The 279119-nt window shown below is 44.8% G+C and overlaps 10 protein-coding genes and 3 long non-coding RNA genes across 51 annotated transcripts in view; 8 read left to right on the top strand and 5 right to left on the bottom strand.

The window, feature by feature from the left end:
- ABL2 (ABL proto-oncogene 2, non-receptor tyrosine kinase) overlaps positions 1 to 43081 on the bottom strand; it is a 45387-nt gene extending 2306 nt beyond the window's left edge. The window contains exons 1-11 of one of the 4 annotated variants that reach the window (XM_027462933.3): positions 42640 to 43081; positions 12086 to 12256; positions 11009 to 11304; positions 10101 to 10373; positions 9248 to 9332; positions 7338 to 7515; positions 6562 to 6746; positions 6131 to 6283; positions 5524 to 5613; positions 4160 to 4333; positions 1414 to 3122 (exon numbers count right to left, since the gene is read on the bottom strand). In XM_027462933.3, coding sequence (XP_027318734.1) covers positions 1429 to 3122; positions 4160 to 4333; positions 5524 to 5613; positions 6131 to 6283; positions 6562 to 6746; positions 7338 to 7515; positions 9248 to 9332; positions 10101 to 10373; positions 11009 to 11304; positions 12086 to 12256; positions 42640 to 42808 — 3468 coding nt within the window. In that variant the 5' untranslated portion in view covers positions 42809 to 43081 and the 3' untranslated portion in view covers positions 1414 to 1428. Of the gene's footprint in view, positions 1 to 807; positions 3123 to 4159; positions 4334 to 5523; positions 5614 to 6130; positions 6284 to 6561; positions 6747 to 7337; positions 7516 to 9247; positions 9333 to 10100; positions 10374 to 11008; positions 11305 to 12085; positions 12257 to 15852; positions 16066 to 21762; positions 22375 to 42639 lie in introns of those variants that run through there. The other 3 variants (XM_027462932.3, XM_013099294.5, XM_027462934.3) reach the window with 3 other exon arrangements.
- Positions 4330 to 11126, top strand: LOC140003040 (uncharacterized). Its single transcript, XR_011810975.1, has 7 exons — positions 4330 to 4502; positions 4678 to 4785; positions 5500 to 5656; positions 7895 to 8463; positions 10118 to 10443; positions 10619 to 10754; positions 10989 to 11126. It is a non-coding gene; the product is annotated as an uncharacterized lncRNA (long non-coding RNA).
- Positions 16800 to 87743, top strand: SOAT1 (sterol O-acyltransferase 1). Of its 10 annotated transcripts, none has more exons than XM_072041763.1 (16): positions 16800 to 16918; positions 61307 to 61440; positions 68595 to 68653; positions 73942 to 74090; positions 74178 to 74237; positions 74657 to 74764; positions 76653 to 76935; positions 78002 to 78080; positions 78737 to 78818; positions 79478 to 79523; positions 80635 to 80764; positions 81117 to 81214; positions 81708 to 81806; positions 82261 to 82396; positions 84736 to 84881; positions 85705 to 87743. In XM_072041763.1, the coding sequence occupies exons 2-16, from the start codon at positions 61317 to 61319 to the stop codon at positions 85759 to 85761; spliced, it is 1656 nt and encodes a 551-aa protein (XP_071897864.1). In that variant the 5' UTR covers positions 16800 to 16918; positions 61307 to 61316; the 3' UTR covers positions 85762 to 87743. The 10 variants fall into 10 exon arrangements, with proteins under 10 accessions (XP_071897864.1, XP_071897863.1, XP_027318742.1 ...); XM_072041762.1 differs by lacking the exon at positions 16800 to 16918 and adding an exon at positions 48427 to 48557; XM_027462941.3 differs by lacking the exon at positions 16800 to 16918 and adding an exon at positions 58856 to 59009 and having other exon boundaries at positions 61311 to 61440.
- Positions 87744 to 89381: 1638 nt separating this feature from the next.
- Positions 89382 to 111064, top strand: AXDND1 (axonemal dynein light chain domain containing 1). 6 transcript variants are annotated; one of them, XM_072041754.1, is made up of 26 exons: positions 89482 to 89535; positions 90923 to 91076; positions 91588 to 91769; positions 92146 to 92246; positions 92913 to 93039; positions 93431 to 93516; positions 94666 to 94722; positions 94864 to 94969; positions 95688 to 95809; positions 96344 to 96484; positions 96914 to 97018; positions 97666 to 97786; positions 98393 to 98494; positions 99077 to 99240; positions 100019 to 100082; positions 100535 to 100769; positions 103228 to 103441; positions 104089 to 104179; positions 104876 to 105084; positions 105667 to 105763; positions 106775 to 106885; positions 107633 to 107764; positions 107914 to 108045; positions 109236 to 109327; positions 110037 to 110149; positions 110947 to 111064. In XM_072041754.1, exons 2-26 carry the CDS (start codon positions 90980 to 90982, stop codon positions 111045 to 111047), a joined length of 3102 nt encoding a protein of 1033 aa, XP_071897855.1. In that variant the 5' UTR covers positions 89482 to 89535; positions 90923 to 90979; the 3' UTR covers positions 111048 to 111064. The 6 variants fall into 6 exon arrangements, with proteins under 6 accessions (XP_071897857.1, XP_071897858.1, XP_071897859.1 ...); XM_072041756.1 differs by having other exon boundaries at positions 89382 to 91076; positions 107917 to 108045; XM_072041755.1 differs by having other exon boundaries at positions 89383 to 91076; positions 93434 to 93516.
- Positions 100569 to 120307, bottom strand: NPHS2 (NPHS2 stomatin family member, podocin). 2 transcript variants are annotated; one of them, XR_011810974.1, is made up of 10 exons: positions 119617 to 120307; positions 118637 to 118740; positions 117897 to 117969; positions 117507 to 117589; positions 116188 to 116391; positions 115438 to 115493; positions 114809 to 114887; positions 114049 to 114416; positions 110591 to 110744; positions 100569 to 100699 (listed from the first exon to the last, which is right to left on the bottom strand). XR_011810974.1 is itself a non-coding variant. In XM_021272303.4 (8 exons), the coding sequence occupies exons 1-8, from the start codon at positions 119915 to 119917 to the stop codon at positions 114138 to 114140; spliced, it is 1179 nt and encodes a 392-aa protein (XP_021127978.1). In that variant the 5' UTR covers positions 119918 to 120307; the 3' UTR covers positions 113981 to 114137. The 2 variants fall into 2 exon arrangements, 1 of the variants encoding a protein (XP_021127978.1); XM_021272303.4 differs by lacking the exons at positions 100569 to 100699; positions 110591 to 110744 and having other exon boundaries at positions 113981 to 114416.
- Positions 120308 to 122060: 1753 nt separating this feature from the next.
- Positions 122061 to 137443, top strand: TDRD5 (tudor domain containing 5). Of its 3 annotated transcripts, none has more exons than XM_072041760.1 (11): positions 122061 to 122408; positions 123916 to 124314; positions 125117 to 125259; positions 128416 to 128639; positions 129539 to 129745; positions 130020 to 130086; positions 131008 to 131208; positions 132235 to 132396; positions 134125 to 134268; positions 136087 to 136303; positions 137121 to 137443. In XM_072041760.1, exons 1-11 carry the CDS (start codon positions 122198 to 122200, stop codon positions 137321 to 137323), a joined length of 2178 nt encoding a protein of 725 aa, XP_071897861.1. In that variant the 5' UTR covers positions 122061 to 122197; the 3' UTR covers positions 137324 to 137443. The 3 variants fall into 3 exon arrangements, with proteins under 3 accessions (XP_071897861.1, XP_005019378.4, XP_071897862.1); XM_005019321.6 differs by having other exon boundaries at positions 134122 to 134268; XM_072041761.1 differs by having other exon boundaries at positions 134122 to 134268; positions 136087 to 136333; positions 137121 to 137260.
- Positions 137444 to 139325: 1882 nt separating this feature from the next.
- LOC101797905 (protein FAM163A) lies at positions 139326 to 155368 on the top strand. 3 transcript variants are annotated; one of them, XM_027463153.3, is made up of 4 exons: positions 139326 to 139508; positions 151588 to 151684; positions 151774 to 151888; positions 152554 to 155368. In XM_027463153.3, the coding sequence occupies exons 3-4, from the start codon at positions 151796 to 151798 to the stop codon at positions 152953 to 152955; spliced, it is 495 nt and encodes a 164-aa protein (XP_027318954.1). In that variant the 5' UTR covers positions 139326 to 139508; positions 151588 to 151684; positions 151774 to 151795; the 3' UTR covers positions 152956 to 155368. The 3 variants fall into 3 exon arrangements, with proteins under 3 accessions (XP_027318954.1, XP_027318953.1, XP_038039096.1); XM_027463152.3 differs by lacking the exon at positions 139326 to 139508 and adding an exon at positions 144937 to 145098; XM_038183168.2 differs by lacking the exon at positions 139326 to 139508 and adding an exon at positions 151325 to 151443.
- A 33-nt stretch (positions 155369 to 155401) lies between these two features.
- On the bottom strand, positions 155402 to 175443 carry LOC101797716 (ADAMTS-like protein 2). 4 transcript variants are annotated; one of them, XM_027463149.3, is made up of 18 exons: positions 175163 to 175440; positions 168960 to 169097; positions 167198 to 167273; positions 166598 to 166700; positions 165504 to 165649; positions 164692 to 164815; positions 163342 to 163422; positions 163050 to 163225; positions 162358 to 162793; positions 161455 to 161875; positions 160851 to 160957; positions 160164 to 160290; positions 159599 to 159812; positions 159181 to 159336; positions 158619 to 158789; positions 156840 to 157016; positions 156072 to 156216; positions 155402 to 155947 (listed from the first exon to the last, which is right to left on the bottom strand). In XM_027463149.3, the coding sequence occupies exons 1-18, from the start codon at positions 175348 to 175350 to the stop codon at positions 155829 to 155831; spliced, it is 3105 nt and encodes a 1034-aa protein (XP_027318950.1). In that variant the 5' UTR covers positions 175351 to 175440; the 3' UTR covers positions 155402 to 155828. The 4 variants fall into 4 exon arrangements, with proteins under 4 accessions (XP_027318950.1, XP_027318949.1, XP_027318951.2 ...); XM_027463148.3 differs by having other exon boundaries at positions 160164 to 160293; positions 175163 to 175439; XM_027463150.3 differs by having other exon boundaries at positions 160164 to 160293; positions 168960 to 169102; positions 175163 to 175420.
- Positions 157330 to 167320, top strand: LOC110352681 (uncharacterized). Its single transcript, XR_011811034.1, has 3 exons — positions 157330 to 158203; positions 159557 to 159853; positions 165496 to 167320. It is a non-coding gene; the product is annotated as an uncharacterized lncRNA (long non-coding RNA).
- A 4276-nt stretch (positions 175444 to 179719) lies between the features above and the next one.
- LOC101797528 (uncharacterized) lies at positions 179720 to 189079 on the bottom strand. Of its 2 annotated transcripts, none has more exons than XM_072041801.1 (8): positions 188819 to 189079; positions 188196 to 188389; positions 186510 to 186812; positions 186045 to 186362; positions 184461 to 184763; positions 183996 to 184313; positions 183496 to 183660; positions 179720 to 182905 (listed from the first exon to the last, which is right to left on the bottom strand). In XM_072041801.1, the coding sequence occupies exons 2-8, from the start codon at positions 188227 to 188229 to the stop codon at positions 182139 to 182141; spliced, it is 2208 nt and encodes a 735-aa protein (XP_071897902.1). In that variant the 5' UTR covers positions 188230 to 188389; positions 188819 to 189079; the 3' UTR covers positions 179720 to 182138. The 2 variants fall into 2 exon arrangements, with proteins under 2 accessions (XP_071897902.1, XP_071897903.1); XM_072041802.1 differs by having other exon boundaries at positions 183562 to 183660; positions 188819 to 189076.
- Positions 189080 to 190405: 1326 nt separating this feature from the next.
- LOC101790525 (torsin-1A-interacting protein 1) lies at positions 190406 to 202050 on the top strand. 4 transcript variants are annotated; one of them, XM_072041806.1, is made up of 6 exons: positions 190406 to 190439; positions 191177 to 191245; positions 194523 to 194642; positions 195936 to 195992; positions 198500 to 198571; positions 199524 to 202050. In XM_072041806.1, exons 1-6 carry the CDS (start codon positions 190421 to 190423, stop codon positions 200318 to 200320), a joined length of 1134 nt encoding a protein of 377 aa, XP_071897907.1. In that variant the 5' UTR covers positions 190406 to 190420; the 3' UTR covers positions 200321 to 202050. The 4 variants fall into 4 exon arrangements, with proteins under 4 accessions (XP_071897907.1, XP_071897906.1, XP_071897904.1 ...); XM_072041805.1 differs by having other exon boundaries at positions 194520 to 194642; XM_072041803.1 differs by lacking the exon at positions 190406 to 190439 and adding an exon at positions 190795 to 191078 and having other exon boundaries at positions 194520 to 194642.
- On the bottom strand, positions 195899 to 204860 carry LOC140003074 (uncharacterized). The gene is made up of 2 exons (XR_011811033.1): positions 204724 to 204860; positions 195899 to 200338 (listed from the first exon to the last, which is right to left on the bottom strand). It is a non-coding gene; the product is annotated as an uncharacterized lncRNA (long non-coding RNA).
- On the top strand, positions 204731 to 277438 carry CEP350 (centrosomal protein 350). 10 transcript variants are annotated; one of them, XM_038183220.2, is made up of 39 exons: positions 204731 to 204870; positions 216239 to 216324; positions 217988 to 218031; positions 218982 to 219096; positions 219819 to 219951; positions 221551 to 222167; positions 222713 to 222823; positions 227523 to 227636; positions 229629 to 229772; positions 230966 to 231618; positions 232068 to 232189; positions 233718 to 234772; positions 236331 to 236484; positions 237475 to 237638; positions 238591 to 238777; positions 239795 to 240015; positions 240127 to 240290; positions 241069 to 241227; positions 241451 to 241585; positions 242473 to 242609; positions 242975 to 243094; positions 243386 to 243552; positions 244074 to 244270; positions 244798 to 244982; positions 245687 to 245774; positions 246155 to 246301; positions 247032 to 247189; positions 250026 to 250148; positions 252882 to 253081; positions 254439 to 254650; positions 255890 to 256031; positions 259566 to 259726; positions 260213 to 260352; positions 261111 to 261193; positions 262297 to 264374; positions 265394 to 265795; positions 265883 to 266029; positions 267195 to 267317; positions 273325 to 277438. In XM_038183220.2, the coding sequence occupies exons 2-39, from the start codon at positions 216249 to 216251 to the stop codon at positions 273487 to 273489; spliced, it is 9543 nt and encodes a 3180-aa protein (XP_038039148.2). In that variant the 5' UTR covers positions 204731 to 204870; positions 216239 to 216248; the 3' UTR covers positions 273490 to 277438. The 10 variants fall into 10 exon arrangements, with proteins under 10 accessions (XP_038039148.2, XP_071897901.1, XP_038039149.2 ...); XM_072041800.1 differs by lacking the exon at positions 204731 to 204870 and adding an exon at positions 206684 to 206702; XM_038183221.2 differs by lacking the exon at positions 204731 to 204870 and adding an exon at positions 206889 to 207084.
- The last annotated feature ends 1681 nt before the right edge of the window (positions 277439 to 279119 follow it).

Raw genomic sequence — 279119 nt, 5'->3', positions numbered from 1 at the left:
TACACTTCGATCTCAGGGAGCTGTGCGCACGCAGCCAGCTTTCTGAGGCCCCCAGCAGTCCACAGCCAGCACTAGGAGCAGGGAAGCCAACCAACCACACGATTGCTTTCATTCTGGGATTGTCAGTAGGCAACAAACAGCAGGGACCATAACCCAGTGGAGCGGTAACACCTTCTGTCACGTTTCAGGCAGAGTGCACAGTTTATGTGCGTGTTCCTGCTCCACAGCATGAGATCCTGGTCCAGTCTTTAAAACACATAAACCAATTTTAAAAGATGGCCGTGACTCACATGTTGGCATACATAGTCACCTCCATGCCAAGGGAAGGTGGAAGCCTGCAGGCCTAGTAAGCAACAGGAAGCACCAACCCCAGAAATCTGGGTGAGGTGGCTGTGCTACGGCGGGAGGTGCAGGGTGGGTGGCAGGCAGACCCGCTGCTCCTGCCTCTGGCTGCACAGCACTGGCTGCTGGAGGAGAGCAGAGACCAGCCAGGGGCTGCTGGGGCAGAGGCTTTGCCTCACCTACCACAGGGCCTCAAGGTGCTGAAACTAAACTGGGGCATCAACCTGGTAACGAGTTAAAAACAATTTAAAGCTTAAAAAAAAAACAACCAACCCGCCCCGTCCCAATAACAACACTGGCAAGTTGTGCAAGAGCCCCAAACTACTCACACACGACTATCAAGCGGCACCCATGCTAGACCACTAGAAATAGGAATCAACTGAGTGAAGGTGGGGTGGGGGTAACTCCAGTGGTAAGTCTGCCCAGCACTCCTGACGTTCAGCTACAACGAAGACACAAACGTGGTGGATGAGGTGGACAGGAGGGAAAAGGGATAGGTTCATATATTAACTAGTTTTGCAGTTCTCGTTACAGCAGCAAACAGCACTGTGGCAGTACGCCACTGGGGCTAGTGCATCCACCTGCAGCAGCTCTGAATACTGTCAGTGCATCAGACCTTGCCCCAGCTGCACGCACCCTCCTGCAGAGCTGCTCAGCCCCTGGCACCACCAGCACCCCTGCGCCTTTCTGCGCGGTGTCGGGGGCCGCAGCATGCAGTAGTGCAGATGGGGCAAATTCTGCAGCCACTGCAGTACTCCAGCCACCAGCCCCAAACCGTCCTTCCCAGGCAGAACCTGCCGTCGGTTCTCCTGCCTCTCAACAGGAGGAGCAAGGATCCTCCTTTCCTCGCCACACCAAGCAGACTAGACTGACTAGGTAGGGACAAACACCTGCTGTTCTGCCCCTTACAGCTTTAATCTACCCTCTCCATCCCCATTTTCTGAGATGAACCTGTAAACGTGAGGAGAACTCAGTGATCTGAGGTACTTCACATACTCAAGTATCAGTCTTTCCTTTTGAAAGCATCAGTACAGAAAAAAGTCCCCCCCTCCCCATGTGTACGTCTCTTACCCAGACTGACAGTAGCTACCTTTGCACCACATCGCTGATTTCTTGGACACACGACAATAAGTTATTAAGGACGGGGTTTGCCCCAGGGACACTAGCAGCTGTTGAGGACACCTGCAGTTCCTGCAGGCTGAGTTCCAGTTTGCTCACGGCTTCCCGGAAGGCAAATTTGTTGCGTGTATGTGGGATGCAGTCCACGTAGCCTGAGCAGTAATCCAACAGCTGATGCCCTGTGTCCACCAGCTGGCTGTTTGGTGTTGGCTCAGCGATGGCACTCGAGAGGAGGTCTGCGCACTCCAGCAGCGCTTCCTTGCTGATTTTGTCTGCTGGGATTTTCTCGGCCGCCTGTTTGGTCTTTCTTAGTGCTACTTTTGTGCCAGCCGTGCCGTTGGCCATTTTCACTGGGGAGGTGGAAGACGATGACAGAGGCACTTGAGGTGGAGGCATCACAGGCCTCCCGGATTTTCCACCAACAGGTGCTGCTGCTGCTGCCTTCTTACTCCCTTCGCTTGATTCCAGTCCGTGCTGCGCTCCCGCCCCGTTGCTCAGCTCTTCTGCTGCATCTGCGCAAGCAGCTGGCTGTTGGAGGAGCCTCATCACCGGTGGTGGAGGTGGAGCACACTTTGGTTTTACCCGTCTGGGCCGGTCCCTGTCGCCGGAAGAAGTGACCTGATGCTCAGATAAGAGCTTAAATTTATTACCCTGAGAGTCTGTGCCAATGAGCTGCACGTCTGCTGGAGTGTGTTTTAGAGTGGGTGAGATTAGGACTGGCACTTTGTGGTTATGAGTGGTTGGAAGTATTGCTGCAGCCTTGACTGGAGAGGACCACCCCGGTCTCTCGCCATCTTCAAGGGCCCCTTGCCTTGGGCCACTGTTTTTTTCTTTGCTCTTAGGAGCTGCTGCTAGCCCTGGGCTCTCCTTTTCTTCCAAACCTGAGGGGGTTCGGAAAGGGAGGGCTGTGGCACCCCGTGGCAAGAGTTTTGCTTTTGGTCTTTCTCTGGTCAAAGCAGGGCCTTCTTCCAGCTTTTTGGGAAGCAGGTCGGTGGCCCTCCCCATGCTCTCATCAGGCTGAGAGGAGGTGGACACTGTCCGTTCCAGCTGAATTTTTGACCTCTGGGAATTTCTGGGAAGGGTCATTGCCATCCTATCCTGCTCTGGAAGCCCTGAGGACATGGAAGATGTGGAGTTTGACCTTGGAAAAGGCTTTGAAGTTTCTTCACTGCCGGTAGGTTTTCCTGGTCGTAAACCCAGTGTCTTTTTAATCAACCGTGGTGTAAAGAAACCTGTGATGCCTGACCACCCACCACCAGTGCTTATGCCCCCACCACTGCTGGTACCAGTGCCATCGTCGTTGTAGAAGGTCCTCTGCGCAAAGGCCCCACCGTAGCACTTGGGTGGTGCCACGCTCGCGTCCTGCTGCGTGGGAGCAAAAGCGAACCCATCCACGTGCTGCAAGGAAGCAACAGATGAGAAGTTACCCGTTAGCTCGTATTTCTTGTGGGGCTGATTCTCCATCTCCCGGAAGGAACTGCTGCGCTTGGGAGGTGTGGGAGCATTCCTCTTCTTCATGAAGGAGCTGAAGAAGCCGCCTTTTCTGTCCCTGGTGAAAGTGGTCTCTTTGGCATCCTCCAACAGGCTGCTGGGTGACTTGTCCCTCTGCTTGCGAGGCAGTGCGGGAGACCCACTTGTCGGCTGTGTGCTTCTGATAAAACCTAGACAGAAGAAACAAGCGTGACTCTTCAAAATCTATTTCCATTTCCACCCCCCTGTCCTGCAGTGGGCTGTAAAGGCCTGGCAGACAGTTGCCTGGGATCTGCAGAGACAGACTGCGAGAGGAAGTTAGCACTTTTATTTTTGTGCAAGGCTGATCTGCTTTTGATTTTATTCATTCCGTTCTGCTTGCATGACTTGTCTGTTGTCTACACTGGGGAAACTACTTAGGAGAGACGTTAAGAGAAAGTGAATTGGCTCTTTCTCCCCAGTTTCTTACCCATTTCCTGTAGTTTTTTCTCCTTCCCAAATATAAAGCAAGTATAAAAGACAATCTCTTGTTGCATTGTCAAGTTTACTTTGGAAGCTGTCATCTTAAAAATACAGCAAATCCAAACTTAAAAGAAAAGAATACAATGGGTTTACCAGAGAACCACTGAAAAAGCTGCAGCATTTTCTATTTGCTTGCAAAGGAGTGGGCTGGCAAACAGCCCTAATGACACAGCTGCTCAAGGCACAAGCCTGCAATATGTTGGTTCAAGATTTTGGTTCTTTGCTCTACAACCTGAGAGCAGAACAGAGAAGTCTGAATTGTGCCTGTACAGATGTGGGCTCATCTTAGCTCTCAAGAGTAGTCTCTGCCTTCTCTAGAATGAGAAGTGACACCTGTACTGTGACAAGAGCTCCCACTCTGTGCTACCAAAGAACAAAGCCATGCTGATTTCCTCCCCAGGAGTCATCTTGTCTCTCAGCAAATCTTCCATTGTTCTGACCTCTCCACCTCTAATCCAGGAAGAGTGAATGCAGCCATGGGGTGTCCAGCCCTGCCTCTCCTACCACAGTACCACAGTAAATCCTGCTACAAACTGAAAAAAGCCAAAGCACTTGATCATCTTGACTGGAACATGAAATTTTACAAGCCGGGATACTGGGTTGCAGATCTCCAGCTGGTGGATGTTCTGTTCTCTCCTGTTCGGTACTTCACAACAGGAGCAAGTCTACCCACATGGCCTCAGTGCAACCGTCCTTGTGCTCATACCTGGTGCTGAGCTGGAAGTCGAATGCTCCAGAGTATCTTGTGTTCCTTCAATGTTCTCCTTGTTCTCTGCCTGTTTCTTCAGTGTTCTAGTCTTGGAGGGAAGCATGGGCAACCGGGGCAAGTAAGGAACTATGGAGGAGGAGGAGGCTGTTCTTCCAAGCTCCTCTGCTACCTCTGCAAGGGGAAAAAGCAAGCAGAATCGTTGGAACAAAGACCAGCAGAAGAGGAGGAAAAGCAAATACGGGTCTTTACTACAGACCCAGAGCAGCACGAAGAGATACGTGTTGGAGAGAGGAAGCAGTTTATAAACTTAGTTTTTTATTCCAGTCCAGAGATGTTTAGGGTAAGTGATGTTTTACATAATGACTTCAAACTCACATCTTTATAAATTCAGCCAGAAATGGTGGTAGGATCTGTACGAGCTCTATGCTGGGTTAAGGTGGCCCAAGAGCTAAAGGTCACGCTGGATACATTTACTTCTGTTTCTAATTAAGGTGCCTGGTGTTGATCCCCTCCAGGTTGAGTCCTCTCTGCATCTGTACCTAAGCTGCTTTGTCAGAAAGAAAGCACTGCACCTGCCTATTGGAAGTGAAGACTACATGTTTCCTTCCCAACATTAACACAAGGTATGTGATTTAAAAAAAAAAAAAAAAAAACAACCTCCTGGCTACCCCCAGGTTATCATTTGTGTAGGCTACTTGATGTGCCTATTATAGATCCTCCCTGGTAGAATTTCCCCTTGTGTGTTTTTTGGTAGCAAGGCAGTGGATGGATGGGCTTCATATTTAATTTCAAATTTGATATGTTCAGACAGTTCTGCTTGTCTGCTGCTTACTATCACACTTCTCAATTATATTTATCTCCTAGTTGACTAGATTTTAAAGTTTCATTGCAGATTCACTGCTAAAAGTAGCTAGGTAGAAAATGCAGAGGTTAAGGCAGATTTTATTTTTTTTAAATGAAAGCTGGTAGAATACTACTGCATGACCTAAATTCTGCAGTCAAAAATAGACTGTGATATGCATGCACCTTCTTCTCTCACTTACTATTCCTTTCTCTCTAGTCTGGGAAACAAGAGGCTTCCTCTAATAGAAGAGACAATATTCCTTAAATGAACTCTGTTATCTGGCTGCTCAAATTAATTAATATGCCATCTCTGTATTAAGTGTCTAAATGTTATTCAGTATTTGTGCAGAATGTAAGAGCATGTATTGACAGACTTATGGATAACAAAGGAAGTAAGGGATGAAGCCTCACTGCAGCCTCCAGAGCTAGGAGATGAGCATTAAGAGCCTGTGCATAAGAGCACTCCAGGGGATTAAGCACTTCTCCTGTTTCAGAAACCAAGTAACAGGGGCTCTCACCCTCCGAGATGCTCGAGTCGTGGAACATGGTTTCAAAGGCCTGGTGGGTCTCAGCAAAGGAAGGTCGGTCAGGCGGGTTCCACTTCCAACCTGCAGTGGGAGAGCACAGATTAAGGCTCAGTGCCTGCAGCAGGTAGGAGATGATTTTTTATTCTTTATTAATAGAGTTTACATTTGTTATGCAGCATCAGAGAGCTTTTTGTGGCAAATACTAAGCAACGCACTTGAAGGATGTATTTTGTGCAACCATGTCAACTCCTTGTCTCCTGCAGAGCCGTTATGTTTGTGGAAAACTCAATTTCTTTCTTTTTTGGGGATTCCATTGTAAGAGTCGTACTCTCAAAAGGACAGTACAATTTGCCACAAAATGCTATCCAGCTGTAATCAGAGATGAGTTTTTGAGAGTTCTCAAAACTCTCAAAAGAGATGAGAGTTCTCAAAAGAGACCAGACTCATTTTACATCAGTGACCAGGTACGTGTCAGGTGACAGGGACTTTTCCACGTTAGCTAACAAAACGGCACGTAAGAAGCAAGGATTTAGAGTTAACCACAGATTTCACCCATCCTTCCCAGGCTTTGTTCCCCAGACTGGAAGAAGATACTCACATGCCCTCATCAATTCGTAAACCTTTGGAGGGCACCCCTCCGGCTGTTCCATCCGATAGCCCTTTTCCAGCAGATCATACACCTGAGAGAGGTCAATGCCTGGGTACGGTGACATCCCATAGGTAGCAATTTCCCATAACAGCACCCCAAAGGCTGCAAAAGGAGAAAAACAAAATTCCTGGTCATAAGACTGCCCACCTCCTATGTTGCTTGTTATATTGTGGCCTTTACTGCAGTTTGAGGCAGACTCTCTTTGATGCAGATGCTTCAGGTCAGCCTAGGTAAAGACAGCACACGCTAAAAACCCTATTGATTTGTGAAGCTGTGGCCTGGCATGCGCCTCCCCATGTGTTTTTGCCCAGGCCAGAACACAATTTACTCTTTAGGCTAGCAAAGAAAAAAAAAGGAACACTGAAGGTGAGTTTTCTTACCCCACACATCTGATTTGATTGAGAAGGTGTTATAGGCCAAGCTCTCGGGAGCAGTCCACTTGATTGGGAACTTGGCTCCAGCATGAGCTGTATACGTATCTCCAGTCATAAGTCGACTTAAGCCAAAGTCGGCCACCTTCACCACATGATTTTCTCCAACTAAGCAGTTCCGTGCTGCCAAGTCCCTGTATAAAGAAAAGAAGCACACTCTTTTACTGGAACAAGAGCAGGGCTTTTGAATACAGTCCTGTACTAGCACAGCCTGCCCCCTGCTCCTGCAGGAGGAAGCACTCCCTTTACACAGCAGGTAAAGACAACATGAGCTCTGTTCTAAACAGTGTCAGACACTGAGCGCATGTATTCCTAGGAGCTGGAAGCTGGGATTAGGGCTCTTTCCAGTAAATTACCAGTAACGATAGCTGCTACAATGAGAGGTTTATGTTTCTGAAGACTAGGATGAGAGCAGCAGCTCATCACGCTGGTACCAGCTTCATGGCACTGCTTTATCCAACTGGATAGGTTGGCAGGGTCTGCCCAGAGCAGGGGCATTGGAACAGGACACCACCAACTTTCACAGCCATCAGGCACACGTGCACAAGATTGAAAGCCATGGGGCGGAGGTACTGCAAGACAGCATTAAAACCAAAACGCATGACCTACTGTAAAACAACTCTGCAAAAAATCTCCCCAAAAGCAAGAATTCCCAGGCCCTCACAGTGGTGGCCTGTCCACCATTACAATCTGAGTTTGTACCAGCTTAATGTGATTTCACCCACCTGTGAATGAAGTTCTTCTTCTCCAGGTACTCCATAGCAGAGGAGATCTGAGTGGCCATATAGAGTAACACAACAGCACTCACTTCCTCCCGGTTGCATTCCCGTAAATAGTCTAGTAGGTTCCCATATGGCATGTATTCTGTCACAATGTAAAAGGGTGGCTCCAGGGTACACACACCTGGCAGTGAGGAGAAAAGGGCTTGTGAATGAAGCTGCCATTGCTTCCCTAGCTTAGCGGTGGTCCCAATGTTATACCCATTCGTTGCATTTTGTACCAAGAATCGTTTCTCTGAAAATTGAAGACTTTCATCTACAAGACCTGGATCGATGCAGCCCAACTTAAAATTCAGTGCTTCTATCTATCTGGCCATCTACTTTCTGGATAGTGAGAAATGTGTCCATTAAAGCACCACTATTCCTATATAGTGTACATAAAGGATGTATACTATATATATAGAATATTACTACACACTGTTGTTTGGAGGGTTACAGAATGAAATAGGAGTTATTTTGAAGGCCTACGATTTGCTTTTCTTCCCCCCTCCTCTTTCTTAAAGCTAAACAGTGGCGAAGTGGAAGTGGGTACCTGTCAACTGGCCAGCTTTCCAGACTGAAATGTCACTACAGAGGAATGTGAAGCACTCCCATGTGTGCTAGCTGGGTAAGCCATCAGCACGGTGGGACCTGCTCCTGAAGCAGCATTCTCACACATTCCTCAGATGACTCCTTGCTACAGTCATTGCAATCATGTACAAAGTATGTATTAGTAGAGGAGGAGGGCAACAGGATACTCATGTCAAATCTGTGAACTCCCACTGCAGCACTGCTGGATTCCTGCTGATACTGTTATCTACATTCAGCAGTAAAACATGACTACACTGCGTATCAGAAAGAGCAAAAATGCATCTCTGATGAGCAATCTTTTTCGTGTCTACTGCTGGAACCAGACAGGGCTAGGCAGACACTTCATCTCTGTCCTTTTTTTTTTTTTTTAAATGGGCATAGAATAGGTGACATTATTAAAATCCTTCACATTCTTTACATTTCTCCTTTTATCCTAGGCTTGGCTTGACAGCTTTGCTCCTGAAAGCAGCAGAAGTCCAGACGGAACCAAACACTAGTGAAGGTTTAATGTGTCCCCTTAATAATCTTTGTACATGTAGAATTAACAGCTATGCAGACTATGTATTAGTGATCATCGTATCATGCACGTGCCAGTGAGATAAACAGGGCACAGCCAAACTGAAAAGCCTGCAGCTTTCTTCCACTCATGTGCTGTTTGATCTGACTTGCGTCTCCACTGCCTTGATCTCATGTACTTATTTGGTGGTAACACGATGGTCCCTTGCAGCAGTAGTGATCTGGCTGTCTTCTGCTCAGTTACAGATTGATTGCTTCTACTCACTGCAGCTTTTTCTATAAAAGTCTCTGAGTTGAGAATTACAAAGAACAGTATTTGTTTTATTTCCATTGGTTTTGTTTTTTTTTTTTAAACTTTGAGTTTTCTTGTTCTGTTCTATCAGAAAAATAACTGATGGAAAATAATTTTACAAATCTTAGTTAACTAAGTAGAAAAAAAGTCTAATTTCACTGATTTCTGAATCCTGGAGAATGGCTAAAGGCAAGGGTACAATCTGACAGGAGACTGATACTGCAAACTTTATATAATGCACAGTCATGCATCAGCAGCAAAGTTGCTTACTAATGTAAGTGACCATATTTGATGATTTATTTAAAATTGGTGTCTCAATACTACACAAAGGAGTAAGCTGTAAAAATATCACCTCATAACCTGACTTCGTTCAAAAAGTTATATAAATACATAAAATCTGCCACTCCTTTTAAAGGAGAGCGATTTCATTTTCGCAGAATTCTGAGTAAGAATATAAAGACCAAGGTATTTCACTAACCTAATAACTGCACTAGATTTGGGTGCTTGATTTCCTTCATCACAGCAGCTTCTTTCAAGAACTCTTCCACCTCCATGGTATCTTCCTAGACGAATAGAAAAGGGAAGATTAATCTTCATGACCAAGGTCTGCTTAACACTACATATTTTAGCTGAATATAAATAATTCTTATCTCTGTTCTGCCGTTTTGCCTTTTACAAAAGCAAAAAAGGGTCTTTAACACCCCTGAAAAGCTAGCCTGCAGCATGGCCAAATGAGAAATCTGCAGTACCCAGAAAGTGTTAGACTCTACCAAGCAGGTAGCTACTGGGGCTACCAAAGCAGCTGTGGCTAATGAGGGGATGACTCTAGGAGTCACTGACTTAGTTTGCCTGTCTAGCTATAAAAATTAAGCTTGCAATCTCCCTTACTTAGGGGGTACCTAGAAGGTAAACATTCAACAATGGTGATGTTCAAACAAACAGAAGACTGAAAATTAATATAAATGGAGATGCTGATTTTTTCCAGAAGTAAGGGAGAGGTAGAACATACTTCCAACACCTTTCATTACTTACAGCTCTTTTGAGGGAAGGGAAGTGGACATGTGGGTAATCATTTCTACAGATCTGACTTGGCCATGCAGTTCCTGCAGGCACTTGCTGGACCAAATTCCAAATTGTTTTTAAGCCACATGCATTGCTGCAAGTTTGACAAGCTAACTTAGCTTGAGCAACCCTCAAGTATGGAATTTATGTAGACCAGTACACTCCATTTTCATATATTTTTATCATTAGGTGGTATAATTGAGAATGCGACAATTTCCTTATCATAAGAGGTTACTAAATGAACAGTGCACAACAATCTGAAAACTCACCTTTAATGTCTTCACAGCAACCGTGAGATTGTATCTTTTCCAGACACCAACGTACACCTCGCCATACTGCCCTCCCCCAAGTTTGTGCTTCATGGTGATGTCAGTCCGCTCCATCTCCCACTTGTCGTGGATGGGGGACACTCCATAGACAGTGGGCTTATTGCACTTCGGTGCTGGGTAATGTAAAGTCGTCACCAGGCCATCAGCTACTGTTGAGTGATGGTGCACTAGCTCGGCTAGTGTGCTGAAACGGCTCTCTGCTGTCACATAAACCTGTTGAGAAAGGTCCAGGAATCTACTTAGTTGAAGGCACCTGAGAACTTTCATTAACACTGGAAAACAGGTACAGTAAAGACATTCTCACGGGTTAAAAACAAAGTAATAGAACCAGATTTTACAATACTTTTTCTCAGTTTGTTTGGGTAGATGAGTATTCCTCCACGGGACTTTTACTTGCAGAAGGAAACGAGATATAGGGGAGGCTAGAGCAGTGCTGACTCCTGCTTTGTGCTTTACAGGACTAGAAACCAGAATTCTTGTAGCCACACCTGAGTCCAGTTTCTACATCTCACAGCACAAAACACTGCCATTTGATCAGGGTTAAAACTGCTGACTCGCCAAAACTCTGCTTGTTCTAAGAAGACCAGTAGAAAGGTATCACCACATCAAAACAAAAACACAATTGCTTTGATCCCCAGTTACTATTTCAGCCATAAAAGTGCAGTTTGCAGTCCTTTGAAAGTGGTGTTGGGTATTACAACCAAAAATGTGTTTTTTTTATACTAATAAGCCAGTGGGCCTTCCTCACACACACTCCTTCTTTAACTAACAGCCTGCAACTTGCAATTCTACACCATCTCTTAATATTTTTATTTCCTTTCCTCACAGCATTGTCCAGAAATCCTTACCTTTCCATCTGAGGTGGTATTGATCCTGTAGTGGTAAACGCGTCCCTCGTACCTGAGCGAGATGGATAGCTGCCCGGGGCTGCTCTCGCTTTCACGAACCAGGAAGCTGCCGTTGATGAGACTGCTCAGCAGATACTCTGCTGCACTGCGTGACACCGGCCCATGGTACCATGAATGTTTTTCCAGGCTGTTCACTGGTGTGATGTAGTTGCTTGGTACCCAGCCCTGCCCATTCTTCGAACGTACCTCGCTCCATTCACCGTTCTGGTTGTAACCCAGGACTCGCAACTTCTCACCTATGAGCAGAAGGAAAAAAGCAGAGTAAGCACGATACAATCTACTGGGTCTCATCGAGTGGGCTGACAGGGAATGTCTCTCTAAGCCTGGGTTTGTAGCTAACAAATAAAAGTCTGCAGCAATGATTTTGTAACTAAATTGCTATATATAAACGGTTTATAATGTAAAGTTTCAGACAGAACTCCTTATGCACTGTTCCTAAATTAGTACTACAGTGTGAATGATCAACTCAAAAACCTTCCCGCCGTCCATGTTTCTGGACTAGAAAGCTGTTTGGTGTTTTTTTTTGGAGGGATGAGGTTTGTGTCCATCTTAATAGCATTTAATAAATAATTTATATAAATACAGATATAAAAATGGCATTTCATTTTTTACCAGTTGTGCAGCAGGGCATATTCTTATATACATACTGAACAGAAAATCTCTGTGCCATTCTTAATTCTTGATTTTGCTCCAGCTGAAAGTGCTGTGTTCTGTTTTTGCCAGTAATGTAAAGGTTTTCCCAAAATAGGTGTCTCATGTGACTAGTGATCTGGGGAGCCTGGATGTAGCTGCGATAGATTGTTTGGTATTATACGAAGCTGTATCTGTACTAGAACTGCCCAGCAGGTGTCGCTCCAACACAAGTGAGAGAGGGAGTGTGCTTGTAATCCATCAGTTTAGAGAGCAACCTTCTCTAGCTGCACTCGTTCTGTTAAACGGAACAGAAGAGGATTTCTGTTTTCTATTTTCTCTTGCTAAGTTTACAGCCTAGTAGCTGCCGTGTGATTCGAGCCTTACCTTTGGTGATACTGAGCGTGTTGTCACCGCTTGCTACAAAATCATAAAGTGCAACAAAGAGGTTGGGATCGCTCTCAGTGGCTCCAAGCAGGTTCTCCTTGGAGCTCCACCTGATGGCTTCGTTCAGTGCCTGGGGTTCAACATCGCAACCATAGGGGCGGTGCAGGGCCTCTGAAGAAAGGACAAAAGAGGAAATTACTTTGTGTGCAACTGTAAATAAATCAAAACCCAGTGTGCAGCAGAGCAAAGCTGCTACTGCACAATAAGCCCTTTATGGAAAGGGAGCACAACGCGTGCACGTCTTAGATCAGAGGTTAGTGCTAAAAGGAGACTAGAGAAGATGATTAACTTCATAGATAGTAAATAGCAAGCTGTGTACAAAATGTTTATACTAAATGTTTATTCTATTATTTTAATTACATACACATGTAATTAAAAGCTTTTAGGTATTCACAGACAGAACAATGGAGGAGAAATTAGAAGTGCTTTTTCGATGTGAAGTAGTGAAGGAATCCTTTTCAAGATGGAAATGTCGTGTTTGTCATCTTTGTTGTTTCTGTGGCTTGGATTTGAAAGCAAAATTAGAAATAGAGGTAAGACAGACTGAATTATGACACATAATATGCAATAGTAACTGATTCAGTATGAGTGGAAATGACAGTGATTTGTGATACATTTCAAGACTATGCAAATAAGAAGGTGGAAAGCAGACAGGGCAGAAAGTAGTGAGGACGATGCTAAGCATTTAGCAACAGTGTTCCAAGGCAATTCTGTTTTTCTGTTTCAAATTAAAATGGATGCATACTTGTTAGTAAAAGGGAGTGGGAAGAAGAATCAGTCTTGAATTTGTTTTACAGACAAAAGTAAAAAAAAAAGTTCCTGTGATGATGAAAAGTAATCCAAATATACAAGGTTTTGTAAAGAACTAAAGTAAAAAGCAAAAGTATCTGAACACTTACTGGTTGTACTGTGGTTAAAAAAAAAAAAAAAAAAAGAGTGTCAAGACCATCATTGGCTTTCTAATTCATAGTGGGGTTTTCCAGGAACATGTAGCCCATTAAATTTCAATGTTAGGACACAAGAAAGAGCCAAGATGTAGTTTCATACATGTGGGATGCTCAAGGGGGCAAAAACATGAAAGGGTAACAAAGTAATAAGTATTTCCTCTAAAGGCACAACTGACATACATTCCTGCCCCACAGCCTCTTGTTGAACTTGGGTTTGAAACCATATTATAAACAGGCTTTGCCCATTTCTGTGGGTCTGGGAAGTCAGGCACAGGATATTTTTAAGCAGACCACTACAGGAGAACATGTGCATGTAACTACACCCCCTACACACACACGTTCTCATGAGATCTACATTTGTGAGCGATAACTAGTCTGTAAGGCACTGTAAGAGAACAAAGAGCCCAAATGCAACGTAGGAGAGGAATACTGGGAAGTCAGTGAGACACAAAACAGGAAGAGGCCTATGCCAAGCAATAGGCAAACACAGGCCAAATCTGTGCACGTGACAGAGCTCAAGTCTGGAAAACTAGAACGTCAGGGGTGTTTCCTAGAGTCCACGTTCAATTTTTTTTAAGCTATATGTACGTGAGAAAGGAAATGGCTGAGGTTTGTTCTGGCTTGTTCTTAAACACAAGTGGATTTTGACTTCATTTCTGGTAATCACTCGGGGTTATACTGCTGGCGTAACCCGCTCATCATGCAATTACTGAACTCTTGCCTCCCAGCCTTGCCAAAGTAGCACCCATCAAGGTTCTCCTACCAAGAACAGAAGTAAACAGAGACTAAGCTACCAAAATATCCCTTCTTTAATTTCAGTTTCTGCAGATGCGGTACTTAGACACGCTTCTTGTTGCTAGCTATCAACTGCAGTTAGTTTTACAACATACTGACCTATCAGATAAAGAGTCTAGGAGGACTGGTGCTCTCATGGAGAAGAGAGGAAATACCAGTGCCTGCCCTGCTACCTACACACAGCGTGGCTGCCAACTTACTGCTGCATTTGTTTTAGGGCTGGCTGTGTGCATATGCAGTTATTAAGCATCAGGAACAGATGAAATGGCAAGAGAAAAGAACAGTGGTTCCTAAATCCAGCTCTCTTTACGCAGTACAAACACATCTTAATTAAATAAGATATTCTTTACATGCCTCCAATGACTTGTGTTAGAAAAAGAGAGGGGTTTGGTGCCTTAAGCTAAGTCACTCAGCAAGTCTGCTATCCAGAAGAGCTGAGTTACGTCTCTGCTAGCCATAAGCAGCAAACACAAAAGCTGGCAGTGTTTCCAAAAAAAATATCCTGACCTTTCAGCTCCAGAATACCTTAATGCTGTTTGAATAACTTCCTACTTTCAATTATACATCTGCTGAAACGGCAAAGGCCTTAAACAAAAATATATGCATTTGCTTTATTGCATAACCAACGTATAGTTTTTCTTTTTTGAGCCACAGCAGCTCAGGAACTGAGCATCCAACCCCCTTCTAAGCAGGACCACAGAGCTAAGCATTTAGTCGTGTACTCAGTGGCAAGCCCCGTGTCAGCCCCAATCCTGAGCTGCTGCAGCAAATCCCCCGGCCAGTCCAACACCAGGCACTTCAGCCAAGGCAAAGCGTGCAGAAGTGGCACCTGCTGCTCAGCGCTGAGCAGCTCTGCCCACGTGAAACCATTTGTGGTGCTGTGCTGGACTGCCAGCTGGGATTCAAAGCAGATGTGGGACTTCCACCACTTCCTTGGGAATGCCTGGGAGGTTGGTACGTGTTCTCAACACCCACGTCATGTACAGAAAAAGCCTGCAGAAGTTAATGTTTGATGAGGAGCTTCAATCACTTAGCTACAGCGCTTACCTAGAAATCCCATTACCTAAAAATCAACTGCTTTTAAGAGTTGATGTCTCACTAACTTCCCGAACTCTGATTTTTTAGAGTGACTCAGCTGCCCAAGTAGCAGTAAGGTAAACCAGTATCAACCAAAGGGGCATTTCCCTATTGCAGGTTGCCATTAAGAAATAACCTGTGCTGCTCATACAGCATGGGATCTATACCATCCAATATGCAAGGATAAGAAAGGAGAGTTAAATGTGATAATCGCATAGACCTCAATGAGGAAACCACGATAAGCGAAGCGTATCACAAATGATGCCCTTCAAACCAAAGAGTCTGTGAGCTCTATTCACACCCAGTGAGGAAATGAGCTGGGAAGTCCTGTTCTGTACCAGCTCCTTTGGAAGCCTAACCATAAATCATACGTGACCACTTTCATTTCCTAGACAATTGGAAACTTACATCATCATTTAGCGCAAAGTAAGAAATGCATGATCAAGCAAGGATGTTATGCTTCACCCACCTCCTTCCTTTTCTGTATTCCCACAATACAAATTGCTTCTCTCCAGACACGAATGCTTTTCCTATTCAGCCAACACGTAAGAGGCGTTTTGCCTCCCACCCTCTGCCACCGAGGCTACTGTTACCAATCTCTTCAGCTCAAGTGCAGGGCAAGTCTTTTAAATGCTAAATCTTCAACTTCAGAACCACATCAGGTGCTGGTAGTCTTTTTTTGTTCTGAAACACTGACTCTGTAACTGCTCATAAAAGCAGAGCATTTTAAATAATCCTCAAACCTGGATAAAAGCAGGCAACCTCAGTCCTGCCTGCACCCAGTCTTGTACTACAAGACAAAGACTTGAAAGGCCCCACGTCCTCCTTTAAGCTTGCCGAGTACTGCAGGAAAGGGATGGCACAGTGTAACATCCCTACGTGTCCTACCTGTGAAACTCGACACACCGGGCTCAGAGGCTTCATCGCCAAGGCAGCAGAGCAGCTTGCTCTCTTTGCCATAGCTGCTAGACTGGAACAGGACGGTCCCCACGATCATGCTGTGCCTCACAGCAGGCAGAAGGCTGACACGAGAAGTCCTGGACTGCCCGCACAAACGCCACCACGTGCAGGCGATCACTGCTCGCAGCGCTGGTGGCCAATGGAAAAGCAAGCACTGCCGAGCGGGTGAGGAAAAACTAGGGAAATCGAGCTGCGGGTTACTGGGTTACCAGCTGGAAGTAAGGGTGGAGCTTCCCACGAAACGCTGAACAAACAAAGGATGTGGGGACCGGGCTGCGAGTTGAAACGCTTTTGAGATGAGCTATAGACAGAATATTGTGCCGCTAAGAGTTAGGCAACAAAGTGTTTGGAATAAAATAAATCGTTTCCTTGGAGAAGTTCCTTTGCACAAATTACAAAACAGATCACCCATTACGGGGACCGCCCAGATTGATTCATTTTTCCACTCCACATAAATGCCATTATTTATGAATCAACAGGAAACAACATGAATGAAAATATAAGTCTAGGAGCTGTATGAGCAATGAAAGAGTAAACTGTTACATATTTTAGGATTTCAGAAAGAAACCGAAAGCAAGAGCTGTACAGTATGCCCAGGCTGAGCTGCACATTTAATGATTTAATAGTGTTCAGGTCAGCTCTGTGAAAGGACGCTATCAATTACCTTTCAAAAACCTAAGCTCTCTTTGATGAATTCTTTAAAAGACTTGGTTTTCTAGCTACATTTGTATGGTTTGCAGCAGGCCAGGTTCCTCCTAACATGTGGAGGGGGAAGGGTTAAAGAACAAGCACTCACCATGGTAGTCTCACACCTGGGAGGCTGGTGGGCTGCAGAGGGGTATAAAAGGGAGCAGGGAAGGGGAAGCAAGTGGTTTGGCCTCTGGGAGGGGGAGAGAGGCTGTTGCAGCCCACCAGCATCTCTAAATCTGCAGACTCCACTGCTACGTGAGAAAGGCAGCCGCAGCACGTGAGGAGGACAGAGCTTTGACTAAAGGTAAGAAATGAGCAACCGGGTTTGTTATAAGCGTTTGTGTTGTGCAAGGCTGTGAATGAGAAAAGGCATTCCAAAAAAAAAACAAAAACAAAAACCCACAGATGTGCTGTGGTGACAAGGAGTTACTTCTCCCTGTGTGGCCTGTACCAAGAATTTTGTGCCTCCACCATCACCTAATGCAAGTGGAAAAACATAGCCAAAGGAAGTACCTTCGGACAGGAACATGCCATTATCTTCCAGAAGTTCAGACAACTGGGTGACCTTTCCTCCTTCTCCAAAATGAGGCTTGGTGAACCTTGCAGCATGCTATCCAATACTCAGGTTTACTTAGGAGTCTCTAGGCTATCTTTTTCCCCATTTGTTTTTCTCTTGCAGTTTGTTTTCTACTCTCTTTTATGTGCTCTGGATGCCTTCAGTCACACTGGTATTTCAAGCAGTCTTAGTGTATCTGTTGATACACAAAGAATAGGCAGAATTTGTAGGGCAAGGCAGCATAGCCTGAGAAAAATGGAGATGAGCTTTGCTACAAACAGACTGTCCAGGTGGGTCTGCAATAGCATCAGCAAATGTCAATTAGTATTAGCTGTAATAATTAAGCAAGGGAACAAACAATTTGCTTGTTAGTTAAAGTATATCAGATGAGTAACCAATATCTCTGGAACAATGAAGGATTAGGGGAAAGCTGAGCTAAATGAAAAAGGTAGCTTGCAAACCAGTGCATTGAATGTGTTACTTTTAGCCCCCCTCGCTGAGTGTTGGTGCCCTGTGACTGTCAGGCCTGTTAAAGAGCTCCCGATGGCCATCAGCTGGTGCCACCAGTGGCGTGGGAAGGACAGGGGTGTCCCTGCACAGTGCCTGGATGTTTGTAAGGTCCTGTCATGTGCACCCAGGCAGAGTAAATTCAGGCTTCTTCCTAACCTCTGGACGAGCGCTATTTCTTCTACAATTGATTTCCTAGACAGTTATTCTACCCTGTAGGCCGTTACCTTGACATTTGCATCCACCACGACAAGCTTCCTGTTCCTATTCCCTTGGCTGTCAATGGACGAGCCAGGCTCTTCGTCCTGGTACACTCAGCTTCCTCGGTGGAAGAAGCAACCTTTCAGGCAGAACAGCTCTTCAGACTATTCCCTGTGGTGCCCTTCAAAGCTGTTTCCTGAGAGTGGTTACCCTTCCTGTACCACTTAAATCATCCCTTTTGAAGTATTTCTCTATTTTTTTTCCAGCAATGGGGAAAAGTTAAGTACAAGGAAATCTTGCTGACTACACTACTTTGAAGTGTATAGTTCAAGCAGCTTCAAAAAAAAAAACCAAAAAAAAAAAACAACACAAACCCTTGCTCCATTTTGAATTTATGAACCCACTGTCAATGTTTCTTCATCAAACAAAAGAACGTGCAAAGAGCAATACAGCCCTGGAAAGGATCTGGGACTGCTGGCAGCAGCCCAAAGTGACTGGTTTTTCAATAGAAGGAAGAGAGACAAAGAAAGGGTTATAGGGTAAATGCTGATTATTACATACAGTGTCAATTTGATATATTATTTTACACCAAAAACAATACTGTGTGGGTGTGTGTGTACATATATATTTAATACAAAGGGACACTTTAATATAAGGTCACCAAGACCCCTGTACATACCACATCTTTTACTCTATTTCCACTTGGGGTTTTCAAACTAAATATCCGTATAAATATCCACACTATTACTTTACACAAAGACTTATTTTATGTGCTAGCTTCAAAGACTACCAAAGAATAGGCATTGGTCAACTCGGAGTGTAGGAAATAGGCTGTCACGTAACAACCGGTGGCTCCTGGTGTAACTGGCATTTCCCACCGAATCCTCCAAATGTACATCACCTTACACACTAGACTGTAAGAATTTCAACCAGCTTGTTAGTGGGAGGCTTTCTGCCTTAACGAGGAAACAAAATTGATAACACAGCAGCGAGTGGGTTTCCTATTTTGCTGACATGATTGGAACAGGATCAAGTTTTTCAGAAACAAGGCTACCGTAGCCAAGTCTCAGTGCTTCCTACTACCAAAAATACCCCGTGCTAAGGAGCAAACCAGTGCTGAGCAGGCCAAGTCACTGCTGTCTAATAATGTGGTAGCACAGAAGCAGACCTCTGAACTCTCCTTGCCCTATTACCAGACTTGAGGCCTCACCTCAACAGACCACCTAGTCTTTCTGCTGACACACGTGTGGCCATGAAAAACAACAGCTTAGAGGGATTCAGACAGCTCCCAGATGGCTCTGGTGAAATAGAGGCAGCCTGACTGAATGCTGTTCCTAGGTGTTCCTCTCCTGTAAGCAACCAGACTCTTAATAACGTGGTTTGCTTGAGCTCAGCACAGATCCATAGTTAGTCTTTGGGCCTCCCACAGAGTGGTGCAAGGTTTAAGTACCGTAAACAACCCACTGAATAAAGCCAAGAAATACAGCTCCGAGCCAAGAGCTTGGGATGGGCAAGGAATAGGTTTCTATTTATGGTCCCAGGCTGAGAGAGACAGAATGGGAGGAGACTTCAGAGAGACAAAGTTGCATCATGTTCACACCAGGTTTCAAACCAAGCTGGTAGTGACTTCTTATCTTAATTATCAATACATAACTGAGGAGTGAAATATATGGAGAAGCCCAAAACTCCCCATATAGCTCACCTCTTAAGAACAGATTTACTTTGAACATGTGCTGCACGAGGTATTCCCCTGCAGTTATTTCTTGGTGAAAGTGGTGGGTCCTTACACAGTAGTGCTTTTGGGCTAGTTTGATATGAAAATCCCAATGAAGGCAAGGTTTGGGTATTTGATATCACTGAATGGAAGTAACTGGTGGAAAGAGAGAGACATCAACCTCAGCTAATTATACCACTATGAAAAATTCAAGATCTTGTCACATCTAGCTAACCATTAAAAGAGAAAACACAGATGCTGAATGAAAGAACTGCCTGTCCTCTGTTTCGCTAGTTCCAGTTATCCTCTCCACTTGTTATTAATGCTATCAAACACCCCGAGGTGCCCATCAGCCCGTTTCCCTGCTCAGATGTTAGTGACACACATGGTATGCCGTTCTTCTCCTCCATAATCACCTAATGTAGAACTTCCCCACTTTCTCTCCACTTCTTGGTAAAGTGTTACTTTGGTACAGAATCCAGAATGAAATAAATCAAGCTTAAGTTCCGAAGTATTAATTGAAAAATTTCATCCATTCCTTGCTAAATGCAAGATGCACGAATCTCTTCATAGATCATCAGCTGTATAGGCTGTAAGGGACTGAACCTTCTGCTGAAAACTGCAATGCTATAAAATGCTTAAGTGATTTCAAAGCAGATGAGTATCAGTCATCTTCAGTACAAATGCTAACTCAACAGATTGGCTCTTACTACCTTGATAATTTCTTGTCCTTGTGGAACTCTGGCAGGAAGGTGACTTTGGGACAAACACAGCTAGCAAAATGATGCAGGTTTTTAAATGCATTTAGAAATGCTTTAAGGTGAGGAACTCATGTGATCACAGGAGAGCTGGACCTAGCATCAATTTAACGAAAGAGGCACAAACGACCTGACCACAGGAACTGGGAACAGTCAGAGGCAACACAACTCAAAGCACAAATCTGACTTTTTTTGAGCATGCCTCTGGGTAAGGAAGCAAAACCAAACAGTATGTCAGATAAAAACACTCTCCTGCAGTGGGAAAGATTTTAATGCAATTGAAAGTGACAGACAAAGTGGGATTTTAGAATGAAAAACTATCCATGAAACCTTTCACAGATCCTGAATACTTTATCAAAATGTTTGTTACCTGAATTTCCAAGGATTTGTTTAGCTCCTGTAAAGCTAGTTAGCTTTGCAATTGCTGGGATCTAGAAACAAGCGAAGAGACCCCCACCTTTAGGTGCTCTGTATTACGTACCTCCTTCCATTCAGTACAATCAAGTCCCAATCTTTGTTCCTCTGAATCCTGCCTAGAGTGGACTACAACTACTGCCACAACGATAGTTTCAGGGAAAGGGGTGCTATGAAGAGGCACCAGCCAAGGTAACTGGGAAACTGCATACATGTAAATCAAAAATTTACTTGATATCCTTAGTAGCGGTAAGTTCCAGTAAACCTCTCCAGTATAAAGAGTAAGGATTAGGTCATGCAGTCCTTCTCCAGGAAAGGTGGGATGGCCAAACATTATGACAGCTCACAGCAAGTCATTTAGCTTTCTTTTTAAGCACTACTTTGGGAGAGAAGTTGCTTAATGTGGATTATACTTCACTCCAACGGAATTCCTGAGGAGTCAGTAATACTGGCCAGATCAAAGTCAAGGCATTATCTACTTCTAAGAAAAAGAAATGAATTGCTATTTATTCACACAGTGTTAGGACAAACATTTGAAGAGCTCTTCTGCAAAAAGACTACTTAAAGAATCGTGGTTCAACTGACCCCACAGCAAGCCAGAAATACCTACAGTAACAACGTGTAGCTGGCGAGAGGTTTATTTTGCAGATGTAAAGCAACTGATCAGACCTTTGAGTTAACATGACATAAATGTCCAAGCTGCTTTCCAAGTGACATAATTACTTCTAATAAGAAGTCCTACAGTATTGGGAACTCTCCTTAGACTCAGCACCTGGAACAATGACCGCATTAATCTATTTCTCAGCTGGCTTTTTGAAATTTATTTTTAGCCTTTCTAGCTAGAGGGAAAACTTGGGATGGAGAGGGTAGAGTCTAACTCACTGACTTGTAATCTCAAGAGTCAAAGAACGTGCCAATCCAACAGCCCAAACTTGAGCTGATGTCACAACTTGAGGCCCAGGTAGTTATTTTTGCCTTGGACAGGCAGCACTACTTACCTTCTGGAGGGTATTCGGAGGGTAGAGCTCCCCAGGTGAGCTGATACAGCTTCAGTTTCCAGTACATGAGTTTAATTTTTTAATGCAATCCCAAAATGCTTGTTAGCACAGATGCGACTTCTCAGTTCCATCCACCCACACTGAATATGCAGCAACTGCCAAAGCTACACAGCCTGAAGTACTTCTGTCTTAAACAAAATTCTCTAGCTAAAAATAAATCACAAAGCTGTCAACCTCAATTGTCAGCAACCAAGATGCTGTTCAAGCAATTGTCCAAGCCATTTTCTTCTCTTAAACAAAAAAGAGTTTTCCTTCTTAAAATATTTACTTCACTTGACTAAAACACTCTTGTGATCTTGTCTCCTTGAAATACATACGCCTTAGAAAATAAACCAGCGTTTCCTTTTATCCGAGAAAATCCCAGCTTGAGCATGAATACTTGCCCAACTTCAGCACCAGGGAAGACTCTTAATATGGATTCTCATTAGGAGAGCCCCAGTCTGAGTTTCAGCTAAGCCCTGGCTGAGGGAGCTTTAGTTGTTTTGCTCCTTCTCGGTCATATGGGCTGATTCACTTTCGTATGGGGCAGCGTAAATACACATGGATGAAGTCAGAAACACATCCATCACACTAAACTTAGTTACTGGCTGCTGCTCCACTTCCTGTTGGCTAAACCCAGACACTTGTAATTGGCTCTGCTGACCAGACAAGGGACTCCATTCACCAGTGCTATTTCCAACAGCTGCTAAATAACCAGGGTAACACAACCCCAGCCTCAGCCATAGAATTCCTAGCTCAGTTCAGATGGCTTTTCAGCTTCAGCCTGTGCCACTACATTTGCTTTTTCAGATCTCCTAACAGCATTGTTTAGACCTTGTGTGTAGCTTATTAAAACAAGAATATACTCAAATAATTTCTGAAGATCCTTTCTGGGTTATGGCAGAATTAATACAGTTTTGAAGGAAAAGAGTCAGTAGGAAGACTGAGCACATCCAATACTCATTATCTAAAAGTAATCAAAGCTACAAAAAGTCACTGATTGAATTGCTGGTGTATTAATAAAATAATCAGTTTCCTTACAAAAGATAAAGGCAAATTAATGAAGTACTATGATTAAGTATAACTGAAGTTTGTAAGGGATATTATTCAGGAGAGATCTGGTATTTTTAGACAATTATAAAAGCTTTAAAATAAAGGTAATACTAGCCAATCTATTCAACTTGAAGGAACTTGATGCAGCTAAGATACAAATGTGTATTTTATGTATGTGCACTTCTGTAGAGGTAGCATCTGCTGTAAAGTTAGGCACCAACTTGATGACTTTTTCTTAATAAGAAGCCCAGGTACTTCTTGATTATTAACATCAAGCTACACCACATTCATAGGAATTGAGACAGGAAAAGCAAGTTCTGCCTCTCGGATTTACCAGAACACTTCAGGATGTCCACACAAGTCAGCTAGCTGCCAAGTGGGATTCTTCAGCCATGTAACAGCCACGCTGGGTCACATCACCCAGCATCCTGCTTTGTGATTGCCAACAGGCCGCTGGAAAAAGGCTAATGATATTACTCCACAACACTTCCCAAACATTCAACATGTTGCATTTCAAGGTTAACAACGACAGGGGAAGGGACTAATGCTGCTTTTGCCCCTCAAAATGCAGAAGCTTTTGAGCTTAAAAAGAACAAGCCTTCTTTTGGCTTATTGATAAAGTTCAATAGTGCTACTCCTCCAGTTTGAACCAAATCTATTCTTTTTCATTTGTTGCTTTGATGTTCTTGAACTGAAGTGTGAAATGATAGGCAGTATCCACTTCTAAAACAGACCCAGCAACCAGAAGCAGCAAGAATGATTTAATTCTGTCACTTGCCTGCCACACAATTACATGACTAACTTCTGTTCAGAGGGTAAAACAACAACTCCATGTTGACACAGCCCGGGAATAAGACCCACTGCTAGTTATTTAAAGAGCCTTCCTCCCACTTAATGCTGGCAGTGCTGTCAGACCTCCCTCCTGCTGCCAGTATTTGTGGTGGCATGACTGGGATGCTCAGAGGATTGGGCACTATCTTGTCAGTAGTTTTTAACTGACTGCTATTCTGTCCTCCATAACTGCTTTTGTGCCACCTCTCCAAACGGTTAATTTACTCTATTTACTGTGTGCATACTGAGGGAGGAAGGAAGAGGGAAAGGGCTGGAAATTCCCAATGGGAGGTCAACGTTGCTGCCTGCTCAGCAGTTCATTTCCTCTCGCTCTGTAAAGCGCTGGTTAGCTCCTGAATTGCATCCATCTACAACATCAGGTCTGTAACGGGCTTTTCTGGAGAGACAGGGAATAGAGCACATCGTGAACTGGGAGGATGAACCAGTACTACCCTGCCTCCTGTGGCACTGAGAAGTTCATCCACCAGCAGCAATGGTAGCAGTGGCAAGTAGGAACACAAGCTGCCAATTTGATATGAATTATTACTGATACTGGGCATGCAGCAACAAAAGCAAAAACGTGACCTTGTGTGAGTCATGCAGCAGAGAAATCAAACCCAGTAGCTGAAAGGAGTACCCCCAGCCCACAGGAGGACTGCTGTCTGTACTCTATCACATCAAACAGTGGGGAAATTAATTAAAGTACAACATGATTTAACCTAAGGTAGAAAATAAGATCTGACAACAGAACTTCAGCTGCCTTCAGTTTCCTGGCCAGGTTTCTGCCAGTTGTGCCATACAGCTTTGAGGCTGATATGTAAAACTGCTTCTTCATTTAGGAGTTCTATGAAATGTAAATTTTGAGCTGGGATTAAGACCAACGTCTGTGCCATCCAGAAGGGAACTTGCATGGGGTGTCCCTGCATCTTCTGGGTTGAGTGGCCAAGAAAAGTTTCCTTTATCTTCTTAAATTAAGATTTTTTCAAATTTGACAGAGTTCCACCTCATTCCTTCCTCCTCCCACTCCACTGAAAAACATTCCCAGTTGTTGCTGGCCTGTATAGGTTGTCAGGACAGCTGACTGCTTGGATTACACAGGGCTGTATTGTATCCCTTCAAGAACCAGCCACCCTAAGTGCTTCCTTTGGGATCAGGGCTCACTACTGGGCTGATAGCAGCACGCCAGGTGCTGTCTTGAAATTGGACATTCCAAGGCAACAGGCAGTCCTGCAACTGCTTCCCAAAATCATTCTTCCTCTTGAGCCTCTTTAATACAAACCTACTCCAAATCAGATGTCTGAGTAACAAAAATCACTGAATGTAAACTCATCTGGCTTTGCCTTTTAAAATGGAGGGACAAAATTCTGCCTTAGACTTTTTGTCCAGGTACTGGAAACTAAAGCAGTTCTGGCTTTTGGTAGCTAGGGAGAAGATATTTTCAGTTACATTTCTACTACTTGCAACAGTTATCTATGGCAATCCTGCATTTCTTTTTTTTTTTTTTTTTTTTTTCCCAAAATTAACTGTGACCCTCCTCAGTGCAGTAGTTAAAGCAGAACATTTTCTATCCCATGCAGATAGCTTCCATAGATTGAGGCTTTTCTATCTCATCTTTATGGAGACCTCTTAGAGCTGCTGCAGGCTTGTTGAGATGTCATTGTGTTATAAAAATGTAACCCCTGCCTTTTAAGGCATTTATTTGAATTCCATGCTGTTTGGATGTTTTAACTAACTCCCAAATTTCTTGGAAAAAGTACCTCTGAGGTAACTACAAGGCATGCTGCGGGTGAAGAACTCTCCAAGCAATGCAGCATCCAGCAGCAGATACAATTAACTTGAGATTGAAAGCTGCTGCACCATGTAGGCTTCAAATGGGTCTCTCAGGTCAGGAAGACTTCAGAGAACCAGAAGCTAGCTAATATTTGAAAGCTAATTGAAGGGTCTTTAGAATTAATGGCACGTTTCCTGCTCATCAACATCATTGCCAGAAAGCCTCCCCATTGCCTTCAAGCTGCTTTAAGCACTTAAAGCCAAGATGACTGTGCTGCACGAGGTGCTTAGGAGTAACAACTTCCTGGATAGGTTACAGAACTGAGCCAAAACTGTCAAAAACAGTGAGGGAAGTGAGGCGAGGAAAGATATTTATATGACCATATTATTACTTTCAGATCTTAATCTCTCACTATCTAAAATAAATTATATAAGCATAACAATGTTAAATTTTTATACAGCCCGCATAGTCAGTCCCTGGAGAAACCAAACCAAGAGCTGAAATTCAGAAACCTAGGAGCACTCAGCACACTTAAGCACTTTCACCAAGGATGCTGAAGCTGCTGCATGAAGGAGCAGCAGAAATTCTGGGGCAATCACCCCTTAAGGTTACGCTTTCACCACGAAGAGCAGATTGCCTGTGACCAAAAAGTGAAATCCCCCTGAAGCACCCATAAAGGCAGAGTGAAGTACCCATGAAGAAAACAGCAGATAAATTCAGCACTGAAATACAAAGATTAGAGCATCACGAATACCCATATCATGAATAGCAGAGACCTGTGTGGAGTCTGAAATATTTTTCACTCAAAAGACCCTTAGTTTAAACATTCAGGGTCACACCTCAGGGTCTGAAGCTGGAAAAGCTGAGTAATGGCATACATCAACTTGTCACATCAAATACATCAAACAATCGGCCCTCAGCAGGACTGACTAACTAGGTCGCTATGTGCTTTTATTAGTAATATCAAGTGTGACTGTTCAGTCAAAAAGCTACACCAGGAATTTGGTCTGATTAAAATGCAGAATATTACTAGTGCAAGAACTTAATTTCTAATTACTACAGAAACTAGACTAACAGATTTGTTCACAGAACTGAGGGTTTTTTTTGGCAGAAAAATTGGTCAGATAATCCATTTGTTTATCCTACTTCAAGTTCACACCTAACTCATCTTGAAGGACAGCCAGTCTCTTCCTTCAGCTGTCAATCTCACCAGCTCAATTACAGCAATGAAGAGCTGCTGCCCATGGGCACTGCGTTGTAGCCAGCTTTTCATTACAGGCATACATGTGTAGCACTGCAGAAAGTCATTAGAGCTAAGAACTTAACAAGCACAAACATAAAAAAAAAATAAATTAAACCAGGTAAGAGGTATCCCTATTCCTAGAAACTTGGAGGAGTAGCCTTAGAAGAAATGCTGCCTTTCACTCTTGAAGTATGAGTTAATTCACTTCTGAATTTCAGAGTTAAAGGACATTATTTAAGGGGCTTGTTTCAGATAGCAACTTTGCTAAAGAGATGCAATGCTAATAAGGTCTATTAGATATTTTTTTTAAGTCATCCTAAACCCAACTCACAAAGCTCTCCCCCAGGCACAAGAGACAAAACCACTGTACTTGTTTTCTCTGGTTTTGAGGGTGCAGGCTGACCATTTGGCTAAGTTTACTTCCAAGATTGAGTATTTCTTGCATCAGTTTCAAATTCCATCCATTTTATAAAATAAGACAACTATTCTTACTTTGAAAATCCTCATTGCAACTTCTGAAAATTATGTAACTGAATGTTGTGAAGAGATTATTTATAACGGACTTCATATGGCTGGTATTGCCACAGTTGGCCCCGTTAGGGTGAAATTACAATTGACAATAGATGCCTACTAACAGCAGGAATGAAACAAAATGACTCATCCAACTAAAATAGAGGGAGTCTAATGACTTGACTTCTGAAGACAGGGCAGGGCTTCCTACGTAATGACAGGTATAACATAATTACGGAGAAACCGACAGGCTTGGCTTTGTTCTTAATACATGAAGGTGGCTGCTGTAATCTAAGACAAATACATAAAATGCAGGTCATTCCTTTAAACTGGGGAGGAAAAATATTTAGCTCTGGGCGTGGAGGTCTCAACCCAGTTTTAATGGGCACTTCTCCAATGTTATGAAAGCAGTGTATCATGTCAGGGTGGTAGCCTAGTTAAGGAAAACTCAGCATGTGTGAAGAAGGTGTGACTTGGGCAGAAGAAAAGAGCACGCTGGTAGAGCATAAACCACCACAATGGTGCGTACAAGCACTATTTATGTTTGTAGGCACGTGGCTCACACTGCCATGACTCCGTCTCTCTGAAGAGGTTAGCATTATCTTGACAACTTGAATGGGAATATGTAGTAGCCCTTACAGCCATCATTAGAGATTTATGAAAAGAAGCACTTCAAATAACTCCTTACCCTTATTAAGATTCATAATCTGAGCCTTCTGCAGCTGTTGAGATTCGTCTCCTGTTTTTGTCTGGAGATTTGGGGTGGGGATCACTGTGGAGGGTGCAGACCCTGGCAGACACTATCGCTAACTGCGCAGCTGTCGTCAGAGGCACGCTGCTGAAAGGACTGAGCATTCCTCCTCGGAGACCAGGCCTGAGATGCAATCGTTTTTATTTATTTTTTCAGACTTAAAATTGTAAGAGTGCTAACTTGTAATGTTGAGAGTGAACATGTGTCAGAAGGTAGTGTGCCTGTTCTCTTACACAGGAGGCAGTCAGGAAACAGCAGTATGAGTATCTCATCCCAAACAGCAAAGTTCTCTAAAGCAGATGATTGCTCTCCAGGGGTTAAAATCGTTCTCCAGACTTGTCACAAGATGCAGCAATCTCTTCCAGTGAGGGTAAAAGTTCTACCCAGACTTGTTTCCAAACCTTCTAGTAGGTAACCTTTTGGCTTGCTCGAGTGTCCACAATTAACAGCAAGATCCACAAATTTGTCTGAAACACTTGTTAATAACTGAAGGAATTCACTCTGTCTTCAGCTCCATCCCAGCAGGGAGGTAGGAAAGGAGAAAAGAGAGGGGTAAGGTACCAGACCACGGGCTGCTGCTGAGGCTGAACCTGCTCTGTGGGTGATGGCCCTCACTAGAGCTAAGCGTGCTGTGCTTTCTGCTAGCAGTAAATGCTTATTCACACATGCATTAAATTCACAGCCTACAGAACACTCTCAGTCAGGGCATGCTAATATTATGACTTGATACTACATGGGATATTTTTGTAGCACTTGATACAGAGCCTCACAGTTTGGATATTTTATTCCCTTGATGGTGCTATAGAGTAGGGAGACATCCCTACTACGCAGAGGAAAGGATAAAGCAAAACACAGTCACTTGCTAAATATCACACTGGAAGCTGTGGCAAAGCAGGACTAAAACTGGTGCAGGGCAGCCATCCTTCCTAAAATGCAGTATTTAGAGATTTAACAACAAAATCCTTTCAGTACCTAACTAATAATGCTTTCAAGACAGCGTAGGAGAGTTTGAAAACAGGTCATGTCTCAAACTGCTGATGCTGTCTGCACAAACTCCCCTACACTTCCTCATACTAATGAAGTAGGATTAAAACAAGATAAATTCAAGCATCAAAAAAAGGGAAGAAATTCTGTTATAGGACAAAGCACAATAGAAAGCCTCTAGGGTTGAACTTGGAAAAGAAAGCATGGTCCCATGGAAAGGACACTGTAGCATACAACTCAAAATGTCAGTACTTCTGCTAGAGATCTGTTGTACAAACCATCTTGTCTACTCACGCCTCTCATCTCTATGATAAAACTGTCTTCCTTTCATAATGCTTACTACCCTACCTGTAACAGGAGGAAAAAAGATTAAACAGCTAAGTACTACAGAAAGTAGTTTTCTTAACTGCAGGAATTATTTTTTTTTTTTTTTTTTTATCAATATCACTTCTTTGTATTTAAGCAAAGACGGTATCTTAATGGAGAATTTTTTTTTCCATCCCTGGGTGTCTGAATTCCTGGTTCTAAAGCAGACAGCCTTTGTTTGTCAGCAAAGGCAAGGGATTAGGGAACAAACTCTTATATTGAGAGCAGGGACAGTCACATAGGAAGACCCCACGTTAACAGGACAAGAAGGATGAGGGCCTGACCTGCTCCAGGCAAGAGAACATAACGAAAAAACAGGCAAAATAAGTTACTTAAGTGATAGGAAGGATAAAAAGCTCAGAATAAACAAGGAACATGTATGTTAAACAGCACAGAGAGGAACTGCAGGGCCAGAAAGCAGACTGAAAGCAAGGAAGGGTGGTACAGCAGCATGTAATAGAAGATCCCACAGTACAGACTTGAATGTTATATACTGAGGGAACAGAAAGACCAGACTTAACCTGTTTGTCATTATTTTCACCTCATTTTCAGATAGGATATGGCTCAAAACAAAGATACAGGCAGCGGCATAAGAATGCTAAATGCTCATGAGAAAGGAAAGAGTCATTCTTCCTAATTTGTCACCAGCACCTATTGCTGGACCTTGGATTCTGCTGCTTTTTACCTAAGCCTCAGACAACCTTCATTTCACAGGGTATTCAGAATAGACTGCTTGCTTCTCAACACACTGCATAACTACCTAATTTCTAGAAGCAGATTTCTAGAGCAAGCCCTGAAAGGCTAGCCTTCGGCTTGGTGATCTGAAGTGCTGCTGTGCCAGAGCAGTTCATACACTAAAGCCTGTTTCTCTATTACCAAAGCAAGATGCTGCTTCTATAACAGCTTTTATGGTTTTGAAAATTACAAGCTCATCTCCCTGGAGGCTAAGGGGGTGGAGCACTGGGGATAATTGTGATGAACAGTGTTTTAATCTTTCTGTAAGAGGAAATAATGGGTGGGTGGATGTAACAAAGCCAGATGCCAAGGCCTGAAATGCACTTACACCTCAACCTCATAGCAAATTAAGAAAGTGGGAGGAAAGAAGAAAAGGACAGCTGTTGCATACCAGAACTCATGCTCTTGCATTTACATGATAATACGCAAGCCAGAGAAAGTCTTAGTTATATTTTAAATGGATTTTCCTATGTCCTTTCTAGTAGTCTGTTTTATGACTTTTATGACCCAGTAGTCTGTTTTACGTTTTCCTTTTGATGTGGCCCGTCACTGACTACTACTAAAGGGAATGACAGGTGACTTTTAGAAAAACACAAATGTGTCCTAATGTAGTATAACAACTAACCCACAGCTGAGCAGTCAAGGATGAACACCAGAGTAGTGTTGGGTGATTTGATTTTTCAGTAATTATGTGCCTAAACCCCTAAACCCTAACACCAAGTTTAGGATCTCTTTGCAGAGATCCTGTCTCCCAGCCAGCAATGCCACTACATGAATGCCTACTGCAATTCACTCTTGTTTGGTGGTGGAGTAATACCCACAACCAAGTGTAGCACGCTGAAGCTCACTAACTGGTGCCAAGTCACTAGAACTGCAACGTCTTTATGCAAGTTTGATTTAACACCCAGTACAGAAGTGTTTTGAGTTTGCATTTCAAGACAAGTCGAACAACTAACACAAGCACTAACCTTTCAGACCTATTATCATGCCACAAGTGTTTTGGAATAGTCTAGAACCACAACAAACACATCTCAAACAGCCTACAGGATGAGACAAGAGTGGGTGACTGAACCTCTAGCCTGCAGACAGCTTTCCTGTGTGTGTTTATGCTAAAGTTAAGTCTAAACATCTCCACAAAACAGGCAAGCATTATTGCCATGATGAGAAAAGCACACAGAAGCAAAGAGAAGCAGCTCTAATTCGAGGGCTCAGGTCAGCCATCAGAAGTATCAGATTTTGTCTTTTCATGCACGAAAGGTTGCCTGCATTCTCATACAAAAACAGCCTGGAAAACCTCCCTTTCTGGCAGAGAAGTTACCTAGGATAAAGCCCAACAGAAACAAAACTAAAAAGGAAGCAGTTCAGCTCTTACAGGCAAAAGCAAAATAAACATGTATCCACTACAATTTAAAACAGCTACATCTTAGAAACAGCTACATCATCAGCCTTAGGAAAGACAAGATCAAAGTTTCATAAGGCAACAGTTACTTAAAACACACTAATGTTGAAACACTCTACTTTTAATTTACTAACAGAAAAACCTTTTAGTAACAGATATAAGTCAAAGCATTGTAGCACCCTCTCGTGGTAAACCGGAAAATAATTTTCTACAAAAGCAGTTGCAATTTCTTTTTACTTCAAGTTCAGTGTGCTGCCCCTACTCCTCAGCTACCATGATGGCTCTGCTTCAAACTCACCTGCTTCCTGCTGGCAACGTGACGGGCATTCCAAAGAAAAGCAACGAGGTGAACTCGGTGTGGCGAGGGAAAGGAAAAAGAAAGAGACTAAGAGCTTCCTTAGATGTTGTCCTTGTCCAGAAACAAATGCTAACTAGGAGTGCTTCATCTATGAGCTGCAATTTAATTGTGCATGTTAGCTGTTAATCAGCACCTGGGGATACCATCCCCCATGTGTAAAGCAAGAAAACTAGCAAAGCTCACCTGAGCCTAAACAGGCTATAATTACGTTGCTGTAAGGCATGCCAGTTTCCATAGCCCACCATCCAGGTGAGCGTAATAGGAGCACTAAGTCCGTCCACCTGGGGCTGTGCAGGTCCTGAGAGGCCAGGTGAGCACTACTCGAGAGCTAGGCTGAACCTAGAAGCAAAGTTATGTGCCTTGCCACTAAACCCTGAAATAAGAAAAATATTTGATTTAGCAGAAATACTCTGCAAGGCACACAAAGGGAAAAAAAAATCGTTGCAACTCTACTGTTACGGTGCAAGCTTGTGTTCATGGTATGACACAAGTGTCTCACTGAAGTTTACCTTTAACTATTTGACAAAAAAAATAGACTGAAGCTATCAAGACTTATCAAAGAAAGAATTAGAACTTCTGCACCAGACTCCAGACAAGCTCAGCTTTGACAGGTTTAAACATCTGGCTTATTTCAATGTGGTGCTAACGTGCGTGAGTTACTGCTCAGCTAAAAGGCTTGGATTTATACCTTAATGCCCTCCTGGTTTTGCCTTAAATAATTTAAGTATTTAATAACTATGATGATCTAAAGCCAGAAAATTAAAACATTTTCTGACAAAACAAATGTAGCAGTACTGTTATGACAAAGACAAGAGTTGAACCTGCTAGATACATTTCATTAGACAGCCACAGTGGGCTTATGCAAACTGTCATTTGAGCATCCACTGCTTTTGCACACCAATCCTACACCACCTAATGCATCTCTGGAAAACTATGAAAAGCAGGCTAGGTGTTCTTCTGTAGCTCAAATCAGATTTTTGATTTAAAAAAAAAGTCTCAGCTTCTAACATGAAAAAACAGCTCTTTTTTTTACAACTACGTTGTAAACCTCAACACCCACATAGCTTCTTGAGCAGACATTAGATACCATTTCCCCATTTATTCTAAGGATCTTCTCAGAGAAAGCCTTTTTCATCTGATACAGTACCTCTGCCTTCCCTGTTTACTCTTGGGATTTTAAAAGCACCCATAAATCAAAATTTAGTAAAACCAACAAATATAGGACTGAATAACAAGCACAGAACTTGTAACTAGTGAAAGGTATTCCGCTGTGCTTCACTGGGTAATTGGGGCAGAGCAAAGCTTTCAAGCTGGTATCAGTTACAAAAACACTGTTCATCCCTCCCCAGGCTGTACAACTCTCCCTGGCTGAAAAAAAAAAAAAAAAAAAAAAAAGAGAGAGAGAGAGAGAAAAAATCCCCTCATCTTTCTAGTCAGGACGCAGTGCAAGAATTCTCCTGAGCCTGCAGAAAGCAGGCTCTCGCTGTTTTTATATATTACTGCCACAAATGATTGACCTCATCACTGCTTACTTGAGGCCAATCCAGAGAGTAAAAAAGTCTGAAAACAAACTAGAATTCAGTGATACCACCACAAAGTGGTCAAAGAACATTTCAGAGCATCTGTACTACAGCCTCTTTTCTGTAATCAGCATGCCATCCGAATGGCAACCTGACCGAGATACAACTCCGTTAGTAACGGGGATATTCTAAAAAGCACACGTAGGACACTTGGGGATTTAAAGTTCAAATTTGAAGAAGTTGCTATTTTAACTTCAGATAACTGAGTCAGGGAACTGCCAACTATTAGACTGAGCAGTTTTATTTGCTGCTTTATAGCTACTCCAAAGATGGAAAAAAAGTTATAGGAGAGAGGAACTACAAATCAGCTCTGAGACAAAGGACACGTTTCTCTCGCTTGTACTGAAGTGAACTGTGGACACAAAGAAAGCTTTACAATTAAAACTGGTGCTCTAAGAAGAAACTGCATTAAACACAAGCAGTAAGTCTGTGCTGGCTCAGGCCAGCATAACCTCAAGTTCTGCTGGAGCCAGTGATTTAGTAGGGGAAGAAAGCTATGCTGCACGCTAGTTCAAAAGGTCTTGAAGGCTATTTGCGTGGCTACGAAGGGTTCATTTCACTCTTCCCAGATGATATAACTTGTATCAGGTTTTTTAAAAAGTTTGCATAAACAAAGACTTCATTTAGATCTTAACAATCATCTTCGTTTTGTTAATTGGCGAGTTCTGGCATGTTATATCGCTGGACCAGAAATAGCAATTCAAAATGATTTCTTTGGAAATCCCTTCAAGGACTTCTATCTCAATCATTCTTCCAGTCTCCTCCTGTTATTAAAAACACTTCCGAAATACTAGCAGAGCTGTATCTCGCCTCTACTTCTGCTCTTTGCTTTTCTGAGCAGCGACACAAAATTGATATTCTCATCAGTTGCACAGCCTCCCACAGGTTTCTGAATAGCAGCAGTAAAACTGAACAGTCTTGTTAACTCCGTGACATCGCTGGTTAGCAAAATGAACCCAGGGCAGCAAAGACTTCGAAATAATCTTGAGAAACTGAGTTGACACCGTAAGCAAAGGAAGGCCTTGTTGTATTAATTCACACTCTGGTTTGGATTTTAAGGGTTATCTTCACAATCCATGGGCTGCAAAATTAGAACATACAACGCTTTGTTTTTTCTCTAGATAACATTATCCGTGCTCTGTAAAGGTCTTTTGGACCTCTCATGTTTCAGGTAAACGTAGGAGTTTATTTACAAATCTACTTGGATATGACAATATTTTAGCAAGCTTCTAGGCAGGGCCATTTTGGAGTGGTCACAGATTTGTGATGGGGAAGTGTTTCTTCAATTGGCAGCTCCTATATGTTTTGGTGTATCTACTGTACAGGCACACTACCCTCTACGGTCAACTGTTCCAAAAATTATGGATTTAATTGTCTACAGAATCTGAAAAATGGAAGTATTTCATGACCTGTATTATATACTACCACCATAGCGGTCAATCTTGATATCATTTCTTTCACCCAGAGCCAAGCCTGCCACCTGATCTAAAATTAGCTGTGGTGCTGAGCGCACAACCTGCAACGAAAATGATTGTTGGTATCTTCTGACAAGCCGCTGCAAATCCCACGTGCAAACTCTTTATAAAAGGCTAGTGTATGTGCATTCACTGTTCAATTGTTCTTGATTCCACCTCTGGTAAGATGAAAGGAAGAGATCTTGCCTTTGAGTTTTTCCTTCCCAACATGACCAGTGCTGCAGACTCATGGTTTGTTGTGCTCCAGCACCTGAGGACTTCTATTTTAGTATCTGCTATCAGTCATTAGGTACGAGGAAATCCCTCTGTTGGCATGCCACCCATTACAGGGACCTCGGGCAGTAACCCACTTCTAACTTTGATCAGTGTGGAAGGCCCACCTGTCTCATTCAACAAGCATTAAATATACCACAGATGGTATTTTAAAGGATCATCTCCAAAACAGGGCAACTGAGATAAAGTCTTGCATGTACCACAATGTAGTATTAGGGAAAGGCTGCAAGATATTTTATGCTTTTCTCTTTTTCCAGTCTTTGCTCGTTACCATTCCTCCCTTCCCAGCATTATTTGTCTTTCTGGAGTTACTCTTCTCCGTAGTTGTTCACCCTACATAGCCCAGGTGATGACAAATAGCATCAAGTGTGTCTCCGCTGTGCCTTTGTTGCTGGAATTATTACATGAAAAAAGGAAGAAATAGGCTTGTATGTGCATAGGGTCACAAATGCAAAATGTTCTCATCCTCAACTCCTCTAATGTGATTCCTAATTTGACCCAAATAGCACCAGGAGATGGTTCCCATGCCTTTGCTACACACAGCTTATATCAAGAAGCAGCTGCTTCACTTTTACTTTAGTATTTGTCCTGTTTAAAGGGGAGGAGGAGGGAGACAGAAAAGAGGCCAAGCCCCAAACCAGTAATCATCCTTCAAATTGAAGGATGGGGGATTGCAAAACTGCCCTATGGAAAATGAGTTTTCATTCACTGAAGACCACTTCCTCTTACATAATTGTAGTTCCAGTTCTCACGTGATTGTTATCACAGAGTAATTGCAAATCAGCATAAATGAAGCTCCAAGTTTATTAACACATATAATTATTTTTTAATGGAAGTAGCACAGTAAGATTAAGATTCTAAGGACAGTGTTTATGGACAAAAATGCTTCTGCACGTTTGAGCAGGGAGACAGGAGAAAGGGAATGGAATTTACCAAAAAAAAAAAAAAAAAAAGCTTACTCTTGTGAGAAATAAACTTAATGGCCTTTTAAGAGCCACAAAAAAAATTGAAACGAAACCAATCCAATTGTTAGTGAAGTATTTCTGTGAATCTTCATCTCCTCTCTCCCAAAAGAAATGGCAAAGTCACTTTGGGGCTGTTTTTTGAAACTCCTGTGCTGATTTAGCTGCTAATGAAAGCTGCCTACTAAAAGATTAATTTACACGCTTGCAGATAAACAGTTGGTATTGGGAGATGTGTATGTCTTTATATAAAGACCACAAAGCACAGGAAACTTCCTGAGCAGATATTGGTAATATAACTGAGCTTTGTTGTTGTGGTTTTCAGTGTTACCAACAGGAAGCCTCAATGGTTTTCTAACAGTCACTTATTCTACTGAGAATAATCTCTATGGACAATACCAAGATCAGCCTTTAAAATAAAACAAAGTATTTCATAACCACAAAACCAGACAGATGCCAGGGATGATGCAGTAATGGTGACAAAAACATTTTTTCAGACCCAGAAACTCAATTGTGTTATCACACTTGGCGCGAGCTTGTGTTTCTTTCCTGCTCTGTTGAGAGAGAGAGTCTCCTGGTGGTCCGAGCAACTGTGAGAAAAATTACTGTATCAGTAAATACTCTTCTGAATGCTGTTAAGAAGGAACTTGCAGATTCACCTTGTAGATTCTCCTTTGCAAATTCACCTGCAAAGCCAACCAAGAGCTACCTCTTCACTACAGCTACCAAGCTCCATGTCACTCATTCATGCTACAGCTACTAAGCTCCATGTCACTCGTAATTACACACTGCTGAAAGAACAACTAACTGCTTGGCAAGCTGGGATTTGGGGCATCAGATTCTGAAACAGTTATAATATAGGCGGGGCTTTAGGCTGCAGTCATCCATCCATGGCTTTTTTTTTTTTGGAAATACAACTAGGTGAAAATAAATTTGGCAAGTCACTAAACACAACTTCCCTGCACTACTTCTAATAACTTTCACACCTATCCCTACTGGAATACGTATGAAATTCTTCCCCTTGGTTTTATATTAGTTGGATTCTTTCGAGTGCGAACTAGTCAGCTGTTAGTGGCACTCAGAAGGCAGCTCAATAAGTGTACTGGAAACATTCAGTTGTGACAATTAACAGAAATGGGCTAGAATAAATCATGCTAATGATCATCTAGCTTTATCCTAAAAAAAACAAAGATCTAGAAAGTATGATTTGACTTCAGCAAGGACTGGCCTGCTTTAGGAACCTGACATATGCTGAAGTAAGTGGGTCACAGAACAGGTCACTTCTTCTGAACACGAGTGAAAACATGATTTCAAGCCTACTGTCTCAGAATCTGTAATTAGCACTAGCAATAACATATTCCGGAAGCCAACCCTGCCACAGCACCTCTAGGAGATAGTCCAACCATCTCCTAACTCTTAATTATGTGAGCTGTCAGTCCAGCTAGATTAAAGGAGATGATTTAAACTGTTTGTGACAATTTGTGTCCAATAGCTTACACAGTCACTTTCCATTGATTTGTTCACTTGGCCGTGTCCTTATTTCCAAAAAAAATCCAACATTTTTTTTCTTCAAAACATTGCACTTGCAAGCAACAGCAAGTTTGTGAAATATTGCTAGAACAACTTGTACCACACCATCTGCTACAAGAGAACTGAGAAATCAGAGATCTGCCTAGGCTTTGAAATTTGATTTTTAAGATAGTTCCGATTACCACGGTTTGAAGTAACTTCATTCCAGTCATCTTCAGACTGTGTTCCCCTGTACATGTGAAAAGTACGTAAGAAATATATATATATACACATATATATGCCAGGAATTGAAACAGGTCCGTAGTCTACGTTATATTGTCCCTTCCATTGAGTCGGTAGAGTCATCTCACTTGTAAAATAAAGTATGCAAAAATTCCAACTTAAGAGCAGTTATGAAAATGAGCACTGAATGCAACCAAATTTGCAGGAATAATTCGGATATCATGGAGAACGATGCAGCAGAGAACAAGGAGCCTATGATTTCATGTTCTGCAGGAGACATTTCTCTAGATACTTAGCTGAACTATCCTTTATTCCCCAAATAATTAGTTAAGAGTTATTTATACATTATGGTCCCACAAGATTTCTGATTTACAGTACAAAGAGCCAGGCGCTGAATACAGTGATTATATTCCATCTGCGTAGGGCATTTACTGACAGGAAAGTCTGCGGGCAAGTAGCTCTGGCCCAAGCTTGCTGCCTTTCACTGGGATGAAAAATAAAGGACACTTTAGGAGGCCCACAAAGTACAGTTGTTAAACTGACCCTATTTTCTCTCCTTCTTTCCATTTTCCTGTATCCAACCCTTCAGTTTCACTGAATTTCAAAGGAATAGTTATTTGTGCTTCTTCCTATTTTAGAATGTCTTTATCATGTGGCACGGCACTCCAACTGCCTTAGGGGAGCTTTAATGATAATTTTATTTTTAAAAGTATAGGCTTATCTTGCTTGACCTTGATGCACTGAGTAAAAGGTTGCTTAACTCCTCCTCTAGAAAACAAAACAGGGAACAAATGTCCTGCGCCTGCTGGATCAAAAGCTCAAGTGTGGCAGCGCCTTCCGCTACCCCAAAATATATCACCAAGGCAACTGTAGCAGTATCACAAACAGGTATAGCAAAGGCTTCCCAGCCAGGATTTAAATAATCTGATTTTCCTGCAGTATGTTTTCTACAACACTCAGCAAGTCTTTTCAGAGATGAAACGCATGCTAACACCATTCCGAAGAATATCTTGGTACAGTAGACGGTTATCACTGCTCTTCAGAAAGAAAATTAGAGCATGTCACTGTTTAAAGGTCACGCAAGGAGCCGACACAAGTTGGAAGTTGTCAGTTGTTGTTGGTTGTACCCCTTCTCTCAGACAAACCACTGAAAGGATAAGGAGATAAACTACGTTCCTGTTCTTTACCCTGTTCCTTCTCTGAAAGGGAAAGCAAGCTCGACCTGTGACAGCACCGAGTACTTTTTTTTTCCTCTTTCCTGGCTGCACTGAACTGTAGGAATTAGATCATAACCAGCATTTACTGCAGCCTCTCCCAGCTCAGTTTTCTCTGTAGTACCAGTTAACTGTGAAGCACTATGAATGGGAACAGCAGTGTTTGAAAAATCCTTCAGTTTACACTCTCCCTTTCTACTACTTTACTAGCAACCAACATGCTTGATGATCCATTGCTTGCTTTTATATGTCACAGATTATGTGCTAGGAATGCTAGAGCGAGGCACTTCGAAGGCCTAACTGCAAAAGGCTGCAAAATCCATCATCATCTTCTACATCTTGGAGAACTCTGCTCCACCAATAAGAAATAATGTGTGCATATCACCTTGCTTAGGTCTTATTTGTTCAACTTCAATCCTACGGTGAGTTGAACTCCCCAGGAATCTAGGTGTCTGTTTCCATGACAGAATACAGATGTCCATATTCCTTCCATAAAGCAGAAAACATCTTCAAATTCCTTGTTTCTTCCATAAATACATACAGGCATTACTTCTGGATATATGTACTGCTTCTGGTACACAGCTGTAGCCAGAACCTCTGTAACACAGCAAATGAGTTTGGGACAAACTGGTTCAACTCAATCTCCATTTTTTGTACACAAATGTACGTCAAGTTAATTGGTTAACTTGAAGTTTTTGGTAGCCTAGCATAAGAGACTTTACGCTTAATTCATTTAACACTACCTATTCTGCAAATCCTGTGGCAAAATTGGTCTAAGGCTGAAAACCTTGTTTACTTCGATCCTTTTCATAAACAATCAAGAAGCAGCAACCCATCAAAATGAGTTTTGGCAAGAGTCATTGGCAAGGTTCATGTCAGTCCTGAGATAACAGTTTGAAACCTGCCAACATGAGCTAAAACAGGGAAGTATAGGCATAAGGGTTTAGCCCAGTTAGGAGGTTGTCTTCCTCACATCAACAAACATCTCAAGGAAGGTAGATAACCTCATCCTTAAAGGCTCATCCTTAGACGGGCTGGTTTAGTCACTGGTCCAAGAGTGCCAGCATACAATCCTGTGTGTTTTCCATCACTTTCCACATCCTGTGAATACATCTCCTACAGGAGACAGGACAGGTCAGGTTCAGAAAGAAATGACTAGAAGAAAGAAATGCTGATCAAGAAATACCACCAGCAACAAGAGTGTCTCACTAAGAGAAGGGTGGCGCTTAAGGAAAGTCAGCAGGAAGCCAGGTTAAGTAAAACAGAAGAAGGTCAGTAAGTGAAAAATAAGAATAGGAGTTGAGAGAAAAAAAAAAAATCTGACACAAGGGCAATCAGGATCGCAAGAGAACAATTTCTCTGAGAAAGGAAGTTAACTCCAAATCCAGGAACTTGACAAGAATCTTTGGTTATTGCCCAAGACAAGTGTTTAAACACATACCCAATTTTAACTAGCATTTGCTACAGATTATTAAAAGTGAGCTTTTCACTCATGTCTAGTGAAACATATGGGAACTCAGGGTCGAAGCATTCAGCAAGGACGAGAGTTTGAAGTCTGCCCCACCTTCAAAAAAACTAGATTGGAAACAAAGAATAAAAGGAAAAAAATGTTTCTGTAATCTAAAAGAACGGAAAGCTGTATCTTATTTTCAATAGACACTTTCAATATTCCTTTACAGTCTGCAAAGAAAATAACAGAAGCAACAAAAAACTAAGTAAAATTATACTTATTACCTTACCACTGAAACAATAGTCTAGGCAATATAAGTAGTAGAGAAATTGCTTTAAAAGTTATCATCACTCTTACAATAGAGAAACGCTCTTTTTATATGTCACTGAACAGTTTTATTCAGAGCCTATTTGCTTTCCAAGCTTATTCTTGTTTCTAGTTCTATGGAAGACAGAGCAGAAGGGTTGGCAGAACACATTAATTTGTCTGGTTCGTGCGCCTGCCTGCTTAAGAAAGCTTTTTCTTTCAATTTCCCTGCCACTACAAGTAACTAATTCTCCCTACCTTCTGCCTTTAAAATTTAGTAACACAGAGGGAGGAGCTAGAAGGACATGTTGAGGATGCTGCTCTAAATTACTACTAAAACATGCAGCAATAAATGAAAAGATGCACTTGAGTAAAGAAAACCCTAGCTGTGTTACTCTGATGCAACTGTAAGGCCCTACATGCTGACCCATACTTCCCACAAATGTCCTTGCTGTTTCTCATAATACACTTGCCTTGTAAGAACAAGAACAAAGTAGTCAGCTGGGTACCAAAACACTAAAGACAGACTCTCATCAGCAGTACTTTTGCCTGCTAAGTCATGCTTAGCAGTCTACACAGCAATTTTGTTCTGCTGCTGAAGACATAGATTACAGCAAACTGAAACAACCAGGATAAGTGCGTAGCTTCTGAGATCTGCTCTCTAACATCATGAATTTACAATATTCTCTTTTAGACAAATGTTTCGCCCCAAGTGCCTTTAATATACAATACGATGACGATCTAAAACATGTAAAAAGTTGATGATACTATGGTTGAAAGACGCAATGAAAAAGTAATCCCTAGCTTTAATAGTGGCAAGAGTGGGTTGGGCATTTCGGCAAGCACAGAGTTCTGTTTTGGTTTCCGAGCTGATACTGCTCCCTGAACTCAAAAGCTGTGATAACACTGAGAATTTAAGAACCAGATTTAGTGCTGCACTCCTGTTTTGATAGATACTTACATGTCAGCAGTCACAGCAGATGATATTTACATTTAGGCTGCTGGTTGGATGTTCCTTAATCTTTTTGCCTATGCTTATTCTAGTGGGCAAAAGAAAATGTCTTGTCAGAAGCAGTCGTCTACAAACACTGACACCTCCCTCCACCTACAACCAGCCAAACCAGGGATGCTCTCCATAGCAGATTCAGTTCTTCAGTATTGCAGATGCATCCACAATCCTAGCCTCAATCTTCTTGCTGAGGCAGACAGGTTTCGGTTCATCATACCTTCCCAAGATCTTTGTGTTTTATTAAGGAGCTGCCACAGAGACGATGATAGTAAAATAGATACAAAACGTTGGGGATTAGAAGTCGCAGGCACCTTCTGTGAGCGGTTACAAATGGTTCATGTTGCATTGCCCATTTCTGGTATCAGTTTACAGCGATAAGATAGAAGCGGATAGGCATAAACTTCAGCTGCAAAGCGGAGGGCAGCTGTAATACCTCAATCAAAACCAAATCCTTTCCCGTTTCAGGCTCTATAGCACCAACAGCGAGTTACAGACCTGGCAGGGCACGTTTTAAGTTCCTCGGTAAACTCTTGCAAGCACATGTAACGTTTACCCTTGTAAATATGCTTCACATTTCTCCTTGTAAACACACCCCGAGCTCGGCACCCCGGCGGTGACAGCTACAGGGCGCTGCAAGCTCCCGTTCCCGGGGGCGAGCCCGGGCCTCCCCCAAGCCCCGGGGAAGCTCCCCCGGCCCCGAGCCCGCTGCCAGGCCGAGCCGAGCATCCCCCGGGACGTGGCAGCAGCGCGGCGGGGCTGCCGTGCCCTGCCCAGCGCCACCCCCGGAGCCCCCGGAGCCCCCTTCCCCGCACTCACCGTGCTGGGCGAAGACGTTGAAGCCGCCCTCCGCCGTGCGCCCGGCCGCCTCCCGCCGGCGGCCCGCCGGCCTGCCCGCGCTGCTCCCTCGCGGTGCCCGCGGCTGCTGCTGCTGCTGCTGCTGGAGGCCGGCGGGCGGCTCCCCGAGGCGGCCCACCTGCTGCCCCATGGCCGCGCTGCCGCCCCGCTCACATGCCGCCCCCCGAACCCGGCCCGGCGCGGCCCGGCCCGGCCCGGCCCGGCGCTCACGGCCTCGCCCCCCCGGCCCCCGCCGCCATCTTAAACCACAGAGCGGCGGCGGAGCGGGCAGAGCGGCTCCCGCGGCCGCCTCCGGTCCTCCCGGGGAGCCCGCCCCCGCCCGTCGCGACAGCGGTCGCGATGGGTGGCGCGGGGGAGGAAAAGGGGAGCGGCGATGGGGAGCTCGCGGCTCAGGCGGGGCGTGTTGTGCTCCGCCAGGCGTTGGGTCCTGTCCCTTCGGAGTGTTTGTTCAGTTTTCGGGGCCGTGCCATATCGCGATATGTCGCACCGCAGCGGGCTCCTTCACGCCTTGCAGCGCTCAGGGACGAGGCCCCGCTGTGTTTGCCCTGCCAGGAGGGGGCTCAGCCGCGTCCTGGTGCTGCCCAGCCCCATTGTGGTGATGCCGGGCTGTGTCTGTCGCAGCCTGAGCTTTGGTGTTTGTGTCGGTGTCGCCGTGTCCCCAGGCGATATCCCGCTGGTGGCTGTGACCCCACAGTCTCAGAACAAGGCTAAAGCTGGGCCCCTACCTGGGCCATAGCCCACATGCTCAAGCAGGTGGATTAAACATGGGATTGCTTTGCCATGCGGTCTGGTCCCAAAAGGCAAACTCACGCCCTCCTCGTGGCCCCAGCACGCGGGTCGGGATGGCTGACCCAACCACCAGGCCCTCCTCGTGCATGCACCATGTTCCCGCTCCTGTGCACTGCCCGCACCACGTGTGCCTCCTCTTCCGCTGCTCATCAGGCCCCAGGTGAACTCCCTGGGCTGCGGCATGTCACCTGCCCTACTCCTCCTCCTCCTCCTCCTCCTCCTCGTCCTCCCCGTGCTGAGGGCAGGGAGGACCAGGAAGGCCCAGCGGTGTGAGTAACATCAGGCGTGTCGCTGGACAGGCGTGGCTGGCAGCAGCATCTTGCCATCAGGTGGCTGAGCACACACCGTCGCTAATTGGCGTGCAATTAAGCTCTCTTCTTCCAGCTTCTCTACTCCTAGCATAAGGCTTCCCAATTCAAAGCAGAAGGAAGGAGGTTTCATCCTGAGAGATCGTGGTGCTTGTTGCAGTTTAGAAGACCTATGTTCTTGGTGGTATTTTGGTCTCCAAGCTAGCTACTAGTTCAGCGATATATTGGCCATGTTTGCCTCTTTGGGGATGAGCTGCAGTGCTGTTAGTCTCAGATTCCCTCTCCACATCACCAAGAGCAGTGTCACATTGGCTTGTTGGAGCCCCAGCAACCCACACCTAGACCAACCTTCGTGTGGCTGTCCTAGACTAGGATGGCGAGGAGAAGCTCCTCCATGGAAGTCAGCTTTCACATATGAAATTTCCATTGACACTTCTGAAGTCACGTTCTACCTTCCCAGGCACTACCAAAATTCTATCCATCCTCTCACATGCACTCGAAATGCACCCAGCTGCAATGACAATTCTGCCTTGAAATAGGGGTGGCTCACCCAGCTGGGCTTGTGTGCTCTCTGACATGGGCTAGGGTGAACAGGAGCAAGGAGCCTGTGAGCCAGAAGTGCCTTCACTTATTGCACTCATGGACTAAGAGCACGGGGGAGATCAGGAATTAGAGAGAAGCTTGCTAATAACACACAACAAAACAGTTCCTAAAATAGCCCTGGGAGTATTTGGGGTGTAGCACGGGGTACGCACTGCCAAGTCCTGGGACCTACAAGGGACACGGTTATGTGGCTATGAGCAGAGAGTGTCTCTGCGGAACAGACAGTCACAGGCAGAACCAGTCCACATAGGTACACTCAGCAGTGGAGATTTTTCCTGGTCTCATTCCAGCTAGAATTTGCAGGGTTTTGCATTTGTAAATGGTTTGCCTTGTAATCAAAATCTGTGTTCTCTAGAGACTGCAGAGAGACAACAAACATAAAACTCCCTCATGCCATTTGCAGCTGCCTTGCAGGATAGAACCACTCATTCCAATCAACAGGAATAGTATTTTTATTTCCTAATGTCTTTTTACTCACTGATCCTAAAGAACTACACAGAAGAAGGCCATTAGCATTTTAAAAGAAGATGCCAATATCAAGAGACTATTATACGTAGGTACACTAAAGAGAATTGGGTTTAATCACTGCTCTTATTCCTCAGACCTTATGAAATCCCTCATTCTCCATATCAGCAGCTTGTGCACATCTAACAGCTTACTGTGGGATATCTTAATGGCTGACTGCATAGAAATTGTCTGACACAGATATGTCTTAGCTGGGGATGGAGTCAAGCAGGGGCTTTCTGAAAAGGTCTTGCAAAGGGAAGGGTCTGCAACATGGTTACCGTTTGCTACTGTATAATAGTATTTTTAGATTGTGCCATACCCTATTTAAAAAGCTTCAAAACCAGTGCCCAAGACGTTACTGTTTGTGGACAGTCTGCTAAACAAGCTATGTCCTCAGACTGTACCCCACTGTGGCTGCTCTCAGCCACATCTTTTAAATGGTATCGTGTCCTCTGGCCCCACACAGCAGGGGATGCCAAGCCCTTGTTGGTGATGACTCTTCTGGATTGCCTGCTAGAAGAGCAATGGGATATAAACAAGAAACTTTCCAAACCAAAAATGACTCTCTGCTACTGAGTCACTGATGACACTGAGCCACGCCATTCCTTATTGTTAGAGCAAGGGCTAATGAGTATTTACTTCATGGAGTGTCACAGTTATTAACTATGCAAAGATTACAACGCGCTTTGAAGAGGTAAAATGTGTATCAATGCTACCTGTTGTTATCAGCTGTGATGTTATCAGGCTCATGCATTATCAGACATAGGTTGTTTGTCTGAAGGTAATTTCTTTTGAAGAGGGCTGGCAGCTTTGCATTAATGTGGTATCCTAATAGTTACTGCCCTCCTGGCAGTTTTGGGTTTCCAGTCAATCTGCCATCTCACGAGCTGTTTGAGTAAGGCATAATAGGACCAAGAAACAAAGGCAGCATTGAGGTTACAGTAATATGCCTGACCAGAAATGTGGCATTTCTAGAATCGCTTCTGAACTGACTTTAAATATTTACCATGTACCCATTTCTTGGCGTTTCTTCTAAGCGCTGACAATACATTGCCCCACATCCGCAGCGTGCTCCAAAAATCACAAGATCAAGTAATTGCTGGATGAGCAGTCCTATGTGCTCCACATTATGTGATGAACTCACAGCTGTCATTTGCCTAAAGTGTGAGTTCTGTGCCAGAAGAAGCCTGTGGATAAATTGGACACTCCTGGGCCTGAGTGTTGAGTCAACTGGGCAGTTTTTGTTTGTAACTTGGGAAAAATTAACTAGAATTACTGTATTGGCAGCTTGAAAATTAATTCTAGGAGTAATCTTTGCTCTTCTTCGAGCTCATACACCTTCAGTGTATCAAAGCAGCACAGAGTAACAGATGTATTTTAAATATTTGGCCTGTGTTTAGGATATGACCAGAATTAGTTGAGGTATTTGTGAATTGCCTAGGACAGAAGGGGCCTGATCCTAGGCATTTGGGGAGTCCTCAAGCATAAAGGATACCTGTGCTTCCCATGTCAAGATTATTGTGCTTTTACTACAATATCGGAACAAATCATGGAAATCAGGACAACTGTAACTCACCTGGGATATCTGCACAGGCAGAGTGTGATGTCCACTAGATGGCCCCGGCATGGCCGCTCAGCTACCTGTAACACCCAGCCTTCAGCTGTGCGAACAGCAGGCAGCCACCTCTGAGCCAGAACAAAGGGTTCTAGGGAAAGACATTAAAAAGAGAAAGAAAGATTTTAAGATCTGATAAAGGCTTTGTGACACGAAGTTAGTTACCCTGCAATAAACACTGAAAGCTTGTAAGTGCTGAGCCATTTCAAAGGATAATGTAATTTCTGACATTCGCTCATCCTGTCATCTGGCACTGACAGCTCTTAACATACGCCATCCACAGAGATCTTTCGTGGCACAATAGGTAGCATTTCAGTGTTGTTTAAAAAGTTATTTTTAATCATTGCTATGATTTAAATTAGGACGTATGCACAGTGCATGCAAGATTTCTTGAAGTACTTGCAGGCCTGTTCAATGAGCAGCTACAAACATAAAAGCTTTCTCAGGAAGTGCAGCTTTCTAACAGATTTTGCCCAACAGCACAAAAGGTTCACGTGCAGCCCTTAACAGATGGAATTTCTTCTGCTAATAACTGTTCTTTTCTTCCATGGTAGTTAAAAGAAAACGCTACAAACACATCCATTCTGTTTTTGCATTAGGCATACTGTCCAACTAACCACCCTCACAGGATCCTAACAGCGTGGCTGGTCATTGTGTGTCTATCTATTAACTGTGCACTGGAACATATTAACTACTCTGAGGCTGTGCGTGAACTATTCCCATCATCGTGGAGCCTTAACCTTGTCATGGCCTCCATCCGAGCAGAGCTAGAGGTGGGGGGACATGGAAAAAACAACTTATGGGACTTCTTCAGTAACTGTTCTCCTGACTGATAGATATTTGTGTGAGTGCTACAGCTGCACCACCCTTCCCAAGCATCTGTTTAAGGCATGAAAGGTTGTAGAGGGGTTTGCTAATAAGAACATTACGAATGGTGTTTGTTTGCCTTTTTCTCTGGAAAATGATGTCTCTACCAAACAGAAAATGATGACGAATCTCTGCACCTGCTGGCAATTGCAAATTAGTACTCAACTTGCACAGCATGTCTACAGATAAAGTACATTTGCTGAGGCAATACAAGGTCCCTCGACAGTGTTGGTGATGATTCAGGCCTTTTAGGCATTTGTCTGCAGGAGGGTCAATAGCAGTGTTTTGCCACCAGACTTTCAGCATTGCCTTAATTCGTGTTTAGGAGCCTAATTCTTTTGGTTCTTAATTTGAAGTCTTACTAGCTCATTGGGTAGTGAAAGATCTCTAGTCTGCAGATGGAAGCTTTTTGTTTTGCGTTTTTGCTTTTTTCTCACTGAGACGTTTGTAGCCAAAGAGCTGACATTTAGCTAAAGGATAGCAAATGCTTCAGAGTGCAATGCTGTGGTGTAAATGCCTGAAGTAACTAGGAAAATAAAACTAACATTCACACTTTTAAGGAAAAGGTACAGCATTGAAGAGGCTTTCAGGGTAGGGCATAACTGCATTATCTGAGCATTCCCTAGGCTCCCAACCTTAGATGCTATCGCGCTGGGGAAACTTGGTGTGCTAGCTCTAAGGAACACCACGGAGCGTAGAGTGGAGTGGAGACACCACGGCTAGGCTCTGTAATCAGGTGGGGCCTCGATTGTTCTTGTGCACAAAGCTGCACTTTTTGCCACCCTAAGCCAAAGACCTGTCATGTTTTGACAAATGCTGTACCCTAGTGTACTTTTTGCTCATTATAATATCATTATAATACCAAAACACACCTCCATCCCAAAAGCTACCCGCCTCCAAGGTGCGACCACCCCTCACTGAGCATGCGCCCTGAATTTCTCGGATTTTAAACGGAGACGGGAAAACTTTACACCAATCATAACTAAGATATGCTTGACTAGAGCCACTCAAGCTCCACCTAGAAGACAGAAAATAATATAAATTGGCCCAAGAGAGAGGGGATGTTAGGGAAGATACCATCGTCAGGGGAGATACCATCCCAAGGACATACAACATCCTTAGGACCTCCTGACTCCTGGGATCAGTCGACGGGCTGAGCCTCTCTTCCCCCCCCATTGGGACGCCTTTGGGTGAGATCTGAATATTTGCTTATAAATCTCTATAGAGTCTTTGATCCTTTTAACGCGTTTATTTCTAGGCTGCGCACCTGTAACACCTAGAACACCTACAACACCTAGAACACCTAGAACCCACACCTAGAACACACACCTAGAACACACACCTAGAACACACCTAGAACACACACCTAGAACACACACCTAGAACACACATCTAGAACACACATCTAGAACACACCTAGAACACACACCTAGAACCCACACCTAGAACCCACACCTAGAACCCACACCTAGAACACCTGTAACACCTGTGTATTTCATGCATACTAGCTTGCTTTTGCAGATAGTCACTATCACCGGCAATCCAAAAGAACCTGATTATCTGTTGCTGTAATAAACCATACTTGATTGCATTGTGATAGCTCTCATTAATGCAACTAGGGTGAGGGTGGTTATCCGTGATAGTTCAGTGTTCTGAATCTAACCAGACCCCCAGACGGTTAATGCATTGTTGGTGAATGTCTGAACGGACCCCCAGGTGGTTATTACGTTTTTGGTGAATGTCCGAACGGACCCCCAGTTTTGGTGAATGTCCGACTGGTTCAGTACTCTGAATCCAACCGGGCCCGTAACGGTTAATCAGCTACACCCCTTTAACGCGACAAATGCTTACTGTGGTAGCTCCATCAATGCCCCTAAGACCAAACTCATCCCACCATAGATTCCTCTGATGACTACTGTACTATATTTAAATTAGAGTCAGCAAAGCACAATAGTGGTCCGAAACAAAATAAAGGCTACATTAGCTAGGGGAAAAAAAAAATCCTTATCTTGGTTTTCTAAGATGTGAAGTTAAAATAAGACGGAACTAAGACTTATCAGTGATTCCTCTCCGTGCTCTTTGCTTCACATGCTGATTTCCCCTCACGCTTCCTTCACCACTGTCTTCTTTCTTGCCCTCTCTGTTTGTCACTCATGCTCAGGACACTTTGCCAGCCAGAGTTCCCAGCACCCTCACTGCGCTTTTCTAAATCATACTGAAACCCAAACACTGCAATGTTGCCCTTGTTAAAATAATTGACCTCTCTGTGATTGCACTCCCAGTATTGAATCGTATACATTTCTGAATTTAGTCTCTGGTCTTGTCAAGAAACCTAATCCAACTTCTTGCAGGATTGGTGTTCTCTGTTACAAATTCAGGGTGGCATGGATCCAACCTTGCTGTGGACTGCTTTGGTAAATGCTCATGTGCCCTGGCCATGACTGATGCCATGCTCTATACAATGGTCCGAAACAATTAAATCACTTCTTAAAGTGAAAGTTCAGTCTCAAGTATTGTTGCTGTTTAATTTGACAAAGACCTAGTAGACTCTTCCTTGGCAGCCTTTTTTATTTAATTATGCAAGAATTGCAAGCAATTACTGTGTCTTTCAAATGACACAGTGTTCCTGCCTCATACTGTAATACAGAATTAAATTTCTCAGTTTTTTAGTTTTCAAATTGAATGTTGTTTCTTTAAAAAGTGCTCAGTTATGTGAAACTAACCAAAGAAAAATGTAATTGTAGAAATGAAGCAGGAGAAAGCACCAGGGTTTTTAAAGATGTTTCTGCAAATGTGTTTCTTTGTGTGAGTGCACAGAACAGAGTAGTACCCAAGAGATCAGCATATACACTTGTAATCAAATCTCACTTAAGTTTAAAACTTGTTCCTTCTGTTAAACATGCAAATATTTCCATTCTCTTTGCAAATTCTGCCTCTCTGCTCATTACCAAGCCTCTCAGAAAATACATAAGCCCTAATCTCTCTCTGATCAGGCTCTTAATGTGTTTTGTGTGGTCTCTATTTAGACTGTAAACTTGCTGAAGTAGGAAATGTCTTATAAAAAAACAACTACACTGTCTCATTTCACATCCAAATTCTTCTCCCATACCAGCTGTGTGTGTTTGCCTAGCAGCAAGTCTTCTGTTAATGAATGACTTGTTCTCATTAGCCTGTCAGGCTGGATATGTAGCCTGTAGTTCCTACTCACACAGAGCCGCACTCCTTCCCTTGTAGCTTCTGGTAAAGCAAATAATGAGATATACAAAGCCTTGTGTCTCTGAGTTTGACCTTTGTACTTTTAATCATTAACTAACACAGAATGCCAAAATTAAGTAACTAGCTGCTGGTTAAATATATTTAACATAAGCTGAGTCCTGTGGGCTGCCTGGTGTGGGGGATCACTGCAGACTTTGCCTTCGGCTGCCACTTCCAAGCCCTCTTTAAGAGGGGAAAAGTAGTTTGCTGAGGCCTGCTCAGCAGAGCCAAGGGAGTTGCACTCTGTGTGTTTGTGTTGAGGTCCGGGGTGGATTCTCTGACACCTTGGAGGTCTCCAAAATGAGGCCCTGAACAACCTGATCTAATTTGGAAGCTGGCTGCACTTTGAGCTGAAGACTGGCCTAGATGTGCTCCAGTGACCCCTACCAACCTAAATTCTTCTTCATCTACAGATTTTCTTCGTTCAGAGTGTTAATTAAGACTGTCCTCTAACTAGCCTCAACTCGTAGGAACTGAATATTTCTGGAACCTCAATTTCTCCATCTGATTTGTGTAAGATTAGCCAACAGGTTTGAAAGTTTCTGAAGGTAAAAAGACGGATGGGGCTGACAGACAGACACTCCCTTCACCACACACACAGGATGACTGTACAAGCCTTGTCTTCTTAAGAAAACCTTTCTTCCATTGGCATTTGTGCAGAAAACTTGTCAAGTGTGCACCTAATGAGGCCTGAATCCATACCCTTTACTCCCAGCTGCAGCCAACCTGAAATAATACCTCCCCAGAGCCAACAGCACATTTCATACAGCTGAGATATTTACTGTGCAATGGGAACTATGCAGAGAAGTTGAGACATTTAAGACTGAAACCCGGGCATCTTCTTTCTGATAGTCAGAGATTATGTCGCTGTGCTCACACGAGTGTACGCTTAAGTCTGCCTGCTGCCTTGTCCGTCTCTGCCAGCAGAGATGGGAGCGTGTCTGTTACCTCTCTGTGTCATCCTCAACTTTCTCATACCCAAGAGTGACAGAAAGGGGAATTTGACCTCAGCATGCTAGAGACCGCCTGGCTGTCTGCTGTCTGCCTTTCCCTTTTTGTCTCTTCTTTCTCAGGATGTAGTCACACTACAAAATTACCTTGAGTGATCTGTCTCAAAGTTTTTCCCAGGGGCTGCTTGTGATAAAGGGCAGACTTATGACGTGCATTAACGGTCCGTGCTGCCGGGGGAGACGCTGATATAGAATGAATCCCCTGTGGATTGTACATGACCCTGAGATTTCTGTTTACATAAGCCAACTTTACATCCCTCAGTATTTCTTCTGCAAGGGACCAGTTCTATAGTTTCAGCCCACGAAGCTTGCCTGATCAGCTGAGTGGCTCCTTTCGCAGTGACGGCAGCAGGCTATTCTGTTTTCTTTTCTCCCAGTTTGCAGAGAACACACCTATATGCTCCAGCTTTTGATGGCTCTGGAAAACATTACTTTTGTGTTCCCGAGAAAGAGTTTCAGAGCACTTCTATTTTCTGCCTCACAGGGAAGCAGTAGCTGTGAAATTATCAGCATCCTCTGTGTCTGTACGTTCCCTGGAGTTGTTATACAGTGCAGTCTGAAATAGAGAGCTGGCCTTGGGGATTTGCTAATGATGCATTAAGTCCCAGCATGGCACATGCTCATTCCTGGGGAGTTACTGAGTTAGCATTTATAGTTCTACACTTTTTCTCTGAGTACATGAAACCCTCTGATTTTCCCTCAGCACTGAGGTCTTGTGTATTGGATTCTCTTCTCGTGACAGCTCATTTGGAACACCTCCAGAAAGCTCTCAGCCTGGATCCTTCCCCCTGAAATCACAGACTACAGTAGCATCACACCAGTGATTCTCCCATAACTTGGTGCTGGATCAGCAGGCAACAGTGAAATGAGGTCTTCTGAGGCACATTTTCAGAATAATAAAGCACAGACTTCCGCGTCAAAGATGGGTGGTTGCTATTACGGGTGCTGGAAGCCTTTTGCAACTAGGTGAATAAGCTCATAAATGGGAAGCAAGGAGCTGGCAGACAGTGAGGAAAACACAAGTGGAAAAACTGCGTGGAGTAAGTGCTGCTGATTGTCTCAGTGGTTCTAATGTGGGTCCATACTGTAGAGAAATAGCAGTGGCAAAAGATGAACCAAACTCACTCAAGGTTTACCCTGTTCTCTGCTTGGTTTGTTGATTTCATTTTCTCCAGCCACTTTATGCAACGAGGGGACTTTTTTGTGTGTGGGGGCAAGGGTTGAACTAACAGGAACACTTCTACTATATTTCATATTAACTTGCTAGCGAGGACAAGACCTCTCTTGCATGACCTACATGCTTGAGCTCAGAATCCCTCTCCTGGGCCTGCCATCTTCAGATTTAAATCCTTTAAACAAACTCAAGTTTTCATCTCCTCATCCATATTTCCAAAGCATGCAAGCCTCAAGGCACTAGGCCAACAACGGAATATTGCTGAGCACAAAGATGTTCTTGTAACCACATCATCTCAGCCCAATGCTGATCAACTGCAGCAGCAAACCCTGCAGATTGTTTCACCTCCCAGTATAGATTCATTACAATCTCCCATTTCTGCTGGTCGTCAGCTGATAGCTAAAGCTCCTCTTTCAGCTTTGTAACTCTGACTTTTTTTTCTTTATTTCTTTTTTTTCACTTTCAGTGAAATTCTGTTCAGAGCTGCCAGAGACTCAGCTGTGACATAGATCTATCTGAATTCAGGGTTTTGGAAGTGTTCCTTCACGCTTGTCATCTCCTTCAAAAAGCACTGCATTGTACCAAGTCTGTACATTCTTTACTGCTCTACTTGTTGCTATGGCCAGAGGTGCCAAGTTTCAGTCCAATTCTTCTGGGAGACTAGACAGAAATCTGGATTTTCTTTCTTTCTGCTTTGTTTCTGCTCCTGGCCCCTACACTGTTCTCCCTTACCATCACCCCAAACTTCTTTCCAAGGCAACTTGGAAACTTGGAAAGTACTGCCCTCTCCAGTCTCTCAAGTTGTATAACCTGCAGCACTCCCTCCTTTTCCTGATCAGGCAGGCAGAGAACATGTGGATAGGTTCCCTCTCTGGCCAGGTATTTCCAAAGTCAAGGAGAAGCAAAAAGGAAGAAATGGGAATGGCCTTGAGCAGAGAAGAGTGAAGGTTTTGGCAGGGGAGCCACAAAGGCATGCTGTTCTCTGTCCGTATCAGGTTTGGGAAAGGTTCTTGCAGAAGGGAGAGCAGCAGGCCTGGCTGCATCATCGCTATGGAAACAGCCAAAGAGCTGGTTGGGCAGATTTAGAAATGTCTCCTGCTTGGGACTACTTTCAGTAGATGTCATCTATCTCTGCAGAGATTAAAACAAAATGGAAAAGAGGAAATGCCTCATGCTGAAAGCTGAAAGCCCATTTCCTTTCTCAGTTTACAATGGAAAGTCAATCTTCTCCTCCAAGAAATATGTCAGAGTTTTGCTACTTTAGGAGGGCTTTTGCTATAAAGACCAAACACTCTTGGCATTTTGATCTTAGCTGACATTTTGACTCTCCTGGACTTCTCCATGGTGTTCCCCATGGAGTTTCTTTAAGTAGCCAGCACAGTGGCTAAATGACATTTCTCTGTAAGATCTCTCCTTGATGACCCCAGGGATCTCATATTCAAAGAGAAGCCCCAGCTGATCTATCACACCACAGCAGCTCAGTGTTTTTTCCCCATAGCCTCATAACATTACTTTTGAAGACAGTCTAAAAGAGTACCAAGAGATTATATTATGGTTTTCATATCAAAGTCCTGACCTGAAAACATTCTGGTGTTTCTGAAACTGGGGGGTGGAGAAAGCCATGGAAGTCTCCCACATCAGAAAATTAAAATGTTGCTTACTGCACACAGAAAGTTATTAGTCCCTGTAAACTAAATTTGAAACATACAGAATAGGTCGGACTTTGTGATTTTTACCTTCAAATGCCAGTCCTTGGAATTCTCCTGCCTCAGTCATTACAAAAGCTCCAATTCTCTTCCATGTTCACCAACAGGCAGTGCTTTTATACTGTTACAAATAAATGTGAGGCAAGGAAATGGTAGAAAATATTGACTTACACTATTTTGTCCAGCTAAGCATCTTAGCAGCTATCGGGAGAGCGGAGTGCTTCGTTTTTACCTAGGAAACAGAGAAAGGAAACAAATTATTATGAAGTATTGAGAGGAAGAGATTTCTGGTCCAAACTGGCTAAGCAATGGATTTTACTGACAGGTCATGCTAATTCCTCCTCAGCTCTGGGCCTTGCTATGGCAGAGAAATGCTTAGCTGCTTCTGGGAGATGGTGTTGGGCTCCCTTTGGTTCAGAAGAAACACCACAAAGAGGACACAGAAAGGCCAGAATCGTCTTTCAGGATTATACCATGTGAGATTTGCATCCCTGTTTTTTCTTCCTTGTATCTATTTGTGTAGTTCTGCAGTTGTTTGATTCCTCTTTCTTATTTTCTCCTTACCTTTAATCTGTCACTAAATCCCCCTTTGTAAATTAACACCAGAACTGAAGACCAAACTTGTAGAGTTGCTGGTGGAAGAACAGGAAGGAGACAGTGGCCAAGTTCAGCACTGTGTTTCCACAAAAATATTTAGAAAGCCCTTAGAAGCAGAAGAGTCAATACCAGTAGCTAGGCCTGTTTGTTCTGGAACTAAACTCTGAAGTCACTCTTCCAGGGCTGACTGCACATTTAATGTGGTGTGTTCCTGCTGAAATGACTTCAGAGCCCCTCACTGAGGCAGCTCAATACTTTCATGCAATTTTAATAAGCAGCAGCATATGCTGCAAAATAAATCTGAGATTGGTTTGAGCTCATGTCACGAGGAGAGTGATTATCATATATAATGTGGTTGGGACCCAGATGAAATTGTTTCTGAGCCTAACAGAAAGAGAAAGCTGGGATGCTACAGAAGGTAAAGAGCAGCAGCAGAAAAAAACAGTTCAGCTTGGCAGGGTTAAACAGCGGTTATACCTATATGGATTCAATATCTTTCATGATTTGATGCCAGATTAGAAGGATCTTCTCCTTTTTAACTATACTGAAGAAAGAAGCCCGTCAATTTAAACAAGCAAACAAACTAAACTATAAGAGCTGGCAAGATTAATCCTATTACTTCAAAATGTTAGGGAAAGAAAAAATGATTTGCCTCTCAGAAAACAATGCAAGTTTCACAGAAGCATATGGTCGCAGCAAGAAGCTCAGCACCTGAATTTCAGAGCTTGCAGAGAAATCCAGCACCCTGCTGCTGCCAGGCAGTAGGGCTTTGCTTTTTTTTTTTAAAGGATGATTTCAGCTCAGTAGAGTGGTGTGATACCACAAGCAAGGATACCACTGCCCTCTGCCGAGAGAGATGTGATTGTTTCTGTGACTGTTTCAACTGCCAGCAAAAACAGCAACTTCATTGCTTGGAAAGTAGCTGCACGAGGAATTGTTTGCTGGAGCCTAATTCCTGCTGCTTGTCTTTTCACAGAAGTGTGCTAATCTGCATCTCTTTTGCCAAATATTTTGAAAACTCCCAAGGCCGCATACAAAGTAAAGAGGAACAAGGGTAATTACGCACAAAATCTTGACATGATGATAGCAGGAACTGTGAAAACTTGCATTGGAGGTTTAAAAAGCAGTCCTTATGATTTACAAACACTTCAGGCATCCTCAGCGATGTGATGTCTGCTGGAGCCAGTGTTAGGTTTTCTTGCCAAAATTCAGTCATGCGTTATCAGATCAGGCTGAAGTCCTCTACAGTTTCTTAAATGCCTTTTTTTTTTTTTTTAACTGCAGCACTTGCCTGATTGAGTTTTGGCCTCAGTCTTACATCAGCACCATTTTTTTTTCTGGTTGTGCAAAAACAAAAGCTCATTCACTGCGGTACTTAAAATAGGCGTTACCTCATTGCTCTAACTTTACTCTCATTTTGCTGTGTTTTTATTTAAAGGAAAAAAAAAATCAACATTTGAAAAATGTAACGTGTAGCAATATTTTCTACCACTTGAGGGAGCGCTTTCATTTATACAGCAGGATGCTGTTATGGTGCATGCATATTGGGAAATTATAAACCATACTTGTAAACAGCACATTCTAGGAAATACTACACTTCACCGAAATATGTGAGAGTATTGAGGCTTCCAGGTGACTGTATTTAAAGCCTAGATAAAAAAGTTTTAAAGGAATTAATGATTCCAGTCAAAATTAGAGGCAATCAATGCCAGCATCAGAAATAGCCACAGCTACTTAGTACCTGGGCTGACTAAAAATAGCAAATAAAGCAGAGTTATACAGAATTAGGAATAGGCAGCGTTAATCACATCTGTGCTGCAACAGTGCTGAGAAAGATGGAAAGGAACAGGACTGGGCACAGGTTTTCTACAGGGGCTACAATGACCTCAGCCCTCTGCCTCTGCTCCCTGACTGTCCCTGTCCTGCTATAACTCACAGTCAGCACCAGCCATGTTCACAGACCCCAGAAGTCACCACACAGATATATTTGTCCACCCTGGGCAGCACGTGTGAATTAACATCAGAAGCAAGTAAGCATAAGTAAAGGGTTGGAACGTCAGGGACGCCAGCTGCCATGCCAACAAATGGGGGCAACCACGCCATGATTCATCCAGGGGTGCTGAGATACGGTTGTGGTTAGGTAACCATTGAGCAATGCAAACAGCAGGATTAATGGAAAACACTCAAGGAAATCAAGAAGCAGCTTGCTGACAAGCATAGCAAATGATGAAACAATACAGCAGGTTGGACCTGTGAAGACAGCAATAGGAGATAGGCATGAGTGGCAAAAAACAGGTGGCAATGGCTTTTTCTATTTTTTTAAAGGATGGGAAGAGATGTAACAAGGGGAGCTGCTTTGCTCTGCACCTTGGGTGAGCTGCCTGGAAACACACTCAGAATGAAAGGAAGGATAAGTTGTCAAACAGCACTTTTAGGGAAAGGCTGAGTGACCAGAAAGCTAAGTGCCTGTCACACCATGCTGCTTTGGCCTGAGAGATTTTTCAAGAGGTGTTAAAATACGGTGGCACCTATCCTTTTGAGGCAGAATAAGAAAAGCAAGTTGACTAGCTCTGAAAGTTAGGTGCACTTGTCTTTTTGCTAAAGGCATCTCATTTTCCTGCTGTCTGGAGTTGGGGCTTTACTGATTTGATGCAACAGTTTCATCAACAATTTTTTCATCTTTAGCAAACTTTCAGAGTCCTTTTTTTTTTTGTTTCTTCTTTTCCACTCATCCACCCAGGTCATGCTGGCACCACAAGACACTTCTGTGTAAAAAGCTAGCACAGCGTTTTCAGCATGAGGGCACCAGTGGTCATGGATAGCCTGACTTAGATCATCTCTAAGAAGCATTGTGCTAAAAACAGCTTGATAGAAATGGGCTCAGTTTTGTTAAAGTTCCCGGTGCTATCATCCATGCTGCTATTTGCATTGCTGCAATTATAGGATTTTTTGCTTTTTCATTTTTTACAAGTTTTCCTATTAAATGGCATGAAAGATGGGTGGTGCGAACAATGCAAATTAAATCTTTCACTCAGTGGCTCTGCTCAGAGTCCCCAGGTATTCTTTAAAATAACAATTCCAGCAGCTACAGGTTTAAAAAAGCATTTCATGAGTATGCATTGGCCAAAATGATATTTTTGTACTAACAGTAAGGTGAAATGTGACAGAAACTTTGAAACGTTTTAGTACCTCAGCGTATTTTGCACCTTGGTCTGGGACAACCTCTCGAGGTGTACCTGCACAGGCAGCATGCACGGCACTGCTCTGAAGCCGCGAAGAGAAGGAAGAGACACGCAAGTTAGTGGCTCGGTCCTTATTTTAGCAATACTTTCCCATCTCTGCCGCAAATTGCGGCTCCTGAGAGGTTACTCGGGTTTGTTTGCTGCTGACGCGTCCCGGTGACTCACGGCCGTCATGTGCCTGCGCCTTCCTGGAGAGAGGCAGCGGGCAGGGGGGGCTCGAGCCTCTCACCCAATTCCTCTCACTGCAGGGGACGGGTACTCAACAGATCTGCCCCTGCTCGGGTCAAACCCTTTGAAGTCGGGTCCCTGCAGAGCCCCGGGAGCCGGCCGAGGCCGCCGGGCCCCCCCCCCAGCCCCTCACGGGGGTCCCGGGGCTGCTGAGGGGCCCCGGGGGCGGCCCTGACAGGAGGCGAGAGGCGGGAAACCGGGAGGGGAGGGGGGAGGGGGGAGGAGGGGCGCGCGCCCCCCACGTGCGCCTCACGTGCCGCCTCCCTCCCGCCTTCTCCCCGCCCATTCTCCCCCCTCAGCCAATGGGCGTTGGCGGCGCCTCAGCTCCCTCCCCCTCCCCTCCCGGAGCCCGGTGCGCGGTGACGTGCGCGGCGCGCGGCGGAGGCGGGAAGCGGCGGCGCGGGGCCGTTGGCGGCGGGAGCGGACTGAGGTGACGGGGGAAGGGAGGGGCGGGGCTGCGTGAGGCGGCTGCTGTCGCCGCCCTCCTCGTTCTCCCCGCGCTGTGGGACCCGAGCCGCGTCCCGGTGCCCGCCCGGTTCGCTCCGAGTGGTGCTGGCAGCTGGAGGGCGGCGCAGCCCGGGGTTATTGGGGCTGGTCCTTCTGGGGGACGCCGGCGTCGCCGCTCAGGTGCTCGGAGCGGGGCCGGGGGAGCGGCTGCTGGCTTGAGGGTGCTGCCTTCTGAGGGGGAGGAGGAGGTGCCGTGGTGGTGTACTTCTTGTGCGGAAACCCCACGAGGAAGGTATCTGCTGTGGTAGGGTTCCCCAGCACGGCTCTTGTTTCTGTGCCAGAAATCCCTTGCTCTGACGGCTTGACCTCCGCTGGGTTGTTGTGGTACCGCGTTTGCAGAGCTCACTCAGGGTACCAGCTCCCTGAGTTAATTCCCTTAATTCTTCTTCTGTGTACGTGGTTCTGCCTTCATCTGTCCTGGAACGGGTTATCCTTGCTTCCTTTCTGTCAGTCTCTCAGATACTCTCACAACTCCCATGTGTGTGCTGGACAGGAGGCTGCCTTCCGCGCCTCTTGAAGATGGGGAGCGTGCGCTGAATAGGAGGAAACTTGGTCCCATGCTGCAGCTGGAGAGCTGTGCCCCACAAGGATGGATGTAGTTCACGAGAACAACTTGACTTGCATCAGGAGGCAGCGGAGAGGCTCTGTAGTGGCTCGGGATAGACTGTTAATGACTGAATTAATGTGGCTGCTTTATCCCTCCTCCTCCTTCCCTCACTTTTCTTTAAAATCTGCGCTGTGATCAGTGACCCATTCTTACGTGATAGGATTTTGGCTGCCTCCCTTGTGTAAGAGCAGGAGGCTTGAAGTGTCTGCCTGCCTGCGATCTCCATATAGTTGTAAGCCCCAGGTGGGCAAAATGTCTTTGTTCTGATGTGATGTGGTGGTGTCTGCACTGGGGTTCCAGTGGGAAGGCTGGGAGCTAGAAAGCAGTGTCTTCACCGTGGTGCTTGGCTTGCATTTAAAGGTGAGAGAGTTGTTCAGAACAGTGGCAGCAATAGGTGCGGAGAGCTGTTAGAAGTGGGCTAGTCCTGCCAGCTTGCTTTCTGTGCTGCTGAGCACCTTAACTGAAGGAAGGTTTACTGTTTCCATGCCTGGTCCTTTGTGTTCTTCAGGTGAGCGCTCTTTGTATTACATAAATTATGATGGTGTGAGCTATCGGCTGGTTTACAAAGCCAGCTTGGGAGTTTGTCATTTTTATGGTCCTTGGTTTTGTAGCGTGTAGGCTGACCTGGCTGGGATCTTGTGACACAGGGCTAAAAGGGGCAGTGTCCTGCAGGAAATGGTGGTGGTGGTTGATTTCTCCCCCCTGAGTGGGGGAGAAATGTATCAAAAAGGAAAAGCATTAGTTTGAAAACCTAGTTCTGTAGGTGCCTGCGTGTTTTTTTTTCTGGAATTCCAGTTCTGAAAACTGACCCTGGTTGTAGCTACGTATCTATGAGCTTCTTTGAGTTGTTCTTTGTGGGCAGTGCGCTGGGATGTCACCCTGTGACCAAGCTAGAGTCCCTTCCCGCTTTTCTTTAAAGAAGGATTTTCAGTTTTTCAGCCAAGCCGTTCAGGTGTTCCCTGTTAGCTAGCAGCTCTGTCCCCAGCAGTGACCTTTGTCATCGAATCTGGTGTAGCTCGGACCTGATCTTCTCTTCCTGTTTTTCCTTTATTTGCAATACGGCCATTGTCTGGCCAACCAGAGTACAAGGATCTATTGAGGAAACTGCTCTTTCAGTAAGGACTGAAGTCTTGACAGGAAGGGGCTTGGCTCAAGTAAAATCATGTGGTCGATTCTGCAAAGCAAACGTGCCAGAGCTCTCTGAAGACAAATTCTGCTGTCAGACTGACTATTGGAAAGCATTTACAAGGGCTTCTTGGGACTTTTAAAGATTTCACAAAGGCTCGAGTCATTTTAAATACTTAAATCTGTAGGGAAAAGGAGGGAGCTGTGGGGAGATGAAAGATGTGTGTTGTCTTTTGTTTTTGTTTTTTGTAGTGGTTTAGAAACTTGGATACTTTTTGCTCCTTCACTGCTTGTAGTAAGGGAAGTGTGACCTGTAGTAAATAACTAATACAAGTGTGTACTCATTTTCCCTTAACCCTACTCTGAATTCATAATGGGGGGGGGAAAAAATCTTAACTATAGAGCAAAGAAGGCTATGTAATTTGTTCTTTAACCATTTAAAGAATGAGGTTTTGTCACTAATTGTTTTCTCTCCTTTTCTGGTCTAGCTAGGCAGCAATGGCAGGTGAAGACTGTGCAAGGAAGCGCCAGTCTGGCTCCGCTACAGCCCACAAGCCCCCTGAGAACGAGGAGGTGCAGAGGAGACCAGAGGGCGAGAGGTCCTTCCAAAACGCAAGCAATGGTGAGGTTCTTTTGCTTGGGCTTAGTGGGGTTTGTAGCAGTTTATATTGTGGCTGCCTAGAAAGTAATGTGGCTTGTAGTTGGCTGGCTGCGAGGGTTGCTGCTGTGGCCTGTCCCTTAATTTGCAGGGACAATTGTGTGGCAGTTGGAGTGGTTTTGCCTGTGGACACTGTGACTGTCTTAAACTCCTGGGTTATGCTGTACCGTTTTCCAGCCTGCTGGTGATGGAATTGCAGCTCGTTTTCTTTCTCTTTGGGAGACGGGATAAGAAAAAAGCTAAACTAGTTTGTCACAATGTGCCATGCGAATATATGCTCTAAAACCCTGTTACTAGTGATTCAAGGAGATAATTTTTACTGGGGCAGTTCTGACTAATGTTACTATTTTGCTCTATGTCTTTAAGCTGGAATGGGAGTTGGAGCAAGTTTTAGTTTAGAACAAGTTGGATTTCTTCTTACAAAAAATATCTTGGAGAGAAATTTGTCCCACAGGCTACTTAAGAATTGAGGTTATTTTTTTGTTCAGCTGTTGGTGCTGCTGATGGTTTAATTCAGTAGAATGGGACTGTTTTGTCAATGCTGTTTCTGGAAACTTGCAGGGAGTTAGTGACTCCTGGAAAACAATTAGGATGGGTTTAGAAGTGGACTTCTACCTCTTTATCTAGGTAAACACCTTAACTGTTATGCTTGAGTTTGAGTTCTTGCAAGCTTGTGGGTAAAGAATAAATAGAGCTGTGATAATTAGCACCTGATAGGTGGGTGTGCCTGTTTTTAAAAAGCCCTTCATTTTAATAACTCTGAAATGCAACATAATGTCACTGCAGGTGAGACGCTATGGGTGGATAGCAAATAAACACTCTGGGGCAGGTCTCCTGGAAGTATACCAGGCTCTTGTGTGTTCATAGATCTGGTGAGGTGGTTTAGTACAAAGTGCTGTGTTCTACTACAGTCCAAGCTGCAGTGGAGGACAGCAAGGACAGCTGAGGGACATCCTGTTTAGTTACAGCTAGCTGCCTTTTATCTTCCAAGGTTGCTGCCAGTTCAGCAAAAGGGTTGTAGGACTTCAGACTGGTTACTGCAAACTCTGCTCACCACAGTGATGGTGACAGTGAGAATGCCACAGGGAGCTAGGGGACAAGTCAGCCTCTGACTGAGTGCATTACAGGACCGTGCAAAACCCTCGGGTCAGGAATCTCTCTCTATGGCGGGGTTAGATCTGCAGCTCTGCGTCACAAAGTTTGAAGTTTTACAAAGTCCAAGGTGTTTACAAAGTTCAGGTGTTTCATGTAGCAGACTCTTAACGTAGTCCAATATGCTTGCGTAAGTAGTGACAGTTTTCTGTGAAAGCACAGCTAAGGTGGAAGAATTGCTCAAAAGAAATGCCTGTATATTTCTTTTTCTAGATTTTTGTCCTAGCTTGTGCATAACTATTCCTAAGGCATTAGTGCTGATGTACAAAGGCAGCTTGAGGCCAGTGTTCTGGTATGTAGAGTTTTAGACAAGACAGGTACTGCAGCCAAGGAGTTCTAGACAGGTGAAGATGGCATCTTGTATGCAAATAAATATGTAGTATCTTTGTAGCAATTCTTTTTGTAGAAAAACTCAATCACTAAGGTGACTTCCCACTCTCAATCCTCCCCGATTAGCAGCCACAATCTGCTCTTTAAATCAAGAGTTAGTGTCAAGGGCCAATTGACTAGTTTCCAGAAGTGTGTGAACTTTTTACGGAGGCTGCTAGGCTATTAATCCCTTCTTTATTCAAACCCCAAAGCATTGGCTGATTTAATCCCTGTATTGGCTTCAAGACCACAATGGCTCAAACTCTTCCATTTGCGTAGCTTAGGCTATGTTTGCCTCATGAGTGCTGCTGGAAGCTCACATTGTTTGCTGAGTTCTAAAACTGGATAATTTTTGGTTGTACTTGGGTTGTCCCTAGGTGGGTTTGTATCTTAAAATGGTTTGGTCTGTAACTTCACTTTGACAGAGTAGCTGAACATTAGTCTCACATCTTTTCTCCTTGAATTGGCTTTAGTATATTAATTAAACAACTAATTTGGTCTTGGCATATAGTCAGCAAATGATCTAGGCAGCAATAATCCCTTGTCAAAATCCAGGCTGCTTTAAGATTAGTTTTACATATTTTCAGAGGGAAATACGCAGAGGTAAATCTGTTCTGCTTAATGGGATGTTGGTACTGGGCAGTACTTGCTGCATGCAAACATATCTGGAATGGCTGTAATGGAAACTGGATAGAAAGATCTAGAAGATTAGAGAGGACATGGCTCTTTGACTTGTATCTAAATGCTGAGATGAGACCATTCAAACCAGTAAACTGATGCTTGTGGAGTCTGCCCTTCTTTCCTCAGAAATCAGAAGGGGCCTGGTGTGCAAACAAGCTCTGCAGCGTATCTCTGTCTGGTGTGAGTAAGCCTGTCTGGTAATGCTGGACTTGGAAAGGGCTTGTTATCTCCTAACCAGGAGGTTACTGCTGGTCGTTCACAGAGCAAAAGTTCACAGAGCTGGGTGTCTGAGGCACAGCAACAAGTGCGCGTGAGCTGCTTGAATTGAGTTTGTTGGGTGTGTTGTGGGGAGGCTGATGAAGAAGTTAACCTGTTTAAGATCGGGTTCTGATAATTACTAGGTTCTGGCATGTTTTGTAACCCAGGGGTTTGGTGAAGGCTGGGAGGTTTCTTGAGAAGAGCCTGGAGATGAGCTAGCCTGACCTGGAGCATCCCAATGTTTCCTCCTTGTGAAGAGGTTGTCAGGGTCCTGGGTCCTTGCAAACTTGGCTTTTTAACTGGATTCCTTGCCTAGCTGCGGTGCAGTGACCTCTAGGGCCTGTGCATGCTTTAAGCAGATGGGCTGAACTAGGGGCAATCTAGGCATAATTTGCCTCTATCTGCTGAGTGGCCACATAAGTCAGCATAACTCAGGGTAAGGCTTATTAGTATCAAATTATTAACTCATGTTCCGTATCTGGTGCAATACAACACTCCCCTTCCTTTTCAGTACCCTTCTGCTAGGTTGGCTTTAACGTAGCTGGTCCTTCAGATAACAATATTTTCAGTGTGTTTAGAGAACACACTTGGAATCCAGGTATCTGACAGTAACAGGAAATCCTTCTGCCTGTGTTGTTTTAGTCTTTTGAATGATATATTGTCTTCATTATTTCTCAGTTGAACAATTTTTTAACCCCTTCTAGGGAAGGGCAGTATTGGGTATTTGTATCTGTGACTTTCCGAGATCTTGAAGTTAAACAAATCCTGATGTTGTTGGGGGAAAATACTTCTAAACTGAGTGATTGTCAGATACAGTTCTGTCTTGTGTGCTTGGTTGTCCTAATGTTACCTGAGAAGTACTTTTGTGACACATAGGCTTCACTTTATTGCCACATCTCTGCATGCTGTTCTTAGCTTTTCTGCAGAGACATTTTTGTCCTGAATGCTGGGAAGTGATTTAAATGGTAGTCATCGTCCTGGGTTGTTGTAGCTCCTTAATAGCAAACTGACCTCCACAATGCAGGAACAGTTTGAGGGGGAGTGATTCAGAGTGCTGATCTTCAGGCAGCTTCTGTGGCTGAAGTCATTACAGGCTGGAACCATAACACTGCACACAAACCATGCCTTTGCTCAAGTGACTTACTCCCACTTGTGCTCTCAGTTGTAATTACAGACTGTAGCAGTTAAAATGAAAGTTTTTTTGACACAGCTAATTTCTGAGAGCTTGTTCAGCAGAGTGCTGGCTAGTGTCTCCTGTAGAAATCGGTTGTGCTGGATCCCCAGGTGCAGCACTAACAGGCCATATGCACTGGGATAATTCTCATCTCAATGTCATTTGCTTGTAACAGCCACAACAGAAGGCTGAAAAAAGAAAAATGAAATCCTATTTTTAAAAGTTTGTAATTCTTTTGTGAAATTTAAGTTGCCCAAGTTTTCAACAATAGGAAGCTTTGTCAATAATCAGGTGATCTCTTTTAAGCTTGGTTTCCTAAAGAAACTACAATTTCTAAATTGTTCTTTTTTTTTCTTTTGACTTCTGAACCTGTTTTGAATTTGGGCTGCACAGAGGTGTTAAATCCTGCAGGGATCAGTTTCTACAAGCCCAAGACAAGTGGTCAGCGAGATAAGGATCTTATCCACATCTCTGCTGATGGGAAGGGAATATCGAGTCTTTAATTAAAATTTCTACCTGTAAGCAAAGCTCTTTGAAAGCAAATCTTGCTTCAGCCTCCTGTGAGACTTGCTACTATTTCATACTAGTCTTCAAAGAAGACTTTCTTCCTTACTATTTTAAATGTTTCCTGTTTTCTTAAGGCATATCCCACTTTGCTTTAAATCCTAGATATGCTTGCTTATCTTGTGCAACCTTGAATCTGATTTTCGTAATGATAGTGTAATCCCAGGGTGATACAAAGGAATCGGTCAATGTCAACGGAAAAAGAAAATGTAGACTTCTCAGTGCACAATTTCTCTTACTCAAAATCATGTGATGGTTCTCTTCTTGAATGACTTTAGGGAACACAAGGAGCAGCTTGCACAACAGGAGATGACTGATTCAAGGTGATGATGTTATATGTTCCCTGGTACCTGCCTGGTGATCCAGCAGGAGTTTATTGGGCAATGCGAAACAGCAGGATGAGTTGTTCTGGGGTGGATTTTCTTCTACAGGGGTCTTCTTTTTGTTCTGGAGAAGAAGTAACTGAGCTTACAGGTGGTTTTGCCTCGTTTGCTATGTGAGATTTGTATACTGAAGATACTGAGGTCTTGATGTAAAGGCTTTTTAAACTAGCCAAGTTTCTAGGCAGTGTAGTCTTTACATACATGTTGGTGTGTGGGTGGATAAAGTGATAGGAGGGGCGCTGCGTACAATTTAGCAGTTGCAACATCAGCAGGTCAGAGACCTGCCTATTGTCCTGTACAGCCAATAAAGCTGTGTGCTGGGAATCTGTGTAACCATCTCTTAAGGCCTTGTAAGTCAGAAAGGATACCTTAGTTCCAGAGAGAACTACTCCTGGGTAGCAGTGGTAACCAAGGCCTCAGATGCAGGAAATAACATGGCCAAAGCACTTGCTGCTTATTTTTATCTTAGTTTAAAAAGGAAATAGTGCAATCCCCTAAGTCTCACATGTCCTGTCATCTTTGACCCTGTTGGATGGTTTCAAGTAAACTTGACAGTCTTGAAGACTGGCTGCTGGATAAGAGACAAATCCTTACCTTTCTGCAGGAAAGGTCGGTTCTGCTCTGAGCTCAGCATCTGTGTGGCTTGCTTGCTGGCAGATAGGTGTCAGGTGGTTCTTGGCCCTCTTCCCCCATTACTGCTGTACTCTTAATACAATTGCAGAGCGGTGCAGTGAGGGAGTAGATCCCCTGAGATGATGTGAAGGGTGTACTGTTCTGCTGCTTATGGAATGGCTTGATGTGTTTTTACAGTTTTTCTTTGGGTGGGGGGATCCATTTGAGACCAGCCAAGTGCATGAGCTGAGTAGCACAAGGTGTCTTACAGTCTTGGATTGTTTTCCACAAACAGCTGCTGTTCAGCAAGTACAACAGTGTGGTAGGCTTAAATGCTTAGGTAATATTTTTTCTGTTGTTTTGGAGGTGTGATGCTTAGCAACCAAGAATTCTATTTTTGTGAGAAGTGATCTATTTGTGCAGCCCAAAAAATCATGATGTTTAGTAATTGCGTTGTTTGTGTTACAAGGCTGCGAAGTATTAGACTTATCACCAGTCTGTTCGTCGGTCTGCAGCCTGTGTATCTTTTTTTTTTTTAAGGGTAGAAACTATTCTGCCTGCCTGCTTGATACAGAGTGGCAGGGATTTCAAATGAATGCTGACAAATGAGCATTGCTTCACTGAATGTAAGGTTTCACTTCACTCTTCTACATCGGAACTGCAGTTCTCTCTGGAGTATTTAAACATTATTACAATTGTCTGCTCACAGGAGCACCTTCAGATGAGTGCTTTGCAGAAGCCCTTGCTTCTATTTAAAGCACACCATACGCTTTGTGTGGATGGGATGTGCACGTACAAGAATGGCATTATAAGCCATCAAACTGCTGTGAATCTGCTAGCAGCACAGAGCACTGCAAGTGTGATAATGCTGTATAGAAACTGAACACAGAAGTTGTAATGTTAGCCGTATGGTTGTAGCTGTAATTCCCAGAGGATATGTACAAGGCAAGGGCTGTTGGCATCTTTTCACCCTAACACGTATTTTAGGGGGGAGGGTGGATGTTGCTGGTTTAATCCTGCTTTTCCTTCCTATGTAAGATCCTTGTAAGAATTAACAAAACAGAAGATCAAAGTTAATTATGGAAGTGAAATGCCAGCTGGCTTACCCGTTCTCTGCAACTGCTGCAGACAAACCTTGTCTTAAAACTCATCTGCCCCAAAATGTCTGGTTTGTGAATGGTGTTCCTCCTGATGCAACAGAAGTATCAGATGTGTATAGTTTTATATGCAAAAGAAAGGCAATATTTGAGGCTTAAAATTCAAGACAAAGGTGTTGTTAATGACCATAATGCTATGGCATGGTGAGACCCATTTGGCTAAGCCATGAAATACATTGAGGAATGCAGTCAAACTGATGCCTGCCCTTTTCATAGGGGATGACATGGGGGGAGTAGCCAGGTTTGAATGCAGGATCATCTTCCAACTTGTCACTCAGCCTGTCTTCAGAGCTGGTTGCTTTATATTACAGACAGCTGTGATTTGACTGCCTTGTCTATTGGCAGTGTAGAGACCTCCAGACAACCTAATCTTATGTCTAGTTCACTGTGCCTGAGATAAAACTCTGACAAAAGATCAGCACACTTGGATGTGACCTTCCAAGGGTTGTTCTAATTGCTGTTTCAAGGTTGAATACGTTTAGGGACCTTGGGAAGATTTGTGGAGTTGCAAAGCTTTCAGAAATCCAGCACGCTATCAGTTGTTGCCTGCCTTCTAATACTGTGATCCTAAATGGTTGTTTAAAATACTTGTGCATGCTTTGTGAATTTTCTGCAGTTTTATTTTGAATTTACAGGGACCTTACTAAAAATCAAGAGCTCTAATGAAAAATCAATGGATAAGCTACTGCATGCTGTTCTTCCTGTATTTTTTATATGTGGTCACATTGCTGAAGATGCAACTGCTAAATATTTGCTTTCCTCCCTTAGGCCGGGTTGATGTTGACCATGTGATAACCAGGAAGATGCAGCTAATAGCAGAAGCTGAGGTAAATACACTCTAATGTTTCCTTGTGGGGAGGAACGGGATGATTGACCCAGATTGTTTCCTTTGGAAGCTGGCTAGTGCTGAACACAAATCTCTACTCAGTCATAACTTGAGCATGGTGACTTCTACACAGCCCTCTCTCTTTTCCTTCTCTCTCCTGACTTAGCACAAGAGGCAGTGTTATCAAACACAATTCTGTCTTGACCCCCCAGTAGGTTAGAGTCCAGTGATAAGAACGAACTTTGAGGCATTCAAAGTTCAAACTTTGAATAAAATAACTTTGAATAAACTTTGAATAAAACTAAACTTCCTCACTACTAACTTTTGACAACACTGTGATTGTCAGCTAGCCTGTTCCCTTTTGACAGCTTGCAAGTTTAGTGTTTAAAATGCTCTGTGACCTGCTACCCACTGGATAAAGGCATGTACAGCACCTAGCCTGTGTCCCACTGCTTCTGGTGCCCTGGCTGTGAAGATGATCTTTCTTACATGTAGCATTGGTCCCACTTTTTTTTCTCAGTGAGCAATGTTTTCAAAAATAATATTGTTTATTTCTAACGTCATCTTGTGTCTGTGTGAATTGCCATTGTCTTAGCTTATGCTAAGATGATTTATAGGCAAATTAATTGAAGTTAGCTAACAATGAACTGCACGCTCTTTGCTAACCATTGTTTCGCAGCAGGCTTGTTCTTCAGGGCAAATTGTCCTGCACTCTTTCTTCATTTTATTGTGGAGAATTCCATGGTAAAGATGAAGTCATCTAATTGCCTTATAGATTTCAAGGAGATGAATACTTGTAGGACAGAAAACTATCTTCTGCCTTTGAGACCTTTGAGACTTCCTTGCTTTAAAGTCCTTTCTCTCTCTCTATCAGTGGTAATTTACAACAGATAACTATAGTGTATGTCAGTGGGTTCTGCTAAGGGTGTCCTGTTTGTTATGCTGAAACTCCTAAAATTCAGCCCATGAGAGGGATAGTCAGCCCTGAATTTTATTTCATACGTTGTCTTCTCTGAGTGATTCTTACTGAGGGCATGATAGAGCAAGCCTCATATCTGCCTCATATCTTTTCTCTGCAGACAAACACAGCTCTTGCAAATCACTGTTTGCAACAGATGCTTGCACAAGCAAGCTTTAAAGGACTGTTAAGCACACGGAGCTTTGTAAGCTCCAGTTTTCAGGGGGTACTAGCTGGATGCAAGCAAACAGCTTGATCTTGGATTTCTTTCATCAGGAAAGTCTTTTCTTTCTAAATGTTTTCTGGCCACTAGGTTTGAGACATACTAGCTTGTAGTCAAAGTGATTTCTTATCCATAATAAGAATCAAAGAAAACCAGCAGGGTCAGTGGCATTTCTAATTATTCAAGTTGCTCCTGAAACACAGGGAGTTCAGGTTCTAAATGTTGAGTTTAGCAACTTGCAAATTTAAGGTGCCTCAAAGCTACAAACTTAGCTACAAGGCTAAGTAAAAACTTGCATCTGTTGCAGAATTCCTGGAGTGCCTGCTCCTGTTGTCCAGTGGTTTACACAACAGAAGCTTGGATTCCAGTTTATTCTTTAGGTGGCGGGTATCTGAGGCCTAGACAGATGCTTGCTTGAAAAGTGCTGGTCACTGACAGCTTGCACTGATTCAAATGGGAATTGTGGCTGGCAGGTGTTATTTCAATTAGGATGCCTTCATTGTAGCTTGTAGTCCAGTTGGAGGATCTAGTCCTCTGTTAATCCTGAACCGAGTTGGGAATGGTGTTTGTCACTTGGTCAGGGCTTAATGTTGTGACGTTTCAGTAACTGAAATTACCAAACCTGTTAGAAGGAGTACAATGAAGAGGAAACATGTAATTTTCTCTTTAGCAGTAAGCTACAGGGTTACTTGGCTCAACTTTCTCCAACTTGTGGCCTATTGCTGGCCAGCTTCTGTTATTTATCGCATAGCATTTTTTATTCTTGTCCCCCTTCTTGTCCTTGTTCTTGTAACGATCAGATTCTTTTAATTGAAACTTGATGGTTACAGGTGAGTGGATCTGCCCAATCACTTGTCTAAAACTTCAGTTGTGATTTAGGAAACTCTTACTGAAGTGCCCTGAGTTAGGGGACACTACAAGGCCAGCTGTGTGTATGCACCCTGTCATTGCGTAAGCTGGTGGGAGGTACATTGTCTCCTCTGCTGTTTCACTTCTTTGGTGACTGAGTCACCTGGCTTCTTGAGCACTAACAGTTACTCTGGCAGTTTCTCAAACAGACTGCCCTTTGAGTTGTAGTTGTAATAGAAGCCAGTATAGCATGATATGTTGTGTAGCTTTGTTGTACAGAGTTACGGTTACTGTAGGGTCTGTGCTCCAGTTGTGTTGTATTTTATTTAGCGAGAACTTCTGTCCTATTTTCCCAGTCCAAGCACACGCATATGTTGATGTTGGCCCTGAAGGGTTGTGTTAAGAGAAGGCAATATCAGTGGAGTGCTAGCTGAGAGGGAAGAGGTAATTTAAGGAAATAATTTTTTAAAATCTTGCTGAGAGGTGATTAGGCTTAAAAAAAAAAAAAAGTGGTGGGGGAGGTGGGAGGAACTAAAATAAACTGAATAGTGCTTTTATTTTGGCATGGAAATGTGAGCGCTTCAAGAGGAGTAGAAAGCTGTATTTTATTTTTTGGTCAGCATATGCGTGTGCATACATGGTATAAAAGCAGGCTGTGACAGAGCAGTGGTGTCTTCTGTTACAGGCCGTAGTTCCAAAGTACTCAACTAACTCTTCCTATTGTTTTTAAATGAATAAATCACTTTCTCTGCAAGAGAAGCCTCTTCTGCCTCCCAGATAGCAGTATGTAGCCAGCTCCTAAGAGCTGTTTCATTAAGTGCTGGTGAAGTTTGTTTATTCTATATTGGCAGCTGCCAAATAGGGGAAAAATATTTTCATTAAGTTAAATATTAATCTGCCCCTTCTCCTACTGCAGCTTCTGTTTCAAGAGATCTCTCTGAATCTGACCACTGTGAAACAGGAAGAATGTAGAGTTCTGGCGTGGCTTGACTTCAGGGCCTTCTGGTTTTGTGGTCTCATTTCAGATTATTTTGTATTTACTGCAAGAGTTAAGCTTGGCTGTTTGGCTGTTGTTGCATTAGACAATAGCATTTTCTATGAATACATCATCTGTTAACAGGTTTTGCTGGCCTAAAAGCTCTGTTACTGAAACAGGCTTTTTAGATGAGCTTTTGGTGTGTACTTCCTTGTTCTATTAGTCTTTGTGCCAGTTCCTTCTTAGCAAAAATAATGCTGCTTCAGCTTTCTTTAGCGTAATTGTTAAGCACCGAAACGTAAACATCAACTGACAAATGAGTTCAAGCATCATAAATGCTGTTCTGAGGGAGCATCATTTCTGTGCACAACTTCCAGGCTCTTTCTTTCCCTCCTTGAAAATAGACTTTTGTTACTTTTCAGCCTTAAAGATTACAGAACGAGAGCTGTTAAGGAATTCTGAAAGCAGTTAGAGAAGTGTTTCTTGAGCTGAAGATCAATGGGAAGAGTAGATGAAATCATGTTTAGTTACCATGTAGAAAGACTTGGGCCTTGAATCTGAAGGCAAACTGAAAGTCCAATGCAAAATGATGGTCAGACAAGTGCTGCTAATAAACACTTGCATTTAAAAACAAACAAAAACCACCCATAGTGTATAATTAAGCTTGTAGCCCTATGAGCTGTCTTGAAACTTGCTTATCTCCTGTGCTGAAGATAACTATCTGGCTTCTGAAGTGCTAACAGTCTTAGGATCTTGTGGTTGCCCAAGCTGTCACTGAAATACAAGTGAACTTGTTTCCTTTTTTTCCCCTCCTTGAGGGAAATAATTTTTCTTTCCTAGTCATAAGAATAACATTTAAGCTACTGTGCAAATCTAGGGTTCCTCTTTGCAAATAAAGAGCGAGAGAATTTGTACTGTAGGGAAGAGCTATCCTGAGCTCAATGTAACATTTTCTACATAAATAAGTAATTTTAAATATTTTATCAATGCATCTTGTTTTAAAAACTCTGCCTGGGGTGTGGGAGATCAGGTCTTTGAAAGTTCATGATGTGAGGCTAAAGAGAGCACATTGAGCTATTTTGTAAGCTGGAAAATAGGGGAATGAATCGTACACGCTAGTCTTTAGGCAAGACAAAAGTGGTATTAGGCTATAATCTTAACGCTGCATCGTTTGTCATTTGAAGATGAATTTTAGTCCTAGTCTGGATAAGTTACTTAAACATCCAAATAATAATCTTTTCCTTTCTAGAAAGAATTTTTTTTATCAGGTGAAGTAGGCAGTCTTTGACCAGGGTGGCCTGTGCCTCATTCATAGCCAGTTATCAGCTTTTTGTGCTATACCCAAGTATTTTTCCAAGAAAATGGTAGATAAGGAAAATGCTCATGCATTTTTTATGAACCCTTAGAAATGAAGAGCTCTAGCAAACAAGATGCTGTCCAAGTTTTCTGATAACTTGGGGAGGTGTTGGGAGGACACGAATATGCTGGAAATGGTGCGATTTGGTCCCAACTGGCTGTATTAGAGAAAATAACTGATGTGAAGCTGCCTGGGAGCGTAGCAGATCATGCTGGGATGTTTGTTTCCATTAATTCTTTAACTTTTGTTTTGCTACCTACCTTTTTTTCTCTCTCACAGCACCAGTCTTAATGCTTTTGGCAGTGTGGTCCTGTTTTGTTGCTTTAAGGAAGTCTTGGAGCGTTCTGTAGCTTCAGTGGTACAGAGAAGTTTTTATCTGAACAGCAGTAGCAGAGCGAAGTCAATATTTCTTTCTTTGCATATATCTTTCAGATCATTCCTGCATTAAGGCATGAGAAGTTCCATATTGATTGCTTAACCACAAGCAACAAAAGCCTTTTTTTCTCCAGTAGCACTAGATTGGCTAAAATACAAATCTTGTTTGCACTTGGTTTTGTGTGGTAGGGATTTAACAGGTTAAAAATGTTTTCTGGGTCTCATGAATTCAGTTTAGCTCAACTTCCTTAGCGCCATAAAATGTGAAATACCTGCCTCTCCAGACACACGTGAAGGTCAGTATGTTTGCTTTGTTCCTGTCGCATCTGATAGGGAAGATAAACATCATTCAAAGTCCTGTGGCTTGAGGTGTGTGAATGGGTCTGGATAAGCCTCTGATCTTGTCCAAGTTGGCTCCACCTGTAGGGCAATGGTACAGGAATATTTTCTTGACGCCTTTTTCTGTCCTGCTCTGGCATAAAAAGAAATGTAAGTCACTTATGACTTATACCCAGAGACTTAAATAACTTGCTCTGTTTTCACTCTGTCAGCAATTGAAGCCAGTTTTCATGAAGGAAGTGGACAGTCACTTCACAGAGTTTGTGAACAGTTTGGTGGCAAAATCAGCATTCCTGGACTCCTCATCTTCAGCCTCCCTCTTCCCAGCTTCCTGCTCTGAGAAGGAGCTACATAAAGCCAAGTAAGTCAGTTCTAGGCTTGTCCTGTAATAATGTTGTTTCCTGAAATCCCTATTTGCATTTTTCTTGAATGTTCTCCTTGTTTGCAGATCCTTGAGAGCCCCTCCAGAACATGGGAAGATATTTACTGCGAGGAGGTCCCTCTTGGAGTGAGTAGTTCAGCTTCACCCTTCCCATTAAATTGACTGACTGAAAATACCCTTGATAACAAACAAGCTAGCCCTTGCTTAGAGGTGCTCTACTTTCCATAGTGTTCAATCCCCCATGGACTAATCCACCTGAACTTCTCCATTTCTTTCTGAAACATCCAACCTACAGCTTGCAGGCTTCCCCTAATGTAAATATACAATCCCTCAGTACCATTGGATAATGGCTAATTATTCTTTGTTTGAGGATAAACCAAAGAAGTGTCTGACATGCAGACTGGCTTTTAAATAGTGTTAATTGCAGTCTCTTGAATTGGAATGGTGATATCATGTTACCGTACTGTGAAATGCTTTGAAAGCAACTTACTGGAGGTATGATCTGTTACGTGGATGTTATGATAGCATTTGAATCTCTCCCTTAGTGAGCTGTTTGAAGTGAGTCACATCAGGACGATCTACCACATGTTCATCGCTCTTCTCATCGTCTTCATCCTCAGCACGCTTTTAGTAGACTTCATTGATGAAGGAAGGTAAGAGTGCTTTGGAAAGAGAAGGGCCGGGGCTAGGAAGTGCTTGCTCCCAAGGAACCAGAGTTACACACAAACTGCAGAATGGAGCAGGAAGGAATCCATCCTTGATCTTATTAGAAGGGGGTGTTCAGCTTGGTGTACTTTGAATATGCTGCAATCCCTGTTGAGGGAATATGGAAGTTTCAAATGAAATTACCTAGCCATTGGGAAAATCTTATGGACAAGTGCTTTATTTCAATACCAGTAGTGAAACAGCAGCCTTCAGCTGCTTGCATTGATTGGAGGACAGTGTCTTTGAAGAAAATACTTTAAATATGTTAGCAGTCCTTTTTCTGTTTAGAAATGATGGTCCTGGAATGCTGTACTTGTGCTTAAAAATAGAACTTCGTTTATCCTGTGGAAGAATCTCAAGGATATTTGCACAGCCTCTGTTAAGACTGTTCTTTGAAGGTAGCCAGTTCGAAACAGGATTGTGAAAGACTGCTTTCCTCACGCTTGGTTGTTGCTTTAAATGGTATCTTTTTGGCAAGCTGTATCTCATGTACACAAGTAGGATTACATGTTGATCTTGCTGATTATCTGGTCTTCAGTGTAAAAAGCCAGAGCTGTGTCTTGATTATAATTGTTATCTTGGTTGTCTAGGTATAAGAGCGGGTTCATACACTACTGAACATCATTTAGCTGATCCTCACTTAACAGCGGTATGGATTTTGGGGGAAAGTCAGCAATTACCTCTAAAATAGCTGAAGGACTGGGTTAGAATCATAGAATCATTTAGGCTGGAAAAGACCTCAGATCGCCTGGTCCAACTGTTAGCCTAGGACTGCCAAGTCCACCATTAAAGCATGTCACTGGGCACTACATTTACAGGTTTTGGAGACCTCTAGAGATGGTGACTCAGGCTGCCCAGCGATGTAGTTGTGACAATACTTCACAACCCTTCAGGAAATAAATTTTTTCCTAATATCCAACCTAAATCTCCCCTGATGCAACTTAAGGTCATTTCCTCTTGTATTATCTGTGATTATTTAATTAAAAAAAAAAAAGAGCTAGATCTGATAATTTAGATTCACTTTGCAATAAGCCTAACAGATAAGAACAAGTTGTGTTGGTATACTCTGCATTACCCGTTCCTCTGAGCTGGGTTTAGAACAGCTACTTATGTGTAAGAGTAAGCTCTGGTGACTTTGGGCTACAACTGAACCTCTGGACCTTATGTTTAAGTTTGATTAATGAAATTATTCAGTGTGCATTGTTCAAATATGTTCGCATTGACCACCCAATTACTGTAAGCCTTTTGTGTGACTTCTAAAAATGAATCCATGTGGAATGTGTACAGTTTTCACAAAGCAGAATTGAATTAGGTTTGAGTGCTAGATGCCTATGGTGGCGTGTGGGGAGGGGAGCCTCTCTAGATGTTAAACTCCCTGGGAAGAACTGGTTCTTCATGGATTAGTGCTGTCCTATGAGTGTTCCCCAGAAGCTCTTTTGGACCTTGATTCAGCAGCGCATTGTTCAGTCACGTGCTTGTTATTAACAGGGATGAGCTTGAGCATACTCTCAAAGCACATTCTCATCTTAAAGATGAACTTAAGCCCTGTGGGATTTGAAGGTAAGCTGTTCCTGACAGCATTTATGGCGTGTGTCCTTTAGCTTTTATCTGCTGTGCTGGTGGGTGGTCACTTACACCTACCACAGATAGCCCTCTTTTCTGAGCTGAAAACTGCCACAGTCACTTCTGCCTATTCACTAAAAATAATGGTGTTCGGACCTTTTGTGAAGGTCTTCAAAATAATGATGATCTGACCTTTCACCACTTAGTGAAGTGGAAGTATTTCCTAATGAAACAATGGGCCCTGAGTATTGTCTCTTCCCTTGTGCCTTTCAGGCTGGTCCTCGGATTTGATCTCCTGGTTTTCGTTTTTGGAAAGTTCCCAGTTGTCTTCTGTACTTGGCTGTGCATGTTCTGTGCCACGGTTATCATTCCATACGGCCTCTTCTTCCACTGGGCCCAAGGTTACTGCAGCTCCTCCCATCGTGTAATCCGCTCTCTCTTCTATGGGATGTTGTTCACGCTCTTCCAAACAGTTGGACTTGGGTTTGGGCCGACCTATATTGCTCTATCATACGCCCTGCCTCCGGCTTCCCGATTTATTGTAATACTGGAACAGGTAGGTGCCTATCTACTACCTATAGTTGTGCTGACCTTTCTCTTCAAAATAAAAAGGGTCCTTTTTTCTGATGGGGTTAAGTGTTTGTTTCATTCATTAAATTAAGCCAGGGCTGTGGATGGAGTTAATCTTTGACTTAAACACTTTCATGTGGCAGGTCTAATGAGGAAAAACTACCGATAGCAAACTTTGTTTTGATGTGGAAACCACTTTTTTATTTTACCCTAGGATTTTGCATGTGTTTTTTTTTTCTGAACATGCTTCAAGGCTGAAATCGTATTTCTAGTTTTCCTGTGGATGCTAAATGCCTAAAAGCAACTGTAGGGACTTGTGCTGTAGCTCACCAGGAAGCTGTAACACTCCTCTTTTAAGTAAAGATACATAGTCAGCAAGCAATTCCTCTTTCTTTGTCTTTATTGAACTTTATTGGAAATGTAATCTTCTTTTTCTAGAGTGGTGGAAGGGATATGAGTTTGTGGAGGACTGCTTAAATGAGTTAATCCAAGGATGGTCAGAGATCAGTGTGTAGGCCTGAAGAATTAAATTTGGTTGAGCCTTCCTTTTGGTTCTTAACTTTAAGAAGAATGAAAAAACCCTGCATGGCAGCTGCAGATCTATAGGTGGTACCACTGTATTTCAGCCTTGTCGTTGTTGCTTTAGGACACTTAACTTTAACAGCACAGTTTCAGGACTTTGAAATGTACTGTCCTATTGAAAGGGATAGGTTTTTTTGCTTCCCTTTTACTAGCCAGAGTTTTTGGTTAGCTGGCTAGTGGCTTACTGGTCTGATTTGGAATCCCTGTGTACACCATATACTGCAGTCCTATGAGCGTAAATGAGATTGTTTTGACTCTCCTCAGTCATGATTGTTACAGTTTGTTTCTCCTTGCAGTGTTTTAAATTCCTGACAGTTAAACAGGCTTATGGGCAGAGGAAGCAGCTCTTTCCTGGTAGGAGTAAATTGGAGAGGAGCCAAGATGCTAAAGGTGTTGCCCTAAGATGCTGGATGCAATCTTTGTTGGGAAGTTAAAGTGAGTATTAAGGTGATGTTCTCTTAATATTACAGGTTCGTCTAGTTATGAAGGCTCATTCATTTGTCCGGGAAAACGTACCTCGAGTGCTGTCATCTGTAAAGGAGAAGTCTAGTGAGTAACTTGCCCTGCTTTTTGCTAACAACTGTGCATAACCAGCTCATGCTTACCCTCCATTTCTCTGAGCTGGTGTCATGAGTTGGAAAGAAGTAAGATTTGAGTAGATCACCCTGGTGGTGAGGCTCTGGGATGGTCTTCTGCATCATGACTTCAGTCTGAACCTTTTCATTTGGTATCAGGCAATGAGTCAGACCATTCAGATTTGTCTTGCTTCAGCAGGACTCTATTTCTGCTTCTGTGATTAGTACGTAGAGGGTGCCTGCACATCCCCAGTTCAGTGCTCTAGTGAAATGACAGCAATTCCAGAAGAACATCCAAGAAGCTCTCTTGGTGACATTTGCCAGTGCTGAACATGAACCCCTGTTTTCGTGCTGGCCTTACAGTTCTCTTTTCCGTAGGAGAAAAGGAAACGTGATATCCGGGTGTTAGCACTGTACTGCCTGTTAGCCACCCTGACCTGTTAGCTGTGCTTCACAAGGATAATTCCTTCTGATATGTCTAGTTTGCTTTATCCCCTGGGAATCCCCTACCCTTAGTTCTAGTCTGCTCTTTTTTGAAGTGATGAGACCTGTATTTTGGGAGAGGGTACTGGGGAAATGAACCCTTCGGTAAGCAACAAGACTGAAGAGTTTTCTTTTCTCCTCTTCTAGGCTCAGTACCTATTCCCCGAATTTCTCAATACCTGTACTTCCTCTTTGCTCCCACCCTCATCTATAGAGACAACTATCCCAGGTAATGTGAGCAACACTAGTAGAACGCTAAAGTAGTCTAAGAACTGAAGCCAACATTCCCTGGATGCTATCTATTAAGTTAATGAATTAGATCTTTTCTAAAGATGTGGTTAAATCTTTAACCTGGGAAAGACAAGATGTGGTTATAGAAACTCCACTAATAATATTTTTTTAATTTGGCAGTTCTAGTTTTTCTTTGGGAAGTGCACAGGACATGAAACAGATGAACTGAATATTGTTCCTGCAGCAGGCTTGTGCATTGCTTCATGTGGTGTTCATAGAAAGCCCTACCTCTGAGTTTGAGGAGGCAGGGCAAAGCCTTTGGAACTGGGAATTCACCAACTTTTCTGTACTTTGTGATGAACTTTGGTAGTGTCAGGTCAGCAGTTTTGTGACTACTGGGCAGATCACCATCTCCTGTGTAATTGCGTAATGCTGCCCTCAAGATCCTTTCCCATTTATGGGGTTGCTATAGTTGTCCTGCTGTGGTTGAACGTGAGGAACCAGCAATTTGGTCCAGGCACCTCTTGTTGAATGGCAAGAGATTAAGAACCTTGAATTCTAAAAAGTCTTTTTCAGAAAATAGATCAGGAAAATAAGTAATTGAAAGGAGGATTTTGCTGAAGACCTATTTAGATGTGACACTGTTCTTTTTCCTAGGAATCCTATGGTAAGATGGGGCTACGTAGCTACCAAGTTCGCACAGGTGAGCAATACAGCTTTCTGAAGAATGGATTTTCAGAGGTCATGTAAAATGTGTTGCTAAACACTTATCCACTGGGCACTAAGTTGCTTCACTGTGTTGTGGGTTTACTGGAACAGAATACTTACGGATTTAAAAAAAAAAAAGATAATGATGTTGTACTAATAATTGTCAGAAATAAATAATCCTTGCTGAAACAACCCTCTAGAATTATTTTCTTGAGCAAGCAGACTCCCTTCTATACAAACAGAGCTGTGTGTGTAGGGGGAGCAATATCCATGCTCTGTCCCTCTTTCTTCATACTGACGATGCATTGTAATGCACTGGCACAGCAACTGGTCTGCAGATATTCAAACCGATTTTGAAATAAGGCCTGAAGTTCAGTGCTTATTTGAGCTGAAGTCTGACCTGATCTTCACTTCAGTGTCAAAGGAGAACCTGTCTGGGCTGTGAGCTTCAGTGGCTTCTTGTGGATTTGTTTCCAAGTAATGGCTTTGCCTGACTGAAACTTTAATACAATGCATTCCTGTTTTTTTTCTTAAAAAATCGTAGGCCTTCGGCTGCTCACTCTCACAAAAAAAGACAAAGCACACACCTGGTTTACAAGAGTATTTAAAGCAGTGGCATTTTGACTTCAACTTTCAGAGCAGGGATTTGTAAGCGGAGGAAGGGCTGAGGTAGTTTGGCTTTTACTATCTCCTTTGGAATAAGAGAGTAAGTTTTAATACTAGATATAATTACAGCATGTATTTTTCAATTATTTCTAAACTTGTCCTGGACTTAGATCACAAAGCACTTTGCCCACTTACTTTGGCATTGACATAAGTCTTCTGTGTCATGATATCTGAGTTGATAGGACAAGTAGAAACTTGCAACTTCTGTAGTAGCAAAGACTAGTAGAAAAGCTGATTATTTTTTTCCTTCCTGGCTGTGAACACATTCCAGAAATGGTTGCTGCTTCACTTTTTGACTAGACCCTTACAGAAGCTCATTAGTAGCATAGTAAAATTATACTTGTGCTGGCAGCTGCTGTTCCTCTGTTCCTGTCTTCTAGAGCTGCGAAGTGGTAATGTCTTAATTGTGCATTTCTCTTAAAATCACTCTTCTGTTTCAGGTGCTTGGTTCGCTTTTTTATGCCTACTACATCTTTGTGAGACTCTGCATTCCTCAGTTTCGCAATAGTAGCCAAGAAACCTTTAATTTACGAGGGCTGGTCCTCTGCATCTTCAACTCCATTCTGCCAGGTAAGACCTGGATCCATAAGTAACTATCTTTATGGGAGAGACAGAAGGGAGGGGAACTGCTTGATACAAGCTGTATTTACAATGGGCAAAAGATGCACAAAGGAGGTCTTGTGAGGAAACTTCAGTGTTAAACTTCAGAATTGAGAGCACAAAATAAAAGTTTGGTTTTTGAATTAAGTCTTCTAGGCCCTCTTGCCGTCTGAAATAAGAAACCGATATGGTTTTACTTTTTGTGTAGGTGGCATAAAGCTTGTGTCAGTGCTTATCAGAACAATTTTGACTGTGTTACATGTTCCAACGTGTAGCTGAGTGAGAATACTACAAAATCAATCTCACTCTGTCTTGCTTCTAGGTGTACTTATTCTTTTCCTGGTCTTCTTTGCCTTCCTTCACTGTTGGCTTAATGCATTTGCTGAGATGATGCGCTTTGCAGATAGGATGTTCTACAAGGTAAGAACCAGGAGTTACAATTCATAAAGCATGCGTTATAAAGCTTCCAAACCAGATGCTTTTGTCATGGAAAGGAAAGAGAAGGAAAACAGAAGCTTTTTCTTAATGAAGCAACTACAGGATTTTGCTTGTTTTATTCTGTTAGGGCTCAAATTCGTTGCTGTACTTGAGAACAGTTTGTAGTTTTACTTGGAATTCTGAATGATTTGTGGGGCAATACGTCTTCCCTTTGCATGAACAGATCCACCCACCAGGCATACCTAATAGCTCTGTTAGCATTTTTTCTTTCATCATTTCAACCACTGCAGACTTAGACAAAACCAAATCTTGATAAAAAGAGTAAAATGTTCAAAGTCCAATGGAATGTATTATTTCATGGTGCAAACTGCTATATTGCCTTGGTATTATTTCAATCAACATTTCTTGATATCCTAAAATAGATTTGTAGAATGGGTTGTGCTGAATTAGATTTAACACTCAACTGTGCTTTCAGGACTGGTGGAACTCCACATCCTATGCAAACTACTACAGAACCTGGAACGTGGTAGTACACGACTGGCTCTATTACTACGCATACAGGGACTTCCTTTGGGTAAGTTACAAGACAGTGCATTTTTCCAAATGCCCCATCACTGTCCATTGAGAAGCACGCAACCGGTTTGCCTCTTCTGGTTTTGGGTAGCCGCTGTACTACTTAGAGTATCTGTTGCTCACTTCCAAGTCCACTGTGTGCACAAAACGTGGATCTGAAGCCTGGTCTCTATTTGGAATGTTGTGATTGACTTGACAGTTTGAACTCATGTTCTATTTTGATGAGCTTTTGATGAGTCATGCACGGGCTCAACCTGAGAACTCATGTAGAAGACAGAAAATGTCTTAAGAAAGAAACACCTAAATTCCAAGGTGTTCTCTAAAGAATTTAGCATTTTATGTATGTCAGTGCAAGAGAAGGCTAAGGCTGTTAAAAATTAAAAAATAAATGGAAACAACTGAACTAAAACAACAGCAGAACAGATTATAACACTTGGTATTCTTCTGTCTTCCAGTTCTTTGGTAAGAAGTTCAGAGCAGCAGCTATGCTGTCTGTCTTCTCAGTATCGGCTGCTGTGCACGAGTATGTTCTGAGCATCTGCTTTGGCTTCTTCTATCCAGTTCTCTTCTGCCTGTTTATGTGCTTTGGAAGTAAGTTCCCAGGAGAGAGTATGTTAATGGGCTGTGGCATCACTGATGTATGGAACTGTTTCTTCTCCAAGAGACTGCAATTGTGGGTCCAAACCTTGTATATGGCTTTGTGCAGCTAAACTTGGGACTTAAACAAGCAAGATATGGATGGGGAGGAAGAGACTGTGTATGATGCATACTACTGTTCATGTCACACCATACATATTTAGTAGCACTACTTCCTTTTTTCAAAGTCTTAGTTAATTCTGCATGTCAGCAGGTTGGAAGCCTTCCTGCTTTCAAGCTGTAGTGTAAGACAAGTATTATTTTGCTACTGCAGCAAGGAAGAGCACACAAGTGAGGGCTTGTCGCGTTAAAGGGGTGTAGCTGATTAACCGTTACGGGCCCGGTTGGATTCAGAGTACTGAACCAGTCGGACATTCACCAAAACTGGGGGTCCGTTCGGACATTCACCAAAAACGTAATAACCACCTGGGGGTCCGCTCAGACATTCACCAAAAACGTATTAACCACCTGGGGGTCCGTTCAGACATTCACCAACAATACATTAACCGTCTGGGGGTCTGGTTAGATTCAGAACACTGAACTATCACGGATAACCACCCTCACCCTAGTTGCATTATGAGAGCTATCACAATGCAATCAAGTATGGTTTATTACAGCAACAGATAATCAGGTTCTTTTGGATTGCCGGTGATAGTGACTATCTGCAAAAGCAAGCTAGTATGCATGAAATACACAGGTGTTCTAGGTGTGGGTTCTAGGTGTGGGTTCTAGGTGTGGGTTCTAGGTGTGGGTTCTAGGTGTGGGTTCTAGGTGTGGGTTCTAGGTGTGGGTTCTAGGTGTGGGTTCTAGGTGTGGGTTCTAGGTGTGGGTTCTAGGTGTGGGTTCTAGGTGTGGGTTCTAGGTGTGGGTTCTAGGTGTGGGTTCTAGGTGTGGGTTCTAGGTGTGGGTTCTAGGTGTGGGTTCTAGGTGTGGGTTCTAGGTGTGGGTTCTAGGTGTGGGTTCTAGGTGTGGGTTCTAGGTGTGGGTTCTAGGTGTGGGTTCTAGGTGTGGGTTCTAGGTGTGGGTTCTAGGTGTGGGTTCTAGGTGTGGGTTCTAGGTGTGGGTTCTAGGTGTGGGTTCTAGGTGTGGGTTCTAGGTGTGGGTTCTAGGTGTGGGTTCTAGGTGTGGGTTCTAGGTGTGGGTTCTAGGTGTGGGTTCTAGGTGTGGGTTCTAGGTGCGCAGCCTAGAAATAAACGCGTTAAAAGGATCAAAGACTCTATAGAGATTTATAAGCAAATATTCAGATCTCACCCAAAGGCCCAATGGGGGGGGAAGAGAGGCTCAGCCCGTCGACTGATCCCAGGAGTCAGGAGGTCCTAAGGATGTTGTATGTCCTCGGGATGGTATCTCCCCTGACGATGGTATCTTCCCTAACATCCCCTCTCTCTTGGGCCAATTTATATTATTTTCTATCTTTTAGGTGGAGCTTGAGTGGCTCTAGTCAAGCATATCTTAGTTATGATTGGTGTAAAGTTTTCCCGTCTCCGTTTAAAGTAATAGGCTCCGAGAAATTCAGAGCGCATGCTCAGTGAGGGGTGGTCGCACCTTGGAGGCGGGTAGCTTTTGGGATGGAGGTGTGTTTTGGTATTATAATGATATTATAATGAGCAAAAAGTACACTAGGGTACAGCATTTGTCAAAACATGACAGGTCTTTGGCTTAGGGTGGCAAGAAGTGCAGCTTTGTGCACAAGAACAATCGAGGCCCCACCTGATTACAGAGCCTAGCCGTGGTGTCTCCACTCCACTCTACGCTCCGTGGTGTTCCTTAGAGCTAGCACACCAAGTTTCCCCAGCGCGATAGCATCTAAGGTTGGGAGCCTAGGGAACGCTCAGATAATGCAGTTATGCCCTACCCTGAAAGCCTCTTCAATGCTGTACCTTTTCCTTAAAAGTGTGAATGTTAGTTTTATTTTCCTAGTTACTTCAGGCATTTACACCACAGGGCTCTTGGATTTATTTTTTTTTTGATTTTGAGCTAGAATAAGTTAGAGGGCTTCAGAACTCTAGGCCACCTCTGCCAGTGTGTTTTGGTCACATACATAACAAATCGGTATTGATCCCCAGGCAGAGAGGCATACAGCTGTGCTAGCTTGCTGGTGAACTTCTTGGAAGTAAAGGTCAGAATCAAGTCCTAGTATTTGCTTTAATGCAGTGCATAATCAGATTTTTGTGCGTTACACCAGTGTTAGGGAACAGCTCTGTTCTGGGAATGAAGGGGAAGGGGAGTATCCACTGGTATCAGCTGGTTTCCAAGTGATTTTCAGCCGCTTTTCTTGTTTCACCTCTTCCCAGTGGTCTTCAACTTCATTCTTAACGACCGTCGGAAGGGGCCCATCTGGAATGTGATCATGTGGACGTCCCTCTTCCTAGGCCAAGGTGTCATCATCTGCCTGTATAGCCAGGAGTGGTATGCCCGCCAGTATTGCCCTATGGAAAATGTGAGTGACTGACCCTGCCCTGTGGGATAATTGACCGTATGAGCAGCTTGTTTTTACTGCTGTGGGACAGGGCAGGAATTAAATGGCACAAGCCTTTCTGACAGTCTGCTCTATTAGTTTATTAAAAGGTATTTAGTCTAAAACCCATAGAATCTCAGAAAGCTCTTCTTAACAAAAGTGCTTTCCTTAGTACTCTTTGCTGACAGTGAAACTGAGGATGTTTTTCCCACATCTGAGAGGACATAAGGCGCTACTTCCAAGTATGCTCTGGCTGTGTGAATATAATTGTAGCACTCAGCCACTGAGGTCAGGAGAAACTTGTCTAGGAGGCCCACAGAAACTAAGCCTATTGTGCCTTTCCTGGATTAGCGTGGGTGGCAACAAGAATCAATTGCCTATAAATGGTCAGGGTTTTTTGTTGTACTTGCTTTCTCTGACACTTCCTTGGCATCAGACTTCTTCCTACATAAAAGTTTGTTCTGTGCTAGTTGACTTCAGTTTTAGCCAAAGGTGTGCTCAGGCAAATTCAATTTTAAGTCTGTTTCCCACTTAAGAGATCGCTGTCATAAATGACAGGCTTCATGAGGTGATAAGCTATTAGTTGGCACTGAGCTGATGTGTCAGAACCACAGGCAGGGCAGAAGGCAGGCAGCTCGTTGCAGCTGCAGCTAGACTTCTGTGCCTTTCAGTGGGGATAAGATTAGGGTTGTGGGATATGAAAATGTTACTTGATCTTCCCTGTTAGGGAAGTTTGACTTCAGCAGACCACGCCACAGCTGGTGGTGTTTGCCTGTGACTAACATACTGCCTCTCTGTTTTGCAGCCCACGTTCATGGATTACTTAAAGCCACGTTCATGGTCATGTCACATGCAGATGTAAAACTGGTATGCTCTGGGCCGCATCACCACAGAAGATCAGAATCATCCTCTGAGTATTTGGACCATTGACCTAACTCACTATGGACTTTCTCTAAGGGAAAATTTGCCTCCTGATTATTTGGGAGAAACTGTAATTTTTAAAAACATTACTGGTGCAACCCAGTTGAACTGGATTGCACCAGGCTTCATAGGCAGCATCTATTACATGCTGTCCCTCTTTGAGCCATTTCCATGCCAGTGAAATATTGAGCTGAAGGTGGAATCTGCTGGAATCCTACTCATCCAGGGGTCCCCCAAGTTGCTGCTCTTCTGGAAAACAGATAGACTAGTCAGATTTGCTAGTAGCTCATTTTTGGCTTCCGTCCATCTTCCTTAGCCATCCCTTTGCATCTTTTCTTATTTTTGGTAATGGGATGTCAACAGAACTTCTATTCTTTGTGATCTTGTCCGTTGCTATGACACGGACGAGTGGCAGAGCAACAGGATTTTTGCCTCCTTGCTGTGAAAATAGCCAAAGTATTCCTGGATGGCTTTGAACTGCATTCTATGTACGTTGGCTGCCTGGAGATTTCAAGTGGGCAGAGGAAGAGGGCATTGTCAATTTACTTGTGGCTGCATTGGAGACTCAGATCTTTCTATGTTCAGAAGCAGGGCACAGTGGGTGCATTTTTTCTTTTTTTACATGGAAAATTTAGGTTTTCTCTGTATTAAGTTCCCAGCTGACTTTACACTGTTTTGTTTTTCTTCTCAGAAGGCCCTTGTGAGTCAAGGGGTAGTTTTTCTTGTAGCTTTCCCTTTCTGTTCCTCCCGGATAACTAATTCTTTTAACACAACCTCTTTGTAAAACAGCTTGTTCTTTAATTTGGCAGGTGCTTTAAGGTATACAAGTTAAGGCTTTCTGTAGTGAGAAAGATTTGAAATACTATGACTAAACTGCAAGAAAATGCAGCTGACTTCACAGGTACATAGTGCATTCTCACTTGAAATGGCTATGTCAAATTCAACACCAGGAAGTTGTGGTGCCTCTTGCCAATGCATACTGTAGCAGCTTCTAGCACTGCAGTGGGGAGTAAGGGTTCACCCAGCTGGAGTCGGAGCTGCTTTTCATCTGCCTGTTTGCTCTCCTTAGGGAGGTTTTCAGGTGAAGGTCAGTTTCCTAGATACTACCTTCCCTCTTCTGAAGAGGTAGGACATCGTTTCACACGCTGCTAAAGGGAGAAGCATTAGGTGAATTGTGGTGTTTCGGTATCTATTTATAACAGCAGTTACCCTGCCTATTGGGCAGAGCCCCTTCAGTTCCTTTGTCAGATGGTAAGCACAGAAAGGGACTTACACAGGATTTGGGTCTGTCTAGTTCTAATGAAATTACAGCTGTTATTGGAGGGGGAGGGTAACCTGAGAATTATCTTTAACTTTGGTCACAGGAATTTCTTAAGTACTTAAATGTTCCTAATTGGCACTTTTCAGTAACAGCTTTTCCTTACTGACATACAGCCTAAGTATTGGATACCAGCAGTATTGGGACTGATGGACTTGTCTCCCAATCCACTTAACACTGTCCTTTGGGCTTCTATTTTTATTAACTTGAGGGGGAAAAAAAAAAGCAATTTCATGAGAGCTAGATGATACTTAAATTTGTCCTGGCCTTCAGTCTCCTGTAAGAGGAAATCCCACTCTTCAGAAAGGACACTGTCAGGTAAACTTTGCCAAATACAGCATGTGCATATGTGGCTATCCTCTAAAAATACCTCACACTGGAACTTGTTTGTTGAAACAGCTGAATTGATTTCAAAGAAAGGAGTTCATGCATATAATCAAACGTGGCAGTATTAGTATATAAAATCTGGAGAATTAAATGGATTACTTTCCTCTTGTTCACTTTGAATAATCCTAAATCTCTTTTACCTTATCCTTTGTGGGAGGAAGGGGTAGTGCTGGAGCAATTAAGCAGTCAGTCAACTCAAGCTTCTTTTTTTTTTTTTTTTTTTTAAAAAAAAAAAAAAGCAAACAAACCCTTTGGCCAAACAGCTCTGTCACTTCCTTAATATAGGATGAATTTCAGTCCGGTACTTCTGAGTTGTGGTGCTTGAAACACTTCTGTACAGATGTAATTGCACTCAGATAGGGTGTGGCAGATTTGGGACTTGATTTTTCTTCTTGATGCCTGTGTCAGGTCTTGCTACTATCTCAGTGTTCTCAAAAGGTAATCACGGCACTTTGTGCCAACTTGTATTGTTTCCCTTTTAGCTGGCACTGTCATATCCCTAACAAAAAATATCAGCATTTACTGTGTCAGTGTCCTTAGTGGTTAAAGCCTGAAGGCTTGAGCACCTGGCAAGCAAAAGGCAACCAAAAATGGTGCCTAGCTGTTGGAACTTGTCTTAGTTCTTTGACAGTTTGAGGCTTTCAGCCTTGTAGATCAAGGCATCTGGCAATGTGCTGTCGGGGAATTATTTTCAATTTCATGGGGTTTTTTAATTGCTTCTGATTATAGGCTTCCTTCCATTTTTCTGAGAGTACTGGAGGGGAAATATGAAGTCCTTTGCACATTACTTTTTTAATTAGTCAGTTACACCATGCTTGTTTTGAGAACTCCTCTTAGCCTGTGAGTACCAGAGCTGGCAGTACAGTGTTCTGGTCTAAGTGAATGCTGAGGTTCACAACCTGCCCTTTTCAAATGCCCAGTAACGGTATATACTGTTCCCTGTGTTTCTTTCCAACACAAGAATTGTAAAGCTTGCTTCCATGGTAACTCCTTAAGTTTTGAGGTAAGAAGCTTCCAGCTTTGGAATGGCAGCCAGTACAGCTGCAGTTCATTGCTCAATAACATCACAAGAATCAGTATTAATTTGGTGAAGTATGTCCAAAATGTGTCCCAGTTCTCATGCAGAAAATGGTTTGTTCTCAAGAAGACAATCTGTGTAGTCTTCATGCCTCGTACATTCTGTTGGGATATTTTGCTTCCTGCCTTCCAAAGTGAAGTAATCCTGTAGTTGAGCAGTTAACGGTACGCTGTTCTGTGACATGCCTGAATAAGGCACGTGCTACCTGCTGTGCTGGGAGGGGGCAAAATCCTAATGTAATTTTTAGTATGAAATGGTGTCATTGACATGGATCAGCCCACCAGCTAACGGACAAGTGAACTGTTAAACTACCACCTTCTGAACGTAGATGGGCTGGAAGCATGGAAGTCCAATGTAAGTGTGACCTGTGAGCAAGCTCCTGCAGGACCAGCTCTGCGCAGTGCCTCAGCCAGCTGAGCTCAGCCTCGTCTCTTCTGGTGCTTGTAGCTGGGCCAATTCCCCCTTCCAGGGCAGAGAAGCCTGGGTCTTCATCTGCTGCGGTGGCAAGAAGAGGCGTGCAAGCAGTGGACAGCACAGCAGCTGGCTCTGCACAGCAAGTGTGTGCTGGCCCCAGCACCAGCGATTCCATGTATGCAACCTGTACCACGTTCTGTCATGCAGAAGAGCTGTTTATAATCTATTACAGCAGTTGAAATATATTTTGCTATTAGGGGAGGAAGAAAAAGTGTCTTGGCCTGTTTCTTTCGCTGATTGCTTGGGGAGGGAAAATGGGGGGGTTGCAAGAGGGCAAAGAGGAGTGGGGCTGGGTGCAGGGTGTAAGGTGTGCAGGGTTGCTCTCCTGGGAAGGTGGCTGCCATGTGGTGGTGTGGGGCTGGCTGCTTCCAGAATGCTGGGGACACCAAGGGTGGGGAGAGCTCTGTTGCCGTAGTGATTGAACCACTGCGGGGCTGCCCAGCGGTGAGGGCTAGCAGGTATGGGGGGCCTCTGCTGCTCCCCGTGTAGGGAGCGGGGAGCCGGTGTACTATGGGGGTAGAAGACTGGCGGCCTACAGCAGGGGCTGCAAGCTGAGGGCTGTGGGGTGGCCTGAAGCTGAGCCCACAGCTCTGGGGAGCCCGAGCCCAGTTCACCACCTCCATTAGGTCAGGGGATGTTCTTTGGAGCTGGAGAGGAGCACAGGGGAAGGGGATTATAGCTCTTGGAGCAGGACGGAGTTTCAAAACTCTCAGTTCAATGCATATTAAATTGGACCAGCTGCCAAACATACATCATGTTGGTGATTTCTGCCTTTATTTTGGGCCTGAAGAGGGTTTGTGTGCCAAGAACTTAATGTGATGTCTCCCAGCTGTGCACCACATGCTCTAAAGTCAAGTCTTGTCTGTGTCCTCAAGCTGTAGCAGCTACACAACAGTGCCATTAATCAATCTTCCTATCCTTTCTGGGGGGAATATAGTGTACTGCCAAGCAGAGTTGTTAAAGAGGAGGGGTGGGTGGGGGGAAATCACTGCAATATTTTCTATCAGAAGTTTTTAGCAATTTTTTTCTATTTTCTTTCTGAGAAAGCATTTACCTGACAAAGCAAGAAATGATGTGGCTGGCTGGGTTACTCTTTGGTTACACCTACATGCACAAAAGCACGTATAAGGTCAAAGAAATGCAGTTAACCAAACTGGGAACCAGGATGCAGCTGATAAACGAGGCCAAAGCATTTATAAAGAACATTGTGTACTGGCAAGGCTTGCTGGGGTGGAGGGTAGGCTTCACATGAGAGTTCCTGGAGATGAAGTTAATGGAAAGATGAGTTCTTCATTAGCAAGATATTGATAAGAAAAAGTGCTAAGACTAATAATGAAGAAATCCAGTTACAGTTAAACCTCTGGCTCAGTTGTTAAATGTGTAAAAGTAACAGTTCTTAACTCATTTTGTAAATGGAAAAAGCAAGTGCTCCCATGGTGGATGTAGTGTCTAGAGAGCAGAACTCATCTGGTGGTCTCATTAAGTGCAGAGAAGTGACATTTTGTGATGCTAAAAGTAAATAATTTGCTGAAGGTGTATTTGACTTGGATATGAAATAGCCACAGGCAGTTGTGAATCAAGCTGATGCCCTACCAGTCTTGGTTATGGAATATATTTTCTTGCGTCCAAGTGGATACAAGTTGGGACTGTCCAAGTGCCTCCCTTGGCAGAGCCATTTAAGAGCTTCCTGGTTGTTATTGCCTCACTGGAACTACAGACTACAGCATCGGGTGCTTCTTCCTAATCAAGCTACTGCTATCAGACACACAACTTTTTTTTTTTTTTTTTTTTAATAACACAAAAAACTGTTGTGAAGTACAAATGTGGGTTCAACTCTGTTTCTAGATCATTCCTGAAAATTTGCTTGGCTAAGCATTAAAAAAACACGAGCACCTGTTCGCCATGCCCACCAATGAAATGCCAGCTCCTGGACCAAATGCAGATGGAAGAAAAATGAGCGGTCCTTTGTGCGTGGGACCTGCCGACAAGGACCTTACAGGTAGGGCTGGGGTTGGAGACAGGGATAGACACCTGATGGAGAATGGGGTCCCTTCAGGTTCCTTACAACAGCAACAGGATGCTTTGCTTTTCTGGGGGAGTGTTAAGGTTAGCCTTTGTTTTGTCACTCCCTGATATTTCAGGGTGTTAATGTTTTTGCAGAAAGCTGACTGGTAGCAATCCACAGGAAGGGAAATGGATTTACATAAATAGATAACTTAAGCTGTTTACATCATCCCTTGGCACTTGTATGCCTGATAGCTTGGCACGGTCACACTAGTGCTTCTGTCTCCTGTAGTTTGAAGGTAACTGTCCTAGGCTTCACCGAAGATCCAAGAGCTGCTAAACATGTGTTTAGCTACCTATGTCCAACAATTGGTCCTGCTTTGAGGTAAGGGAGCGGGCATCTTCTCATGGTTCTTCTCAGTCTCATTTTATGAAGGTGTTTGCTTTCTCTTTCACCAGCAGAATAAACGTGCACCTACCAAATAAGTTCTGATGTTATGTTTCAGAGATCCCTGCGTTAAGGGACACATCAAGGATGCTTGACCACACGAGGCCTGTTTCTTCCTCCCTGGAGTACAGTTTTGTTCCAGAGGAGATTTTCCGAGCCCTGACCTGTGCGAGCAGTTCTCTCAGCAGCCCAGAATACTTAAAATCCCACCAAACAGCAAAAAACACAATGGGCTTCAGGGTAAGTGTCTCCACCTTCTGCTTTTTCTCTCCAGAATTGTTTCTTCATTAGGGGCACATGTTTGTCATGTTGTCAAAAGGAAAGCACTGCCAGCCTTGTTATACATGTACAAGCTTATCTTGCCTTCCCATTAGCTTTCTGCTCACACCATCTGATACAGATCCAAAGTACTGTCTTCCAATGCCTGCAAAATGGTAAACATGCTTGCACCTTTGTGTTGTGAACTCCTCGCAGCAAATGTTCTGTCCATACTGGTTTCTTTAGCCCCAAGACAGGAATAATTCCGTGGAGCTTGTTTAGGCAGTCACTCTGACCTCTCCCACTCCTTGGCACATTTCTGGCTACGAAATGACAGCCACGTGTGCCTTGTCTGCAGGGCTGCCTGCAAACTCCAGATCGGCTTTGGCATTATCCTAATCGTCGGAGCAAGTTCAGACACCTGACAGACCACCCTGTCAGCTTGACAGGCGCTGGAAGGTAAGCAAAGAAGGGATAAGGAGCTGAGGGTGGTGACAAGATGTTAGAGCTGGGAACGCAGATAGGTCTCTCCGTTGGTCTTTCTCGTGGTAGATGACTGTGCTGCCTGATGTGGCTGGATGAATGGACCAGCTATCCCAACTGAGTTTAGTCTGGAGACATTCAAGGGAAAGATGTTTCAGGAATAATAAATAAAAAGAGTTGCTAAATGAGCTCTTCTTGGAAGCATGTGTCCAAAGGATCCCGGACTTACTGGTATACTCTGTGATCCAGATGGATTAAGAAAAGAAGCTCTTCTGGCTTTAATGGATTTAGAATGGAATAGCTTTACACTTCTTTGTAAATAAGCATTGCTTAATGGCACTAGGAATTGAAAAATGTTCAGCTCTTCTACCATCTTTTATCTGATGTTGGGTACTTATGTGATAAGGCATTGGCAACAAGCATGAGAAATAGTCTTTGGCCAGTGATAGGCAACGTGAGATTAATCTGCCTAACAAATGTTATCTCATTGGGTTTTTTTTTGGCCCAGGAGAGGGAGTTGTGGCTGTAAGCCTGACCTCTGACTGAATGGAACAAACTCAGATGTGGTTTGGGCTGATAGCAAGTGAACGGTAGGTTGCCTTCAGGCTGGATCAGTGAACAAACTCTTTCCCTCTGTTTCAGGGATGTCTCTTACCTTTGTGATGTTGTAACTCGCCAGGAAGACAGAAAAACGATGGCTCACAAAAGCTCTTTCTCTGAGAGTCATCAGGAACAGAGACAGAGCAGCCATACGGTCCCAAGTAGTCCTGTGAGTGCTGCTGTTCAGTTGTTTTTCTGCATGTAACACGAGGTGGGAGGAAGGAAATTTTCACGTACGTTCCCTGATGTTGTCATGGGCTGTTTGATTTCTGGGCCAAAACAATTGTAATGTTTTACTTTGATCCTAAGGCTTATCAGTCCTCCTTTTGTTTCACAGCCCCTCGGTCATGACCACAGTTCAGCATTAGTTATTTTAATCTGCTTCCAGGTGTAGATTATTTCTTTTGTGCCCTGAGTGCAAAAGGGAGAAGCACCATGAAAAGTCACTGTGTGAGCTTTGCTCTCCAGGCTGCCAAAACTGTGAACTCTCTGGCAAGGAACTGGGAATTTGCGTGTATCCTCAATATTGATGTTTCGTGCTTTCCCTTTTCTATTCCTAGCAGGCAACCCTAGCACATAGTCTGGTTCCCAAGGAATTTCACATTGTGAAGAACAGGGGAGTTTTGCCCTTGAAGTACTTCGATGAGTAAGTGCTTTCTGATTTACCAGCATTTGTCCCCAAGCTGTGGAGCTTCCACTGTTCAGAATGAGGGGATAAAATGATGAGAGGCTGAGAGCACTGCAAAAAAAATGCACTTCTTGCAGTTGGGAAGAGCACAAAAAGGGTGGTTTTCAAATCCCACACTAATGCCATGGCTACAGCCAGCCCTCCAGAGCAATGTGAGCCAACTATTCTTTGCCTCTGCTGCTTTGAGAAGGGTAAAGGAGGATTTCCTGTACACTATTACTACTTCTAAAGAATTTTTCTGTGGTTGAACATGAATGTGGAAGCTGAGGTCTGGTTTGATCCCTTGAGATAACTTCTGGAAGTTGCCACTTGTCTTTTTTAGTGATTTTGATTACTCTGTTTTTCTACTACCTTCTAGAACTGCTTTATGCAGCAAAGCTGGGTGGGCACAGGGTAGTTCTTATTCTCACTGGAGCTCTTCCAGAAAATAATAATAATAATAATAAATCTGACCACTCTAGTGGGTTTTTGTTTGTTTGGGATCTTTAGTCTTTCAGGCTGTAAGTTTTGAATGGAATTTACCAAGCCTCATCCAAAACGGCTACTGAGTACTTCCCATGATCTCTTCAGAAAACTGACTACATTTTAAGGAGATTTTATCATTGTTCAAGGATTAAAATACCAGATCAGGAGTGAAATCCTCGCCATTTGTTTGCTAACATGATAGAACATTCTCTAATTATTTCAATAGTTTCCAATGACATGTGGCTCCTGCGGTGGATCTCTGGGTGGCTGTGACGTGGCTATGTGGTGATTTTCTGGCCCCACCTGTAACTTCTAAACCCACTGATGACTTTTTAGCCAAGTCCTATGGAAAAGGGAGAGTTCTTAAAAGGACAAGGTTCCTGGAAGATTTATGTCATTGGTGGCAAGAAGGAGGAGCTCCTGTTGGTCTGTCAGCTGTGGGAACAGCTGTAGGAGGTCTGATTTTTACCTTAGTCTCTGAGTATTCCTACTAAGGAACAATTCTATAGGCAATTTTCTGCCTCTAACACTGTGATCGGTTTGTGCATGGGGCAAAGAAACTGAAGCAGAGGGTGAGATTGCTTAGCTACCACTGGAAGGACTGCTTTGTAATAAAGTTTTAACATTTATACTTGTTTTCAGTAAATACACAACTCTGCTTGAAGACCATAAAAAGAAACTACGGCTGTTTCCATCCATGTAAGTACCACCCTGAATGAAGTTGTTACTAGGAAACAAACCAACAAACAAAAACACAACAAAAAACTGTTTGAATTTCATTTCCTGGGAAAATAGACCATGCTATACAAAATAATGGTGCACCTCTTTCTGCTCTGTCAGGAAACCTGCTGGGAGGTTCGAGGTCATCCAGCTGATGGAGGCAATGGACAACATGTTGGAAAAAGCAGGAGTAGATGAGCTAATCAGAGTAACAGGACCTTCACAGGTGGATAAATCACATGTACCCAGAAAAATAGTATCCTGTTTTCCCCAGTGTTTACCTCTGCTGTGCTTAAGGTGCCTTCCTGCTATTAGTTTCTGCCCAAGCCACCTGTCTGTACGTCCTGTCACAACTGGGGATTCCCTTCTTGAGCTTCTGTTCATCTTCATCTGATCCATGAAGAACAGTTATCTTGCTTGTAGGAAGTTGCACTTCTGGCAAAAATGCCAGAAAGGGATGCATCTGGCATTACTATGGAGGAAAGACAGCAGTCTCATCTGCTCATTAGGAGATAGGCTGCTGTGGTAAAAAATGGGCCTCTGGAAACGTTCGAATACCTAAGAGCAGATGTCAAAAAAGTTTCCGTACCTTGCTTGGGTTTATTCTCTGTTATTCTTGTACAGTAAAGGGGAAGGTTTAAGTGGATGAAGCAGGATTTCTGAAAAACACAGAGCATTGTCTCAGGAAGAACTCCAGCTGGAATTAGTAGGAAAGCTCCCTTGGATGTTGATAGGAGGGTAGTCAGGATAGTGCATAACACATCTGAAAACGAATGTGTGCAGGATGATGCAGGATGATCTCCCCTTTACCTCTTCAATAATGTTTTGTCTTCAAAGGGAAACTAGATTCAGAAGAAATGAGTGATCTGTGCCACTCTTGGTTGTTGAAAGAGTACGTTTGCCAGGTTCTGCAAAGCTGTGATTTTTCTTGCATGTTTTGCCAGCTTCACAATGTGCTGGAGCTACTGAAGGCGGAGCAGAACATTTACAACATAGTTTTCCATGAGCTGATTCGGCAGGTCAGCGTGGACTGCGTGGAGAGAGGACAGCTGCTTTCTAAGCTCAGGTCATCACTAGCCAAGCACCCTTAATCCCCCTCTCGATTTATGGCAGTATCCTCTCAGGAGCAGCATTAGCTACTGCGGGTCTTTCCTAATGCTACTGCCCAGCAAAGCCAGCCTGACACAAAGTAATTGGCTCGGGGTCCGATGCCAGGAGTGAAATAGGATTGTCCTGCCTAATTAACACCCAGGGCTAATGAGCCTCAGTTATGTAACTGGGAGCTTGAACTCTGCTGCAGTGCCACAACACTTGACAGTGTGGACGCCTTATTGGTGTGACATTTCATGGAAGTTTGTATACATAGAATAGCTGGGACTTCTCTCACAGTTGAGGTTCCCATGTGTGTTTTTTTTCACCTCACACTCTGATCAGCATCGACAAATAAATTGTTCCAAAGTGTTTAAAATTCTATGTCCACATGGTGAAAAGATTGCCCTCTTGATAGCTTCCATTGCAGTGAAAGGAAATGGTCCTGAAGTGGGGTAAGAGAGATCTGCACTTTCAGGTAATTTCCTTTTTTACTCTCTTTTTACTGTAGGCAGAGGTATGTGGATCTCCTGAAGCGGATTCCTCAACAGATGAAGACTCTCTACAAAAAAATGATGGCACAGCGGTTGATTGACAGACATATTACAGAAGAACTACTTTATTTTAAGGAGTCTGTTGAACAGCTGACCAGGTCTGAATCCTGACTGATCCTAAGCAATTATCTCTATGTACTCAGCTTAGCATATTGTTGTTTTGTGTTTTTTTTTTTTTTTTTTTTTTTTTCCAGTTTTCTAATCTTCCTTCCATAGGAGAAAGACATTATTTTTCTGATTTGAATCAGAGCTACAGAGACTGCACTTGAGCCTTCTCACACTTAGTTTACCCCTTTACTGCCAATTGTGCGGCGTGGCAGCACAGAATAAGGGCAAAGCCAACTCCTTTCCTTAGCATGTTGTGCAGAAAGGGGCTGTAGGAGTAATCTGTGCACACAGGAAGATGTCTTCAAGATGTCTTTCACCTCTGCAGTGAGATGCTACTGTATGCTGAACAGACCAGTCTGTGTTAGCCCAAACCTTTGGGCTGGGCTAAGTTGCACTAAGACTGTTCCCTGCTGTTTCAGTGAGCTCTACGAGGTACGAGAACATGACCGCAAGGCGACCAGAGAAGCAGAAAAAGCTCAAGAGGAGCTAGCTGCAGCCATGCAGGAGGCTGAAGCAAATGCAAAGTAAGTTGCTTTCAAAGTTGAGGTTGGGAGATTTCTGCAGTGTGCTGGTATCATTCTGGCAGGGTTGCTGGGAAGAAGATGTAAGGATTGATTTCCTTCTAGGGAAGAGAGCTTGGCTGCTTGTGACAAATATGGCTGTTTTCTTATAAATTCTAAATTTCCCAAAGCTGTTGAAAATGTTTCTATTTTTAAGTCATGAAAGTTGCACCTGAGCATTTGTTGCTTGGGTGCTGACATTCCCTTCACCCCACATTCACAGTTGGTAAGCTCTTCTGAGTCAACAGAGCCTGCAGCTCTGAACTTGTAAGAGGTCTGTGGATGTCTTCAGATACCTAAGAAACTGAGGATTTAGACGGTTGGTACCAAGTTGTATTGAGTGCTCAGGCACAGAGATTCACTTACAGGAACTTCGTATCACGGAGAAAACAGCTTGTCTAGGCCCAAGAGATTTGTGTAAGTACTGAAACTTGTAATGGAAATACCAACAGAAAGGTGTTGTAGGGGCTCAGGCTAAAGGTACCGTGAATATACAGGACGTGTGAGAGGTGAATGAGGGGGATGAAAAGTCATAAGTTTAGGAATTACGAGAAAGACCATAAATATGGATAAGAAATGTGTGTACATACTTCATTGTCTTTCTCTTCTAGCCTTTTGGAACAGTATCGGGAATTGTATGAGTTACAGAGGAGACGACTGGAGTACCAGGTTCTGCTGGTAACCCAAGAGAGAGACATCTGGAACTCAGCTGCATATGACCTGGCTCTGAAGGTAGGTGCAGGAGGGCAGTAGTACACTGAAGGTATAAACTGTCATAGCAGGCAGTCTTGTTCTAAGAGCATATTTCATCCCAAGGAACATTTTTATTTATTTAACACAACTGGGTACTAACACACCTCGTACCTGCCATCCCACCATTTACTGAGGTTTGTTGTATTTCATGAAGGTGTTTATTCTTGTTCTTTTTGTTATTTATTTATTTAATGGAAACCAGATGAATCACACAGTGTTTTTAGTACAGACCTCCAGGTTCTGTGAAGGAAGAAATTCTGTGAATATTTCCATTCATTGATAGGCTTGACTAAAAAGTTTTGTATTTCCCCATAATTTGGAATATTTTAGCCAGATTCCTTAAAGATCTTCACAAAATAGCATTCTTGGTTAATTCTGTGTTTCCTTGCTTGTTATCTTCCACTTTTCCCTGTTCGAGTTTAAAATCTCTTAGACCTTCTGTGTCTGTCTGGGGGATAAGAATTTTATTGCTAAGATAAGTGGCTTCAACTGCTTGAGCTGCATGTCATTGATGGTAAAGATCCTGTGTTACTATCAGATGTTCCTCCTCTCAGAAGACAACAGTGCAAATAATATTTCTTTCAGATAATAGATAGAAACCAGCTCACGTTGGTACGCAGGCTCGATGTTAGTGGGAAGGCACTTACCAAAGTTCTCAAGCATTTCATAGTCCTGTTGGCCTCAAAGGTAGGAATGTGTCTGTGATGGGTACCTCTCCCGAGTGTTTGTCCGTGTGGTGTATGTCATGCTCTGGTTCTCAGTCAAGCATTCGGTAATTTCACTGTTACCTGGACTTTCAAATCTTGGTCTAGTTTAGAATAAGTACTAAAACTTGATTTAGTTCTCTCTCTTTCCACTTCTCTTTCTCATTACTCCATATTTCCTTACTCTACCACAAACTTTTATTTTTCTCTGTTTTCCCATCTTTGTGGTTTTCTTCCCTATTCCTGTTCCAGATCCATAAAACTGAAACAGATCCAGGCTAGTGTAATTTTGGCCTCAAAGTATGGGGCTGCATGGCCTCTGTGTAGCGTACAAGCTGCGAGAACTCAAGTGCTCAGCTCCTGTGTAACCAGGGAGGGTGAGCCAACATAGTCCCACATAAAAGGGTTTACAAGGACTGTGCTGTGGAATTACAGAAATTTTCCAGATCTTTGATATATAGGTATATCTCAAAATAGCCAGGCTGAAGGGGAGAATTCCTTCAACTCACATCAAAACAATCACTACAGCAGTTCCTTTTCCCATCCTCTTACCCAATGCCTGCAGGACACGAGCGACCTTGCTGATCTGCAGGAAGAGGCAGAGAAGTTCAGAGAAATGTTGGGTCGTGTTGGAGCAGAAATAGAGCATTTGGAAGAGTCCAGCAAGGAAAAACTGCAAATTGTGTGCCGCAGTCTCAACAAGTGGCTTCAGTACTGTGACAGTAACCTGTGAGAAGCCCAAAGTGTCTGGGGGCAGTAGTCAATTTCACCAACTTTAGCCCTGTGACAGCAGGTTTCACAAAGCATGCACTGACTTCCTGACTCTCAAATGTAAAGAGATTTGGTACAATCTGCAATTTTCACATACTTCACTGCTCCACTTTTGTGCTCAATACATTTATTTTGATAATCAGGTCCCTAATGGTAACTAAAGTGATTCTGTAGGTTTGTGGCTGAATTCAGTGGAGAGGTTGCTGTTGACTCCAGTGGAGCAAGGATTTTACCCTCCCATTATGAACCAGAGTTTCATTTTTGCAGCTGTCATTGCTGCGACAGAATTGTTCTGTTTAGTTTGGTTCATTTTAACTTGCAGGCACGTGCACTGATACTTCAGTAGAGCAGTACAGATACAAGACTCTAAGAGATGAGATTCCAAACCCAAAGTCTTTTTGTATGTTATTGTGTATAATGCAGGTTTTTTGTTAGTTCATCATGATATGTTAAATAAAGGATAAATGCACGGGCAAAATGCAGAAATGCACACACCACCTGCACTAACAAAAGAAATCATTTTATATATTTCCACTATAGTGGGAGTAATTGAATTTTCTTAACTGCCATCCAGTTGGCATTATGTTGAATCATAGAACAAAAATCACCACTGAGTAGTGCCTGTTGTTTTCTACTTTTGTTCAAAGTTACAGTTTGTATCACATATTCAGTGCGTATACAGTATGTCTCTTGGATTTTTTCTCTCAAATCTCATCCCTTCTTTCTCTCTGCTTAGGTCCTCTCAGATGAATGAAGGGCTATTGGATGAAATCATCCCGGATATGAAGATCTTGATAAATGTAAGATTTCTGGGGGTTGAACATATTATTGAGTGGTATTTGCTCAGCAAATTACCACTTGTTAGCTGAGGCACAGTAAGTGTCTATGCCTATCACAAAGGTGAATGAAAACACATCAGCTTAGTATTTTTGTGCTGAAGCTTCAATTAAGAGTCTGCACATGAAAAGTTGTGACCAATGCCAAAGCTCAGGCAGTGCATTAGACTTAGTCACACGTTTGAGCACTGACTGACAGCTCTGGTGACTGATAAATGATATTAATCTGTAGAAGCACTCACCATTGTCACCCTTGTGGAGTAAGTTGTCAACTTATTATGCTGTTTACTCACTGTGGCATCTTTATGCTCATGGATTCCTCATAATTCTCTTACCTGACTTCCACCACGTTTCTGTTGCAGCCAAGAGGTGGTCCAACTTTTGGAGACACAATAAGCTCACTGCTTTTCTTTTAGATGCTGAAGGAAGACGTACAGCAGTATGGAGGAGAGGTGTACTTAGTGAAGACAGAAAGTCTCAAAAGTGCTGCCAGGCTACAGGAACACTGGACAGAGCTGGGACAAACAGTGCTAAATCGACACCGGGACTTCACTGGGGCATTGCCTCCACAGTATGCTGCCCTGGAAGAAATAAACAAAAGTGCACATGAACTCTACCAGCAATACAATATAAGGATAAGTGGGAATAATGGTAAGAAATAACCATTTTTGTGGTTCAGGCTTTCTTTGGGTATGTCAGGGAGGTAGCAGGTAAAAAAAAAAAAATGGACCAGTTGACGTAATCATTAGCTTTTTGCAAAGCTAAAGTCTGACCCCCCAGATATGTGTTGGTAACCAAAAGCATTGAAAGGATAAACTCCAAGTAACTTGACTCACAATCACATATAAAAATGATATCTGGAATTTGAGATGCAATACAGTGCAATGAAAGAAAAATGCAGTACAAGTAAGATGTAAGTTTTATGTTAAATTCAGAGGGATTGTGTGCAGGTTGTGACTATGTGGATAGTGTGTGGAAATGTAAATAAATGTAAAAGTAAAGAATACAAGTTTATGTTTTAAATCAAAACGTTACTTTGGAGATCATTGACCAGATAATACTGTCTCAGAGTGTAATACTTTTTTATTGCCTTATCACTAAAACAAAGTTATCTTAATCTAGATAATGAATTATCCTGGAAATAAATTATGTAAATAAATGTTTTTGTTGCTGATATAAAGTTATCATGTTCTGTGTGAGATAACAAACATTTGTTAGGTAATTTGCAACTAACCTTCTCAACCTTTGCCTCTCAAAGGCCTTGACTCATTTCTGATTTCAAAATCATTTTCTCTCTGATGTTTTTAAATCATCTTATTTCCTTTTAGCAGACTAAAACTAAACTGAACATGCGCTGTCTAGAACTGCTGCTCGTTTGCTAAGCTGCTTCTTGTACTGCCACCTTATCCTTTCACTCAAGGTTACCCTGTGCTTTTTACTACATGATCTTATGCTGCATGTTATATTTCAGCCTACTAAAGGAGCTGAGATAAAATGATAAGTCTGTCCAACCTAAAAGACAGCTAAAGGAAGTAAATACTCCCAGTAGTTCTCATTAGAAAGTGAGAGAAGGAAGAAAAAACAGGGACAAAATTGGCCAGATACCAACAAGGCAAAAAGTTAATAGCAGATTGTCAGAAGCCTTGATAGTTAGTAATGATCTGGACAAAAAGCTGGGCAGGCACAGTGCAGACAGCTGATATAAAATTGCTTCCATCAATAAAGTGCAGAAAAAGGGTGGGTGATTGAGTGGGAGGTGTTAGATTTTAACAAAGGCTTTGGGAACTGGACCACAATAAAGTTATTCTCTTCCTCTGTACAAGGCAGTATATTTTGAATTGCTTGGAGTAATTTCTGCACTTTAATTTCATGGCTGCTCAGTAGAAGAGACAAGGTATCCCTTCCCTTCACATTGCAGCTGCAGTAAAATAAATAAATAAATAAATAAATAAACAAATAAATATATAAAGAAAAGATAAAGAAAAGGTAAGAGACAGTACTGAGAACATTGTAATTTTGTTGTGTAAGGCAATGGTATTCATTTACCTGAACTATTTAGTATCTGCTAAGATCTGACTACCTGATGTCAAGCAGCATGTGACAGAAATACGAATAGTTTGGTATTTGATGACAAAGATTAGAGATGCAGAACAAGCAAAGAGATCGGAGATTGTTTTAGACAGGAGATATGAAAGGACTTATATGAAGTGTATAAGGTTTGGCTTGAGGTCTTTGCTTTTAATGATTCTTCCTTGATCACTCCTCAAAGCTGTACCTTTTTGGGAAGATAAGATTTTTTTGACTGAACTTGGCAGCTGGAATTTGAGTGACATCTCCAGAGAGATCCAATTATGTCCTCTCTTTTGCTGGAGATGATTAAGCTTAAAAGATCAATGCAATCATGAAATCTTCCCAAAGCAAGCCTGTCTCATTTCTGGTTGTCGGGCTCCTATAGTGCACTCTGAAAGGCTTCACCAAGTGGAGGGTAACCTCTTCCCTTTCTTACCAGACTGAACATCCCAGCACTGCAGTACAGTAGGGAAACTGGTTCATTAAAATATTAAAAAAATTGTAATCCACCTCTATATGTGTAACATGTCATTTTTGCAACAAGACATCATGGAGGCCAGGACTTTAGCAGGGTTTAAAGTTAAAACATTGGACATCAAAAGCAGCTACTGTTACATTTTAAGCATACTCCCAACAAACAGAGAATATCCATCAGCATATGCCTGCTGAGTGAACGAACAAGTAATTTACTACCTTATCCAGGCATTTTACATATCTGTGTACATTGTATTACTTTTGAAGAATGGGGTTGTAACTGCAAAGTTTTTTTTAAAAAGAGTTCTATTAAGCCATCACATTTGTTTTTGTAGTAAGGGAGCCAAATCTGCCAAGACAAGAAGAAAAGTCAGAGCTCCAAATCAAGCCCATTTTCTTTCAGCTTGCTTTTAATTCAATGCTTACAAAACAGTTCATTCTTAATACCAAGCGTAGCCAGTTCCCACATAGGCTGTTCATCCCTCTTGGCAAAGGACTTTGAATTGAGCTTTGTTTTTGTTGGCTGAAAGAATGTAATTAAAGGTTCATATTTTCTTCCCTCCAGGCACAACTACGTTTTTGACAGCCTTGGTGAGAAGTATGGAAGATTGGTTATTTAAGGTGCAAAAGCTGAAGAAAGGTTCTGGCATGCACGAAGCTGAGCTGCAGGCATTTTATCACAGGATTCCTTCATGGTTGGCCCAGGTGGATGCAGTGATGAGCTGTATAGGCTCTGGCCAGTTGCACGAAGCTAAGAATGATATGGAACCACATCTCCCGTAAGGACAGGGGTGTTAATTGTATCTGGGCTGGCCCTGTACATTAAACTACATTCATAAGAAAAGAGAAATGTTATTTTGTGAGGATCCTGGCACAGGAAACTGGCAGTGGGATAAATGTGATCAGCTGAAGTGTTAAAATGATTGGTGACTGTCTTTCATTTGCCTTGATTTGGCCATTTGCTTTGATTTGGCAAGATCTGTGGAGACAGTTGGTGGCTTCAATATCACTCCTGGAACGCCACTGTCTTTCTCAAAACTGCCACCTGCTTTGGAAATCTTGACATTTGAAGGAAAAAAAAAAAAAAAAAAAAAAAAAAACACAATATGTGATTCATTTACAGGCAGATTTGTGGGGGCATACTCTTCCGTGTAGTGCTCCATTGTCTTTGGTAAATATCATCAGGAAATAAAGTATTTTCAGAGCAAATACATAACATATATGTTAGAGATTATTTGCAAATGACAAGCTCGTCCACAAACAAATTAACAAATCTGTCTGTCATGTTCCCAGTATATGGTGTACTAAATGTTGTTGTCCTTGAGCTGGCAAGCAAAAGGTGTCTTTGAGCCAGGAGATCCTTGGGTCTGGTGCACTAGATGTCGCTTTGTCTCTGGATTATTTTTTGTTGTTTTTGTTGTTTCAGGGTGGTACCTAGAGAATTTTCTAAGATGATTCAGCGATGGATTCTTTCTATGAATAATGAAGTTGAGAAGAGCATCATGCATCTTAATGATGTAAGTGGAAGCTTGAAACTGCTAGAAGAGCGCCGTATCTGGCATTTGCTCTTTCTTTTAAGTTTCATCTGGCTAGAGCACAGCTGTGAGGAACGCTTGTTTCTCCTTTGATGCCTTCTTTCCTGCTTAAATTCTGGCTTATGTCTTCCAGCCAGGGAAGCATAGCAGGACTCCTAAAAATAGCTGCAAGGTCTCAAAACAGTGCATGAACACAATGTTATTGTGCTAATCTTTAGCAAGAATTTCCTTTGGAATAATGTTGACATTTCCTTGTGAGAGAGCTGTTTTGGCTGCTAGTTTTGTGTATGTTTGTTTGTTTTTCATTTTTCTCCTGGGATTGTAGAGCAAGAGGCTCTTGCTATGCATTTTTTGGATGTTATTTAAGTATGATGTGAGATTTTTGGTTTGCTGCAGAATTCTGGACAAGAAAGAGTGCCACATGGCTGATTAAAAAAAAAACTCATGACGCTAAACAAAAACTTGCGGAAGGATAGATGCACAGTAGGAAAAGATGTGTTGGTAATATGAATGAATATAGAAGAAAAAAGGTGGTAAAGGTAAATATTTCTGTCATTAGGTCAGTTTGCAAATTGAATTAGGCAGGACATTGACGTATGTGAAACGCACTGACTTCATACTACATGGCAAGACTAGTCATTTATTACTGGTTTAGATTTGCTCCGATGTTTTGTGCAGGTGACTGAACTGCACAGAAACCTGACCCTGTGGCTGGTGAATTTGCTGCAACATGTGATAGCAGACCGCTTGTCCTGTGAGTGTCCCCAGCAGCAGGAGTCAGAAACTGAGACGGACAAGGACCTCAGGCTTCTGAGTGCTCATAAACTACAGGATGAAGCTAAAGAGCTGGTTGCGAAGATGTGCAGGCTGTCTGGTTCTATAGTTAGGTATGAATTGAGGTTTTCAGTTTAGTCTAAGGGGGGTTTATTGAGGAAAAAATGTATAGTGTGCAGAGAGATTCCTCAGGGCAATAGATCCCACCAATGTGGTTTTCCTTAGATCATTTCCCAAATCCTAAATGGGTCTTACTGGAATTTGGTGGGAACCTAATAAGACAGGTACATTGAAAAAGAATGGCAGTGTCTGCTTTATACTTAATGCTGCCATAAAACATGCTGGCATCTGTGATTGTGTGGGCTCTGCCTACATTTCTGAGCATGACCTCTGGAGGATGTAAAGCAGTACAGGTGCTGAGTCTGAATCCACGTCACCTGGACCAAAGCCTGCACCTTATTTGGCATCTGTGCTCACACATTCACCGTGGATTAGTGCAGCACAGGCACAGATAAGCTGACTGGGAGGTTGTTGTGTGAGTGGGACAGGTGAGGATTGCTCTTCTGAAGACTTCTCTAGTGCAGAAGTCTAGAGATAGCTCATACATCTTGCAGACAGCAACAGGATGCTGATTGAAAGGAATAAAGCATTTGAAGGTGCTGTTGCAGGGCTGATGACATTCTCCCTCTTTGCAGCTGCTGTCGTGAGATTGTCAGTGAAATTGTTCGAAAGAAACGGTCAGAGATGGATTTAGAAGCTGATTTTGAGTTGGAGGAGCTGAATAAGATCAAGGTAAAAAGGTGACCACTTCCAACTCTCTAGGTCTGGAGTAGCTGAGACCACATTTACTTTGTGAAAGGTAGAGAAAAACATGCGTGAGGGTTTCAAGAAGGAGGAAGACTTCTGCTACTGCAGTGGATTACCCTGGTCCCTCAAGTTTCCCACAGTCCTGGAAAGCAGATAAACATGGGTCATGTTCAGTTTTAATAATTTCCTTACCCTGTTTGAGGCTCTCCTGCTAGATTTATTCCATATGAGTGGCAGTAGATTCACCTCTGCTTTTAAGCTTGTCAGAGCCATGTACATCTAGACCCGAGCAGTGCTTTGGAGTTCCTGGAAGTGTTTCATGCAATATATCTCTATACATAATTAGATGAAGTCTTTTGAAGTCAGATAGCCTACCTTCTGCCTCCTTACTTCACACTTGCTGATAAAGCTCTTACTCAAAGTACATGTTGATGGCAGCATATTCATTTGAAGCAGCTGGGGGAGCATGATAATGTATATTTCTTCCTTCAGTAATTACTACCAGTGTGACCTCTGCTGTTTAGCTGAGCTTTGCCTGCACTTCAGGAGCACGAGAGGTCGACCTTTCCTGAAGCCCAAGGCCGCACTGAGCAGAGGACAAATGGTATTGCTTCCAGGAACTTAAGAAGCTTCTCTGCAGAAACTGAAAATGCTTGTGCTTCTGTTTTGTGTTAGCTTAGTGACTGAAAAAGTAACCTTGGGATTTGCACTCATTTCTGCCCTGTCAGTGGCCTGACAGACATTCTTGCACTGGCTCAAGGTGGAGCTTGTTGAAGCAATTAGTTGATGTGAGTAATTAGCCAGTGATAGATACCACTTCTGAAAGCTTGGAGAAATGTGTCTTACATTTCCTTTTTAGGGTGTGGATGAAAGGTTCCAGGTATGTCCCTGGAACAGGTAAATATAGAAAGATGGAATTACTTAATTTTGTGAATGAGTATGATCACAGCTATGTTTCTTGCTCAGCAATCCCTCTTTTCTGTTATGTCTTCTCAGACTGAGTGCTGTAATTGGATTCAAGTGTGCAGCCTTCTCCTTTCAGAGATCAAAGGCACTCCTGTCTCTTTTCTGGATTTAGAGGAACTGAGAAAACTCTTTGGATCAGAGGTATATATAGACTGCGTTTGCTGCTCTGGATTGAACCAGTTTGAATGAAGATCAGCTTCAAAACTTCTTAAAGAAGGAGCTACAGTTCAGTTTGAGGGAAGGTTTAGCATGGAGATCTCCATGCACTCAAAGCTGTGGTTAGAGATATGAAGAGTTATGACTGTAGACTGGTTAAAAGCCACAGTGCTTCTTGTGAGGGTAAAGCTGGAGTTTCTCTGAAGCTAGAAGCTACTACCCGCTGGTAGATCAGTTCACCTTGCTTTTGCTTCATCCCTCGGTGTGAACTTTGGCTGGAATCCTTGTGGTTGACTTGCTCAGGTCAGACTGAACTTCTAGTTAATTCCTTATGTGGCTAGATGGATGCCTGACACTGTCTGTGACAACTCAATGTGTTTTATGGTGGTCTAATTTCATACATAACAGCTGAAATTCTGATGATGAGAAAATGGCTTTACATCTATTGTCTTGAACAAATTGTTTGCAGCAGCTCTGAAGTTGACCCGCAGGCAGTGCCATGGCCTGTACAAAGCAGGAATGCCACAGTGGGTCCTACTTATGAAACATTCAGTAAAATTAACATATTCGTTTGCTATTTAAAATATATTCGTACTGAGGACCTCCTTGGTGGCTGAAGTCTAGATCTAAATGTGTCCAAGTGAAAGTCAGAGAGTGGTTAGCTTTCAGAGACTAGGTTACCTGGATGGACAAAGGAAGCATTACTAACCCAATCCTTACGGTGCCTTACAGGAATTGCAACTGAAGAAGCTTAAGGACACGACCATTTCAGAGGGGCTTAGAGCTGATGATGCCAACAGCTACAAGAAACCCATAACACAGGAAGAAACATTAGCAGTAAAGGAGGAAATAGCTCTTACACAGGTGACTACAAGCTGCAATATGCCACGTGCCAGCAGGGCCTTTTTTGTTGTTGTTGTTGCTTGGTGCATGTGAAACACATCCTCTTAGCTGCCCTGAATGTCACTAAGCTTGTGTTATTTCTCCTACTTCTTGTTCATTTTCTTTCTTAGCAGCAGCCCAGTGCTGGTGCAGATGATCTGAGTGAAGGTGATGAAGCTACTGAAGACATGATAAGATACGTAGGACACGACTCCAACATCCACCTAAAGTCCCTGAAGTCTGACATCATTTCAGTTACAGGGGTAGGAGGCTCTGCTACACTGAGGGCTTTAGCATGCATGGCAGAGCTCTGGAGCTGGGTTTTAGCTCTTGTCAGGCAGTGTAACGCTCGTCTCAGACCTGCTGGGGCATTGCAAGGTGCTGGTGTTCTCTTATTCCTCTCTTCTTGCCACTATAAAATACTCATTAGCACAGCTATTGCTGCCTCAGTTTATCCACCTGACCCATGTGTTACTGCCCTGTACCATGGACTCAGGACCAGTAACAGGATGGGTGTAGTCTGAACCAGGACTACCAGCAGAGACTGGGGGAGTCCTGGCAGCATTTCCTGGGACGGTGAAAATGATTTGGTGCTGGACACACGTAGGAGGAGAGATTCAGAGAGCTTCCTTAACAACAGGGAGCCAAGAAGTTCAAGTTGCTTTTGGCCAGCTGTGCATCCTGGGTCCCTGATTTCTCCACTTTCCTTTGGGACAGTACTCTTTGGAAGAGGGCTCCAGGCTAAAGCCTCTGTCAGTAAATTTGCTCCTCAGAATCATAGGGCCTGCCTTGTCCAGTCATGCTGGCCAGTCAGACATCCAGAGCAGAGCCTCGATGTACACAAACTGTGGATCTTTAGCAAACTGTCGCTGGCCAGTCCTACCCCCTAAGCATATGGTGTTGCTTTGGAGGTGGGCAGCTAGTGCCGAGTGATAGTGGGAGACTCAGGGGTGTGCCTGTGGATTTTCGTTTGTTTCCAAAAATAAGTCTCTGGAAATTGCAGTTATTTTCCTAAATTTAGAGTAGGAGCCTTTAAAGAGTTACTTTTCCAGAGAAGCTGTGGTTCTTTTCTTCAGATGACGAAAGCTAACTTACGCCTGTTGGACTCTTTAGGGAGCTGCCTCTCTCTCTTCTCTGAACACTGGTTTGTTAATTTCTTTGCTCCTGGTCAGGCTACAGCCATCTCAACCTCCATAACCCAGTGGATGCGTGGGCAACGCAAGCATATAGGCCAGTGGGGTATTCGTGCCTAAGTCAGAAAATGATTTTACTTTATTTTTAATGCCAAGATATGATCAGATCAATTCAAAACAAAATGCTTGAACTAGGCTCTGTTTTTACATGCCTTGCTGATATGCTGATACTGAGCTCTTGTCTGTGTTGTGACCATGTACTGAGAGCAGCACCAAATCAGGCACATTCACTTATGGAAGGTTTTGTTCTTCCCAACCAGAGGGAGATGACTGCCAGCAAGTCGTCAACTCCCTTTTCTCAGAAAGAGTTTGAAGCCCTTGCCATGCTGGAACATCTGCAAGTGCAGCTCCTGTAAGTACTCCTCCTATGCTGGAGGCATGAGCAGAGCAGGGTTTCACCCCAGGCCGTTCTGCTTTCTTGTAAAGTTCTGCTTCACCCATCTCTGTTGGCTTAACTCTGGGCTTCACCCATCTCTGTTGGCTTAACTCTGGGTTTCCTTCCCTACTGATTGTCTTGGGAGATTGATTGTGATTTATGTTAGCTAAAATGTGACCCATTTTACTCTGGGACCAGAGCTGCTGTCAGCTGTCCATACGTGTGCAGATTTTTTGCTTTGTGTACTCCTGAGGTACATTGCAGAGATACTCATGATAATTTTGTTTGTTTGTTTGTTTGTTTTTCTCTCAAGACTTCTTAATAGTTTGGGTCCTGTTAGCACTGGTAGGATGCTACTATCTGGGGCAACCCTGCCCGTTAGCCTGGCTAATAGAATTAACTGCACTCTGTGTTTATCCTTGCACAGTGCAGATCAGTATCTCACCCTTTGCTAGCAAACAGAGTTTTAAGATGAATTCACTTTGCAGGGTTTACATAGCTGTGCCACGAAGTCCCTGTCCCTTATAGATCTTTTAACAGTGCCCTTCTCTGAAACCATAAATGTGTTTTATAGAGTCATTCAATCCTACTGAACGCTTCAGCTTTATAAATCTTTCTTTTAGGTATCCTGCCAGTAGCTGCTTAGATTTGAGGTTTCAGCATTATCTTTGCTTCTTTGATTCAGAGAAACAGAGATCCGTGCTCAGAAAGCAGAGGAGAGAGCTGAAGGTTTTGAGAAGAAGCTGGGAGAAGCTCTGGAGAAAATCCAGGAGCTAGAGAGTGAGCTGGAGAAAAAAGGTAAAGTTGTCCCTGAAGCTACACCCAAAGAAGAACAAGGTCGGGATAATCAGTATTCTGGATCCTCTCCTGGACTGAGAGAGGGAAGCAATCTGTGAGGGTACCTCATTCATGTGTTCCATTTAGTGCAGGCCCCTTTCCTCCTGCACAATTTCTAGGGTTTTGTCTAGACTCATTGGCAGAGGCCAAGCAAGGAGGCTTTTACCATAATTCCAGATTGAGGCAGAAAGAACTGCTGAAATCCATCTGGTTTTGAAAGTCATTTGGTTTGATTTTGACATATGACACAGGGTCTGTATCTACTCTAGATATAGGAAACCACTGTAATTGGCTTCATCTTCCTTGTAAGTAAGCATTCCCTATTACAGTCAAAAAGATCTGCTTAGGACCACTAGGTTTTGGGTAGAAAAGAAAGTTCCAGGTCCCTTCACACTCACATACCTTTTGTGATTGTAGCACAGGATACCCTTGCTGTCTCCAGTTCTTTGAACACTGCTCATGTACTGGTCCTGCCCATGTGATGTGGCAGTGATTTCCTTAGGTGGCAGGTTTGTTGGGGATGAATGCATGTCCTTGCCTCCTTTCTCAGCTGGATCTGCTCAGATATAAAACGTGGAGAAGGAGAAAAAGTGGGAATTAAAACTTCTTCCCTTAGTCCTTCATTGCATCCTCTCTGACATCAAAGTAGGAGAGATTAATTGGTTTGTTGAAAATGTAATACCTTGGGCACAATATTACTCTGCATTTTAATGGCTTTGGTTTGTGTTGTGTATTTTTTTTTTCATTTTTTCTTTCAGAAAAATGCTTCCAAGAAAGCGTGTCAGAAGGTGAGGCCTGCTCAAGTCCCAAAGCTTCTGCCTCTGGACAGTCCAAGGGATCCAGAAAAAGCAACCATTAAAGAACAGCAATGCCTGAGTAGTTTCTTAGTTTCTTAGTGTCCATTCGTAATAGCATCTCGTTCCCAGTCCAGTGCCTTTGCTCCTTATCTGCTACTCCCCTCTCTGTGCCATCTCAGCGTGTATGCCATTTTTCTAGCTGGCTCTACCACTTCCACACCTATCTTGCTTATTCACTACTTCCTTCCACAACTCTAACGCATTTACAGCTTGTTCACCCTCTCATTGTACTGAGATGGCATTTAAAACACACGCTCTATCTCCCTGTGATTTCTGTGCTTGGCATCTGAGTCCCCTGGCTCCTCATATGCAGTACCCCTACAGCCTGAGCAAGCCAAACTGCCCAGCGAGGCGGTTGCCCAGGGCTGCTGCTTCTGTCAGTTCCCAGCCCAGGACAGTCTGTGTGGTTATAAAGCTCTGCAAGGACAGCAGCAGCTGCCTGGATTTGGCACGACTGCAGATTGACCCAGTCTCAGCTCTGAAGAGCAGGCAGTGAAACTGTCAGGAATTGCATCTGCTCCAGACAGCCCCTGCCAACTCCCCCCGAGTAAATTCTATTTTGAAACCATCATATATCAGTAATACTGAAGCACATTTTTAAATGATGTTTCCTTCTGCAAGGTTTTTGAATGTAATACCTCCTGAAGGTAAAACGACAAGTTTCTGCCAGCTCTGTGTACGTCAAAGAGAAAAGATCCTGCTGGAACAAGGGTTCTTTGGAACTGAGGATGCTCTTAGCTTTCATCTGCCTTTTCTGCAACTTTTCAGAAAAGTTACATGTTTGAAAAAAATATGCCTGACTTCTGCAGATAGGAGTGCAAATAGAGAGATGTGGGCCCTGGCACGGCGCCATGTGTCTCTGAAAGTCTTAATCCTCAGGCTCTGTTGTTCTTTTCAGACATTACTTGCAGGTGATGGTCCTTGATTGCCAAGGAACCTTGGTCTGGGTGGATTATTTTACAGGGAGTTAGAAATGTAGCCTGAGAAGTGTTTGGAGAAAGGATTGTCTGCTGCTATGAGCAGTATCACACCATTTTGCTCTAAGCTGGAACAGAGGGGCTTACCCTAGCATCAAAATTAAAAAACAGAACCAGCCTTAGAGAAGTGAATACACAGCTCATGTTCATCAGTGGAAGGTTACAGAGCTGTTCCGTTTCCCAGAGCTAGCTTTCCATGGCTGGATCACAACTGAGATCTATTGCAGACAACAAACAGCATCCTGAGAGGGTTCCAGTGGCAGAATGAACTGGATGGGAGGTGACACCTGAAGGTCAGATGCTGTGTGATCACTGAGTTTAAGGATGAGGGTTTTTTCCCCTTCCACTTGGAAAGGGGCTGGTTTGCTGAGTGTCCTTGTTGTAAGAAGGCCAGCAAATATTTGTGTGGTGAGAATTACGGGAACACTGTGTGCTGAGAAGGGGACTCTAGGGAGATGAAAGGGCTGATAAAATACAGAATTAGGTGGTACATAGTGGAAGTGGGCTCCTTGTCCCTTGCAGAAGTGTTAAGCCAGTACCTGCTGGCCATCCGTGGGACACAGCTGCATTTAACAGAAATATTACAAATGGTAGGTGCCAAGTGTGTGTCTTACCAGCAGGCAGAGAGACTGGAAAAAATGAGTGAAAATACAAGAGTGACAGACTGGCTGGGCTACCCCTGCTAGGCACGTGTGATGAGAAACTGCTGGGTGGGCGATTAAGGGCCACAAAATGCCTTCTGTCTTGGCGATAACGAAGTGCATGGTATTTCTTTCAACCCCATATCCTTCAAGGGAAAGGCTTACAGTATGTGTAGGTCCCTGGCTATTTCAAATAGCTTTGGGCAGATTTTATAAGAATTTTGAGGACTTCCTGCATGTAGAGTTTAGCAAGATTGCTGCAGTGGGCAAAAGTATCACTGTTTGGTTTTTGTTTGTTTGTTTGTTTGTTGAGTATTGCTGTTCTCAAGGCTCTCTGCTGGCTTCGTGCTGGATTCCCACTTCTCAGCCCGGTGGTAGTTGGCTAAATGGATCACCTCATATTTTCAGACAGTCCTACTGGAAGCAGATGCCCACAAGTTCAGATCTTGTCCTGCCTCGCCACCCAGTGGAAGCAAGCAGCAGCACAGCCTGCCTTCCCTCTGCACAGCTGAAAAGTGCCAAACTATAAATGCTGCCCTTTCCTTCTTTTCCTCCTTTTTTGGTACTAGAGCTAACTAAACACCTTGGTTGCCCGTGTGTGTATGTATATGTGCACAGGTGCTGATGTGAAATCCTATATCCAAGAGTACGCCACGGACAGGACCCTTCTCTCTTGTCCCTTGCAGGAGAGCCAGGCTGGCAGCACCTTCCAAATTCCCCGTGTGTTAAGTCCTTTCCCGTTCCCCCAGTTGTCGGGCTTCCACCCCTGCCTCTCTGGCGTTGTCACCCCATCACCCGTTCAGACGGAGGGAAAAAGGATCCCTTCTGTACCACCCGAGCGCTCCCAACTTCCCTGGACACAGCACACGGAGATGGGCTATAAGGAGGAACGTGCCCCTGTGCAAGCACTTCTGCCTTGGCTTGTTTTACCACCCAGCTGTAGGACTTGCTTTTCTTTAAAAAAGAAAGCCAACAGTGCAGAAGGGAAATCCCAAAGAGTCTGACTGTAAGGACAGAACCACAGGAAACCAATGCCTCTGATAAGTCCCTCCTGTGGGGCAGCTTGAGCCTGCCCCTTTTATCCCAGTGTGGGGCTTTCTGCACCTTAATTCCCTGTAACTAATGTCATGAGTGAGAGACGGGTCGTCAGTTTGGGGATGGGGGTGTGAAAACACAGCAGGATGGCCCGGACCCCGGGTGTCAGGGTCAGGTGAAAGGGAAGGGATGACAACCCTTTTCCCTCAATCCCCTGCTCACACAGGCACCAGCCCTGCTCCTCATGCTCCATATTTTTCCCTTCCCAAAACAAGTAGAAGCTTCTTCCACGTACAATCTACTTTATATTACAGGCCTGGCTGCCTCCCCTCCTGCCTCCAGGCCAGTACCTGCTGGTAGGCTGCCCGTAGATCAGCTTTGTTGCTCCTCTCTGAGAACGATTGACCACAGGCTGTGGCAGCCTTTTCTGGGACAACTCCTAGAGCATGGGGGAGTCCTTCTTGTCTTTCACACCTTCTGGGAGTTTTGTGGTGTCTGTGGTGAGGCTGCTCGCTCCCGGAGAGCTGTGGGTAGCTGGAGAGATCAGATTCATGGGGTCCAAAGGCAGGGGCAAGATGAAGGCAGCAGGCTTCTCTGCAGCAAGGGAGTGCAGGGCATGAAGGTAACGGAGCTGAGCAGCAGCAGGGGCACTCGATAGGATCTCAGCTGCCATGCGCAGGGACTCAGAAGCAGCCTTTTCCCCCTCAGCAGCAATCACCTAAATAAATATTTTTGTGAGGGGGGCACAAAGGGGGCAAGGACTGTTTATTACAGAGGGAGGTCACCTGGCTGGGTCCCTAAGGCAGAAGGAAACACTGAGGAGGAAGAGATTCCTATAAGCATTGTGGGCCAGGGATAACCCCAGATCTCTTGTGTCCTTCTGTCCCACCCATAGGCTAGGTACCAGATCTGGGACTCCACTGGTCGGGCCCTTGCTCTTGCTCCAGCTCCCTTTGCTAGACACAGCTCTTAAACGGGATCTGGAGATCTTGACCAGACCTTCCCTGAGCTGTACCCTAGTGTGGCATGTTCCAAGAACCTCAAACCAGGTATGGGAAAGGAAGGAGGGATGCTTTGGAAGGAGTTAAGAGGTCTTCAGGGTTGGCTTACCCGCACTTTGGCCTGCCTCTGGGCCTCTGCTTCCACCGCCAGGGACTGCCGGACTTCAGCAGGCAGCTGCACGTTGTTGCTGTGGTGGTAAGGGACAGGGATGAGCTGGGCTCTCGGCTCACCTTGCAGCCCTGAACAGTCAGTTGGAGGCTTGGGATGTTGTCTGTCAGCCTCTGCAGTGCTGTCCCCCTTTGGCTGTCTCTCTTTAGCCTCCTACCTCCATTCCCATCCTAATTTTCCAGTCTGGTTTTTAAACTTTCAGGCTGGAATCCCAACCAGTGCTAAGACACCGAGGCCTTTGATCTAGAGGCTTGGTGCTCACTGTGACTGTTGGGCTACCAGAACTGGCTGCAAATTCTGCCTGCAGCAGCAGTGAAGTGGTGATGAGATCCTAGCTATGGATCCTGCCCTGCCTGCCAGTGCAGGAGTGAGCACCAGCTTTGCACATTGGAAGTTTTACATGAGGCAGAGGCTGCAAAGGGAAGGGAGGACAGAGAGACAAGGGGTGAGGCTCTCCCTGCTGCAGAATGGCTGCAGGGAAAGAGCCAGAGCTAAAGAAACGTGAGCAGGGCAAGATGGGTACTTGCAAAAGGCCAGGGATGCTGCCTGCACCAGCATTTCCTACCTACATTTCTGTTCTCTCCACTTTGATGCCCCAGAGGCCTGTGACCGCATCCAAAGCCACCTGTGAAGAAGAGAATATTTCTGAGCACAGGGAGAACACCGGCCCTTGTCCAGACCCCTCAAAGGGAGTTAGTGCAGGGGTGTTAATTCAAGATATTCATTAGATTGTGTGTGCTATTGCTTGAGAACCCTCAGAAATAAAATTATTTCCCTCACTTCTGATTTGTATTTGCCCTGGGGTTTTAGCAAGATTTAACCAGTACTTTCTGTGTTGACTGTGGAAGCAAATCAGTTCCGTAGGAAACACGCAGCTGCTGACTGGTATCATCATGTCTGCGTGGCATGGCCACAGAGAGCTGCTGCTGGAGATCCCATGTGTTCAGAGCTTACGGCATCTCACTGAGGGAGCAGAAGGCAGTTCCCATGAGCATTTCCTCTCTGGGCTAAGTACTGAAGCTTGGATACTGCAAAGCACTGATGAAGGTGATCAAAAGGTTCCTTCTTGCCCCTCACACCGTAATGTTTGCTACTACACACACATGCCTGTGGGACCCACTCTGTAAATTCTTCCCCTAAAATGACTGAAAATTAAAAATAATTTTTAAAAACTCCCATTTTTCTGTGAAGGAGACACATTGTTATTAAACCCTTCTGGAAAATAGTGTCTGTGATTTAGGAGGACTGATTATGCTCTGAGCTTCCTAGCGGAGCCTGAATTCAGCCCTTGCTCTGCCCTCTCCCCCCTGCTGAAGCACCTTTATCTCCTGGCTGATGCTCTTTCTCTCCAAGAGAAGTTCAGAGAAGGCTCGATGTGCCAGGAGGCGCTTCGTGGTGGTCTGTACCAGCAGCTGGATGGCACTGGAGACGCCGGTCAGGGTGGTGAGGAGAAGAGAGGCATTCTCCAAACGGTAGTAGCAGACAGCATCTATCTCCAAGGTAACCATGTCTTTAGTCACCACCTAAAAAGATGTTAGGGGAGATAGAGCTGGTTCTGACAACTTTAAGGTAGCAGAGAAAAATGCATGACTCGGGGAATGAGGGAGACTAGCTGGATGGTTAAATCTTTGTCATTTCCACCTCTACTACTTTCTGACCTTGGGGGGAAACTATATAACCTCCAAATCTCAGTTCCCTGCAGAGCATCACCGTGTCTGCCTCCTCAGTTTGGGTACTGAGTTAGGAACTGTGAGCAGGTGAACGTCCTACTCTGTGATTCCCTGCCCACTGCTGCCTAGTCCAGTCCTGTTCTGTGGTGTGTGCTCAGTGCTGCTCAGTACCATCACCACAAGGATTTGCTGTACAGCGTGGGTACCAGATAAAGGCAACGGCACAGAGAACAGGTCCTAGAAGGAAAAGAGGGGCTATTAGAGCTTAAGCCTGGGGGACTGTGGCTAGGGAGGTTGCAGCTTCCAGGGTTAGCAGCAAGGATTCTGCCCTTTCTCCTTTTCAGGCTTGTACAGGAAGAGAGTAGCCTCATTGAGGAACACCCCTGTAAGGCTGTAAAGTCTGTGCTTCTGTCCCTGCTGTATGTACCCCTCAGTGTGGTGGGTTAAAAAAAAAAAAAAAAAAAAGGTCCAATAGCTTTGGCCCAGCCACTTCCTATTGGTATATGTTACCACTAAAGCTTGTGAAATTGAATGGGATTGAATCTCTAAATTTGTAACGCAGTGGTTTTAAAACATAAATAAAAATAAATAAAAACAAATACTATGGTGAATTTTTGGCTTTCCATTTTCTGAAGTGTTAGGGTTACTTTGAGACACTTTTTCAAACTTCTCCATGCAGCCATGAAGGCTGGAAGTATAGCAGCAGGGAGTTAAGGGGGACTTCTCATTCACTCACTGGATTCCAGGAGCTAGGGCTTTGCAAAGAAGGCCTAGTGGAAGATCTGCAGTGAGATCTGAAGCACGGGCAGTGTTAAGCAGAACCTTATGGCCAAGGGATTGGTCCTTCGTGACCTGGCTCCAGGATCGCTATCTGAAGCCATCACTTTCTTAATAGCAATGCAAAATTGGAACTGTCACAATGATAAAGAGACCCAAGAATTAATACAGAGAAGGGGTGGCAGTCATACCTGGTGGAAGGGGATCTCTAGGGTTTTGAGGCGGAGGTCCACCTTGTGATATGTGTCCAGGCAGGGAAGAAAAAAGAAAAGGCCTGTGGAGGAAAAGAAAGGCAGCTGGTGATCATCAGAACCACAGAAATTGCCTCCTCTACTCTGGGGAGCTGGGGAAGGGTCAGCATGCAGAACTACAGAAGACCAGCAATATATGGGCTCCAATTGTGAGGCTGTTTCTGTACTGGGAAAAGCTGTTAGAAACTACTGAACCCAAGAAGAAGGACCAAAGACATACTGTTTACTGTCCAGTTGTACCTGTTTGGAAGGCACACCAAGTGAGCTTTGGTAAAGCATGATGAAGAGGAGTGACATGGCTGGGGGCAGCTCAATGAGCATCTTACTTACCAGGTCCTCTGGCTCTGCCAGGAAGGAGACGCCCAAGGCGGAAAACGATGGCTCTCTCGTACTCCCGCACTACCTGCAGAGGGAGACAAAAGCTAGGCTGGAGGGGAAGGCAAAGGATTGGCAAAAGAAGTCTGAACAGTCTGTGTGGGAAGACGTGTGCTCTGGTAAAGCCCTGCAAAGGGAGGGTTTCAGCAGGCTGAGAGCTGCTGGAGTCTCCTGTCACCAAGTCCCTTTACCCCAGCGGAGAGCCTGGCCCAAAACTGCTGCTTGGCTCATGCACAAGCAGTGGAGGAGCAGCCTGAGATTTGGTAGGAGCAGGCAGCCTGTGCTAGAGCTTCCCAGGATTTCCCAGGATGAGGCCAGCACTCTGCTTCCTTCTAGGCTGGCTGAACTTGAACACCCTGAGCTTAAATTTTCCATTTCCTGAGAAGCAGTAATAAAAATACGTCTACTTGTTGCCATGCTATAAATCTGAGAAAACTGGAGGAAGAGGGGAAATCTGCTATTAACTGGGAGATCAATCTCTCTAAAATTGTAATGCAAAACCTATTTACCCTGCTGCTGCAATGCAGCCATCTCTGAACTGGGTAGGCTGAAGGTTGTGTTTAAAAGTGAACAGACCTGCAATTTGTTTAAAAACAGGAACTTAAGCCAAAGCTTTATGCCAATATGTACCAGCGGGGCACATCCACACCAGGCACTGAATACCACATGTAAAGAGGCACTGTGCCTGTTCTCACCTTCATGCAGAACCAGACAGAAATGGGGAAGGTCATTACGATGAACAGGAAAGACAAGATAGTCAGCAGCCACTCGCAGATGCCGAGACCTGGTGACTTTATACCTAGGGAGAAATCAAATCCAACATGGTTGAGTTAGGAGAGGACAGTTCCCAGAATACTGATAGCCTGGCAACTGCCTGCACAGATAAATGTCAGTGTCATCCTTTGCCTAGACCTGGCATGTTTGAACCATTTGGCACTCTCTGGATCTGTGTTTAAAAAACAGTTCCTGTCTCAGGGGGCCAAGAGCTGCCAGGACAGACTGACAAATTTTATCTCTGCATTACTGACAGCAATGGAGCCACACTTCCCCACGGTGCCTTTACTAAAGAGCACTTTTCAGCTTGAAGGCCTGTGGCTACCAAGCAGTGTTGGAAGGCTCAGAATGGGCAACTTGCTGGCTGAGCTGGGATCCCAGAAGCATATTTAGAAAGACAAGCTAATGACAAAGAGAAGGATTGCAAATAAGAGGTAGCTTTCAACACACACAGCCTGTAAGTACCCCTCTCTATCAGGGGCATCCAAAATATCCTGAGGACAATTTTAGTCCCATTCCAGAGAAGAGGAGCTGTTCTCAAGGGTTATCTAGAAGGGAGCTATAAGTTCATGGCCCTAAGAACTCTGCTGTAAAGCTATCCGTGTCCACCTAAAGAAGGGCAAGCCAGAAAATTATGAACAAGAATAGAATTGGGGATTAGTGAGCTGAAGCAAAATGGATTCTGGGGATGTAAGTGCTGGTTGCAAAGTTCATTGCTTTGCTAGGCAGTGCTGATCTTCCTGTACTGACTGTAGAAGTTGGCTGGGAGGCTGGCTGGCTATCCATCTTGAGAATAACTACACAGCCGTGCAAGGTGAGCGTGGCAACACTCACTGTGCAGAAAGCAAAGTCACACTGTGACCCACACAGTTTTCTGCCCCTTCCCTTCTATAAGCCATACCTTCTTCATGACGCTCGCTGTCCAGCAACATCATTGCCTCCATTTCTTCATCAGATATCACATCATCCACATCCACCACCGTGGATGTGTGCACCCGACCATCAGTCCCTGCAATGCTCTTGATCTCCTTTTTTTTCTCCTGTTCTACATCTCCTGTTTCTTTGTTGGCTTCTCTGCTGCTCTCCCTCTTCTCTCGTTTCTTCCGTGTAGCCAGGGGCTCTCTGTTTCTCTTACGAGACTCCCTGGAAGAGCTCCGAGACCTCTCATCCATCCTCATCTGATTCTCTGTATTGAGGAGCATGCAGCTTCCTGTGGGAGTAGGATGAATTTGTGCTTGAATTTATTGCTGCAGGCAAGGGAGGGAAGAAGGGGAGGTGTCAGATCAAGGAGGCTTGTTCCAAGTTTATCACAGGCTTGTCAGACATAATGGGCAGTGAAGTGAACAAGCTGTTTCCCAGCTGCTCTGCTCTCATCTCACACTGCTGTGGAGATGGGAAGGAAAGTTAGACCTGGACAAGGTGGACTCCAGGGTAGCTTTCTGTTTGTATCTTCCTGCCCTTGGAAATAAAGTATGATCAAAAGCCCTTGTGATTTTTAGCAGATGGTTTTTACAAAGTTGTTGAAAAGCAACCTAAAAGTAACTGGCAGATATTTGGCTCTGAAGACCTGAGATGTGACTGGTACAATAAACACCAGGGTAAAAAAAAAAAAAAAAAAAAAAAAAAAAAAACATACTGGTGAGATCTGTGGCTTATCTGAGTGTTTGGGAGGGCTGTTGCAGAGAACAGCTAGGTGAATAGCATCTCATGCTATTAAGTCTGTTCCTTAAAAAACCTGGCAGTCACAGTGGTGCGATATTGACTGCAAAATTTCTCTTGGGTTGCTGCACCTTTTAGCAGGGAGCCAAACTAGCTGTTCCCAGTTCAGCCCCAAACTTTCCAGAATGGGTGACAAGCAGGGAAGTCATTGCTAGGATAGGGTCAATGAATCTCTCTTCTAAATGGCCAGAAAAGTTTGTGTGTAAAATGCCTCCATAGTTTTCCACAGCAGGAGTGAGGCAGCACAAACACGGGAGCTTTTTCTGTCAGAGAGAGCTGCCACAGCACAGCACAGGCTGTGGTGGCATCTGTGGAAACCTTGCAAGAAACACTTCTAAAGTGCTACAGATCACACTATGTCACTGACTGTATTAAAGAAATCAGCACCTGACTGGAAATCACACTACAGCAAGACAAGGCTGGAACATAAAAGCCATGACTTCCCTGTCAGGCAGGCAGTGCTGAGCTCAGGGTTTCCCACTTGGCCTCTGGCAGGGAGGTATGTTATGCGGAGGAGCTGCTGGAGGGAGCCCGGAAGACAGTCGGGGAGGTGTTGCTCTTGTTTTTTCACAGATTCCTGTCTTATTGGAGGCTTTTGGCCTGCCCAGAGTCAGGATATCAGAGCCAGGGATGGCAGGAGTGCCAGCTCGTCGCTTTCTCTGCTCTGTCATGCTTTGTGCCTCATCAGCAGGTCACTGGGGGAGTGATGAATGTGGAGGGCTAATGGATGGTGAGAAAAGCTGGGTGCAAATAGGCTGTAATTAATAAATTCATACTGCCTGTATTTGCTTTGGAGATGCTCCAGAGACTTGTTTTACTTTTAACACTCAGAGAGGTGGAGACAGTCTTCAGCTGCTGGAAGTGCAGGTGGTTTAAGAAGCAGTGAACAATGTCTCAAGCTTGGTTTTGGCCAGGCAGCACAAACTCTGGCCCATTTACTTCCAAAAGCTCCGCAAGGCTCTTTAAATCTTAAAAAGCCCTGCAGCTTTCTAGTTGTGTCTGACGTTCTTTCAGCCAATGACTCCTAAATCCTCAGTCCCTGTGGGGCACTTTGGGGTGCTACCTCAGGACCGAGGAGGTACTTTGAGGGCATGTGCTGAGGTGGGTTTGCAGAGTATTATCCTGAAACCTCTATTTTTAGTCCCCATTGCCACCCTGAAATATATCCCTGTGTGGAAACCAAACAGATCCTCAAGCAAGTTTCTTAAGTAACCTCGAAAACAGTTACTGCAATACAATTCATGACGCGTTAGCCTTGGGAAAGGCACTCCACCACATATTCTCCTCTCACACAGGACTAAAATGCGCAAGGCCACCCTTAATAATATTGTCATTAGAGTTTAAATATTGTTTTCTTCAAGAAATTGGAACTTTTTAGTCCGCAGCTCTGACTTTTCCTGTCAGAAGCCACGCGCACCTAACCCCTCCGCTCCTCCTGGCGGAGGCTGAGGGAGGGACACCCCCCCACACAGAGCGGCGCCGAGGAAAATGGCGGCCGCCGCCCCTCAGCCCAGAGCGGCCCCGCCCTCGCGCCGCCGAAGGGCGGGAAAGGGAGCGCGCAGGCGCAGTGGGAGCGAGGCGGCGGCGGCGTCGCGGGGTTAGCAGGGGTGGTGGAGCGGGCAGAGGGAGCGGAGCTTGTACCGCCGCCCCGCGGGTGTGAGGTGGTAAAAAAAGGCTCTTCCCTGCCTCTGGGCAGCCGCTGTCCCCGTGCTGTGAGGCGTTTTCTGCTTGTTTTTGTCTCCCAGTGTGAGCAGGGGTGGCTCATGGAGGTGCTGCAGAAGGAGGTGAGGTCGCTCCTGATGGCTACCAAGCAGGGCTTGAGCCCTGAGCAGCTGGAGCAGGAGTACGCGGCCATGGTGGGCAGGCCTCTCCCCCTGCGCGACCTGGGCTTCCGATCCACCATGGAGCTGGTGGCAGAGATGCCCAAAGTTGTCAGAGTCTGTCCCAACGGCAAGGGCAGCGTTGTCCTCAAAGGTGAGGCTTCCTTTCCTCGCAGGGTGTTTGGCACCGCGCGCTGGGAGGAGGCAGTGCCCCAAAATACTGAGGGTTTGCTGGGTGCGTTCCCAGAGCTCTGGGTCCCATCTCTGTTACTCTTCCTCACGTTACTGTTTTGTTCCTTGTCTTTGATGTTTTTTTTTTCCTAGATCTCAATCTACTTTGTAATGTTTTTCTGCGCCTTCCTCTTGAAAAACCCCATATGTTTCTAATTTTTGTACATTTTACGTTCTGCACTTAATTCAGTTTTGTCTCTTGTGGGTGCACCAGAACTGTTAAGCTCCACTTTTCCCATAAACGCAGGCTTCAGCAGGAACATAATCAGGGGTAAGGCATATTGGGCCAAGCTGTAAACATTTCCTTTCCTGGCCCTAAGGGAGGGAAGCTTAGTTTGTATTAAAGAAGACTTCTAATTTTCCTTAGCTTTGGGGAGGAGCTATGGAAATAGCTGTAGGTGTAAAAAGTTGATTGGGAGGAGTGAAATGTTATTTTTGTAGAGCCCTACAAAACAAGAAAAGGCTGTTAAAAGGCATGGGGAGCACCTGGGCTGCTCTCAAGGGAGGCCTCGCCTGGATATACTCTGTCACATGGAGCCCAGCCAAAACCAGGCTGTAACTGCCTGCTTCTGCAGGTGCTGAGGGCTATACGAGACACTTTGGCATTGTCTGGGATGCTTTGCAGGGCCCCTGTCCAGGGATCCCTTCTGTTTCAGCTGCTTGCTGTTGTCTGGCTGAGTGGCAGAGCACAGAAAAGCAGTGGATGAAGAAGGTAAGCAAAGGTCTGGTATCGGTCCTGCTTTGAGTTGTGGAGCTTGGACCACATGGCCTCCAGAGGTGCTTTCTAATCTGCTTTATGGTGTGATTCCAACACTTTTGCCTCCAGCTGAGAGTAAGAATTGAGGATGAACTTGAAGGACAGCTGCACAAACATGGCTTTTTCTCAAGTGTCACTGGTAGCACCTCTTAGTTTTGTAAAGTGGTCAGAGAAGCTTAGGTTTTTGGTTGCATTAGTTTTCTTGTTTCATTTGTAGGCCCTTTCAAAAATGACACTTGAGTCCATCAACATCCTGATGCTCTTAGGCTATGGTGAAGTCTTACTTAATTCTGCTAAGGGGAGTAGCAAGTTATTTACTGTTTTACCAGCAAAACCCACAGCCCTTTCCTCTTGTGATCCTGTACACAAGTGTTCGATCACCCTACCTTGGATCTGGATTTAAAGGGTTGAGGGTTCAGGATGACTGTTGGTTGTTAAATTTGATTCAGCCCAGTTTGCAAAAAGAAAGGAGAAGTGTTTGTCATGCTGGAAGCCAGCCATGATTTAGTGTGATTGCTTTTGAAACAGGTACCTGTCTCTGAAAAAGCTGGTGGTGGAAAGGAGAGAAAAGTGGAAAAAAGCAATTTGCCTATTTTGAGCTTTTAATGGTTTACTCTTTTAGTGGTTCTAATAGCTTTTTTTTTTTTTTTCTTTTTTTTTTCCCCTGTTGTAGCTATTGCAGATGAGACCACCAAAGAGATTTCCAAACTGATTGCCAAACAGAGAATAAGCAGTAAGGCACGGAATGCTGCTAAGAAGGCAAGTGCAGCTGCCTTCAGGAAGCAGCAGAGTTTCTCTCTAAGGGGCAGGACTCCTGCTCTGCCAGCAGCAGTGAAGAAGGAGCTCCAGGAGCTGCTGAGTTCCTCACCGCTTCTGCTCTTGGACTTCAATAATGCATACTCCAGACGCTTTGGGCGGACGTTTCAGTACACGCAGTATGGGTTTCTCTCCATGTTTGAAGTCCTCAGAAGCGTGTCGGATATCATTGTGGTTAAGCAGACAAGAGGAGGTTCCTTGTTAACCCTCAAGGAGAGCTCATCAAGTGACACAGAGCAGGAAAAGATGCCACAAGGTGAGGCTGTGTTATTTAACTTGAAACATAGCTCTCGTAAGCACCATGGCCAAGCAGCCATGTCTCAGGTAGATGTTGCTGCATTTCTAGTTGCAGTAGTAGTCCCAGTTCCCCTACAGCTTAGTGCAGAAGGACTGTGGGGTGCTGCAGAAGTGGTTGTTACAAGGGAGTTGTCTCAGTAGCAGAGACCTTTACTGGAAGATTTCTACAGGTTGCTACTGGTTTTTGGTGGCAGGTGAAAGAAAGAATGCTGAGATGCTTCAGCGTGTGGGCTTTCTGAGAGTGTGCATGGGATGAATTTCTAGTCATTCTAGGCAACAGATAACAAAACTGTAGGAATCTCTTGAATGTCTGCTCCACAGGCTAGTAGAGCCTTTCCAATGCACTTTTTGAGACTGAAAATCTAGCAGTGCTAGTCTGAAAGGCTCAGCTATGATTTTCTACAGAAGAGACTGCAGGTGTCCTCAGTGTTCCCATAACAGCTATGAGAGAGGGCAGAAAATCCCATACAGTTCTGGCCAAATTCCCAACTTGTCTGGGGAGAATTAATTTTTGCATCATTCTAGGAATTAGCTCAACCCTTAGCATGCTCGCCAGCAGAAGTTATTTTAAAATGTATCAATACAGTGAATGATGCCTCTCTAGTGAATATACGTGAATGTGGTGACTGTGAATGGTCCAGAGATCAGGAAGACGCTACCTGTGCTTTCTTTCATTTTCAGATGTTTTGTCTTTCTGCTTAATATGTAGCTCTGCATCAGTCCAAGAAAGAATAACGTACAAGTTACTGTCTTTGCTGCAGCCCCTGCAGTTGAGATGCCTCCCTTGGAATCCAGCTGTGAGACAGAGACCAGCTGTGAGACAGAGAGCTTCCATGAGACAGCAGAAGAAAAGCCAGAGCCACTGGAAACACAAGCAGTACACTTTGATGATCACCTAAAACAAGTAAGCAGCTGGATGAGCCACCTGTACCTTCTGTGTATCTGAATCTCAGGATAGATGCTTTTCTAGTACTTTTGTTTCTGTTGAGATTGTCTTGTTGAGTCATTGCTGCTTCCAAAAATTTTAGTACCTGTTTCAGGTGAGTCTGGAGGTGGTAAGACTCATGTTAGGCAGGTATGTCGCTATACATGTATATGCCATCCAAACCAAGGTTTTTTCGCTGGTCTCCAGATCTGTGTTACAGATCATCCAAGATCAGCTAAGCATCATTTTGCTCCCTGATACTAGTAGTGATGCATTTATCTGTAATTGCACTTTTTAGTAACCTGAAGACCAGCTCTGTGAAACTTCCTTGGCTGCTGTAGGCAGGGTTTGTGTCTTGTTCAGTCATGTTAGCCTTTAAGAGAGGAGATCTGGACAATGGTTCCTGGAGACTTTGATTCCTGTGGGCTTGTTCTAGTGACCAAATAACATTATCTGCAAAGATATAAAAGGATGAAGTATTTTTCCAGTTTATGCTGTGGTTTGAAAGGGACCTTGCTCATGTTTTTCGTTCCCCGGAGAAGGAGGGTTAGAAGAAGGTGTGCTCTAGCAGGCGTGGGTGGTTACAGCAGCACACCTATGTCTGAAGCTGACCTTTGCTGAGGGCATGGGCTTGGTCCTGGTGGTTAGGGGCAGCCTGTGGTTGGGAGCAGGGAGTGCCTGTTCCTCTGTAGATTGAATGGTGGGGCCTGGTATGCATGATTTGGGGCTTTTTGTTTGCCTTAAATCTCTTACTGAAGGAAACCAGTAATGCTTTGTTCACCGTCTAGTTATAGCCATTCCTGATCTTCCTCATTGGATTTTGAGGGTTTTGAATTTAGCAGTGTATTTCCTACAAGGAGATGGAGAGGAACAGTTAAGAGGCTCTGAATTTGCCAAACCTGTTTAGGTGAATTTGTTTGTTGCCCTCCGTTTTTTTTTGTTGTTGTTGTTTTGTGTTTTTTTTTTTTTTTTGTCCTCTTCTGAGCCACTTCAGGCCTTCCCTTTCTCCAGAAAATCCTCCTGCAGTGAGTTATTCTCTCTGCCAAACTCATCTTGTGGCTGTATGCAACTGGAGGATTGGAGTGCGCTGGCAGGAAAGAGTCCCAGGAATTCTTCCTGACTTCATTGTTTTGTGTGGTTGTAAACTTGGAAGCCTGTGACCGAGTTTTACTTTGCGTGGCAGTTCATAAAACGTGCCCCCTGGCAGTCAGCCCTGATCATTTACGGAAATTTGGTTTGGTGTGATGAAGTCACCAGCAATTCCCCTAATTCAAGCAAAGCCTGCCTGTTCTTCCTGAAGGGCAAAAAAGGGTCCTGGTAACCTTGACCTCAAGTTAGGTTTTTGTTCCATTGTATCACAGTGGGAATCTGTTTAAAGACCCAAGCAGGATAGGTCTTGAAAGATGCTTGTACAGCTACTATTCCTCATGAAATGCCGAGCTTGCTATTTTGTTTTAGGAAGGCCCTGAAGGGGAGGAAAGCTGCTTGGAATGTGCTGGCTGGTATGTGCAACGAAAGCTTGTTCATCAGGGTGCTGCAAGGTAGAGGGGAAAGAAGTGACCTGATCCCTGCCCTGCTGTAAGGTATCCAAATATCCTATCACGAGGAACTAATAATGGAAGCCTTGTAAGGGACGAATGAGGGGCACAGGCTCAGTCAATCCCCTTGGCCTTAAGAAGGGGAAAGTGTACAGAGCTGCTGCTCTCAGCAGCTTTTCTCACCCCGAGCAGAAGGAAAGGTGTCGTTCGCACCGCTGTGGCAGCTGCCAGTCCGTCCTAGGGAAAGGAGTTAGCCAGTCTTGCAGACCATGAGATACTGCAAGTGTTGTTTTTACAGTGTATTGTTCTTTTTTTTTTATGATTTTGTTGCTTATTCTGCAAACCTGTTCTCAAGTACATGTTTTCTGTCCTCGCCAAAATGTTGTTGCTACCAGTGCGTGAACTAGATGGTAAAGATCATGTGTGCCCTTACCAGGGTGATAAGAGCACTCTGGGAGCGAAACTGTTCCTCAAAAATGGCAGTGCTCACAGGCACTTCTTAGAGGAACTCCATGAAGTGTGGATTTTTTTTTTTTTTTTTTTAGAGGTCGTGCTGCTCAGGCAAGAATTCCCTCAGCTACTCTTTAATTTAAAAATGTTAACTCAATGTTTAGCTCAGTGTTTTACTCAAAATTTTAATTTAAAAATTTCAAGGGCGTTAGCCATGACTCAGTCTGCAGAAGCAAAGATTCCTCCCTCCTTGAAAAAATGCTTAGAAGAGACTTAAAAGTGTTGTTACAAACAATATTTGCAGTTGAATTAGGCAGACAGGTGAAGGTATGTGTGCAGGAAGACACATTTCCCATACATGACCTGATGTATAATGCAGCATTAACTTGTAGCATATTCATTATGAGTAAAAACGAAATTGTTTTGACTTCTGATCTTTGGAGGCACACTGTTCATTGCCCTGAAAGAAAGCTCTTGAGGCAGTGAAAGTAGCATATGTACGATTAAGATTCCCCTCCACACTAGTTCAAGTGAAATAATCTTCTCAGCACACAACAGTTAAAGAATGATGCAAAAAGCATAAGCTGTGCTAGCAAATTTGTCCAGAGTGCGAAAGGAACAGAATTTGTAGGTTTTGTTTGTTTTTGCCCTTGGGAAGTAGCTCTAGTGTGAAAATGAGATGTGTTGTGCCTTCTGTTGCTTGAATCATTTTCAAATAGTTTTGCTGGCTCAGTCATGTACTTGCATTGTCCTGGGGCATAGAAATAGCATCCTTTGGATAAAATTCAACAGAGTTGGTGGTTGTTTTTTTTTTAGCAGCAGCCATTTAACATTGTCTAAATAGGGGACATGACTTCAATTCCTCTCCTTTATTCTCTGTAGGAATACAAGCAAGGTATACACCACTGTTTTCCCTCTAGAGGGAGGGAAGAAGGAAGGAAGGGAAAGAGAGTGAGTGTGAAAATGTGAAAACGTTCCCATTGCAGCGGAAGTTTTAATCCAAGTCTGCACAACTTGGTGGGATTTGCTGATACTCAGCAATTCCCAGGAAAGCAGAGCTGTATTTTTAACCTAAATGTAAAGGTCGTTCATGTGTGTTCAGTGCATGAAGAGACATTAGTACCGCTTTCCTTTTACCCCTTTGTAGCCTCAAGATTTGGAGCAGTCGCAAAGACTAGATGAGATGATGGTGACACCAGAAATCCCTCCAGATGCTGTTGAGGACCGAAGCCTTTGCAGTTTGCCACCACTTGAGAGCAGGTGCTTGGTGGGAGTCTTTGTGGAATTCATCGTCTCTCCCAGCCAGTTCTACATCCGCATCTGCAGCAGGGAAACATCTGATAAGCTGCAGCAGCTGATGATGGAGATGAGGTGCGAACCTTTTGATCGTGCTGCTGTCTGGTGTGTGTGTGTGTGTGTGTGTGTGTTTGTGCTGAGGGGACAGGGCAGGTATGGTCACAGCTGGTTTGATAACAAGAAGTGGAGGTGCCTATATTGTACTGAAATGTGTAATGCCCACTCCTGCTAGCTAGCAAGCAGATGTGGTTAATAACAATTCACAGTTGCGTGGCTGTGTCCCAGACAGTTCTAAACCTTAAAAGACTGGAAAGGAAATGAAAGGGAACTTTTGTCTTCCTTTGCACCTCCGTATTTTCTGTGCTGCTACTATTAATGAGCTCAGTTAAGACTTTTACATTGATCTCTAACATTTAACCAAAAAGCAATGGGAAAGAGGCCTTTGTCGTTATCTACATGTGAAAGCAAAACCCCATCAGTGACTTTGGGTCCGTTACATTGTGCGTTTGGGATTCTGTTCCACCACAGCCATGCTACAATTCCTATTAATTGTGTGCCAAAGTAAGCATTTCTGTCCATGGGCACAGGTAAGTGTAGTTACAGACTCTGAAGACAAATACTATACGTGTAGCCTGTATTCCAGAAACTGGTTTATAAAAAAAAAAAAAAAAAAAAGTGATGTGTCAAGGTAATGTTTAAAGTTAATGACTAGACTGACTGTATTTAGCCTCTGAGTTTACTTTTCATTGGACCCCAGGAAGAACGCTCAAATGTTAGAGTTTGAGTTTGCATTTCCTATTGTCATTTCAGTTTCTGTTCAGCAGAACAGAGATGTAAAGCATCCACTAAAACAAATCCTGAAAATTTGTGTCGTTGGGACTTTAAGAAATGAAGATTCTTCTGAAACACTCTATTTCTCCTCGTTCGTCTCCTGCATCCTATCAAACACAGTCTTTCATTATGATGTTTTGCAGACGCTGTTATTCAAATAAACTTGTTTCTGATCGTTACATCATGCCTGAGTCTTCAGTACAGCCTGGACAGCTTTGCTGTGTAATGATCTCGAAATGGTGGTACCGGGTTGTCATCCACCGTGTCGTCAGTGAGCAGGAAGTGGAGGTGTTCTACCCAGACTATGGAAACATAGGCATTGTCCGAAAGTCTTGGCTGAGATTCCTCAAGTAAGTAAATGAAACATGGTTGACAGAATCACAGAATGGTTGATATTAGAAGGGTATAAGGGGCCAGTTGTTACTGCTGTTCCTACTGTTCCTGTTCTCTAGATATGGAGTGTTGTCTAAAGCTACTGTAGGTTTTTATTCATAAGTGGAAAACCCAATAAGTACCTCTCTATTCCTAAGTTAATTTTAAAACCCACAAGAGGGTTAAGTTCTGCTCGTCTGCCTGGTTTTGCTCTGTTTGCTGTAATGGTCATGACTCTGTTTCATATTGTAGGTGGTGCTACTTGAAGCTCCCTGCTCAGGCCATCCCGTGTTCCTTGGCATGGGTGAAACCCGTGGAGGTGCGTGTTCACGTGCAGTTTTGTTTACTGACGTGTATGAGAACTGTCAGGTAGAGGTTGACTTTTTCACCTGTTAAGGGCAAATATTTGGATTTTTTTCATGTCCTTGTGATACTAACAGAAACAATTCTGCTGTAATGTTCGGTGGAGCATCACTGCGCCTCTCTGCAAGCGATCACCCTTCCACCCTGACTTTCTTATGTTAAGCAACTCACTTCTTCCCTCTTCAGTAGTTCTTCAGGGTCCTTCTGAATGCTTGGTACCTCCAGCCCTGTTCAAATCTTTTTTTTCTGTGGCCAAACTTTAAGTGAGTTTGATGCAGTCAATAAAGCCAGCCTGCACTGAGAAAACTCTTGGTCAAGAAGCCTGAGAAACACCATCTTTCCAAAGGAAAGTGTGAGCAGAGTTGAAACTCATGTGGTTTAAAAATATTTTAAAAGAACTGTCCACTGGTTTTTTATTTGGTTGTTTTTTCTGAGGGCTAAGGATTCACATTTTTCATTGCTTTGAGGCTTAGCAGTGTCTTAAAAACTTTTTAACAGTCAACTTTCATAATCCTGTGGTACAAGGAATTTACCCAAAAAAAAAGCAAAAACAACAACAAAACCACTAGAATACACAAAAGAGCCCTACACAATGGCATTTTTGACATCTGTGGTAAAGTCATTAGTGAATGCCACAGAACTGTGCTTGAAAATGAATACTTGGGGTAAAAAGACATTCCCAGGGTAACTAGCACTGCAGGTTTTGGGGTACTTTGATTTCGTTCAGCACTAGGAAGCTTGGTTGCCTGATTTTCCTGTGTTTATCCCTAGGCTGACCAAGAGTAATTGCTTTTATGAGAAGTGCCTGCAAGGGAAAGTCTCAGGTGATGGCAGTTGGTCTCTTTATAGTAACTTCATGTTCTTGTTTCTTCTTGAGGGTACGTGGACCAGTGCAGCAACCCTCCAATTCCAGAAGCTGTGTGTCTCAAAGCTACTTGTGGGCATTGTGGATGAATACGTGGATGGCATTTTGCATCTTTTCCTGTGTGACACATCCTCTGAGGAGGATGTCTACTTTCACTGTGTCTTGAGGGACCAGGGACATGCAGACGTCTGCAGAGAGAACATTCCTTCCCAGGTCAGGAGGGATACGTGGGCTGCTGAGAGGAAGGGCAGGAGAGGGTCAGCTGGGTGCTTGTTGCAGGAAGATCTTTAGTTTAAGCGGTAACTTACATGTTGTGACTGCCTCCCACAGCGTCTAACTCCATTGTGAGTGCTTTTGGTTAAGTTGGAACCTGATGCTACAGAGACACTCTGGTTTTACAAAACAAATTAAATTTATCCTGTCTTCAGAATTTTCTAATCTGCTGTTAGATGGTTTTTATTGTGAAGTTCATGAGCTTGTTAGCACTGCAGATTGATCTGGAACTGATACACACTCTTTGTAAGTAATAGGAAGAAGTAAAATAGCTGTAGGTGTTCTATGGAGAAGGCCAAACTCTGGCCTTGAGAGGTTGTTAAGAGAGACGTTAATTGCTTGCTGAGCATTGCTAATTCCAGCAAGTTTTGGTAGCTATAATTTGAGGCTGAATTACAAAAATGCTCTTGATTAAAAATATCTTCCTTTACCACTGAAATGAATGATGTCAAGTGGTGTAAACATGGTGGATTGCACGTTGTACCTTGGACAGACATTCAGGTTGTAAACCAGTGCAGAGTGTTTGTGATTTAGGCCCCTTTTTATTGTTACCTGAATGTTTCATCTATGTGGTAAGAACTTTGTGGACCTGAAAACCCTTAGAAAGGCAGTGCCATGATTTTGATCTCAGTAGAAGCTCAGGCTTGACAGCCTGGGTTGCTTGTATTGTTTATTCAGCAGATGCACAATGAGTGTTTGGTGGGATTGGTTCCTGTAATTGTGTTTTTGCATGAGTATATCCAGTTTTGGGAGGGAGTGGAGCACTGCTTAGTAATTTTGTTGCTGGAGGGCAGGGGGGAGTTAATTTTTGCAATAAGACAATTTCTGCCAGAATTTGGTGCCAACCTGTGGTTGCTGTGATGTTTTTAAAAATGTATTAGAATTATTTATTATTTTTTTTGTGGTGGTGGTAGTTACAACACAGTTTTTTTTTTTTTTACTATTGGGGTTGTTGTTTGTTACCAGGGATTCAAGGAGCTGAATCTGTCAGCCTTGTATACTCAACCCAATGCTAAGCAGGAGGATTCTGAGCTGGTGGAGCCAGACTCTTGCTTGCAGCAGGAATTTCTGGATACAGACAAGGAAACATCAAGCTTGAGGCTGGATGAGGATGAGCTGTGTGACCAGGTGGGCATTTGGCTAGGGCATGGCCATCATTCGATGAAATCAGCTCCAGGGGTTGGCCGACATGTATTGTATTAGTATTGTGCAGCTTTTCAGGGAGTTTCTTTTCCAGAACCACCATGATGTTAAAAAAATAAAATAAATTACAAATGGATCAGAAATGCAACATGTTCTCTGGTCCCTTTGCAGACCCTGTGGAGTCTGTCTAGTCAGTGTTTCCTCTGACCTCTGTGATCTCCTGGGGAGAGTGAATGGACTCTTGTAAGAACTGGGACCGGTACCTGATTCTTGAGATCAGTTGAGCTCAGTTTGGCTTAACACTTTCCTGTTACGCACGCCCTGTAGCCGAGGAGTGGGGTGCTTTTCTCCTGTTTTTCTGGGGTTTGGCAAAGGATGTGTAACAACTAAGGATATCATTCAAATGTGGAAACGCTACAGAAAAACGAGCAGTAGTCTTTGTGTTAAGGGTTTTGCTTGCTCTAAAAGGAAGTGATTTGTAATCCTGAGTGTTTTGGAGTTGTACACAGCTATGATTTAATTCAAAAAATACTCTAAGGATGAATGATACCGAGATCTGGATACTGCTGTACACCTTTGATTTGAGAGCATATTAAAAAGGAGAGCCCTTTAATATTTAACAGAGAACCTGGTGGACAAAGTGGTTAAGCAGGTGGTAAAACCCAGGTCTTGAGTGCAATCTAATGTAGTACCATGAGAACCAAACAGTGTTTCTGTACAGGAGGCTCTCTGCTTTCCCGTTATTTATATTGTGGTGTTTTGGTTTTCTTTTTCTTCTCGACATACCTTGCTGCAGTGGCCAAAGCACCTTTCAAGGAAATGTCAGTTGTTGAAGTGCTCAGAAGAGTGCTCAATAGCGGGCCTGTTCCAGGACTTTTTTCAATGTTGTTTCTCTGAAAGTGTTGCTAAAGCCTCGTGTAATGCTAGTGAGTTGTAAAGCAGTCATTTTACTGAGACTTTGATTTAGCAAAGTCTGTGTGCTAGAGAAACTGTATATAAGTTGTATATCTTGATTATTAACGGTCTTCCAGTGCCAAAAACTTGATATATCATCTGAACTGAAGGTCTGAAAGCCAACATCGTAATTCATAGTTTTGGAAGAAATTAGTGTGATCAAGACTCTGCAAATCTGAGTTTACTGTGTTCTTGTTTGTTGTTTTGTTTTTGTGAAGTGGGGGGGTATTATTGGAAAAATCTGGGAGTACACTCACTAGATAACTATAACCGGGTGTAAATGGCAGGCATGGCTGGCAACTTGGGGACTAGAGGAATGGACGAGTGTTGAAGTTTTGTCCTGTCCCCCCTTAAATGCAAAACGGTTGGACACTTGTACCGGCTCTGTTAGATTGGGCCGCATCTTCATGGTGAGGTTTCTCAGAAGGCTGCAAGAACTGGGAGGTGTCCCTTTGCAAGTACAGTTTTATTCAATAAATACATTTTGTGGTTGTGGAAAGAAGTTAAGGTGACAGCTAGTTCCTTGATCACATTATTGCGTTTCTTTGCATGTTCTTTCTCCAAGTTGCCAAAACTTCTCCAGAAAGAAACATTAAAAACTTCTGAGCAGAGCAGAAAAGGCTCCTTTGCATTTCTCTCCGTTAATCTGTCAGAGTGGCATCGTCTGCTTGCTCAGTAAGCTGCCCTTTGGATTTGCTTCCTGCTTTCTTCTGCCCCCACTGGCTGTGCCTGTTCTTGTTTTGTCTTCCTCTGTAGCAGTGCCATTCCTCTGCTGAGGAGGAATGGGAAGATGTGCAGCCACTTCCAGATGAAGTAAACGTTGCAGGAACAACAGATCAAGACCCTGAATTTGTACAGGAAGAGAGAATGGAAACTCCCACAGAGCTTGTGGCAGTAGCTAAGGTAAGGGCATTTTTCACAGCTGCTGCTGTTAGGGGGAGGTTGTTTTAGCTTTTAGATTATTTGAAGAATGTTTTGTTTGCTTTAATGTTTTTTAAAGTGGCTAGCAATGAAATAACTACTGGCTGTTAGCATGGGCTCAGAGCTGTACATTTGCCTTCTGTTCTTGTTTCTGATGCCACTGATTTTATGCTGGCTTCCCCAACACCTTGACACGCAAGTGAAATGCATGACTGACAATTTCGGCACCTCATGGATCAAACCTGGCCCTTCTTCACTCCTAAACATTCCCCTGCAAATGTCAACCTGTGTGTTTAGAAGCATAGGAATTTCCTCACTGGATCACAGAAGTCATGGGCACATGGTCTGTCCCTGGCTGTCATCTCTGTTAAGTGCTTTAGAAAAAGTGACAAGAAAATCTTTTAAGGAAGACTGTGGAATGGAAAACTAAATCCTACGTGTACATATTAGGGGAAAATGTGCTCCAGTCAGCTGGTTATGATGACAAACAGAAGGATTTCATTTCTCTGAATCCTTCTCATCTCTTCATCCCTGTAGAACTCTGGCACTTGCAGCATCACCAGATGGTACTCCCCCATTTCTAATTTTTGCTGCTCACGCTTTCCTTTTTAATGGTGATGGTGGTAACTGTGGGAATCAGGAGGAAGCGTAGATACTGCCTTACTTCTTTCTTGCCATTCACAGCACTCTAAGGAATTCTGTCTCTTCTCTCTTTCTTTATAAATAGCCTCTTTCTGAATTACTTCCATTCTTTTTCCAGTACTAGTAGACACTTGCATCGTCCACCATTGGACCATGAATGTTCCTGCTTTGCCCTGAAGTGGCGGTGACACTGCCAGTCCCCCCACAAGGGCAGTGTGGGTGGCAAGAGGAGATGATTATCTTGTAATGTTGTTTCTTTTCCTTGTTCTAACATCATTTTTCACTGCATGTTAGGTAAGAGTTTTCAGTGGGCTGATGATATCAAACTGAGTAACTGGTTAATTGAACTCTGGTGATGCCTGTCACTCAAATGATTGTGTTGTTATGCTGTCAGCTCTAAACATCTGCTGTCCAGCCTTGTAGCTCTCCTTGGTGCACCAGGAGCTTCTCACAGTCGCCTTGTGAGCAGCCAATTTAAACCATTTAAATTTACTTGTGTAAAAATCACTTTGGTCTGGGCTAAGCCTCTGAACACTCTCACCAATGGACCTCTTCTGAAGGTGGATGCCTTTCTTCTGCTGCCTTGATACCAGAAGAAGCCTGGAAGAGCAGGCACCTAATCTCTGAGCAGCTACATTTGGGCACAATGAATTGCACTCTTGCTTGTCTGTTGTTTCACTATTTTTCCCCTTCATGCTGAATCAGTAGTAGAAACACTGGCTCCAATCCCAGTTTGTGACAGAGACATGGGTGGTCATCTCGGGAATTTAAGTTTAATTGGCATTTTTAACTCAAAATGCAGGGGAACTTCCTCTGACTCAGTTCCCACTCCTGTGGAGAAACTCCCTCTGTAATTGCTGTCACTTGTTCTGCGTGGGGCTGCTGAGAGATGAGCCAGCTGTAATTCTTTGCTAAGACATGGTGATCTGTGTCTCATAATAATCTGTCAGTCTTTTCAGCTTGTTGTGCAGGAGGAGCTGCCCTTTGGCCAGGGTTGTGAGTAACTGTAATTTAAAAAAAAAATCCTGTTGCTGACATTCCACTTGTTAATGGACTTTGAGGGATAACAAAGATCAGGGCTGCTAATGAACCAAGTGTGCACTAATCACACCTTCTCCTGAGGGCTGTTTTTTTGTTTTTCCTCTTATACACTTGCAGACACCTCAACTTCTTGAAGAGTCCTCAAAGCCTGCCGTTGTCTACAAGTCACTGGAAGACTTTGACACCTCCTTCGTCTGTGCCAAGCAACCAGCAGACATGAGCCAAGATGACCCTAATAACGTAGAAGGATTTTCCAGCAAGACTGAGCTTCATGAAGCTCTGCATCCTTCTCTTCTACTTATGGCAGCACCGTTTATGCTGGACAACCGTAACAGTACGAATAGATTTGTCAGTAAGAATTAAGGTAGAGAAAAGCTCAGCAATCTCTTACTGTGCTGTGAGTCTTGCAAGCAATGTAAGGTATCCCAGGACTGGTGCTGTTTGTTTGCTAGACCAGATGGAAATGTTGGCATTTCTTTGGGATGAGAAGTAGCAATAATAAATGGCTGGATGCAATGCTTTGGCTTGAACTTTGTGCAGCAGGATGCATTTCTGAGTGTTTCTTGGGAACAAATGAATTGAGAGTTGTTTCTCTCTGTTAATTTTGTCTTTCCTGGACTTTTGCTTCTTTTAATGGTGAAGTTTTTGCTTCTCCACTCCCTATATTACCCTGTGTTCATTTCATAACAAGAGGATCTCCTCCCGGGTGTAATGGAGAAGAGCATTTTATTTTTTTTAACCTTATAAGATCCAAGATGGGATGTTCTTTCGTTTTCAAAATGATGAAATAATTTACATCCCCCATGTGAAAGCTGCCCAATTTACAAGCTAAATTAAGTGACATGCCCAAGGTGGTGCCTGTTCATTCCTTGAAACAGAGCTGTTTATGTGGAATGGAGGCCTCAGTCCTCCAGATAGGACCCACTTACTTCATGTCTACTTTCCCACCTCTGAGGAAATAGGGGAGAGCGTTGGGAGGAGAGGGGGAGAGCCTCTCGGGCTGTGCTGTATTCAGGGCTCATTCAGAAGGTGTGCAGTAGGAAATCCTCATGCCATGCCTCGGTAGCATCCAGGCAAATGGGTTTTCTAGTCTAAGCTGACGTCCTTAGAGTTACCCTGTGGATCTTTCTTTTGTCTCCCTCCTTTTGCAGATGATGAGAAAACGAAGACCGAAGACCTTCCGGGGAGTCTCGCACTTGTCCCGCGCAGTGCCAGCGGGCTGAACGACCAGGGGGCATCGTGGAAACTCTGTGTCCCTCCTACCACGCTGTCTGCAGTGCTGGCAGCTACTGCACGCTTGGCCACTTCCCGTGGCTACTTCCAGTGGCTCCCAAATCTGAGAAAGGAGCCGTGACAAGAGGGGAGAGCTGGAGCTGCTGCTGAGGAAGACTGCGGGGAGCAGCACGACATCACCGTGCTGCCACTCTTCATTCAGAAGCGTTTAATCCTTATTAAAACTTGAGTCTGACATCTTCTCAGATGCGCCCAGTGCCTGTGATGCATGTTACTTTTACTTTCAGGGAAACGGGTTGCTTTTCTTTTGCTGGTGTTGTTTTATTGCTCTTTATTGCTGGTGTTGTTTTATTGCTCTTTAGTGGCTGGGAAAAACATCTCTGTATCACATTTTGTTTTGTCCGCTGATGTGAGGAGAGGGGAACTGGAAACACATTCCTCACTCAGTGCATGGGGAGGTTTATCATTGTGTGTACAGGCGGTTGGTTGTGTTTTGTTTTGTTTCTATCACAGTGGGTGCTCTTGCACAATCCTTGCTGTTAGGAGGGGTGGTTGTACGCCAGCTCACGCCTCTGTCGAAGTGCCGCTAACCTCCAAGAAGAAACCTCCTTCCTTAAGACAAAGATGTTGACCTGGGGATGAATTAGGATGCCATGAATACAAAGCCTCAGGAATCCCATTTTACAGATGTCAAATGAGGTCTGTAAGGAAGAAGGCAGTGAGAGGAGAAGCTGGATGTGTTGGGTTCTACAGTCACGACCACTGTTTTAGACTGGCCTCTCTAGCCTCTCTGTTTCAGGGTCTTCAGTGATTTATTTTTTTTTTTTTTAACAGAGCAATGATAATATCATTGGTGTCCAGCACAAGTAATATTTTGCATGTAATGCCTGGGGATGGAGGCAGAGGCTGAGACGTCCTGGCATCCGAAAGCATTGGTGGCTTTCATGCGAAGACAACCTTCAGCCCAGGACCGTGTTGTCCTGCAGGGTGTTCACAGCACTGGGGCTGAGCACCGCTCACGCTGGCATTGTGCAAGCAGAGCATTTGTGGAAGGCCACGGAGAGGAAAGTGAGCTGTGGCACTTCTTGGGGCTGGCAGGGGCTTCCTTTTCGAGGAATAAACTGCCCTGGGCAGGGCTCTGTACAGTTCAGTCCTGGGGGAGTTGTCCCTAAGACCCAATGAGGGAAAAATGACTGCTTTGTTGGAATTTCAGCATTTAGTTGGTTTAGATGGTTTGGGATGTGGATAGGGCTAGAACTGTACAGAGCAAGATTAAGCCAAGCTGTTTATTGTTAGGAAACAACTGGACAGAGTTAATGAAGCAGAGAGGTTGAGAGCCCCGGGGGTTACGCTGTGAGCAGCGGCTGTACAACCCTGTGGGGAGTGCCCGAAGTTGCCGGACATTTCTGGTCCTGCGTTAAGGCCACGGGGCTGTAGCAGATGGGTTTGCCTCCTAACAGGGAAGGATGGAACAGCTGAGCTTGCGCGGAGTTCGGGCAGTGGAGTTGGCGAGATGTGAATGCTTTTTATCTTTTGTTTTTCTGCTCGCTGTAACTGAATAAAAGTTCTCAAAGGGGAAGACTTCTGTGGAACTGTTTTTGTCTCAATTGTTTTTGGCATGTCAGGGAGGTTTCTCGGGTCCAGGGCGGATGAGAGTTCCCATTTCTGCAGGAAACCAGTCACGGTGGTGCCTTATTGGGATGAGAGCAGGGGAGAGATGGGGTGTGGATCTCTGTGACCCGGGCAGTGGGTGATTTTTGGGGATAATACAGCCATCGGGACAGCCCTAGGGCTGCTCTGCTCCTGCCCGGGTTTGTTCAGGGACACACTCAGCAGGACCCAGTTTGGTTTTGGTGAGACAAGAATTGGGGCTTGGGGAGCCTCACTGCTTCTCTTCTAATTGCTTAAATCATTAATTAGCAGCTGGGCAGCCCCTTGCTGGCCCTTCTGCAGGGCAAAGCGAGGCTGGGGCAGGCAGATGGGGTTTGGAGACTGGGCTCAAAGCGGAGAGAAGGGAACAAAGCACCCTGGCACAGGGCTCTGTGCCTGTCGCCGTGTCCCCAGCGCTGTCGGGTGGCTGCTAGGTGGCGGCCGAGGCACAGCTCTGCTCGCTTCAGCCTAAATCTCCTCTTCTTGGTGGATCCCAGAGGGCGAGGAGCTGATGAAGCGACTCTGCAGGGTGCAGAGCATCCCTGTGGCTGGCCCTCGCAGCAAACCCCAAATCCCACGGGCACGGCTCGCATGGGGACTGCTGGCCTCCAGCTGGGGCAGCCGCATTCCCTCTGGTTCAGCAAGCAGCAGTGGAGGTAAGGTTGGTTTGGGGAGATATCAGCTGTAATTGGGGTTGGGGGACACAAATGGGGTCCTGGAGAAGGGGATGTGCACACCAAGAGCCTAGATCTGTGGGGAACGGGAGCAAGTGAGCTGATGGGAAGAAGCCAGCAGGCACTGAGCAGGATCGAGACATCCCCTGTGTCCTGAGAGCTCCCTCGTCTGCCAAGTTTCGGAGGTAGGGAGCATGTTCTGGGCTATCACCGCTGCATGTCGCCCTTTTTTCACGCTCAGGTTGTCTGCAGGAGGCAGGCTATGGGGTTTTCCTGCAATCCCATGTATCCTTCCTGATGCTCCGAGCTGGTCAGTGTATCTATACCTTTTTTTTCCTATACATTTTGGCCATTTGCACCTTGTCTGCGAGCACTGTGGTTTCTCTGCTCCCAGAACAGCTCAGGTCACGTCCCTCATGCCTGGCAGGTCCCTGTTTGTACATTTGTTGTTTAAGGGAGTGGAAAAAAAGCTGCTACCCCCACCCCGAGGTGTGCCCACAAAAGGCTCCGGCTCTCGGGATGGGGCAGCTTTCCTCTCCTTGCCCCCAGCTTTCCCCAGCTAATGGGTGGCTGTGCCGCCAGCAGCAATTATTGACTGGCGGTCCCCAGGGCAGAGGACTGAGATGTTTAGAGGAAATTAAAAATTGAGAAGCGGCACAGCTCTGCCGCCCTCCTAAAAGCCGGGGTTAAGCAGGGCGCGGGTGAGGTGCACGCTCTGGGGACATGAAAATGGATGGGGGCAGTGCACGGGGTCCTGGCAAGTGGCCGTGGGGGATGGCTTGTTCCCACCCAGACAGGGCACAGGGGGCCAAATTGAGGTGCTGGGAACATGGGGTCCTCTTGGTTGAGCCACTGAGTGTGGAGATGACCCCAGAACTGGTCCAGCTCCAGAGGGAGGCGAGGGGTGGGGAGGTGTTTTTGCGTGGGCTGCAGAAGAGTTTCTCGCCGTGTCTGCGAGCAGCGGTGGTAAACGGGAGCTTTGAGCTTTAAACGGGCTGTCAGGAAGCATTTGGCTGTCGGGCAGGAGGCTGGAAGCGACAGCTGAACAAAGTGCTGCGGCGCCGGCTGAGTGCCCGCATCCCGCTGCTGGGGTACCCGAGCTGCCCGGTGCCACCGCCTCCCTGCCCCGGCCGTCCCATTTTCCACCTCAATGCTTCAGCCCATCCAATCCCCCCTGCACCTTCGGGTCAACCCATGCTTTACAAAGTGGGGTTTGATCCAGCAAGTCATTTGGGCTTTAAAAAAAAAAAAAAAGTGTTTCTGACACCAAACCTTTCTTCTTTTATTTTTAGATTTATATTTTTTTTTCAGATGGAAATGGACTCTTTGGTTCAGGGAGGGCAAAACTGCACTCAGCCCTGCATCAGATTGTTTCACTTGACCCACGAGTAAATGCTTTTCTTTCCTCTGACCTGGAAGGATTTCTTTTTCTTTCCATTTAGCAAGGAAAAAGGGAGAAGCAAATTCTCGGCACAGGTCACTGCAAAACAAGGTCTGGAGCCGGAGCTGCCTTTTCAGCCCCAGCGCCGTGCCGAAACCCATCAGCGCTCCCGAGCGCACTCAGCAGTCCCTGCGGGGGCTCCCTGTGCAGCAAGAAGCCCCTTTTGCCCCATATGTGGCCAGGAGCAAGCAGCTGCAGGGCCGAGCAGGGGCAGCTTTGGGGTGAGCAGCGATGGGGATGGTGCTTGGGCCCTCATGGCTTTTTGGAGGGCGATTTTTGCAGCTTCCAGCTTGTGGTTTGTGCTAGTTAAGTGTGCCTAATCACTGCCAAAGCCCCTTTGGGTTCGGTTTGGTGCTGGGATCTCTCTGCGTGTGGGAAGGAGCGTGGAAGAGGTTTGGAGAGCAGAGGAGGAAGGGGGGATCCCAGCGCTCGCGCCCTGGGGCGAGTGGCGTGCGTGCCTGCGTGCGCGCTCCTCTTCCCACCCGTCCTGCTGCCAGGAGGTTTCTTTTCTGGTTCAGCTCTTTCAAGGCAGAAGCTGATTACAGAGGGGTTGCGATCTCACTTGTGCTTTTAATCCTACTGCTGTCAAGCTCCATTAGGAGGTTCGGCATCAGCTCGCTACCTCTGGGGCCGGGCCGCCGCTCGCCCAGCCTGAAATGAGGCCAAGGCTGGGCTCCACGGGAGGAAGGGATGGGATGGATGCTCGGGGCAGCTTTGTGCACTGCAGCGGGAGGGCTGCAGGACCCCCACGGGCAGGAGGTCACAACCAGGGGCTGGGCATCCTCACCCAACGCCCTGCAGAGAGGCAGAGCCCTAAATGCACCCGGGGGCTGGCGGAGGGTGTTGCCTCCCACGGCTCTGCTGCACTGATTGCGGCCAGAGTGTGGCTCTGAGATGTTTCTTTGCAGCTGGGAGAGCCCTGCTCCAAAAAGGCCTCCCTGGGGCTGTAGTGGAGGCTCCCAGCTCTCCACTGGGATTTAGGGATGCTGCTGCCCCTGGGGTCGCGCTGGCACCTCTGCATCCCCTCTTTGCTGGCTCCTGAGCTTGGTGACCACAGCAGGGGCTCTGTCCCCAGTATGGCACAGCTGCTCCCAGTGGTACTGGTTAGAGCTGGCTGGAAGGAGTTAACCTCGCCACGTGCGCCACTGCTCCCCATGGGCGGCTTTTCCCCGCTAACCCAATCCTGCAGCGGGGATCAATGCCGTGGCCGTGCCACGCGGGGCTGCGGCTTGGCAGGCGGGGACGATCGATGGCACCGTGCGGCGCTGCCCAAGGAGGTCCCCAGGCAGAGCAGGGCAAAGCCCCCCCAGGCTTCTTCCTTCGCTGCAATGCCAGGGGTGGCACGGAGCCCAGCGTGGCTCAGCCCCAAAAGGATCCCCCTATGCGTCCTGGCAGCCACCGTCCCAGCACCAGGAGAGGCAAAGACGGGGCTGGAGGGGGGACACCTGAGCAGAGGATAGATTTGGGAGCAAGCAGTGGTGGTGCGGATAGGATGCAACGGGCAGCAGGAGGAAGGCACGGAGGTGTTTGTGGCTCTGGCTTCGTGCTGCCGCATCGAGCGGCGCTCGGCCGGCGCAGCGCTTCCTTCCAGCGGCCGGAAAAAGCTGCTCGTCCTCATCAAATATTTAGGTTTCGTGTTCATCACCCGGAGAGAGGGAAGGTGCGTTTGGGAGCTGCGCTGCGCCCAACATTGATCGGGGCAGCGGCCGTGCTTCTCCCGCAGGGCCGGGGAAAATCCTGCTCGGAGTGAAAATGAACGCTGATCTTTTTCTGGGTTTTAATTTCTTGAAGTTTTCCACAGCCCCAGTAAAGCCTGAGCCATCCCAAGGAGGAGGGGACGGATGCAGAGGGGCTGATGGGCAAACACTTCTTGCTCCCAGCTGGGGGAGCGCGATGGGTTAATGCTACGCTGCTGCCTAATTGCGTGGAGAAGCTGCAAACCCCCACCCGGGGAGGGGAGGGGGAATATCCATTGGTCTCTGGCTGTAACATACACAAGGGCTCCTCTTTAATGTCATTTATCTGCCTTTGGGAAGGAGACAGCATAACTCTGGCCTAACCATGTTACTCCCGGCTCCTCCTGCCTCTCCTCCATCACCCCCGCGGCGGCGGCCCTGGGGCGAGCTCCCAGGGGTTGGGTGTGGAGGAGAAGGATCCTCGCTTTGGGAACACGACCTCCCTTCCCCAATTCCCAAGGGGAAAAAAAAAAAAAATCAAACAAATATATATCTGCAGCATCAAGGCGATGCCAGGTCTCCCCTCCAGCCCGTGCCTTGGGAGCAATGGGAGCATCCCCAGCCCCGATAACAGGGATATGGGGGCCAGGCAGCTCAGAGCACCCCTCGTGCCGAGGGCTGGGTTTGTTTCCAGTGCTTGCACAGGCGAGCGCAGTGCCAGGGAGGTGTGCGATGAGCGAGGCACAGCTGGCAGGGCTGTGCTGCCCAGGGGAATTCTGCACCTTGGCTCCCAGCTCCCCAGGGAGCAGGGCCGGCTGCCACGAAGGGGAAAACGGGCAGTGAGCATCCTGCTGAGGTGCTGCGAGCAGCCCCCAGCCTGCTCCTGACCCCACAAATGACACGGGATGGGGACCCACGGTGTCCCCTCAGTGTGCTTGTACCCCCCTGGCTGTCTCAGTGGCTTTGTGCTGGGCAGGAGCAGGCTGGGGACGGCGTTGTGCACCATCAGGCTTTTTCCGAGTGATGCTGCTCTGCTCAAAACATACCTAAGAGCAAAACTCCAAGTGGAAGAGAAGAAATCCCAATGGCAGCAGCTGGGGGTTCAGCTCCCCAGCATCCTTGGGCATCAGCGTTTTGGGACATGCTCTGGGCAGGAGGGGAGTTGCTGCTGTGAAATCTTTTCCAGCAGTAGGGAGAAGGAGTCCTACAAACCTTCCCCAGACTTTCTGGGCTGACACGAATCGAGTTGTGAGACTCACAAGCTGGAAGGGTGATTGCATGCGTGAGCACTGCGTGTCGGAGGGTGAGATTTGGGCAGGTTTCTGGTCCCTGCATCGCGCGGGGGCTGGAGGCAGCGGAAATGGAGGTGCCAGAGAGGCAGCGATGATGCCTCAGGGGTGATTTCTGGGTCACGAGGAGCTTTGTGCTTCCTTTTCCACTCTCTGGAGAGAAAAATAAAATAATAATAATAATAATAATAAAGCAATAAGAAGTGTCCTGGCTCAAGCTGCTGTTACGTTTACTGGTGGTGCTAACCCCGATCCTTGTGCTTTATGTAAAACCCTGCCGCCTGGAACCAACAACTTTGTTCCCCGTTTCCTTCCCTGCTGTGGAGCACCTGGTGCCCCCCTTCCCGAGCTTTTCTCAGCAGCCACATAAGCGTGAATCCCACCTTTTGTGTTCTGGCTTTTCCCCCTTCTTTAAGAAATAATGAAACGGCGATGGGCGACACGCTGCCGGCAGCAAAAATCCGGCAGGCTGATGTTGCTGCTCGCCAGAGCAGCGCTGGCTTGTGTTCGTTTCACTGGGATCTTCGGCATCCCGTGTGCTTTGGGATGGAGCTGGGGGTGGTGGCAGGGGACGGTTTTGTTGGGGGGCTTCAGCACCGCTCCGTGCATCCCTCCTGGGGCTTTGCAGTCTCAGCCCGGGGTTGGCCGAGTCCTGAAGAAACTCCTGTGTCCGTCCGAGGACAGGCTGGGTGTTAACCAGGGCTCACAAAAAGGGGAACGGAGGCAGGGTTTGTCTGCCCCTCGTCGTGGTCTGGGGGTGCTGGGGGGCTCCAAAACCCTCGTGGGGGTGTGTTTGTGCCCCTTGGGTGCTTGCACGCAGCATCGGTGCAGGCTGAAGCGCTCAGGGGATGAATTTGGGGGGGTGCCGAGGGGGTGCCGCAGGCTGAGTGGGGACACCCGGGGTCTGTCGGGGGGGGGGGATCCCGGTTTGGGGTTTGGGGCGGCGGGGCCGGGGGCGGTGCGGGGCCGGGGGCGGCTCCGTCCAGCGGCAAACTCCTCCCCGCCGCCCCCCCCGGCTGCCCGCTGCCTCCCGGCTTCGGTGCTGCTGCCGCTGCTCGTCCTCCTCCTCCTCCTCTTCATCATCCTCATCTTCAGCCTCCGCCGCTGCTCCCCTTCCTCCCCGCGCCCCGCCGGTGCTGCCCTCCTGGCCCCCCGCCGGCTCCCAGGTAAGGCTCGGGGATTTGGGGGAAAAGAAAATGAAAAATAATAATAATAATAATTTTAAAAAAGGTTGGATAAAATAGGGTTGGGAAAAAGGGATTTGGGGGCTCTGTGGGTAAGGGAGGCTGGGCAGGGGGTGCAGGGCGAAGCGCCGGGGCTGCGGTTTGTTTCCTTGGGGTCCCGGTGCCCAACTTTGTGCCTAGCCAGGTGCGTACCCAAAGGCACCCGAAACTCGTTGGGGCCACCCGAGGCTGGGGTGAGCTCGCCCCGCTCTGCTGCTGAGCTTCTTGGGGTGAAGTTTGGGAAGCGTCGAGGCTGGGAATCGCGCCCCGACGGCCCCCGGCCTCGCCACCGAGTGGGAATGATGGCTGCCCTTGGCCGAGGGAGGGAAATCAAACCCTTTTGTTTCGTCCCAAGGATCTCTGCTTTATCTCTCGCCGAGCCTCGGTAATTAGAGGAGACCTGTGCTCGAGTTAGTGGTCTGGCTTTTGTTGTCTCTTAAGGTTATCCTGGAGGATTGTATTCCCTGGAAAAGGGCATGTGGAAACAGTTCGTGTTTGCAGCTGGATTTCGTCGGTGTGCTATTGATCCTCTCTACAGCAGAGAGGGTTTCTGATGTGCCGTGGAATATTCCACCCGACGGAGGGCTGTGGTACCAGCCCTCTGGTTTTTCACCCCCAGCCTTGCCCCTTGCTCCTCCGAGCCGCGGAGCTCCCAACGTGGAGCCATTTGCGGGGCACCGGCTGCGTTTGGGCTGCTCGTTAGCATTTAACATCCTCCTAGTGGGGTCTGATGGGCTCTGAGCTGGGCTTTCAGAGCAGATTAATTCCTCTAAGAGGGCTTTCACCTGTTGACCAGCCAAGAAGCAGGCTGCTCTTCCCTATGGGCCGATGAGCAGCGGGTGATGGTGAGCTTGCCCCCAGCAGGTATGGGTTTCAGCCCTGTCATCGGGGCCGTCATCACCGTTCTGCTCCAGGCTGAAAGATCCCAGATGGAGCAGAAATCAGGTGCCGGAGGTTTTCCACGCAGCAAACCCTGCTCCCTGGAGAAACGCAGAGCATCCTCCAGCCATTCGCCTTGGGCGCGGTGGCACAGCGCTCCCGGAGGGGATGAGCGGGGCGCAGCCGAAGGCTGGGAAATCACTTTGTGCCCAAACCCGGGAGCAGAGGGTCCCAGCAGCATCATGTGGCTCCTCCACCATGGGATTGCTTTTTGGGGCCTGGCTGCTCCGTTTCAGCTGTGGCCACCCATGAACTGAACCAGGCTGGAGGGCAGGGGTAGGAAAAGCCGAGCGGTGATTTCTAGAAAGGGAGAAGCTCCTTGCCCGCTGCCTCCAGCTGAGCTTAGCCACGGGCAGGAGCAGAAATACAAGTGCTGCTCCCTTTGTGGGGTCTTCTCTGTGGCCATGCCTAAACCCCAAAACCCCCTAGGCAAGCAGAAACAAGCCGGTCCCTACCCCGGCCGCCTCCTCTTCCTCCCCAGCCTGCATCCCCCCGAGCCCCACGCTGCCTTCCCACCCAGATGCAATATTTATCGAGGCTCTGTTACCCGTGTTTTCCTGAAAGCGCGTTTCACACTTCGCTTGCTGACAGTGCTAAGAGGCTTCATGCCACATTTCCCTCGGTGCCGCGTGTGACATTGCGTGTGCGACCGGCCGGGCAGCAAGGGCTGGGTGAGGATGGAGGAGCCCGTGCCACACCGCAGGTTAAATCAACCTGAAAACCAAACAGCTGCTCTGAAACCCAGCAGATAACAAGGGGGTTTGCTCTGCAAAGCTGGCTCACACTTGGCTGCGTTACATCTCCTCTCCTTGCTGGTACGCAGTGGCCAAAAGGAGCGGGTGGTCCTGAGAAGCAGCCGTGGATGGGGTTTTCTCAGCGCTTTGTGGAAAAAGGGCTCTGGAAGTGCTCCTGGAGTGATTCTGCTGGGATTTAGCCCAGGAGAGCAGGGTTGGGGCTGGGCACTGGCACCCCGGCAGGGCAGCGTGGTTCTGACTGGTTCCCCACCACTTTGGACTGTTCTTGGTGTGACCATCGTTGAGGGCAAACAAAGTGTCACCAAATCTCATTTTTGAATTTTTCCCCTAAATAAAGCGAGGGGAGAGGACACGGGTCCTGAAGGCCAGGACCCATCAGGAACTGGTCTGAGGCTCTGCGGGTGGGCACCCAGCTCGCCCCAAGCTCCCAGCTGGTCCTGGTTTCTCCCTGGACCACAGCATCCCCCATGGCAGGTAGGAGGAAGAGGAAAATGGAGACTTTTCTGGGTCTTTTGGAATGCTGACCGTGTTGCCATTGCTCCAGGGATGGCACCCAGCCCCACCGCAGCGCCGCTCTGTCTGCCCGTGCTTTTGGGGAGGAAAAGGTCCGCGGAGCGCTGCCGGCTGTAGTACTGCTGCACGTGGGAGGCTCCTCTCTCTGTATTGCTCGGTGAATGTGATTAGGCCTTAATGAGTCATTAAAATAAATATCTGTTTATACTCCCAGCGAAGACGCCGGGGGGATGCTGGCAGCCGGAGCAGCAGGTCTTGCATCATGCGCAGGAAGAGGCTGCGCTCCCCCGCCACCCCCTCCTGCAGCCCTTTTCCATGGAAAGGGACCTCTGCGGAGCACCCTTCAGCCCCGCAAGTACTGCAGGAGAGGGGTTACAACCACAACCGTCCCTAAGGTGTATTTTTGGGGAGGAGCAGCGGAATTAGGGTTTTCTGCTCCCTGATGCTGCAAGGCACCCGCCTGGCTAGGCAATGACAGAGATGTAACCAGCCCTTTTGGCTCCGGGTTCCTTAAAGCTGCTGACGACTTCCAGACGTGCCCACGATGGGTGGGCAGCAGAGAAAGATGACAAATCCCCCCATCGGGGCCTCCGAATCCCCTGCCTGGGGGCAAATTCCCTGCAGCCCCCGTGTCTCCTGGCAGGGATGCGTCGGCCACAGAGCTCCCATTCCTTCTCCCTGCCTGGCTGCTGAATGCTCGTTACCCCTTAACGATGTCTTTGCTAATTGAATCCCAGCCTCAGCACTCGCTGGCTCCCTGGCACGCTTGCAGGTTCCTGGAGATGTGGGGGACGTCCCCTGCGTGTCCCCAGGAGCGGCACCGTCCCTGCTCCAAAAACACGCCGTCGCCTTTCCTCTCTGCCCCGTAGGATGCACGGTCACCGTCCCTGAGCAGGAGAATTTATTTATTTTTATAGCAAATCAAATCAATTGGGTGACTTCAAGCCACAGCAGACCCGACTGGGACAGCACTGCCCGGGGGCTGAAGCCGTTGGCTTTGCAAAAGCTCAGAGAGAGCATTCCCCTGGGGCATAGCTTGCAGGAGCAGAGCCGGCAGCTGCAAGGAAAGGTTTTGCCTGAGTTGTGTTTCGTGCATCGGGCTGCGTGTTTCACGGTGTGCTGAGGCTGAGCAGATCTGGCTGGAAATTGGGTGGCCGGCATGGGGTTTTCACGGGAGTGATGGAAACAAGGTGGAAAGGGTGAAAGCATCGGTGTGTCCAGGGCAAGGCAGGAGCTAGCAAGGTGTTTCTCAGAGCCTGGAGGTGAGGCTGTCACGGAGGTAGTTTTAAAAAGCCAGTGGGAAATCGGCTTAATGCAAAAAAAAAAATCCTTCATGGGAGCTGGCTGCTGTGCTCGCTCAGATCCTGCTGGGGCCGATCCACCAGGATGCGCCGGGATGCTCAGCACCGTGACCCTGCCGGGATTGATCCTCCTCGTTCAATTCACGCCCGGGATGAAGACAGATTTGGTGTTGCTAAATCCCCTAATGGGATTAGTCCCACTGCACGCTCGCTCCTTTGGTGGAAGTGGCAAGAAAATCGAACTGGGGAGCAGAGCAGATCGTATCGGCACGGGGTGTGCAGCCCTGGGGATCGAGCGGAGGTCTCTGTCCCTTATCCTGGCCTTGCAGCCCCAGCTAATTTCTTTTTTACTAATTTCTTGAGGTTGTGTTTTTCTGTTTGTTTGCTTGCTTGTTTGTTTGTTTTTTGCAATTGGTGCATGCAAACATGAGGCTAAGCAGGGTTCATTTCCCATACGACGCTTCTGGGGCAAACCCACATGGCTTGAGACGCTGCAGGGCACAGCACAAAAAAACCCTCATATTGGAAGTGGGTGTCCCAAACCCTTTCTGCTGGGAAGAGCTCTCCTTGCTGCCCTCCACAGCAGTCTGGGATCAGAGTTTTCATGGCCCTGCTGTGATGGGGTTGCAGATGCCGTGCCCAGATCCCCCCGTTTCTGAATTAGGGCTGGCTGCAGCCAAAAATCCAATTGAAATGCCCCTGTCCGGGCTGGGACCATCCGTGGATGGAGCGGGAGAGGGGGGCTCTGTTATTTGGGGTTCTTTCTGCCCTGACCTGCAGCCCTGCAGTGCAAAGCCCCGGCTCGGCTCTGCGGGTGCTTGACCCAAGTGAGGCAAAAAAAAAAACGTGACCCGAAAGAGGCCAGGAGCTGCCCTCCGCTCTGCTTGGAGGCGGCAGCCCCTGCTGCTGTTTTGTTCCAATTAGGCCTGTTAGAGGATTCTGGTAAGGCAGCGGTCGGGCTAATTTACCAGGCAGACATCTCATTGAATTAGCCCCGCGCTGCAGAGCGAAGCCGGGGAAGCAGAGCCGGGCTGGGGCCGCGCCGGCGCTTTGCCCACAGCAGCCTGCCTCGCACGGGGCTGGGGGCACGAGGACAGAGCCCCCGGCTCCGTGCGTGGTGTCCTAAAAAACAAATCCTCAGCCGGCTGCTTTCTGGGCACGGGAGCTGGAGCCTCGCCTCCCAGCTGCGCGCGTCTGACGTGGGCGGCACGGCGAGGGGAGTAAATATAGAAGCCGCTCGCTTCCAGAGTCGCTTTCCAGGCCGTAACTTTGCGCTGCCACGCGGCATCAATTAAAGGAAATGTATCTCTGCGCCAAGCGGCTCTGCCTGCACGCCCGGAGGAGCTGGAGGTGGCTGCTCCGGGCGTTGCGTCCCCGCTGGGGATGGGGGACACCAAACGCTGCAGCTGCGCTTGTCACCGGGATGCGGGGTCATGCAGCCCCAAGGAGGGGACCCTCCTAATGCTGGTAGAGATATTGCTTTCACTGAGCTGTGGCTTGGGTGCTGGTGATCCTGATGCCCACCCTGGGGCTGAAGCCCTTTCTGAGCCACCCAGGCTCTCCTCTGGCTCATTTGGGGCAGCTGGGCTCACCCCGGGGACGTGGAGAGCTTGGGGACCCGTCCCCTGTCCCCACACCGCCGTGGGGCAGCAGATGCCCCATCCCCGGGGCTGGTCCCTCCCTGCTGAAGCTGCTCCCCGCGGCAGCCCACTCGCTCTCTCCGGACCTGGGGCTAATCGGATGCTGCCCTCGGAGCTCTAAATCAGATCACGGCTCCCACGAAATGAAGTTTTCTGGATGCGAGCGGCTGCCTGCAGCATCCATCACCCCGGCTCGCCGCGCGCTCCCTCCTGGGGGCTGCCAGAGGTCAGCATTCGCCTTTCCCGGCCAAACCACTGTCGTCTCCTCCCTCCTAATGGAGCTGCCTCGGGATGCGATAACACCACCGGGCGCTGTCCCATGTCCCCGAGCCGTCCCTGCTGCCCCCAGCTCCTGGCAGCATCTCAGGGTGCAGCTCGGTTATGACGGCCACGTGTCCGTCCCCGTCCTTAGCTCTGCTGACGGATGGTGCTATCAGCTGCCTTTTGGACGTATCGATTTCTTTCATTTTTTTATTTTCTTTTTCCCTGTTTCACATGTGAGAGCAGCTTGAGGAGGAAATTAAACACGAACCATCCTCTTGCCTTCGCATGGTGCCTGGCTGAGCGCAGGAAATCAATTTGCAGCAGGCTGGACCTGCCGGGGGTCGCTCTCCTGCAAACCCCACGCTGGGTGGCAGAGGCGTCACATCCCTCCTTGGCTGTCCCCTGTCCTCTCTGTGTGGTCCCTGAGGGTGCAAAACCCGCAGGAGGACCTCATCTGGCCCCATCCAGGGCTCTGGTCTGAGCGATGCCCCTCCCAAAGCTCAGGCTGGGGCTCGGGGAGCAAGAATCGGGATGCGCGGAAGCATGGAGAGGGAGGGGAGATGGGGATGAAGCTGCCTGGGGCCGTGCTGCAGAGGAGCGGGGTCGGCAGGTCTCGCCTGGAAGCTGCCACCCCCCTCCATCAGCCAGGGCCACGTGGGCAGCGGGTAATTAGATTTCCCCGGCTGGCTCTGGGGCCCTATCAATTAGGGGGCTGCGGGGCCGGTAATGAAGTGCGGCTGCGCCAGCCCTGCCCACGCTTCCCCAAAGCCACTGCATCACCCGAGGCACGGGATGGCCCAGCAGGGCTTCCTGGGTGCAGCTCACTCATTTGGGCTGAAATCACAGATTCTGGAGCATCCTCTCCCAGCCTGGCAGGTTGGTCTTCCCCATTTTTGCAGCACCCTGCCGTTCTCCCTGTAGAAGTGAATTATTTTGCCATGGTGCTGGGGATGGACCGAAGGGGACAGCAGGCAGGGGGGTGAGCTGATGACACCTTTTTCTCCTTCTCCCCCCTCCCAGGGCCGCAGGAGTCTCCCTGGGGCCATGCGGAGCTGCCAACCCCGGCCGGCCGCCCCGGGGCCGGCGTGACCGCGAGGCTCGGCCACCGCTTTCCTGGGTAAGTGGCCCCCGGGTGGCAGGGGGACGCGATGCCTGCCCCCGTGTCCTTGTAGCCCCCAAGCCCTACGGTCACATCCTGCCTTTCAGAGTTTGATGGAGAATCGGTCGGATGACAGCGGGAACTGTTGTTATCACCGGGGGAATCCTAGCGACTGTGATCCTACTGTGCATCATCGCCGTGCTCTGCTACTGTAGGCTACAGGTGAGCGCCGGGGACGTCCCCGTCACACCGGGGGGGCTGCGGGGGTCCCAGCAGCATCGCTGCCACAGGAGGGATCTGGGGGGCTTCTCGCTGGTGATGGGGAGGGAGCTGCAGCACCACATCTCCCCGGGTGCTGCTGTTCCTCCACCCAAGGCTTTTGAGGATCTGCAGCACTTGCTCATTCAGGTGTAGGCTCGGATGGGGCTGCAATACCAGATGGAGAGCTTTTTTTTTTTTTTTTCCCCAAGTAAATTAGACGAGGAGGCTTTCAACAACGGCCGGCTACAACCTCCTGCTTTTTAAAAGTTAATGCGAAGTCTGCGCCATGCAGCAACGTGACGGGCAGCACAGCAGTTACTGGGGGGGTGGTATCCCAAAACGCCTTCCCCATGCAAACCTCGCTGCCAGGGGAAAGGATGAGCCCCCTCCGGCTGCATCCTGCCAGGTTTCATCCAGCTGAACCACTCCTGCTTCACCACTTTTTCCACCTCTACTCTGTTTGTTTGTTTGTAATTATTTTTATTTATTAACAGAGGCGAGGCTGGCCTTTAAGTTGCGGCAGCCAAACGTGATGGATGAGGCTGGATTTCAGCCTCTCCCCGTTCCTTCCTCTCTAACTCATTGTGCCTGCGCTTTCTGATAAAAGCCTTGTCCCTCTCCCGCAGTACTACTGCTGCAAGAAAGATGACTCCGATGAGGAAGAGGAGGAGGAGGAGGAGGAGGAAGAGGAAGAGCCCGACCTTCCCACGCACTCTCACCCCGGCACGTGCAACGCCTGCAACTCCCGCGTTGTGGACGGGCAGGGCAGCCCCACGCCCGTCCCCGAGCTCAACCAGCACGGGGCTCACCCCCGCTGCCCGACCTGCTCCCCCTACGGCTCCCCCTTTTACATACGGACCCCCGACATGGTGCGCAACGGGGGCGAGCGGGTCGCCTACGCGCCCGCCTGCTACAAGGAGATGGGGCCGCCCGTCAACCTGGCGGCCCTGCAGGGCTTCGCGCTGAGCCGGCACGGCCTCCTCCGCGAGAGCTTCCCCCCGCCGAGGGCCATCAGCACGGAGGTGTGACCCCCCCGCAACGCGCCCCGCTTCGGGGATGGGGATTTTCGCCCCCCTGGCTGGGTTGGGGTCCGTGCAAGGGAGGAGCGCGGCACCCGTGCAGCCCTCCTGCTGAGCCGGCACGGCGAAGCTTTACGGGTAAGGGAGACATCATCGAGGGAGGATGTCGAGACGGCGGTCTCCGAACCCACAATAAGTGTAATTACTGCTCTATCTCCTGAAGGGACTTGTCTAATGAGGGCTATGTACAGTACAAACCAACCTAATTACCCGAGGCTCCCCGGAGTCCCCACGCAGCCGCCCCGAGGGATGGAGAGGGGAGCCCCCGCAGCACGGGGGGATGTGAGGCCGGGGCACCGTGAGCACTTTGCTTCTGTGTTAGTGCCAAAAATGGCACCAGCTCCCAGCCACGTCGGTCTGCACGCATGTAGGAGAAGTTACCAGAGAGGATTTGGATCGCCGTGAGGGGAGGCGAAGTTGCTTGCGAGACCCACGCGAACGGGCACAGGTAGATCCCTCTGCAGCCAAAACCCCACCTCTTCCACTCCTCACGAGCTTCCTTAGGAGCGGTTTTAGCTTGGGCCCATACAGATATCGAGACTTTACTTACGAGGAGGTTTGCACCCCTAGGTAACTGCAGTTTGATCACCTTCAGCATCCAAAGCCCTGCCCGGACCCCCAGCCAAGCACAGCTGGTTTGAGGATGGCTTTTGCTCGCAACAGCAGAGGCTGCCGGGTCAGGTCTCCTCCTGTGCAAGGATCACAACCTCTCACGGAGCGTGATTTCCAGGTGCTCGGGGTCCCCCCTCCTGTACTTCTGGAAGAAGAGGCTGCAAGACCCGAGCCTGGGCTCGGTGGCTCCGCGGCTGCTAACGACAGCTCAGCCAGCAGCTCCGTCTGCAGAACGAACGTGGGAAAGTTCCTTCTTCCTCCATAAATCAAATTAGGTGAAAAATGACCAAAAGGACGTCTCCATCGTTCACGGGCACTTCCCATAGCAACCGGCGCTCCCTGTTAATGGCAGGGGGAGGGATGCAGCCGGCCCAGCCCCCCCTGGCCGTGCGGATGCTGCTAGAAGCAGGAGCAGGAGCCACTTGCCTTGCCTTTGCCATATCAGGCAGAACTGCTCAGAAGTCGAAATGGTTTGGTTTCGGGATTTTTTGCACCTCCACAGTTTGGAAATTGGACTACCGAAAGGATTTGGATTGGTAATTCTTGACCTCCCCCATTCAAGCACAGGTGAAGGAGGTCTCGGTATGGAGGCACGTGCCTTCAGATGTCTTCGTTAGCAGGCAAAAGGCTAATTGACATGCTTGACCTCCTCATGGCTTGGCACCTCTGCTCATACTACCCAAAGAAAAGGAGCCAGACGAATGCCAAATCCAATCCCACCACCGTGCCCCAGCCCGCATTTTACACAGCCTTTTGAGCAATTATTCACTGTCTCCTCCATCTCCGGACCAGAAAGACATTGCATTTCCATTATCCCCAGCCTCAGCCTAGCTGCATCTCTTTTACAGTCTCCTTCCATTCTCCAAATAGCGAGAGCAGGCCTTCATGGCCTCTCACGTTAAGGGCAGGCAGGGGGAAGAAGAAAGTTAGCAGCAGTGAAGCTCCCTGGATGATAGTCCCTGGCTCCCACCCAGTCTTCCTCCCCAGGAACATAGTCTCTAACAGTTTTTCTTGGCTAACCCAGCGAATCCTGTCCTTTCCTGCCAGAGCTCAGCCAGGTCTCCCTCCTGCTCGGAGCCACGTGAAATTATCACAGCGCAACCCGAGGGCACGGCAGCTCCCGGCACTCAACTCTACCTCTTGGCGTGAAGCAAGGCCTCCTACCGCAACCTGCTCCGGGTGGGAATAACACACCAGGCTTTGCTTCTGTGGTCACCCCTCTGGTGAGAGGAAGGCAACCAGATCATCATCACCATCACACGCAAACAAAATGTGACCTGTCGCCAGCTAACAGGGTGCCACAGCTGGTGAGGCAGATCCCAAGTCGCCGGATGGCCAAGGCGAGGATCGTCCTGGCAGCCAGCACAAACCCCTGGCCTGGCGTGGCTGCAGACGGATGGGTGAGTCCAAAAGGGCAGGAGACACGGGAGATACAGCTGTAGGTTGTGAGGTTTGGGGAATGGCGGAGGAACAGCACAGGGAGGGGGAAGGGATCTCAGATTTTTTCCACTTCAGATTTCCCCTGTTATTATTCTCTGTCTTTGTTGCTGAGCTATGGGTCCAAACTCAATGTCAGAAATAAATGAGGACTTTGAAATACAAAACAGGAGTGATTGCTGTTCTTTGGCAGGCAACACAAAACAGGGTTCATCCAGTGCTGCCCTGTAAGAGTCCTGGTGCAAGGATTTTTCCACGCCACCTTACCTGCTCCTGCTCTTGTCCCTCTCATGTCCCTCTTCCTCCCTTGCCTGGACCTAGGTACATGCACCCCCAAAAACACAGGTTTACGGTTTAGCTCTTTATTGTGACACAGAATTTTTGGGCTGTGATTTGGAAATAACCCTTGTAGTAGAAAAATCAGCAGGGCAGGGCAGAGCGACTGCTGCTGTGGTCTGTGCCCTGCTGTGGGCTGGCCTCTGCGCCCCACCACCTCCACCTGGAGCTCTTCAGAGATGACTGACAGCAGGGACAGGCTTTCCCAACTCACTTCTCAGTAGCTTTCTAGGAACCGACGGTTTGTTTTGAATAAAAACCTCTTGGTGGAGAGGGAACGGTGATGACTAAGTCCTAGGAGTCCTTCCTTGCTGAGCAGGCTCGTCTACAGGGACTGGCTCCATAGCCAAGCCAAGTGGTGTGGCTTCAAGTGGTAAAGTTTGGCTCAAGGGGGGTCTTGCCCCTGAATTTGGAAGGGAACTACAGGCTGGTAGTAGTCAGGGTGACTTGAGCCGACATGACCGGCAGCAAGCCTTCCTGTAGTACCAGTGAGAGCACAGCTTCACCTTCAGCACCAGCACGCAGTTGGCCGTCACTTTGTCTTCACAGTCTTCTTCTGGGGAGCAGAAGCATCCACAGAAAGGGTTACAAAAGGAGATGTGCTTCCCCCAGCTGAGAGCTGGGGGGAGTAAAGGGCTCCCAGGGCTCCTCTCCCACCCTCCCTGCCCTCCCAGCCTCACCTGGTGCCTCTGTGGGGCACGGCTGGAGCTGGCACGTCTGCCTGGCTTCTGGCTTGGAAGCGGGGTCGCAGCCCTGAGCCAACGCTTCCCCCTGGTAGCACTTCACCTCGCGCAGCCGCACACCAGCACCGCACGTCTTGCTGCACTGTGAAGATCGAGGGAAGGGATCATGAGAGGCAGGTTTTTATTTTCCTGTGGGTGCCGAGTTCTTTCTTCCAGCAAGGCCTCCCTTTGGAGACTATTCTTGAGGAGACTTGGGTCAGATCCCACACTGATCTCAGATTTAGCTCCCCTTTGGTTGCTGGAGGAGAGCCCCTGGAAGCTGGGGCAGGGCGAGGGAGGAGTTGGCTTTCTGCTTTTTAACGCAGCTCAGAGTTGCTTTTGCTTTGAACGCTGATGCTATGATTGACGATGGACAAAATGGCTGCTGTGAGTCAGCCACAGCTTTGCCTACCCCCACTCCCTAAATGCTCACTAGCAGAAAATCAAGGGAAGGACAGAACACTGACTCCTGGCAGAAGAGACGTGGCTGTAATGCCTGCAGTGCAGTGCATGCTCTTGCCTGAGGCCATAATCCACATGCTCTCCAGCTCCTGTGTGCCAGCCTCTCCCTCTGCTGCCTGGTCTGCTGAGAGAGCTCGCAGTCCTGTCCACTCCTACCAGAGCCCTCGGCAGATCAGGCTGCTAGAAATCCTCAGCGCAGGATGTACACCATCAACCAGGGTTATGAGGCCTCATCTCCCCCTTCCCCACCTCCCTGAGCCCTACCTGTGACCAGGAGGTAGTGAACCACGTCGAACACGGCCTCTTGAAACAGGCAGCGTGCTCCTCAGGCTTCTGGGAGGCTTCACAGCGCTTCTCAGGGTACTCCCTGTACACCCCATTCTCCAAGCCTGCGCACAAGACGACCCTGGTCTTCATCCCTCGCCCACAGCTGGCATCACACTGGGGAAGAAAACAAAACAAATGATGCTCCTCGGCTGTGCAGCTCCAGGTAAGATGGCATCCTGCTCAGAAGCAAGGTGCTAAACGTGCGCTAACACCAGTCTGAAGGGGGCAGTCACAGGAGCAATGGCTGCCTGCAAGGGAGCTGAATTTCTTGGGGAGCAGGACAGGAGCTGGTTATTTGTGCACAATCCATCCGTGGGGGATGCTGAACTGAGCTTGGCCGGCCTGAGAGCAGCTACCACAAGGGACCTGGAAGAGTCAAGGTAAGACTACAAAAGGCTGTTTCTGACTTAATTTATGTACCTCTATGTCCTCGAAGACCGTGTAGCATATTTGTGCAGCAACCTGTGTCTTGGAACACTGACAAGCAGTGTGTGGGCCAAGGGGATCAAACTGGTGTGTTACAGGAGACCTGCATGGACAAGTACCCGAGCTCAGCCCACAGCCATGCAGGCACAGGTGGCAGGGCTCAGCTTCTCAGGGCAACACCAAGAGAAGCAGGATCTGATTCTAGTTCTGCTCCGCTCCCTGATGCCCACAGCACCAGTTGCCAGCTTGAGATTTCACTGCTCTGTGCCTGTCTTCACCATGCCGGGGCCAGCACAGCTGGCTTGCATCCCTCCTGAGTCATCCTGTGCTGAGAGAACACAGCAAAGACGCTGGCGCAGGCAAAGGTGGGGAGCCCAGCTGGCCTTTCAGGGTTCAGGCGAGTTTAGTCACCAGGGCATAACTGAAAAAATTGTACCACAGCATTGTACATGACCCACACCATGGGCCAGAGCAGGAAAGGGTGACAGGACTGCCACAGGTCCAGGTCCCCAGGTTTAACCAGTTTCTGCTCATTAACCAGTGCTGGAGGGACACAGCTGAATGCAGTCAACAGCTAGGAAGGCTACAAAAAGGAGAACAGAGGCTTAGCTATGGTTGGAGGGGAGGGAGAGCTTGGTTGTTTATCTGACTGTCTTCCTCAACGCTCTGTGAATCCCTGTTTTTCTCAAGACTTTACAAGGTCAAACCCCACAAGTGAGTCAATGTGTTCCTCCTGGATGCTCTGGGATTTGGCCCAGCTTGTCATGGGAAGCCCAAAGCTCCTTGACCAACAGAGAGGGAGTAGGCTGGTGAGAATGATGTCTGGATAGAGTGAGGCACCTGGGCCACGTTCACTTGACTGAGTCCTGAGGCAAGTAAGCGTCCTTGGGCTGGATGTGACTTCCAGGGCAGGGACTTGGGCTGTGGTCCAGGCTTACCTCTGGCTATTATTAATCAGAGAACCAGTTGTTTTTTTGGGGGGCTTTCTCTTTAGTGGTGGGACCAAAATCTTGGGGAGGTGAGTGCAGATTCTGGACAGAGCTCTGCTGAGGTACATGCAACTGCCAGCTGGGAGCCAGAGGTGGGAGAGGAGGAGGATTTCCTTAGGACATTGCTGCCCTCCAATGGAGCTCCCTGGGAAGGCAGCAAGTGCCACAAACCTTGAGGTATGGGGGGGCAAACTGGGGCATTGCTACTTCCCTCTTTGTGGAAGGAGCTGTGCCAAGGGTACAGCTCTGCCAAGGGAGCCAGGCACCCACCAGCTCCTGTGGGATGTGGGGTGGGCTTTACCTGGTCCCACTCCTGCTCCACCCAGTGCGCGGGGCAGTTCTTGTCTCCACACGGGTGGACAGCCAGGGGCTTGGTGGCCGGGTCACACTGCGCGTCGGAGATCACCTTGCCCTCCAGGTTGCGACACGCGACGAAGCGACTCATGCGTCCCTCACCACAGGCACCTGAGCACTTGGAGGAACAGAGGGTATTTAGTTACAGCAGGAAGGTTGAGGGGCCACGGTCTGCAGTGTGCTGGGGGCCTTGAGCCTGGAGCCTAGGCTTGCATTTGAGGCTGTGTGGCACTCGACCCCATGGGTCTTTAGAGGTACATCTGGTCGGTGGGGGTTCATTCTTCAGGTGCCAGGAGGATCCCGAATTATTAAAGAGCTCCCCTCAGACTTAATCAGTAATTATCTGCATTTTTGCAGCATGGAGAGGCAAAAATGCAGATTATCACCGATTCTCTAGCCTCTGCCAGACAAAAGCCAGCAGACCACTGGTGTGACTGCCTGTCTGCCCTCTCCTGCCAGCCCTGTACCCCCAGCACTGGGGGAGGGAGCAGCAGCCCCTCTGGACTCACCGGGCCCCAGTCGGAAGCGGTCCAGCGGCGGTCGCAGGGGGGTCCTGAGCACGCCTTCTCGCTGCTGGGCTTGCGGGACTCGTCGCAGAGAGGTGCCTCCACCGAGCAGCGCACCTCCCGCTTCATCGTCCCCTGGGTACCGCACCGGGCTGAACACTGCAACGACACAGAGCCAGCCCCTGGGCTCAGAAGCAGAGCGCAAGAGGGACAAGCAGAGGTGTTTTCCTCCTGCTGCACTAGTGGAATGGGGCAGGACCCCAGCAGGGGAAGAGAAAAAGGGGGTAAAGGCAGTACTTGCTTCCCCAGGGCATAGTCGGGCAGCGCTTCCTCAGCACACACCAGAGGGAAGCGCCCAACATTTGTCATTTTCCTCCAGGCCCCAGCCCATTCTTGGATGCAAAGCTCCCCTGCCGCCTACCTCAGACCACTCGGAGAGCTCCCACTGAGGCCCACAGGCCTTGTTCTTGCAGGCTTTCCTCTCCATGGGCCTGGCCAGCCCGGCTGACTCACAGAGGTCATCGTAAACGGAGCTGTCAAAGCCTGGAGCCAGCATCTTCCAGCAGCGCACGGTGCGGTACTGGTAGCCCTCGCCGCAGGTCCTGGAGCATTCGCTCCACCGGCTGGTCTCCCACCTCCACGAGCACCGGGAGAGAAAGCACAAAGGAAAACCCAGGTAAGGGGACCAAGGGACAGAGGGTGGCTGGGGAGTGCGTGTGTTCCTGGGACTCCCTGACCCAGTCACTGCTGTTGTGAACCTGCTGATCACGTAGATGGTGATGTTAAGGGGGGCTGGTCTTGAAAGACAGCCTTGTGCTTAGCAGGTAATTTAGACACAACAAATTCCTTCCCTTTTTTTCCCACATGAGGGTATGTGGGTTTAGCTATTTAAGCACAACTTCCAGCCCCGAAATGGCTGCCGAGCCAGAAATAATCCTCACTAAGATGTGTGGTAGCCACGGATAGCTGATGTTGTTCCCACTCACCTAGGCTGGCAGTCCCTGCCTGTGCAAAATTCGTGAGTAGGTTCTGGCCGGGTTAGGGCATCACAGTATGTTTCATCCACTTCCACTCCATCGTACCGGACACACATCGCGTAGGAGGCGCTGATACCTGCTGGACAATTAAGATCCTCTCTTGGTCAGGCTCTACCAGTTGCAAAAGCCTCCCTCAACTATGATTAAATTATTAAAGAGCCTCTGAAACTCTACCTGCAATTTTAAAAATACCAGTGTTTTCTCTAACAGCAGCCAAAAAGGATCTCCCTTGCATGATCAGTCGCCTAGGAAAGGCTTGAACTGATAAAAGGTTCCAAACAAATATCAGCCAGATGCTCTGGATGGCTCTGTTTCTCTCCCCAGACTCCTCTGAGGGCTGTCATCCTAACCTCCCATCCTGGGAAGGAAAACTGACGCCAAAACTCATCCTACAAAGTACGGAAATTCACGATTGCACCACTGATTACAAGAGTCAATCACTTCAAGATGCCACTCTAAGACCAATGGCATTGCAATAATATCCTGGTTTTCTATCAAAATGCATCTGCCCTCTCTAGATACCATAAAAACAGGGAACCAAATGGCAAAGAAACTGGGGGCCGGTTGTGTGGATTCCAATTAAAGGAAGTTACTGGGATGAACCCATCTTGAAAATAAGATCAGGTCTTCACCTACCTGAAGTGCACGTGGAGCTGCAGGGGGCATAGGCTGAGACCTTCCAGCGATACATGTCAGCCAAGCTGATGTCATCATGGCCCACGGGGCTCACATTAAACTCATTGCTGCAAAGAGAGGAGGAGGTGGCATGAGATAAAGATGAAAATTGCTGCAAACATTAAATGTATTAAATTTCCTCCTTACTTTCTTTGAAAACGGGATGAAACCCATTGTTCCTGCTCTCCATCACCATCTCCCCCCACCTTGGACAAGATGCCCCAATGACAAGCAGAGAGTGCAAAGCCTTGATCCACCTCCTGTATTCGACTAGCAAGGCTGTGAATAGCCACAGCCCTGCAGGTCCTACAGAACCTATTTAAATGGATCCCTCTGAGGCAGGAGGACACAAAATAGGTTCTGGAAGCTCTGTGTCACACCAGGAGCTATGCCAATCAGTCTTTGGAGGACACACCATTGCTCAAGTGTGCTGTCTCCAACAGCTGCCATGGAGAGACACTGGAGAACGGGGACGTCAAGGACAGCGGTGAGACTATCAGGATCGGTTCAACCCTCCCTCCCCAGCTAACCACGCTCCTGTTTTGCCCAGGAAACCAAGTGCCACCTTTCAGCGCCAGGGGCTTGCAGAGGCTCTGCCTGGCTGATGTCCGTGGTTGTGCTGGCACCTAGCAAAGGGCTCTCCACAGATGCCATCACGCTGTAGTTTCTTGCTTCCCCCTGACTCCCAGCATATGCCTCCACCTTCAAGTCCTCCAGTGAGTTCTTACGGGACGGTGCTTTGTGGAGGCCCTGCGGCCACCGGGCAGCCGTCTGGGTCCATAGTCCTGCTGTGGAGTTCCTCTGGGCCAGCCTGGCTGCCAGGTGCTGCAGCTCCCTACAGAAGGCGGTGTGGTGCAGGTCTCGGTGACACAGCCGCCTGAAGAGGCGAAGCCTGGAGGACGCTGCACGGCTGTTCTCCGAGAGCTCGGATCTCCTCGTGCTGTAGGGTACAGCTGTGCTGATGGAAATCTGATTGAATCTGAGGGCTGGAAGAGAAACAGGGGGATTCTTTCACTGTCTTGTATGACTTAGACTTCAGCATGTGGTTTAGGTGTCCAGTAAGGGGAAAAAAAGCATGAAGTATTTGGCCTTAAAATCATAAGGTGCCAGCATGGCACCTTAACTGCCCTGACCAGCCTCACGTGGGATCCCCACGCACTCTCTACCCATGGCCCAGGAGCTCCATTTAAGTTCAGGTCTGGCCTCACCTATGTTGTAGGTGAGATTTGCTCTTACTTCTGTTCCTGAATTGTTTGGCTTTCCCAGATCAACTTCAGCTTTGCTCCCCTTCCCTTAAGGAGCGACCAGCCCTTACTGCTCCCTGACAGTGTCCACCCCTGTTATTAACCATCCTTCTCTTCTGGCAGCTCCAATGGGAAAGCCACTCTAGATTTCAAGTAAGCCAATGTGGAACGTCCACTATCAATGAATGCAGACTTGTGAGAGAAAGAAAAATAAAGCAACCAACCCAATTCTGTTTCTCCACCGATTGCTGCTGCTTCGTCCTCCTCTTCCTCTCCTGCTGTGTTTGCATGGTAGACCTGTCTTATCTGGAAGTCATATTTCTCCTTTTCTTCACCTTGTTCCCAGACCCAGCCCCGAGGCTGACTGGTGGAGTTGGTCTGGAAGAAGTGCGGATGACTGAAGCCTAAATCTTCATGCCTTTCTCTTAAGGTTGTCTTAAGCTGTTCGCTGGTGTCATCTGGTGGCAGGGAGAGCCATGTGGCGTTGGAGTCCTTGGCAGCTCTGGAGTTGGCTGGAGCAGGATAGTTCTGGCTGGTCTCTAGCAGGTGATGATAGTGAGGTCTGTCTACAGCAGGGGCTGCAGTTCGGAGAGGTGGTGGTGTCCGTGGTACAGTGTAGTCATAAGTTATATGTGGCATTTTGCCATTGAAGTTATAGTACTGGGGGAAACAGGGAAGAAAACAAAACTTGTTTTATTTTAAGGGCATGTATTTCACAGAGATCTCTTCTAAGCACAGCTACTTTGTGACAGATGATAAGAGAAGATAGCATCCTTGGAAACCTGCAAGGCAGTACCCGGCTTCCTCAGCCCCAGGCAATTGGTTTGGGATCAAGGTGAATATTCCATTTGTCTGGGGAGGCTCACAGTTTTGGGACAGGCAAGACAGGAAGGCCTAAAACTAGCTCTTCACTTACCATGGCATTCAGAGACTGGTTAGTGGGCCCTTGAGCTATGATATACTCCAGCCCATCTGAGTTCAGGCTCGAGGGCCGCCGGTACTTGAAGATCGTGCCAGCCACCCTGAAGTTCTGGGGGTTGTCAATGGCAGAGTTGCCGTTGAAAAAGAAATGCCCAGATTCATCAGCAAGTGCTTCAAAGAAGAGACAAAAGAGACAAATATGATATTCTATGCAGAGCACTGAAACTGCATTGGCAATAAGGAGAGCTGAACTGGCACATCCACATCCCTGTGGATCCTCTGCTTACCCAGGATGTTTTCTGTCTTCCTACGCTCAATGATGAGGATGTCGGTGGCACCGGCAGGGATGTTGGTGATGAACACATAACCTGAGGAGCAGGAACAGAATGGAGGTGAGGAAACCCTGAGGACGAAATAAAAAGGTGTACATAGGCAAAGAAGTTTGTGGGATAAGTGTGCAAGTAGGAGGGCAGAACTACCCCTAGCAGTTTGTTTAAGAACATAAACACATCATGCCAGGCTGTGAGCTCCAATCCTAGCTCCCCTATGAAATCCCTTTACAGATGGCCATTACAGGTCTCTAAGGCTCAGTTTGACTACAGCTGGGTTTGTTAAAAAGGAATTGTGCAAGTATAACTGTGTGGCTTTAGGTGCGTCAATGAATGTGCTCTCAAGTTTTCTGGCAAGAGCACAGAAAAAGCTTACTAGTGACTAACGCTAATGCTGAAGGAAGGAGGGAGAAGACTGTAGGTCCCCTCAGCTCCTGACTCAACAGAATTTGTCTCAAGAGGAGCTTAAAGATTGACCTTTAAATGGAGAGGAAGTGAGAAGGCTCTTAAAGTTGTGTGGGTTTGCCAGCTTGTCTTTCCTAATAGAAATTCATTGTTTTCTTCCTGCCCTGTAAGATTTTATGAGAGCTGGAACAGAATGCCAAGACTGTTTGTGTACTGCTAGAGAGGTCGGCACCATTACCCTGACCTGGAAAGGAGCCCAAGCGCTTCTCTGGTCTAGCATCTGTGGAGAATGAGGTAGACTAGTGGAACTACAGCCATGTGAAATGATGTTCTAAAACATCCTCAAACCATAGTTAATTACTAATGGGTATACCACAGTCTATTTCTTCTGTGAGTGGAGGAATGGGCCATGAGGTGGCAGGAGATGAACCATTAATCTCAGCCCCGTTTCAGAGGGACTGTCCCACAGCTGTGACAACCGTAGGGCTGGGGAAAGCTGGAGACTAAGTGCAGGCTGAAACAAATGCCGTGACCCTCATCACAGGAACCTAAGCTTCCAGTGAACGCCTAGCACAAATAAAGAAGATTCATTGACCTCTTCACATCGCCTGAGGTGGGGGAGCTGCCAAAATCAATAAGAACAAATAGATCCCCAGCTGCTTTCTCCAGTAAAGAGGTAAAGGGAAAACTTGCCAGGCTAATATACAGCACATCAAAACCTATCTCCTCTGATTAAGCTAACAGGATAAAACAAAGGCATTTAAGCAGAGGTGGCGACACTCTTCAGCTCTTTCCACCAAGCAGCTGGGAAACTCCTACCCGCATTCAAGCCAGTCACCCTTCATGCCAGTTGGTGGTAAGGAGTAGCAGGTGAAGTCTCTGGACTGTGGTAGCAGGGAGTACCTATCTGTGAGATTGCCTTTCGGAAGCTGCCCGAGACACGGTGGCAAGTGCTGCCGTCCCCTCCACACACCCTGCATCTGTCCATCGTCCGGGGCGAATACAGGCTCCCATCGCACCCCACTGGCTGCAAAGAATAAAACAAGAAAGGGTTTCCTGGGGGCAGGGTCTTTTCAAGGAAACGCTACCACATTATTTAGGTGAGGTTCTGGGTGTGGGTGTAGGGTAGCTTGGAGCAGGGTGGTGAATGAATGAATCTGGCAGCAGGAGATATTCACTGGTGCAAGCTGTGACCATTTACATTGTGCCCCTGCAGCTGGGACAGGGTTGTGTGTGTGTAGGTGACTGGAGTAAGATTTGGGTAAGCTGTTTCAGTTTGTTCTGTAGCTGTCTTTAAGCCAATCCTTTGTGCTGTACTAGTGACATTCAGCATCACTCTGCAGGAGATGCTGCGTCAAAGGCAGGCCTACTTGAAGTTTTAAGACACCTCAGCGTAACACTACACACACCCATCCTTCATCCTTGCTGCATGCAGGATAAATCAAATATAAGATTTTTTTTTCAACTTGGATGACTATGAAAGCATAGTCACTTCAATTCTAGTCCTCTCTGTACTGGGAGGAAAGTTCTGTTACTCAGTGGGAATGTGAATCTAATGTCTTTTGTGCTCTGTTCTAGTCCGTAGGCATTCAAAAGGGAGTGTAATTATTCCTGCCAGGCCTTGGTTTCACTTCCCTGCTGGGGCCCTTGGCCTTGGAGGTTCCACCATGCGTTTATACTCCCCATTTCTGTGTTATTTCCTTCCAGAGCCTCACCTCACACTTCCCATTGATGCAGACTCCTTGATGGGTCCTGTCCTTGCAGGAGGTACCATCCTGTGCTCGGGCCATCAGCTGTCTCTCTCCGCTCCGAGTGGTGCACTGGAGGTCACAGGGCTTGTTGGAGATGCTGGTGTAGTCATCTGAAGGGACAGAGGCAGAGCAAGGTGATCAGAAACGGGCAGTGAAGAAGGGGACTTTCCTCTTATCCATGCTGCTGGTTTGACATCACCTTTGATGTTCTTGCTTCTTGAGATGAGACCCCAAGGCTACAGATGTTTCGGCAGTAAAGGGGCTGTGGTATGAGGCTGCAGATGGGGACCAGGCCTGGCAGAAGTGCTTCTCAATGGCAAAACCACTTCCTTGCCATACCCTCTCCCCTTTACAGTGCCATCCCTTGTGCCAGACAGGGGAATCTGCCTCAGCAGATCCCAGGCCACACATAAATACACAAGAGCAAAAAAGACCTGTAAGAGAGGCACCAACTGTACCAACCGTGGCCAGCTACACCCCTTCCAGCTGATAACTGGAGCAAGAGGTACAGATATTCTATGTTCCCTTGGCAGCTAATGGAAAGAGAAAAACAGGCAGGTCCAGAAAGACAGTCGTGTCTCAGAGGAGCTGATTCTGGGCCTCAAGGGCCATCTGGCAAGTCACGTGAAGCAATTTATCTCTTCTGCACAGGAAACGGATGGACATCCTGTTCAGAATAACCCACCACCAGCCCAGTGGGAAGCACACTGGGCAAAAGACGCAGCCAAAATGGAAGAAGGCACGCAGGGATTGAACAGCCACTCTGCCAGGATGACTGCTGAGACACCTCAGAGGAGCCTGTGTCCTGTCTGCCCGCCAGCGCTTGCTGACGTATTTTCCAAAACAGGAGCAATGTGGTGAGAGAGAAGGCCTGGCTGGGCAGAGAGGTTCTGTGAAGAAACAGGGAATGATTTCTCCAAAGGAGGTAGCAGAGGAAAGTACTTCCAGACCAACGAGGAGCATCCATCCCTTGCCCCCTGCGTCGTTCTCCTGTGTCTGAGGAGATCCTGTAGGTGTTTTCTCACCCTGATCCTTTGTGTGAAGCTGTGAAAACCCACCTGGATAGAGGGGCATCCAGTGGTAGTAGCGCTTCCCAAAGGCTTTGGCATTGAAACTGGAGCACTGCTGTTGTTTGAAGCTTGCTGTGTTGGCTGGGCAGGGCTATGGAGGGAATAAACGTGATCAAAAGCTCCCTATGTCGCAGCCGTGGTTGTGACAGCTGCTTGTCCCTGCTGCATACTTGGAGGATGAAAATGCCCAGTCCACCCTGGAAGGAATCAGTGATGGACTCTGACGTGCTATAACACAGGCAGAAGGGACAGGCTTCCATTGCCTCAGACAGCTGCATTTAACAGTACTGCAAAATTTACTTACAGCAAAGGGAAAAGCATACTGGAAAAACGTCTTCCTTCCCCCCACCCCACAACAAATATATCTATAATCTAATCTAACCTATCTATATCCTTTTTCCCCACCTTTCAGTCCCAGAGAGTAGAGCCCATCTCCCCTGTTTTCAGAGGCACGCTGCCCCAGGAGTGGCCCATGCCTCTGACAGACCAGTCACACCCTGACTGCTGGTGCTCTTGAAGCTCCAAGTGCAGGCCCCTGCATCCCACATCCCCCAGTAAGAACCAGTCGGTGCTGGAAGTGGTTCTCACCTGCTGCTGGCACAGTTGGTAGTGTTTGGCTTGGCCAACACACATGGTGCTGTTCGTTCCCTGGGGCATCTGGAGCCTGCAAAGCAGAATGAGAATGCAGAAATGAGCTGGAGGTCCATGAAACTCTAAGAAATTGAAGATAACTGAGAAGTCAGGCCTGGCTTAACAAGGAGAAGCCAGGCTAGTGTTTTATCAGAGCAAAGCTTTCTGTATCTATGCCAGCCACTGTCTCTGAAATGCATTTTCAGTGTTTTTAGGTGGAATGCAATTTTAGGCTATTCTCTTTTTGGGGCAGTTTGAGTAGAACAGGGAGCAAGTGAAGTATTGGCACTGCTGTGCCCCTTCACCTCTGAGCTCCCATAGGGTTGATCTGACAGAAGGACAACAGACCAGTAGATCCACCACTCCCATGATCTGAAGTGAGCAGGGGGATTGATTTCAGAATTCAATGAGCAGTAGGCAGAGAGATGGCACCTCCCATGGGGAATGGACACCCTAAAAGATTAACAGGAGAGGTTTGGTACAGGTAACGGACAAAAAAACATGAGTTTTTCAGCAGTTGATGCTTTAGCTCTGGCCAGCAACATTTGTCCAAGTTCCTGATGTGCATATGCTGAAAAAAACCTGAAAGCTGGGAAGGTGTGGGGAGAAAGGCTAGGACTGCAGATTAAGGCACTGTGCTCTGGGTAAAGATCAGCAGCAGACAGTGGGTTAACAGGGCTGGGAACTTAGGGTGCGCAGTAGCCATACACGCTGGACTGCCTCGATTGTAGCTATCCCTGCAGAGCTATGCTTTATGTGGTGTAGGCAAAGCTTAAATTTGCACCACAAGGCTTCAAAAATCACCATGCCTTTCAGCTGAAGCAGGGGCAGTCTGCAGACTTGGGCAAAAATTTTTTCGTGAGGCACAGCTGGCTCACAAGCTGCTTTGCTTAGCGCTGCAGCACCTTTTGGCTGGGTTTTGTGTCAAGCAGAGGCAGAGATGTTGGCAAGCCTCGTCAGTGGGGAGGCCACGTCCAGATGGACGGCACCTCAGCACATCTGGACCCTCCCGATGCTGCCAACCAGCCCACATGAAAGAAGTTTCCTTTTGCAGGAGGCAGAGCAGGTGGGGGGCCCTTGTCTGAGCTTCCTGCACTCCCGAGTGCATTCACGCAGAAGGGAAAGGGGCCGGGCAACCCCTGAGGCTTGCTGTGCTGCAGGATGCTGGCTCTCATTAACAGCTCGGGAGAAGCAGGTTAGTGAGGTGCCCGAGGAGGAGGGCTTGGTGGCAAGGTGACCCACAGGGGACAGCTGGAGCTCCCCACAAACCTCGTTCAATCAGTGCCAGGGCTGTAGCAGCTGCAGGGGACAAATGGAGATGCTGTCAGGTGACAGCCAGATAAATGACAGGGGGAACAAAATCTTGCCAGCTCTGCAGGGAGTGAAAAGGGGAAATTGCTGAGGCATGGCTGAGCTGGCTGCTGCCAGCCGAGTCCCCAGAAGGTGTCTGGGAATAAGGGCCAAAATCCTACGCACAGGAACTGGCTACGAGTCAGGGTTAGGTTGCTCAGAGCAGCCGTGGAGAAGCAGGGTTTGTGAAGGACAGTGGAGGAGGAATAAAGCTGGTCTCCAGCCCACAACCCTGTCATCTTCAAGTCTCCCACAGCCTGCTGGCTGCCCACCTGCCTTCCTTTCTGAGGCCCTAGAGCCCAAAACGTGGGTCGGGGCACCCCTGTGCCCCTTGAGGGCTGGCCAAGGGGTGCTGTGGGGACAGACGTACCTCTGTCGCAGGCAGTGCCTCTCCCGGGACATCACGCCTCCCCCGCAGGACCGCGAGCAGGTGGACCAGGAGCTCCACTCTCCCCACCACTTGGTGACTTCTTCATCCCAGGGGCCAGCTCCATCAGCTGCCTCACTACTGTCCTGACAGAAACAGAGGCTGGTTAGCGGGGGAACCCAGCGGCCCGCCGCCTCGGCCCGAGGGAGGCCTGACAGAGGCAGCACCCACGGGATGCCTCAGGGACTGGTGCGATGTGGAGAAGGGCCCTCAGGTGGGACGTGTGGGGATAATCCCAGCTGCAGCCTGAGCCAAGACCTGGCTCTGAGTTGGATATGCCAGCAGATCGCAGCCCCAGCTGGCTCCAACGAGTGGTGAGGGGAGAGGAGAAAGGCTGAGGGGGGCTGGGGGAGGCATCTGTCCTCTGCTGGAGCTGCACCACAACGAATAAACTCCCCTTTGTGCACAAGTCGGCTCGGGTCCAAGCTCCTCACCCTGCAACCCTCACAAAAGTCATTTTCAAGAGTGCTTCGGAAGCAGAGCCCCTTGCAGTTGCAGCCATCCCATCTCACCACTGCGTTGCTGACCTCTCGCCACCCACCCCACAACATGCTCCTCAGAGGGCTCTCCCCGACCCAGCATGCCTCGCCGGGGCTGATCCTTTAAATTTGGCAAACCTAAGCTCCTCTGGCCCCAACAAGGTCATTGCAGCAGGCTGCTGTTGGCTCTGCCTCTGTAACTCCCAGCAGGTAAGTGACTCTTTGTTTTAGCAAGATTTTTTTCCTTGCACTGTTCTCTCATTCTGTGTCTGATGGCCTAAAAGCTCCTTGGGATTTTTGCAAACCAGCACATACAAGAACGAATTTGCTGTTTGCTGAAATACAGCTGTGAATGCTGTTAAATGCAGCCATGAGTTTACCACAGGGCAGTGACTGGAAGTGATTTACCCAGCAGAAAATGCTCACGGTTTATCGAAGAAAATGAATAATTTGTGCATGGGTAAGATCTGTTATGTTTAAGTAAAGGCACGGAGAAGCAGTATCACTGCTACTCTTAGCAAAATGTGCAGGCTTGTGGCCGCAGCTGATAGTCCTGTCGAGAAGAACTGTTCTGCAGAAGGATAATTGATGGATGTGAAAGAAAACTCAGCAGAGTTTGCTCCTTGCTGAATGTGCTCTGTTCACTACTTTGGTTGACTGCCTCTTGGCTTGACGCTCTTTATTGGTGTAATAAAACCAAAGTGTTCTTCATCTTGTAGTGTAATTCCTGCCTGAGAATTTGCTGTTTCTACAGCATCTGCCAACAGAACATCCACTGGGCAGAGGAGATGCAGCTGTTTTTGTGCAAATGTTTTTAAGTTGTAACTTAGTATGTTTGAAGTGCGCGCAGTGCCTCTTCTTGGCGATCATACAGCAGCCAGAGCACGTTGGAAACAACCTGCTCTGCTGCATGAAACAGCACTACGCTACCTGATGCTTTACCTTTGAGGATTACAATAGCTAACTGTGAAAACAATACAACAAAATTCTTCAATGTACTTGGATGTCCTGGCTGGATTTGAGTTGTCTGACTGAGACCGAGAGCTGTGACAAGCAGCAGAGTTGCTCAAGAGAAGGAATAAATTTGAAATTAAATTTCAAAGAAAGAAGCATGTTTTCAAAAGGACCATTTTCTCTTCTGCCAAATGCTCATTTCAACCTGTGTCCTATAAGAATTTTTGTCTGAGTGCATATGATCAGACCACAAATGGAAATGCTGACGGTGTAGCTTCCAGAGCTACCCAGGAAAGAAATTATAGGTCTCTCGCTGTAAGGTATTTTCAGTTCAAGTCTTTCCCTGACCCCTCCTACGCTCTTCTGTGATAAGCATCTCAAGGCCTGGGGAGGAAGAGCTCTTCGCAATTGCAGGGAAGGAGAAGAACGGTGATTTATCTGTGTCTGTGTGGGGAGCTCAGTGCAAAGCAGCTTCTCCTGTAGCTGGGGTATTAATCAGAGCTGGCGTCTTTCCACGTGACTGAGCAGCTACAGAGCACCACAGGGCGCAAGCACTGCCCTGGGGGAAGGCATGCGGACCAGAAGCTGCAGGATTGACACAGTTTTTCCCCAAGTGGCAATCAAAATCCGGTGTATTTGTAACCTACAAGATAGTCCTGCTCCACAGATCTTACAGTCCGTATAGGTGAGACCGTACGGAGGGGAAATGAGCAAAGAGAAGTGAAATGCCCTGTTCTACTGACCTACCCTGCTATGAAAGAGATGTTGTGTGTTTGGAGTAAATGATCCACAGGCCCTGCTGCTCTCAAAAGCAAGACAAGCCACAGCTGCCTGCTGGATCCTCCTCCGGTCAGTGCTCTGCTTTCAGCTCGCTGGTGCTCACCTCCTCCTATCCACCTTGATTGTGGGCATGCCTTGGGCACAGGCTCTTGCCGCAGCTCAAGCAGCGACAGCAGATTTGGAATAAAATGTGTTCCTCTCTATCTGTAAGCCCCTTTGCACTCCCTGTTCCTGCTTCCTCCCCTTGCTGGAGGAATCAATCACACATTAAGTAGATTGATTTGGCTCTCAGGTTTTCCATGACCAAGCTCCCTTGCCGGTCCTTGCTCAGGAGCATTTATTTCCTCATGCAAGCAAGGACAATGCTGAGCTGTCGCCTCAGCCAGTGAGACTTACGGCATGACAGCATCCAAGTCCTAGGCCTGGAGACGTGGAGGGCAGACTCAGGTACTTAGAGCTGGGGCAGCTGGTTCCAATCTGTGCTGAATTTACTCTCTTGTCAGAAATAAATCTGCATTAACCATGACACACAAACGGCTCTTGTTTTCAATTAGAGATACTTGCATTTTCCAAATTTCCAGATAACAAATTAAGGGCTGTGGGATAGACTCCAGATTAGATAAGCTCCTAGCTTTAGTTTCCCAAGCCCCTGAGTAAATCCCACACTCCGTGGAAAAAGGAAAGTCAGACGGGCTTTAAAACAACTCTTTTGCACTGCCCTGGTTGTGGGAGATGCTAAAGCTGCTCTAACTTGTGCTGTGCTGCAGAACCACACACGGAGCAGGCTAGAGATGCTGGAGCAGGAGGCAGGCGTAGGTCCAGTGTTTGCAAGGCTGGTTCTGCCTGGGCTTGGATGGGGGCTCTGCCCAAAGCAGGGAAGAGAATCAGGTACAATTCCTTAGGTGCTGAGAAATGTTAGGGCTAGAAATTACCACCGGTAGCAAAGGCAGACCATGCTCCAGCTCAGCCAGGTGCTCTCCGCAAGAATTTCCCTCGAGGCACTTGTGGCTTGGCACAAGGTGGTCACACAGCTGCAGCTCTTCCTCTCTGAGGCTAACCACGCTGTTTCTGTGCCTCACCAGACAGAGGCCGTGCAAACACACAGGTGAAGGTTGCCCTCCTGTCCCCTTGCTGTGGGGGACCAGAGCTTTAAAACCCGACCTGCTGTAATCTAAGGAGCAAGGCGTGTAGGACAGCCTGCGTGGACTGGTGCGGGGGGGCACCAGGAGCACAGTGAATTATGCACACAAACCTTGTTCTAGCCCTCCTGCCCAGAGTGAAAAGATAAGGCAGGGTGGGGAACTCTTCCAGGGTAGAACATCTGCCTCCAGATTTACCAATATCAATGATGGAAACATCAGTCTCTAAGCCAGCACCACTGAAAGCTTTTTCTGTCTACCCAAAGAGTCGGCAGCTGTTTCCCTTCTCCCCCCCATCGACACCAAACAAAGGCTGCCACAAACAAAATGCTGCAGCCCAGCACAGGAGGGCGAGCCCAGGCTGACATCCTATCGGTTTTCCAGGCAGTCTTTCTGAAGAGCAGAAAGGGACAAAATAAATCCTCTAATGATTCTCTGCCATGCGTCAGATCAGCTCTGAACTACAATGGGTTTCCCAGAAGCCTGGGAATAATGGCAATGACTGTGTCACTGGCTTAGTCTCCCATATTGAATCTCGGGATTCATTAGTCTGTGTCTTGGGGAAAAAAAGGCTTTCTAGGAAGAGAGACAACAAACATCCCTGTTCAGCTCGCCTTAATAGAGGAGCTCGCAGGGGTACGCCCTCTGTTGCAGCCTGACATGCCTTCGGGCCCTGACCACCACTGAAGGGCACAAGTAGCTGTTGTAAGCTCAGCCCTGTCAGAGCTTCTAAGACAACAAGAAACAGCAGCTGGAAATGAACTAAATTCCGAACAGACCTTTCCCGAGGTCATTAACCGCGTGTCCTCTACCAGAAATTTCCAAGATCCTGTACCTAAGGGCTTCTCTCTACAGCAAACTGTGCTACTTACTGAAATACTAAGTAGCTTCAGATGTCCTAATGCCTGGAACGGCCGCCAGATTATTATCTTACACTCCTGGAAATGAATGGCCATGCTCAGCCCCCCTGGTCTGGGTTCCCTGTGTTGTGCTCTGATCAAAGCTGTGGCAATAAACTCTGCCGCAAGCCCTGAAAAAAAAACACAATAGGGTTTGCAATTGTGCCCTGATGTTTTACCCCCCAAAATGGTGTTTGTATAAAGCTATTTCTTATTCTGTCATTGTCTTAGCCTATTTGTATAGAGCTGATAGTTTGTATGAGAGATTCATTGTCGGACACAGATACAAAACCAGATTTTGCTTAGAAATATTTTAACGTGATACCACAGAAGGAATTTCCCATGATGGGAAAGTACCCAGGGGTAAAAAGAGACCTACAGAATAATTTTTATGGGATTAGGAAGAAGAACAATCTGGGGAAAAACGCTAAACTTGCAAAAGATGTGATATTGCAGCAGATAAGTAACAGAAATCTGGACATATAATGAGGCACAGATGAGAAGCAAATTAGAAAGCTGGTAAACAGAAGCCAGCAAAGAACTATGAAGTACTGTTTATAATCCTGCCATGAAAGAAAGTTCACAGGCATGTCATTACAAAATACTTGATCCAAGTTGGTTAGGTCATTCCCTTCAAGTAGGAGAACACGCTTATTTTGGGATGAGTTAGTAGAACGGCTGGAAATCTCTGAAGGGAAAGAAGGGAGCAATGTGGGGTGTGCAGGAGAGGCATCTCTACCACCAGTTTTTTCAGAGGCATTGAATACACTGAGCCGAGACAGCTCCACACAGGGAGGAATTTGCTTATCTAGGGATGGAGGCTTTCTATCGCATTCTCTGTATAACCCTGCTGTAGAAAACCAGAGAGCAAAAGCAATTGCAGGTTAATCCCTTAATGACTGCTGTGTGCGTGGCCTGGCACGGAAGATAGCGATCGGAGGGCATGCAGCAATACCACCAGCCATTCCTGCAGCGTGCAATCCTTCATCTCCACGGGGTCACCCTGAGCCACGGAGTCCTGGGTGCCCCCACGGGGGTCTGTGGCAGCAGGACCCCGAGCAGCCCGGGCTTGTGTATGCAGTCACCGACCTGAACGGACTCCTCCACGCCTAGATGAAGGATTTCACAGCTGCTCAGCTTGACCTGGCTTGCTCTGTCTGGCTGAGCCCTACGGTTCGGGGTAAGCAGAGCAGGCGGTGAACACGCAGTGGAAGTGGGACACTGCCTGAGCTTAAAACAAGGACAAGCCTAGCTCAGGAGACGCTGCGGGACAAAGCTGGGTGTAAAGCTGCGGTGCCTATCGCTGTGCATTAGACAGCTCTTGTGAGACTGCTTCACCTCACCGTGGCTTTGTCTGGGGAAGGAAAAAAACCAGTCCAAGCCCTTCTTCTTTCTGCTAGCAGCGCAGGATCCCTCCTGCACAGAGGGACCTGGCCGGGAAGCTCCCACGTGGAGCCCCAGGGTGTGTGGTGACCCCTGCAAGCAGGAGGCTCGGCCAGCACCCTGTGAAGGGTGGTCTGGCCACAGGGGAAGGAAGGGGAAGAGGAAAGGGGTTAGGGGAAAGGGGTAAGGAGAAAGGGGTAAGGGGAAAGGGAAAGGTCTCGCTGCGGGCTCTCAGTGCTGCTCTGACACCAGGGACAAGGGGAGCACCAGGCTCCGGCTCCCGCACATGCACCTCGGGGGATCAAGGTGCCCCCACGGGGGTCTCAAAGCACAGACCCCCCTTTTTTCCATCCCCACCCGGCTGTCACCTCCCCGCCCGGCACCCAGGCGAGCGGCGAGGCCCCGCAGCCCCCCGGGGACCCCCCTCTCGCCCCGCCGGCCTTTTGTGTTGGCGGAGGAGGCTGAGGGGAAGGGCGAGGGGCGAGCAGGGGGGAGGCTCCGCCGCCGCTTACCTTAGCGCCGAGGGGGGCGGCGGCGCTGAGGAGAAGGAGGAGGAGGAGGAGGAGGAAGAGGAGGAGGAGGAGGAGGCGGCGGGGAGCGGCGGCCATGCCGCGCTGCTGCTGCTGCTGCCGCGGAGGAGGCGGCGCGGTGGCGGCCCACCAGCGGCCGTGGCAGGAGCCGCCGGGGCGCGGGCCGGCATGGCTGAGGGGCTTAATGACTTTACAACCTGCCGGGCGGCCGGCAGCGGCCCGCAGCCGCCGGGGGAGGGAGGGATGAAGGGGGGGAGACGGCGCTCGGAGCCGCCGGGGGCGGGGAGCGGGGCACGGCGGGGCCGGGCAGCCCCGGGGCTCAGCCCCAGCCCCGTCCCGCCCCGCCGCCGGCCTCCTGAGGGGAAGGCGCCGGGGGAAGGTGGAGGGGGGCGGCCCCGGCCCGGGGCTGCTTTTTGGTGTTTTATCCCGAAAAGCTGGGGGAGATGCTGCTCGCTAGGCGATCGCCTGGCTTTGGGCTTCGCTGTCTCAGCGGGAGGGAGAGCTGCGGGGTGTATATGGCAAACGGAGCGGGTCGTGGTTCATGGGAGGACACGAGGCTCGCCGCCTCGCTCGCTGCTTTTTCCCCTCCAGCTCCCTGTCAGCAGTGACAGGACGAGCCCGCCGCATCCTGCTTGCGCTGCACGAGGCCCTGGAGGAAGCAGTGAAGCCCCCATAAGCAACCTGGGGCGTCCCAGACTAAAGGACTCTGTTGATCCCAGTCTTCCAGGCACTGCTCTCGGGCTGGCGTGCTGAGCTAGTCAACTGTGCGAGTTCAAAAAGGAAGGAAACAGCTTAAAAAGCTTCCTGGCACCTTCCCTGCTCCCTGCTGGATCCCCCTGCAGTGGGAAGGTGATGCGAGGCCTCCACGCCTCTCCCCCACCCAGGGCTTCGGCCTCTCGGTAGGGGAGAGGAAGGATGGAGGGGTGGCAGCAGGGGGGAGCAACGCGGGGCTCCTGATCAAAGCCGTCTGCCAGCAGGCGGGGGGCAAAGGGAGGAGGAGGGCAACCCGCTACTGACCCATCCCACAGAAAACAAGGGAGAGGAGTTGTGAAATAATGTAGTTTCTCCGTGAGCTGCCTTCCGCTAAAGCTTGAGTCGATTCTTGGGTTTTGTGCCCTGCTGCATCCTCCTCGTGAGGCAGCTCCTGCCCTGAAGATAAGCAGAGCCCTTTGGAGGTGCAGAGGTGGGGGAGAGGCTGTGGGTAAGAAGGAAAGGGAGGCCAGCTCCGGCTGCATGAGCTTGCTGGGTGCTGTGCTGCTCTCACACAAGCTGTGCTGTGGCTGATCTTCAGCCCCTCACCACCAGCTGCTGAGCTGCAGCCCCAGGAAGGGCAGGAGGCAGCAGCAGGCTGTTGAGTAACATATGGTGCAGAGAGGATTTGGGGAGGGGGGATTGCATGTGAGGCACTACCAGAGCATGACAGGGCAAATCCAGGTGAACTGCAGTGCTCTCCCCTGCAGGGCCCCTCAGTGCCTGGCCTGACCTTTCTCACTAGTCCTGCTCTCATCCCAGACGTGCATCTCCTGAGCCTCTTCTGGTCACAGGGGTGAGGCAAATGTAATGTGTAATGCAGCTAGATGGAGTTAAAAGGCTGCTTGCAGTTTTAGGTCCTGAGTTTTAAGCAGTGTGGTTGTTTTCTTAATGTTTGTGGAAAATTTTGAATACTCTCAGTCAATGTGGAAGCAAGGGTGTGGAATGTAAAGGTTCCCCCACGGTCCTGGGACCCTCCAGATAATTATTGTAGGGAAGGATTTGATGATACCATTAAACAGATTAATACATTTAAATGCTTGCCAATAAAACCATCACTAGCTACCAAAACCAACATCTGGTTGCATGTTTGTAACCCTCCTCTACTGATTATTTTTTTCGTGCTGTCTTATTTAGTCTGTAAAGTTGCCACTCGGTGACTGTGCTGACTGGTTCTGCTGTGGGCTGTATTAGATGCAGCCCCGCTACGTGTGAGCAGCCTGACCTCTGCACGTGCAGCAGCCCTTTCTGGTTTTACATTCCCTACGTGACAGCCCTGCCGCGAGTGGCTTTTCCCCATATTTCGTTGTAGGTGCCAGACATCTTCAGATGCGTAGGCTGCTTGCAGGGGACTGATTTGCCCTCATCCCTTGCCTTCTGGGAGTTGCCTAGGATTTCAGCCTTATGTTCATTAATTATAGAAGCTGAGTGTTTAGACGAATGCATGCAAGGCTTCGGTCTGGAGTGTAAAAGTCTTTGGACACCCCTTTGTTTCTGTGTGTGTTTTCTTCCCTGCCCTCAGACATTCGTGTCCCATTGACCAAGCAGCTGGAGGGAGCCTGGCTTTGACAGCAGTCTTTCCTGCTTTTCTGCAACATCCTGATGTGCAGGATGTTGTGCTGGGTTTGTGGGCTGTCCCACTGGCCACACGGTTCCAGCAATTTGCCTGGCTGTACCTGGTGCTTGCCCCAGCACTGATGCCCCTTCCTTGCCCCCAAGCAGGGCTTTGTTCTTCCTTTGAGAAGGAACCTGTGTGGCCCAAGGCTCCTCTCCGCAGACAAGCTCTGACTATGGAAATGGGGGGAGTCCTTCCTTCTGCAGCTCCAGGAGTTCATCCCCTTCAGCACAAAGAAAAGAGTGGCTTCATTCAGCTTAATCTGAAAATGTGGAAAAAGGCCGAGTGCCATGTTCTGAAACTATTTCTTGGAGGCAGCTGGGTGGTCCTGGGTTGCTGGGGCAGAGCAAGAAGCAGGCCTCCAAGGAGGGGAGGCTGTTTCCACCTCCCATTTTGAAGCATGCTGCTGCCTGTGCTTTGGCCCTGAGGATTATCAGCTCTCGAGTGCCCTCGCCAGGGATCTGCAGAGCCTTCTCCTCGGAGCAAGATGCTAACGGCAGGGAGAGGCCAGCAAGGGGCTCCTCGGTGCTTTGCCCCTTCCCTGTGCTGGGAGCACTGGGAGAGCCGAGGTCGCTGCCCATCACCCCTCATCCTTCTTCCAGCTTCGGTCCGTGCTGGTGCAGAGGGGTGAAAAAATATGTGGCAGGGCATGCCTGTCTCAGGGCTGGGATGCTGCAGGCAGAGCAGGGGCCTTTAAACACGGGGGATGATATGGTTATGGCAGCAGCACACTCACACGTGTAATCAGCGCTAATGCTGTGGCGGAGCAGTCCAGCCTGGCCTTCCAGAAGTGGTTTTGCCCCTAAGCTGAGCAGTTGTGTAATAGTCAAGGTAATTTTTAGGTTTGCTGAGCCCCTTGTTGCAGCACATCGTTCCCTGCAGAATTAGAGCTGCAGGGGGAGCTTCCTCCCTCCCCTGCTTCCCTTCAAAAACACTGCATCCTGCTTCAGCTCAGTGCAGGGATCCAGTACCTCTCACCTTGGAGGTCACGGTGTCCTGCAACCTCAAGCTCCTCTCTTGGCACAAACAATTGTGGCAGGTAATTTTGTGTGTATCACAGCTGTGTCTTTACCAACACATTGGCCGATTTTGGTGTCACCATGACCAAAGGACATCCAAATGCGATTTCCATCATGAAAGGAGGAAAGACTCGTTCAGGAATTTGTCTTTTTTTTTTTTTTTTCTTCCTGGTCGACCATTTCTGTTAGTGACAGGATATAAAAATAAAATAGAGATAGTGTAGGGGAGTGGTGGTGCATTTTCTTTAGTAGGCCTAATAGGAAAATGATTTATTCATTCTTTCGTAGATTAGGAATGAAAAAATCAGCCCAAACCCCTTGCAGTGCTTGAGCAGTGTGCATGCATGCAGGGAGATGTGCTCCGGGATGGATGATGAGTGTTTGGGGAGATATGATGCTCTTGGCACAGGGAGGTGTGGTACCAGGGAAGAATAAATTGTTTTACCTGGAAGGGTGCAGAGCAGGACCATGTCTCATTTCAGCCTTTCCTTGCATCAGGTGCAAGGATGATCGTGCTGTTTACCATCACACATCAGGATGAGCATGACATCCGGGGGGGGAAAAACATCCCAAAACAATGCACCCTTCCAGATAGAGCTGCTCTTGGAAAGCATTTGGCTGCTCTGTTTGGGTGACTTCTGAATTCAGAGGCGAGACTGAAAAAAGCTCCCTCTGTTTAAACCGGAGCCAGGCAAAATAATTCTGCATAAATGTTAAAATTTGGGTGTGCTGAGGTGTTGTGAAATTGCGTGGAACAGACTTTTTTTTCCACCACGAGTACAGTGGAAGGGTGTTGAAATGAGATATATTTGCTGTCTAAACTTTCTCAGTTGTCAGTGGGCTTCAGTTTAATTATTATCATTAATTATTATGTAAACTTCAGTATGTTTCAGTTGGGATTGCACTTTGCAGCTGGGTCTCTCCAAAGCAGTTTGTGGGGTTTCAGTTTTGGGCTTAGCTGAAGAAGCTATGGATGTTTGTCCCAAACTACTGAGAAAAAGGTTGTTTAGGGTTCTTCCAGGAAAAGCAAGTATTCACTTTGTTTGCACAATTACAGCCCTGACCTAAATAAAACTTTGTCCAATATGATGAGCTCTTTTGCTTAGTGAACTGAAAATAGCTAGAGAAAAGAACAGAATACAGTAAGGCTACATCTCAATTTGAAGACTTTGCTGGTTTCTTTCACAATCTCATTTATTTTTAAATAGAAATCTTGTTTCAGAAGCAAGCAGATATTTTTTTTTTATCTTTAAAAGGTCATAAAAATATATCTGTATTAGAGCAGCTTTGCTGGATGATGCTTACAGCGAGGTGCCCAAGCAGCACGAAGTTGCCTTGAGTATGCATTATACACACAGTAGATAAAACTGGTAGTGAGTTAACTTTAAAATACTATAACAATAACATGATTAATGCTTTGCCAGTTCTTACATCAGTGCCAATGCTGAACCATGCAGAGCAGAAACTGTTTTCTGTTACCAAAGTAGTGGATAACAGTGGAAAAAAAAAAAAAAAAAAGAGGAAGGGGAGGAAGCAACCGGTATCTTGTACAAAATCAAGCCCTGAGGCTGGTCTGCTGATGCTGGGCTCCAGCATGTCTAGCCTGCTGTTTGGCATGGTTAAAACTACTGCAAAGGGACACTTCATGTCTAACCCACAGCTAACACTGCAGGGGTAACTCAGCTCCCTGTCTCCAATGAAGATAAACATCAGTAAGTTTGGGGTAGTGGATAAAGTGCTGTCAGGTGTGGAGAGAGTGGGCAACACCTCCTAAGTCTTGTCTTCCTGTGACTGGTGTCAAAAGAAATGAAATGTCTGCTCTTTGGTTCCAATTTGAACAAATAATCCCCGCTTATTCCCTCTTTTTGTCCCCTGCTCCAGGTTTATGGCCACAAATCTCCCATGGGAGGACAAGGCACGTGGCAGAGGACGGGAGAGACGGGCTGTGATTTCAGGCATTGGCATGAGCAGCTGAGCCAGCAGCTGGGCAGATCAGCAAGGCACCATGGGCAGGAGACCCGGCCAACACAGGGGTCTGGAGAACTCAGATGCACTGCTTGTAAAAACAGCAACCTGTTCTCGATTTGTGTCTTGTTCAGATGCAGACTCGGCCTCGGCAAGGCTTCAGTCTGTGCTGTCTGTACAGAGAGAAGCCACGCTGTGCTCCAGCAGGCAGGATTGTAGGCACGAGGGGCTGACACCTGGGGCAGGCTGCTGGGTTATTATAAATACTTCAACCTGTGCCTGCTCCTAGGTGCTCCCTGAGTTAGCAGCTCTGCCCCAGCACTCCTGCAGCAATTCAGTGTGCGGGGCCACCACAGCATTTGCAGGACTTGGCTTTCTCTTCTTGGGGTGCAGAAGAGGAGGTATGGTAAGAAACCAGCCTGCTTAAGGGTTTCTGGTGTTTATGCCAGAGATTTTGTCTTTACGAGTTGGTATCAGCTCTGCCAGTAGCAGCCAGAGCACCACCTGCCTGGCAGGAAGGGAAACGTACCTTTGGTGGGCAAGGAGCCGGTGTGCTGCCTTACGTGGTCTGAAATAAATATCAGTGTCATCATCTACATTCATCAATAAAAGTTAGCTGGGGAGGGGCAGGCAGAATTGCAGAAAGCAAGCCAGGGAACTGCTGGGCTGCAAACACATGGTCCCCGGGCAAGGCCTAGTGTGTGAGGAATTACCCTGGAAAAGCCGTGGAGGGGCTTGAGGGGGCATTTTGTCAGCTCGCTCCTCTCGTGACGTAGAGATGCCTCTGATGGCTTCCAGCCCTAAGTGCAGATCAGATACCTGGGTGAATCATGTGGGACCAAGGCTGATGCATCAGCCCAAAGAGGTGCTTGTAGCCCTGTGGTGGCAAACGGATCACAACTGAACTCTTTTAAGAGGTAGCATTAAGTTAAATTCTATTACTCATTCCTTTACCTGCGTGATCCCTTGAGGCTTTGCACCATCAGAGCGATAATGAAGTGCTTTGTGTTTTGTTCTCTGTTTTGAGAACAGCGTAAGGGCTGCTCTGTGTGTGGGATTCCCTTGCTTTTATGTAGTGTTTAAGTGCTGACAAATTTAAATTTTTTGTAATTGATGTTTGGGGGAATTCTGGATTGCAGGTTTGTTTGAATGCCAGATGGCATTTAGGATCTGGCCTTTGGCTGTAAATCGGTCAGTGGAGCTGTATCAGGACTGACTGGTCAAACCCTTGACTAGCAAACTGATTTTCTTTTTGAAGCATGACTTCAAAATGTCGGGTTTAGGGAATTTGACCTTCCTTTGTTCCACTGCCTGCAAAGCACTGTTTTTCTTCCTGCCTCCCCACATTGTAATGTGCTCCTGTGCAACTAGCAGTCTAAAATATCAGCTCTTCCCACCTGTCAGAAGGAAGCGTACAGTCAGCTGGCCAAAAGGCCAGGATCAATTTGTACCTGTTGAACTCTTCCCAGGAAGAATGGGAAACAAATTGCAGAGGAATAGCACGGGGGTGTTACGAAGTGAGTTCCTTGTTCATTTGTGTCTCTGCCTGCACCGGGGCTGGCCAGGACTGGCTTTTCAGCCCTTCCCAGGGCTCTGGCAGTCTCTGTCCCTAGGTTTTGGTATGGATGTGGCAGCCCCCCTTCTCGATGTTCTGCACCGGATGGATTGGTAGCACCAGGTGGGAGATGCGGCTCCACAGCCCACTCAGCTTGTCAGAATCCACGTGGTCGTAGGAGCTGGGGGTCCTGGCACCAGTGAACTTGGCCCAGAGAAAGTCACGGACCCTCTCTTCCACCCTCGAGAGGCTGATCTGGGTCTCCAGCTCCTCCTGCTCCAGCAGCACGGTCAGCAGCAGGGCCACGTCCTTGAAAGCAGCACTTTCGTGGTCGCAGTACTTGTAGAAGATGAGCGTGGACCCTGCCGGCAGCAGCTCGAAGCGGTGCACCACCGCAGCATGGTACCCAGCCTGGAAAGCTGAACTGAGCTCTGAGTCCACCTGCAGCTTGGCCTCATCACTCTGGAGCTCAGACATGTCCCTGCCATCGATCTGCACCGTGCTGGCATGCAGGGCGGCCGAGTAGGCATCAGCCACATGGGTGCTAAGGCACCGCAAGGTCCGCTCACCCTGGCGGGCGGCCGTGAGGATGATGGTGGCTGGCTGCGTGGGCTCGGATGTGTTGAGGTGCTTCTGCAAGAACTTGCGCCCACGAAGCCACACCTGGGGATTCTGCCCGGGAAACTTGTCCTGCAGCTCGTTGAAATGGGACAGGAAGGCCTCCACCGTGGGGTTCCTGGGGGCTGGCTGGGACTCGGCGGTTGGGTTGATGAAGAAGAGTATGCAGAAGATGAGCAATAATAGGCCCAGAATGAGAAGTCCTGCTCAGCAGGGAAGAGATACAAACAGGGAACAGCAGTCAGTCCCAAGTGACCCATGGTGATATGCTGAAAAGTGGCTACAAGGGCTCTTTTCCCCCTGCTTGACCTTCCCCCGTGACAGCAAAGTGGTTCAGGTAGGCACGCTCTCTGGGATCCCAGGCACAGTGAAGAAGGTGCTTGCTTCATGCTGTAGGATCTGTGCTCCTTCACACCAGCTGGGGGGGCTGCAGCTCCAGAGATGGAGGCAGGGCTCCAGCTTCGTAATTACAGTGCAAAACTGAGGAAATTACAGCTGGCACCAAGCTTTCTCCTGTCCCATTCCCCCCCACACACCTCTGTTTTCTTTAAGATTTGTTACCCTTTGGAGCACCTGCCTCCATGTATGGAGGTGGCAGACCCAGCTAAGTGTTCCTAAGCTGCCTTCCTCCTACTACTGGGTCAGACATTCCCCTATCTTTAAGGGGATGGATTGCTTTCTTGTGAGCTGTTTCCCCAAAATCCCTATTGCCTGATGAGAAGCAGTTCCCTCGAACCCTTAGAAGGCTGTGAAGGATCCCAAGATAGAAAAATAATTAAATGTGCTTCATTACTTGTTCCTGGTGGATCGGGGCCTTCTGGTCGATGAGTAATGCACAAGGGAAGCTTCTTTTCCTCACCTTTCAGTAAGCTGAACTCTTCTGTCTTCTCCTGTTCTGTATTTTGAGTGGCAATGTTCTGCAAGCATGGCTGAGCCTCTGGCTGTGGGGCTGCACATCCTACAGTGAGAAAGAAATTTGTCACTCGCTGTTGAGGGAGTGCATAAGTTGGGTTGTGAGACAAGTAACAGAGCTTTCCAGAGCTTCCAGCCGTGGAAAAGAGTTAGAAGTTAATATTGCTTTGAGTTAATGGTAATTTGAGTGCAGCGAAAGAGAGGGGGGAGGAGGAAGCAGACAGAGAGAGAGAAGCCAGTTAATTTTGTGCTAAGGAGCAAATACTCCAAAAACCTGAAAACAGCCACTAGAAATCTCATTTATTATATTTTTTCCAATGCCTATGCAAAGCACAGGCAGGTACACACAGAAGCAGCAGAAGAGTGCAACCACCAGCTCACCCTTTGTCCCATGTCTGCTCCTTAATGTGCTTGAGGATTCCCTCTCCTGTGTTTCTGGCTCTTTGTGCTCTCCTGGCTCCTGACCTAGCAGAGGGACACTGGTGCTCTCCTCTGCTGAGACGCCCTCGGTGACATCTTCTGTGGCGTTCACATCTGAATGTGTCATTTTGCTCTCAGAGCTCAGTGACTCCTTTCTTGATAAAGCATCTTCCTCTGCTGCGCAGCTTTCACGTTGCCTGCTTATCTCCAGGTCCTGCTGAGTTTCCTGGGGGACACTGCTGTCTCCTTTGCTGTCCGTTTTGTCTTGGGCCAGCACAGCTGTAGGGAGTGAAATTCACAGACCTAGGCTTAGCTTCTTTCAGCACAAGAACCAGCCCCCTTTTCTCCTGTTCTGCCTCCTTGAAGGAAAGGCCCAGGTTATCAGCATTTTGGAAATGCAGTACAGGCAGATGGGGAGGGACTCACCTCTGTCCGAGTCATCTTCTTCCTGAGGTCTTTCGGAGACGCCATCTCTCGTCTCCACAGGTTCTTCCAGTGATGCTTCAGATTCCTGAGGAGCCTTCTCCTCCACTGTGGGGCCAGCTAACTCCAATGGCTTCACCTCTTCCCCAAAAGCAGTTGGTGGATTACTCACCAAAGAGTCCTCCTCTGGTTTGCAGGAGGTCTCAGGACACCTGCTCGCCTCTTGGTGCTCAAGTGTTTCTCTGGGGGGCTCCTGGTGTGCAGGATGCTCTGCTATGCTCTCCACCTCATCTTGGGCTGGCCCAGCTGTTGGGATCAGAGTTCACAAGCTCAGCTAGCCATGCAGGACATGGGAATACCCAGTGCTTCACCACCACCCTGTAAAATTCCCAGGTCCTGCATTTCAGAAACATCTACACGTGCTGCTCTGGAGAAGAGTTTACCACTACCAGCCATTATCACCAGGGAGTCACACTGCCTTCTGTCCAGACAGAGGGCTCAGATTGCCCTCTATGATTTTTGACTGTAGTAGTGGCCATACAGTGAGCGATCACTCTCAGAGATGCAATCCTCTCTCCAAACCTTGACCTGTCCAGTGCTGGTAGCTTTGTTTTTTTAAAGCTCAAATGTGTGAAAGCTCACAGTGTGGTGGGTTGGCCACGGCACAGCTGAGCACCCAGGGTGACCAAAATTGAGAAAATTTGTGGGTGAAGGTCAAGGCAACTGAGTAGATGAAGGAAGTGGAGGTCACTAATGATCATCTGCCCCAAGTGGACCAATGACCAGAGAATCTGCATGCAATGGCCAACTTGAAAGCCAACCACATCTCCCCCTTTTTTCTTCCCGTTCCTCAGTTTTATGGCAGAGCATGACATTATGGTGTATGGAATAATTTGGGTTACCTTGGGACAGCTGTCCCAGCTGTGTCCCCTCCAAATCTTTTGCCCATCCCATCCTACATGCTGGCAGAAAGAGAAAACCTTGAGGCTGTGCAAGCCCTGTTCAGCAGTAGCCCAAACACAGGTGCATTATCAACACTTTCTGTTGCTTTATTTTTAACCACAAATCCAAAACACAACCCCCTGCTGGCTGCTGTGCTGGAAGCTAACTCTGTGCTGGCCAGACCCAGTGCACAGCATCCTACAGGGACTGGCAGTCCCTTCATTAAATGCTACATTGCCAGATCTTCCCCAAACAACAGCAGTTTTCCTAGGCTGGTAAATTAATATGATAGACTTGAAGAATTTTAAGTCTATCCAGTCTCTTTCTGTTGAATATTGGACATAATGCTCACTGCCTCCATGCAATGGCCACCTTGGAAGCCAACCTCCTCTCCGCCACCTTCTTCCTGTACCCCAGCTTTTATTGCCAATGGGGCTACTCTTCCAAATGGCTATGTTAACAAAGAAACAGCAAATTAAACCCAAATATTAGGGCATTGTTCAATAGAGACATTCTGAGGCTGAATATAAGAATTTGCAACATAGACATAATCTTACAAAACCGAACTGAGGCTCAAATTTCAACTGGTATTATTGGAAATGACTTATGACTGATCAAGCACTACAATGAGCACTACCAGCTCACCTTTTGTCTCATGTCTGCTCCTTAATGTGCTTGAGGATTCCCTCTCCTGTGTTTCTGGCTCTTTGTGCTCTCCTGGCTCCTGACCTAGCAGAGGGACACTGGTGCTCTCCTCTGCTGAGAGGCCCTCAGTGACATCTTCTGTGGCGTTCACATCTGAATGTGTCGTTTTGCTCTCAGAGCTCAGTGACTCCTTTCTTGATAAAGCATCTTCCTCTGCTGTGCAGCTTTCACGTTGCCTGCTTATCTCCAGGTCCTGCTGAGTTTCCTGGAGGACATTGCTGTCTCCTTTGCTGTCCGTTTTGTCTTGGGCCTGCACGGCTGTAGGGAGTGAAATTCATAGACCTAGGCTTAGCTTCTTTCAGCACAAGAACCAGCCCCCTTTTCTCCTGTTCTGCCTCCTTGAAGGAAAGGCCCAGGTTATCAGCATTTTGGAAATGCAGTACAGGCAGATGGGGAGGGACTCACCTCTGTCCGAGTCATCTTCTTCCTGAGGTCTTTCGGAGACACCATGTCTCATCTCCACAGGTTCTTCCAGTGATGCTTCAGATTCCTGAGGAGCCTTCTCCTCCACTGTGGGGCCAGCTAACTCCAATGGCTTCACCTCTTCCCCAAAAGCAGTTGGTGGATTACTCACCAAAGAGTCCTCCTCTGGTTTGCAGGAGGTCTCAGGACACCTGCTCGCCTCTTGGTGCTCAAGTGTTTCTCTGGGGGGCTCCTGGTGTGCAGGATGCTCTGCTGTGCTCTCCACCTCATCTTGGGCTGGCCCAGCTGTTGGGATCAGAGTTCACAAGCTCAGCTAGCCATGCAGGACATGGGAATACCCAGTGCTTCACCACCACCCTGTAAAACTCCCGGGTCCTGCATTTCAGAAACATCTACACGTGCTGCTCTGGAGAAGAGTTTACCACAACCAGCCATCATCACCAGGGAATCACACTGCCTTCTGTCCAGACAGACGGCTCAAATTGCCCTCTACGAGTTTTGACTGTAGTAGTGGCCATACAATGAGTGATCACTCTCAGAGATGCAATCCTCTCTCCAAACTTTGACCTGTCCAGTGCTGGTAGCTTTGTTTTTTTAAAGCTCAAATGTGTGAAAGCTCACAGTGTGGTGGGTTGGCCACAACACAGCTGAGTACCTTGGGTGACCAAAAGTGAGAAAAACACACTACAATGACAGAGAAATAATGATGCTAAATTAGAAAAATACAAAAATGGAAGGAACTCTCTCCTAATTCGAAAACAGAGAAAAGCTGTGCTTGTCACATGTCAGAACATGCTGTCCTTTGGACTTTTACATTCTTTGTTGCTTTGTTCCTGTTGTTACAGGAGCAATTCTGAATGCCTAGGACAGGTCTGATAAGATTATAGCATCAAGGTATCACTGAAATGTTCATGTATTAAGGCACCAGGAGGATGTAAGTGCATGGTAGGAACTGAAATGCAGTGAACGTGGAGGTATCCTGCTATTCAAGTTGGGAACAAGCAGTGCTCCTTGCCCTGCCTATTCTGCAGGTTTTGTATCTCTGGGTGGTGGAAAACTGCCTTATTATTTAACATCTGCAGATCTGTGGCTTTTGGCCTCTGCAGAATTTGGATCCTGCACTTGAGGTGAACTGTGTCGTGCCCACCTGGCAGATACAACCCGATGGGACTCACTTCTTCACTGGAAGCCTGTTTGTTAACTCCCCGCTTCTCCTTGCAGGTCCATCTGAAACACCTGTGTTAAACAGAGCCTCCTCCTTGACTGGTCACCAGAGGGAGGTGACTCTACCCCTGCCACATACCATGCATAACCCTGCTGCTCTACCTGATTGCACTTATACTTGGCAGCTGACCCAGAGGAGGTGTTCCCCTCCCTGCAGCCCACGTTACAAAGCTGTTTCCCAGGGGGAAGCATTAGGATACCAGGAACAAAGTTCTCCTAGCCTGCAGCTCTATCTTTAGCCCTTCTCGTGCTGCCATCCTGGACACTGAGCCTAAACTTGCTGCTGACCGGAATCCAAAAGTGAAGGTAAATTGTTACTACGTGGCCTGGAGAAGAAGGGATTTTTCTCAGCTTGTGATTTTGTTTCAGTTTCCTTTATCACTGTTGAAATACTCTCATGATGGGATTTTCCCAGGAGATGGAGCAAGCACAGGGTTGGCTTACCTCCAGGCAGATCCACACTTGGATTCTTTTCCATTTTCTTGCTCCTGTGGGGTCTTGGTACCTTTTACTTCACTTTCTCCTTTGCTTGTGCAGGGATTTGTCTCCCTGCTGGTGGGGTGGCTGACCAAGTCGTACCTCCAGCAGGACCACCATCCTGCCTTGGCCTCAGGAACTGCAGCTGAACATTTGTAGACCTGACAAGCACAAACACAGCCACAGTGATTCATGGTGAAAGAGGAGAATCCCCCCTCCATGCTCAAAATTATTTGGGAGGCATGAAAACGGGTTCATGTAACTGGTACTGTATGCCACGAACCTTCAGTGACAAGGGCAACGCCTGCCTGCTGACCAGCCACAGGCAACGTGGAAAACTCCAGAGAAACTCTCCCCGCTGTAGCTGGGTTCATGCAGATCAAAGATCTCAATACCCAGCCGTCACAGCGGCTGGAGGGGAACCTTTCCCCTTGGCTCCTCTACAGCTCAGTTTTCTTGCTAAAAACAAGATTTAGGAGTGTGGGGGTTCATTTATGGCTGTCTTGGCCTGGCTGCTGTCCCTCCCTTCTCTGTGCCATTCCCACTTGCAGAAAGGGAAGCACAAAGCCGCCATGCCCTCAGACACTTACCTGGGCAGGGCTGGAGCCTGTCGGGGCTGTGAAGAGAAGCGGCGAGGTGGCCAGTAATAGCCCCGGGGCTTGTCCTTCCTGGAGGCCCTTTGGCTTGGCCAGACAGCCCTTTTCCCGAACGCGCCCTAAATCCTCCGCTGCTGTCGGCGCGAGGGTGAACCCTGCCCTTCCACGGCAGCCCAGGCAGGCTGCTGGGAGCTGTAGTTTTCCTCCCTCCTCTCCAGTGCTGGCAGCTCTTCCACCAGGAGAAGCAGGGCTGTCATTCCCGGAAGCGCTCAGCGTTTTTGAACTCCTTTTGGACTGTGTTTCTGGCTGCATTTCTGTGCTGTAGGCTTAAATACATCCAGGTGTTGCTTTTCAAAAAAAAATTAAAATATTTCCCATTTCATGGGAAAAGGTGGCATGGCACAGGGCACACGGGGGAAAGGCATCGATGCAAGGGACAGAGCCCACAGGTCAGCCTGGAACATTTTTACCATCCACAAATGGCTGAGACGAGGCACAGGGAAAGGCGACTGAAGCAGTGCCAGTACAGGGCAGAGTCTGGGAGTGGGACTCTTCAATTTGGGGAGCAGAAGGCTGACAGAGGGGAGGGCTGATCCACGTGGAGTTACTGTTCACCAAACCCCTCATTACCAGAACTTGAGACATTTGCGAAACAGGCAGTGGGTTAGGTTTGAGTGGACAGAAAAAAAAGTACTTTTTTATGCTATGTGCAAGACACTTCCAGACCTTCCTGGCACAGGGGTGATGGGGGCAGAGTTTCGGGATTAGACTCATTTTTGGACACCAGGTCTGTAAAAAGTTCGTGCTTGACTGGGTGGGGAAATATCATTTAGGTGAAGTGCAAAAAGCCCAGCCCTATGCCATGGTCTGCTCTCCTTCTGCTCCCACAGCATCCTGAACTCCTGTACTGGTGATGCACTGGGTCTGGCTGGGATGGGGCTCACTGTCCTCATGGCATCCCAAAAAGTGCTGTGCTTTGAGTTTTGGCTGTTGCTGAGCAGTGCTTGCACAGCATCAAGGCTCTCTTTCCAGCCCCCCAAAAGCCAGTAGTCCCAGACAAGAGGCTGGGAAGGGACACAGCTGGAACAGCTGACCCTAACTGCCCAAAGGGATACTCCATGCCTTATAACCTCAAGCTCAACCCTAAAAACTAAGGGCAAGCAGGAGCAGGGGCATTTGCTATGAAAGCGTTTGTCTTCTGAAGCAATTGCTGCGTGTGCTGAAGCCGATCTTCCCAGGAAGTGGCTGGACATCACCTGCTGATGGAAAGCAGAGAGATTTTTTTCTTGCTTCTGTGAGCAGCCTTTGCTTTTCTTTCATTAAACTGCTTTTAATTAATCGTTCAATTAATCTTGACCCCCACTTTTCTTCTTGTGAGCAATGTGATACAGCTTGGTAGCTGTAGTCGCACCAGGTCGGTCACCTGCCGGGTCAGAGATCACAAGCCGTGCCTCCAGCAGGTCTTTTCCTCCCTACTTTGAATTGCACTAACAGTTCGGCTGTACTTTGAAACCTCCCAACACGGCATTTATTGCCTCATTTGTTTTTGCTTTAGAAAACATTGTTCAATGCCTACATTCAGCATTTACATCTTGTATGACACCTGCCGGTACAGGTGAGAGCATGCATAATTTACTTCACAAATATTTACTTGCTTCTAGGCAAAACCGGAATGTTTACAGTGGGCTGGTATAGCATTAAAATACTTTATAGTGAAATGTGTGGATACAGGAGGCTGTCGCAGGGGAGTGATTGGCGCTTGCCTCACACAGCCTCCATGCTCAATAATGGACAACACGTACAAAACAAATAAAAAATAAAAAAGAAAGAGAGTCCCAAATTTCGGTGCCCGAGAGGGGCTCTGCGCGGGGAGCCGCGCACAACATGGCGGCGGCGGCGGCGCCCCCTCAGCGCGGCCGCGCGCAACATGGCGGCGGCGCAGCCCAGGGGCCGCCCCTCAGCCCGCAGGAAGCGGCGGGGCCGCTGCGGGAAATGAGGCAGCCGGGGCCGCCCCCGCCGCGCCGAGGCGGCAGCTTCGGTCCCGGGGAGGCTCCGAGCGAGGCGGCGGGAGGGAAGGGCAGGGCTGAGGGGAAAGCGGTGGTTGTCTGAAGCGCCAGCGGCATGGTGGGGGACGGCGACGAGCGGGCTCCGCCGGATGCCCCCGAGCTGAAGCGGCGGCGAAAGAGCCCCCGCTTGGCGGAGGCGGCGGAGAGGGAGGCCGAGCCCGAGCACGGCTCCGGTGGGGCGCCGGAGGGTGAGCGGCGTGGGGGATGCGAGAGGCTTTGGGCAGGGGACGCGTGGAGCTGGAGCCCCCTCGGGGGTCCCGCTCGCCTCACGCGTGTGTCGTTGCAGGGGGCGAGCTCGGCGTGCTGAGCCCGGAGCGCCTGACCCGGCCGCCGATCCGAGCCTGCAGGGCGGCAGGTGAGTGCGGGCTCCCGGCGGTGCCTAAAATCCTCCTGTGCCGCCGGCCCCGTCACAGGGCTGCGGGCAGATGGCTCTGCTCCCTTCCCGTTGTGTCTCCTGAGCCGCCTGCGAGCTTTCACCGCGGGGAAGGCTCGCCCTGAAGGAGGAAGGCGGAGGCTGTGGGGAAGGAGGAACCTCGGCGTTAAGCGGCGTTAGGAGTGAGGGTGCCGCTAGTTAGCGCGTAAAGCACAACGTAAAAAAAGCACAGCTGCTTAGCAGGTGGAAAAGCTTCGTCTCTGGAAAAGCCGTGGGAAGCCGCTGCTTTAGGAAGTTCGTCTGAGTGGATTTATTTATTTATTTATTTTCCTGAGGGCATCTCAAAGGATGATGATGGGGGAGAGATGCCATCCCCCACCTCCCCAGGCTTTCAGCATCAGTGGCATTTGCTTATAAAATCACAAAACAGTTTGGGTTGGAAGGGACCTTGAAGCCCACCCGGTTCCTTCCCCAGCCATAGCCAGGGACAGCTCCCACCAACCCAGGCTGCCCCCAGCCCCATCCAGCCCAGCCCTGGACACCCCCAGGGCTGGGGCAGCCACAGTTTCTTTGGACAGCCTCTGCCAGGGCCTCACCACCCTCACAGTAACGAATTTCCTTCTTATTTCTAATCTAAATCTACCTGTTAGTTTAAAGCTGTTAACCCTTGCCCTATCGCTACACTGATAAAGACAGTTACGTACACGAATGTTGTAAAATGTGAGACTATACTGCTTGATATAGAAGTGAAGGAGTAATTACCCCCATCACGGTGCTGCTCTCTGTAGCTAATGTTGTGTTCTTCTGCAGAGCTCAGGGAAGACTGGGGGAATGCAGGGCCTGTGAGGCAGCAGGACAAGGAGGGTGGATCTTCAGAAGGGCTTTTATAAGGGCTTTGTTTCTTTGTAATTGTCATGCTTCCTAGGGAGCAGCATGGAAATGAAACCATGAGCGGGGGAACTGGCTTCTGACTTATGCTTAGAGGCTTTAAATATAAATTAGGAAACCTGTTTCTAAAGTTAAAGAATTTTAAGAGTGTAAAAACCCTGTCTCAGATCAGGCATCTTCTTGTTCAGCTAGCTAACAGTGCACACTAGCGACCTACGCTGAATTTGTCTTAAAAGACAAAAAAAGCAAGTAGAATTTATGACTGTACAAGCAAAGGGCAAGTGATGGATGTTTTTGGCACCCGAATTTGTGCTGTCTGTAGTTGTTGTGGAATGTTGCAGGCTCATCTCTTGTGTTGAAGAAGATTGAACCCACAGGAGCAAACGTGTACCAGAGTTAAACGACCAATTTGCAGTGGTAAAGTAGTGGCTTTGTATTTTGGTTTATAAGCCTGTAGTTTATGAATTTACAGATTTCTAAACCCTTTGATTTAGCTGGTTTATGGAACGGGGATTGCAAGAAGATCTCCTGGCAGGTGACTGCAGGAGGTGGCTAGCTAGCAGGTTTAAGGTGCAGGTAAATCTTTGTTAGCTGCTCAGGAGGCAAAAATGGTCCTTAGGGCAGGAGGCTCGAGGCCTTGTGAGGGTACAACAGGTGTGTTCTGGACTGGAAGTTTTATATGTACATATTTATGGAAGTTAAACCATGCAGGGGAGGCTTACTTTCCTCTGTAGGAGTTACTGTGCATGCTGTCTGCTTGCCCCAATACTCTTCCTGTCTGTTGGACACAGAAGATGTTGGTCTGCAAGCTGTTAATGTGAGCAGTGAAGTATGTTTATAGCTTTCATGTTCGCAACAACTTTTAAGAGTGCTTCCAGAGTATGGAATGGTGCAAAGAGGAGAGGAATGAAGAAGTATGGATTGAATGAGCAGCCCTCTTTAAATTCATAGATCATCCTGGTCTTGTGATTACTAGGCAATGCTGACGGTGAGAGTTTCTTGCAAAATCTCAGTGTGTAGAGAAATACCACAGCTGTGTTGTTTGGCATTCTTGGGAAACAAGTGAATGGGAGAGAATCTGCATTCTAGCCTGGCGGAAAATAAGTAATTTAACTGATTTTTAGGACAAATTTGAAAATACAGTGTCCCACTTACTACTTGCAAGTACTTTACTGTTTTACCTGTGACGTGACATCTCAGTTTAAAATTTATGGTTTTCTTCCACCTTTTTTTTCCTCCTTTATACTCTTTATACGCACTGGCGTGCTAGAGCCACCAGAACATCTGAGAGAAAAGGTTTGCTCACTATTTTTGAGGTAAAATTAATAAACAGTAGGTGGCAAGATGTGTATTGTCCTCACACATGCAGTAAGAGCTCTAGAAGCACATTAAAAAAAAAATATCTGTGAAACCATAGGAGAACACAGTACTGTTCTGGTTTGTTTGATTATTTTAACAAAGCCCTGTGTGGATGTTGCAGAGGAAGCTTTACCACTTTGTATTCTCCTGTTTGCTGTTTCTTCTTGCTTATGCCCTCAGCTTGGTCACTGTATCATGATCAAGCAGTACTACAGCTTTTACTCCATACCCGAGGGGATTTGTTTTCCTTAAATCTGATTGTGCTTTGTCTTTTCAAACCTCTTTTGCTGGCCTTCTGTTTCTGACTGGCTTCCCAGCCCTGACCTTTGCTCTGTTACTTCTATGTTGACTAAGTTTGATTTCAGCATCTAAATGGCTGTGTGATTTATGGCAAACAATATAAAGGGGGGGTTAGATTTCTTCCCAGCTATCTGAGGATTAAATTAGGAGCATAGGTGCCTCAGATTTCCTTTATGGTTGATAGGTGAAAAAGAGAGACAGATAAAGGACAGCTTGGGCTATTTAAAAAGGGGAATTACGTTCTAAAGTTGCTTCTCTCTCTTATTACCTCTCCATAACACTATGGAAAACATGGGACAATTATTGTTTGTTTGTAAATTGTGTGCCCAGTGCAAAAAATCGCTTTACTTCCAGGCTTGTGTTCACTAGTTTACGCTGAATTCCTTTAGTAGGGCATTTCCTAGCTCTTAGCATTTGGTATCTTGATGTCTGTTTGTTTAAAGTGGTTTTAAGCCAAAGACTCCTTAAAAAAAAGTCTGTATGGTGCAGACAGCTGTGTTTGTAGAACTCAAACTTGCCATAAACTTTTCAATTCTTAGTTTCTTTTGGTTACTTTTCTAGAAAGTAACTCTCATGAGATCATGACTAGAAATATCACAGATTAAGATCATATATGTTCTGAAACTGTCTTGGTTCATCAGTTTCATGATGTCACGAACACAAATGATACAGCAATTATAACAATCCTTTTTTTTTTTTTTTTTCCTAGTAGGCAGTTCTTCAAATTTCTTACTTCCAGAGAACCCAGCAAAGGAAAAAGCAAAGGATTATGATGGCATTGAACTCAAGAAACCAGCAGGGCATCAACCAAGTGTTCATGCACCATTAAAAGGTAACAACACTAGTTTTGTCGATGTCTTTCCCATGATGTAATAAGTGATTGCTTAATTGTACTAAAATGACATCCCTTCAGTTTTCTTAAAACAGAGAGAGTTGTTGAGTTGAAACACGAACAGATGAAGGAGTTGAAAATATTTTTTTTCAGGGTCTGCTCCTGCCTGTGAGCCAAAACTGATTGTAGTATGACAACCATCTGCTGGGGTGTAAAACCCCAATATGCAAGAAAGTGTGGTTTTAAACTTTGATAATACATAACCTTCTGTCTTCTGAAAAGCAAATCAAGATGAGTAATGTGATACCTGCTTCCAAAACTGTTATGTTTACAATAGTGGAGCTTTAACTGCCCCCTGCAAAGCAAAACAAAACCATCCCTTCTCTAAAAAGATGAGTTAGTTTCAACTTTAGCAGGGGGAAGCTAACTATACCAAGTGTTTTAAGGGTTCATTGTTCAGGGATTGTTGATTTATATTACAGAAGCAATAGGAAAATACAACAAGGAAAAAAGTACAGGCTCCTTTAGACCAGCAGAGGGTAGTTCAGTTGCTGAAAGTGATTTGAATACATCTAAATAGATAAGCCACGTAAGGGAGGTTTTTAGGAGAGCTGGTAAATGGTTGGAGAGTAAGGGAGTTGTTTGCATTCAGTCAGTCAGTAACAGTCCTAATCACACAGTTAAATTCATTGCTTATGCAAGAGCACTGAAAGCAATTAGGAGTGCAGACTGACAAAATATAGACGCAAACTAAGTAGCTGAGATGTCCTAAAGAACAGATCTCTGTCAGCCTGCTGTTTCCCAGGAGCACATGCAGGCATTTTACTCTGGCAGCTAGAAAAATGCGCCCGTTTGCTGAGTTCTTCTGGGTTTGATAGCGTTGCTGTTAAGGTGGCAACTTTACAGTGTTTTTGTTTTTCCCTCTTGCTGAACAAAGAGTTTCAGTTTCAAGTGTCAGACCTGGTACCTTCCAGTAGTGATCACAGAATCACGTGTTTTCATCATCATTGCATTTTAAAGAAAACGTGGGAAGAATATTCCTGTGGCATGTTGGGAAAAGCAGGGTGAAGGGCCACATTAAGCCCTTTCCATTAGATATGGAAGCTTTCTCCCTCTACAGAGCAGTCCAAGAGGCTGTCATATGGAGCAGGTTTGGTCTGTCAGTACAGCACACGCTCCTTCCCTGATAACCTTTGAAGATTGCACAGCAAGAGCTAGAAGCATTTGGGTTGTCTACTTTGTTCTGAACTCTGATGTGATGACCAAGTTGTTTTATTTTTGCTTTGGTTTCAGAAAGCAAGGCTGACTTCTTTGAGAAAAATCAAGAGCACCACTCACCTAAGCCACAGAGTAAGTAGAAAAATAGATAGCTAGTCCTTCCCTGTTGGTAAGTGATAAGTACAGAATCCTTCTCCTTTCCTCTGCTTACATTTTTCTTGTGCCCTGTAACTCTCAGTCCAGGAGAGTAGAAAGGGACCCAGGAGGGAGACACAAATGGGAGCTGGAAAGCTGGTTTGTTCCAGAGCCAGGCCTTTCTGTGAGGTTATTCAACTTGCTGACCCAACAGAAAATGACCCTTTTGCTTTTTGGCTGGGTTAGGAAGCTGAGTTGGTTCATGGGGCAGTCGTAAGTGGAGTGCACATAGCAGTGGTATTGTGGGCATGAGGGAGGGAACACAACCTTCACCTTTTGGTAGGAGTGTACCCACGTCACCTTCCTCTCTAGACTTTCCCTGGGTAATGTCAGCCTTCTGTGATTTAAATCATCATTCTGATACTCCTAGACAGGAGCAGCCTCTTTTCTATACTGGCAAATGCCAATTTGTTCATCCAATGACCAATTCCTTGTTTCAGATTTTTATGCTGGTGGGGGACTCTTTTGTGTTTGTTTGCTTGTGGTGTTTTGTTTTTTTTTTTTCCTTTTCCTCTTGGAAGAGTACTTGAAATAAGAAAAAAAAAAGTTCTGAATTCTAAGTAGCCTTCAGTTCTTGCCATCTCAGCATTTGTTTCTATCCTGAACAGTAAAGATAAAAACCAACGTCTTGTAAATCAGAATTCATTTTGGAGAACTTGGTAGTTGACATTTTTTGAAATTTTTTTTAAACCACACTGCCTTCCATAAGAGAAGCTCATTTTGTGGTAGCTGCACATTTGTGAAACACCTTTGAAAATATGAATTGATGCAGGCTGTTCTTGCTAGTTTGATATTTTCATTCCTGTTGCAGAGGCAATATATGCTGCATGAGAGATCCTGGGTGCTTGTTGAACAAATCAATGCTTGCTGGGTGAAGAACTCTTGAAAATTAATTGACACTGGAAAGTCCAATGTGCCTAAAGAAGTTAGACCTTCTGAGTTAGGCAAAACAAATAATTTGCTTGGCTTTCATTGCAAATTGCCTTGTAAATCAGGCAAGATTCATAGGTAGGATAGAATCTGTTATTAGATTGTTCATTGAAATATGTTTTCCTTAAGGATATGAATCACAGCCGTCTCCTAAATGTGAAAACTAGTCTGTGCAAACAGGGTACCCTGTAAAATACAGAATGGGGATGATTCTGATCTGTTAACTACTAGACTTGTGACAGCTTAGCCAGCTACAAGCTCCATGTCTTTGCCCTACTGAGGGTGGAGGGGAATTGCAGAACAGAGCAGCTCATTAAGCTGGTTAAGCTTTGGCTTAAGCCAGAACTGCTTTTAGCACCTACTGTTATTACATTCATACAGAAGCAAGGTTGTTGTATTTATTTTACTTTTCTTGAAATAACTACTACAGGGCGTGTTTGTTCAATTTATTCTTAGTAGTGTCATTGACAGTATCCTGATTTGGCTATATATTACTTTTGAACCAGTGGCTGTAGTTCTCAAGGAGCCAGAAATTCTCATGTCTTTTTAATTAACTGCCTAAATGCAGAAAACATGCTGACCAATAATTGCTCTGTATATATTCATACAGGTCTCCTGGGAAAGTTGTCCGTAGCGCTCTTTGATGGATTGTGTCTGTACTACTTTGCTGTCTGAACCCATTTAAATAAACAGACCAAAAGTATATTTTAAGTTGAAAGCTTGCATTTTTCTTTAAAAGCACAATTCATCCCAATAAACTGAGTGACAGTGAAGCAGGTCTCTCAACCAAGCTAGATGGGAGGGGATGTGAGACTCTGCCTTTAAAATGCTGCTTTTCTTTTCCTACCTAAATCTTGCATTGTCTTGTTTTCCTAAAACATATATTAAGTTTCGGTTTTCTGTCCCTCAAATTCTTGAGCAATATGGGGGAACTTAAATGGGGTGTGGTATCCTTGTGCAGACCATAACAGGTTGTTAAATCTGCCATTTTGTCATCTTGTACTTCAAATGTCTGAATTTTTATTTGGAAAACTTTTCAATTTTTTATTTTTTTTTATTTAAATCACTAGGGATGTTTTGTGGTAGGTTGGTTGCATTTTTTATGCAAGACTGTCAAGATGGCTTAAGACCTGACATTTGGCAAGGAGTGTAGTTGGGAAGCCAAGAGTCAAAGGGGGCTTCTCAGGCTCTTAACAGCAGTGAATGTTTCATCTTCCTTGTTCAAGACTTGCCTTGCCTGCGTACAGGATGGTGATGAGGCAGAAAGGAATAGAAAGCCCATAGCTGATACAGTTGTACTCAGGATGAGGTCATAGCTTTGCCTCTGCTCTTGGTAGTAACCTTCTTGTAAGCTTCAGAGAATTTTGTATGTAAAAGCATAACTAAGAACAGCTTTCCATCGAAGGTGATGCAGTTCTGTGACTTCAACTCCCTGCCAAATTCCCCAATGGAAGATTGCTTCTAATTGTTGTCTTACGTGTTTTCCTCATGTTGCTTTCTTAATCCCTTAACAGGCAGAAGTAAATTTCGAGACCAACCCAGTATAGTGAAGCAGTCACAGAAGCAGTCACAGCGTTTGGCCAAAAGTAAGACTTCTGCTTTCACTTTTATTTCATGCTTGTGTTACATGAGCTATTCCGATGCTTGTCCAAGTAGTAGATTTCTTGGTTGCTGGTGTTAAACTGATGGTCCTTGCCAGAACAGGTGCTTTGCTCACTAGTGCATGTGTTTTCAGCGCTAAGGAAGGAGTCTTGTACAATAGGTAATGCTGCCACCCAAATTTAAGGTCTTCCATCTGTAATGTCTATGAGATTTGCTGCAAGATTAAAACTGAGGCAGGCCTAGTGATGTTCTTATTTAATAGCTGTTGTGTCGCTGTCCTGATAAAGGCTAGGACATAAAAAGGTAGTGTGGGGTATAGTTCTTTGCTGTTGCCAGGGTAGTTGGTGTGTTTTGTTAATGATTTTATTGGAGACAGGATCAAGCCTTATGTTTGCAGTAGGTCAAACAAGTGTTAGTTTAACTGTTCAAACACAAAACCAAATCAAAATACCTGATATTCTGTATGCTTGCTGACAAACAGCAACACACAAACAATCCTGGTGCTGCCAGATTTTCTATCAAGCTCTTTCTACAGAAACTAAATGTAGGAACAAACTTGATCTTCCTGAGAGCCATTATAATTGTTAGTTTGGATTTGGTTAAATAAAGGGTGGATTTTCCAGAAGAGCTCCTTCTTTCAGAAGGATGTCCAATTTCTTAGTCAATCTGGAAATCCTTCAAAATGTCCTTTTTAAATGATGACTCTTCACTAACTTGCTGAAGAAATGAAAGGCTTTGTTTTACCCTGGAAAAGTGAAATCTGAAAGGTTTTCTTTTAACCTAGAACATCTTTATGTTCTTCAACTGCTGTACCAGTAGCTTGAGAGTGGGATGATTTCATTGACCTCTACTGTATGCTCTTTTTTTTGCTGTTGGTTTTTGCTTGTTGGCTTCTTATTCCTTTTAAAAACATCATTTTGCACTTCTTTTCTATAGAGGATGGTGGATCAAAGACTGGATTTCGAAAGAGATGGACTTTACTGGTTCTGTTAATTGTCGCACTGGCATTGTGTGTCTGGTGGACGGGAATGTTAACAATGTCAACAACAAAGTCAAGTAGAACTACTCAAATTCTGCAAGTGTTTCGGGCCCGGATGGATAAACTCAAAGAAACGTATCAAAGTCAGGACCCCAGTCTGTGGAGAAAAACCCACATGTTCCTTGAGAAATACCTCAACGTTTCCCAGCCGCACACGAAGCCAGCCATCTTACTGTTCACAGCTGGCCAAGAAGCTGAGAAAGCGCTAAGGTGCCTCAGTAATGAGATTGCTGATGCTTTTGCCTTCTCCCAGAATGCTACTGCAATCAAAATTAACGGGGCAGACAAAGCCGAAATGGATAGTGACGATGTTAAGATGGAAGTAGATAACCAGCTCAGCTCTGGGTTCAGCAAAGGCAAGAAGGTAGCAGTGGTGCATCGTTTTGAGTTACTGCCTGCAGGCTCCACCTTGATTTTTTACAAGTACTGTGACCATGAAAATGCAGCATTTAAGGATGTGGCTCTTCTGCTGACTGTTCTCCTGGATGAGAAGTCACTGGGAAAGAGCCTTACTGTGCCAGAACTTGAGGAGAAAGTGAGGGATTTCCTCGAGACCAAGTTCACCAGTTCGGATGTTCCCAGTTCTTACAATAGCATGGATACAGATAAGCTGAGTGGACTGTGGAGCCGTATCTCTCACCTTGTGTTACCTGTTAGGCCTGAAGAGGGCCTTCCTATGGAGGGATGCACATAAAAGTTCTTAGAGAGGACTCTGGAAAGGAGGAAGACAAAAAATATGTTGTAATGGCTGAACAGGGAAAAACCTACTGTGGCTGCTGAGCTCAGGCAGCACAAAGTCCTTTCTGTGCAAAGAAATTTCACCAAGTAGCAGGATTGCTTCTACTAAAGTAACTGGGACTTCTCTAAATAAACTGCAGAACATAAACAAGGAACTTGATTGTTCTTGGTAAGTTGTCTTCAGTAACTTACTCAGGTTTGGTGTCCTGCAGTTAGAAGCAAGCATCCACAACTGCAGAAACACTCATCTGCTCATGAAACTGTTTTGGTGCACTGTTGGCTTTGCTGTGAAGATCAGATCCCTTTCTGCTGGTGGATAAAAGCTAATATCACGTGTAACATGGTAATGGGATGTAAAAACATCAGCTTCATCTTCCAGAATTGCTTACTTTTCTTATAATGCAGTGAAAATGATAAAGTGACGTGGGTCTAAACACAAGTTTTTTCTTGGTCCCTTTAACTACAGCGTAGATGTCAGCTGTCTCTGGAGACTTCTAGAAATGGTGAGAATTGCTTGAGAGATTTGTGACTTTTGGAGGACCTTTCAGCAAGCATTTCTTTCTAAAATGAGACAGCCCCAACCAGTCAGGAGAGTGAGAAAAGCTGGAGTTCAGACATTAATTTGAAGTTAGTAGTAGATGTCAGGTAAATGATCCCTTAGTTCCTCTTTGCCTCACTGTGTCCAAGAATTCTCTGCTGTTTGTCAAAGTTTTGCGAGTCTTAAAACTTGGAGAAAAATGAAAAAGTCAGCCACATGTGTACTAAAGACATGTTACATCTTTCCAAACAAAAGTTTAGGAAGATGTAATTATTTCTTCCTTTAATAAGATAACTATTTTTGCATCAAGAGAATTTATTTATTTGTGGTACTCGGTATACTAGAAAACGGATCTTTTTTCATGTGTCTGCATATAACCTGCTGCTTGCTGCATAAGCTTTTAGTGAAGAACAGATTTGCAACGCGTGTTTTTAAAACATATTTTTAGAGTGCCTCCTGCCAAGAATCCCTCATATCAGACTAAAAACATGTATTTCTATTGTAAATATTTTGTGTAAAAAAAAAAAAAAAAAGTGAATTGCAGCACTTCCATTTCATTGCTGTTAGTGTATGCTCTTGAACCACTGGTCTAAGTGCATTCAGTTTTATTGAGTTTGAATGAATGTGTGAAGACTGTTCTCAAATTAGTGGGACATTTTCTTGTATCAGCTGAGATTAGTGGTTCTTGGACCTATCCTTTATTCACAAGTCCCTTGAGCTGTCCTGTAAACATCCTCGTTAACTAGGAAAACCTCTTGGAGGTGCTGGAGCTTCTGACTTCTCTGCGCAAGCAAAGGTTTGGGGTGTGATGTGGAATTGACCAAAATCACCTTAAGCATATAAATAAACATAAAAGAACACAGTTTGAGAGACACATAACTGTGGTCACTTAAAGCAGTGGTTAATTTGTTTTGACCACTGAGGTCCAGCATTGACATGGAAGTGCTGCTGTTCCAGATGTTTAAGAATAGCTCAGGAAGGACAAGATGGCATTCACATTTTGAACATTTCACTGGACAAATGCATTTTTAAAAAAAACAAACTGTGATTTATTTCTGAGTGTACCCTGATAGCATATCTGCTTGTATATTATGTAAACTATTTTAGTAATCATTAAAAATAAATTTACCTGTTTGTTTTATAAAACATTTTCAGATTTGCCCATTGAATTTTACGTGCTCAGACTTTCTGGCTTATATGTTTAAGGCTATTCCCTTATCTTTGACCAGATACATACAACTAAAATAAGACCTTTTGTGAAATTTAGAAGTTCTAAGACACTTGAGTGGGGTGGATGGTATCTGGGCTGTTCTCTAGCTGGGCGTGATTCAGGAAATTGTAACAGCTCTGAATTTTCTCTTATGGGTGTTCTTGTAGTGTTTTTCAGGTCTCATTTTAGCTGGAATTTATGTTAATGTATGGTTCACTTGTTTCATTAGTCTGATACCAGAGTCAGCAGATGACTAAAGAGGTGACTTCACTCTTGTCCCATTTCTAGCCGCATCTTCCTGTACCTTCTGGGCCAAGTTAGTGTGCTGTGAATGGCTGGAGGGACAGGTCTTAGCTAAAATAGCTTAGAAAAAACGGATGCACTTGGCAGAATTGCCATCCACACACGCACACAAAAAAAAAAAAAGCTATGACATGAAGGCAGAAGATTCCATGCTCTTATACTAACAAAACATGTAATTCAGTTTACTCTCTTTTATTAACTCCGCCCCCCACCCCACCCTCCCAGACAAAGGATATTACAGAATGATGTTCCCCTATTTCAAGACAAAATAGAAAGGTGTCTGGAAGCTAAAGACTTAATGCTCTACTTGGTGCTGTGACAGACAAGAATTACGTTTTTGGTAATTGTAGGGAAAGTGGAATGTATTTCCGTATATATGCTCTGGACAAAGTAAAAGCAAGCCCCTTCTGGAGGAGTGGGAAGGGTCAGAATTAGAAGACAGTTCCTGCTGGTGAAGAAGTAGGTCCTGTTTGTGGCTTTGTCCCTAAAAGTCTCTCATTAAGTATCAGCAGGTAGTTAAGTCAGATCTCATTAAGTAACTCCTCCTCAGCCAGAGGTGAAGAGTAATACCTGTCTGTTGCTCACAGGCAGCTGATTACTATCCTCCTTGTATTATTATTTCATTGCCTGCAGCAGATAGAGAGCCAGCTGATGTTTTCAAAATGATAAAATGCTTTGGCTGCTTCCAGAGTAAATCTCATTTCTGAAGTTGACTCCTTAATTGTCAACAACTCAGCAAATCAAATAGCCTGTGATAGCAAAGCTGTGGTTATAGACAGCAAAGACACCAGGTCTGGCCTTGAGGCTGAAAAGGGGATGATTCTTGTTCCGTGGGCTTACATCATGTAAACTTTGGGTAGAACGTGATTCTAGGGGAGCAGAACCAGTCGAGCTCTAATTTGTAGACAAAACAGTACAGAACACTTATTTTCCAGCACTCTGCAAATTGGATTGGAAAATGCTGTGCTGTTCTGGTAATAAGAAATAGCAGCACAGATCATTTGGTTGTGCTGAACAGTGAACTGTGTGCATTACTAGAAATAGATTTCTAACCCTTTAATACAAAATTCTGAAATTACCTGTCTACTGTTGCTTTTATTGCTTTCTCCACCAACCGACTCAGGAGCTTGCTTTTCCTGGAGTGAGACACCCAGGAAAGAGAAACTGGGATTTTGTCCTGTTAGGGATCTTTTCCCAGGGCAGTCGAACTGTTCCTCATGTTGTGAGCAGATGGACAGACGCCTGGGAGCTTGCAAGAATCCCCTGCAGGTAGCCAGTCCAAGCAGAGCAAAGGACAGGGGCCCTTTTCTGCAATTCCTGCTGTTGCCTTTGTGCACCTAGGGGATGGCAATACTTATTTTGCCTTCAGCAGCAATTGATGTAAAAGGGACTTAACACAATGCATCACCTCATCTGTTGTTACCTGTCTCGCACACCCTGCTCTGAGTCACCTTGCACTGAGCAGAGGAGTTTTGAATATGCTAAACAGGTGATTATAAGGAATAATTCCTCCCCCCCCCCCCCTTTTTTTACACCAACAACAGCATTTACTGATTTTCCACTTTTTTTTTTTTTTAAGTCATGCCTCTGATATCTTATTGTGAAAAATATTTTGAAGTGATAATCGATTCAACACAAATTGGGTGTAAAAGGCAAGGTGAGCTCCACGTTACGGTAGACATACAAGTGCTTGCTGTACAGAATGAAGCTATATGCAATGTCTGTGGTGCAATCACCATTATGTATTTAGAGAAAAATGTGGTTTTGGAGGTGCATAGTGCCAGATTCTGTGCTAAGACCCTGTAGCACAGCTGGAAGACTGAGACCAAATCTGAAGTGATCTATAGTGAGTCCTTCTGTTTTATAAGCCCAAATCACACAGAACAATTTTTCATGCATTGTTTCTGCTGTAAGACAAAGCTGCAAAATTATACGAGTATGTAGAAGGGGAAGGGAGGGGGTTCCTGTAGTCCTCACAGCTGTCCTGTGTCCTGTTTTATTGTCAGCGCCTGACAGTTGGATTTATAATGGAGTGCCTGGACAACCTCATTCCATGTTCAACAGGTGGAAGCACCCTTCCCCAAATTCCTCCATGGCTCTTGGGAGCCGTGTCAGTCAAGGAAAGGGGGGGAGGCAGGCTGGGGGGATCCATTCGCTCTCTCAGTTGCAATAGCCAGCTGCCCCTTTCTAATTTTAGAAGGGGTGTGCAAGAGTAATATGGAGTGGAAAACTTTCCAAACCTCTCTCTTAAAGCTGTAATAGCCAAGTTAGTGTAAGATGAGATTGTGGCTCCTTAGCCTTAACTTACTATCTGTCTCCATCCGCCACTTCCAGTGCATGGGGAGTGCTTGCTGCATTATCTCCATTGCTTCACAGCTTAACGAGCAGTTCATCAAACTGGATCAGGACCGGAGTGTTCAGTTCTTCCTTTTCTCTCAGCTGTGGCTGTTTGCAGGTAAACGGTGTCCTTATTTCTAATCTTAGAGAATTACCTAAGAGTACTGCATTTGCCGTAAGAATTTCTCTTTTTTTTTTTTTTTTTTTTTTTTTTTTTGTGTTAGGCCTGCCTGTCAGAGCTTTATGCACACTGATAAGGAATCTTTAGTAATGCAAGGTTTTATGAGTAAGTTCCACTGATACAGGGAACCGAAGCTGTATAGAAGCAGAAACAGAGTAGTCAAACATTGCCTTTTAATTTGGACTGACTGAAAAATGATTTTCGTGTTTGAGAAAATCCTAATGTGATTCCTTGTTTGCCTGAAAATGAAAAGGAGCTTGAAACTAGATTAACTGCTTCCAAGCAGAAAAGAGAAGCTATGTTTAAAAGCATAATTAAAAAGCCAATGCATTACAAAAGTGCTGAATAATTTAAAAAGGCTGCCAAGCCTGCAATATTTAGCACTGAATTTAAGTAAACACTAGGTGATGATGGGGAATGCAATAATTTAATTTGCCCTTGTCTGTGATTAGAGCTCCCATATGCTGTAGTAATACTGCCTTCATTGACTGAAATTATTGTTATTATTATAACTAACAGTTGTCTCCTGCATTTGGGAGGCACAGGTTTGTTCTTTGAGAACTCAGGGGGAACGAGGCACCACTTACCACTTTTTCCTACTGGAGCCGTGTGTGTCTTTCAGCGTTCCCGTATTTTTTTCCCTCACCTGGCAAAAAAAAAAAAAACAATTTTCAAAGGTTTAACCACTGACATCTCAAGCTTGCCTCATTTCAAAGAAGGTATGCTTACTCTGGGAAACATGCTCTGTAATTAGTTTGTGTATGTAAAGGAGCCAAATTAAGGTTAAATGGGTATCCTGTAATTGTGACATGATTAAGTTTTGAGTTGCTTAAGCTTTGTAGCTGTAAAGCTCTCTGTGTTTAGGGTGTTTTCAAATGTTGTTCCCATACTGGAATAATTTATATGCAAAATGTTCACCATTTGCAAGAGGAGGGGCTATGTAAAAATCATTTAATCCTTTTCAGTTTAAGGGAGGGGGAAAAAAAAAAAAAGCTTGAGTAATTTTAGTTATCCTTTAGGGGTTGGGGTAGATAACTCTCCGCCCCCGTGCTCCCCCAAGAAATTTGGCACCTGTAATCAAACAACCCTACTAATGATTGAAAACCAGAGTCTGGTGGAGTTGTAGACAAGCCCTGAAGGAGACATTCCCAAAATAACTGTAGGAATAATTTATTTTTTTTCCTATTCTAATGACTTTCCTTCTTCAGTGGAAATTATTTTGTTACAGTAGGATAACATCTTAGACCTATTTTTGAAATGTGGGTGGTTTTAATGCACTTTTTGGGGGGGAATATATGTAGCAGCAGGTAGCATGCTAACAAACTCTTCCTGGTGTGTAATATGTAATAACTATTAAAAGTGAAATTAGGTCTGTGGCACTTAGTCACCTCTGTGAAGTTTGGCAAACCTTTTGTTAATATTTAAACTCAAATTTGGAAACCGGGAGTAATCAGAGCTGCTTTCATTTTATTTAAAAAAAAAAAAAAGTTGCTGTTTTTATAACGATGATTTGGCTGTGAATACAAACGCCCGAAAGATGGGGTTCTAGTTTCGACGGGAGCTATTTGGCGAACGCGGCAGCACAGAAGCACTGCGAAGCGCTCCCCTCACACCAAAACCCGGGCACCCGGCCCTGCCGCTGCTCCCGTTGCCACAAGGCTCCTACGGGGGCCGAGGTACCGACACCGGGGGAAAAAAGAGGCGAGAAGCCGGGAGGGGGACGCGGGACGACGGCGTCCCTGAGGCGGGGAGGCCGAGCCCTGGCTGAGGTAGGCCTGGCGGAGCGGGCCGGGAAGGCCGCGCCACACACAAGATGGCGGCGAGGCCGGGAGGGAGGCGAGCGGAGCGGCGCGGCGCCGCCATCTTGGTGAGGTCTCCGGGCGGCCGGTTCTCGCGAGATTTGCCCGGCAGCTCCCGCTCTCGCCGCCGCCGCCGCCGCTCCGTGTGAGGCGCGGGCCGGTAATGGCGGCGGGCCGGCGGCGCTGAGGCAGCGCGCAACGCAACGGCGGGCAGCCGAGCCGAGCTCGGGGCGCCGCCCGCCCCCGCCGCCCTTCCCTCCGCCCCCGCGGCATGCCCCGCGACCTGCCCCCGGGGCGGCGGGCGTCGATCCGCCGCTGCTGCTGCTGCCGCCGCCGCCGTCGTCGTCGCCAGGTGAGGAGGCGCCGGGAGCGGCCCCAGGCCTCGCTGCGGCCCCGCCGGGGACCGGCTGAGGTGGAGCCGGGGCGGGGCCGGCGGCGGGGGCCGGACCGGGCTGGCGGGGGCTCTGCGGGCCGGGCCGGGCCGGGCTGGGCTGGGCTGGCGGCCCTGCCGGCTGTCACCGCGCTCGGCCGCCGCTGGGTCTGTCCGCTTGATTTCTGCTTCGTTTTTTTTTGGGGGGGGTCCCTCGGTGCCTCTCCCTTCGCTGGGAGAACCGCCCGGAGCCGCTCGGTGCCCCGAGCAGGGCTCGCCGCCTGCCCCAGCCGCTCGCCGGGCCCGCAGCCGGTGCCCCCGGGCCCGTGGCAGCGCCGAGGCTCGGGCAGGGCTGCGGGAGGGCAGCGCCGGCTGTGCCCGGACCTCCCCAGCGCCTTCTGCCTTTACTCGGGCCGTTCCTTAGCATCAAGAGTCCTAGACGAGCGTGACTGCGGCTTTATTTTTTATTATTATTTTTATTATTTTTTATTTTTCCCCCATGGATGGGGTTGGACGCGATGCCTCCTGTTGATGCAGACGCCCGGAGCGGTTGGTCGCTGCCCGCCTTAGGATGGAAGCCGTATCTCAGCAACCAGGCGTCTCCTGGCACGCTGCGTGCCCGCTCGCCGAGGTTTCCGAGCGGAACAGGTGAACTCCCCGGCGTCTGGGGGCTGGAATTTGACAGCTCGACCAGGCAGCGCTGTGCTTTGGTCGTCTGAGACTCCTTCATGGGACTGCAGAGCATACAGGCTGGAAGGCTGGCTTGAGAGCCCGCTGCCACCAAAAGGGTGGCCCAAACGTGCGTGGAGCTGCGGCCGGTGGGGCGCTCGGTGGGTGGCTGGTGAGCTCAGAGTGCTGTCGGCCCGGCCAGGCTCGGTTATACAAACTGCTCGCTGTTCCGTGTAGTTCTGATTGCTACAACAGTTTCATTAGGTAATGCTTCAGCTAATTAAATAAAACAGAGGGTGTGGCCACGCTAACACTGTAAACTGTTGAAGGCTTCAGTTTCTGCGAGTGACGCTGCCTTAAACAAAGGTATGCTGCATCCACTAAGTGGAGCAACTTAATTTCGATAGTATGACACATTTCTGCACCGGGCCAGGGTACTGTGGAAACTTTACTGCTGATTGGATTAGATCTTGTGGTGCGCTGCCTAGGCTAGGTGTGGTGGGAACTGGAAGAAACATGGTTTATAAATTATAAATCATTTTGTCTGCACGTATTTGTTCTACGAAGCTATTGCATAGCTCAGTTTTGTCGCTGGAACGCAGGGAAGGCTTTACCACTATAAACAGCCCTAATGTGGGAAGTGTCTTTCAAGTCTTGGAATAACTTTGTCAGTGATGTGTGCCACTGTGATAGAATTATCCTTTGTGAACTAAAGAATGGAAAAGAGCCCAATCTTGAAACTGCAGCATCTTCTTCTCTAAAGAGTCAACTTCTGGCAACTCAGGTATAAAGTACGCTTAGCATTTTCTCACACCTCTCTGCTGGACTAACTGCTGGTTTCTGCCGGGACAGGTTTGTTGTATCAGACACCTGAAGGTAAAAGCCACTGACGTGATTAGTCTGCTTGACTTTGGGTGCTCAGCTGAGGCTGTAGTCCAGTTGACATCTCTGAAGTTAGCACGCTTGGTACCAGTTGAAGTGTTGGTGCACAGAGATCTCTGTTTTATAGTACCGTGTCCATGGCAGTTAAGTGAAGCTGTGCAGTGTCAGGTGTGTGAGCGTAACGTTTTGCTGCTGCTTCTCTTTCCCCACTTTAAGCTGTGCTGGCATCAACCCTTCAGCAATCTGCTTCAGTCTGCTAAACTGGTGGAAAACTAACCCAACGACCAAAAAAAAAAAAAGTGAATAATTTTCTGCTGGGTTAGTGAGTTGAACTGGCTCATCATGCAGTCAGATGAGCATTGCATCTATCACAGAGGAGCAGCAAGATAGTTAGGGAGGAATGTATGGATTCCTTCACTGTCGTCAAGTTGCTAAATTTGCTCAGTGTTACCTTAGGAAGGAGTAAAGGAGTAGAAGGAGAAAAATGGCTTTTATTTTATTTTATTTTATTTTTTTTTTTTTTAAATCAGTACAGCATTGTTTAAAATGTGCTGCAGAGGTACTAAGGCTAATACAATTTGTGCTGTATAAACCAGTATATGCTGTGTTAATGAGAAGAAATAGAGTGGTATAATTACGATAACAGAAGTTGAGAGCAGAGAGAGAACTTCCCTGGTACAGTTACTATATTAGGATCAGAATGTCTCAACGTAATATTTATCTGTAGACATAAGTGCGTGGAAGATCTGTGTATCATTGTTCTAATGATGTAACAGACTTTAATGAACAACTCTGTCGAGGATAAAATTACTTGTAAGCTTATGTCTGAAGCCTTTGTCAATATACTGCAGAAAGAATACAGCAAATAAATTAACTGATCAGTTCTAGGAGTCAATTGAAACTTACCGACTGCTAACAGATTCTGGCTGTGTTTTAGCTTTGTACGAACAGGCTCACCGAGGACAAGATTTCACGCAAAGTGTGATCCATGGCAAAAAGGTGCCCAAGTTTAAAACAAAAACCCAGACCTTTTTCTCTGATATTTCCTGCTTACGTTAATGTGATGTGTTAGGTTTGCTGGTAGGAAAATACAGCAGGTGGAACTGTCATAGCAAAACAGAAAAATCTGAATTTAGTGTTCAGGCTCTTCCAGCATTTCATGGGATGGAACAGTAATTATTTAAATAGGAGAGAATATATATATATATTGTTTTTTTTTTTAACAAGTTCAAGAAAAAGTCAGCTCAGCTCAGTCCTAGTGCCAGTTGGCAGTGTGCTGGTGGCTACTTTTCAGCTTGTGTGTAGCTGGTGGTTTTTTTGTTTGTTTTTGTTTTTTTGTTTACTTTGAATTTGCTGTTTGTTTTCTTTGATGTTGTTTTGTGTTTTTTTTTCACCTCTGAAATGTTGCTATTGAGACATTGTGCTTCTGAACGCAGTTTCAGAGCAAAGACTTGAGAAAGCGACTTTCCCTGAAGTTGTCATGCACTTCAGTGATGCGGTGGAGAACACAGTGATCGACCTGCAGATGAGGTTGCTGCTCTGCTCATGTGTTCTTGGTATTGTTGAAGGTTGCAAGTTGTATCGTACACTCTCAAAATCGGCAGGTCTGGTTATTGTACTCAGTCTTAGACTTTATAGGCAACTCCTTTGGCTGTCTTGGTGTAGTGTTCCTTGTGGGATGAAGGGTGCAGGACGCTGGCCCTTCAAAGGCAGGGCTTGGTGAAGAAGTTGAGCTTACTCTGCTAAATGGATTTATTCTGGGCTGCAAGGGGTGAGATCTTCCAATGTGCAGTTTGCAGTCACTGGAGATGCAATGAGTGAACTTGTTTTATGAAGGCCAAGGCAACAAATGCCGGAGTGTTTTATCGTTCCTGAAAGTAGGATGTGTTGCCTCTTCCCTTCTCTGTCATAAACGCAGAGATCTTCCTAGTCAAAGGCAATACAGAACTCCTGAATGGATAGGCAAAGCCTTGTGTGCATCTCCGTACTAAATGGTGCATTGTCTGTGCCTTTGTACTCTGATTTCTTCACGAACAATGAATCAAGTTACGTTAGCTGTCACAACACTCGTTTCAATGGATTTCCTCAGAGCACCTCCTAGCATGTGATGCAGCAGAGTAAGACGTACAGTGCATTTTACTTTTGGTTAAACTACTCATCCATTTTTTACTTCCAGCCGCTGCTTTTACATCGTGTGTGATGAAGCAGGGATGCTTTTGCAAGGTGCAATATCTTCTCTCAGCAGAAGTGTGTTGTAAATATCCATCCTCAGCTTCTACTTGGACAGAATTGTTGAGTAAGGTTTCATTTATAGAGGAATCTTCGGTGTAGTTGGGATGCAAATTTAGTAGCTGGCCTATGTCAGTGGTTTCGTCTTAGATCTCATGCAACATGTTCCTATTTTTCAGCTGTATTTTCTGGTGTTTGATGCATGTGGGACTGTTGATATCATTTATCTTACTGGTTAATGGTTACAGGTAGTGATGTGCTTTGACATTTTTGCTGCTTTTCTATTTGCAAATGTGTGTTGCATCTTGGCTGTGCTCTTTTTTACAACTGCTTTAATATCCCTAAAAGTTTTTTTTTAATGTTTAAATGTTTTTCTAGCTTAAAAACAGATCAAATGTGATATACATAGCTTTTAAAATCTTCTGGGGTGTTGTTTTTAATCAGTATTTTCCAAAGCCATAAGAAGCAGATTGTGAGAGATCTTTTGGTGTATTTACTGTTTGCACTGCAAGACAAAATACTGAGTGTTTTATAAAATTTTACTTGAAATGCTTAGCAGCTAACATTTGCAGGCTCCTTGGGCAGTGTTGGTTATTTTCAGTGTTGTCTTGCATCGACTTCAAGTAATCGTTATCTTTGTATGTGCCCTCACGGGGTGCAGTGCAGTCTGGACCAATAACATAGTCCCGAGTTGAGTAATAGCAGCAGCAGGGCAGATTAAATACCAGGCAGAACCACCTGAACAGCCACCCTGGGTGGTTTGAACCCACTGACTGTGTATTGTGGCACAAGTGAAAAATCCCGAGAAGAAAAATCCCCAACTTTTGGACTGAAGTCATTTGGGAGGAGCAAAGCAGAAGTTGCAGGCTCAGAGGTGGTATGGTGGGGAAGTGCTGAGATGAAGTTTGTGAAGCACTGGCCAGTTGGGGTTGGACTTGGGCACTGAATTATTAACGTCCTTTTAGAGCCACAGCCCCTGAAATGTGTTTCATCTGAAGGCTTATGTAATAAGTGAGCACTGAGAGGCAGGGGAAGGACCGACTGGTTGTGCAGAGCAGGCTGTAATTTGTTGTTATTATTTATTACACAAATTTGGTTCGTAGATTGTTGCACTGGAACTTGTCCCCAGCCCTGAGGAAGGTCAGTAAATCACCCACATCAAATTGCCTTGAGAGTGAGAGTTTTCTCAACATATTTAGAGGCTTTTTTTTTTTTAATGTTAATTTGATACGAGAATAACAAAGTCTTAGAACAATGTGTTATGGCTATTTTGAGCTCCTGTTTATTTGGGGTAATGCAATATGGTAAAAGCTCAGATTCCAGAAAAATGAGTAGGTAAAGGTATTTGTATTGCAGACTCCAGCATGTCACTAGAAACTGTTTTCTGCGGTATTGAAGGAGACGTGGAAAGTGTTTCTGGCATCTTTAAATAGCAATCCCCCCTTCCAGCAAAGCAGCATGCGCCGGGTCTGACCGTGCGTGTCCACCTGTGCCCGTCCATTACTACCAGCAATCCACAGCTGGCTGGGCTTCCAGAGGGGCTTTGGGATTCCCAAGTCAGCTTTCCATTCTTTGTAACGGAAAACTTAAAATACTTTGCAAAATGTCCCTAAGGCCTTTGTGTCTGTGTGCGTTTTCCCCGTGGCCGTGTTGTGGGCGCTGTGCGAGGCTCGGGTGCGCTGGGACGCACTGGAGCTGGCTGCGTGGCCTCCCCACGTATGCTTGAGCTCCAGTGGTGTCTCCACAGTGAGGAGGAGGTGGTGGCAGTGCCACCAGCCCCGCTCCTGCTCCTCGAGGTATGGGTAACTGCAACTTCAAGCCTTAGCCTTGGGTGACGGGTGCAGGTTGTGCTGTGCGTCACACACTGGTATGGGACTGGGGGATCGATCATGTTCCCCAAGGCTTCCTTTCCTCGCCTTCTGCTTGCCTGAGGATGGAGCTTGTGGTGCAACACAGCTAAAACAGCAAAAAAGAACCAAAAAGCCACTTCTAGTACTTGCCATATTCACAGTCAACTTCGCTTTACCACAGAACCCCATTGACTTTATGCCTGAGCAAGGCATGAGGAAAGGCAGGCGGCTCTTCTGTTGGCACCACGGCTTTGTAGTGGCTTAACCTGCGTCGAGTGCTGGCCTCGTGTTCCCAGGCTGTAACAAAACCCCTTTTAACAGGGTTAAACATTTAAGAACATCCCTCAGAAGTGAATATTAATAATTTGTTTCCTTCCCTGCCCTTAGCAAAGCTTCGTCTTTTCCTTTTGTGTTTCCTTTTTTGATTCGTTTTCATTTGGCATCCCTTGTGTTGTAATAAGACGCAGAGTCCTGAGCAGCAGTGTTCCCTCTGCACACCGTGCTTTTTTTTTTGGCATTTTGCATAACCACTAAGTGTGAACCAAAACAGTGAGCAGCCTCCTGGTCACAGCCTCTGCCTTCTCTGAATCCGTATGATTCAGTTTCCTCTCCTGTTTCCTTATTTCGGTGTCATGACTTCTGAATTTCCTCTTTCTTTTGCTTGAGGTTGTGCTACCAAGAAAAAAAAAATCTTCCTGAGGATACTTGAAAAACTGCACAATGAGACCACTGTGCTGGTTCCTTTTCTTCCTTTTTGCTGCTCTCTGCTGGTTCTTCACAAGTTTGTTCTGTCATACCTGTCTTTTTCTCCATTCTCCTCCTCGTTTTGTTTTTTACATCCTGTTTTCCTGTCTCTTTTCCTAGTCCTGGTTTTGTCTCTTGACATTTTTTGAGGACCTTTGCTAAGCATATTATATACTCGCCTCGCTCTTTCTTTTCACAAATGCTGCTCTCTTACTATATTGACTTTTTATTTTGTTATCTGCTGTTCAATGCCATCCTTGGTATGTGTAGTAAATACAATGCTCGTTTTTTGTTTGTTTGTTTGTTTTTTGTTTTGTTTTTAATTTATTTATTTATTTATTTGGCCGTGTACTTATCTTCATTTCTATTTCCTCCTTTCTGGTGTCATCTCAAGCCTCACTGTTCACTCGACCAAGCTAGGCAAAGCAGCGTGCAATTAACCTGGGCAGGCAGGCAGCATCGACCAGGGAGCAGCCAGATAGCCAGGAGATCAGGTTTGCTGAATCTGCAGTCTCCTACCTTTGGTCACAAACTCTTAAGATCCTCATGGCCTTATCCAGCCTGCAGATAACCTTTGGCTTCCACAGTTCTTTGGAATTTCGGTTGTTGAGCTGCTTTTTGTCCAACCCCCAACCTCCTTCTTTTAAGTTATGTGTTAGATGATGATGGATCATTCCGTTTAGAAAAAAAAATATATTTTTTGAAGCAGTCATTTCAGAATGCAATTTTTACAACGTGTTTATTCTTAAAGTTGCTCATGGGACATTTTTTGTGTTGGTGTATGATGTGTTTTCCAAAATAGTTTAAACTTCCCAGTATTATTCTATGGTCAATATTAATGTCAGAGCATTTCAGTGTTTAACTGGTCCAGTACCCAGCATGTAAATCCTATAAATAGATTGGCAACTGTATCTTGATTTACTTTTTTTCTCCCCTGCCCCCTGGCCGTACTCTTGGTAGCATTGAAGTGCCTGCTGGCTGGCTTAACTTCTGGCAGGGGCAGGGCATTGACTTAGATGAGTACTTGTTTAGAAAGAAGTTATTAATCTTCAGCAATTCCAATGGTGAAAATTGACATCGTTTGTAGGTAGATCTTGAAAAGGTAATAAATTCTCAGCTGCAAAGGAGGGGAGAGGGACATCTAAAGACCAAACCTTTATAGCTATGAATTACATTGCGTACGAGAACGACTGCAGCGTTGGCTTCCTGAAACTGTAGACAGCTCCGGAGTTCTCAGTTCGATGTTGTGTTTTTTTTTTTCTTTCCTCTCCCCCCCCCCCCCAAACAACAGCAACCTGAGTTAAGCAAAGCAGCTCAGTGGAGCTCAGCAGGCTGTGCTGCAACCAGCGAGGGTCTGACCATAAACCTGGGGCTGGCACTGCAGGGATTTGTTAGGAAAATACAGCAGGGTGCTGTGTGATCGCTCCCTGGCTTTTACAGTAAGCAGCTGAGGAGCCTTTTGTAGGGCAGCACAATGCTCTGAACCGAGGCACTGCAGCAGTGCTGCTGAGCAGCAGCACAGAGCTGGGAGTGAGCAGTAGCACTGAGGTGTTCACAAGGCGGGTTTGCTGCTTCAGCCTGACCTGTGCTCTGCTTAGCGCAGGCAAAGGGCTGGCAGCCTCTGCTCGAGTGTCAGGCTGAAAGACAAAATGAATAATTTCACGCATCTTTATAAAGCTGGCACTTCCCTTGAAGAGTTTAGGAATACATAGAGTATATTATAATACTGCATTCACAGGGCATAATAAAATAGGCTATATAGGGTCGTGTGTTTATAATAATGAGAACAATTGTAGTCCCAGATAAGTCCTCTTAAATATATTAGCAAGTCAAAGGATAAGAATAAATCCCAAGTCTTTACTTGAGGAGTGATAATGAAATCCCTTAAGAAATGGTTGCTTGTCCAGAAGTTCTCTTAGGCTAAATTTACTTATCAGGTGGGTTTTGTCACATTTCTCTTTGGCCAGAAACCTGATAATGGGATGATATGACATGTGCAGCAGCTCTCAAACTTGGTTCTTTATGGAAAATGCCTCCACTTTTATTAATGTTCACTTTCCACTTCTCTAGCACAACACTTCTTTGTTCCAGTGGTGGAGAAGATAACTAAGATGATTTCCAGGGCTAGGCAGTAGCATGCTTTGCAGTGTAAGTAATGTGAGGCTCCAGCTGTGGGTGTGCGTGAACGAGCTCAGCAGCACCTGTCCTAAAAGCAGAATCTGCCATCTGCAACAAAAACAATAAGAAATAGCTATTTCAATAAATTACCTGCCTTTCTTTTTGCTGGTTGTAGTGTCCTGCTGTGGGGTTCTGTTCTGTCTTCAACAGGGACAAGTGACACACTCGTCTGGCATTGGCAGAACTGAGTATTCTCCTCAAACCTTTATAGGTTCAAGCTGTACTGCCTCTGTTTCCCCTTCAAGCACAGTATTTCAGCGTGGTCATCTTCTGTTGGCTTTGCGGGAATACTTACTGCTGTGGTCTGAATTGGATGACCTCTGAGTTTCTTTTTTTATCAAGTTCACTCTTACTTGCAACAAATAAAGAAAACAAAAGCGAAGCCCTCTTTATCTAGAGAATTACGTGGTTTCTGAACAACTGCAGGCTGTAAATGGATTTGTAGCTTGCTATTGAATTTCTGATTTTGTTTATGATGCGGGTTTGAAATCGTATAAGGAGAATATTCATCCTAGTGATCAAGATCATACACTGTTTAGCATATGACCTTTGGTTTTTATGTGAATATTTCTTATTTTTTTTAGAGAAATTGACATGATGTGGACCAACAAGTCAAATGAGGTGCCTCTACAAAGTCCAAGGCATAACCAAGCCAAGGATTCTACCAGAGGTACAGATTTTTATTTTACTTTATTCTAAATGATGTTTCATTGTGACTGCTTTGAAATGTTGTGGAGTTTTTATAGACAGCATTTTTCTGCCTCAGTGTGGAAGCTAAGGCCATGTGTTACACGGCTTCCTTTCTGCAGAGGTAGCAGTTTTGTGCTCTGATCTGCAGAGTATTTGCTGATCTGCAGTAGGAGTTGCCAGCCTGTGGTACAGTTGCCAAGATAGCACAGAGACACTTTTTTTTTTTTTTGGACTGTTGTAGAGGGGGAGCAATGCAGGAACATAAATTGGGAACTGTAGTCTCTCGAAAGAAGTGCCTAAGGGGCAGCCACTCCCAATTCTCTTGCTCAGTTCCAAAGTGGTAAAGAGCTAAAGGCTGTTGAAAAGCAGCAGTACATCACCACTAAGATGATTGCCAGTGCTTACGTCGCCCTGAGTTGGAGGAATCCAGTTAGCTTTTTAGTGTCCTGATTAGCCTGTGATTTAGGGAGGCAGTGAGTACACTGCCATCCGTAAGAGGAAGAGGATTCTTGTCTGGGAGAGCAGCTGAGTCACATGTTAAGTCTGTGGTTCAAGATCAAGCATATGATTGCCACTATGACAAAACTGAATGCCAGAAATTATTTTAAAAGTAGAAACAGCTGAATATTTTATCTGTGAGAGGACATTATTGTTGATTGTCTCTTGAGATAGCTTCAGTTTCTTTTCAAATTACATACACTGTGAGACTGAGGTGTTCTGTAGACATGAAGCGCTGTCTTTCAAGGACAAAGCAAAGTCTTTTCTGCGCTACTTCCCTGTCCCTCCTATTCCTTGGTGTTGCTGCATCTTACCTGAAATGAAACTGGCAGTTTTTTTTGTTGTTTTGTTTTTGTTTTTTACTGCAAGGAGACTCTTATTTTTTATTTTTTAACTTTCTAATACTACTATCCTCCATGGCTCCTATCCACATTAAGGTTTTGCACATTCTGTTTGTAAACCATTAATTATTTTTTTTCTTAAAATAAAGAATGGAACTGAAGATGTAAATATTTTTAGAGGAAAGTACTACTGTATCCTACTGACCTCAGTTGTGCGTAGAGCTCATGCTATCTGTTAAGGTTGAGAGTTGATTAGTGCCTCCTGTTTGCTCTTCACAAGCATTACATCTCTTTTGTTTGTAGGGTGTAGAGTTCAAAAGGGTTACTATTCAAAATTCACGTGTTCGAAGTTTTTTGAGTAGCCTTTCAGGGACCATGTATTCGTGCTCAGTTTACTGGAGAAGAAAGGGGAGAGAAATAACAACAAAAAACAAAACAACAACAAAAAATTAGCTAAACTATAGCGTAATAGGAAAACGTAAGATATTTATGTTGGGGTAGATAACTCTCTTTACGTTATCTTTTAAACATCTTCTATAATGAATGGTAGATTTGGTTCCAAGTGTAATAATGCATTCAACCTAACCTGCTGAACTCATTACATTTCACATTAAATACTTTATTGCTCTGTTAAGATGAATCTTGACTGATAACAGCCTCTCACTGAGGATATTGACAGGCTGGAATTGAGTCATTCAGAGAACTTGATTAATGAGCCAAGGAAAATTATTTTGAAGTGACATTTTCTTTCATTATTTTCCATTTATTAATAAGAGATGTATTTATTTGTTTCTGCTCTCCAAGATCCAACTACAGCATGGGCTACTTTTTCTCAGACTAAGGCTGCTGTAAGTACTTACTCTTTTTCTTACCTCTTTTCAAATCAGCAGTTGCAATAGCATTAACTAAATATTGTTTTACTCAGTGATCTGCTAGATGAGTTGAAAATTGAGCACATGGCTGGAGTATCTGCATGTTGAACAGTCCCGTATTTTGGAAAATGTTTTCCATATGCAACAGAAGAAATTTTTGCCAGAGCAAGCTTAGTCTTGAGTGTATAGTGCTACCTGCTAAGTCTCAAGTATAGTGTTACTAGTGTTACTTTACTTTCTATCTAAGAAAATGTGGAGTTCTACTTTTTTTTTTTTTTTTTAATTTTGAAAACAACTGCTCTCTCCTGCTTACTACAAAACAGTCAGAAACTGGGGCTCTGCCAGGGTGTTTTATAGTTCTTCAGTTTACTTTGAGCATTTGAATTGCTGTCTTTCAGGTCTTTCAGTGGGAACTTAACTTAGATGCTTGGGAAATTGCACTGTATTTTTTAAGAAACTGACTTCAGTAAAGCCAAACAGCTTGAATTTGGGGGGAATTCAGCTCTTTTCCAGAGCCTCGTCACTTCAAATAGCCGAGCATCAGTGTGGGATTTTACTTGTGAAATCCTGTATCATGCTCTCTTTCTGAAAAGAGCATTATAGAACATACTCCAAGTGGAATTAATACTTCATTGACGCTGTGTTAAGACTCTGAATGGCATGTTGTTATTAATTTCTTCACAACAGCCTACTTATGGAAACAAAACTATGCAGCAAAACCTAATTCAGTCTTTTTAAATAAATCTTAATACTCTTACAGTTTCTGGTCATAAGGCCAGTTTTGCAGCATGAGCATTGTGAAGTTGCTTTTGCCTGAAGTTTTATTCTTTATGAAAAATGAGGAAAAAATTGTCACATTAGGAGAAAATACTTGTGGTTTAAAAATTGAAAACAATATTCTTACATGTATTATCTTCAAATTCTAGCTACGTCATATAGAGAACAAGTTGGAAATAGCTCCCACCAGCACAGCTGTGTTTGATTCTGTCATGGATGCCAAGAAGCCCTCTGCTAGCGCAAGCAGGAAAATAAGCAGAAAGGGTATGTATAATTTAGGATATAGCATGCAAGGCAGGGTAAAGCCACTGCATTCTGGTAAGACTTGTTTTGTTTTATTTTTTCCCTTTCCTTCATGCACCCAAGTTGTCTCCTGATTATGATCTTTACTGATGAAAGACTAATTGCCCAGGAGAAACTAATGTTTTCTTAGCTTGGGAAAGAAGGTGTGCTAACGTAGTCATCTGGCCGGAGGGAGTGACAGGACTCGCCCGTTGCTGAGTGCTTGCTGCATCCAGATACTTCATGAGAGTCTTTGGATAACAGTTGTATATGCCCGTGTTTACACTGGAGAAGCTGTTTATATTTTTAGTGTTTGTCAACTCTTACACCCTGAATGAATGCTGATCTGATACTTTATTTTGTTTTAACATCAACTTTTTAGAACATCCTGGTACTGCTGGTTTTTCTACAGTGCATGTGGCAGACCGACCTCTAGTGGCAGCACCACCAGCATCCATAGGTTTAATTACTTCTAATTGATGTTTAAGAATTATTTTCTCTCTATAAATTTCGTTGCTTCAAGCATGTGCTAGCTTGCTTCTAGTTCCTGTGATCCAATTGTTGAAAGAGAAAGGGTACTTCAGATGCTATTCTGCTGCTTGCTCACCCCCCAAAACTTTTTGCTTAATTGTTCTGCCCTAAGAGTCTTCTCCTTGTGGAGAGGAAATAGGCATATATAGATGATTTTTTGTTTTCTGCTTCAGCTTCCCGGTCCTCCAGCCAAACTAAATCAAGCAAGGAGAAGTCCTCACGCAGCCCTCTTCGAGCGACAACCCTTGAAAGCAATGTGAAGAAAAACAACCGCGTGGAATTTCGTGAACCGTTGGCTTCATACAGGTTAGTGCTGAGACAACTGACAGTTCAAATATGCTCAGATCAGAATTAACTTAATTCTGATGTTTTTGAATGCAACTCAGAAATTGATTTGCTTCCTCCCCTTGCCCACCCACATGAGCACCATGTGGTGTTGAACAAAAGTTTATTCATTTTTTAGAAATGTTACAAATTTACTTTTTGTTCAGAGAATGAGTCTAAAGTCAAATGCATTGAACTGGGGCCATCTCACCAAGCTAACAGTGGCCTGATACGTTTCTTAAGTTATAAGGTTTGTAAGAAGGACCAAAAAGATTATTTCCTCATGCTTTTCCAACTTTATTTCATCAGTTCTTTAGCACGTTTCCAAATGTATTACCATAGGACAGTGTGGAACAAGAAAGTAGTACAAAATGTGCATTTGGTTTGGTGTCTGTCTGTGTATCACCCAAAAACTAGTCACTGAAAGAATAAGAACGGCTGGATCAAGGAGAAAAGTGGCTGAGAATGTTACAGGCCAGAGAATGTGGAGGGGTGTGAGGAGTGAAGATAAATACAGCAAGCCTGTTTTTTTCCCTACGTGTTAAGTACTGTACTGCTTCTATAAGCTACCGTAGGGTGCTTTAAAAACTTTCAGAAAGAGAACCTGCAGCAGAAATAAAGTGATTATAACTTGCTATTACATCAGAGTTTAGAAGACTTTTACTGTACCTTCTTCAGCTCCTTGTGTTTTATAAGCACAGGCCTTATCCCTCATGAATAGCTTGATTGGGTTGGTAATACTTTTTGGATGGATTTGAACACATGCTTGGCATTTTTTGTGCTAAGTCTTCTCTCAGTGAAGTCAAATTGCTGCTGACTGAATAGAGTTGGAACAGTAGTGGTGTTTTTCCTTTTTTTAATTCATCTTCATGTCTATCAATAATTGTTATCCTTCCTCTGAAGTTTTGGTCTCCTGTTTCACTTCTTGTGTGAGTTGTCCTTCTTTCCTTTCATGGGAGGCTGGTTTGGATCAGTTTTGTAATCTTGGAATAGTTTTGTTAACTGAACAACTCTGCACACAATGCTTGCTGAACTTCTCTGTTCTCAGTAACTTTTACGTTTGTTGCAATACAGTTTACTCTGAAGGTGTTGTGAGTGGCTTGCCTTTTTAATGCTCAATTATGTGGCAGGGGTCTTTGTGCAATTTATTTGTTTTCTCAGCTAATGAGCGTGCTTTCAAGGAACTGTGCATGGGTGCACTGCTTTGTTTTAGAGAACATATGTTAATGAGGCTTGTCACTTAAGTTGTGCACTTGGCTTTTATTTAAAGCTTTCTTTTAATTAAAGGGTGATGTCACTGCTTCCTGATTTTTTTTTTTCCTTTGTGCCCTAATTTAGGTTTTCAATTTTATCTATATAGTCCTATTCAGAGAGTGCAGAAAGTACTTTAAATTTTGAATAGCAACTTCTTTTGGTTTTGTCAGACTTGCATTATTAAATATATCATGCTCAACCTTTAAAACAACTTGCCTTTAAAGTGGAGACAAGTCATTCCTTCAGTTAATGAGCATGCTGATAGCTGGCTTGGAAGGTCCTACAGTTGTGCTTCTGATGGTGAAGTTTTTCTTGCTTTTATTATAGCAGGGATCCATACAGTTCTCTGCCGTATCATGGTTCCAGCCAATTGGAGGCCAAGCAACTTCTGTCTAGTTTGGACTTCTGTGAAGCAGAAGGGAAGACTGAAGTAATGGGCCGTATGATGCATGACAGAGATGAGCGAGATCTACACGGCAGAGATTTTGAAAGCCCATCATCTTCTGCTGCAGATGAGACTGTTGTTAGGTATTTGAATGACCGACCAGCAATTGATGCTTTGCAAAATGAGGCATTTCTTAAAGCTGCCACACCTCCAAGATTGGAAGAGGAAAAAACTGCTGGCTCCAGAGGAGATGAGTGTAGCACTAAAACTCCTCTGAGTAACACGTCCCAGGACAGTGAACTGAAAGTGTCTTCCCCTTCTACTATGAGTACTTCTAGTGCTCATAGGCTGGAAATCTTGAAACGGCGGCAGCATGATGCTAAGTTGGAGAAGCTGAAGGAGCGGATTCGAAAGCAGTGGGAGCATTCTGAAGAGCTGGGTGGCAGAGGGCAACACTCAGGATACGCTGAGCAACCTGTAGTGATCACAAATGTGGAGAATGCTGTTACTCCCAAAGTCAGGAAAGTGGCAGCCGCACCTGCTGCTCCAGCATACAAAGGTATGGAGGCACAGAATCCCCCTATTAGTTATTCATGGTGAAGGAGCAAAGATCAATTAGCACAGCACCATGTTAGAGCATGGAAATTAATCACTGCTGTGTTTGGGCCGTACAGGAGTGGACAGAATGGTATGCTCACAAATATGGTCAGGAAAGCAAAGAAGTTCTTGCCACTCTACTAAAATACGAAATCCTTCAAAATTCTTCCTGTCTTCTTACAAATTACTTTAAAAAGTAACCTTGCTGTATTACTATTTGGATTTATTTTGATACATTTTTTACATTCCAAGTTGTTAGTAACATTTTATAGACTGAGGAAGCCTTTAGCATTTTTGGTAAGTCTTTTCTTCATCCAGTCTGCTGTTTTTGAACTATGAGCAGGCAGCAGACAGGTATGTTGCTTTATTTTAATTTATTATTAGAAATTCAAGTAGTTCTTTTCTTACTTGGGAATTTCCCGAGTAAGTAATTACTCCCTTCATCCCCCAAAATATTTATTTACATCTTAAACAGCTATTTTAAACTCCTAAATTGTTTACTTTCAGGTTTCAATCCTGCTGAAACAAAGATTCGCACTCCAGATGGGAAGATCTGGCATGAGGAAGAATTTCATATTAGTCGGGAGCTGTATAGAGATATAGCACTCCAGTTAACAGGTGATATGCAAACTGCATTTATTAAGCAGCACAGCCTTCTCTAAGAGGCAGAGAAATTTATTTGGCACAAGTCTACAAAGTCATGGAAACAAGAACAACACAAGAAAAAGAAATAATGAGTGTTAAATACGTTGTACTTCTCTTCATAGGAGGGGTAGCTTGTTGAACGATAACAAGAGAAATCCTTCTCCATCTTTTTCTAATTTTAATTTAATAGAAAATCAATATTGAAATGAATCAAGAGAGAGACATCTTTTGAAACAGGAATTAAAAAAAAAGTCTTTAATAAAACAATTTTTGTTTAATTTTGTAACTTTATACATCCTTGCATGAATGAATTCAATTTCCTGTTGAAAAGGACAAAACCAGAACACTTTTGGTTTTGATGAGACCTTTGGATTGTCTCATGGGAACAACTCTGACATTTTTTGCCATTTTTAACACCATTAAAGTGATATGTGGACTGTATACACTATGTTGAAGCCTGAATCCTGCTTCCTTCAGTGTGGTGTGTCGTGGTTTAACCCGGCCGGCAGCTAAACACCACGCAGCCGTTCGCTCACCCTCCCCCCTCCCTCTCTGGGACGGGGGAGAGAAATGGAAAGTGAAGCCCGTGAGTTGAGATAAAGACAGTTTAATAAGACAGGAAAATAATAATAACAAAATAATAATAAAATAATAACAATAATAATACAATGGTGATAATAGGAAAGTAATAATAGTATGTACAAACAAGTGATGCACAATGCAATTGCTCACCACTCGCTGACCGATGCCCAGCCTAACCCCGAGCAGTCCGGCCCCCTCCCCCCGGCTAGCCACCCCTATATATTGTTTAGCATGACGTCAGATGGTATGGAATACCCCTTTGGCTAGTTTGGGTCACCTGTCCTGGGTCTGTCCCCTCCCAGCTCTTACTGCACCCCCAGCCTGCCCGTTGGCAGGACAGAGCAAAAGGCTGAGATGTCCTTGGCTTAGTATAAGCACTGCTCTGCAACAATTAAAGCATCGGGGTGTTATCAGCACTCTTCTCATCCTAAGCCAAAACACAGCATTCCACCAGCTACTAGGAAGAAAATTAATTCTGTGCTAACTGAAACCAGGACAGGTGTTAAATGGTCAGTCCTGAAGCTACTGGGGGAATTGTTAGTACAGCAGTGGTTTAGTTGGAATACAGAGGCAGGTAAAGGGGAGAGGGAGGGCATCTGCTGTGGAAAGTGTCCGGGATCTGCTTGTTTAAAATACAGTTGGTAGCCTGCATTAAAGGGGTATGTCTTCAGCTATATCTGGGGATGAGATTATATCACATCAGGTTGATTTCATATCTCTGGCCTTGTAGAATTTAAGTGCTTTTATATGAGAATAATCCAATTCTTGATGTTCTTGGAGAAATTTGTGTCCCAGAGTTTTGTACACAAAGACTTTTTTTTAGAGGCTGTCCCTGGATTCCAGAAAACAGAACATTCAGCTGTGTCCAGCTTTCTTTCAAAGTGTTTGGGTCTTCTGAATGGACCCAAGAAGAAAGTCATATTTCTGTTCTGCAGAGGCTATTAGGATAACTACTGTGGCGTTGTTTAACTACAGCTCCCCTAAGAAGGGTGAGCAGATACAGGTAGAGCAGATAGAGACGTAAGAAACCTTTTAAATAACGCAGATTTTATTCCCTCTACAATTTAGTCACCTTTGGTAAGGTTTGATTGAAATATGGGAGGAGGGAGTGCCTAGCTTTGCAGTGGTAAATTAACAAACCATTACCACTGGAGTTTATTCCAAGTGAAAGTGTGGGAAGGAGCGTTGAATACTAAAAGCTTAGAAAATTGTTACTCATTCTTCTTTACTTGATGACCTTTTGCAAAGCATTAAATACTGTTCTTGGAGACTGGAAACACAGGAAGAAGGATTTTTTTATTTTTTTTTAGGTAATGAGCTTATTTAGTAGCACAAGATTTTGATGCTTAAAACTGAGCAAAGATTATAAAAATTGCTGTAATTTGCTTTAAAGTTAAGCTGCTAAGAGACCAGAGATGTAACATGTGCTTTATGTTTTCAGATTTACTGCTTTAAGACCCAATCTTTATTCGTTTTTCACTCTGGAAAACTGTAGTACCATTGACAGCTCTTTTCTCTAGATAATCTGTAGTAGGATACCCAAGTGGCTTTTTGATTTGCTGGACTGGTTAGAGTGAAGAGCTGTAAGGTTGAATTGCTTTTGACTGACTAAGCTGGGGGGAAGGGGAAGAGATGAGATGAATAAAAAAGAAAGGAACAGCAAATAACATCCCCTGAGAACCTCTAGTTTTGAAGCTTAAGAGCTTGCTTATTACATATTAAAAAATAACTTCTCACATTGATCAAAACATATTTAAAATTAGAGGAAAATGCAATGCTATTGTAAAACTGTAGGTATCTTTTTGAATGCTGATAGTGTAGTGGCTCATATGGAAATGATTAGACTTCAGTTTTGTTTTGCTTGTACAGCTTGAGAATTTTTTTCTTGGTCTTGCTGAAACAAAGATTCTGATACTGAGGTACCAAGAATTTTTTTTTCTGGAATCATTCAGAAAAAAGTTCAGAAGGGCAGCTACTTCTTCTCAATAAAATAATTCTGTAAATACTCTGTCCAGCATTAGCTCTTGTGTTTAATGCCAAATTTCTAAAGACTTTTAATCTACGCTGGCTTTTTTCTTAGTTTTGGCAAACGTAATATGAATGGTTCATGAACTCTTTATAGAAATGGGAATTTTTGAAGTTTCATATGTCCAGTTAAGAGATCCAATTAAAAAGATAGGCATTTGGATCATGTTTTCAAAAGACTTCTGTCTGCAAAAGGAGCAAGCTGTGTGTATGTTCAGCCAGATGCCTGTTGTGATGCCATGTGTAGAACAGCTGTAGTGGAATGTGTCTCCTTTCTGACCTGAGGAGATTATATTGAATAGCTGATTCCAAGTAATCAAATGCTGGAGCTGTACATAATATGTACTATAAATGTATTTTTAGCCTCTAGGATTATCTGTCCATGCGTTAATTCTGTAATAAAGTTAGAGCATGTGGACTTTTGGGTGTGTATAGTCACTTAGATTGAAACTATTCCATAATCTCTAGTGCTTAAATAAGCTCTAAGATTTCACAGACCACGCAGAGTATCTTTACCAGTTAGGCTGAAGGATATTATATTGATCCCAGGATTCCAATAATCCCATTTTAAAGATGTTCAGAATTGGCGTCACTGAACAAAATTGCTGTAATATGAACAGAGTGAGTGGGAAGCAGCGTGTCGTTTCCTGGTATCAGGAAGGAACTGTCTGGCACTGAGAGAGGTGAGGAGACAGAATAGATTTCTGCAAGTGCAGTCACTGAGGCCTCTGGTTCTTGATGCATTGATTCTCTTGTCCCCGTGCTCATTATCAGGGTCGAACATAAATGGAAAATTGGTAGGGAAAGGATATAGAGGGGGAGAAAGAATCCTCAAATTCCCTTTAGCATCACCTGTTGTTCTGTCTCCGATCCTTCCTGTGTGTCTCCATCAGAGTAGATTCAGCTGAAATTAGAGGCCATAAAAGCTGGTATTGGCATCAAACTGATAAAACAGAACTTCTTTACTGAAAGAACTTATTTACTTTAAGAACTTCTTTACTGAAAGGGTTGTTAGGCACTGGAACAGGCTGCCCAGGGAGGTGGTGGAGTCACCATCCCTGGAAGTCTTCAAAAGACATTTAGATGTAGAGCTTAGGGATATGGTTTAGTGGGGACTGTTAGCGTTAGGTCAGAGGTTGGACTCAATGATCTTGAGGTCTCTTCCAACCTAGAAATTCTGTGATTCTGTGAAAACTTCATCTTGATCCATGTTGGATAGAGGAGCAAAAAATGCTAATAGTGGCCATAGCGTTTCTTAGATACAGTCTGGTTTTACTGGGATTAGGAGAAGTATCTTGCCTGCTGTGGACTGCTGAGACTGAATATACAGCTTGTCGTCTTAAAGCTTCCTGAGCTCTGCTCATTTCTGCTTTCTGCCTGCGGCAGCTGGGAAACCCAGGCAGTGGGGTAGTGACTGAGCCACGTCCGATTTTCCTTTTTGTATGTAAAACTGTAAAAACATGGTAAAATGACTTTATTTTGATAAGTGTTCTTGGCATCTCTAAAGCCTAAAACCTAATGATGTTGTAAATGAGGGCTTCAGTGATACAGAATAGTTCTGCGTCACTGGGTGAATTCTGCAGCCAATGTTGCAGGAAGAGCACACGGGTGTCCTGTCTCATGCTGCAGCTCGGAGGCAGTGAGCAGATGTGCTGCCATGTGTTAATGTGGAGGCAGCAGCCTGGGTACCTCAGCAGTGAAGGAACTGGGTGTTCTTACGGAACATGAACGCTCTAAAATGGAATGGTTACAGTAGAAGAGAACAAAGAATCGTTCCTAACTGTCAAAACAGCATTTGAGATAGAAAATGAACTTTGTAAAGATTTATTACAGCTTTGCTGTGGCTTCATTGTGTTCCACTGCATAAGTAAACAATACTTGATTCAATATTTTCGTGCTATAAGAATACCAAAATACTGGGCTGGGAGTAGTTCATCTCAGTATATGATCTGGGAAAATCAGTGTTTCTCTGAGCTTCGCTTCTTCAAGATAAATGTTGAGGCAAGCTTGCCATTATATGTTCTTTCCCATGTAATATCACTCAATAGCTCTTGTTTATTTTTAGAGGATTCAACAATGAAAGAAAAACCTTGTGAGAAAAACAAAGAGAGAAAAGCAACCAGACCAGTGCGGAAGGTTCAAAAACTGACACGGTCGGCAAGTCCAGAGTCTAAACAAGGTGACTAGCTCTAGACTGCTGTGTGTGCTTCAGAGATGAGTTTTGTCTCCAGAAATAAAGAAAAATAAGGCCTCTTGCTTTCAATGCCTTTGCAGATATGCAAAAATGTTATGTAGATTGTATGATGCACTGAGGATGCGTGTGTTCTTGTTCTCTATAAACTGTTACAGAAGGGTTTTGAGAGTGAGTATGCATTTTTGCATGCAGTCGTTGTGGTGAATGCAGGTATTTTGTTGTGATAGGAAACAGAAAATTAGCAGTCGTTATGCTGATCAATTCATGCATAAGGAAACGTACTAAACCAATGGAAGTATTTGTGACAGTCCCAAAGGAGGCAGGAGAGATTGCCACAAGTTTTAGTGGTATTGGTTATCCTCTGTAGTGGATTAAATGTGAACCAGATTTAAGTGGCATATCAGTGGTGATCCATCCTTCTCCAGCCGCAGTAAGAAACTGCTTAACATAGCCAAGGCTATAAATAGCTACAGCTCATGTTCTGCTCTGTTAGCTTGTTTTAGGTCGAACAGCTGACTTGAAGTGGAAGATGAGACTCCACACTGCCTTTTTAAATGCGCATAGAAGTAATTGAGAATTACAAGTCAGGCAAGAGAAGCCCTTTGGCTGATGAATCTCTTTGAAAGAGTCTTGTAGTGACATATTTCTAATAACAGATTTATAAAATACTCAGATAATTTACGATGCAAGCGAAGAGGACTGTTAGTAAATGAATAGTGGGTTACAGACTCCTTACTGAATGGATTTTCTGGTTTAAAAAAAAAAAAAAGTAGGGGGATGAATGGAGAGGAAAAAGATCGAGGACCATGCTTGCCAGAGCACTAGTGGTCTGGTCTTCTGGATTTCACTTTAAGTTGCTTTGGTACTGTAGGGTCCTGGAGAACAATCCTTTCTTGCTTGTCTGTTGTGTTCAAGCTGTAGCAAATGAGCTTAGGCAATCCTGGTAGGGACAAAAACTGAAATTGAATGATAAGAGATCAACAGCAAATAAAATATTCAAGTTAGGTATCTTTCTAGCAATTAAATATTTCGGAGTGGTCTGAAGTAGTTTATTAATACTTTACTCTTTTATTTGATGCTTTTCTCCAAAGTGCTTTAAGACATTTCAAAACATGATTAATAATATTTGAAGTTAGTGGTAGGAAAGATGAGATGAATGAACTTAGCATTAATACTAAGTATAGATACTCCAGTACCAATTTTCATAATTGAATTACATGTGGTATGATAAATAATACTAATACCATTGTGATTGGGTTTATGCCATCTGCAAAGCAGTCTGTTGTGAATTAACTACCAGATTAATTAAGTGAATTAACTACTAGGGTAATACCTCATTTTTTTTCAGTCGAGGTATGGAAGTGTCAGTTAGAAGATAGTGAATTAGCACTGTGTAAGACAACTGCTGCTCAGTATTTTTTTAACCTCCTCACAAGACACCTATCTCAGCAATTATCTGTAGAAATCTGTTGCAAGTTCTTTCTAGGAAATGCTTCATCTTCATATTAAAAAGATATTAGCTTTGTTCTTCACGCACCACTTTTGTATTTGTTCTTATTAGAACATTTTAGATCCTGCATCTCTTTTTTATATATTTTCTTGTCTTAAGTGGAGATGAACAGCAGCTTCTCAGTCCTCTATAAATGTCTCTCCCAGGTAACATTTGCTTATACGTTTTAGGCCTACATAACCCTTTTTCTTTTTTAATTGGGTTTCATAAGGCTGTAATGTTCTGCGGTATATTTTGGGTTTTCATGCTGTGTTATGTTTAGGCAGGAAGCACTGATAGTTGTGTGATTCAGCTGTTGGGTGTCTTCATGGTACATTGTTATCATGACCACATAACTGTAGCTGTACCAGGTACACAGAATTAAGTGGTACAGTAATGATTGACAGTTGCAAGAAATACTTACTGCTTTGTGATACATTGGAAAAATCCATCTTGTGCTTTAATTTTATTTATTATTTATTATGCAGGTGGAAACTATGTAATAAGTGCATCCTCCTGGCGGGAGGGACAAAAGCTAGTAAAAAAGATACTGGGTCCAGCTCCCAGAATAGAACAGGACAGAAGAGCTGTATCTAGTGACAGAACAGGACGAGAGAGAGCTGCTAAGTCTGGTGAGTTGTACTGTACTTTATCGCTGTGCTTTTTTCATTGGTCTTAATTTATTGTATAACTTCACATGTCTGCAGAATTACATAAATGGCTGATACGGAGTGTAATTGGTTTCCTTTAAAATAACTATTTTTAACTTGGGGGCATTCAAGGGGAGAATTTTATTCACATCCACACATAACCTCTCCCTGGGTGGATTCAGTACTTTTCTCGGTGCCATAGGAAGTCAGCCCTGCCCATGCAGTTGACCTGCAGCACATGCTGTGATGTGAAGGTGCTCAGGAGCTCTGAGAAAGATAGGATGTAGGTTGCAACCAGAAAAAACAGACCACTTACACTCTCTTTGCCTCTTGAGGCTATTGAGGAAAGGAATGGCTAGAAGTGGTCCACAGACAGATGAATTTTCCAGATGTGCTGCTTAGAATATGCAAGCTATGGTTGGACATCTCCTTCTTAGAAAGGAATGATGGTTCTTCCAGATACTGTGTAATGCCATCCATGGGCGTCATAAGTCTTTCATTCATTGTTCCATTAGGCCTTTTCAGAATTTGTCCAGAATCTCAGACAGGGCAAATAAGCAGCAGGTGGTAGCTGCTGCTATTCATATTCCTCTGAAGTGTTGAGGCTGGTAAGAGGATAAAGGGTGTGAGCTCAGTTTAAGCAGAGGCTGCTGAATTCAGACTATGACACTAAACATTTGAAGCAAAAACACATTTACAGTGAGATCTGCATAGGTGATACCATGCTGGAGAATTGCAGTTGAGGTGACTAAGCAGTGTTTTGTTATAAAGCAAGGGAATCTTTCCTGAAATACTGCAGAAAATTAATGGAATTGTTTGGTGGTGTGTGCTTCAGTGTCATTAGCAAAAGAGGGGGGTGTATTATACCAATTTCGTTTAACTGGTGAAAATACCAGTGTAAGGCTGTTTGTGCAAAGTTACATGTAGTGTTAAAAATGGGGAAGTCTTCGCGTGCAAGAAATTAGGGATAAGGTTTTAACAAAATGAGCTGTATAATTTTAAGTGTGCCTATCACCATTTCCATTTTATGACTGCACTACTTTCCACGAGTTCTTATCACTACAGTGTAGCTCGCTCCTTCCTCATCCTCACTTTTGCAGCTGTTTCAGTGATAGCATGTAGTTCCCAAGTTTGATTTTTACCTGAAATATTCCACAAGTCTTTTTCTTCAACAGGCCGTATTGGAAGGACAGGTTCAGATTCTAGACTGGATGTTACACGGAAAACCTCTTCAAGAAGTTCCGAACGATCAAGGAGTAAAGTACGGTCTGAGAATAATTTGAAAAAACTGGAATCTGCTCTTCCAGATGATAACCAAGATGATCATACCTCTGTAAATAAAGACTTCCTGCCATTGGAGATCCGTGGAATTCTTGATGACTTGCAGTTGGATTCCATGACTACAAAACAAGAAAAAAATGTGGAAAAGCAGAATCAGAAGTCTGTTTTGCCTGCTCAAAATGTTAGGAGCCACAGTCCAACCAAAAGGAAACCAGAGAAGGTAGCTGCTAGTGAGGAACCTCAAGTGATCTCTAAGAAACGTCACTATGATACAGACGAGGTTCGTCAGTACATCATCAGGCAGCAAGAGGAGCGAAAGAAGAAGCAGAATGAAGAGAAGAAAGCACAAAAGGAGGCAACAGAACAGAAGAACAAAAGGCTCCAAGAACTCTACAGAAAGCAGAAGGAAGCTTTTACTAAAGTCAAGAATGTGCCTCCTTCTGAACCTTCAGCAGCCAAACGGTTACAGGAAACTTACTCTAAGATACTGCTGGAACATACGTTTTTAGAAGAGCCATCTCAGCTGCCTACAGTGCAGGAATCACAGGTATAGCTGATTCACTAACTTTGTGTGTTGCAGTTGTTTGCAAGAATAGGAGGTCATGTATCTAGGAAGGGCATGGCTTGTCCTGGTCTGCTTATCAGTTGAGAGAAAGGACACAAAGAAAGTTGTGTAGCTTTTGCTTAAATACACAGAACATCCTTGCTGCTTCTCAGCACAGCAAGGCCTTTCTTGAAAGGTGAATGGAAATGAAGATTAACATACAGTAAAAGATTAATATCAATTTGATGTGTTCAGTTGAGCTAATTCAGTATATGAGCAAAGCTCCTTTCCCATTCTGCTGAGACACAAACAAATGTCCTGTGTTTTTAAATCTTTCCATGGTAGGAAAGATACTATACTTAGAAATTCAAACCTTTTCAATTTTAATGAGATGAGCTTCAAAACTCTACAGATTTCTGAAAATGCATTTTTCTCGTTATGTTCATTTGTAGCCCAAACCTGGTTATCAGCCATCTGGGGAATCTGACAAAGAAAACAAGGCTCAAGAACGTCCTCCTAGTGCATCTTCAAGTAGTGACATGTCACTGTCGGAACCGCAGCAGCCACTACTGAGGTGAGCCATTACGGGCCTTTTCAGAGAGAAGAAAATATTCTAGCTTTCAACTTTGAGAGAGATGAAAATATACTGGCCTTTTACATTCATGTTCTATGGAGAGTAATTGTATTCTTGGCAATTACGTTTTCTCACAGTAAGGAGGAATTTGATGCAGAAAAGCATATGAAATTTTTGGCTATTAGTATTTATTGAGTCTATAAATAAAGTGAATGGTGGGTGCTGCTAATCTTTTGCTGACATCAGAGAGATGTGTGTTTCAAATTGGGAGACTGTTTCCTCTGCCGTTGGCAGCAGGCGAGAGGAGATGACTGGATGAATACATCTGCTGTTTTTTCTTTTTGATTTGTTCCGTGTTTCCATTTCATCTACTGTCTTGGAATCTTGCCTTTTTTAAAAAACTCTAAAGTACCAAAAACCTCTGTTTCAGCTTGGAACTAGCCTTGCCCTGTTTCCGATCTATAATTTTCCTGTTGATAATTGTTTGGTGTCTTGTCAGAGGTTTTATTCTTACTGAAAGTTTAGGTTACCTAACACTTAGGTAAGGAATTGCAAATCATAGAACTTCTTGCATGTCCTTAATTGCTCAGTTGTGCGTATGTCTTTATTTTTAATTACGTAATCACTATCTATGCATAAACATAAACTGGCTTTGTTACCTTAACCTTCCCTTGTTCAAATCCACATTGACTTTGTAAATTCAATGAGGCGGCTTTTCTTTCATGAAAAGTTCAAAGAAGAACCAGAAATGCTGTGTAGTATTGTATATAGAATAGGCTGCTAAACCATATGCTGGAAAGTATTTTAGTGTTGCACTATAAGGAAAAATAAGTGTAGGTACTCGTAGAGAGGGAGAGATGCAACTTAAAAGGCTGCATATGATATTTAGTGAGGCTCATAACAAACAGATTTTTGTAGGGGACTTTTCCAGGATTCCTAGTATTCAGAACACATGCAAGTGATAGCAAAGGAAGCTCCAAGGCAGCAGCTTTGGAAGAGGTGTATCTTTCTACAGAGCTTTTATCATGCAGATGGTAGCTACCTGGGAATAAAAAAAAAAAAAAAAAAAGAAAAGGTATTTTACAGCACTTCAAACATGCGTGCATTTCCAGTCCTTTCTAAGTGTTCACCATGTCATGTAAGCAACAGCGTGAACAGCTCCAGTGAAACGTGGACTGAGTACAACTGGAGGGCGAAGACTAGGGCTAAGAAATCCCATGTGGATGAGGGGAAAAAATGAGAAGTTTCCTCCTTTAGGAAGTCAGGAAATTTTTGGAAAAGGGTTGCTGCTGATTATGAAAACCTTCTGCTTGTTACATCTCTAAAACACACATTACACCATAAACAGCATTTCAAATTTGGAAGGTGCTCTGCTTTTTATAACATTCTGTGCAACTGCTTTCTGTTCTGTTTCCTGCCCCTCTGATTCCCAGAAAGAGTTTGTAGAAAATAAATTTGTGACCATGAGACTTTCATCTAAAATAACAGTACTTGTAAGTCATCAACTTAAGCATTTTTTTCATTTCAGAAGTGACTTGATGGAGCCTCCCTGGGTACAGCCAGACAGGTTGAGCCCAAGAGTCCACTCACAAGGTCTCACGGGCTCAAGTGGAGGCCCTTGCTCCCAGCACTGGACTCTGGAGCAGATGGGCCTTTTGTCAAAGGAATGTGATGCAGTGTTGGCAGGCAGGAGAAGCCATGCTACCCCCGTGGGCTCATTGACCTTGATGTCTCAGCCGTACATGAATTCAGCTGCTGCACAGCAAAATCTCTTAGGAAAACCTACTGCTAGCCAATATAAGAGCAAATTAGATCGGATTGAGGCTTTGAAAGCTACAGCTGCTTCCCTTTCTAGCCGAATTGAGAGCGAAGCCAAAAAGTTGGCTGGGGCTGGTATCAATTATGGCACCATGTGGAACTCTGACCATGAATTTATGCAAGAAAACCAGGACGATGGGCGGTGGGCAAAGGCTGTGAGTCCTCCTGTGAGAGAGGAAAATGAAGACGCTTTTTCAGCCAGAATCCAAAAAATGCTGGGTGCCTGTATGTCTCACACAGCCTTTGATGACAACCTTCCTGGGGTAGGCAACCTTAGTGAGTTTAAGAAGCTCCCTGAGACCATCAGGCCTCATACTGCCGCAGTCAGCCTGGGAATGAGGTCCCCTGCCGGTCACCGGCATGAGGGGCTACTGGGACATTTGTCCAAGAGACAGACCGACTCCCTGGGCCGTGAAAACCAGGCTTACGGGCAGAACAAAGCTGTGATTCCTCAAGAGTCCAGCATAGACTCCATCAGCGAAGGGCCCCTCCTGAGCGATGGAAGCCTCTCTGAGGAGGAAGGAGGCCAGCACAAACAGCTGCCGCTGAAGATGCTGGAGGCATTGAAAGAGACGGATTTCTGTGTTCGGGAAAGAAATGCTTTTGAACCCATAAAGGAATTTCAGAAAGAAGCTGAGAAGTATTTGCCACTTTACACTCAGACAAGTGGCGTGCACAGCAAGGGGCCGTGGGAAGAACTAGCGAAGGGAAGCCCACACAGCGTCATCAACATCTTTGCGAAAAGCTATCAGCTTCATGGAAAGGGTAAGGAGAAAAATGGAAGAATTATTTAAAGGTCTTTTGAATTGCTATTTTCAGTTCTATTCCATACGTTTGTTAATTCACAGTTAGGGAATGGGTTTTGAGATGCATCAAACATCAGTCTGCATAATGTTTTCTCGCTTAACTTTTAGAGGATAAATGATCCATTTCCCCCTTTTTTTTTTTTTTTGAGATTGTGTTTGATTGCTGTGCATTTCCAAATCAGTCATTAATTCATATTCATATGTTGGATTGTATGTGTTAAGGACTCTCATAGTTACAGAACTGCAAATGTCAATTTTACATTTACTGTATCCAAAATTGCATACTGCATCTAAATTTCTCAGATTAAGTTTGGAAATTGGTGTTTTATGATGCTTAGCTTTACTCCATGCAGTACCAAACAGTTCACTTCTACAAGCCTGCCTAAAGTCTCCTTGCCATGAGCCACTTACCTGTGTCTTTCCCCACTGTTTATCTCTACTGTGTACAAATACTGTTCTTTTAATATTTTTTTTTCGACTAAGGTATATCTCATACCATCTTCCCAGTTCCTAACCTGGTAAGGTTATAAATAAATAGAAGTCGAAAGGCCCTTGTGGTGATGAAGAAAATAGTCCTGCCATTTTTGGCTTTAGGTTTCTTTATTGTGTGAGTAAACAGAGCTGCAAAGGAGAACAGAGCCTCTCGTTGGGAATATGCATCCTCCAATTATGTAGGCACTTGAGATCATCTGGAATTAACATACCTTCCTGTTGTCTTTCTTACTTAATTTAAGGCAGAAAGATGAAATGCATGCTTTATGCAGCACTTACTTAGTGACATAAACATGAGTGCTTGCATTATATTTGGAGGTCTCGCTACACGCACCTTGTGGTGGATTATTAAAAACATGTAACTTCTGTGGGTGAATGGTATGAACTTTATTTTGCATCATTGTTCATATGAGTTTTTTGATAAATGTCTAAAAGTAGTGTGACCCATTCGCTCTTAATGAATTAAAACTCCTGTAACAATATCTTAAGATAAGATTTTAGTGTATTGGTACTTAAACAAGCACAGGTGTTGATGTGTTAAGGCATACTTTACAAAAGTCTCCTGCAGTGTGCTTCATTGACTTTTTCATTTCCTTGTACAATCTTTTTCCTTTTCAGTACCGTTCCCTTACCTTCAGTTCCTCGTTTTGAGGAGTGAATGGGTTTTGAGAAGTTAATTTTTTTTTCCTTGATTTTTTTAATGGCCCTTAAATATGATTGCATTTAAATTTTCTGCAGATGACTGCACTCTCAAGCAGTTACCTCTTCAAAAATATTTTATCAGGAGTGTGTTAATGAAGTGGAGTACTCAGTAATTTATCAAAAGAGGAAGACTGCCTATTTTGTGTTAAAGCTTCCATGGGATATCTCTACTGTTGTTCTCATGATCTTTCTTGTTTTTGAAAGGAAGCATTTCTAACTCATTGTAATTGGAGGCTTTTTAACTTCTGCAGCTTTATTACCTGTTTGATGGATGTTGCATTCAGTATTATTTCTGTCTCTTCCATTCTCTTTGTCCCCACTAGTGTTTGATGAAAGGTCAAATGGAGGCTCTTCCCTTCTGCGCCCTTTGCTGCCTGCCATGAGCCCTCCAGAAAGTGTTGTTTCTTATGAAGATGATTTTGCCTCATCTCAGGGAAGTGGCACTTTAACAGACAAAAAGATTGCACGTGACCTCAGGTAACTGTATGTTAGACTTCCTGGAAAAAAAAAATCAAAATGCAGAATTTAAGAGAACTCAAAATGTGTTTCATATGCTGCACACCTTTTCTTATACGCTGTATGGTAACACTACTCAAAGTGGTCAGGTTTTTCCTTAGGATCTTGCAGTTAATTTAGCAGACAGCAAGCACAACTTTTAGACACAAAGGTTAGAGTCGAGTGCTTCTGATCTTTGCCTGATTTTCATTATGCTTTCCATAGTCTGGCATATAGCATTCAGCATTGTTTTGACCCTTTGTAGTCAGGTGAAAATCAGTTCTCCAACTTTTGTGGCTATTAGGATGCTCAAGTGGTTAGTGTTTGTAAAACCTATGAAAGAGGTAAGATTTGAAAGTGTTAAAATACATCCACTAGTTTGTAATTTCAGAAAGAGCCTATAATTACTGTTAGTCCTAGTAATACAGGATATGGATACATAAATCGGCTGTAAGAACTTTTTAAGCCCTTTTCTTCAGACTAAAATCAGAAGACTGTTAATCTTAGACTTTCCATGTTTAGTGGCTTGCTGCTGGATTCATGTGACTTCATGAATCTTCTGTTTTGTAATGAGATACACTTGCATCTTTTGTGCACCTTTGGGAAGACCACACATAGTGTTTATGTGCTGTTAATCTTTATTTTTAAGCGCCCAAAGATGCGGTCATAGTCAAAATCATTCTTGTGTTGTCCAAGTCAGTAGTCAAGTAGCTTTTAAGAGTCTGCATTGGAAGAGATGGTTGTTACCCATTCTTTACTGATCATATTATTGGAAGTGTATTTCAGCATGTTGAGTATCATGTCAAAATTCCTAATGCCTTGAATGTCATAGTTATTAATTTCAGAATCTATGCTTTTCAAGATGAGCCGTTTAGTGCAGTTGTAGTCCTTTCTCTCAAACTTCTTGTACGCAGTGTAATGGGGAGGACTTCAAAGTCTTTAGTTAATCATAGTTAATGTGTTCCTTTTTAGTGTTGCTGGCAGCAGTAATTCAAGCATTCAGGAAGAACTTTCTAGTAGAAAGTCTCCCCATGAATCTCGATCTGTAGAGCTTGCTTCTCAGCATTCATCTGGACCAAGATCTGCAGCATCCTCTCGCTCATCTGCTTCCTCTAAAAAGAGGGGGAAAAAGGAACGTAAGTGCAGCACTTGGCTATAGGATATGAACATTTTTGAGGAAGGTTTTAAGGTTTTCTTGGTATGGAAATTGTGGCCTGTCTTTACGTCCAGAAACCAAAATCTGTTTATTCATCTAGTAGTTCTTTCGTAAATTTTCTAGACTTTTTCTTCTCTGACCTTAAAAAGTATTTGTCTGAAAGTAAAGAGCCAGAAGGTTATAAACAATAGTGATTTTTTTCTGCTCCTAATCCAGCTTTCTAAGAAATTAGTTAGTTTTATACTTTAATATATTGTGACAACTGTTTTCAGACTTTGTATTGAGGAAATTCTAATAGGGTGCTGTAAAATTGGGGTTACAGCCACGTTTATGGAGGATTTTGCCTGTATGCTTCATCTTTGGATCACAGTTTTCTTCAGTGCATGAATTATACTCTGTAGAAATAAATACACTCTTTTCTACAGTAAATCATACGTTTTACAAAAGCGTAAAGAAACTTGAGGTTTGGTACGCTTTTGCTATATAAAAAGTGGGTAATATAATGAAAAGCTAGCTTTAAAATCAATAAAAGAATCAAAAAATAAGATTGGGTGTTCTCGATTACCTTTGTTTCCTATTTTTTCAAAATTCTCTAGCTTACCAAAAGAAAGGTAGGCTTTAATTATCAGTACTGAAGAACTCAAATGTCTGTTTTCTGTGTTTAAACTGATAGTGTGTTGAAGTGAAAGCTGAGTGATATATTTTTTTTGACAGTGGATGCAATATGCAGAAGAGAACTTAATTTCCTGTAGGAAGCTGTCGAATTTACATTTCTTGCTTGTTGGATTTGCATACTTGTAACTCAAAGGCATCTTTAAGTGGAGGATGTGGGAGAAAGTTCTCAATTATTTGTTTTGGGGCTCCTGTTGGCTAGAATATTAATACTTAAAATACTAAATATAATTTTTTTTGACAACCTTGTTAATTCTTAGGGTTGGAATCTTACCATGGAAGTTCTCACCACTTTCCAGAAGAAGACAAAATGCCATCTGAATTAGAGCGGGGATCCCAACAAGCAAAGAAGTCCTTATCGAGTAGTAGAATTTCTAATAAAGACCATGAGCAGAACCCAGACACAGACAGCACATTAGAAAATTTATCTGGACATTCCCTGCTGAGGTAATATGAACCCTGTAAGACTGTATGTGAGTACAACTAAGATGGGTTGTGCTATGGCATGCTACCAAAAATAACTGTGTTTAGATATGAAAGGGAAGTAACAGAAACAATCAATTGTTAGTAAGATGGACGCTCTAATGTGTGCATAAGTCTATCACTGTGAGCTTATGCTTTAAGAGATGAACTTCATCTCAGGAAAGAGTGTACAGGAAGAAAAATTTACTAATTTTCCTGTTGCATCCTCTGTTTGTCAGGTTATGAATGTGGTTTGTTTTTTTGCTAATTGTGCAATGAAGACAGTTTTGAAATACACTCAGTGTAGTTTTCACTGCATGTTTTTCTAAAAAGCAACAGATAATGGTCTTTCACTCTCTGTGAATACAGAATGGTTCTGAGGTATTGACTTAACATTAGTGGCTTTCACTGGTAGTATTGCGTTTGAAAGGTTCTTTGCCCTCTTAAGATGTGCCAAGTATGTATTGCTAAATGTCTTCCTAACGGATTTAAGCATCCGCTCTTAACCCTTCTTGGCTTAGTCAAATCAGAATAGTAAATTTCAGAAGTGCCTGAATCATTTTCTGTATGTTTGAAAGTGAGATATTTAATTTTCTATTAACAAGAAATGCTACAGTAGAATTTTTAATGACTCTGTAAGTCAAGTTTTGGCCTTCCAGCATTTCATTGCACGTTGGTGAAAGAGATCAAGACATGGGGCAGCAGCTTATCTGTCAGCATAGGTTACCATGAGCTTACTGATAAAACTGTGCTTTTTCAAAATACTGCTCATGATATTCTGATATCAAATATTAGCCTGATTTCCTGCAATTATAAAGTTCCTCACCCAAATTCTCGAAACAGATAAGTAAAAAGCAGACTGGGCCTGTGCGATCTAAAAAGAAGAGGCCTTCTGCATAGTTCTGTTCAGTGTGTATAAAAGAAAGAGCTCGGTTTGTCATCTTATCAAATAACTGGACTTAAGAGAATACTGACTTCTTTCTATCTTGATTTCTCTGTCAGTTTCTCGGACAAGGGAAGATCCCAGAAGACACCAACTTCTTCCCCATCTCCAGGTTCCCAAAAATTGTTGCAGTTTGATTCTATAGGCAATACAGTAGAAAGAGCCAAGTCACCTGCTGGCTTTTCTGGAAGTGCAGCATCAGGGCTGAAGCCTAACCTAGCCTTCTCTGACTTGAGTCTGGGAACTAGTAGGCCTGCAGCAGGAGCAGCCTCAGCGAGCGGTGAGTTCTTCTGTTAAAGCCATGCTAATTCCAGAGCTGTTATGTTTTTGCTCTTTATGATGTGGGGTACTGAAGTCCTATGGAGGCTGACTGTTGAGTCCTGTCCTGCAGGATGTATGCGCTTCTCCCCTGCTGGTCTTCAGCACCGTTTGTCGGCAGAATTGAACTACCTCAGTGCCATCGAGGAATCTGTCCGACAGCTTTCAGACGTAGAACGTGTACGAGGCATATCACTTGCCCAGCAGGAGAGCGTTTCGTTGGCTCAGATTCTAAAGGTAGTGGAAACATACTTCCTTGTATTAACATTCCTTTTTTTTTATATATATTTTGTGAGAAAATAATCAAATTAGGTTGAATTGTGCTTTTTTTGTCAATGCAGAAAAATCCTAGTGGGCATACTCAAGCATCTAAGCATCTTTGATAAGGTCCATTTTTTAGGATTAATGTCTGTTTACTTTTGTATTTATGTTGACACCAAAGAACTGGTGACTGTACAAAATGTCATTAATATACCATTAGCTAGAAGCGCTGCTTTGGTTGTATACATCAATAAAATAAAGATCTGACTATTTACTGGTTTTGATGCTGCATCCTAGTCATAGAGTGGTCTGTGTTGGAAGCAACCTTAAAGGTCATCCGGCTCCAACCCCCTGTCAGGGGCAGGGATACCTTCCACAAGCTCAGGTTGCTCAAAGCCCCATCACTGATGCCATGTGTTGTGATTGTTAGGCTGGATCATTTGTCGTATTCCATTAAAAGGATGGGTTTGGATGAAATTTCCTTATGCTGACAAGATTGCTTGTTTTAGTTTGTTGAATTAATTGGTTTCATAAATCTTTTCTACGCTTTTGTGGAAGAGTAGGAGGACTGTGCATAGTTAACTGTCTACTTAAAAGGGAGAAGGTCAGTCAATAGGATAAAAATTTGACTTTAACAGAAAAGGCACCAGTAAAGAAAATCTAACAACAGTAGTTGCAGCAAGTGGCTAAGGCAAAAAGATTCTTTACATTTACCTTCAGTGCTTAAAACTTTTTTTTTTTCCCTGGTCTGTAGGCACAGCAGCAGCGCCATGAAAGGGACTTAGCTCTTTTGAAAATCAAAGCTGAACAAGAAGCTTTAGAAAGTCAGAGACAACTGGAAGAGGCAAGGCAGAAGGCAGCTCAGGTAATGCTGCCCTTCAAAAAATGTGGAGTGTGTAAAAGGCAAAATGCTGTAAGTAAATCTGTGCCTATGAGTATTATTAATCTGAAGCTCTGAACATATTAAAATGGTGAAGGGGTTTAATATATCTTAAATACTAATAATCCTTCCTGGGGCAAATTTCAAAGTTTTTTTTTTTTTTTAATTTTTATTTTTCCAAGCTTTGAGAAATAAAACAGTACATATTATAGACAGAAAATTTTGACAGGCTGAAATTTCTGTGTTTTCTGCACAGGTCCATGCAGAGTCACTACAACATCTTGTCCAGTCACGGCAGGAGGCCGTAGATGTGCTGCAGGAGCCCACGTGCAAGGTTACAGCCAAGCAGGCAGAAACTGCACTTCTCACTACAGATGCAGCTCACCGTGAGGTGAGATCTTGACTGAAAAAAAAAGTTGTTTTAATTTTAGTATTAGTTCAAATACTGTGTTGCCTCTCAGTTATTCTCTGTTCGGTATAGCTTCTTCGCTTTCATAACATGCCAAATGATAGGACTTTAAAGGAGCTTTTCTGGTATCAATATTTGGAATTTGGTCGGCAGCCTTAAATCCCTGCTTGCGTTTCTTATGATCTTCCAGTTAACTACTAACCATTCAGCAGTTTGTTCTTCCAGGACTGATTAGTTATAGTGAACATAACAGCTTTAATTTGTAAGCATTATACTCCCATCAAGTTTGCTCCTGTATCTATTTCACATGCAAATCACATTAGAAAAGCAAGATTTATGGCTATCTGTTGATGTAAGGCAGCCAATTTTAGACCTGGTAGTTTGCATGACATTGGAATTTACATTTGTTGTTCCCTTTTGAGGGGAAATAATATTTCTGACTTCTGGGATAAGATGCATTTTCTAATGCAAATGAAGATGCTGTTTCCAGCATGTTTTAAAAAATTAGTTATAATTAGGCCTTTGCTTTCTTTTTGTTTTGCTTTGCATTATTACTTTGCTCTGTGAAGATCAGTGTAGTGAACAGTTTTGTTAACTTGATGAGAATAAGATAATCATTGGTGTCTTGCATCACATATCTTAGTTTCATATTAACAATCCCGCTCCCCATAAGTTAAAGAATATGGATCTATAAAGTAATATGCACCTCTTCCAACCAAGACTGACATGTATGTAATTACAACCATCTCAAAACATTTACATGTTCATTCAACAAATCAGTGAATTGCCTGCAAGAATGACTGTTTTTTTCAAAAACATCTTGATGCTGAGAAGCTCATTGTATTCCTCTGCTTTTTTACTCTACTCAGATGATAGAGTTAGCTCGAACCCAGATCTCAGACGCTGTAAGTGCTCCAGCTGCTCCAGTCACCACGTTATTTGACCACCAACGGCAGCATCACTCGGAGTTCGTGAAACAACTGAGAGCCCGAACTGATACAAACAGGTTTTACCAAATGTTTCACATCTTGGGAATGGGGAAGTAAGATTTGTTAGTTTTTGCTTAGCTTACTCTTGAAGAAAACTATAAGATGTCACATTAAGTGAGCATTTAAGAAAACTTAAATTCCATCTTTATAACCTTAATAGTGTACCCCGAAAGTGAGATGCTAACCAATTCTGTGAAGGTCTATATAAAAGAGTAGGAAAAAGGTGCTTTAAGTATTTTATGGGATGATTTAACTTGTCTAAGGTTTTAAGTGGTCTTTTCATAAGTTCTAGCTGTTTGTTCCTTCTTCTGATAAAAGTATATGGAAACTATATTTTTCTTTAAGACAACACAGATTTACCAAAACCACTTTTATTTCTTAGGAAATGTGAATCTGGTGCCATGTCACAAGGTAAAGAGGAGATGGGTGACTCCAAACAGACTTACTCGCCACTGTTTGATAGTTATTCTGAATCCTCAAGATCAAAGGTTCATGATCGGAGGTGAGAACAGATTAGATTACATGTTTTTTCATTTCATTTTGTTTGTGCTATAAATAAGAAATAATTTTTTTGAAAATACTTGCGAAGTGGTATTTGAGACATTTCCTTCAAGTGTTGTTTTCTTTTTTTAAAGAGGTAAAGGGGGTATTAGACCTTCAGCAGGTAAACCTGTCTTAGATTCCAGAGCTCAAAGATTTATATCCCTACTGACATTTGCCTTGTCTTTAATTAAATATTTTGAAATGTATAAAGTAATATCTTAATTTAAAAAAATATTTCTTGATCAAACAGTAGCACCAGCAGCCGCCAAGAGAGTCCTTCCGTTCCATCTTCTAAGGAGAACGAGAAAAAACTTTCCCGTCGTGAAAAGATAACTAGCAGTATTGAAGAGCAGGCTCATACTGGTGTGGATGATTCCTTGCCGAGTGATAGTATTTTATCCCTGCCGGATGAAAAAGGTTAGCTGTATTTGCATGTGATGAATCTGAAGGTGGTAAGGGTGGGGGGGGAAGGCAGGTGCTATTTCAGAATTAGTTTCTGAAATAAATGAGGGAATAAGCATAAAGAAAGCTGAGCCCCAGGTGAATTGGTAGCCTCTTAAACAGAGGACGGCACAGCGAGATTGGAATCGTTTGAAATTTTGCAAATCAGAGCAATGGAGTCTGTGGGCTATTCTACTTTTTGCTGTAACCAGATGTTCACATGCTGAATAAACAAGATGAACACCAGATGTTTCAGGAGCCTCAAAAATGTGTTTATACCTGTATACAGAATTTTATTAAGTCTTTTTAGGCTAGATAACAGTATTATGTCCTCTAACTCAAGGTCACTATTCCAAAAACCTATTTTTCTGCATTATCTTCTCTGTCTTTCCTGCCCTTACCCCTCACAAATGTACTGGGTTGAGACAGAGTAAAATGACCTTCATGGTACATACATGTACCTGAGAATTAACCCACTTCTGTGATTTCTTCCTCAGATTCTGCTTCAGTTGCAACAGAGTATTCCCTGAAATTTGATGAGTCCATGACAGAGGATGAGATTGAAGAGAAGTCTTTTCGGTCTCTGCTGCCCTCAGAGAGTCATCGTAGAATTAACTTGGAGAAGAAACGGGGTAGTCGTGATGATTCTGATGAGGAAGTCTCCCCAGAAAAAACAGCTCTGTCATCCATCAAGGTAGGTCAATCAACCACAGTTAAGGTAAATTAACCATCCCAGTTCAGTCATGCTGGTGAGCTTGGTGAGCTGTTCTTTGTTGCTTGTGTTTTACAAACTGTGGTTCCTTGAGCATCTGAAAACAAAGTTGTAGGGCCATTCTGGATGTTAGTGTTGTACAAGTGAGATGATTTGTGTTGTGGAACAGTCCATCCAGGCCTCTACCTGTTCTCTCGTGGCTTTGGAGCAGAGGAGTGATTTTTTGAGGGATGTTACAAAAGCCCAGTGGATGAATTCTTCTGCTATGCCTACTCACAGGTAGGAGGTGCAAGAGGATGCTTCTCTTTGCCCCATGAGAGGACATCCCAAAACTGTTATGCAGGCAGTGCAGAAAAAGGTAGTCTACAAAAGCTTAGAAAGGAGAGAAAAAAAAAAAGCTTCCCTTTTTGTATCTAAGTGTGTGTGTATACATGTGCACGCAGTTTGTAATTGAAAAATGCTTTGGAATTTCTGTTATTAAATCATGCCAAATTTGTCTTGCCTTTCAGGAGCTAAGCATGCCATTCTCAGGGGGACAGGATAGTTTCTCTAAATTTACCATGGAGATGGTAAGGCAGTACATGAAAGAGGAGGAAATGCGAGCAGCTCATCAGTCATCACTACTTCGACTCCGTGAGAAGGCTCTGAAAGAGAAGACAAAAGCTGAATTAGCTTGGCTGGAACATCAGAAGAAGTAAGATAGTGCTGAATATACCTTGTTGCTAACTGACCATTTTCTTATACTTCTACTTAATTTTTTTTGTGATGCTTTGGTTCTACCCCACTCCTCCCTCGTTATTATCAATGGTTGAACTTGTGACATCTGTAGTCTGTGCAAATATTACTATCACTTGGAAAGAGAAAACCCGGTTTGTAAGTGTGCTTTGATGTTTACGCTGAACATGGCTTGATACAAGAATTTCATGGAAACAGTAGAACATCCAATGTTTGTTCTTAGTTAGAGAAGGTATTTCTTATCCATTGCTCTACAAGTCAAGAATGTATAAAACTATTACCTGGTTATGATTTTACTATCACCTGGTTATGATTTTATTTGTTGTTTTTTTTTTTTTTTAATTTTTAATGATTTTATTTTGCTTTTATTTGCTCTTTAGTTGACTCAGGTGCAATTTCATGAATCTGGGTATGTGTTGTCATTAATGATTTGTTTCCAACCTTAAGTATCTTTATCCTGAAATGCTTTTTGAAGTAACCTAGAGATACTCCTAAACAGTGGTGACCGGATTTAATCAGTAACGCTTTGTGACGATCGCTCTCTTAGTATGAGAGGAAGACCAGAGACATTTCCCACCAGATACTTGATTCCAACTGCTTATCATTGTGGGCCTGACAAATGATAATAAGTTAATGACCTAGGTGTCCTTTTGTCTTTTTCAGGCATTTGCGAGACAAGGGAGAGGATGATAAGATGCCCCCTATTCGAAAGAGGCAGCGTGGTCTGCTGCTGAGGTTACAGCAGGAAAAGGTAATTGATGCCCTCTAGGAAAATCCTGTCGATACCTCTGTGTGGTCATTAATTGCTTTGGACATTTTACAAATTTACAGTTGAGAAAATGACGTGCCAGGTTTTTGGATAGGAAACTAGCAGTATTTCTCAACCATATGTTTTATCTACTTCTTGGTAGTATTTAACACATTGTTTTAAAGGGTCCTTCTGTATCAATAATCTCACAGCTTGAGATTTGGATGTATTAATTGGTCTTCTATTCTCCACTGCTTAAGCTGCAGGCTAATTAACTTCATCACGTAATTTCAGTAATCCTATATCATGGACACTAACAGCTTCAGAATGTGTTCAAGAGCTGTATGTCACAGTTCTTTTGCTTAATCTTTTATACCTAAAAGGCAGAAATTAAGCGTCTTCAAGAGGCTAACAAGGCTGCTCGGAAGGAGAGACAGCTGATCCTAAAACAGCAGGCAGAGATAGAACGAATCCGTCAGACTACGATGAAACTGCAGGAAAAATTAAAATCTGCAGGAGAAAACAAGCTGGTAAGTGTTCAGTACAGGAACTGGAGTCTTCCCTCTTTGACTTTGCAGTTGGTATTTGATTTCAGCTACAGGCTTAGAAAGTACTAAATTGGACCTATTGTTTGGAAGCATTTATCTCCCCAAACCATCTCATCCTGTACATCTCAGCAATTTTAGTTGTTTAATTTCTTCAAACCGTTGTTAAAGGAAACACATTTCCAAAAGTCTCAGGTTTTTTCTTTTAACTGGGCGGTAGCTGGTGGTCTCAGGCTCTGATTCCATTTGATTAATTATCAGACCCCAAAGAACTAAAATAGAAGCTCTAAAACTCAAACTTGCTTCTTTGTGTGTTTCAGTGTTATTGAACTAAGTTGCTTACATCTTTGAGACAGCAGGACAGGGTTTGATAAGTGGCTGACTTCTTAGAAAATTTTGTAGATGCAAGCTTAGTAATAGTAATAGAGTAAGAATTGATTTTCTGTTTGGTTAACTGAATTCTTCTGGGATTTTTTTATTCTAGTTGCAGTAAAGGGAGAACTTAAATTATGGTGATAAGGGGGCTACTAAAAATGGTGGCAAACGAAATGAAGCTGGAGAATAAAGATAACATCTGCAGGTGTACAGACTTACCTGAAGTATTATTTGATGATCTGAGAAGTGAGATTGATTAACACAGTTTGAAAAGTTATTCTACCATATTTTTAATACTCCTAATGTTGTGTTTTGTTTTGTTTTTAACATTTAATTGCAGGACCTTCACAGTGAGGATGACATCAAACAGAGCAATGGTTCTAGCCCACTTCCAACTGATGCAGAAACACGCAGCCCTTCCCCAATCTCAATCTCCAGCAGTGAGACTAGTAGCATCATGCAGAAACTTAAAAAAATGCGCAGCAGAATGGATGAAAAGTAACTTAAGCTTCCTTTTCTTTTACAAAAGTTTACTATTTTAATTAAAAAAGTGGTTTGGCCAGTATCTGCACTAAAAGTGGCCATCAGAAAGCCTACAGAGGTATAGATATAAGACACAGTTTGATCTGAGTTGCCTGAAAAATAGCTGATTATAAGTGTTACTAGAACTGTAGTAATCTTTGAAGAGAGTGTTTCATAGGATACATTTTTTTTCACTACTACAAAGATTCAAATTGAGTCAGTAAATGCATATAGATTGAAGAGACTATGACATTAGTACATACAAGGAACTTGAGTTGACTTTGGCTTAATCTTGTCAGAGTTCCTCTTGCAATGAAATACCTGAAGTCAAATGATCATGGTGGTACCTATATCTTGTATTTCCCCTTTTCCCTTTTATTTTAAAGGAAAAAAATGCAGGGAACGAGACTATGGAATTAGTGCCAATTTGTATGGCATTGAAGCATGAGTTACAAATAGTGATAGTCAATAATGATGGACTTGTGGAAAAACTGGTAACTGAGTTTGAGTTCTGGTTCACAGAAAGTCGGGAAATATGTGTGTGACTCAGAAAGGCAGTTAATAAGACCTTTCTTTTTTTTCCTACATGGTCCACAGGTTTGAAAAAATGTTGAAAACATCTGTTAGTCTTCAGAAGAAATAATCTATATGTGCAATTCCTGGGTCTGGAAATTAAGATGGAATCTGTTGATTTCACCTGTTAAATTGTTTTGAATCAAATAAATTGTTTCTGCATCTTTTCAGTGCAGGAATTACTTTGTCTGCTTTAAACATCTTAAAATATTTAGCAGCATGTGCTCATTAGTTTGAATCTCTAAATTCTTATTTGAGACTAACCCCTTCTTAGTCTGACCTGTGCCAGTTAATACGAGTAATAGTCATTTCTTAAACAATTTTTCTGAACTTGTAACCAAGGTAGGTCACTACATTTTAGTTCATATGGGTGATCTTTGTCATGTTTTTTCTTTTTTTTTTTTTTCAAAACCAAATTACAGGTTATGAATTTTGATATTAATCCTGTAAGAGATGATAAATATGTTTTTGTATTCAAGATTTGCCACTTTTTATCAGGTACCCTTTTAGTCAATATCAGTTTTGAAATCTTATTTTTTCAATGTACCTTTGATCCTAAGCAACACATACAATTCCAGTAAGAATTGCATATTAGTAAATCATTGTCCCTAGTAATACAAAGGATCATAGTAGATACACAGTATGTTTTACCCTTAAAAACATTTTAATTCTAAGTCTAAAATATTGCTCACCCAGCGTATGCTTTTCAAAAGGTGTATGTCAGGATTTTAGCTGAAACAAGTGCTTTGAGGAAGAATAAGTGGATTTTGTATGTACATGTGATGCAATGCATGTGGTCATGCGTTTTTTATGGTTTTGTCTGATTGCTATATATGGTCAGAGGACGTAGTATTTTTTGTAAACATAAATAATTCCCTAGAACTTCAGTCTTACTGACTGTATAACTTTTTCAAGCATTTTAGAGGCATTCTTGATAATGATAGCAGCACTTATTGATTGAAAAGCAGTGCCAACTTGGTACCTTATTTTTGTGTCCTTATTTATAAAATACAAAAGAATAACATAGTTGAGTAAGACATTTGCTTAGGCTGTAATGATAGGAAGCTGTCTGTTCTGAAGAGAAATGTTCAGATTGCATGATACTACAAAAGAAAAGAAGTTGAATGATGACTAGAGAAATGAACTGGGAAACCTTGCTGAGCTGGACTTGCTGTACTCTGTAGCAAAGGGAAAATCCTTACCTATGAGGTGTCTTTAATACAGCTTTTCTGCTAAAAGGGGAACAAAAGAGTTGTGTTTTAATTTTATTCATGAACCTGCGTAGCCTGCATGTGAACAGGAGCATGCTCTGTCAAAGAGAATTAACCCGTCTGCCCTTGCTTTTCTTGCATATGCAGCTTTAATGACAATCTGTACAACAGAAGGACTGATTGAATGCTCATTTGCTTTTGCTTTCCTTAATATGCTGCTTACCCTGTGTTGTAGTTGCTACAGAGCTATATGGAACATGGTATTTCAGTATAAATTAGTTAGCTTAAAATAGTCTTTCATTTGGAAAAATCATTTTCATCACAGTGTTAAGTTTATGTAGATTTTTTTGAAAGGGTAGGCATTATCTGTCTGCAGTTAGCATCTCAGATGCAAGAGGCAATATGTGAGTATTTTGAGACCAGGTCTACATTCTATCACAGGGTCAAAATAGCATCTGAAAATTGAGTTACAGGTATATTTCAGACTTCTGGATTTGCTTGTTTTTGAAATAAATTATTTCATCTTTTTTTTGACCTTCCACTGGTGCTTACCTTTGGAGCAATAGTTTCATTGAGTTTTCACTGGGCAAATGGAAGTGTTTTCAGTTGCAGACTAGCAAAGCTGTATATATTGCAAACCCAGCATTCTGTTCGGTGCTCACAATGCTCTCTGTCAAGGGTTAGAATTATCAAAAGTTGTAAAAAGCTCGGGTTGAGATTTCAATAGGAAATGAGATTTCAATAGGTGCATGTGGAAGTTTGCATCAGAGTAATAAAAGTCCTTCCTAAATTTAAGGAAAATCAGTGATGTGAAAGTAGCATGCCTTTGACTAACAGAAAATGAAGTGTTCTAACTTATGCACAAGTGTATGTGTTCTATTACCTTCTGCATAACAATGTATAGTTTTTCTATCTGAGATGTTAGGTTAAATGCAATTAATTTAAAAGTTCTTTGCTAGATGCTGTCCTTTTCTCATTCTTTCTGCCTTTTTTTGCTTAGTTTTAAACTCTTCCTCCTTATTTTGTAGACACTGCTCTCCTGTTCACTACTTCTTCTCTGTCTTTACGTCTCACCACTGGGCCTCTCTCAGTGTCTGTTTTCCCAACCTCCACCCCAAATTCCAGCTGTATATCTACAACCAATTGGTCAGGTAACTGTACCTTTCTCAAGTGATAGACTCTTTGATAGAGCATGCTCTGTTCAGTCCTAAAAAGTCAAGAAGTTCTTCACCAGATGCATCAGTGGACATTTTTTGACGCTTTACCGTTTCCAGATTAACCTCTTATTATTCCTACTGTGTTCTGAGTAGCAGACAGTTCACTTTTCTCCCACTGTCTTTTTCAGAATAGCTGCTGAACTGCCTAATTTGACCTTAAACTCAGTGTACGTTGGGCATAAATGCAGTACAAACACAGGTTAACACTTCTGGAATGGGCAGATAAAATGTTGGACCTTAGCACTGGAGAAATAGTTAGACTTTGAAAATCACGTTGTATGATGTAACGTGAATGCTTCTGCTTCCTCCTTGCTCATCTAGATTTCCTGCCTTGTAAATACATGATGTATTTTTTGCCTTCCCCCCCCTGAAGGTACCCCTTCTGGTGAGGATGAATGGATACCCTTGGTGTTACAACTGGAACCCTCTAGATTGTAGTGAATACTAAGGCAATATGCACGCTGCCTTGTGGTTCTGACCTTTTATACCTCAGGGTTATAAAAGGGTCTGCATCTTTAGCCATGCTGCTTTAATCTGCTTCTTCCTAAAGGATGAATGTTGGAATTTTCTTTCTCTCTTAACATTCCTTTTGACTGACTGGTAGTCTGTTATTAGTTAGTGTTTGTATGGTGATTAGTTTTATGGTCATTTAGTTAATTCTGCTCCTGCTTGTGGCCTTCTGGGTTAATTCATTTGACGTTTGCTGTTGAGGAATCTTGCTCTTTTGAATCCATTTATTTCAGCCTTTCTCTTTGATTTTATTCCAACCGGACTTGCCTTTCTCAAGATCTGGCCAGCCGTAAAGACCCAGATATTTTAATGAAATGAAACAACTAGTGAAGGAAGAAGTTGCCTTTTGCATTGAGATCATTGCTGTAGTAATGACCTACATAACAAGTTCCAAATCTATGACCTGCTCGACTAATTGGAACTGATGTGTAACTGAAAGTAAAAGCTGATAAATCTGATAGTGCTGGTTAAAGACAACATCGACAACCATGACTGTCTGTGTCATGTTTATAGTGCAATTATCATTGATAATCTAGATTTGGTGATATAAATCTGTCAGTTTTCCCTAAGAGTAGACAATGTTTGATGTTTATCTACAGCAGGTGATAAAATAATACATGAAATCATAGCACCTGTGAACTGAAAGGTGGCAGGTATTCCAGACAGTCTGTGAGGTGCTTCTGCTTTCCATTTATCCTTGCTTTGACTATAGTAAAGGGGATCTGTGGGCATGTCTTACTGGCTTCTGAAACTTTTATCTTCACATCATCACCTTTTTTCCACCTGATCTGAATCCCTCATAGAGGAGGACTCATCTGAATCTTAATCTTTCTGATGAACTGCCAGCTCTCTTTTCCAGGGAACAGATTGAGCAACACTAAGCGAGTAAATAGGAAAAGTCCCTCAGCAGGTGAGACCTGCAGATTACCCAGTTGTTCATTGCAGTCCCTCTATATAAGAGGATTGTTTGAAACATAGGAGATCAAAAAGCACAAATTAGTAACTGCTTTGCAGCTTGAAAACTTTGATGCTAAGTATTTAGGTTGTATTAAAAATGGCAAATTATAAAGGCACTTTCAAGGAGAAATATCACAGGACTTTGAAGACTGCATTTTCAGACACCACACCTTCTGTACTGATTTGAAAACTCTCTGTATCTGGCAAATCATCTATTTTCTGAAGAGTGATTCTGTGACGCGTTAAGAATTTGACTGCAAGAGCTGAAAGGATTGATATACAGTCTTCTCTAGAGTTGGCATGGGAGAGGAAGTACATGCAGCTGATGTTGAAGTTGCTTCTAGCTCCTATCTTAAAGGTTAATGTTATTTTCTCGGTAACTTCAATATTTAGAAGTAAGCCCAGGGATGCTTCTGTTCAGTGGTTGGCAAAGAGAATTAGTATATGCACACAGACCTATTCAAACTCACAAGTTCCTCATTTCTGAGGCTTCATGGATGTCTTGAGAAATCTTTGTCACAAAGAAAAAATATTGCAAATTTTCAGCATGAGGTTTTTATTTTCTCTTAGTTTTAAATTAGTAGCCAGATCTGTTAGTAGCTGGGAAGAACAGTCCTGCATCCTTATGCTCTTTATGCTGTCAACTAACAATTAACATTCCAAGTGTGGCAATCCAGAGATGATACTCAAAGGAAGAAGGATAAAAGCTCCAGTAATTCCAGCAAATCCTTCAGGAGGATTATTAATACAGGAACACCTTCTCTTATAATTATGTATTTAGAAAGAACTGTGGGGCAGTTGGGGCTACAATATTTTTCTGTCATTGGAATTAGCAAAAAGAAAGGTTCATTTTTCAAACAGTCACTGCTTTCTTGAGGGTTCCAGTTTAATGCCACAGGTACTTCTCATGTTCTAAAACTGGGAACTGCCCCTGTTCATTTTACTGAGTATTTAGTAGCACTTTTAATGATGTTGAAGATTCTTAAAATCTAAGCAGCAGTTTTACAGGAAAAAAATATTTTTCCATTCTTTCCCCAGCAGCACATCAGAAGTCTAGGACATAGTTATTAGTATGGATATTACCCTAGGAAACAATCTGAACAGCTAAAATTCTGGGGATTGTGGCCATAGAGCTTCTGGCTGTTGGGATCTTTGCCTGTGGTCGACTGCTTTTCCATTGTCTTCTGCTCTGTCTGTCAGGTTCCTAACTAAGCGAGAACAGAAGCTGATGCAGCGTCGACAACATGCTGAAGAATTGCTGGAGTGGAAACGCCGCCTAGATGCAGAGGAAGCCGAAATACGGCGGATAGAAAAGCAGGCTCTGGCTGCCTGGGACAAAGAGTTGCTTAAAAACAAAGTAGCCAAGAAAGAACTGGGGGATCAGAGAACTGAGCCCAAAGGTAATAGGAAGTGGAGGAGAACTGATGCAAATGACAGGAGTAAAACAATCTGACACGATTGCTTAGGTTTCCACTTCCTGCCTTTTTTGATCTGGTGGTGGTGATTCTCTTGATTTCTGCACTCTTTAATGTCATCTCCTGCCTTGTTCTTTTTAAACCTATTTTAAACCTTAAACCTTAGTTATATGGGTATTCCTCCTTTGCTGTGTACCTTCTTAAGCATGCGGTGCAGCAAAGGCCAGCCAGATGTTTCTACATACAATTTAGAGTCTATTTCTTTTTTTTTTATTATTTTTTTTCAAAACAAATACTACTGTAATTAGTATAAGTGATTCTATTATAAGAAAAATGTTCCCAGATTTGGGGAGCTAAAGCTTTATTATTCTGTTTTAAGTAGACTGTACTTTCAGTATGAACTACAGAGGACCAGATTGCAGTGGGAGAAGGTAATAAAACTTTAGGGGTTGTTCTCAAAATAATATATTTTTCCCACTATAGAAAGCAGGAGAATATCCTTTCAGAGTGCAAAAGGAATTCAGAATTATTTCCTATTACCCTTGTTACTGAAAAGTCATGTGGATTTTAGGCATCTGTAAGACAGCTTAAAGATGTTATGTGTGTGAGTCAGTAAGTTCCAATGAGCAAAAACTCCTTACGCTGAAGACAGAGGCTTGGATGAAAAAAATACACTACTTTGTATTACCAGTACCTACCAGTAAGCATGGGAGCATGGTCCTGCTTTAGAAAGAGAAATTTGTCTCCCCAGCCGTTGCTCAAATATTAAATAGTTCTCCATGGCTGCTTCCATAATGCTGTGACTCCCGCGGAATTTAGTAAACAGGAATATTGAAAACCCAACTTATTATTTTACTTGTTGCCATTTGAGAGACTCATGATGAAATCATAACATTAAAATGTTTTCTGCAACTACTGTAAAGGAAGCAATCAATTCTAAATTTAAGATCTGACTTGCAGATTATATGCTCCACCATGACTTCTTCAGACTAATAGTGACTCTTGCTGTTGTGTGGGCAACTGGAAGGACAGGTTTCCCTAATAATAATCTTTTTGGAGTATGTTGTCTGGAAAATGTTAGAATATCCTGAAAAACTTTGTTTTAGACATTCAGCAATCGCTAAGACTGTTTGGTAGTCTTAAATCATGTTTTTTTGGTTTTTTGGTAAACATGCTTGTTGATGCTAGATGTTCCTCTCTTGGTGTGTAAGTGAGTGAAATAACACCAGTTTGATGTGTTGGTAGCGGTTCCTACTTTATACGCAGGCAACAGTTTCTCTGAAGGCATTTAAGTCGGTGCAAGTTCTGAAGTGGTTTGTCTTTTCTCATTATTCTACCTCAGAAACAGCCAGTGAAGAAGAGTCTCCAGTGCCTTCTTGCTCTCGTCTGAACAGTGAAAGCTCTGTCCCAGAAGATCTTGGCAGTCCAGCTGCTGAGTCTGTCCCATCAGAGACTATGGGCCATGGACAGCCAGAAAGCCCAGATCAGAGTACAATTAATGAAGAAATGATTTATTCTGAGGAGTTCAAGTCCTCTACCACACCTGGCAAACTTGTGAGTGAGATTTTTATGCTGTATGCATTCTTAAGCTTCTAAAAGATTGTCAGAGAACACAAGTACAGCCTTTCCAACTGTTGAAGCAGAGATTAAACTGTTCTGTTTGCAATACTATTGCATGTTACTATGAATAAACACTGTGACCAAATATATTCTTTAAAGTCCTGAGGTGAGGAAAAATCACTTGAGCACAGAGTTTCAATACTTTTAAACCCATGGGTAGTCTTGCAAAATGTTCTGCATATGTCACAAAGGTATGCGGTATTAAGTGGTGGAACACTGACCCAGTTCACCAACGTGAATTAGCTGTAGGCTAGCTTGTTACCATTGTGTAAATTCTTTGAGGCCATGGAAACTATGCCATGTTTTTCCACCTTGCTTTATTTGCGAGTGATGTATGCCAAAGTATAGCTATAAGATGAAGAAGCATAGCTGTAACCTGGTACGCAGTCCGTTGGGTTTTGGATTGTCTGCTTGCTAGCTAAATCCATTTTAGTGTTCTGTTACAGTTATTTCTGCTTCATTGATAATTTTGCTAAATATCAACCTGATAACTTTGCCTTGTGTTGAATGAGAGACAGAAAATTTGCTGTCTCTGAGAGGGGTAAAAGAACTGCTCATCTAGATTTCTATTAGAAATACTTTCTTCTCATAGAGTTCTCTGAGAAGATAGTAAAGTAAAATACCTAATATGAGCTAGAGGTTATATTTGAGGCGTGGGAAAGGTTTGTGGTATAATATTGAAGCAGTAAGCAGCATTTTGCCAGAATAGTTCTTAGATTTTTTTTGCCTGGCTACAGAGAAATAGGGTTCTGTTTTAATAATTCAGAATGGCATCTCACACCTCTACATGAAATGGTCCTTTTGGATTCATGGGTATATTTAGTAGGAGTTCTTATTCCCTTAATTTTTACCGAATACAGTTACATACACTGTATTGAGCACCTGTGAGTCACAACCATGTCAGTTCACTTAAGTAGTAACGGGGTAGTCTGAGTACATTTACTGAAGTCCACTCTCAAAGTAAGCAGTCTTCCATTGCTGCTGTTGGTATTTTTGTTTTATTGTCTAGCAAATTAAGATTAAAGCTGTTTTAAGGCAGCTGGATATGTACCATTGCTTATAAGATTCTCTAGTCATGCCAGTCTTTCCTTGTAACTAGTCCTGATGGCAATGATCTCCTTTAAATCTGAGCTTTACAAGCAGTTACTTAGTTGTCCTTTTCTTCTCACATAGTCTCCTCCCAAAAGCATATCTGTATCAAAGCAAGATTCCAGCAAAGGCAGCCATAGAACTGGAGGACAGCTGCGTTCACCTGTGAAGTCTCATCAGACATCCCACAATTGGTCTGATGAATCTTTATCTATGACACAGTCAGGTAAGTGTAATATCTGCATGGGTTTAATTGCTTTTTCAAAGCTAATCATTTTAATGAGTAAATTTAAAATGCAGACCTATATGTGGGGAGGCAGACAGAAATTTCTGGAAAATGGTAGGTTTTAGAGTTCCGTGACTTGTAGTTTATTTCGGCATAAGGTGTGTATCTTTGCACAGGTTCCTGAAAACAGGCATGAAAAGAGAGTTAATAGTTAAGGTATTTCTAGAATTTAAAAATGCCACGGTTAGATGTGCTTTTAATAAATTACTGTTCTCCACTGCTTTTATTGTAAGAAGGCAGAATATGGCTCAGCACCATATAAACATGATCATCCTCCTGAACACAATCTTGCTCCAGAAACCATCCAGCTCTGTTACCCTGGCAGTACAAGTAAGCCCACTGAACCTTCACGGGCATGTGCATAGCAATTGGATGCTTCATGACATATGCAGAATGTCTGTCTACAGCCAGGACAATCAGCCTGTAAGACAGTGGATCATCAGAAAAAAAGTTGTTCTCGGTGTATAAGGCTCGTCTTTAAAAACTACTGAGTTTCTTACCTCCTCATGTCCTAAGTCTCCTTTGGTACTGTGGGTACAATATGTACTCCTGGGACCTGGGAGAAGAAAAATAGAAATGTGTAAACATTATCACTAACTGGCGTAATTAATATCATACTAATGCGTTCAAGAAAATGAATATTTGTTGTTTGTTTCCCATTTTTTGAGAAGGATTTGGACTATGTGCAGTAAAATAGGACCTAAGGTTGCGTTTTTGAGCTACAGAATACAAGATCTGTGTATACCCCTCTCACAAGTCTTTCAGCCAAGTATCTAAGCAGGCTACCAGTAAATGCTGAGGGAAGGAATAACAGAAATGCACTGGTACAGAGCAGTCCTTTCCCTAATGTGTTCTCACAGCCTGTTAGTCACATGGATTCCAGGACTTCCTGCACAAACCATCATCTCTGAGTCACCATCGTCCACTCCATTGAGCTGTGAAGACTATCTTGAGCCTTTCTTTGCTTTTAGCCTCTTAAACGTCTTGTATTCCACAGTGTGGTTGTTACAGCATCACAAGATACTTCTTATTAGCAAATGAGATAAAAGCCACAGAGGAATATGCTTTTCTTGGGTTTAATTCCGTAAGTGCTTAGGAAGTCTTTGGTGGAAAAAGAATGAGGTGGTTCTATTGTATGTACTGGCTGTTCTTTGTGATTTAGAGAGAACTTCACTGGCACACTATGAAGACTGGAGACATCTGTGCTTGATGTAGCAAGCTTAGTCATCTTTTATGCCGTTTCTTGCTTAATATGTATGTAAAGGCAACAATAACAGTAATTTTGAGGCAGATATTCTGTTGGATGTAGAAAAGAATACCTAACACCTAGATACTGGCACTGAGTAGTTTGTGTTTGTGTTCTGTCTGGAGGGCAGGTTGCAACCCAGTGAAGCCTTCAAGCTATGTTCAAGTTCTGAATGAGGAACCACTCGAGGAACCCATAGTGAAAAGTATAGCAGGCAACAATGGTCATGAAAATAAACTCTTTTAAAATGGAGTATTTGCTATCTTCAGCATTCCTGGAAGTGTTTGAGGCCAGGTTGGGTGGGGCTTTGAGCAACCTGGTCTAGTGGAAGGTGTCCCTGCCCATGGCAAGAGGGTTTGACGATGATCTTTAAGGTCCCTTCCAACCCAAACCATTCCATGATTCAATTTCAAATGTTGACGGTTGTATAAGAGAGGGGAAGTCCGTCAAGATGATGCTGGTTTCACAATAAATCATTCCATTGTAAAGAGGCAAATCTTCCAAGCTGCTGAGTAGTAGTGAAGTCATCGCTATGTCAGTGCTGATGCATGCGTAGACAGGATTGTCGAAGATGAAAGCATGTGCAGATCTTTCCCTTATGAGTTGATCAATAAAAGCTATAATTGCATAATGGTCACTTACCATTCAGGAGGAATTAAGTACAGTGGCATCGTAAAGTACTCGTGATTAGCAAGTGAGATCCATTCTTTCCATGCTTTTTTAAACTTCTGTAAATGGTTAACAGCCGTTGTTAGCAGAAAATAAATATGGTAGTTTGATCGTATTTGCTGGCTGTTGATGATGAAGTCATTCTTCATGGCTGTTTGTTGTCTTGAGAAGTGAAATAGATTAGCAAAATGTCCTGCTGTTCCCACTGGCTGACTAGATATTACTGGAAACTTACTTTCTAGGGCCTTCAGTAGAGCAGTTGTAGTTTATGGGCCTCCAAGCCTTTTGGTCCATAAAACAGCATTGATAATATCAGGCATTAGAAAAGCAGACCATTCTAGATCCTTCTGTTAGAAACTGCTGCTGTAGAACATAAAGGGGGCGTCAGCTACAGGGAGCAGCTCCCATAAGACTGTATCAGATAAATATTTTGGAAATTTTCTCATATTTAATTGTGGCAGCACCATCTGAGGCCAGGATCTTGTTTTGCACTGTATTGGTATATGTTTGAAAAACAACAAACAGGTGGACATAATCAGGTGGGTGGGGAAGAAAAGTAGTGAGGCACTGAGCCAGTCTTTCTCTAAGTCTGAGAGCCCTGCAAGACCAGGAACTTGTTAGAATAGGAATTATGAAAGTGGCAGAGTTGCTGGTAGAATGTGGTTATCCTGCAGAGAACGGATCTAAGCAGCTGGGGACAGAGTTACAATGGAACAGAAGCAGAAAATCATCAAAAGGATTGAAGGCCAGACTGCAGGGGATGGAGAGGAAATGATTAAGAAGGAAAAAAAAAATAAAATAACCCCAGTCAGTAATGGCATCTTAGGAAGGTCTTTGAAACAGAACTTGGAGCAAGGATGTGCCACATAGCTTTGTGTAAGCAATTGTAGAGTAGTCTGCCATGTGTCTAAGCTCAACACTACCCTCCTTCACCTTGAATAAAACGTCAGTCCAAAACCTGACAACAGTAAAAATCTCTTAATCGTTCAAACTGGCTTTCCTTGTAGCTGTCAGCCAGTCAGCCTTCCATTTCATAGTTTTTTTGCCACATTGTCTAAATAGATCTGAAGTGGGCTGGATACCTAACCTGCTTTTGGAGCCTGCTATTCCAAGAGAAATTCTCAGTAAAGTGTACCTTGTAGTTTGAAATTGTAAATGGTGACTGTAAACAAATGCTTCAGTTACGTTTTTGGTATGCATTGTTGAGCTGTCATATTTTTAAATGTCAGCAAAGGTTAATTTCTGACACAGCTGATGTGATAAGCCCTTAATGAGGGAGCAATGTGAATGTGGGCAATTGACGTGAACAAGTTTGGTAACAAGTTACTGCATGTATTAGAGCCTTTCTCTCTTGTAAATCAAGTAAGATGCAGTGCTTTTTCTTTCATATGCTATACAGTTGTGTTGTGAATCCAAGATCCCACTTAATACGTTGAAATTAACTTAATTTCTTGAATATTTCACTTGGACCATATTTTGTGTATACTAAATGACTATTGAATGCTTTGTATAGAATTGTTTTACAAGTTATTTAAAGGCTAAAACAAAATCTTTTTCAGAAACCACATCTGATCAAAGTGATATTGAAGGACGGATCAGGGCCCTGAAGGATGAACTACGGAAAAGGAAGTCTGTGGTTTACCAGCTGAAAAAGGAACAGAAAAAGAGGCAAAAGGAGAGACTGAAAGCCCAGGAGGCCAGTTTGATCAAACAACTGGAGGTTAGGAACCATAGGAAGATGGGCAAAGTAAAAGCTATGGATAAATCATTTTATTATGGATATTGTTGGCAAAATATTGTATCAACAGCTGTGAAAGGCATGTTAATTGTGATGGAAGTGGGACTGTTTTTGGCTAGTTAACTGCTTTCAGTAATGAACAAGAGCCTTGGAGGCAAAACCACACTCTTTAAAATGAGTACCTTTAACAGGTTACAGTGTTCGATGGGGTTTATATATGTTCATACGCATTGGTATCCCAGCTTGGATTAAACAGTGGTGCTTACGTAATTTGTTTTTGAAAGTAAAGTATTGATTCCCAGGATTCACACATATGGAGCTTTAGGAAGTAAAGCTCTCAGTACAGAGAAACTGAGAGTGTCCTTAAATGGCTGAGGCTATGCTTTATTTATTTTGATAAGTTTTTGTATACCAAATTGTAGTAGTTATGGTTTAGTAGATTAACAGTCGTAACTTCTTTATGCTCAGTCATATGATGAGTTTATCAAGAAGACTGAAGCTGAGCTGAGCCAAGATCTGGAGTTATCACCCACAGCCAAACCTCAGATTAAAACTCCATCTTCAGCTGCTACTGAAAAACCGAAGATCAAGGCACCACCACTCCATAGGTAAATGGGATTTCTTCTTGCTTAGATTATTCTGAAACTGCAATGATTGCTGTTTGAGCAGAGACCTTTGGTGCAAGCAAAGCTGCTAACTGATGTTCCTTAAAGCACTGGACAGTGGCAGTATGTTGCTGACACATTCGCTGGTTACATTTGGCCCAAAATAGATAAGATGCGCTGTCCCTGTAATCATATGCATCTTATTTCTGTCCTGCCCAGCCTTTCAGGTCCTGTTGTCAAGTTCGTTCTGAATAATAATTTTTGATTGAGCAAGAATGTGCAAAGCAGTTGTTTGGATCACTGACCTGTATGAGTTTTTATGCCTGTTGCACTGTAAGGCAAACTATTCATCTTTTCAACTTATATCTGTTTTGGATCTCATGTTTTAAAAAGTAGACAATTCAGCTGACTTTTTGCACTTCTCACAGTATTAAGTGTTTCATTTTCTCCAGCAGATGGTGCAATTTTAGTGCATTCTTTTTTTTTTAAAAAAAAGTATTTTTCTCTTTTTTGGCTGCAAAAAGGCCAAGGTTTGTGATTAACCTTTTAAAAAATTATTTTCCAGGGTTTGCCAAACCACCAACTCTGTCCCCACTCCTGTTTTCTAAGTTAACAGTATGTTGACAAACCAAACCATTTGTTATCATTAATAAGTTGATAGAATTATAGATGCTCATATTTTCATTTTTATCTATTTAAAATCAAAATGGAGCACTTTCTCATGTCACAATGGTTCACACAACTCAATTTTTCCACTTTAGGCCAGAGACAGCTAAAAATTGGAAATCACTGACTGAATCAGAGCGATCCAGAGCATCTTTGGAATCCATTGCAGAGTATGCAGGTATGTAAATGGAAGAATCAGTACTACAGATGAAAGTCTTGAAGCCTGACTATTTAAACTTCTTTAATCTTACTCTTCTTTATTGAAGAAGAGGTTTTAAGAGAGCATGGAGACTCGATAAAACCACAGTGGTGAAGCTATATTTTTTACTCTTTGATGTTTACGTTTACATTTGTTTTGGTCTTGGGGAAATACCTGGGGAGTGGAGGTCCCTAAGTTATGGCTCCTTTCCCTTACTCCCTCAGCTCTCAGTTCTGAAACCTCATAGTATTTGAGTTCTTTATTTTAAAGAATTTGTACTAGAACAAATGTTGATGAGAGGTGCTGTATCTATAAAATATAACTAAAAATACAAATAATAACTATATATTTTGTATAGCACTACATATTAAATAAAGTTTTTTTGTTCATGCTTTATTAATTCTACTTAGTAGGCATTTGCTTTTGCTGTTTCATGAATGTTCACTATTTAGTTTTATTCTTGGTGAGGTTTTTATAAAATCATAATTATGTGACAGCCTTTTTCCTTTTATTTTATTTCCTGTTTCTTTATCACTGGAAGGAAAGTAAGGAAACCAAAATAAGTAAGGCTTTAGAAGTAGATATTTAGGAACAGCTGTTTCCTTTTTTTTTTTTTTTTAATACTTATCAATGTTTTGCTGTTGGTAATTGTTGAGGTCCCTTCCAGCCCAAGCCATTCTGTGATTCTGTCTGCAGTTCTAAGCTTGGTTGTTTTCATAGAATGACAGAATGGTCTGAGTTGGAAAGGACCTTAAAGATCATCAAGGTGCAACACCCCTGCCATGGGCAGGCACACTTTTTACTAGATGAGGCTGCTAAGTCCTTATGGTGGGCTAAGTATTGTAGTGTTATAAAGTAATGGTACAAGAAACAGAATTAGAAAATGTTATAGTGCTGGAACTGGACAAATGCTTGTGGGACAGTTAGAAATCTGTGTTTCCAAGGCACCAGTTTGCATCTTTTAGCGTAGAAACCTTGATGTTAATTTTGTTGGCTATGGTTGCCAACATCAATGAGACAGTGCAGGCTATGCCATCTGTTGTGATTCACTTCTTATGATTCACTTTTTATTTTCTTTCAAGATGCTGTGTCATCAAGAACCGAGAGATCTGTGTCTGTGCACAGCAAGAAGGTGACAGATGTTCATGCAGAAGAACCTTCCAGAAAATCTTCCTCAGTTTTAATGTCACCAAGGAGTTCCAGAGCAGGATCTGGTGATTCCCTCGATCACGTGTCCTCATCAGCTCTTCTCAAAGACATAAAAGGTATTAGTAGGATATCACATGGGTCAACAAGCATTGCAATAAGTGTACCCAATGAGGAGGCTGTCTTCAGTCATAAATCTGAGATACCAGAAGACTTGGAATATATAAAATCAGAAGAATACGAGATTGAAGATTCTTATATTAAACCTTTGGAAAGTTCTGATGTGTTGTTGACTTTAGATAAAGAACAGGAGAGTTCATTGGGCGTTATTCCAGAGAAAGTCCTCCATTCTGCAAATGAACACTCCCTAAAGGAACCTTTTGGTTTGTCTGTGGAAAGCCTTCATGGTAAAGAGGAAGTCTTAGAACAGAGACTGGCAGACAAAGATGCTGTAACTGTCCCAAACGTAGAGGAGTCTTATTGCAAATTGAGCAAATCAGCAGAGGAAAAAGATGATCAGCTTTCAGAACACCTGTTTAGTCAAAAAGAGCCATCATACGTTGAAGACTTTGAAGGATCCTCCTCCAGGAAACAGGCAGCAATTGAAGAAACACTTGCTGTGGAACATTACAAAGATGACTTTGAAGCGTCCCTTCTCTCCCCTAAAGGGGACACTCACTCACTGGGAGAGCAGTCACAGCACACACAAACCAACAGAAGCAGATCCACGAGCCTTGGCAGTGATGGCGAAATCAGCGAATACCTCAGTGACAAATCTCTTTCTCTCTCCAGCAGCAAGCATTCGGAGAGATTGTTGGAACTTAAGTCTCCAACAGAACTTATGAAAAATACTGAACGCATTGATGTGGAGAAAGAACAGGCTTCTACTCAGCCACTGCCATGGGCCTCTGGTTCAGTCACAGAAGAAACAGATAATTTGTCAAACTTCAGCATTGGTGATAGGGTCCTTGTGAGTAAAGTCCAACCTGGAACACTGCGATTCAAAGGTCTGACTAAATTTGCCAAAGGGTTTTGGGCTGGTGTGGAGTTGGATAAACCTGAAGGGAACAATAATGGAACTTACGATGGTATTAAATATTTTGATTGCAAAGAAAGGCACGGTATTTTTGCTCCTCCTCAAAAAATCTCTCACATTGCAGAAAGTATTGATAGCCATTTAGACACAAATAAGGATGAAGATTCATTCTTTGATGACAGACTGGAGAAGCAACACAAAGCTGAGCAGAAAGGCAAAGGAAGTTCCAAATCTGGCAAAGAAGATGAAAGCCAGAGCAGAAGTGCAACAGAGAACTCTTCCCAGGATAAAGCTCCTGCAGGCACAGCTGTTTCGGAAGCCTCAGCTGGAGAAAACATTGATGAGGGGACATCTTCCAAAGCAAACAGCATGAAGGAGATTTCTGTAGCTACTGAATCACTTGTCCCAGAACAGTCTGTGGTGGCTTATCTGAAGCATGCTATAAAAGAGGAGGCCGACCTTGCTCTTCCCATTTCTGGTGTGATGGACAAGATTTCCACTGTTCAGTTGGATGACATCTCGGATTTCCTTTCTGAAAAACTGGAGAGGCAGAAAACACTGGGGGAAGAGTGTTCTGAAAAGTTAGATGATCTCTCTCCTGACGTTGTGGAGAAGCCTCCAACTCCACTTCTGGATTTGCTGACAAAAGAAAAGAACCAATTAGAAGCCCAGCTTAGACTACCATTTAGAGAAGAAGAAAAGTCGAAAGACCAACTGGAAAAGGTCAGTTTGCTGACAGACAGTCTGCTTAAAGATTTTGTGAAAGACACGGTCAATCAGTTACAGCAAATAAAGAAGGTCAGGAATGAGAAAATCCAACTCAGCAACCAGGAACTCTGTGATGTGAGGGAAGAATCCAATACCCCATCCCAGCAAGTAGAAAAGCAGATTCCTGATGGACTTAATAATTTTTTTCTAAGCTCGGACTTGGAAGATGAAAGAGAAGAACTTTCCTCTCCAGACATGTGTCCCAGACCAGTGAGTAACAAATATTTTGTGCTAATTTTAAGAGTTGATGATGGTTGCTTTGACTGATGGTTATTGAATCTGAAGGATGCAGTGTAGCACCAGTTGTTTTCTCCCAAGTTCTGTTTGGTGGTGTGAAGATTGTGTCTGTATGTATGGGTGTAATGTGTGTTCTCACGTTTCCCCATTCCCAACTCACTTTAGTAGCCCTGCAGGCTTAAAGACAAGTTTTGGCACATCAAAGTGAAGAATACTTAATTTAGATTGCATTCTGCTTACGTGTTTGATTTCACTTAATCGTTACCCTCAATTTTATTCTAAAAATGTCAAAGTACATTAAACTGTAAACTTACCTCTGTCCATCCTTGATATGAAACAATCATCTTGTAAAATAATTAGTTGCTATAGGGATCGTTAAGTTGTCAGACTGCTCTGTCCACAGAAGTAATATATCATGAGCAGTGGAAGTTCAAGCTTCCTCAGAACAACCATTAATGACACAGATTTAGAACTTGGCCTTTCTGCTGAAGATGTCAGTAAACCTGTCTGCTATGCCATTGATCTCAATATATTATCATCACAGAAAGCTTCAGCTCATTTCGCCATTGCTCAGTCACTAAAACGGCCATTGCCTGCTAAAAGCTTTTAGGCTGTTGAAGCAGATCTGAGACTTGCTGGTAAGCAAAGTGAAAAGTTATGTGTCACATTATCATTCTTTAAACTACTCAGCCTTTCCTAAACAGTTAAACATCAGGACACGCAGTGGGCAGGTACAGGTAGTCTTCTGTAGGAAGCCTCTGAAAGCTCTGTAGGAACCCCCTGAAAGTGTTCTTCAGGAGTGGTAGAAGATCCAGGTATCTGAGTTGAAACATTTCTAATTTTACTATGCACCGTTTATTATCTTATTATCTTATGAGAGTAGTGGTGCATATGTAGCCAGTTAGTAGAGCACTTAAAGATACAAGTTGAATGCCTGATAGGCAATGGTGTGACACTGTTTTATATTTGCTCCGTGACTCCTTAATTCACAGGAGAGTCCAGTGTTTGGTGCGAGCGGTCAGGAGGAGCTTGCCAAGAGGCTGGCTGAGCTGGAGCTCAATCGGGAGTTCCTGAGCGTGCTGGGAGATGATCAAGACTGGTTTGATGAGGACTATGGCCTTAGCTCCCGTAAGGTCCAGCAGAAGCAAGCTGAGGAACCAGCAGTGCTGCCCAAGGTAGAAGCACAGAAAGTTCCAACAAAGCCGTGTGAGGAGCCTTTGGCAGTCCCTCATACTGCGGTGGAGGTGGAAGGGATGGTGCATGCAGCAGCTGAGGAACTCTGGAAACTGAAAGAGCTGGGTCATGATCTTCAGAATTTCAGCCTTCACACTGATCTTAGTGGTACCATTAAAGAGCAGGACACCGACACGATAAACAAACAGGTCTATAAAAAGGTACGGTTTTCAGGCATTTTGTTCTTGTCCTTTGAATTGTTACCATGAAGATCAGAAGCCTTAATTCTCACTTCTTCCTTTGTTAAGGTGGTATTTGATTTAACAAGAGAGATCTTTGGAGAAATCTTTGCTGAGGATCCTAATCTAAATCAGCCTATTTGGATGAAACCATGTAGGATTGCATCTGCTTACTTTCGCCGAGTAAAAGATCCAAATGATCTGGATGAAATCAAGGTAGGAAGAAATCCTTGTGATAACAGGGAAGAGGAGATGAAAAATGTTGTAGTGACAGTTGCCTGAGGGTAAAAAGGTAGTAACAGATCTATCCAATATGAGAAGTGTTGAGAAGAGAAATGAGATGACAAACCTGAAAGGGAATTTGTCAAGATGCTCCATTTTACTCAAAGGATTTGCCTCCCAGTCATCTTGGCTGATACTAGTTACTTTTAAACCACAATCCTCTATGCAGAACTGACAGGAAGACCTTGGTCTTACAAAATTGGTATGCTGACAGACTGCTGCTTCAGCAGACCTCGTTGGAACTCTGTATTGGGTATAGTGGCATGGATCCAACTGTAGGGTTGGGCCAAATGGGATGAGCTGGATTTTTTCATCAGACACACCTGTGCCAACCTCACTGAGAACAGTGGGAGTTGCCTGTATGGATCCAGACTTTGACTGGTGAGGTTATTGCTGCATTTGGCCAAAGGAGAAATCCTGTTGCTGGTGGTAGTGCTTGAGAAAGGACAAAACCCCCAAAAGGTGGAGCCTGATTGGACCAAAGTTAAACTTGTAGGGCTGGTTGTTGAGGGGGAAAAAAAATTGCTTCAGAAGGTGCTCAACAAAGAACTTGTAATACAGCTTGACAGGACATAAATGACAGCTCTTAGGTGTACTGTTTCTTCTTGAATTGTTATTTTGGACTGTATTTTGATAAACCTGCAGAAGATAAAGCATGTTAACTCTCTAGAAAAGTCAGAAATAGTATCTGAATCAACCTGTTTAGTTGAGAAGACTTTGAGAAACCTGTGGCATAGGAGAACATGGTCACAGGACAAGGACACCAAACTCACACCCTTCTTTTCTTTAATAACTTCCTACAAAATGAACTGTCATAATCTTCTGTTTACTGTACTGCTTAACTGAAAATTCTTGTTCTCAAGATTGTTCCAGGAATGGGTGTTATTTTTTTTTCCCACTTCTGGATTTAATAATTGTTCTGTCTGTGTAAGGCTACCTCAGAGACTTGCACTGCAACTTACTTGTATTCACCATATATCCCTTGGCCAAACAGAAGCCTCCTATGCATTTATAGTCTTACTCTTTAGGGAAAGAACGTTGTGTATGCGTGTCATTTCTGAGCTCAAATATGATAAATCTCACCTTTTCTGTTCTGTAGAGCTTCATTGCAGCTGAAGTACTGAAGTTGTTCAGCCTGAGGAAAGAACCTAATCACAAAACAGACTGGCAGAAGATGATGAAATTTGGGCGGAAGAAACGAGATAGAGTGGATCATATATTGGTGAGTAAATGAATACGGACATTTCAGATTCTGTCCCTCAGAGTGAAGTATAACATGGTCATACATTTCAGCATTTGAACATACTATTTACAGAACGCAAAGTGTGCATAAGATCTCAATGGAAGATGTTTATTTTTTTATTTATTTATTTTTCTTGCCAAAACAAAGCAAAACACAAAACAAGTCCAGTACGAATGAATCATAGAATAATAGAATGGCTTGGGTTGGAAGGGACCTTAAATATCATCTAGTTCCAACGCCCTGCCATAGGCAGGGACGCCACCCTCTAGATCAGGTTGCTCAGGGCCTCATCTGACCTAGTCTTGAAGACCTTTGGGGATGGGGCATCCACAACCACATGAAGTAAGGTGAATTGCTTGAATTCTCAGTTCATACTGGATTTTCCTGGAAGTTAGATTTGCACATTCCCCACAATTTAAAGCGTGAATTTGCAGGAGAAACTGGAATACTTGACTGAAAGGAGAGTTAACTTTTTCTTTGGGAAGAAAATACATTTTTCCTTTTACTTTAATTTGAAATGTTTCTATTTTGAAGTAATACTGATTAATTGGAGGCAGTGATACTGGAAACATAATAGACTTGATTGCTAACCAGAGTCAACCAAAAGGCTGCAAAAGTCTTTGGGGTAAAAGAGCAAAGACTTCAACAAGACAGTGTGAATAACGATACGTACCTAGTACAAGGCAAACAGTTTGCCAGGTGGAACCCACAGCTAAGCTTTTCCTCAAAGCTAAGCAGTGACTGTGACTTCTGCTTCTGTAGTGCTTGCTGTGAACTTAGTGAATGCAGCTGGGTAGAGACAGTTCACTGTTAGAACAGCACAAGGTAGAGCGCATCTGGCTGTGTACTAGTTTTTGAAAGGTTGGCTTGTGTTGCAGGATGATTAACATCTTTATTGGCTATAATGATGGTGAAGGTTCCACTTGGAAATATGAGTTGTCATTAACACCGTGCTTTACTTAATTATACCTGAAATTGATTCCACACACGCGCACACAGAGCTAACTTCAGGTCATGGGTCGTGTGGTCTTCTAATTGCCCATCAGTGGAAGGTTTCCGACACAGGCTTTTTCCCAGGGGGTTAATTTGAATTGTATGTAAATAAAAGGCTTGTGTATAGGACCTGCATGTCCTAGTACTCTTGGTTCTGGGTTACAGAGGCTGTTTGTAGTGTGTGCAAAAAGTGTTATGTTTAAATCTCTGAGAGGATTAATAGTACAACTGTTATGCTTGTGTACCAGTTTTAGACGTTGACTTCAGATTTCTTAGAGCCACACCTGAAAGAAGGATTCCTGACTGTGAAAAATTGCTCCAGTTGAAGGCATCAAAGTGCTTTAGGTAGAATAAGTGGGAAGTTCAGACAATCTGGCCAGCAATTTACATGCAGACCCAGACATGAGAGATTAATAGAGCTCTGGCAAGTTTGGCTTAATAAATAACATGCTTAATTTTATTTTGTTCTCACTAGAGTGTGATAATAAAATTTTATCTGAAGGCTGGGAATAACTGTGAAGATTGCAGCATGCCATGCTTTGGGAATAAGGCAGTCTCAGTGGCATTGCTACCAAATTCATACTGCAACATGAGCTGCTGTCAGAGAAGCTTCTAACTAAAAAGCTGCCCTGGTTTCAGTTAGAACAGAGTTCTAAGGAGATGATGCTCGATTCCTTTTACCTTATTCTATTACAATCCCTATAAAATACAAACTACTTGGATAGCTTTCTCTGTCTCCTGGTCAGCCTTCAAGTTCTCCTTAAGTTTATGAGCTCTGTGGTAATACAAATCCGAGTTCACAGTTGGATATACAGGTCTGTGAAAGATCTGCTGCCTGTCTGCTGGTAACTCACGGTGTAGCCCCAAACAGAGGATTCAGATTTGGAGTTTCACAAATTTTGTCTGAAATAGATTCAAACCGTACAACACAATGATTTGCTGAAAAAGAAATCAAGACTTTTTGGTAGGTTTAGATGCTGTTAGAAGATTCTTAAGAAATCAACCACAACCAAAAATGCTCTGTTTCTTCAAGTTACGTGAAGATTTATTTAGCAGATATCTATGTTACAGTGTGCAGGGTGTGTCATTTTACTGCATAGAGGAGCTGATTGATTCTCTGCATTCTTTGTCTGCTTATAAAGATAAGCAGTTAAAATAAAACATTATATTTTATAAGAGAGGTGAACCTTCTTTGACTTCTGTTACTTGCATTTAAGCTCTGAGCACCAGTCCTTCCCAGTTTCTTAATTTCTCATTCAAGTAAAAGTCATTTTCAAATGAAAACACATTTTCTCAGCTTTTATTGAGACAACTACATATTTTTAGTGACTTTGAGAGGGGTTAAACACATCTGACTATCCAATACTGCCTGACCCAGGAGCTAGGTATGACTAATGCCAGGGTTTTTATATGGAGAAAGCAGAGTCTGTTGCGTGCTTACTTCTCCAGCACATTAGTAATGATTGTCAAATAGTGACATTGTCTGCCTTGACAGGGGGGTGGCTCTAAAACCCAGAGCCAAGTCTGTGTGCTCAGCTGACATAGGTTTCTCTGAAGGCACAGAGCAAGTGCCAGATTATTTTGCCTGGCTTAATCTCTCCCTGGTTATTCCTGGATGTCTCCTAGAAGGCTCATTACACCAAACCTAGTTCCTGGCAGTAGTCCTTGACTGCAGCAAAGGTTCAGTGTGGTGGGAGGGAGCATGACAGCAGAAGCAGCCTGTGTTAGGGCAGTGCCTGGTGATGCGAGGAGGTGCAGGTGCCCGTCTGCCTTTGCACCAGCTGGGAATCAAGGGGAGAAGTGGATGGATCAGCCCAGCCCTTCACCTGTTTGCTTTGCCTTGGCCTCTGCTACTTCCACCAGCAACTGCATCTTTAGTCCTGTTTTCACTTTTGTCTGTTCTTTCCCACACTAAAATAGTTGTCAAGGGTTTTCTGCCAGTGACAAAAGCAAAAAAAAAAACAAAAAAACAAACAATTGTGCTCTTCTCTTTTTTTTGCGGGTTCTCTCCTCAGAAAGTATTTGTAACAGAATCTGTTAGGAGAGATCTTGTCTGCTAGGCAGTTGTTCCGACTACTAATGTTTACAGCAAATCTTCACTTTCAGTTTCAAATCAAGGTAAAGGAACGTGTAGATGTTTGCTTTTCATTTCATGTCCCTTAGTATTGCCTCCTTTATTTTGTGTGTTCTGTCTGTGCTCTGTGGGGAGAATCTCAGACGTACACGTAGGCAGAGGTGCTGCTTTGGGTGTATCAGTGTTCCCTAGACCTTTCAAAACCTTTGTAAGCTACAGTAAGAGCCTTTATATCTCCTTATTTAAGTTCAGGTGCTAACAATAGATTGCTCTCACTATTTTTCCATTTGGGTCTCCAGCCAAAACCTTTGTGCTGATCTGTTTGCATAGGGCCAGAACAAACACTGCTGTTGCTTTCCCTGTGCTGACCCTCCCACCCCTTTTCTTTTATCCTGAGCTTCAGAAAGTAAAGCTCACACGTTACTGCCAAACCTACATGTTCAGTTTTTACACCTGACAAGCCTGCCAACAGAGTGTTGAAAAGCACTTGATCCTTCTGGCCTGTTGACTCGAGGGCTAAAATGTTCTCCGTGCGATTTTGAATTCCCCAGCAAAGCAGAGCTGTCCCTGTCAAGCTGGCTTAATCAGAAGCCTGCTTCTGTGGCCCCCACGACCTAAACCCAAGGGAAGTCAAACTGTAAGAAGAGAATCAAAGCCTGCTCTTGAGCACAGTTATACATCTTAACGTTTCCAAACACCGGGCATGAAGTGCTGTGAAAATGGGCCTACCTGCCTTCCTCATACTGGCCTTCTTCCAAGGCAGTGGTTTATTTCTGGATTTCTCTTATTTCCAGCCTCCCAAATGATCTAGTGACTCCTTCAATGTAGTTTATTTTGCAGATGTTAATGATTTTGAATGGGAGTCTACAGAAGTCAAAACTTTCTCTAAAGCTCAGCAGGTCTCGCCTTACGTTCCCAGCAGGGAGGATGCTGCTGGCCAGGGATGGTCAGGCAGAAGGTTGTGTGGGTTGGTGTTGTGCAGCTGCTCCTGGCTGCCAGTCGTGGGAGTCATGGGCCAAGGTCCACCAACACTCGTCTCCACCCATCTCTCTCATCTTTAGGATCTTCCCTCCCTTCCAGGATCTTTCCTCTAGTTAGGATCTTCACTGTCTCCTTTTTGGTGCCTCCGTTTGCTCTCCAAGACCTGTCTTTTTCGGTAACACTTCTTTGTGGCACCCTCTTCTTTCCAGGTTGCCTGTCTCCTGCTCTTCCTCATCTAAGTGGTCTGTGTGCGGTCACGCAACATGTGATCAGCTCCAAATTGGTGCTTGTTTTATACCTCCTTGTTAATGAGAGGATATGGGACACGCTGCTTTGGTTTAGTCCAAGGCTTATCAAAATTTACAACCAGCACATACTGAGTGTAGGCAGCAAGCTTCTCGAGGGAGAGACCTCAGAAGTCTGTGTGGGGGTGGATGGCTGAAACAAACTTACACTCAATTATCTGTCACTTGATAGTGTTCACAGTTTAAACTATTTTTTGCCTGCGATGCATGTTCAGAATTTGATCGCCAGTACCGTTGCTTCTTCATTGCTAGTAAGGAGCACAACGAAACCATTACACTCCATCTTTGACAGCTGTAAGGGAAATGAGGGCTGTGCCAAAAAGGATGCTTGCTGCGGTAGCACGGAGATTTGTAAGCATTTAGTGTGACTCTTCCAAAGCTGTGTGCAGGATGAGATCCCTGCCCCTCTCCCCAGGCTCTCTTAGGAGAAGGAGAAAAGAGCTGTCAGACCGAAAACCCGTGTGTAACTGAAGCCTTATGAATGGCTAAAAACCCTGGAAGCAATGCAGCTTCCCTGGGGTTCCCAGAGCAGCCTGCTCTTGGGCTTCACGCTGTGTTTGGGTTATTGAGTCATCACTGTGCTGCCGCAGCTGTCACCTCCAAAACAGGCAACTTGCTGCACACTTCAGCTTCAGATGGAAGGAAGAGTGCACTGGGGCTATAGCTCTTGTGCTCGTTGAGATGACAACACTATTACATATTGATACCCGACTAGTAGATCGTTTTAAAGAGTGATGTTTGTCCCCACTCTCCGTTTTTTTTGAGAAAGTTTGAGCTTTGTTAGGATGTGTATGTAATACTAAAATAGTTACCAAAACAAATTTTTAGTAAGTTTAATTGGAGGTGTGGAATTTGGAGAGACTCCTGGTGCGAATTTACTTGCTGAGTGAGATCACTCACTTCTGTCTGTTACTCAGACACCTATTTGCCAGTGACCAGTGAAATGGGATTTTGCATGTCAACAATTTAAGAAGAAACAGAAATAAATATGCATTGAGCTATTCTGACTGTAAGAGCACAAAACTCAATTTGTAATAATGCTCTCAAATCCAATGAAGCATGAAGTATTTTGTGCAAATGAGTTGTAAGACTGCCATACAACACACACCAGTGTTTTGTCTTCCAATATAGAAGAACTGGAGAAGTTTGTAAGTTCCTTTAGGTTTCCTAATTCAAATAATCTGAACTGCAGTCAAATCTTTTCTTTTTTTTTTTTTCCTTCCCCTTTTGAAGCCCTTTGCATGATTCCTTACCAGTTTAAGCTGCATGAAATCAGCTTCCTGCAAATGGGCAATTAGGGAGTTTTTAATGGAGCTTGTGCTGGTGTTGGTCAAAAATATCCCATTAGCTGAGCTCTTTCAAGTGAAAAACTTGTGCAGGAATATGAAATCCTTTGAAACAAGTAGCATGGTGAAAGGCAGCAAATGTCCATGCGGTGAAATAGCCTGGTTCAAATAGCTCCGTGTCTGTTTTGCTATTCCAAGCGTTTCCTGTAATCTTTTGCAAAGACAGACATGCCGTTGGCAGATACAGGCTGTTATGGACTCTTTCTGGAACTTTGCAGGGGATATTATCGTAAAGCAACGGAGTTGTAATGTTTGTTTGTTCTGCCTTTTCCTCTCTACGCTCCCAGGTGCAGGAACTTCACGAGGAAGAAGCACAGTGGGTGAACTACGACGAGGACGAACTGTGTGTAAAGATGCAGTTGGCAGATGGGATCTTCGAGGCCTTAATCAGAGACACTGTTGATGTACTGAACCAGATAAATGAGAAACAGCGGAGATTACTGCTTGTCTGACAGAGCTGAAAATAAACTTGACGCTACGTAACCACTGAGTCATGGGCCTTTCTGACTCCCAACGTACTCTCCACCCTGCGAGCACTGCTGCTGGACTTCCACATGTGGGTTTTAAAGGCAGTACAGATGCGATTGCAGCAACCTGAACTTGCATCCTCTGCCGCTAGAGACCTCGCACCGGATTTGTTGCTTGGAACAAGCCGATCCTCACTAGAGGCTGCATTGTGGAGTGCTCAGACTGTTTGCGTGCCGACACAGTTCTGCCACAGAGCTGTCGGCAGCTGTCCGTGGCCCCTGCCCTGGGGCTTTGATGTGCAGCCTGTGTTCTGAAAGGGGTGGGTTAATTTGGGATATTGGCTGTTTTGCTGGAAAGGCTCTCAGCCATCAGTGCTCGAGTTGTCTTTAGAAATGTGAGCGATTTGCAGAAGAAATGGTTTGGTCAGGTTTTAGTCATAACTGAATATTTACCATACTGAACAGTGTTAAAACCTTAACACCTCTTCTCCTGCAGCCCTAACAATGTGCATCAGTCTCTTCTGCTCCAGAGCCCAGTTAATTCCATTTTCTGTGAAGTTGTTTTCGTCTTTCTTCTCGGGATGTGGTACCAGATACGGTGCCAGTCAGTCCAGGGAAATTAGGTGATGTTGCTTTTTGCATTCAAGTAAAGAATTCTTACTGCTTTTCCTATGTAACGTGCTTCAATCCAGAGGTGGAGCGAGATAAAGGCCGCCTCATGCCAAACGTGAAAGATGAGCCCATGGACAACTTTCCTCCTACCGTGTAGCACTTCTTCACTTCCTGGAGCACCAGCTGCTCCTAGATAACGGATACTCAGGATTCTCTCAGGCACGAGACATGCAGGAGTGGAAAATGTTTCCTTGCAAAAATTTGGCCTTCACACCCTCAGCCTTCTCCCTTCTTGTCACCTAATAAATCGGAGAAGCAATCACTTGAACAATTTAGAGAACAGAGTGTATTCACCAAAGAAAGCAGTGCTTGACTGTCTGCATGTTTTGTGCTTGTGGCTTTTTTTAATTTATTTTCAGATAATTTATTAAGTGGGTTATAGGAGAGTGTCCTGTGCAGTTGGTTGTGCTATCTTACATTTTGAGAAAGCCAAACTTGAGGAAGCGTCTGTTCTGGAAACTGCCGGTGTCTGTATTCTTCACACACAACCTCCAACTCCTCGAGGCAGATGCAGGGAAGGTGAGAGGAACCAAACCTCGCTGACTGGGGGTGGGAAGCAAAAGTACAGCTAGGAACGGAGCTTCTCTGCACCTGATTCAGAGACAAGGGAGAGGTGAAGGGACTGAGCTGAAAAACGATGTGAAACTTCCCTGCTCTGTCTGTTTCCTTCCTTTCCCAGAACTTCTAGGCAATGGGCAGCTGGTACCTGGGTCATTCAGTGCCGGGTTGAACCACAGTGTCCTTCTGCTGAGTTCTCTTTCCTAATCTGTCCCCCCCATTCTAGTGTTTCTCTTGGATGAACACAGACAATCTGGGGTCGAACATTGATGCCTTAATAGTGGATGTCCCGAATTGTTAACCTGGGACAAGATGCAGAGGAGAGCCAGGTTCTCCAGACACATCGGAGTGCAGGAAGATGCTTCGAAGCCCTCTTGGAGGTCTCCAAAAGATGCTGCTACCCACGATAGGCGTGGTGAGGGAGATACCTGCTGCTTCTTTCATCTGCTTGGTTCTTGGGCTTCTTAGGATGCCTCTCTCTACTAGTGCTCCATTAGTTTTTTTCTTTTCCTTTTTTTTTTTTTTTTGTTTTTTTTTGTTTTTGTTTTGGAGAGCTATCATTGGAATATTTGCATTTTGCACAACGACACGTGGCTGGTAATTCTTCAGGGACAGCACTGGGAAGTGTTGGATATATCAGAGGTCCAAGCAGACTCTCAGATGTAGTATTGCCAGCACCTCACTTGCGAGTTAATGGGGAGCCATATGCATGGAAGCTTAACAAGTGGAAGAAGAAGAAGGAGGAGATAACGCTGTAATAGGAACACCTCCAGCAGGGCATATGCACGTCTGTCCTGCAGTAACAGCCTTTCTGGCTGGCTGGAAGTCAAATGGTCTTGGCAGAGCAACGTCCAGCCTTTTTCCTTAAGTGATTCATTTGTCCGCCTAAGGTGTCATGATGCTGAACTGTGAAATTCTCAAACGCTTAAAATAGAAGCAAACTAAAGCTGCTGCATCTAACCAGCCTGGTGTCACTGCTTGGGTCACTGCCTCAGATTCCCTTTCCTTGGGTGTATCTTTTTCAATAGAAACGATTGTTATTTTTATAGGTAGCAATTACGGAAAGAAGGTAGAAACCCGCAGCGCAGGTTGGAGGCTGGAGTATCGGAGGCATGCAGTTAGCTTCTGTCCCGTAGGTGGTGTGGCCGGTGCTGAGAAGGGTGCTGCGCATCGCAGAGGCTTTTCAGCTGCCCTGTGGGGCTGGTGGGGCTTTTCTGTGCAGCCATCAGCAGGGAGGAGGCTGCACAGTTGGCCTGCCAGGGTGCCAGGGACCATTGGAGATGATGTGCCTGTTGTCTCGCTGGTTTAGATCAGCAGTAGTTTAGCACCCTCAACAGAAGTTGTTTTTACAGCTGGTGGGGCAGAAGAAAACTGTGTAAGTAATGGCTTTATTCCTTTGCAAACATCACCGTTTATTTTTTTGGTAGCAATCCTCGACAGGAGCAACCCTACAAAGACTTGAATATACGTGAATTCTCTTCTCAATACCTCAAGTGTGTTGAGTTGCTTTGAGTTGAGTGTATGCTCAATAGCTCGAGTGCGTTGAGTTACTTTGGGACTGATGATTACTGCGATGAAGCAATGGTCTGTCTGGGTCGTGTCTGATAACGAGGAGGTAGGGGGGAGTCTGGAGTCTTGACAGCAGAGGCCGAGTTCTGTATTCCTCTCCTCTCCCCAACCTCCCCACTAAAAGAACAAGATGATACTACCGGGTCCTGGTTACCTTGGTGCCAACCCCGTGAGAAGTTTCGAGGCTGCGAGATTTTTTCCGAGACCTGGAAGCTCTTTGAGGCAGTGGCCAGTGTCACTGTGGAGATGCGATTCCCTTTTCGGAAGGATCTCGGTGCCAGGCGGGAAAGCCCAGGCTCATGAGGACCAGGAGCGTGAGTACCTCTCGCAGCAGGATGCTTCCCGAGCTGAGCTGCGGCAAATCAGCACTTCTGCCTTTCAGAGGCTCGCTGCTCACAAGGTGGAATTGAGGGATTGGAAAAATCCCGTCTTGTTCACTTTCCTTTCTTGAAAAAGTGGCCTTAGCTTTTTGCAATACTTGAATAAGTGTGTACCTGCAGAAGATCTTCAGTAGCACAGTGATAGAGACCTTTTAAGTGACTATTCTGCACGGAACTGAGCGCAGTTCTGACTTTCATATCCCTTTGCTACCTTAAGACTATTAGGAAACTAAAGTACTTTTCAGCAGAGAAACAGTTGAATCTTACAAGGTATTTAGTGCATCTGAAGTGTTTACAAATCAACTAAAATGGAGAAAAGCAAACTATTGAACTTATTTGTAATTTAAACGTTAAATGCAAAAATATATACAGATGAAAGAGGAATACTGTAATTAACCTGCATTTAATAGTTTTTTTTCCTTGACTTTGCAGAGCCTTTTGATATACATTTGCAAAGCCGCCTTCTGGGAGGCTCCGTCTCCCGATGTACTGTGTTGTGGAGATACTAAAAAGAAACCTGTTTACTGTGTATGTGTAAATAACCTGGTAACTTGGTTTTTGGGCCAGTTTCAGCAAATGTTCACATCCAGAGCAGCTTTGCACAGTAGACAGACCCAAGGATGTGGAGGGGTTTTTGTAATTAAGAACTGTAAAATAACCAGGGGGGTCCCTGTGTACACCAGTGTAAATATCTTTCGTAACTGAAATGTACTTTAAGAGAACAAAATCTGTAAATAAACTGATTTATAAATTAATCTTGTTTCCTCGTTCCTTATAAAACGGAGATTTATAATTACCCAAATGGCTGCTAAATCTGAAGGTGTCCTGGAGATTTGTCCCTTATACGTTCCCCTCTCTGTCTGATGCTGTACTTGCGATGCCAATCACAGTCCACAAAATCCCATTAGTTGCCTTAATTATAATCACACGTTATTAGAATTTCCTTGTTGTTAAAGCTGACTGATAAAAACCAAAACAGAAAATAACATTGTGTAATCATTGCAGAAAGGCACTACACAGCCTTGCCCGGAGAAAAATTACTCCTTGCCTTTATGTAAAATGCGTTTTAAAAACTCGTGGTTTCCAAAATTTAGAAAAGAAAACAAGATCTTAACAGTGTTGGAATGAAATTCTTCAGAGCCTAAGCCTTGTTTCAGAGCACTCAGTTAGGCTCCTGAATTTTCACAGTTGAGTAAAGCTGCTGCCCCCAGCTCTGCTCACTTCCTCAGCTGGCGGGGGCGAACGCCACTGCCTGAAAGCTTCATTTCTTGAGGAAGCTGTCCTAAATCCTTGTGGTTTCCTTTCTCCTCTGACGGTTGCAAACTGTCTTCTGAAAAGGAAAAAAAAAAAAAAACAAAAAAATCTTTTAACACATGAAAGGTAGCAGAGCTTTGCAAGAGGAGGGCAGAGCAGTTGTGGTGCCAGACTCCAGGCGTGTGGGCAGGCGGCCGGGAGGTGCAGGAGGAGTAGAACGGGCGCAGCACGAGACGGGGAAGACCCAGAGCATTTGTTGAGCCTGCTCAGGACCTGCGGCTGCTGCTGCTCCTGTACCTCTGCTGTGTTTTGGGGCTGTCTCTTAACATATAGCTGAGCGTTAAACACCGATTGCTGTCTAGCAAGGATGTTGGAAATGTTCTCTGGGAAAGTGGAGTTTGGAGCAAGAAGAACTTTGGGCTAGTGAACTTGCATGGTAAACTCATGCAGTTCACTGTGCAGGTGGAGCTGTGCCTAGTTAGGTGTGCAAAAAGCCTACAAGAAAGCAGCGCTGCTCTTCCATCTGGGGTGAGTTATATAGGGGTGAACAAAACCCCTGCAAAGGCGTTATCAACGCTGCGCTGAGCAGTTTGCTGCTGTTTCTCCTTAGCGGAGTTACCTCGCCGTGGAGGAAGGCTTGGTGCACTCCTTTCGGAGGCTGTTTTGCTGCTGTCCCACGGTGTCAGCACTCGGTGGAGAGCATCGCAGCCGCCTGAGCTCGCTCTGAACCAGCTGGAGCGCGGCAGTGGGGCGCTTGCTGCCCAAAGGGCTGAAACAAAGCGGTGCCGCAGCCTCTGCGCCCTCATTATCAAACAGCAGGAGAGCGTCCGTGGCACTTCCCTCACCCTGCAGCTATTTTGCTTCTTGAGCCTTGTGTTTGCAGACAGGGATCTGCTTGCTGCCATCAGCATCCGTCCCTGGAAGTGTTTTAAAGTGCATTTACGCTGGAAAAAAATGAAGTGTGCTGCTCCGTCTGGAGACCTGGCTTGCCTTTAAAAAGGGCCTGAGCAGCGGGAAGGCTGCCACGGTGCTCTGGCAAGTGACACAGCAAAGTGCTGCATCGCTGCCGCGTCCTTGCCCAGGATGCCCGGCAATCAGCTTGACGAAGGCTCTAATTTCCTCATCTGCAAACCTACGTTGCTCCACTTTGGCACGGACTTTCTACTGGGGTGTTTGTGCAAC

This window comes from Anas platyrhynchos, chromosome 8 (assembly GCF_047663525.1).
Source record: "Anas platyrhynchos isolate ZD024472 breed Pekin duck chromosome 8, IASCAAS_PekinDuck_T2T, whole genome shotgun sequence".
NCBI lineage: Eukaryota > Metazoa > Chordata > Aves > Anseriformes > Anatidae > Anas > Anas platyrhynchos.
The sequence above is the reverse complement of the archived record's forward strand: the minus strand, read 5'-3'. Positions and strand labels throughout refer to the sequence as shown.

What these genes read in the sequence shown, in the direction of transcription:
- AXDND1 (XM_021272295.4), top strand. Translation starts at nt 90,980, where the DNA reads ATGCCCACCAATGAAATGCCAGCTCCTGGACCAAATGCAGATGGAAGA. An exon ending in TAGTCCTGTTGGCCTCAAAG is followed by an intron (nt 98,495 to 99,076) that starts GTAGGAATGTGT and finishes CAATGCCTGCAG; the next exon opens with GACACGAGCGACCTTGCTGA. An exon ending in AGGAGCTGAATAAGATCAAG is followed by an intron (nt 105,764 to 106,774) that starts GTAAAAAGGTGA and finishes ATGTCTTCTCAG; the next exon opens with ACTGAGTGCTGTAATTGGAT.
- LOC101797528 (XM_072041801.1), bottom strand. Translation starts at nt 188,229, where the DNA reads ATGGAAAAGAATCCAAGTGTGGATCTGCCTGGAG. An exon ending in AAGTGTGGATCTGCCTGGAG is followed by an intron (nt 186,813 to 188,195) that starts GTAAGCCAACCC and finishes TGATCCCAACAG; the next exon opens with CTGGGCCAGCCCAAGATGAG. An exon ending in AGAAGATGACTCGGACAGAG is followed by an intron (nt 186,363 to 186,509) that starts GTGAGTCCCTCC and finishes CACTCCCTACAG; the next exon opens with CCGTGCAGGCCCAAGACAAA.
- LOC101790525 (XM_072041803.1), top strand. Translation starts at nt 190,946, where the DNA reads ATGGTGGGGGACGGCGACGAGCGGGCTCCGCCGGATGCCCCCGAGCTG. An exon ending in CTCCGGTGGGGCGCCGGAGG is followed by an intron (nt 191,079 to 191,176) that starts GTGAGCGGCGTG and finishes GTGTCGTTGCAG; the next exon opens with GGGGCGAGCTCGGCGTGCTG. An exon ending in GTCACAGCGTTTGGCCAAAA is followed by an intron (nt 198,572 to 199,523) that starts GTAAGACTTCTG and finishes TCTTTTCTATAG; the next exon opens with AGGATGGTGGATCAAAGACT.
- CEP350 (XM_038183217.2), top strand. Translation starts at nt 207,674, where the DNA reads ATGGAAGCCGTATCTCAGCAACCAGGCGTCTCCTGGCACGCTGCGTGC. An exon ending in AGCCAAGGATTCTACCAGAG is followed by an intron (nt 216,325 to 217,987) that starts GTACAGATTTTT and finishes CTGCTCTCCAAG; the next exon opens with ATCCAACTACAGCATGGGCT. An exon ending in TTTATCTATGACACAGTCAG is followed by an intron (nt 256,032 to 259,565) that starts GTAAGTGTAATA and finishes AATCTTTTTCAG; the next exon opens with AAACCACATCTGATCAAAGT.
- TDRD5 (XM_005019321.6), top strand. Translation starts at nt 122,198, where the DNA reads ATGGAGGTGCTGCAGAAGGAGGTGAGGTCGCTCCTGATGGCTACCAAG. An exon ending in CATGGGTGAAACCCGTGGAG is followed by an intron (nt 130,087 to 131,007) that starts GTGCGTGTTCAC and finishes TTTCTTCTTGAG; the next exon opens with GGTACGTGGACCAGTGCAGC. An exon ending in AGGATGAGCTGTGTGACCAG is followed by an intron (nt 132,397 to 134,121) that starts GTGGGCATTTGG and finishes CTTCCTCTGTAG; the next exon opens with CAGTGCCATTCCTCTGCTGA.
- NPHS2 (XM_021272303.4), bottom strand. Translation starts at nt 119,917, where the DNA reads ATGCTCCTCAATACAGAGAATCAGATGAGGATGGATGAGAGGTCTCGG. An exon ending in CTGTCTGGTTCTGCATGAAG is followed by an intron (nt 117,970 to 118,636) that starts GTGAGAACAGGC and finishes CTCCCTCTGCAG; the next exon opens with GTAGTGCGGGAGTACGAGAG. An exon ending in AAAGTGGAGAGAACAGAAAT is followed by an intron (nt 114,888 to 115,437) that starts GTAGGTAGGAAA and finishes TTACCACCACAG; the next exon opens with CAACAACGTGCAGCTGCCTG.
- LOC101797716 (XM_027463148.3), bottom strand. Translation starts at nt 175,350, where the DNA reads ATGCCGGCCCGCGCCCCGGCGGCTCCTGCCACGGCCGCTGGTGGGCCG. An exon ending in AGGCACTGCCTGCGACAGAG is followed by an intron (nt 167,274 to 168,959) that starts GTACGTCTGTCC and finishes TCTGCTTTGCAG; the next exon opens with GCTCCAGATGCCCCAGGGAA. An exon ending in GCATCAATGGGAAGTGTGAG is followed by an intron (nt 164,816 to 165,503) that starts GTGAGGCTCTGG and finishes TATTCTTTGCAG; the next exon opens with CCAGTGGGGTGCGATGGGAG.
- LOC101797905 (XM_027463153.3), top strand. Translation starts at nt 151,796, where the DNA reads ATGACAGCGGGAACTGTTGTTATCACCGGGGGAATCCTAGCGACTGTG. An exon ending in TCTGCTACTGTAGGCTACAG is followed by an intron (nt 151,889 to 152,553) that starts GTGAGCGCCGGG and finishes CCTCTCCCGCAG; the next exon opens with TACTACTGCTGCAAGAAAGA.
- SOAT1 (XM_072041763.1), top strand. Translation starts at nt 61,317, where the DNA reads ATGGCAGGTGAAGACTGTGCAAGGAAGCGCCAGTCTGGCTCCGCTACA. An exon ending in ATCTGTAAAGGAGAAGTCTA is followed by an intron (nt 78,081 to 78,736) that starts GTGAGTAACTTG and finishes CTCCTCTTCTAG; the next exon opens with GCTCAGTACCTATTCCCCGA. An exon ending in TAGCTACCAAGTTCGCACAG is followed by an intron (nt 79,524 to 80,634) that starts GTGAGCAATACA and finishes CTTCTGTTTCAG; the next exon opens with GTGCTTGGTTCGCTTTTTTA.